General features: G+C 36.9%; 3 protein-coding genes across 3 annotated transcripts; 1 reads left to right on the top strand and 2 right to left on the bottom strand.

Moving 5' to 3' along the window:
• Positions 1 to 10,984: 10,984 nt before the first annotated feature.
• Positions 10,985 to 151,427, top strand: LOC129248543 (protein sax-3). The gene is made up of 14 exons (XM_054888129.1): positions 10,985 to 11,057; positions 85,175 to 85,365; positions 91,290 to 91,392; positions 93,808 to 94,092; positions 94,251 to 94,391; positions 107,017 to 107,148; positions 109,128 to 110,065; positions 110,147 to 110,266; positions 110,549 to 110,975; positions 122,395 to 122,490; positions 123,028 to 123,274; positions 125,450 to 125,613; positions 134,841 to 135,078; positions 149,559 to 151,427. The coding sequence occupies exons 2-14, from the start codon at positions 85,204 to 85,206 to the stop codon at positions 151,030 to 151,032; spliced, it is 4,527 nt and encodes a 1,508-aa protein (XP_054744104.1). The 5' UTR covers positions 10,985 to 11,057; positions 85,175 to 85,203; the 3' UTR covers positions 151,033 to 151,427.
• Positions 151,428 to 277,748: 126,321 nt separating this feature from the next.
• Positions 277,749 to 278,762, bottom strand: LOC129248823 (uncharacterized). Its single transcript, XM_054888435.1, has 3 exons — positions 278,420 to 278,762; positions 277,871 to 278,239; positions 277,749 to 277,825 (listed from the first exon to the last, which is right to left on the bottom strand). Exons 1-3 carry the CDS (start codon positions 278,760 to 278,762, stop codon positions 277,749 to 277,751), a joined length of 789 nt encoding a protein of 262 aa, XP_054744410.1.
• Positions 278,763 to 279,799: 1,037 nt separating this feature from the next.
• LOC129247194 (C-type lectin 37Db-like) lies at positions 279,800 to 280,579 on the bottom strand. Its single transcript, XM_054886202.1, has 3 exons — positions 280,356 to 280,579; positions 280,189 to 280,297; positions 279,800 to 280,126 (listed from the first exon to the last, which is right to left on the bottom strand). The coding sequence occupies exons 1-3, from the start codon at positions 280,557 to 280,559 to the stop codon at positions 279,861 to 279,863; spliced, it is 579 nt and encodes a 192-aa protein (XP_054742177.1). The 5' UTR covers positions 280,560 to 280,579; the 3' UTR covers positions 279,800 to 279,860.
• Positions 280,580 to 288,358: the final 7,779 nt, after the last annotated feature.

Below are 288,358 nucleotides of genomic sequence, written 5' to 3' on the forward strand. Positions count from 1 at the left end.
TTAAGAAAAAAGATGTGTTCTACCTAAGACCCAATCAGGAAATTTCAAGGTTTTTTTATTCAGGTTTGATTAAACAGAATCGGTTGGTTTCAGAACTTTTCCGATCTTTTTATGGCACAAATCTCTATATGTACCAGACAGACATGAAGACAGAGAGACTGGTTGATAGATACTAGGAAGGTAGGATGAAATATGGATACATAATTAGATATAAATAGACAGATAGATAAAGGAGTAGAATAACGGTAGACTGCGCTTTAAAATATTTTTTTTGTATTTCTGTAATAATAGGTCGCTTACTGTGGTTGCTCAAGGTATGGTTGAGTCCTCCAATGAATGCTGAAAGATCGAAGAACTGACACCTTCACAAAGTACTCGTATGCCTCATTTGAATGCTTGTTGGCGAACGCATTGTGCTCGATTCCGCAGTGATCAGTTACCGATTTATTTATTACCATCACGGCATATAGTTGCTCTTTGGATATTATAATCCTGACCTTAGAAAAATCGTCGTCTGGTACTTAAACTGTTGTGGCACTGACCCTTTATGCTATCAATATTATGTTTAAAACCATCTTAAATCAGGGGAATGGCCAAATTTGAAGTAACCCCAGAGTCAAAATGGGCTCAAGATAGTTCTAAGCAGCTTGGAGTTTGTTGCAGGGATCTATTAGAAGAAACTAACAAAGAGGTTGCACAGTTATTGTTGTGGTAACGACATTAAAGCTATTCGCATATATTTTTGAGAAATGTTGCTGAAAGGGTAGTTCTCGCATGGTCATAAATCCAGACCACTTCAGTAACGTAGCACCAAATAACTGGGCACGACCGATATTAGCTCGGACTGATTTCTTTGTACACCTCACTCCACTGCGTATTAAAAATTGTTTAAGCGGGTAGTTTTGAAAGGACTACATAAGTCAAACAGATGTCGCTAGATGTAAATTATAAAAATATTACCGAAATATTAAAAATATCAGAGCTATTTCACTTTATATTAATTTAAAACACATCAACTTAATTATAAACTTCGAAGAAAATTGCTTTTGTTCAGTTTACTTCCTATTATACTCAAACCTACAAATATTATATATTAAAATTCAGAAAAAATTATGCTTTTGTCCTAAACATTCAGATCACTTAGCCTAGAAGCGCTCCCCTGCCGTAGACAAATATTTATGTTGCAGCCAGGTTGATCCAGTTAGTTAAAATTCTCCCGATAGATGTCACTCAAGCGGATTTTTTAAATTAAAATTACTTAACTGGAAGTGCAAAATGGAAATACGTGCTCTGTTTTACCGCCTTAAAGTAGACTTTTATAGGTTCTTACACCTAAAAGTGGCTTTCAGTTACACTTTTCCTTAGTCATAGGTTTTATTTTTTTATCTCTTTTACTTACCACAAATTTCAAAATTTTCAAGAAAATTTTATTTTCTTGCTTGCATCAAGTCATATTTCCTGCGGGTAAGCTACCTTTTCGTAAGCTTTATGTGAATTAAATGCTTTTTGTTTTGCGCCTTTGGATGCTTCAAGAAAATATTAAGCGGGCGGACATTTCCACGCCGGACGTAAGCGCCTCTACAATTCATATTTGTTTTATTCCTGCAACAACTACAAGTAATGTAAACACATACATACCTACATACATAAATACTCACATGCATACAGATGTACCAGTATCTACATGCCCTTGTGCGGTCCCTTGTCGATACAGAAGGCTGCGTATTTGTATTTGTATTTTTGTATGGAATTAAGGATGCGTAGCAGAAAAAATTCAATTTAATATATTACCGCACTTGCTGCGTTGTGTTGTTTGCATTTTTTTTGTTATTTAATTCATTGAAAATTTTCCAGCAACATATACATACATATAGATATATACGTATATCTGTACGTGTGTGCCATGCCGCTTGTAGATGAAAGCGCCTGCGTTCGAATATTACTTGGGAGGCAGACAGTTGGAGTCTCATCAACGACTTGGCCATCCTTCGTTTATGAGTAGCTAATATGTATGTATGCACGTACATATAAGTGATGGCCTGCATCTGCAGTCATATTTGCCGTGGTAGAAATGTGTGCGCTTGTGTTTAGTTGGTAGTTTTTGCTGCTAAATGCCAACATTATGTTGCCAATGAGTTATAACTTTATTTCTAGTGGGCGCTGATGCGAACTGACCAGAGGACGGTGTAATATATATATACATCCATACATCCATATATACATACATACATAACTACATTTGTATGGGTAGGCACCTAAGTGCAAAATGGTGAGACGGTATAGATTTTGAGGCTGTGGGTTCTCTTTTGTATAAATTTGAAAATTGAGTAGGAAAGACAAGCATTCGAATTTTTTAGATTCTCTGACGGCCGAGTCTTCGTCTGTCTGGTTTACCACATTAACTGTCTTCATTTTTTCGGGCTTTGAATATTACATAAGCTATCAATAGACAAAAGTGTAACAGCTACCCCTGAAGTTTCTGCCCCTGCAAGTGATATTTTACTTTATCTTTTCACATTGGCAGGAGGTCTCTCATAAGAAAAGTTTCCCGGTCCCAAGTTCAGGTTCGTTCAGATTTGTTTTCCTGGGTAAAAAATATATTTTATCAAATCACTAATATATTATATTATATGTTCCAAACATGAATCAAATTGGGCCATAACTAAGGTTTTTCAAAACAGCTCAACCTCAAATACGGAGTTATTTGCCACTTAATTAATACACATACACACACCTACAAGTATATTCTGAGAATGCAGTAAATCGGGGCAAATATCAGAAGTTTTCTAAGCATCTCGACTCCAACACCACCTAGCGGGTTAACGGGTTTACAAAATAACTCGATCTCTCTCTGTATAACTCAGCGAGGAAATGTGTTGCAAAAATACATTTGTATGTATGCATAATTTTGCCACTCAAGCAATACATATACATACACCCACATTTACATATATTCTGAATATGAACCAAATCGGGCGATAAATGTTTTTTTTCAAGCTCATCCAGCTTGCGACCGCCATATAGCGGATCAGCCGCTCTTACCTTGATATCATAAATTAAAGGATAAACGAACAAATAGCTCATTTAAATCGGTCAAGTTGCTTATGAACTATTTAGCGCAAAGAAAATTCCCAAAAATGCATTTGTTTACATATACATACACATTGATAATATCAATATTAGTCTCATCTGCTTAGTTCTTTCACCATTGCAAATATTTTTCAAATACACGAATTACTATGAATTTTACTGCATTTCATTAAAATATTTGCCTCAAAATTTTCGCCAGTTTTCCGTTGTTTCGTTGCCTCTTCAGCAAATACTTATTTGCATTTTTGCTTCGTCGGACGGACGTGGCTCTCGACAATTTTAATGCGTTTGCGCTTGCGTACATTTTGCGCATATTTTTCTCACGTAATCTTACTACTTTGCATTTACTGTCAAATTAATCCAATTTAACGTTAAAGTCCCCGGCGTACAACGTAATCACCGTTGAAAATTACGCGCAATGGATACGCATGCGCAGTACAGACAACTTAGAGCGGACACTGAGAAAATATTATGCGATTCGAAAGTACTCAAAATAGTAATAGACTGATGGTCTGATCAACTAGTGGCCTTCGTAATGTAAAATATTTATTCATAATTAAGTAAAATAAAATAAATATTTCTGTTTTTATATTTTTTCTTTATTGATCATGAAAATATGTACAAAAAATCCATTTAAATTTTATTTTGCTTATTTTATTTTGCTTATTATATTTTCTATAATATTTTTTCCATTTCTTTCTCTTTTTTTCAGGTAAGCTAAGTAGTCTTCTTACATCTTTACTGTGGCGAGTTGAAATAAAAAACATTGTAGGAAAATTATAAATTTACGGGGTAAGAACATTGAGCGATTCCATGTCAAATGATTCAAATATTTTGTTGTTTATTTGTTAGCCTGCTTATAATAAGAAGCAAACAGGACAAATTTCGAGAAAATTTATAACTTAATCTCGATAATTTATTCTGTGTTCAAAATTTCGGTATGTAGTTTTTTTTAAGTCAAATATCTTTGCTTCTTTTGAACATATTTATATTTTTTTGTAATTTTTTAGGATAAAATAGGATTAAATGTTTTTTTTTTGTTTTTTTAAATTAATTTTTTTGCTCACGAGCGTTGAGAAAAACAGTTTTTTAGCATTTTTATAAGTGATTTTGCATTCTTGACTTGCAAATCAATCGGTTCTGTTGAAAGAGTGCAGTCTAAGTAAGTCTAAGTAAATAAAAAATAGTCGTGTTTGCGGGAATCTTAGTAGACTTTTCTCACTTGACTTTAATGTCTGTAGAGCGAGAGAGAGCGCGCTCCAGCTATACACTTTTACTCGGGCCATGGCGAAATTTTTATAAACTTAACTTCCAATTTAGGATATCTAATCACTTCCTGATTCTGATTTAAATTCTCATTTACGTAGCGCTGGCTCGGATCTTTCAGGGACACCTTTTGCTCGGCTCTCATATCCTTAGACTTAATTTAGTTTTCTAACTATTTTTTTTTCTAATGCAAAAATAAGGTGGCAACGCCATTTCAAATATTTTGTTTTATTTAAACTATATAAATACTTTGTGGCTGATACTTGTATCTTAATATTTAGTACACGTTCCGATTTCTGCCTTGAAAATTGGGTGGCAACGCCATCAAAAAAAAGGTGTTGCTTAAATGTTTTAATTATCATGGGTGTCAGATTTATTTCTGTCTATAACTATACTTTGGATTGCAAGTAGGTGGCATCTGCAATCAAAAAGGTTTGATATAAAATAAAAAATGTTAAAATCGGCGTAGTGGATTTTCGCTAATGCTCTTTCGAAAAAAGTTTCTACAATTCTACAAAATAAATCCCTTATTTATGCTTTTTTATTTTATAAATTATTTTCCAAAAACAAAAAATCATAAGATGAATTTTTGCATCACAAATTTATCCCCATAACTGACTAAATTTATCCTGAATTTGAAACTCAAATTTTTCGTCAAAGCAAATTCGTCAGTGTATTTACATACACATAAACATAATTCCGCATACAATGTACGCACCTCACAAGCGCAGCACAAAAACAACAACTAGCCCCTTATTGTTGTAGTGACAACAATGACAATCCACAGAATAATCGAATGGTCGCAGCAACCACACAAGCCATAGCAGAAGCAGCAAAAACAACGCTGATTTAGGAGGCCATTGCGCAAAATGTTACCTTAATTGCCTACTATGTCCAGCCAAAAGAGCCAACCAACTTTAAATAGCCAACCGAATCGAACCGATCGAGCGTATGGCAAATGGTAAATAAAGCGAACGGATCGAGGCAGCCAGTTAGGCACATCAAAAGGCCTTTTAGCCACAATCATTGCTGCTGCTGCCGGCAGCCTGGTGCGTTGCTACAAAGCCGGCAAAGCCTTAGCTCGATTGACCAGTCGGACGGTTCGTTATCTCGCTGCTATGCTGCAACGAATTTGCAATATGGGAACGAATCGCGGCAACTGATCAGCAACATAAAATAACGAAGCCAAATTGAAATAAAATGAAATGCAAACAAAAATTGCATAAAAAGCACAACACAAGCGCATATGTTGCTGCTACATGCTCCCGCATGTTGACGGCGGCGACTCTCGATCGCATTCCGCGGCGCGGCTAATTCGTCGATTTTTTCAGAAGCTACCCAAAATGTTGGCCGCCGATTGTACTCGTAGGCACACGTAGTACGCGGCAGCATAGTGCAACAATGCCTGCAAACACGGAAAAATGCCAATAATGGACGCGAGCACACAACAACAACACATACGCGTACGAGTATTGATAGTTGTAGCTGGTGAAATGCGCTGCACAACATGTTGCCACGCTACGCACATTATGCGGCTATGCACATACATAGGTACATAGTATGTTGCTGCGGCTATGGCTACGGCTATGCCTGCTGTGGCTGGCGGTGTTGTCTGCGGCTGCGGCGGTTCGCCAAATCAGATACACATTTAGATTTTTCTGTTCTGCATAATGCTGACTGTTTACCATACATAAAATGTATGCAATGGACATCATCCGCAACGCAGTATCGCTTCTCCGCACCTCGCTTGAGCCATTGTTTTGTGCGACTGCGCGTCTTTGTCGCCGGTTGTTTGACACCGTATTGCTGTTGTATGGCTTAAGTGCCGCAAAGCGCTCAAATACGCATGACTGATTTTTTGCGCGGTATTCCTCCATGTACCGCTTGCCTTCGCGCTTCTCACTGCTGGTTTCAGCTCCAACTCTGGCTACGGATCCGTCCCTAGCTCAGCTTGTACGTTGATTGCGCGGCGACAAAGATATCCCACGAAATTCTCTCTCAACATTTGCATGTGTTTGCATTTGAAGTATTTTTGCGCTTTTTTCATATTCGCAAACAAACGAATTTCGCAAAAATGTAAGTAAACAAAAAATAACGATATTTATTTTTGTTAAGTTCCCAGTGTTGAAAAATTCGCGTAAAATCCATTCTCCGTGTCGATGAAATAATGTATGAACCTTTTTTTTTGGTATTTGTAACACGAAAAGTTGCTTCTTAAGTACCGGCGAAAATTCAGTTGCTCACTTGTGTGATGCTAAGTTGAGTCATTGTGTATTTGAATATTTCATGTTAAACACTTTTTAGCAATCAACATGAAAAAAATACATAGGTAATTCAACACAGAGTTGCTAAAGAGTGCTCTTCTCTGTGCTTCTGTCACTGCAAAAGGCTGTATTGGGCATTGTGAAAGGCACTCCTTTATTTGCGATTAAGCGAGCTTTTTCAGTGAACTAATTTCCTATAGCAACTGATTATTTTATGGGGAGGGAAAGGTGAGCTAAAGGTGGAAGAACGAGGGATCTGTGTGTTGATTATAATCGAGCTTAGAGTTGAGCTGAGTTAGAGCTCTTGTGGTGTGTAGACACACATTTAGCCAGCTATACATTTCATAAGCCTGTTGAAAATTGTAGATATGAGGGCAGTCCAATGAAAGCCAGGATAAGGCAAGTGCACCATTTGTTGATCGTACAAGCCTTATGAGGAAGGATCATGTGCAATGGGTGTAATTGTGGCATACAGCTATAAAAAGTCACTCAACATTAAGAATGATAAAATACAAGATTTGACCATCCGAAAGTGAATTGTGAGATTAACTTTAGCTGAAGTACCATAAAAGACTGGACAGCACAATCTCAGTGTTTGTCGACTTTTGTTGTAAGCAAACCGTTGTCATCTCCGTTATTATGTCACCAAATCAGTTGAATCCTTCAAATTCGTTGAAAGCTGATTAACAGTTTGAAATGACAAATATCACAATCTTGACTGCTGATCTGTGAAGAATTATTCAGCAAACCATAATACTCCCTGAGTTTTGCAAAAGAAAATGAAGTTGAATTGGCCGCGTTTTTCGTAGAAAATGTAATGCCTTAACAAAACCAGATATTGAGGGGAATTCGCAAGTCAGGCGTAGACGAGGAAGGCCAGCGAGCACTTGGAGTCGATAGTTGGATTTGCAAACGCGCGCCGTGAATTTAACCTGGAATGAAGCAAGAGACTGACGCAGAACAGATCTGAACGCAACAAATTTGTTGTGGCCCTTTGTTTCTCCCTGGCACCAGAGGAAGTGAAAATACTAAGCTGTTGCATAGGAGCTTTGCACTTAAAGCTAAATTAAAGAATATAAGAATAAAAGAATTAATGTAATATATGTTCTTTTTTTTCTTTTTAATAACGCAAACTCAATGTTAACTCAAATCGAATGTTATGCGAAAGGGTTTGAGAAGTTGTTTCAATGAACCACAAGTTTTTGAGGCAAACAAAATTCTTCTTGACTAAAACTACAGACAAATGTAAGCATATTTCCGAAAGAAAAAATTTTCTAACAAAAAATTGTATGCATGTTTCTCCCTTTTCGCAAAGCAATTGAAAACCACTTCGCCATTTTTTTAGTTGAATTTGTATAACAAGAAGAGTGGAGAGGATTTCACTGTGTTTTTGCTCATTCATTATTATGTTTTAAATAGCTTTCAACTCGAAATCATTTAATTAGAATTTGTATCTGAAGAAAATTGTAAATCATTACTTTTTGAAGACCTCTGCTACAAAGTGGTTCTACGAGGGGTGCCTTTTATATGTCGGGATTAGAGAACAAAAACAAATTTTAACCATCGAAAATCACTTTATTGTTTTTCAAAATATTCTCCATGAAGATCTATACACTTTTGCATGCGTTTGAACCAATTGCCGAAGCACTTTTGCCACTCTGAATGAGGTACCTCCAAAACTTGCATTCTGAATGCCGCAACCGCTTCTTCAGGTGTCGAAAAACGTTGACCTCTCAGTTTGTTTTTTACGTACGGGAATAAAAAGAAGTCATTCCGTGTCAAGTCAAGACTATACGGCGGATCACCCATTAATTCGATGTTTTGGGTGCTCAAAAATGCAGTTGTTTGAGCCGATGTGTGAGAGCTCGCATTGTCCTGGTGAAGAGTGATCCGTCTTTGGCGATTGGTTTTCCTAATTTCTTGGAAGACAACTGGCAAACAAATGGTTGTGTACCACTCAGAATTTACTGTTCTGCGTTGTTCTAGTGGTACGGTTGCGACATGTCCAGTTTATCCGAAAAAACAGGCGACCATTTGCTTGGAAGTGCTTCGTGCGCAAACAACTTTTGTTGGATTTGGCTCATCTTGAAACACCCATACAGTCGACTGCTGTTTACTTTCGGGCTCATACGCGTAAATCCATGATTCATCACCTGTCACGATAACATAGACGTGTTTCGAAGAGCCGCGATCGTATTTTTTGAGCATTTCCTTTGACCAATCGACACGAGCCTTTTTTTGAGCGATTGAGAAATTGTGTGGGATCCAACGTGAACAAATTTTTTTGACAGTGAAATGTTTATGCAATATTGAATGTATGCTGGTCCCACTAATGCCTAAGATTGTCTCAATCTCACGATAGGTCACATGACGATCTTGTAATATCAGTTCGCGCACAGCATCAATGGTTTTCGGAACAACAACTGATTTTGGACGACCTTCACGAAATTCGTCTTGGAGTGAACTACGACCTCGATTGAATTCACCATGCCATCGATAAACACTGGTCCTTGATAGAGCTTCATCGCCAAAAAAAGAATTAAGCTCATCCATGCAATGTTTCTGAGTTAATCCACGTCGAAAGTTGTAAAAAATAATCGCACGAAAATGTTCACGATTTAATTCCATTTTTGGACCGAGATGAATCTTTTAAGTTACTGTAAACAACACAAATAGCGCTGGTATTTCAAAACGTTCTGAGTACGTAAAAGCCAAAAAATGTCAAACTTTGCGATACAGCCGTCAGTTGCCAGATTGCAACACCAGGGTTGCCAAATCCCGAAATATAAAAGGCACCCCTCGTAGTTCTGTAGGAATGAATGATTTTACATTTTATAATATTTTTGTACGAACTTTGTGTGAGCTTGGGTCTAAATTTAATTGTTCCATTCTTAAATTCATCGATTTATATTGCAACGTTAAGAAAGAAAAAAATGGTATTCCAAATGGTTTTCTGATTTGGCTCTCCTTTTATTACTACTAGTTGCAATTCGCACTAAACATCACAATTCTAGGTTGCAAAAAGCTTTCAAAAGCAGCTCTTAGTAAATTTCGTTCTATCTAAACCTTTTATCGTTAATATAAATCTATACACGTACATATAATTTATACTTGGGCTTTCGATGAGCTTTCCCGTAAAGTTTTCAAATTAAATTAGCTAATATATGTATTTCATATGTCCCTTAAAATTTTTTAATGTAGTTGGCATACAACTTTTAGTCTCCATAAGCTTTCGATGGGCTTTCGCTTAAAGTTTTCTAGAAATTAAAGGAATATTAAATATTAAATAATTACATTAGTATTAAAATTTTGTAAAGGGTTTGGCGTACAATTTTTGGTTTTTCTGTGAGTTTTAGGTAAGCTTTCGCAAAACTTTTTTTAAGGCAATTATCTATATATGTTGTATATATATTTATGTATATATGGTTACATAGCTATTAAATGTGTATATATACATAGATTTTCTCGTTGAGCTTTCCATTAGCCTTGACCTACATTTCTTTCAGGAATCTAGCTTTGTATTACATATGTTAATAATACCCGTAATTGTGTGGTTGTGAAATATGAGTGGTTACAAAGTATATTTTGCTAAATATATCCATAGCACTTCACACTGAGCTTTCATTGAGCTTTCATTTAAAATTTTGTGAAAGCTGTGTAAAAATATTTCCATAAATAAAGCTCATATTACTATACATACTGACAGTATATTTACTCGTAACTTTCACACGTTGAGCTTTCATCAAAATTTATTTAAGTAAATGAGTTTGTAAATTCATGAGGTTTGGTAAATATTTGTCTCAAACATTTTCTTAAAAAAAAGGGGGATCTACAGTTTTACGCGGGGCAACCGCTATTAAAAAGACGTTTCCTATCTTTTGGCTTTTAATGCCCGGGATGCTGATCGCAAAATATTTAAATTTTCTCTTTTTACCTTTTAAGTTTGCCTGAAATACTTTGAGTATTCATTGATACTTGAATATTCATTAGCCACATTTATAATATAACAGCAAATGTTTGCTCAAACAATATTGCATGCAATAAAATTGAAAACCCACTACAATATCAACAAGTGAGAAACATATACGAAAAACTCTAACTACTTTTAAGGGAAAACTATGAAAAATATTAGGAAATTCTCTATTGCGCTTATGCAATATTCATTTTATTTTCTAGTTGTAGTAGCTTCATGAAAATGTGTATCGATAAAATGTACTGCAAACTTTGAAATATGAAGCTCTCCTTCAATTCGTATAAAACTAAAATATTCGAATGAAAAATAAATGCAAAACGTGCTGGGCTACGTTGCAATAAATACCAGAGAGTGAGAAGAATAAAACGCCGCAGTTGGAAGAAAAATAAGAGGAGGATTTGGGGTGTAAATAATAAAATGAAAGCAATAACTTGTCACGGAGACAAGACAAATATTTGTGAAAGGTATGTAGGTATATCTGCCAGCACAGCACTTGCTGCTGGCTCAATGGCTTACAAGCAGCAACATGTTGCATCAAATAATAGACAGCAAGCAATAAGCTCGAACAGCAACAGTATTAGCAGCAAGAGCACACAAATTGAAGAAAAATAAGACGATAGAGAATATTGCCCAAATATGCAGGACGCCGAGGGAGCGCAAGCGGCAGCAGTAAGAATTCAAAAAGTCTAAAGCCTATGCCAACAACAATGGATGGCCTGTAGCCACCGAAATCGAAGAGTATATTCGCACAAATCAATGCGCAATTTCTATTAGTGCGATAGACTGTAACCAAAAAAGTGCATTTGTATGGACAGCAAAGGCAGCAGTAGTAAAACGAACAACAATAACAAGACAACCAGCCACAGCAACAAGCGTATCGTACTTGAATAATAGAAAAACAATGCTGCCAACGAATATCGCATGAAATTGAAGAATGCACGCATGTGCAGACGATGCTTTCAGCGCGCACACACACTAACAAGAACATATCAGCGCTCAAGCTAGCATATTTTGCTTTTTGCGCTGACCAACCAACTAATAGCTAACTTTAGCCATTGCGACTGCTTGGCTGCCTTTTGCCTGCTGGCGGTTGACCGTTGACTGCTGCCGCCTTCTTGGTTGCTTGCTTTAATGGCCATGTTGCACTTGTAAGCGAAATCTACTCGTACGTATGTGGCATGTATTTATGCATGTTCGTATGTTGCATACCCCAAAGCAGCAGCCAGCCAGCCAACACAGTGCACTGCTACAGTTCATTGCTGATACCCATTGTTGCTGCTCCTGCTGCTGCTTCTGCTGCTGCTCGGACTGCGTCTGACTATTATTGCTGGTGTTGCTTTTGCTTTTACTGCTGCTTTTCTGTCTTTTGGTAGTGTTGTGTAGTTCATTTGTGTTGTTATTGTTGTCCACATTACCAGCGCAGAGTTGAAATTATGAGACCACCTTTGAGCGTATTTGCTTGTGTTATTGTTATTGCTGTTATTGATGCTGCCACGGTTGCCGTTGGATGCTGTTCATTACAAGTCTTCTACATGTTGATATTTCTCTGTTTTTGTTTTTGTTATACTACTACTTATGTATGTGTATGTTTGGCCCCCCATACATCAATGGTACGTTCAGCTTTTGTGCAAACAATTGTTGGTTATTTGGTGGAAGAGAAAAATATGTAAAATTATTTTTTCCTTTTTCCAATTTATTGCCTTCGAATGGTTCTTCATGCCACTTCGCTTTTGTCATAAAGGCTTTCAGCTGTTATATGGCGTATGTATGGCCCTACGTACACATATATGTATATGAATGTGTCTCCGTTTCTAATTTGTAAAGTAAAGTTTGTTTAAGAAATTCGTTTTTTCAGAGTTTCATACGTATTTATATATGTGTACATATCTACAAAATTTTTAAGATCAATACAAAAAGTCTTTTGTGTTAGGACTTTGCTGGTGGCGGTGTAAATTATTCCACTCCGTGTCGAAGAGACAGACATCCGACTACTCTATTAAATACCTATTTTCTTAAAAGTGATAAGTTGTAAAATAAAATATTTTTTATACCAATTAGGGGTGGCTAAACACTGAAATTAGTTTTATGAATATCGTTCAATAGTTTTATTCCACCTATTTTCGTTGATATATTTTGTGTTAAATTGGAGTAAAACTTTTTGAGTAAGGCTTATTCAAATAAAAACAATAAGGACATTTTCAAGCTTTTAGAAAGTTTTTAATTTTAGCTCATTATTTCTAATTGATAAAATCTGCAAAAATCTAAAAAAATATAAGAATGAAAGACAATTACGAAAATATAAGGCCTAAGGACGGATGAAAAATGTAAATGTTAGGACTAATTAAATTAAAGCAATCAATTTAAATTTTTATCACATTCACCCTTTGCAACCAGAAAAATGGTAAAAAATTTTATGTAATTAATTTTTGGCCCATATATCGAGAATGCTTCATTAAAAAAAGAAACGCCTGTTCAGCGTCCTAAAATTAGGCTAAAAACACTTTTTTAACGAAGTGCTTGTTTCGTGTATACTAAAGTGGTAGGGACCACCGCAATTTTTCGTTAAAAAAATTTTTTCTCTTCATGTTACTAAGGCTATTTTTGTTGTTATATCATTTTAGTAATTGCCAGTCACCGATCGCCTTCGTCTAACTTATCTAACGGTAGGCCCAGAAAACGTGCTGTCTCGACCTGTCTAGATGGTGGGTGAGTAGGCTTGATAGGGCATGTCGTGAGGTGTGCCTTCACATACTGGACATATATTGGGGACACTGGACACATGGGTCGATTCTGGATAAATAGGAGTTTAGCCTACTACAATATCTAGAACGTAATTGGACAAAATTAGGTGTGTCTCGTGAGGCAGCTGAATCCCTTCGTTTGCAATAGGGGGAGGTTGAACTCCGATAACGGCATTGAGCGGTCTGCTGTTTAAGGAGGTGGTAAGAGTCTCCCGATGAATGTCGCTTAATATCTATTCAGTCCAGTAGTTGTAGTTGTGTTTTGTCCGGAATCTCGTAAGTGTAGTTGAAGAGATGCCCTCTGACGTACCTGAGAGGTGACTCAGACGCTAGCAAATGCCTGCAGAGGTGATAGCTTCGGTAGCATACTAGCTTAATTTGCTTATTGAACATTTTGTTATGCTCCTTAACTGGAAGAATGGAAACCTCATTGTGCAGCCTTTCGACCCTCAACTGTTTATTCTTTTTACTGATCATCAAAGTCTTCTTGTTGACCACTCAACCCACATTTTTATGTAATTGATTATATACCAACTTCACACTGCTTACATCTGTAAAACAGCTCACGACATCAACGTCAAAATTGTTCTAATGACAGTTCAATATATTGTTTATAAGCCATCAAAAGCATTTGTGTGATTGCGTTATATTTGGCTGGAAAATCACAACCAGCCATTGTTCGTGAGCTCAGTCACCTCATAGTGAATAAAATGTTTGTGTATCGCACTGTAAAACGTTACAATGATACTAGTAGCATTGCAAAACGCTATGGAGGTGGACCAAAAAACCCGCAACAACGCCAGAAATGGTTCGGAAAGTGAAGACTCGACTTGAACGAAATCCACGTCGAAGTGGAAGAAAAATGACCAAAGAACTGAAAATATCGCAAGACAGCATTCGACGCATATTAAAAAATGAGCTCAAGGTCAAGGCTTACAAGTTCCAAAAAGCACAAGATCTTTCACCACAGCAAAAAAAAGTTCGGTGCGAAAGAGCAAAGGAGTTGTTGCGCTTGCACGAACGTGGCGAATTTCCTAACAAATTGTTTTCTGATGAAAAAAATTCCCAGTTGAGCAGTTCATAAACACTCAAAACGATCGTGTTTACTTGACCGAACGCTCATACGAGAATTTGAACCTACGTATGGCCACTCGAAGCAATTTCCCATTGCAAGTAATGGTTTGGGCCGCAGAGACCGCTGATGGACGCTCTCCAATCGTTTTTATCGAGCCTGGTGTCAACGTGAATGCGACATATTATCTGGAAAATGTTTTAGAAGCTGCTTTAGAGCCGTGGATACGCAAACATTTCGGTCGTAGACCATGAACGTTCCAACTGGACTCGGCACCATCTCATAAAGCTCGTGTGAAGCAAGAATGGTTAAAAAATCATGTTCCCCACTTCATTTCGTCCACACAATGGCTTTCGAATTCGCCAGTCGCAAATACGATAGACTATTCCATCTGGTCCATTTTGGAGAGCAAGGTAAGGGCTAAAAAATATGCCAGTATGGATGCGCTGAAAAAAGTGATTATACCAGAATGGGCTAAAATACCTCAAGATCACATTCGTGCAGCATGCAACTCATGTTTTGCCGTTTGAAGACTATAGTCAAGGCAAAAGGTGGTCATATCGAGCTAAAGTGAATATACCTATGTTAAAATTGTAATAATTTTTGAACAATTTTGTCTTTGAAATCAATAAAAACTAATTTCACACAAAAAAGTTTTGAATAGGTAGCACTTCATATCGTTCACCTTGTAATTGGTGCGTACACCCTTTTTTGGGTGTTTGGCCGAGCTCCTCCTCCTATTTGTGGCGTGCCTTTTGATGTTGTTCCACAAATGGAGAGACCTACAGTTTTAAGCCAACTCCGAACGGCAGATTTTTTACGAGGGTCTTTTTCATAGCAGAAATACACTAGAAGGTTTGTCATTATCTACCGAGGGGCGACCGCCATTAGAAAAATCTTTCTTTTGATGTCCGAAGATTCGAGTCCGGGCATTACCGAATGGTAGTCACGCACCAAACCACTCGGCTACGGCGGTATACGTCCATTACTGCTTTCCAATTTCATATCCATCACCTATTCTTCCCCACTCTGTTACGATTATGGTCACTTGTTCACATTCTCCTTGAACACCCCTTCATCCTCCAAATATGCAAGCAAATTTTTACGTCTACTAAACTTTCCTTACTCAAGGGGCTTTTATGTAGCGCTCTCGTACCTTTGCATGATATTTTGTGGCTCATTCAACAGTTGCAAGACGCAAACTCGTACTCCTTTTTGGCCTGCCACTGCCCTTTGGCTATAAAAGCATGATACTGTTTATTTTTTTCATTTCAATAAATTTCGTTTTAGACTCTTCTTCATGCATTCGAATTTTTCGTGTTCTTAGCTTTGAGCCAAATTGATTTCCGTACAAACAATAGCTTTTCGCTTTTACAATTTTTTTTAGTTTTACAATATTTTCGGATGCCTTCAGTTGTAGAGCTGCTGCCTTCGAATTTACTCAAGAATCAAACCTTTTTCTACAACTGCTTTGTTATGTTAATTAAAAATGGTGTTCATATTTCTTTCCCTCTTTGAGTGTGGCTGCCCGGAGTTTTTAATATTTCTTTTAATTTCATTTTTGTATCACTCTGCAGTTAAAGAAAGTAGCCCGCGCATGCGCTTTATTTGCTAGCACAAAATGCAACGTCCGCCATATGTCGATTTTGACATTTTTACTAGCATTTCATTTTCAATAAACAAGTTTTCGATGTATCTGTGGTTTGGGTGCCTCGTTGGTCAGTATAAACTTTCAAATATTTATTTGACTAGTACTTAGCTTTTTCATGGCATAATAATTTGATCGAAAACATGAAAATTTCTCCACTTCAGTTGGCGCAACACTTCATAAAATCCATCATATTTATACATACATAGCTACTTAAAGTTCATTCAGCATTTTTGTTGTCATTGTCAATGAAATTTTTGATTTATAAATTTTACTTTGAGTGTCATATTCCACTTTATAGTGATTTATGTAAAAATTATTAAAAAATAAACGAAATATTTTTGAAGCCGCACATTTGCATATTTTATGAAGTTTACGCGCGTTTTTATAATAAGCATTTGAAAAGCATGAAAAATGTAGTCTTTCATTTAAATATTGATAAATTGTTCCGTTTATTCGTGTATGAGAGTTTGTATGTATGCGTGTATCAAATCTCTATGCGTGTGAATACGTACTTGTATTATCACATTGCTTCTTTTTTCTTGCTGTCTTTTGAGCAGCTCAGTGACACTAAGTCGTTCATTTAAATGTTAATAAAATTTAAAGGAATTATCGCACAATTTCTATAATAAATATTAATTTTTGTTGTAATTTATCATGTCATATACGTCGACGAAGGAAACAATGCTTACAAATGGCTTAAGTTTGGTTGAATAGAAAATATTTTGGAACGTGCAATTTTGTCCATTAAGGCTTAAAAATTGGTTTCATAATAATATTTTGTTAAAAGTTATGAAAAAAAATAATAAGCATAAACCATTTTTTTCTATAAAACGTTTAAACACACATCTGACGTGCCTTTCGACCGCACTCGAATACTTTGAAATTATACCCACTTGAAGAGGTATCTTGTTAAAGGGATATCGTGGGAAACTGATAGACATACCACCCTGCTGAACCGGTTCCCGGAACAGCCGCCAGGTGACGCTCTAACTCAACCGATTTGAGTTATATTTATTTTGTTAGGTTGCCACATGTGTGATTAAAACTCCTATCAAAATTGTAACGCCATTACTTGCAATTGTAAAAGTTACGAAAACTGGTGAAAACACCACTAAACTGAAAGAAAAGTTTATCAATACCCGGAAATTAAACATCAAAGAGTTGGCAGAAAACTTAAACACTGCTTATGGATCCGTTCAGGGCAGTGCAGTTAATGATTTGTCGAAAGTCGATCCCTAATTTTCATACAAAAAAGGGGCCACGGTAATATTGCCAGAAGCATAATTTTTAAGGCTGAATTCGACCATACATTCATCGAACGCATCACTACTTGAGACGTGACGGGGGCTTATGAGTGCGACATGCAATCCGGACATCAAGCGAATGACTGGAGAGCTCCGAATGAAAAAAGACAAAAAAACCATGCCGTTTTCAGTCAAAAAAAAAGCGGTGCTCACGGTTTTTATGAATTTTTTACAAAAGCTTAGACAGTTAATAAGGACTATTATTTGGGCGTAAAGAGAAGTTTATGTAAAGCAATTCGCAAAAAAAAAAACATTTGTGGTAAAGCAACTCGTGAATTTTTGATCAGTAAGGAAACGAATACCATCCAATAGCCACCGAATTAATGGCTCCTAATGTGGCTGCCTGCAATTTTTTTTGTTCGATCGATCACTACGGGGCACGCGTTTTAACTGCCAAATTAGTGGAAAATTGGAAGACGGCTCTGATGGCCGAAAATGGAGTTCCAGAAATATTTCGAGAGCTGGCTGCGTTGCGGTTGATGGAGAGTATTTTGAAGGCGATAACATCATTTTTGAGGAATAAACTTATATTTTGAATTTTTCTGCAGGACTGGAAACACCCGTGAGGACGCTTACCCATGAAATGAGTGGAATGGAGTTACCTTGACTACCTGTGATCAACACCTCAAAGCATAGGCTTCGTATCAACTCGGCAAGCGCTGGGCTAGTACAACAACTTGCAAAGTCGTGAGATATTTCTGGCCATGATTGGCCTGAGGGAGCTTTTAAGGTTAACAAAGCTGCAAAGCTCTCAAATTTTGTGGGTGCCTTTTCCGGGCATTGTCTATTAGGTATTCATTCGGTGAGGCTTGGCATCACCTTGATTCCTTTCTCGTGGAGGCTGAAGAAAAATCATCTCAGTACCTTCTCCTCAGCGGTCTTGCACTCGCGGGGCTAAAATTTAGGCATCTCCGCTGTCAACTTTTTGGTAAATTTGCGGATATAGTAGCTTTAGGTGTTACTCATCTGATGGGGAGGAAACCGATATGTTTCATTTCAAATATTTATTTGTTTTTCAATAAAATACCGCCTATGTGATACGTTTCAAGTAGATATTACTTATATAATTCCGCTTTGATACAATTTTCCAAAAAATCTTTACAACTCTCTATTCGTTACTGCCTGCGAACGGCGTGAGTATGCAAATAAAATCTCGCCACTTATTACTTTGCTAATCTGTAGTATTTTCACTGTCTGTCACAGTTTAACTTCTCTATCAAGCAATATTCTTTCTTCGTGCTAACCGGCGCCAGTTGGGCACCTCAAGTGAAGCCAAGTCCTTCTCCACCTGATCTTTCTAACGCACAGGATGACTTCCTCTTCTTCTGCTGGCACCGCATCAAATACTTTCAAAGCCGGAGCGTTTGTATCCATTCGGACGACATGACTCAGCCAACGTAGCCGCTGGATCTTTATTCGCTCATCGTTCCATCGCCTGCGATATTCGCCGTTGCCAACGTGCAAAGATCCAAAAATCCACAGAATCTTTCTCTAAAACACTCCAACGCTTCATCGGATATTATCATCGTCCACGCTTCTGCGCCATACGTTAGGACGGGCATGATGAGAGCCTTGTAGAGTGTTAGTTTTGTTCGTCGAGAGAGGACTGTACTACACAATTGCCTACTTAGTCTAAAGTAGCACTTGTTGGCAAGATAGATTCTTCGTTGGATTTCAGAGCTGACATTGCTCTCGGTGTAAATGCTAGTTCCTAAATAAACGAAGTCTTTTACAGCCTCGAAATCATAACTGTCAACGGTGACATGGATGCCGATGCGCGAATGCGCCGACTGTTTATTTGATTACATGAGGTACTTCGCTTTGTCCTCGTTCACCACTAGACCCATTCGCTTTGCTTCTTCACTGGATTATCTGGGCGAAGGATATCTTCAGAGGTCTCTCTTTCTTGTTAAAAATCCAACTATATTTTTTACCATTGCATTGGAAGGTTCAGAATACTGAAGATTCATTGAAATTTCTTGAAAAATTTCCTTCGGTAAAATTATAAATTTTGTTCCTGGAATTGCGCGTCTCAAAAAAATTATTTCAAAAAGGCTTCTTTTGAACTGAAATGTAGCACAGTAACAAAGCTTCAAATAAACATTTCCAAATTTAATATTCCATTACGCTATTTGCCATTCCGTCTTAAAGCTTCTTAGCTTCTTCTTAGCTGAAAGCCTTGCTTATCGTATTTTTCTCTACGCCAAAACAAATTGCTTTTTAACTTCGAGTGGGTACGAATTTTCCTAAAATAAATACCTGAAAAGCTCTGAAAGCTTAGTTCAAAAGCAGTTTTCTTACAACTGGAGAAGTAGCCAACTGCAAAGCGTAAGCCATTAAGCCGAATATTAACGTCAGCAGGGCATGTGTAGCCACTTAATTTATTTGAGCCAAGCAATTTGCTAACTTTTTTCCCACTTATTTATTTTTTTTTTCGCTGTGTGCGCGCGCCCTTTGTAAACCACATCAACGTCAACGTATAAGTAGTCCCCGCGGAAAGAAAAATGTGAATATATATCTCTTTCGTAAAATTCAATGCGATTCAATTATTTCACAACCGCTGCGGGCGAACCGAAAAACAAAAAAGAACAATAATATGAAAAGTAAAGAAAAACAAGCAGTCGATGTGAAAAAATCTGAGCAGCGCGCATTGATTTGATATGTAATATCGCCATCCCGCGCTCCAAGAGCATTCACATCACTTTGTACGAGGGCACCAAAAACAAAACCAAAAAAAATGTAGCTGCTGCGCCAGCGCAACATGTGTCGTTATTGGTCGGTTGACTACATTTTTAACTATTTATGCGCCTTTTGCCTGTACATGCATACGGTTTGTTAATGTTGTTGTTTTTTCGTTCGCTTCATTTCTGCACTTTGCAGCCGTTGCTGCTGCGCCTGCGTCTGCGCATTGTGCCCTCAAGGCACTCAAGCGCTGCTCCGCACCGTGCAATGCTCGTACTCTACGCCACATCACCCATTTGTTTTTTGTTTTTGAAGCTCAGCCGCGGCCATTAGGGTGCATTGTTTTATAAGTATGTATGTTTATGTAGATATTTTTGCAGCTGCTGCCCGCTTTCTGAGCCTGTCCACTATCTACGCTGCACAGCATTGCTGTAGTTAGTCTCTTCCTTATTTTTTCTGTTGCTGTTTTTCTTTTTGCCTGTTGCTGCTGCTGCTCCTGTTATTGTTAAGTTGATAACCATGTTCAAATAAATCACCTTTTCGCTACTTTTTTCCTGGTCAATACTAACTCAGCCGCTACCATCACCACCGGCGGCAACGAAACATGTCCTTTCGTCGTTGCTTTGGAAAAAATGCCGCCGCTAATATTTCGCGTTGCATGTTGCTCCTATTTTTCTCCCATTGTTACAATATGGGCATTGTCTTTGTGTTGTTGCTATTGTTGTTGTCGCTTGTAGCTTGCGCGTTATCTTGACTTGATGCCATATTTAAATGCATACATGAGATATGCTTTTATTTATTTATATATGCATTATTTTAACATTTTTGCTCAAAGGTACTGCCAAGTCCCTAAACATGCATACATGCATACATATATAGTATATGACTGCCTTATCTCAGTACAATGGCGTGTGTTTGCAGGTACGAGTACGAACGCAAGTACCTATGAATGTGTATGCCGGCAATGTTTACTATTTATGCATTGTTTAGTTATTATAGTCATTTATTGTTGCTTTGTTGCTGTTACTGCAGCTTTTCTTGACTTCCACCAGCTATGCACCATTGTTAGTTGAGTCGGAGCATCCTTTCCACTTACCTCGGAGCATGAAAGCTAAAACGTTGCGCTTAATTTCACATAAACATAAGTTTAGTTATGCGCGCCCAACCTCCTTCTATGTATATTTCTTTATTTCTGCTGTGAGTAGCTCACAAAGCTACTTTTGTGTTTAGTTTCTTGTGAGTGAAGCGTGTATCTCAATTCGTTGCAGCTTCATATTTTTTGCCCTCTAAACTACAACATCCTTCTCAAATATTGCCGTGCACTTCCAACTGCTTCACATTTTATATTCCTCTTTCCTGCTTAACAATAACTTCTACTGTTTTGCATTTTACTCCCATATGTCGTAATTTCCCATACTCCCTACAATATCCGTATTCATTGTCCGTTTGCAATATTTTCAGTCATGCCTCCCTGCTCACAGAACAATAATAAGTACTTAGGCTAAAATATTCTGAAATTTCTAAATCTTCACATGTACTCTACATATTTATAAATAAATAAGTGATACTGCCATAAAAAATTCGTAGTGATTTTGTAGTTAATGCATCGATATGATGTTTTGTTGGTGCAACTGTAGGTTTGTTTGTCACGTCACGGAATTCAGTGATTGCAAGGACTCCGTTGTTTATTGAAACGATAAACTTTCAATGGATTTTCGTTTCAAAGCTCGTTAAACTCACTTAAGAGATGTGATGAAAAATCCAAGTGTATACTTTTTGGCATTATTAGCAAAAAAGTGTGAAAGTTTTCGCTTACTTGCGAAAGCTCTTAATATGACTAATACGAGTATAGTAAAGCTCTAATGGAGTTCACATGCGTGCTCGCACAAAGCATAACTTCTCCTTACTCGTACGAAAGCTTTGCAGCTAAAATAAGAGAGTCGTTTGAAAAGACCCTGCAAAGCGAGAGAGATGGCACTACTAGTACGTATCGATGTTATGCTTAGTTAGTAGCCTCTCTTGGAATAACACACACTAAGTTTCAGCCAGATCGGTATGTATATTTATTGTATTTATTTGTGTTTGGCATTTGTTTGAACCGAGAAAGTCGAGCGATTTTCCTTTTCCATCACGACATCGCACCAGTTTACGACTCAGCGGTTGTGCTCGCAAAATTAAAGGAAACAATGTTCCAACTCATTTCATGTCCTCTCTATTCTCAGGACTTACTCCCTCGAACAAATATTAGGTTCGCCAATTTGAATAAACGGCTTGAGGCAATAAGATTTTATTCACACGAGGAGGCGATTACATAAACGCATGGCTATTTTTCAGACATGCACAAATCCTATTATTCGAAAAGGATCAACAAACTAGAACAGCTTTGGACGAACTGTATAAGCACAGAAGGCGACATAGTCTTGAATAAAAAAGAGTTACTGAAAACAATTAATTAAATTTCATTTTTAAATGAAAGAGGAGAAACTCAATAAGTAAATGAATTTGATCAAAATATAAATAAATATAAAACAGCTTGCATGGAAAATATTTGAAAATGAAGATATCATTTATTGCTATAAAAGCTTTAAAGTTAAGTACATGTTAATTTTTCTAACTTATATTTTTTAGTTAATAAGAAAATGTAATAAAGAATTGGAAAAAAATGTACTCAGAAAAAAAAGAGAATGCTGAATATATATTATTTATTATATTATTATAAAAGCTTTGAAAATAAAATACTAATTATAAATTAAATGTAAGAATGAAAGTAATATTTAACAAAAAAATTAATTCAATTAATTTATCCAAAGCTAATAAAATAATAATAATGAGCTTTCATGAAATTTGCATACCACGGAAAAGTCTTCTCACACATATAGTATTTATTCAAAAAATCAGTCATACAAATAAAATTGGTCCGCATGTAAAATATCTGTAAATGAGAGCTCTATGCGTGTTTCTGAACCTCTGAAATACAAAAGCATAGCATCATAAATAAAAATTGCTTTAGTTGTTCCAAGTAAAAATTGCGTATACTAAATATACAAAAATCAAATTATAAAATTTACCAAAGCTCATCGTAAAATCAATAATTGTATTATAGAATCAGACCCTCCTTCTTCTTCGAATCAAACAAAAATTTACTTTTTTTATTTTATATTTTATATTTTATTATTTTTCAAATTTAATTAATTTGATGAAAAACTCACTTCAGTTTTATATTTTTTATTTAATATATTATAAGCATTTCTTGTATAATTTGCTTTTGAGACATTTAATATTTATTTAGAAAATCTCCAAGGCTGGAAATAATAAATAAATATTCATTAATATATATATATATATACATTTTTTTTCTTATATCCTGTTTATTTTGTTCCTCTGTGTATTGTAAATATGAAGACATACCATTTTATTATGAATTGAGCTTTTTCAAATTCATACTAAATACACTAGAAAATGCTTAATGCATGCCTAAATAATGAAAAATGCCAATGGCAATATTTGACTGAAGTTATAGCAGACAGACTATAGCTTTAAGAGCAGCATCAAGAACAGAAACCGCTTCATCCTCATTCTCCTATTTAAAAGCGGCTGAACAGCAACATGTTGCGCAACATTATTATGAACATTCGGAAATTCAATAATTGCGGCATGCATAGTATTTGCATCATCTTCCACATATTTCCTTTCAAATAATGCTGTGTAGACTTTATTATAAACCAATTAAGTTGTCGAGCAGGAAAATTCCTTCTGCTCAATATGCCCATTCTTGTTCGTGCTCCGTCCCCACGAGCCAATTCTCTGCACAACAACATGATCAACAGTTGCGGCTGCAATAAAATCCCGCCTCGCAGCAACATTCTCACATATTTACTTCTTTGCTTCTTACATTTCTTACTGCTATTGTTGATAAATTATTATTTGTTGTTATTTTTCTTATTATTTACACTCCTCATGCTACGCGCCTATTCAATTAGAGTCATTTGCCGAAGCGACCACGCAAATATCAGCCGTCAGATTGCTAGCATATATTTAATGCTGGCGTTGCACGTCATATGCATGCGTCTGTGTGTATGAGTGTGAGCTGCAATACTCATGCTCGCCCCAGCCTACACACAGCTTACGTCTCTTGGCAACAGTGGTGCCACCTACAGCCGTCAGCTGCATGCCGATTACTGCATTTATTCTGCATAATGCGCTGGCAGCTACAGCAGCTGAAGCGAGTTGATTGGAGCATCTGAAAGGTAGTGATTTTGGTTGGCAAAAGCGTTTAATGGCTGCTCCATATACACACACATATGAACAATGGCACTTTAATGAAACACGTACGTGTGTGTGTGAGCGAGTATGTTTCTGCGTTGAACTCATTTGAAGCAATAATTTTTTGCTGTCTAAAATCAAAGTTTAGCTTTATTGTTTAAAGGCAGTTTTGGTTCAGTTGTGGCATTTTGAATAAATAATAGAAGAAAACCGTGTTATGCTTCCTCCACTAAAAACCCAAATTTGGCTCATACATTGAATCAGTGTTTAAAAAATTATTTTCAGCTAGACGTGAACAGATTTACTTAAATGCGCGCACATACATGCATAGGTACACTCGGTGGTTTGGCTGAAATGTGAAGAAATCTGTTTAACAAATATCTAACCTTTCATAATTTTCTCATTCAATGTTGCACAACACCGACGCGGCGAGGACTTTTTGAAAGCCCAAACAAGTGGTTTTACTTTATACATATAAATACATATATAAGTATGTACATTGTACATACTACATAATGGTTATCTAACTATCCTACTTTTGCCTGTGGCGCTTCAATAGTTGACAAAATAAGAAATTTGCATGCTAACTATAAAAAATATTTCAAGTGCCGTGAAATAGATTCACAGTGAATATTTTTTTGAATGAAATTTAATTTTTTTTTTTTCAATATTCTCATTTGGGTATTTTTGTGTTATTTACAAAAACAAATTCATTTCAAATTTAAGTATTTACTTCTGGTAGTACTGGACAATAATTGGTAGCTCGTTCACATTCTCTATGCAAAGCTCTTTTGCCACTATTCGTTTCCATGACTTTGAGCTTGCAATCATCTAGAAGAGTGGCCCTTTTTCATTCTAACAATTTGGCAATGATTTATTTTAATATCCTTAATTCACCACCATTTCATTTTTGCTGCTGACCTGCACTTGCCCTAACCACTATTAATTCACACCACTACGATTTCTTCTCATATGCATCTCGTTGCAGAATTATAAATACACCACATTTTTTTTAATAAAGTTATATTTCGTACTACAACACAAACCATTTAATTAAATTTGGAATATTTTGAATATTTGAAAATTTTTCGAAATTTCATCAAAACATTCAAAATTGTAATCAGAATTTCTAGAATTTTTCTGGGTATGCAGTGTTATAGTTGTTATGTTGATTTTTGGGTATTTGTTTTTTTTTTTTTGTTGCTGGTGTTAGGCTACAAAAGAATTGCCAAAAATCAGCGGTATTTGGGCGTTACTACAGTCTTGCACTTTTTTCCTAGAACTGCATGGAGCATAAAACTGCGTACTCAGAAAAATTCTAAAAGTACTTTGTATGAATGAAAAATGGTCAAACATCAACAATATTTTGCAATTAATTGAGGCTTGTGTTTTTTTTTTACTAAAATTGAGTGGACTATACAACTGCGTCCCAGAAAAATTCTAAAAATACTGGTTAGAATGTTGAAAGTGGTTAGGACTCATTCTATTAAGTTTTTTTTTAAGTACACAATTTCAAGTGAAGAATCATCAATTGCTGCAAAGCTGAAATTACTTCTTCATACATATCTGAAGCTCCTTGGGGCTACGAAAAAATCTTTATTATAATGACATCATTCAATTTTTTCAATTCAAATCGTGAAAATTTATTCAATAATTTTCTTGCTATTATTTATTGTATTGTAACTCTTTTAGGGTTTTTCGTTCTCTTTTTTATATACATATTTTTTTTTTTTTTTGGTTTGTGAGTTATTCATAACATGCTCTATTATAGGCGCAAGAAACAGAAGCAATTTTTCATATTTACTCGCAATTGTGAAAAAGTTTTAATGTGAGCAAGATTGATGATTTTCTTGCTCAAAAACCTAAATATAAAAAAAAAACAGAACATACATATGTATGAGTGTGTATTCATATGTATGTATATGAAGTGTAATTTATTTAAAAATCAAAATCGATGAAAAAATTTTCTGAAATGAAAAATATAATATTGGAATGCGTTTTCTTTTTTTTATTTTTTATGTATGCGAGGTTTTTTGCTGCCATTTACTTTTTATTGGAATATTGTTTTTTTATTTCTTTGTTTTTTTGTTTGTTTCTTTTCCTCTTCTATTTACCACAAAGCGTAGACATTTTTCAAATTTGATTAAGTGTGTCCAATTTGCTTTTAAGTTGTTTTGGCGCAAGCGCACACACATCCATGCGTACATATTATAAAGAACAACAAAAAATAAAAGTTTACTGAAAAAAAATATATAAAACGTCAGAAAACATTTAGGAAGAAATAAATGTGAAGTAAAGAAAAAAATATATCAACAAAAATAAAGTTCGCTTTGTTTATTCGCTGTTCGCGCGCGGCTGTCATCCTAACCACTGGTTGCGCCTCAATGTCTGCGCTTTTGTGCAATGGCGTGAGCAGATTTAGGCTGGATATTTTCGTTATGCTCACTTTTCTTGACAGTGTCAATTTGTATGACATGATTGACACGCGGACATGTGCTCATTACATACATATATAAACTGTACAACACATACATATGTACATACATACATATATACGTTGTATACATATACAATATATACACCCATAGATATTTTAACCTTTTATCTTGACCGCTTTTAAAACCAAATCAAAATTGCTTTTAAAATTCTTTCGAAAACCATTAACAAGTAAAGAATAAGTGAAAGAGAGCGAGGGAGAAAACCTGGTTTAGATTAGGCCCTTAATATTGAGAATGTATAGTGGCAAAGGTTGTAGGTTCTCTTTCGCATGTTTTTGAAAAAAAATCCGCCTGGGGGTTGCCAACACACATCATCTTTAGATCGACCTTAACCTATGGAAGTTTCAGTAGTTAGTTTTACAACAAATATCATAGGTCTAAAGCAAAGGATAAAATTGTGCTAATTTTCTCCGTATAATAAAATTTGTTTGAGACAGTCAGGGGAAAAAATGATCAAAAATCACTGAAATTTTTGACCTACTCCAAGCTTGCCCTTTGATATACTAAAATTTAATACGCACTAAAACTGTGTACCCAATTTTTTTTTTTTTATTCTGAATAAATAGATTGAAATTCTGATGAAAATTTCACCAATTCTTATAAATCTTGTACAAGGTTTGAAGCTTTGGTGTATGTAGTAATTCTGGCAGCATGAAATATGCTTTTAAATAAAATTAACGAAAATTAAAAAAAGTGTAAACAAGTCAAAGTATTGTATTGCTAATTAGGTACACGACACTGTATATATTATTACCTTCGAACCAAGAAGGATAAAAAGAAGATTGCGCCCATCAAGAGTTCGTGACGTCACGTTTTTCCGAGTTGGGCAGTGTTGCCAACGATTCGCTCTTCACAATAAGTGAAGTTTCGTGTTTGTTTCTTATTTTTTTAATTTAAAGCTACCGAAACTTTAAGTTCAAAAAAAAAACTATGTTATTAAACAAAAAAAAAAAAAAGTTAAAAAAGGTCACTCTAAGAAGATTTTAGTGCTAATGAAAATTTTTCGACTCTGATAAAATTTGATAATTTGAAAGGGCAAATTTAATTTTTGGCTCCATTTAAGGTTATGCAAGAATATTATATCATCTTTTCTCAAATCTTCCTAAGATTGAAAACCTCTTTACACGTGTTAAAAAGCGTTTGAACTGACTGAATGCGAATTAAAACCATAGAGGTGTAGTCGTTTCTTCCGGCCATCAATCCTTAGTGGACCATAGGGTAACAAGAGGTTATTCATCGTAAAAATAAGCCACAAAATACCAGAAAATACTAAAGACACCATACTGACGTTTTTACAAAAAGAGTACTTTATCTAGTTATTATACATAACCTCAAATATAGCAAAAAAGTCGTTCCCTCAATAAAAGAGTCTCGCTTAACAAACAAAACTCATAAATTAAATTGTACACATTTATTTAAAATAAAACACACATTCCAAAAACAATAAAAATTTCGTGTTCTATTTTCTTTAAATGGGCATTTTAGTTTTTATATCCAAAGCTAGGTAACACTGCAGTAGCGAGAGAGAGATTTGACTGCTGAAAGCAGAAGAACACCAACAACAACCGCAATCGCGGGCAATGCTACCAGATGTTAAAAAAAGTAAAGCTAAATAAAACTGAGTGAATTATTTAAATAATTATTAAAAAATGTATATTTTACAAAATTATAAACATGACATTTTAATTAGAACAGGCTACAAAAATGTCATCAAGAAAGAACTAAAACTCCGAGACTAAATACCAAAAAAAAAAAATGCTAAATCAAATTACGAAAGTGGTAATCTGGCCATACTGGAGCTAAAATCACGTAACTCATTATCAAATTCGCTGAGCGCAAAGTAGCGGCACCACGATAGGCGCCATCTCATTATTCTTTCCATCATGCTTTCGAGACTGATTTATGTTGCGATTAAACCTAAATTGGTAAGATTGACTACAATGTCCGAAAATATTTTGATCTGAGAGAATGTTGTCTCTCACATTAAAAAATTGTAAGAGGTTAGTTGAACTCATTACTTATTTTAGAGCACCGCTCCTGTCACTGCAGACTTTATTCTGGTATTCGCGCCAGCACCGCTCAGTTCAACATTTAATCTCCGTGAGTATGGCAAAGATTTCCAATTGAAAGAAAGTCGGCACACCAGATTATGTATGAGAAGATTTACTCCAAATGCCCGCTAACCACTATCTCAACTTTATATCTTATTTCGTTGTTTGGCTAAAGAGCTTCTGAATCACTGCTGATGTAACTTTCATAATAGTATCCATAACTGAAGTTTAGCCAGTGCTTCAATTCTTAAGTGGAATAATTATTTGTATTTATTACGTTTATTAAATTCATAAAGAAAATTCCCAAAATTAAGAGAAAGAAATGTTTGACCAGCAATGATGAATGTAAATTAAATAAAAGATGGGTTTCGTCTAAAACACAGAACCAAAAATCTGCAATATCATTTCCTCATGAAACGAAACTTCCACTACCAAACAGCCTTAGGTAATTATTGAAAATCCCTTCGACAAACATCAAACGCAATTTTTCAGCAATTCTGCACTCCCCATTAGCAGCAGACAGTCAACATCTAAAATCTACGCTTGCATTACTCTGCCCAATAGTATTTACTTCTAATGCCACAGGTAATTTCAAGTAAAGTGAAAAGTAAGTGAAAAGTAAACAGCAGTTTTTCTTTTCCAAATATAATTCATTAATTTTCCGAATACCTCGGCGGTGGGTTGAGTGCTGACGAAAAACAAACAAACCATTGCTCAACGCTAATGAGTTCGCATACACTTGCCACACTTAGCCAAATGCATTGAATGTACACACAGACAGCATTACTCTCCGCCGCCACTTCTAACTCACATAACCTGGAAAGTACCGATGTATGTATGTATGTATGCCTTGGTAGACATCACTTGCCATGCTCATCGCTTGTTCTAATGTTATGACAGCTCATCATCAACTGTCTGCTCGAATTGGCTGATTGTCTGCACTAAACTGCTTTACTCCCCTTTCCATATGTATGTATGTATGTATATAAGTACGTGTCTGCAAATTCATTTATCTTTCACCGTTTGTCGGCAAGTCTACACACAGCTTATTTAGCCCACTCTACAAAACACTAAATATTTAGTTAGCTCTGCTGCTTCCTGCCTGTCTTCCATCTGACTCACGTCTGGCCTGTCCATCTCTCTATTCGACTGTCAGCCATTTTTCGCTTTTTCATCTCTATGCCTTTAGTTTTTTTTTTTTTTGTTAGTTTTTCAACACACATTGCCATATGTCCAACTGAAATTGTACATCCTAATGACATTTTGGTTTTAGTTAACGCGCTTTTGCAAATATTCGCTCATAAATAATGTTGAATTGTTGTTGTTGTTGTTTTTAGAAACTCTTAGTGACTGCCATCTATATGTCTCTTTGTCTTCGCATCTCTCTGTCTGCACTACAAATTCATACATATGTAGTTTGTATGTATGTATGTATGTATGTATGTATGTATGTATGTGTGTATGTATGGCTGTTTGGCGTGCTTTGAAAAACTACTCAACTGCCACTTGTTTAACGCAACAATATCTTTCTCGTAATTACGTTTAATGATGCGTAATATGCCACTTCATACTTTACTATTCCACACGCATAAAATAAAAGTGGCAAAAAAGTTATAGAAAAAAAATTAACAAATAAGAATGGACTGTGTTGCTTCCTGAATATGATTAATTGAGTACTCACACATTTCCTAAAAATCTAATTTAAACCACTTTAATGGCTTCCAAAAGTTTCATTTTCACATTTTTATTTTAAAAGCTCAAGGCCGGCTTGACCATATTTTTACTAGTTATACAATTTTTTTTATCAGGTATCACTTTGATAGATACGTGAAAGCTTGATTGGATAAATTTGCTTGATGACAAAACTTGCAAAATTATTCTTCGTGAGTTTGTACGAGGGGTGCCTTTCATAGGTCGGGATTAGAGAACAAAAACAAATTTTAATCATCAAAAATCACTTTATTGTTTTTCAAAATATTCTCCATAAAGATCTATACACTTTTCATCACATGTCACGCTGTCATAAACGTGTTTCGAAGCCCCGCAATCGTATTTTTTGAGCATTTCCTTCGACCAATCGACACGAGCCTTTTTTTGAGCGCGAACAAATTTTTTTGACAGTCAAATGTTTATGCAATATTGAATGTATGCTGGTCCCACTAATGCCTGAGATTGTCTCAATCTCACGATAGGTCACATGACGATCTTGCAATATCAGTTCGCACACAGCATCAATGGTTTTCGGAACAACAACTGATTTTGGACGACCTTCACAAAATTCGTCTTGGAGTGAACTACGACCACGATTGAATTCACCATACCATCGATAAACACTGGTCCTTGATGGAGCTTCATCGCCAAAAAATGAATTAAGTTCATCCATGCAATGTTGCTGAGTTAATCCACGTCGAAAGTTGTAAAAAATAATCGCACGAAAATGTTCACGATTTAATTCCATTTTTGGACCGAGATGAATCTTTTAAGTTACTGTAAACAACACAAATAGCGCTGGTATTTCAAAACCCTCTGAGTACGTAAAAGTAAAAAATGTCAAACTTTGCGATACAGCTGTCATTTGCCAGATTGCAACACCAGGGTTGCCAAATCCCGAAATATAAAAGGCATCCCTCGTATTACAAGTACCTAAACTACATATCTCTCTTCGATACGATTTTTAACCCTACCTTCTACTTATTCTAAAAGCACTCAGGTGTTCAATTATTTATTTTGGTATGACTATAAAAAAATTGTACTTGAGATTGCAAAAAGAATTTGTGATACTAACTATAAGGGTATTGTTAATTAGGAAAGCATATTGCAAGAATTTAAATAGAGCTGAGCAATAGTAAGAAAGCTGTCTAATATTTCTTATGCGAATGTCCGGTCTCAGCATCCTTATGGCATGGAATGGGCGGAAAGTATGTGAAGGGAGTTATAAGATTTTACCATAGGCGAACTAAGCAGATTTATAAAAGAGTCAATGTTTTGCTAAATGCTGCTCAGTTAAGCTACAAAATGATTGGAATATTATCCATTAGAAGGCATGCAAACTGACTCCTGAGTAATCCCTCACTTGGCCAGCACTGCAACCAACCAACCTGGATGATTTGCCAGCTACACATGAAGCGCTGTAAGACGATGTTTGGCGACAAGTTTCTTCTTAGCAGAAATGCACTGGGCTTGCCATTACCTGCAGAATTATAAACGCTTTATGTTTATTTAGCATCTGACGTTTCACAGCCACAGTGGGTGGAAAAGTAACATCACAACGCTAATGAAGGGACAGTAGGACGTCTACTCATATAATCGACCATGTAACCATTGGGTGTTTTTAGCGGTCTAAGTAACCTGATTTCCTACACTTCACTTATTTTTTGATGCACGGATCGGATTTTTGCTGCACTCTTTATTTGAAAAGTAAACTCTGAAGAGAACGTTTTCCTCACCTTGGGATTTATTTCGGTAGAAATACATATTTATGTAATCGCACAAGTATGCATACACTTATGTATGTGAAGGCGCATATGAGTATAAATATATTTATAAAAGGTAATCAAAATTAATTAAGCTGCATAACAAATGCTCTCAATTACATGACCAAAACGTACTCGTATCAGAAACACTTGCCAATTAAGCGTCTATTGAACTTTGCCGCTGGCATCAAATGCCATTTAATACTTCAGTACCTAAAATAAATACATAGAACTAAATACTTAAGTGTATTACCATACTCGAAAGCTCAAAGTACCCTGCCGGGAAATTCAATAATATTCTACTATTTTAGAATTGGAAATTTTAGTATTTCATATATCTTATTTTTTCTATAAAAGCAGTTGATGAATTTTCTTTGGTGGCGCTCTAGGAAGTGTCAATTGCTATCCCCGGCATCACTTTGCGATCAATCGGTACTAGCACCAAGTTTGACATGTGATAATTAGTTGTTTACCATATATTTTTCACTCCTTCCGAATAAAATCGGTTCCATGTCAGGTGAGCCAATTTTTTCGGACGTTGTGGTTAATTCTTCTAAAAATTTTTATTTATTCTATGCATTCTTATTTTATTTATTTGTACGCTTCATTTGATATGAAATAAACTGAACAAAATTTTATAATTTTGAGATTTATTCAATGTTGATAATTTTCATATAGAGCTTTTTAAACTGAAATAACTTCGGTTCTTTTTAATATTATATATTAGTGCAACTAAGTTTTAAAGGTTTTTTTTTCGATTTCAAAAATTTATTGTTAAAAATTGGTACAACCTATTTTATCCAAAATACTGTCCATCACTAGCCATAACTTTTTCCCACTTTTCTGGTAATGCATGGATTCCGTCCCAATAAAACTGCTCGCTTTTGGAGGCGAAGAACTCATCAAGCCAATTTTGGATACCTTCAACCGAAGTGAAACGCACTCCCGTAAGGGCATTCTGCATCGACCGGAACAAATGGTAATCTGATGGTGCAAGATCTGGGCTATAAGGCGGGTGGGGTAGAACTTCCCATCCGCTACTATCGAGATAGGTTTTGCCCACTTGTGCGACATGCGGCCGAGCATTGTCATGATGAAAGATCAATGTCTCATGTCTGGTTTCCCATTCCGGACGTTTTTCCGCAATTGCTCGCTTCAATCGCATAAGTTGTTGTCTGTAGAGTGCTCCGTTTATCGTCTGACCACTTTTCAGTAGTTCGTGGTAAACGATTCCCTTCTGGTCCCACCAAACGCAGAGCATTACCTTGCTGCCATGGATATTTGGCTTTGGCGTCGATGGTCCGGGTTCGCCACGCTTAACATACGCTGCCATCGCCAGTAATAATGCGATGCAAAAACGACTTCGCTTTGTATCGTTGAAGCAGCATTTCGGAAGCAGTGACACGGCGTTCGATATCCCTTGGTTTGAGTTCGTAAGGCACCCAGTTTCCGACTTTCTGGACCATTCCAATGGCTTTCAGCCGCTTTGAAATGGCTTGATGAGTCACGCCTAACGTTGTCGCAAGTTCTTCTTGGGTTTGATACGGGTCTTCGTCCAAAATTGTCTCCAATTCGGCGTCTTCAAGAGTTGGTGGCCTTCCTTCGCGCTCCTTGTCGGCTGTGTCAAAGTCACCACTTTTGAATCGTCGCAGGTTAAAATTGATGGAGCATTCTCACCGTAAGCCTCACATAGCATCCGATAACTTTCCGCTGCACTTTTCTTCAGATGGAAGCAAAATAGCAATGCTTCCCGCGAATGAAGTTTTATAGGCACAAAAGCTGACATAGTCTTTGTATAAAAAAATTTTTTGTTTACACTTCGACGAAATGACACAAACTAAGAAATGACACTTAATGATGACGCTTTCACATGAAACTCGTTACACAAATACTCAGTACAATTTGACACTAGTATTACTATATGTTTTCAATCCTTTAAAACTTAGTTGCACACCCATAAAAAAATTATAGCTTTTAGCATAAAATATTGTTTAGAAAAAATGTAATTTGAAAAAAGTTATATTTGTTGGTAAACATTTTTGGAAGAAATTTTTTTTAGTCATTTATGAGAATCACCCCCGTCAATTTTTTTAGTTTATTTTTTATTTTCTGTTTTTAATAATAGCCTAGATGGCACCTTTTGTGTTAAATGAGTCTGGGAAGTGTCACTCAGACATCACCTCTACCAAACAACTATGCACAGTAAACCCTGAAAGTTTCTTAAAAGAATTTTCAAGCAGTATCGATGTAAATTTTTCGGAATTAAGTTGCTCAAAAAAATGCAATAATGAATACTTCAATACCGGGACTTGTCGACGGATTCCGGGATTGTAATAACGGCATTCTGAAATTCCCGATATTGTAAATTTCGAAAAAAATATATCCCTAATCATAAGAATCAGATCGCAATGTGCGGTGAAGGCGCTTTTGTGCTTTTTTCTGCTTTGCCACTGTCACTCTCTGGAGGCAAATGTCGCTATTCTTAGCATAAATATCCAAGTTAACGAGAACGTACTACATCTAATAATTTAGAGCCAGACACATAGTTCACATTTTCCCTGCAGGGTCTCCACCTTTGTGGACACCCAAGAATATTGTGTCACACAATTAAGTCGACAGCAAAAACAACAAACACTTCGTAAGCATATAAATGACATAAAATCATAATAATGATGATATTGAGCATATCACAACAAAAAGGCGGTTTGAGAACAGACAAAACAGAGGAAAAGATGAGTTGGAGGCATACAGCAGACCAGCACCAACCAACCAACAAAATCGCCGCAGATGACTTAACCAAAAACTAAGATGAGGCTTATTGTTGTTGCTGTTTGTTGAAACTGCTGCTTCAATGCTTACAAGCAACTTATACTCAAATTTATATGAATTGTTATTATAATACCCGCATTTATTTGGCGGTATGACAATTTTCAGAAATTCTCAGAATATCCCAACATTGAAAACACAAAAATCAAGCATCATATAATAATAAAAATAAAAATTGCCAACAATAATAACAACATGTGTAGTGTTAAAGTGAAGGAGCTAGAGGAGTCAGACAAAATCAAGCGTTATTAAGTGCATAGATTTATATGTAAGTACGTAAGTGGTGGTGTCGCGGCAGCAATCTCTTAGAAAGGAAAGGAATGGCGGGAGCATCCCAAACCAGGCATACGTGAATATTAGGGAATGTCTAAAAATTAAAGCTATTAGTGCGTACTGGCTTCCCGAAAATTGCGGTGCCCGCAAATCTTCTCATGCACGCACACTTGCAAAGCTACACATACATATGTACATCCATTCATACATATTGACATTTTCGATGTTGAGCCACATTGGGCATGGAGCGCAACTACGAAAGGAAGTGGCAAAAATAAAGTGGAATCTAAATATAAAGCAGCATTACGCTCGCCGGCTGCTGCAGTGCTGGACTACTGAGGTCCAATTTAATCAACGGTTATTGGTTGAAGAGCCGGAGATGAATGCCAACAAAACGATGGGTGCTGGCGGGCGTGAGAGTGCATGCCGAACTTTGTGTGTATGTGTGAGTATAAAAAAGGGAGCGACAAATTGGCAACAATTGAAATGAGTTTAGATTTTTATGATGGCATTATTATGGTTTTTGGTTTCGTTTCATTCATTTTCATTTGATTTGAACTTTTTTCGCTTGTTTCGAATTTTTTATCGGTGCGGTTTTTTCTACTTTGTTTTTTGGCAATCAACTGGCCACACAGCACAAGCAACCTTAAGTACCCAAGAAAGGGAGACGAGAGAAGCAAAATAAATGCGCCAGTAACGCTGCAAGCGCCAGCAATTTGATTATTGCCAATAACAGCACAGTTATGTCCCTATTTTTTCGTTCATTTTTTTCGATTTTTCTCTCTGACCATAAACGGCTAAGTGGCCAAGAAGCGACTTACGCTGTAGCATGTCGCTGCTAATAATGTTTGTGACAATTTGGCATAGTTGGAGCGGTCGGAGTGGAGCGACGTGCCGATAAGTATTTTTGGCTCACAACAAGTTCAAGTACCCCCAAAAATATAATCCGATTTACGACTAAGTTAGTGGCGTCGTCGGCAAAATGAAACAAATTTGCGATTTTAATTGTGTTATTAATTATATAAGCCAACAAGAGCCTAAGTATGTATGTATATACATGTAAATTTGAGTATTTTCTAATGTTTTGCAAAATAAATACTTAAAGAAAGAGAAGTGGCATTACCTGATTAAGCGAAGTATTTACATCGAATTTCTTATTTGCGTGCTGCTGTCGTTATCTCCTCGTGGAGCATGAGGCCAGATATTAAGTACTCTCAAGTAATCAGTGCTCAATATTATATTTTTTATACTGTATATATTATTTTATATATAATTTATATATTATTTTCTAAATTTATACTTCTCATCGACTCAAAGTACTCAGTATAAAGTTCGGAATGAATGCACGTACCTGCAACGTCTCAAAGAAGCCCCACTGAAAGAATATGAGCATATTTACTATACTACACTTATTTGAAGGCCGTAAAGTTTTATTTTTTTTAATTTTCAGTTGCTTCCTTAGTCGGTATACATATGCCCTTATTGAAGGCTTCAGTTCTGATTAGTTTCGGGAGAGTGAGGGAACTAAGTTAGCTGTAGCGTTACCTAAGCTTTGAGGTGAGCTTGTTTGCGGCTTCATATAATTGAACTTAATAGTTCATAAGTTATACGTTACCAATGAGGAATGAACTATCTGATGACATATATTGAGATTTATGCTACGTGGGGCTCTTGGAAAAAATCGATGTTATGGGATGAGCTTCATCGAATTTACGCCTGTGTTTTGCATGCAAGGTAGGCTTTCAATTTTCCATCCATTTCATAAGCCATTTGAGAAGTGCAGCGATTTGCTTGGCAAATGAAGTGTTAAGCAAAGTATGCAACTTATTGCATATTTACAGGTGAGCAGGAAATTATACGCAATCCGCTTAAACGGGATCCATGTAAAATCAACGAAGGGAGTGCTGCCAGATTGAAAGTTTAGTAGAGTGCTGTCAATATATTTTTTAGTGCGCCGATATTCCTAAAGATCCATACTAAGGTACTCAATTTCTAAAAATTTAAATGTATATTTTAAATTTTTATTTACTGTCACCGGTTCTTACACAAAATTTTTGGCGCAAGGTTTAAAAGAGAATTTATTTAAAATAGAGCTTAAATATAGACGTATACTTTTTCTAATGGCTTAAAATCCTACAAACACCAAACAGCAGAATAATGGTTGTTTTTAATAAACAATCGCGAAATAAATACTTTTCTGAATAAATTTCATTCTACATTTTTCAAAAATATTTTGTTCGGAAAAATACTTTTTTTAACCCTTAACTGATGTCTGCATAACAACTTCATTTATATTTAATAAAATAGCTATTATTTAAAAAATACCTAGGCTTTACCATATTTTCATATGAAAGCTTCATTATTTCTACTCATTTATATTGGTGTCATTTTGGTCTCTCGATTACAAGAAGGAAATTAGAAATATTGATACTAGCTTAGGATTAATATGGCGCTCTCCTTAAATTAATTTCAGCGTTTTTCCAATGTAAGAGCAAACATTTTCATTGCTTCACATTATAATGAAAAAAAAAAAAATTGGAAAGTTTTTGTATTCGTACATTCTTTAGCCTTTTAAGTTACTCTGGTCTCTGGCTCAGGCTTAACCAGCTTCTATATATATCAAACTTGCACTGTGCTCTCATAAGGAAGGGCACCGGCTGTCAAGAACTACCTTAATGTGAATCTAAATCATTAAAAAAAAAATAATAATAATTGGCGCGTACACTTCTGTTAGGTGTTTGGCCGAGCTCCTCCTCCTATTTGTGGTGTGCGTCTTGATGTTGTTCCACAAAAGGAGGGACCTACAGTTTCAAGCCGACTCCGAACGGCAGATATTTTTATGAGGAGCTTTTTCATGGCAAAAATACACTCGGAGGCTGGCCATTGCCTGCCGGGGCGCGACCGCTATTAGGAAAATGCTTTTATTAATTTTGCTTTTACCGAGATTCGAACCAACGACCTCTCTGTGAATTCCGAATGGTAATCACGTACCAACCCATTCGGCTAAGGCGGCCGTCATTAAAAAAGTGATAGAATTACCAATGCTAGGGCTAATATTTTCATTTTCAATCTGATGCGAGAAGTAAATTTTGAAAGCTTTTGAATTCTTTATCATTTTAAGTTACTCGGGTTCTCTGCTCAATGTCTCTGTATCACTTACTCTTTGGTCTCACAATGAGGACCAAACGAGAACCATTAAGTTAGTAAATTCAGCTAATGGCTGGGGCTATTTCAGCTAATGTTAGAATTTTTTACAGTTGTAAAGATAGCAGCGTCCTAAGCAACAATCATTTTGATTATGTGGCAACCTATTTTCTTGATGTGTGATCTTCACCTAATGCAAGCAGAATCAATGCAAGATATATTTAGCATCCCTCGTAAATATTAATAGCTAAACGTTTCACAGAATTTAATATCAAGCAGCTGGAAGAAGAAGTAATGCCCTGTGTATTCTTTAGGGATGTTGATTACCTGGAAGATACAGTGACTAGAGACTACTTCAGTTATTTGAGACAAGTGACCAGTGAACAGAAACCCGAGATAGAGGATAGATTCCACAGACCAGACTTTAGAGACTACAGACTAATGCATAGAGTAATGTCAAAACTAAACTGAAGTCCAAAAACCATGAATCAGAAATCAAGTACAGAGCACAGCTATTAGGAACTTAAAATGAGACACCAAAGACAGAGCTGAGATGTACAAACTATAGCGAGTGTGATGGCACTGGAGGCGGCGATTTAAAGTCTGAGATATGTAGACTTACTACGGAAGGTAGTTCCGTTCACACAGGTGGGAAAACTACTTGATTAGTATTCATCTGCGAGCGGTTAGAAATAATTATTTGCTTAAGGTTTCAACAGGGTTTGGACATTTTGTTCACCAGAAAGTGCGACTGCGAGCGGCTAGTGCCGACGAAAGGAACGAATGTTACGGAATCTAAATTTCGTGGAACTAGAACTTAATCGGGCATGTTGTTCATAGCATGTGTTCTCGAGTTTTAAAATAATAGCGGTTTCAGCCATCATTTTCTTTTGCCCACAACTCTATGCAGTGTCGTATCGAAAGTGTCAAAACTTACTACTCAGTGATAACTATTGAAAATCCACCCAATATATTAAATTTTTAGTTTCCGATTGACTCACATTCATGTTGACATTTAACCTGTGAGCTAAAGTTTTAGCTGGGAATATATATGTATATGTAAATATTCTATTTCTGTTGATAGTATCTTGACGCTTTAGGTCCTTGCCTCTTCATAAATGGGCCCTTGTGTATATACGAATGTATGATCAACGAAGCAAGAGATTTATATCAACGGAAAAAATACTCCAAAAATCTAAAAAATGCGCAAATCTAAAATCTTAAATTTACCCTCAACGCCAATGTATACCATTTTTACGTTTTTCGCTATAAAAACGAAACCCCAGCAGAACTCAGCCAAGACCGCATTCATATGTATAATAAAAGTAAGTATGACTGCCATTCTACCCTGCCATTTATATGAAATGCAACCCTGTTGTTGACTGTATTTTTCTGATTGAAATCACTTTGGCATCAAATCAATCATCAGAGGTTGGACAGATATGAGCACTCACACATATATGCACATATGTATGTATGTATGCATGTAGAGTAAATGCATGCATGTGTTGCCGCTGCAGTGTTGCAACAAATGCCGCATAGCATTTAAGTGAGTAGAGTTATTATCTACTTTTGAGATCTGCTTCTCCCATTTTTGGTTATGAGCCACAGACGCTGCTTCGAATTGTAGTTTTTGTTTTTCAATTCTTTGTTTTCATTGTTTGGCAATGAGGCAGGGAGGGGCTCGTCACATACATATATGTGAATGTGTGTGTGTGTGCGTGCGCATATGTGTGGGTTTATATACAATAATCATAAATAACTGACTTGCATTGCTTAGCTGCCTCTCAGCTTGTCATTTTTGTTGTATACGAATGTTTATATTGTTTTGTTTTTTTTTTTTTTGTATTTTTTTTGTATTTTTTTGTTGCATTGGCCCTTCTGTTTATTAGGGTATGTGCGTGTGAGCCTTCAGGGCGTAATTTTGACTTGCCGTTGCTGCTTCAAGTGCAGTGGGTGACCGGCTTATATGTATGTTTGCATATACATATGTATGTATGTATTTATGTATATGTGTTTATTTTTATAGAGTTTCATACATATGAGCTTACTTTTATTCTACGCTACGTGAAATATATCCATACATTCGTGCATGCCGTTCTGCGCATGTAACCCAGCAGACATTTTAAATCCCGAAAGGGGGATTACTCTGTGACACTACTTTCCACAGGTTTCATTTGCCGTGAAATGTTTTTTTCGTATTGCGGATAGGTTGTGAATATTTTCCCTAAATATTTGTTTACAAGCGATTCACAATAGGTAGCCTTCCGAGACTTTTCCAGACCAGTCATATGATTGTTATAAGGACGAGATTTCTGTGGCTCTGCTAGAACAGTCGAATCGATTTTTCAGACCAAACCTTCCTGACTCTTTCAGAATATTCATGGTCGAGTAATCGTGATTAAATAAGATAGTTTGATATGTTTCACTAAGATATATCTTTATTTTAATACCCAAGTGGTACTAAACACTCTTAGCACTCCGATAATGGCTTTTAAACTAGTTTGAGATTTCCTCTCTTACGCATCTGAATATTTTGTCACAGGGACACAAGCTTGATGAGTTTGCTAGGCTGGGTATTCTTGATGTGCTCTCTCTGAGATAGCATCGTTTAACTTGCTAAGGTCTGCTCCTAAGATTTCCTCGAGTGAGCCTAGCGATCTTTTGAAGAAGACCTTGACTTGCAGAGTTTCAAAGTCCTTTTGACTACGTGTGGATGGCAGGGAGCTGTGGAGGATTCTGCTGCTAACATATGTAGATAGAACTATCATTAGTTTCTTTAACAGATAGTGTTGATTGACTGTCCATGAAACGAAATGCAAAATACATAATTTCGAGTTCAGTTTGTAGTACCCGTTAAAAGGGTGATAAGGGGGAACCATTTGATTAGCAAATGCTTAGTTGCCTGCTTTTGAGAAGATCCTTGCAATTAGACTTAACATAACTTCCAGCTTCTTATGCAGCAGCTGTTTAGAGAATAATGAGAGGAAATAATCTGACTAAAAAATGTTCAGATATCCTGCTTTTAAAAAACTAAAATTCTGACACCCTTACCTCTGCGAAGTTATAAGATTTGAAATTTGGCATTCGTGGAACTTCATCATCAGCACGTAGCTGTTTGAGATCCATATTCCACTAAGTCAGTGCTTTAACGTTATTCCTAAACCCTTGTCTGCATATTTCTCCATTCGGCTTTTCCACTATCTTAACCTTCTAATGGATCTTCAATCGACGTTTCCCTTACTCAACTAGGGGACTGTGCCCCTTTGGTAGCAGTCTTATAACGTAACCTAAACCTAGGCCCAAAAGCTCCGCAGACGCATCGTTATGGCTATTCTTTTGTAATTATTTTGTATATGCCAAACAAATAAGAGCATAGAAATTGTTCGACTTGAGACAGAGTTGGTCTGAAGCAATTTCAGAAAAATCCTGAACTCACTACTTTAACTAAGCAAAAACGCATACTTTTTCAATTATTTTTTTTGGCGAAATTGAAGTGATGTTCCCTCGCCTTTTAGCTGTAACAATTGTGTATTGAGAAATGAATTTGAGAAATGCTCTTCTTTAGAATATTCTAAGGGCTGACTGGGATTTTTAGGGTATGATATCAATTATACATATGTACATAGGTATTGTATGTATGCATTTTTTCAGATATTTGGCATTGAAAGTAAACACAGACACAGTGAATGCCGTAAAAATTTGCAGTAATATTTTAGAAAATATTTTTGTTTGGCTTTTCTGTGGTCAACGCTTGCCGCTGAGTTCTACTTTTCCTCCACAAATGTGGCGTGGAGAAATTCGCCTCAGAGCGAGTGCTATATACTCATACATGTATATATTCATATTTGAAATTCATTTTCTGTAATTGTGCGGCATTTTAGTAAAAAAAATAATAAAAAACAAATACACACAAATGAATATGTGCGCCTTTGCCGCAGTTCTGTAAATGAAATAAACCAGTAAGCTGGTTTGAATTTTTGCTTTTGTGACGTAAAAGGTCAAAAAAGTCGCGTTCATTCATCGCGTATGCCATTAAATTAAAAATATTGATGCGACTGGTCCGCCGACGCAAGTTGAGTATGTATGTATGTAGGCATGCCATATATGTATACATGCATACATATTTATATATATGTGTGTGTGTGTGCAGCAGTGAATCTCAAAAAAGCAAACCCTCAATATTCCTTTGTGCTTCTATGCCATTTATTTATGTTTTGCTGCCCTTTGACCCACAACTCTGCTCGTACCCATACAAATACGGCGTACGCTTATGAGTGTGTGTGCGTGGCTTTTGCCTTTGAATTTCGTTCACTCATCGATATCATCAATTCAAAAAACATCTGTTCGCTTTTATGACAGTTGAAGAGGCACTGCAATTGACTGGTTTTGTGGCACAGCGACTGGGCTCTATATCTCTACAGCTCAAAAGCGTTCAATATTTTTGCGTGGATTTTATTAAAATGTGCGGTTTTAAAGGTACGAGAGTTATATGAGGCAATAAGTAGTGTTCTTTTGAAAACAAATTTTTAATTTTTTTTATTTAAGTTTTGCTGTCCTTAATTAAATCTTACCATAATTTTTAGGAAAAGTTTTAAGCTTACATACATATATAGTAGGGCGGGTCGATTTAAAAATCGCTCATTTCTCTGTGATCCTTAGAATATGATTTTCACGGAGCAATGGGCGATTTTTTTGCCTCCCCACAAATCGACCCGTCCTAATATATAGTATATATATATATTCTATTTAAGAAACTTTTAAAATCGCTCACTTATTTTGCTCGCCACTTTAAAGACATTTCTAATTAATTTAAAATGAATTTGTTTCATTATTTCAAATTTTATTTATTTTACTAATCTTTTCTTTTCTCTTTTTTCTTTGCAGGTAAGAGTATTTAAATGGATTTGGATAATTTGCTACAAATATTATAAAATAGCCGTGAGAGAATGTGAATGGTTAAATAAAATTTTTGAATTCTATAATGGAAACGAGGCACTTGTGAGCGACCGGAACTCGACTCTTAACCTAGAATTGGTGTTGCGGATTATATTTGGCAGGTGTACTTCGATGGAAAATATCATCGCAGCAATTACTGCTCGGGGAGAGCCAGTACTTCCTTCACAATCGCGCTCCGTACGACTCGGTTCATTGCCTCGCTTAGCATTTATAGCATTTATAATGCATAAATCTGCACTAACATCGTCTGCCCTGTCTTAGCAATCTTTTACTGTATTTTTATCTTATACTGCCCATAATAAGAGAGTTGAAGGTATTTTTCGTAATTCTGCTGTCGTCTATCTTGAGTAGGTGTCGAAATCATCTCAGCCGCTGAGCTTTAGCGAAACGCACAATGCTTTGACCTGATATCAGCTGTTTGATCATTGTATCTGATTCTGTAAGATCGATCACCTTCCCTTACTGGTCCGAATATCCTTCTTAGGATTTTATGCGTAAATGTGAGTACCCATGCTTCGCAGCCTTTTGTTGCTACTGGTTTTATTAGCTTCCTGTAGATTAGTAGCTTACACGACCTCGATGGTAATTTATTTTTGAGAAGTTTCAGGTGAGCAAAATAACTTATATTAGCACCGATTAGGGGGTCTGCAGCGCTGCTAATGTTTACACCCAGGTATTTAAAGCATTGTCAAAAATATTTGACCCGACTTCCAGGTTGCCTTAACGTGTGGTGCTTAAGGATTTAACGAGGTATTTTGTCTTATCGACATTAACTTCAAGGCCGACTAGCTTTGTTTTAGTTATCAGCTTCAGCATACAGTCAGCAAGTGCGCGTTGGTTTCTCCCAAGGATGGCAATGTCGTCAGCATAGCCACTTTTCGTGAAAATGGTAGCTCTAGAGCCGATATCGCAGATTACAAAATTTAAATATGGCGATTGTTTCACACCTGTGACAACAACAAATAAGTCTGAAGTTTTTCTTTGTATCACCACGTTGGATGTTGTTCCTACCAAGGTTATTGATACCAAAGACGAGAGTTTTTTCGTTATTCGGGCATGATAATTGATAGAAAAAGTTGTTTCTAATGTCGGCAGACAATGGTAAACCTCAGCGCTTCTCATACAAAATTTGCCGTTCGGAGAGGGCATAAAATTATTTGGCATTTATTTTTTGTTTGTTTTTGGGATGACGCCCATGATGAAGAGAAAACTCTCAAGAGTACTGCTATACCAGCATAAACGAATGCACGACTTGTAGCCTCACAGCTACACTTACGCATTAAACATATCTCCACAATCTACCACTCTTCTCGCGAAACTGCCAAGAAGATATTACGTCAAAAGGGTTGGTTAGCTCAAAGGCTTCTAGTTATTATTGAAGCCTAAGAGTCCCCGCGTGTCGCAGATCATTTTGAACATGTGTTACATGAGCGTAGATTCCCTTCTAGTTATCAGTTGATATCAGCATAAATACATATTTTCTCCGTTTAAGATTTTAGAGGTTTTGCGAGCATAGCGTGGGCATTGGAATAATACGTGATCAACATGTTCTTCCCTCTCCGTGCAGATTGGGCAGTTTGGTTAACTTTCATGGCCAAATTTGGAGGTATTCTCTAAATACCCGGTGCTCTGAAAGGAATTGAGTTAGGTGGTAGGTGGTTACCCCCATAGTTAATTTGTAACCACGTCGTAAAGTTGGGTACTAACTCATGCGTCTATTTAACCTTAGGTGACCTATTCCACCGGTCTTACCAGTGCGCGATCGAATGACACCTTTCTTCTGCTGCAATTTTGGTACGCCTTGCTCTACCGATGTGAAAAAAAACTTTTGATCATCACCCCTAGGTATTCAATAGCTAGTTTTGAATACAGTCCCAATATTTACCCTCATACATTCTCTTGCCTTGCTACTGCTTATTAGAACCACATCAGATTAACGCTCCGTTAATTTCTGGTTCATGGAAGGCAACTATGCCTTGATCCTACTCCACGAATTCAATGAATTTGGTTCTTAGAGGCATATCCAGTTTTAAGCTTCGTAGTAGTGGGCGTAAATCTGATCCTTGGGAGACTCCTGCTGATACGTTGTACTCCTCAATGCCTTATTCTGTTCTGAATCTCAGTTTATGGTCCGAAAAATAGCTCCCAATTATAAAGCTGCAGGTCCCTCCATTTGTGGAAAACATCAGAAGGCTTCATATTACATCTTTCATTTTATTTACATATATAAGTTCTTCAAGTAATTCTTGAAAAACTAGCTTTAGTATTTTTTGCTGTACCTGCTCTTTGTTGAACTTGCAGTTTTTGTGATTTTACAGCCATTACATTGTTTGCACTTACTTTTCTATTACTTGGTGACAGTCAGCTATCAAAAGAAGTATCTACTATAAAAATAGAACTGGAATACATCAATAAAATGCTTTTGGCAAAATGTAAAATAAAATTTCACACATATACATACATACATATATTGGATGTGTTATAAGTTTGCCCTCACATGTGTCTCTCTTGCAAGTTAATATTGGTGTGGGTAAGAAAACTGTATCCTTTAATAGTTTTATTTTCTTACGATAACCGCCAATGGTGCTTAAATAGTTAAAGCGACCATTGAGCATTTGAACATTTTTATGCAAGCGTTAAATGATTTTTGTTCTTTTTTGTTCTTGATTCAACAATTCGCTCTGTCATAGATACCACTTATGCTTGCTGTAATTTGATAAGCGTTTGTCTGCTTGATTTCTTATTTATTCTCATTGTATGTGCAGTTTCTGCACTCCCTCATCCACAGTCATCCCGCGGAGAACTCAACTTGATTATCGTCGCTCATCAATTTGCTCAAATCGAAACACTAAAAGCATCCTTAATGTATGCTACATTTCCGTTCCTTTGCCAACTACATACTTTGCCTATGCATGTGTATGTAGATGCGCTGCCACTCCCACATAATTTAGCCGCCGGCTTGGCGCGCCATTTGGCTATGAAATATTCGTATTTGACTTTGACTTAATTAGAAGCAATCAGCAGTAGCAGCGGCAACATCAGCAACAAAAACACCATTAGTTAGATGTAGAATGGCTGAGTAAATGCAGGCATTCTGGCGATGTGACTTGGCAGTGTCCGTAGAGAAATCAAGTGTAGCAGACTTTTAGGGATGCGCATATACACTCGCAGAAGTGCAGAAATTGATATCACATATCAACATTTCAATTACAGCTCAGCGGTTTTCTTTTGAAACTTTTTTCTACTTTTGTGCTTCTTTCTTTTTGTGGAAGAATGTTGGATTTTTGCCTCGTCTTGATTTCGTTCTCTTTCTCCCCACTATCTGACTGACTGACTTAAATTTAACACCTTCAGGCGTTTTGCCTCATTAGCCAGTTGGCGATGGCTTAGCCAATTATGGCCTGCACTGAGCTGTGCGACTTGCTGAGATCTGAAAGAGCGCGTAAGAGACATATAAACAAACGCTAAGGACGTGCGAGCTGTTTCGAAGGCGAATGAATGAGTGACTGCTTTGTCGTGTGGACTGTCTTCTCCCTTCCAGAAAGCAACGTAAAGGACTATCTGAGGTTGTTGAACGTGCCAAAGCATAAATACGCCAGCGGCACGACATTGACAATGTGTTTCTCTTGAGCGCAGACAATATTCCAAGACAATCAAATGAATGAATAACCACGCGTACATACATACAAACACTTAAATAAATAAAATAATAAATGTAAGCATTGCTATATTGTAGAAAAATATGCACAATAACAGAAGAGCTGTGTAGAAGTTAAGGTTGGAATGAAGCAAAAAAAAAAAATTTATATAGAAAAAAACATTGAAATAGGGTGCGCAACCGACCCGCAGGCGAATTGTCCTTTCTTATTGCCACAGCTGTTGTGTGGCGCTAACAAGCAATATGCTTCTAGGAGTCTCTTGTAGAGACAGATCGGTGCAAGCAGCCTTGGTCTTCTCTTCGTTTGCTATGCTAAAACTTTTCTATTGCCACTCCTCCTCATCCCTGCAGTTCGATTGCGTTGTTTTTCTTTCTAGCTACCGCATAAGGATTACCAATTTGTGGTTTAAGTTAGCATTCCCTTTCCTCTGACCTCAATCCTTATCCCCCATCTGTATCTTTCATTTTCACACTCTCTCTCTCCTTCTCCTTTGAGCTGCATAATTGCTAGCATTCGTACAAACATTTGCATAATTTATTTGATTTTTTGATTTCGTTACTATTATTTGTTTGCTTGCTATCCTCTTTAAGCGTTTGTGTGTGTGTGTGTATGTATATTTGTCTGCTTGTGTGCGATAAAACACAGTAATAAAACCATAAAATTACCACAAAACAAACGCTCCCCAGCGGCTATTTCTCTCTTCCCCTGGTTTGTTGCATGCATTTGACTGTTAGTTGAATGGAGAGTATGTATGTGTGCGTGTGTGTAACTTCTGCTTGTGTCTACTTTTTTGTGTACTTTCGTATATTTAGTTATGGAATATCCCAAAGATGTTAGTGGTTGTGATTTTTGGTATGTGTCATAAATTCGTAATCCTTTTGTTTATTAAGCGATTTCTGTATTATTTGTTAAAGCATTTTGGGAAAATGTATTTGTATAACATCTGTTAGAAAGTCGCGCTTATCTTGAGAGCATTCATTTGAATGCTGAAGTGGATTGCAACTATCTGAGTGAAATAAGAAAGCGATTAAATATCAATGAAAAGTTGTTTAAACAATATAAGGTACATTTAAAAAGTATAGAATAATACACTCTTTTGGAATAGTATCTTTCAAGCAGAAGTTCTCGGGATAAGGTAAGCTTACAGAATAATTCAGTTAGTCAAGCAGCCATCTTAGCTTTAAAGGCACCAATAACCAATTCAAAAATCGTCAGACAATGCAAAAAAGAACTTAATGATTTAGAGCGCACGACCGACTTAACTCTCATCTGCGTACCTGGCCACAGCAACGTAGAAGGAATTGAATTTGAATTTGAATTTGAAAAGGTCAAGCCAAGGAGCACCAGGAGATTTGGTGGTTCCTAAAACACTCAGGCTAAAGAGCCCATTGTATTTAAAGCTCTGGAAAGGGGGTAGATAGTCAAGGAGGGAGGGAGAAAAGTATCAGAGAAAGAGATAGGAAAGAATAGAGACAGAGATAGAGATAGTTAGTCCTGTGAGAATTTTCCAGATTCTTTGGCAAATCTGTAAATATCCTCCAGTTTTAGAGAACGAATATTACTCATTCTCATGACATCGGAACCCAATACTCGTAGCCTTGCTCTAGCAAAGGCAGGAAACTCACAGAGAAAGTGCTCAGTGCTATCCGCCTCCTCCAAGCATGACAGGCATACCGGGTCCTCGATGATTCCAATGGTGGTCATATGCTGACCCCATGGGTTGTGTGCTGTAATGATGCCGACCATCAACCGAATGTCTTTCCTTCTAAGTTTTAGTAGAAAGTTTTGTAGAAGGAAATGAGAAAACTGATAAACTTGCAAAACGATAGAAATAGGCTGTCTCCAAGGCTTACGCAAAAGGGATATCTTTTCGCTATTTCAGAAGCACTTCGTTGAACGACAGACTAACACGGATATCTGTAAAATAACCAAACAAACGTGGTCCAACTTCAACAAATGGAGAGTTGACGAGTTGCTATGAAAGCCTCGAGCAGACATAATCAGAATTACCTCAATAATATCCGGCCACTGTGGTGACCGTACGACGATAGATGCATCAAGTAATCAAGAAGAATCTAAAGAGACAGTATTTTACTATCTGTGTGAGTGTCTAAGGCTGGGTGCTCTCCGACATAGAATGCTGGGAGAACTCTCAATGGTTAGCTTGGAAGAAATTACAGAAAAGAAAATAGACAAAAGAGGCAGATTCTGTCACCCAAACAAACAACAGACACCACCACATTCTTAGGCCAAAAAAAAAAAAAAAAAACGATATAAATATTTTTTTGTTTTAATTTTAGGGAGTTTTTTAGGATCTCTATAAAAATTTTGTTCAATGGATTTGAATTACGCGGTAATAGGCTTTTGTACCCGCTTTTGATGAAACGAAAAATAAATGAAAGCTTACACCTTCTAGAACAAAATACAAAAACAATTTTTATGAACGCATTAAAATTTGGTAATTTTTAAAATGCCCTGAATACAGGAAAAATAGAGTAGAGTTCGGATGGTCTATTCGATCAGTTCAATTTTTGACTACATCTTTTTTCCCAATAAATTTGAATAATAAATCCAAATGAGCCCAATCAGCAAAAATGCAACACAAACGAAGATCATTTAGCTTTAATTGTACGGCTTTATTTTATAGGCCCGCAAGCCAAGATTCTTACGTAAAGTTTTCTACGTAGTCGAAGGGCAAAGGCCAACAAGTTAAGAAACAGCCAACACTTCGCTCTATGAACTTCGCGTATAGATTTATTTTTTACAAGGTAAATTTCCACAATTTGGAGGTGTTGTTCTGTCATTAAACGACTCAGGATGACTTGTCAAAACCTTACTGAACAGAAATGTCGACACTGTTTGACATTCTCAGCTGTCAAATCGTAATTATCGGTATCGATAAGGAACTAAAAGCACCCTTTAGTTATTTCAAAGGCTAGGACGGTGTTGGGAGCTTCGCGGTTAAAATGAACTCATAAAACTTACGAGGCTTGCCTCCTAGGGTTAAAGATAAAAAAAGTTTACTATTTTAGCAAACATATTATTTTAAAAGTGAAGGAAATAAAATTGATTATTTTAAAGAATAATTTTGCCTATAAAAATTCGATTTTTTCATCAAACTCTATGTTTTCTAACAAAAATAATAATACGATGTTTGTAGAATCGTCTAGTGTCAATTGTACAACGAAATCACCAAAAAAAATTGAATTTTTTGTTTTTAAAATAACAGAAATAAAACTTTTTTAATCAAAAATTGCAAACATTTTATGAAAGCCTCGTCTAGCGTACGTTTTAGAGAAACTAAACATCAGAAATTTATTTCTCGACCGCATTTCTCGAAGAGCAGTAAAACATCAGAATACCTTTCAGAATAATTAAAAAAAAACACTATTTGATCGAATTTTATTAAATTTTTTCTGGACCTACGCCGGGTATTTTATTGTAAAACTTACCAACTTTAAATTTATACGCATAAAAAACATATCTAAAGAAATTATGTTGGAGCTTTGTTACATGAGGAGCAAATTTAGCAGCTATGAAACAAAATTAAATACATAAAATCTTATTGTAAAGAAGAGGTAGAAAGTATGAAATCTTCAGTATTGGTCTAAATCACCAAAACTATAATAAATCCATTTAAGATGAAAAATAATTGTGGTAACATAATTGATGCATTGCTGGTAAAGAGAAGCGTAATTGTATCGATACCATTGATGAACTTTACTTTGACGAGAAGTATACCTCTGGTCACAGCAAGGAAATGATTTTCGGAGTGCAATTAAAAGACTCTTCAAGGGATATAGTGAGAGAAATCTATAGGTTTATAAACTTCGAAAATATTTTGCTAAATATGTCCGCTCACAATAATTCCGAAAGCTACTATGAGCAATAAGAATTGCCTCTTTGTGCACTAATTAGTGGCCGAAAAGCTACGTCAAGGCTTCTGCCTGCTTATGCATTAGACGTGAAGAACCGTTTTCCCTATTCTACTTGGCTGCTGTTCTTCGCACATTAGCGTAATTATTCAACTAATTCAACATCCTGTTTGCACAACGGCTCACCTAAATTCCACCCACCCGCAATTGGCTCCAATATGCAGCTAAGTGCTTAGTTACTTATAAGCATTCGAGCGGATTGCAGCAATATCAATATGCATGCATATGCATACTATCCAATACTATGACCAAACTTTCTATTTGAACATTAAATTCTTTTCTCGGCTATCATAAAAATATAAAACAAAGGTGTACTTCCAGCTAAGTAAAATACGTAAAATATGCGTGAAACTTTTGATGTGTCTAAATGTAGGCAAACACATACATATATAGCTTTGTGTGTATTGAGATGTATACAAACATTTAGAGATTAAGTCAGACAGGAAATTATGCTAAAAGCATACAATGCAGACAACGCAGAGACAGCGAACATGGAACAGCGTTCAGTTAGCGCTGACAGGCAGACAGAAAGGCAGTCAGTCATATCAAAAGACAAACAAATAAAAAAGCGTAATTTCTTAACACTCGTACTTACAGTTGCATGCGAGCTGGGTAATAAGTAGCTGCGATGTGCAACTGTGAAGGTGGTGGGAAGAGGAGGTTCGTTAGGGCGGTGCGCAAACGGGGGCGACGAAGTTGACACCAAACAAGACTGCACAAATTTCGCACCTGCGCCCACTGTAACGAAGCAAAACAAAGAAAAAACCGTAGAAAGCCACTTGGTACACCCACACCAAGCCACAAAAAATTAAGATGACAAACAATGCAATGCAGCGCTAAGTTGCTCAGTTGGCGGCTGTGTTGGCTGGCTCTGTTGTTGACAATGAGTGCAGCAGCAGCAGCAGCAGCAGACGCACCTTGCATTTTATTGGGACTAACATTTGTTGGCCAATGCGTGCAAACAAACAGCAACGCACGTCTAAGTCAATAGCCAGCAACGAATGTGCGTAGGCAAACACACACGCATGAACGCATATGAAAATGAACCCAGCAGGGAAAATTCGCTGCTGCCTTTAAAGTGGACCTGGAGCTATAACTAGTACGCATTGCTTCGCTTTTTCGTTAGAAGTAACTGGTGAATTTTATAAAAAGAAATTCAAATGCCAATTGGCGACTGCTGCTTCCGTTTGTCGCTTGTTCGAAAGTAGTACTAAATTCAACAACCGAGAAATTAAGAACGTTTTAAATTGGAAAATTGTATCCGTTTTAAATCGGAAAATTTTATCCTTAGTAATAATTTATCTATGAATTTTTATCTATGCTCTACCTCGCATTTAAACCGATGACGCGACAGTCTAGAGGGTGAACACCTGTGGTGTATTATTCAAAAGGTTTTGGGTTTAATTCTTGAGAGAAGTGAAAGCATTTTTTTTTTTCAAATTTAAAAAATGCCAATTTTTTTTATAAATTTAAATATACCTTTCCTCATATACTTTTTTAATTCCCTTTTTATCAATTAGGCACATTTGAAAGTTGACATCACAAATTTGCAACAAATTAAATAAATTTTTTCTCATATAGTCATTTTATCTCCAAAATATATATACTCCAAATATATGTATGGTCTTCGTATGTTTAATATTGCAAGACATTTTTTTCTTTTAGATGAATTACATTACATAATTTTCTTGAAAAATTTAATTTTTTTTTATTTTATATGGAACCAAAAATATTACGCAGAAGGCATATTTTTTTGGAAAATTAAAAACAAGTTCTTTAACAAATTATGTATATACATAAAATGGTTTCTCAAAAGTTTTATTTAAAGAGTATATATTTTCCGAAAAGTTAAAAAAAAATAAGTTTTTTTTCCATAAAAATTAAATTTTTTTCGGTACTTTTATAACGAACCTAAAACATTACGCAAGAGTATTATATTATAGGGTTTTTCAATTGGCGCGGGTCGATTTTGGCGCCCTGTGGCAGCCATTTTGTTTTGGTGACATCTGTCAAATCTTTTGTTTATTATTCAGTTGTTTATGCCAAATCATCATAGCAAGTTACACGATTGAACAGCACGTTCATATGATAAAACGCAAACGTTGCGCGCATTGCGCCCATTTTTCGGTAGACGTGTTGGCCCTTCCAATTTCTTATGGTCCATATTGAACCATATAGACCTAGACGACATGTGGTTCCAGCAGGACGGCGCTACGCCACACAGCAAACGCCATTTTATTCCATTTCAACATCTACCCGCCCTTATTGAAAAACCCTTTACTTGAAAACATAAAAAATATATACTGAAACATTTAGTATTAAATTCTGTTATAAATTTTATTTTTCGAAATATTGTTAAAAAAATTTGTATGAAATTGTTTTCAAATAAAGCATATTTTTCCCTGAAAACTTAAAACTAAATTAAAAATTTTGTAAAGCACCTGAAATTTGTATTTTACTTCAAAATTATATTTGTTTTTATAAAAATTAATAGAAAAAAATTATGTGAACTGTAAAAACTTTTTGTAATATACAAATAATTAGTTATCGTATTATTCTGTTTGTGTTATAAAGATTTATTTTTCGAAGAATTTTGAGCAGATTACTAGATTACAACTTTATCTCTAAGAATAAAAAAAGATAATTTTTTCCTGAATCTAAAATATTTCACTTCAAAAAAAATAATATTTGCTTGGAAGAACTTTGAATAAATTAAATTAAATTTTTTCTAAAATAATTTTTGTTAAATAATACATAATATTTTTTCTTCAAGAAATAAAAAACTTTTACTAATAATTTTTTTCGAAAAAATTTACATATATGAATAAAATTGTTTCTCAAGTAATTTTAATCAAATAATATATTTTTCATGAAAAATGAAAGCAGCAATTTTCTAAAATATTTTTGCGTAATATTTTGAACAAACTAAATAAAATTTCATCACAAATAGTTTTATCTAAAAGCCATGTCTTTTTCAAAAAAATTGAAAAAAAAAAAATTAAACACGTTAATATATTTTTGGAAAAGCTTTGAATGAGTGACATATCTTTTTTCTAAAATAATAGTAATTAAAGTGTATATTATCCCTGAAAAAGCATAGATGTTTGTTAAAAAAAATGAAGGGAATATAAAAAAATGTCATTTAACTATTATGAGTTCTTTTGAAGGATTAAAAAATACCATAAACGTGTTATAAAGAACCTAAGATATGTATTCCACTTCAAAAATATCTCACAATTGCACAAATTTTAAAACTTCTTCGCATTTTTCTTGGAGCTATTCTCCACCGTACAAACGAACCCATTTTTAAATATATGCCGATATACCTTTGTCTAAAATACTTATCTAACTCGACATAGAATCACTCTCACATCCAAATTTTTCAAGTGAATAAAAAAAAAAATTACTGCATTTCAAAGAGAAAGCTGCTCGCTAAAACGTAATGGTCACTAGCAGCACCAGTCTCGCTATTTAATAGCCACATCTCGCACTCTGGCTCCCAACTGAGCAGCGAAGTAATGCAAAATTAGCAAAATCATAGTTCGGTAGCTCCGAAGTAATAATTTTGCACCACTGCTTCAGTTTTTCTCGGCAGGGTATGAATATGATGAGTATTTGGTTGTATGTGTGTGTGTATGTGAATGCCATTCTATGTACAGGTAAATAAACAATAAATCAACGCTGCTACCGGTGTTTACAAGCTCGCGGCCCTTTTGTCGCTTTTATCTTTTCGTTTGCTTATTTATACTTACATACGAAAGTTTGTTTGTAGCTAAACAAATACAACAATACGTACATACAAAACGCATCTATTGATATATGTATGTATGTATGTATGTGCGCAAATGCAACGCTTGTACTTACGCTTGTAATGGAATTGCTTTTGATAATCACGTAAACTGAAGATGCAATACGCCAAGCAAAGAGGCAGTCAGCCAAGCAGGAAGTATGTTTTCTAAATGTTGAAATTCGTTTTGTTGAAAAAATCATCTTTGCAGCTGCCAAGCAGTTCCTACGCACGCACTCACCTGAAAGCGTGTGGAGTGTTGCGTGCTGATGGGTTTTGGCTTGTTGTTTATGTTTTTATCTTCTTATTAATATTTTTTTTTTTTTGCTCTATGTGGAGATATGAACATATGCTAGGTGGAGCCTTCTTGGCTGTTAAGGCGGTGGTGTTGGTGAATTGCCACAATTGGTGCTAAAAACACGCACGCCGATAGACAATTGGACTGCTGCTGCACGAGTGGGTTTAGCTAAGTGGGTTTTAATAATAATAACACAATTTTTTCACAAATAAGTAAATATTAAAATGGAGGTTGCTCTATACATCTAGAAACATTGGTTAGGTTTGTTAGACAAATTTAGCTTTTCCGGATTTGCTCTGGCACAGAAGTATTTATAAAATTATACCTTTTATGCTTTGAAACACTATCAAAATCCACTCCAAAAATGCAACAAATGGGTGTGAAAGAAATATTCCGCACTTGATTCTAAATAAAATCAACTATTTCCACTAACCATCGAAAATTTTTAGTTTAATAATCACAGAGCGATAATTATTTGGATCGTTTTCAGACGATTTTATGATATTTTAAATCAATTTAACATGGCTTTTTTGCACTAGAAATAATTTTACTTTTGATTCTGTAATTTTTTTTTAAGATGTGATCTATCCCATGTAATTGATAGGCTGAATACTAATGTGGGCAAAAAGTAAGGTGAATTTATTTGTCAAACTTCGCGGGATTAAAATTTCGCTCTAGTTATTTTTTTCATATTTTTTAGGCTGCAGAAACGTTTAGCATGTTGCAGAAGGCATTTGGTGATTCGACCATGTCGCAGAAAAATGTTTATAAGTGGTACAAAGACTTCAAAGAGGGTCGAGAACGTGTTGATGACTTGGAGCGCTCCGGACGACCATCGACGTCAACAGATGACCAACACGTCAATAAAGTGAAGGAGTTAGTGCTCAAAAATCTTCGGTTGACTGTTAAAGACCTTACTGATATGATCGGAATATCAGAAGGATCTGTGAAAACCATTTTGAAATACCATTTGGCCTACGAAAAGTCAAATCTCGTTTGGTACCGAAAACTCTCAATTTCTTGGAAAAAAGTCGTCGCGTTGATGTGTGTGAAACAATGCTTTCAGACTATCAGGACAAGCTCAAATGCATCATTGCATGCATCGGGAGATGAGACTTGGATTTATGCTTACGACCCTGAAACAACCGACCAATCAAGCGAATATCGTGCTAAAGGCGAGGCCAGACCGAAAAGAGCACGTCAAAGTCGTTGAAAAATAAAGGTCATGATGACAGGTTTTTCGATTTTCGTGGTGTGGTGCACTATGAATTCCTTCCACCTGGCCAAACTGCTAATAAGGAATATTATTTGAGGGTTATGCGCCGTTTAAGTGAAGCAATTCGTCTAAAAAGACCAGAATTATGGGCCAACAACTCTTGGCTTTTGCATCGTCGATTGAGGAGATAAAAGCTGAATCGAAGAAGGTGCTGATGGCCATACCGAAAATGGACTATTTGGCATGTTTCGGGGATTGGAAAAATCGTTGGCATAAGTGTATTTCATCGAGAGGGGATGACATTGATTTACAAGAATAAATAAAGATTTTTCATTTTACAACCAAATTCACCTTACTTTTTGCCCACAGTAGTAAGCCTGAATAAGTGTATAACCGTCAGTCCTAAGCCGATTAACTCATGCTAGTCTTGAGGAATGTTTGAAATTGACTTATGAGAGCACAGGTTTCATTTATTAGTTGGTACATATGTCTCCCAGAATCTAGTCCAGACTTCAATATTGCGTCAGTCACCATTTTGATATGCTTTCCATAGTAACTTGCCTTCATCTTTTTACAATAGGCGCCACATTTTTCAAGCTAATATTTTTTCACTAATTTCTTGGAAAAATGTAGTTAATTGTAAAATAAAAATTGTATAAAGCAAGTTTCCAAGCTTTGTACAAAATTCAAAATAAAACAAAAAAAAAAAAATAAATTTCAAGAAATTATCATAAAAATTCAAAACCAATTTGAATTTCTAGAAAATTGCTGAGTATGCAGTTTTATGGCCTACTCAATTTTAATCCAGCAAAGTTTAAATCATTTTAATTTAAAAACATGTATGCATACCAAGGCTAATCTATTGAAGGTGGTATCGGTAACTCAGCTGATTTTTTTTTCCTTTCGCCGTGTCAATGTGGCTGCCAGAACAGAATGAAACAAGGCGAATTCGTTTTTTCTTTTCTACATTTTCAATACTTTCCCGGCTAGAATTACAGTGAGGCATGCCGAAGAATCAGTTAGGCCCGAATTAGGCAGGCCTTACTGAGGCACGCCTCATTATTACCTTTACCTTACCACGTTAGGCAAGGCAAAGATTGGCATGCCGGAACAATACAAAATTTGGTTGTGGTCACGAAAATCTGTGGCAGTGTCTCACTTAGGCATAAATTGGAGTCCCTAACTAATTTGTAGAAGGAGATTCGGAGTATTACCGAAATTCGGTTTTTCGAACCTGCGCCTAATGAGGCAGATGTGTAGCGATACCTTTCGGGACTTGAGCCTAGTTTGGCTGCCTTATGAGGCGCAAATTTGGAATGCGGTCTGCCTTATTTGCGCCTAATCACCGCCTTGCCAAAATTTCTAGTCGGGTTGCCATGACAATCAAACGTATTTAATTGCCACCACCTTTAACGCTTGATGCGTACGATGTTCACAATTTTTTTCTTTTAGATTTTGCTTTAAAAAGCTACTTCGCGTCTGGTGCCGTCAAGGCTGGGTACTTGCGATTATAGGTAGGTAGGTAAGATGGCAAGAGTACCCCAGGTACGCTACAAGTAGCACTTACGTGCCGTTTTGATACCATAGAGTGGACCACTACCTGTGAAAGGATTAAGGGAGGAGATAAGACCGTCTACAGCCATCCAGTGCTGTTGATGTAGCGGAGGAGAGAAAAGGGATCTAGGCTGGAGAATTTCATCAAGTCATCCCCAAAGGGGACGCTGAGGAATCTCAAGCTCCTAGCCGCCAAAGCCGGACATCTGCAGAGAAAGTGTTCCACAGTCTCTTTCTCTGCAGGATCCCCACAGCTTCTGCAATGGGGGTTGTACGGAATTCCAAGCCTCTCCGCGTGAGTGCCGATCACCCAGTGGCCAGTGATCACCGCGATGAGTTTGGAAATTGAATGGCGGGGGGTTCCCATCACCTTAAGCGTTCTGTTTATATCGTATTGAGGCCATAGTGCTTTTGAAATGGCACACGATGAGACAGACCTCCATCTGTCTTGCGCTTTTCTTAGAAAGAAGTTGTGTAGTTTCCCTTTAACGACGGCCAAGGGGATACCGATGTCTGAGAAGAGGGCAGCTGGACTCGGTTCTGCCGCCCCCTTCCTGGCAAGCTCATCGGCAATTTCATTTCCCTCTATATTCCTGTGCCCAGGAACCCAGATGAGGGAGATGTTTCCTGCCCATTCAAGGCGTTTAAGTTCCTCTTTACAGGAGTTCACGAGAAGAGAGCTGCAATGCGGCGACGACAGTGCCTTGATTGCAGCTTGGCTATCGGAAAAAATATTTATGTCTCCCTCCCAACAGCGATCCCGAAGCATTTTGCATGCCTGCAGGATCGCGAAGACCTCTGCTTGAAAGACGCTGCTTGTCTCCGGCAGTTTATTGCGATTATAGTGAAAATATATTTTCTTACTATCCTCGAGTTTAAACTTACTATAATACGGATGACTCACTTTAGCCATGTTTTAAGCCAGGAGATGCAAGTTTGCCTATTAGTAAAATGTATCTCTGCTTGAGCTTTTGCAAAGCCGTCAGCTTTCGACTAATTTGTTCTGACTAATTCGTCATCATTCTCTTTATCGTGAATTCCCCTTTAGATTGGAAACCCATTTCATAGAAACCTTTATTGATTCAGTTGATTGGTTCAACTTCAATTTCAAATTCTGAAATGTGTTTTTGGGGATGCCAGTGATTAGAGAATTAAAAAATTTTTTTTTAAAAAGCAAGGAAATATTTTTTTTATGACAATTAATTTTATTTATTCATTCCATTAAAATACTCATAATACTTACCGAAATTAATGGTTTATTGTATAGTTTAAAATATAAATCTTAAATTTTTTCGAAAAAAGCTAATATATTCAAGCCCTACGCAGTGTCATTTCTTAATTAACAAAAGAAATAAAATACAAAATTAAAATATTTAACGCCATTATAAATAATCGAATGCTTTATTTTACTCACACTCGACACGCCTGACATCTTTGTGTGTGTGTGTGTGTGACAGAGTTTGTAATTTATTACAAGCAGACAACTAAGTAGGTCTGCTTATCTCGTGTATTTACTTTTGATATTATTATCACTCTTACTTTCTAACAGCAGTTCCCAAATACACCAGAGCTGCATCCAGGTTTCCAATTTCATACCGATTCGACCTCTAATCTCGATTAGAACGACAGCTTTTGACTCTGTGGCTAAACGTATATTTTTTATAGCTTCATATAATTTTTCGAAAATCGCATCTTCCAATAATAATCATATAATCATATAAGCTTAAAGCGCTACTCGTAGATTGATTCATTAGGACTGGGATGCATTCAATTCTTAGAATAATGACACAACTGAGAAATTGGAAAGAAGTCACATAAGGTTAAAATGTTAAGAAATTGAAATAATGAGCGAGTGATGAATGAAAAAAATATATACATATATATGTGGCTAAAGTATTGATTAATGGTTTTAAGAGATAATACAAATTTTACTAAATTATTCCTGTAAAGTTCAGCCCGTTAGCGCACTCCATGAAGCGTCAAATAAAGCGAGCGTTCATATATAGACGGCCGCCGTGGCCAAATGGGCTGGTGCGTGACTACTATTCAGGAGTGCGTAGTTTCGAATCTCTGTGCATGAAGATCAAACAGTAGAAACAGTTTTTTCTAATAGCGGTCGGCCCTCGGCAGGCAACGGCAGGCCTCCCAGTATATTCTGCTATGAAAAAGTTCTTCATAAAAATTATTTGCCGCCCGGAGTCGGCATGAAATTGTAGGTCTCTCTATTTCTGCAACAACATCAAGAGGCTCACCGCAAATAGGAGGTAGAGCTCGTCCAAACACCTAAAAGAAGTGTAAGCGCCTATTATTTATTTATTTTATCGTATGCAGATCCGCTGGGTATTCAAATAATTGTGACACATCTAGATCAGAGTGGTGCAGTGGCAGATATATTAATCTACATACACTCTCCACTTCCTCCTAAAGTGGCAAAAGGCATTTGATGAATATCTGATCTTCCTCATATACTTGTATATAAGTATGCTAAGAAGACAGATTTCTGCTATTATTTGCACTTAGCGGAAGATTGGTTATACTCGTATGAACAGTAAATCACCCTGTGGACAGGTTTGTCTAGTTATAGCAAGAGTAGATTTTCGAACCCTCATGTCGTTACAAGCCAACTTGAGCAGGTAAATGTAAGCCATTCGATTTTTGGGCACCTTTTTTGCTTTCCATTTTTCTACCAATTTTACTTGCGCCTCTTTCCTTGTCAGCTTGGCCATCGAACAGTTTCGGGATTCCCTTTTTTCAAGGTAAAGAATCCATACAACATTCGTGGTATATTCATGATGATTCATTAATTTCCTTCAGCGCTATTTTACATTCAATTGTCACCTTTGAGGAGCTAATCGGCGCTTCAATCGTTTATTCAGTGTGCGGCCGAGTTTCTCGTCCAGTTTATGGTGTGTCTTTTGATGTCTCTCTGCAATTTTCTACAATTTTAGAGCAGCCCTAAATAGAAAAAGGTTGTGTGAGAAGGTTGAAGGTTCATAAACAAGGACAAGGGATATGCATTCCGAGATTTGCAATTGTTTGCTGGGAGCCGACCGTTATAAAAAAAAAACAACTTTTTACCATTTCGAGTTTCATTTCAGTGTAAATCGTGAGCTGGGACCAACCTTCCCTTCACGCGCAAATCTACTCTACATTTTCCTCTCGGTTTTAATAAGCTACTACAAAGTAAAATTCCATTTCTAAGTTTTTTTCTATAATTTCTAGTAAGTTATTGAGGAAGTGAAAATTTAACACCCTGTCTCTTTGTAACCTTGAGAAGAAAGCAATCGGATGGCATACTACAAACAGGAAAATTTAAATGCGTCTGTGCTATACCAAAAGCCATATTTTGATAATTTGTGTGCTGAGATCGATTGAGGAAGAAAATTATTTTCTTAAACAAATGCGGTTAGGCGAGCGAGCTTGATAAGAAGGCAGACGGGAGCTCAGCAGTGGGCCGAGTAAGGGGTTGAAATACTGTTTATCGTTACTTCGAATATAGTGATGAAATTTTGGTCAGTATCTAAGGAATACCTTGACTTCAGCTGAAAGAAATACAGATGCCAAAGGGCTAGTTAAGTTATATGGCTGCTTCTCCCAAAGCAGCGCACATGGACATTTACCTGAGTAGGGAGGTACCAATAAAAACTCAAGATAGGAAAGTAGGAAAAGATAGCAAAAAAATATTAGAGAGTGAGTAAACAAAATTGTGGATGGATGATTGCTAAGTGCTTATAAGAAAACTTATAACAACCCAACTAATATTCAATGTCTTCAGGCATATGTACAAAGGGAGATCCAAAATATTGAAATCTTAACCCCACGAAAACAGAAAATCTGGGGGATAGACGCGGAGATAATTCCAGCTCATTACTCTCCCTTCGGACAGGACGATATTTTAGGTCTTTCTGGACGGATTCCCATCAACCCTTTAAAAAAAAGCTTCCAAAAATAATGGCAAAGTCATAGTGTTTTACTTCGTTGAAAAGCTAAGCTTTTCGTCATAGAAATTTGCAGAAAAAAGTCTTATAAATTCAAGTAATTCACTTAGAAGGAAAACGAGAGAATTAGCAAATGAGTGTGCTGTGAGTGAAATGAGGCTACGTTGGAAATGCAGCAACGGACTAACACACATGCAGAACGGGCATGAAAGGTAGGTGTTGACATGCAGACAATGCAAGTGACACTCACACCTGATGTGGTATATATGTATACACACATACAAATGCACATATGCTTATAAAAGTGTGTGTGTACCAATTGCACACACAGAAGTACATTTACCCGCAGAGAGATGTGAAAGAGAAAGAGAGAAGGCGCGTCTGTAGAAAGTGGGCAGCTGCTTCGGGATCACTGCTTTGACGCTCAATTGAACGGCTTGCAAATCTGCTTACAAATTTAAAGAGGAGTGTTAGCTTTTGCCACAAATATTTTGCTACAGCTGCACTTGGCACTTGTGCAGCTGCAAGCGGAATGTTGCACAGTAGCAATGGTAACAGTATTCAAACTGTGCATGCAAACAGCAACAAAAGAGATGACTTTAAGCCGACTACCGCAGTAGTTGCAACATTTCGTTTTTCTTTTCTTTCTCTCACAACTTTTTCATTTGTTTCTTTCTTTCTATGCTTTCGACCATTGCATGTGGGCGTTGGATATGTTGGGTTGCCGCCACACAAAATCACTATTGTGTGGCACAAGTTGGGCAATATCTGTCAGTTAGTCGCATGCATACATAAATACGTATATACTGTCGACATTCTTTCATACTCAAAAATATTTTGGATATCTTGCAAGTATCTTGCAGCATGGTGGCGACAAAGGTGTGCAGCAATGCAAGCGCCAGCTGCATAATGCCACTGTAAGGATAATGAAAGTGCATGCACGTGTGGGAATACTTATATTGCGCTGGCGAATGCCAAAATTTGATAGGGAGGGGTATCAGAAGTGTTGAGTTTCTTATATACCTATATTTTTAAGTATTTTTGGCATTAGATTGTCTGTGGAAATGAGCTCATTGTGTATGACTACTTATACATCCTACTGATTTTTAAACTTTTGGGACTATAAATAATATAGCAACATAATTCAAGTCTTCAGAAAGCCAGTTTTTCCAATATTTAAAAGCCGGACTGTAGTTGGTTGACTGAATGTTGAGTGATTTCAATTACGCAGAACTAAAATAGAACACCAATTTACTGTTCGGTTACTTTTCTATAATTTATTGAAACATAACATACAGAGAGGGGCTCCCGAAATATTTCATATCGACTGTGATGTTAGCTTCGGATAATAAATGGGGGTAAAATATAAATTATAAACACAATCTTTGACGAAGCTATAAAAGCCAGAACAGCTAGGACATACGAATGTTTGCTCGATCACCTGTTGCTATAACTCTGAAAAGAATTTATTAGTTAAACGAACTGCATTGGTTTTCTCTCTGATATTGTTCCCGTCTGCAAATCCCGCCTGCTTTTACCAATAATAAACTTGAAGTGGATCTAAAAAAGATGAAGACCTGGACATAATGCATGTCTCAAGTGCTCTCTCACAATGGATTGCACTTTTAGAGAAAGTTCTTCCTTTTTGATCATATGAAGACTTCTTTTCAACTCTCTTTGAGAGCTCCCACTCTCTTAGGTTTCAAAACTGGGAAAGGATCAGACTGAATAAAAGACACACTCTCATAGTGTGCAGTTTACTATTAAGAAATGATGAACATAGACATTCTTAGAAATTGCATCGCAGGTTAGGTGGCTAGGAGGGAACTGATCTTTAATCAGTCATTTTTTCCCAGTAAGTTAGCATTCCTTTATCCTGAAGCAAACTCTGCATCAGGTTGGTCTACATTGCGCCAGCCAACAGATGAACCATTGCGTCCACTTGTAAGACAACTAGATAGGTGTGCCCAAAAGGCAATAAGCAATAAGCAATCTATACAGATGTCCCGTTTGTATCCTTATCAAGCACCTCCTTATGAGAACACATGTAAAATGTATGGGGTCTGCCACTAATGACGTCTATTGCAGTTCCAGGACGCGAAGGAAGTGGAGAACATGGAATACTCTCTGTCACTGTCCCCAAAACGTGATATCACAGTCAAACTTCTTTCGATGTTGGCAAACTTTGAATTCGCAGCCGTCCCCACTTTTTTACCGCTTGTCCGAGAAACGAAGTGATTTCCCTGCATTAGGAGTTGGAGGACGCCGTAGTGGGAGGCCGTAGTGGGCCCCCTCTATACCCTTAGGGAGCGTGGCAATCACCTAAGCCTTACATAACTTACTTGAAGTTCCTAGAAAGTAGTCGGCTAATTACTCGCACAGTCTCTTGCTTTTAGTCCGATTACAGGACTCATTGATTACGTGTCTGAATGATTAAACATTTTCTTTCTTATTCCCACGGAAACTCTACGTAACTGCTTAAACCTGTTTTATCCAATTTTTTTATCACCAATAATATTTTATTACCGATTCTTTTATTGCTCGTTTTCTTCGTGAGCTCGGTGTTATACTGAATTGTATTTTTTTTTGTTTCTCGAAATATCCTTTTCGTAATTTAGATGTATCTTTACCCGCCTGAAGTCATCTTTGGGTGTCTTAGCCTTAGAAAAAAGTAAATCTAAGAATGGAGAGCAGCTGAAGTACTTTTTAATAGTCTGACAAATTGTATCCATATTTTTGGACTTTCTTAATTAAATAAAAACGATACACGCTTTTCAATATACTCTTTGAAATTTCTAAAATAATTTTTAACAAATCCACCTAAAATTTTGACATGTTTTTATAATATTGCGAACTTTTCCCCAAAGTACAAAGCAGCCTTCATGCTCTAAATTGCCCTTTGCAGATATGTATTTTAACCACACATACATACATATTTCTATGAATTTATTTGTATGTAGGTATATCAGCATTAAGTGACATTCAGCAGTCTACGCATTCATTGCAATTCTTCTTTTTTCTGGTTTTCTAAAGCTTTCGGCTTTCATTAAAAATTAATGCCTCCCACATTGCTGTTGCTACTGTCTTCATTTCTATGTGTTATTTGCTTGAGTTTCCTTTTGTTTTTACGTTATTGCTGTGCTCTTTCTGATGGTTCCCCTTGCATGCATACTTTCTGTTTTGGTTATTTGTTTTTTGTTATTGCCTTGTCTTGATTAGATACCCGGCACTCGAAACCAAGGCTTGCGCTCAGCAAAGCACTCGAGCAGGGTGAGCACCTACCACAGCTAGCGTATCTGCGATGCCTACTCTACACTCTTTATGCCTACCCTATCTGCTGGTTGTTGAAGTATTTTGCTATTCTACTTTATTCATTTTCATGTCTTGTTGGTTATTGTTGTTGATCTCGATCACTCCTACAAAGATATAAGCTATGGCATTGATTTGAGTAGGTGTCCTACTGCACTGAGGCATGCAGCTGCATTTTTAGACTGAAATTTTCGTTGCAGCCTTCTGAATATGCAATTATTTGCTGTGTCTGTGATTATTGTTGTTATTGGTGCAATTGGGGCATACCCATGCCTTGCACACGTTTAGGCACATGCCTTCGCATTCATTAAATCGAACGCTTAAGGCTCCCATTACTTTCCATTGCTGCCATTGCTTCTGGTATTCCCTCAGCCTACACTACGTATACGCAATCTAATGCTTGCTACAGTTGCATTTAAAGCTTGTGGCTTGCCTCAGTGCGGCATTTTTGCATAGTTGACAACTTAATCATCACTTGTGACATTGACAATTTTCCGCTGCTGCCGCGTTGCAGTTTCCTTGAATATTTTGTGTATGTTGCAAGTTTTGCCATACAAATTATAGCTTGCTGCAGCTTTTATAGGCATCAGTTATATGAAATATGCATGCTTGTTTTTGTTTGTTTTCTTTTACATATGCAAATTTGCGTGTAACGTTAGCTTGTAGTTGTTATAAAAGTCTCCAAAGTTTTCTACACCAGCCTCTGGCTGCTTTTGCTGCACGTTTCCCTGCTTTCGCCACCTCTCTTCTTCTCTCGCTCGCTCACCTCAGCAGCCATTGAGTTTATTTCAGGTGCTAAGTTTTACTTTTGCTTCATTCGTTTTGTTCAATGTGACAATTTTTGCTTGCAATTGTTGCATTTTTCTTGAATTCTTATTATGTCTGCATATTTGCGGCTGACTGCATTCGGCAGCTAGTTGCCTTCATTTCTGAGTTTTTATTGTGCTTTATTTGTTATTTATACTCAATAACTATGTTTCTCCGCAGGTGGTGAAAGTAATTGGCTCCAAAGTGGTAGGTAGTGTAGAAAGTGTTAGGGACGACAGAGTAGAATACTAATGTTTGTTTAGAAGAAGAAAAATAACTTGCATGGAAATATTCACACATACCTATTCATGATTATTCAAGTCTGGTTTTGGTATTTTCCCCATAATTGCAGATTTTGTAGGTGGCTTGGAAAATCTCCATTTCAATAAATCTTTTAATTTTATAAAAGCGTGAAAATTGGTATTTAAATTATTGGTTTTTCTGTCATTTATCAGATTGTTATAAGCGCTAGTTTCATCAACTAGCTAATAACTAAAAAGAGGTAAAACAAAACAAATTAAGTAAAAAAAAACTAGGTAACAAAAAAAAATAAGTAAAATAAAATAGAAATTAAATAAAACAAAATACAAAAAATTATTCCAAATTGTTTCTCAATGAGATTTTTTGAGCTCTAAAAAAAATAGCAAAATTAAGCAAGCTAAAACGAGAAACAAATAAAAAAAAGTTTAGTGAAATAAACAAAATGAGATTAAAAAAATCTTCGAAAATTTTTCTCTATTGGATCTTTCTGTTTTCTTCTAATCTTGTGGGATCTTTATGGTCACTTCAAAAAATATTAAATATTAAGATTAAGGTAGTAGTCTGGTAACTTACACGTTTTTTGAGGCCATGGTCGGTCCATTTTTGGAAGGGAAAATAAAATTCAATCGGTTTGATTTTCTGATATGTTATTAAAGGTATCAGAAGGTGTACAAAAAAATTTTTTTTTTTTTAATGTTTTGATACTATTTTTGTACATTGCAGCAAGCGGCAAAAAAAGAGGTACAGTGGCTGGCCGGCGTGATTTCGTCACTTGTGGTCATCTGAAACAGAAAAAACAAATTTCTTATCAATCAGTGTGCTTGTCGTTCTGGCGGGTAGTAAGATCGAATGATTTTGACAAAAAATAACAAAATGGCGGACTTCGGTCTAAAATTTGTACAGTATATTACCAATACTATATATCGCACTTTCAAAATATGTAAAAAGCCGAAATTCGAAATTTTCAAAATAAGTTACCAGACTACTACCTTAAATTGTTTAGATGTTTGTGAAGGGAAATCAAAGGAGGAGACTAACTAATATCGATGTGTAAAGATTCTATACCAAACTTACGAAAAAGGGCATTTTATCCTTTTTAAATTCAATGACCACTTTCAAATCGCAAGCGCTGGTAAATATGTATGAACAAATAAAAAATAAGAATATGGGTGACTAATTGGCTTGGAGATAAGATCAAGAAAACGGTTTTGATTTTGTGCGACATCCTAAAATATGCGCATGGATATGTGGCTGCATATTTGAGCAAACATTTCCAAGAATCTGGTGTGAAGGTCTGAGCACCCAAAATGCTATCAAATCAAATCAAGTTGCATATACATTATGGACTGTGCAAATATTTAAATATTTCATTTAATTTGAAGAAAAAATTTTACTTTAAAATTCTACCAAAGTAAGTATGATAGTTGCAATATGCAATCGAAACAAGTCAAACCAAAATCTTTAGAAACAGTATGCCTATAAACCTGATTGCGTGAATGTATGCACATGCACACACATATTTCACGAAAAAGGTAACACTTTCTAAAAAGTATTTACAAAAACAGGTTTCGCTAATCCCCTTTAGAGTAAAGAAAAGACAATAGCATTAAAAAGGACCACGCCGACCAACCAGCAGCTTAGCAGCCGATGATACCCAATGACAAGAAAAACTTTCACATACTTTATCCACTCCTTTAAATATAATAAATCCCACTTAGGGTGTAATGTAAAGGAAAGTAAGGATACGCAAAGAAAAACTGAAAAATTTGTTTGCTAAAAGCGAGTGAGTATCATTTTTTTCAAGCTGATTATAGGTATTTACAGCTTCTTTAAAATGTAAATGTCTTTCAGCAAGAGAAATTAAGATTTAAGGATGGGGCGGTTGGGTTGAAAAAACCTCTTAGGGGTGAGAAAGATATATATTCCGAGCTAACTGGTGTAAAAGTATATATATTAGCTAGAGTAAAAAGTGTCTCTGATTGGAATGAAGTTAAATGCGCTTTTCTAAAGCTAATTGCACAATTTATAACTAAAAAAAATTGGGTACACAGTTTTATAGCCCATTGAATTTTTGTATAACAACATGCAGTTTTGAGGTAACTCAAAGTTCGCGTTGATTTTTAATAAACAGTCGTTTTAGTTGATTTGGACTGAAAGTAGTTTTAGTTGTTTTTCTGTTGCTGTGTATTTATTTATTTGCCATAAGTAATTAAAATTGGTTATAATGGCAAAGTATATACATTTAAGTTAGTTTGTTTCAAGCCCGTCTCAAATTAGTTGCTATAAGCTATGTAGAAAAAATTAAAATTTTAAATAAGCAATGGGATTTCTTCGTAATTAAGCAGCGATATGGCGTAGTAATCTTGAATGTGCAATATGGTGGTGTTGCAATGAATCCAGTATACTGCAGCTAGTTGTAGTCCTACTAGGATATATAGTCTAACTTGCAATCATAACGAAACTGGCAACTGGAGATTTAAGTAGATAAGAGCTGATAAACTTGCGAATAGAAAATTCATAAGTAAAAGGCTTTCACAAGGCTCCCTTGTTGTTTTTACTGCCACAATTTGTACCTCTTCCTTTACGAATGTGTACAGTGAATGTTAACAGAAATCGTACAGTAATTATTTTGTAATGTTTTCAATATGAGCCTAGAGAACTATAATCTATTGGCAGGTATGTAAGTATTATTGAATTTCGAGCCAGGACCACATATTCTTCATATTTTTTAGTAGCAGTAGTTGCTTTGAATCATTTTTTTAATATTAGGTTTTTACTGCAAATCGTAGCCCAATTTTAGGTGGTATGTGAATGGTGCGAAGCAAATCATTTTGATAAATGTCAAAGCTCCAATGCCACCTATCGACTCAATTTTAAGCCAAATGACTTCTTTTGGCATAGCTAATATATATTATGAAAATCTCAATGTAAATAAAACTTCCATAAATATACACGTACATCGACTTTAGCGTCATCTGCCGAGTGAATTTTTGTCGCAAATATAATATTATATACTCTCAGTGATCCAAGAATTTCGGACATTGTCGTCAGTTAATCTAAAATTGGTATACTTGATTGTAAAATATTGATTATAGGAAAAATTATTCGAGAGTTCACAGGATCGATATATTTTCTCATAGACTTGGAATTGAGAAATCTGTGCGTCTCCCTAATACCAGCAGCGTCTTTCAAGCGGAAGTACTAGCAATTGGGGAAGCCTGTAGGTTACTAATCGCAGATTTCTCTTTTAAGGGCAATATCGCTATTCTTTTGGATAGCCAATCTGCAATCCAGGCGTTGGACGCGACTATAACAACCTCTAAAGTGGTGGAGCAAAGTAGGAATAGCCTCACCAACTTGAGTGAAAACCATAGAGTAACCTTAATTTGGGTCCCGGGACACCGGAACATTGAAGGTAACGAAAAAGCGGATGAACTGGCAAGAGGGGGATCTGCCATGAATAGCGCTCTTGCAGTATCAGTATTCACTCCACTAGGTGCGGTCAAGAATGCAACTTCCCCAAAATACCTCCGAATTGCAGATTGTAGATGGAGGGACCAGACGAAATGCAAAATCAGCAGAACGTTATGGCCCACCCACAACCTCAAGCAATTGTCGCCATTAATAAACATGAAACGACGGGACACCTGTAGACTTACGGCAGTCATAACTGGCTTCTGGTCTATCGGAGAACAAGCCGCCAAATGGGCATCCCTCACAACACATACTGTCATAGTTGTAAACAACCGGAGAAAAAAGAAACAATCTTCCATTTCTTCTGTGAATGCCCTGCCCTATGGAAGGACAGAATGTTAACCCTGGGCAAACAGCAGTTCGAGAGTCTCGAGCAACTGTCTGGCTTAGACGTCAACAACCTAATAAGGTTCCTAAATCGCACAGACTGGATATAGTCCTGCTACAAATAACTGTTAAACAATTTGGTAACGAGGATGTGGCAACAAAATGGTGCGGAAGCGCTAGTTGGATTCTGGATGAATCACCACTCTAACCAACTAACCAACAGGCTCGATAGCCCGGCCATGAAGTACCAAAATGATGAAAGTTTTCTCTAAAAGCGGTCACCCCTCGACAGGCAATGGCAAACCTCCGAGTGTATTTCTGCCATGAAAAAGCTCCTCATAAAAACCATTTGCCATTCAGAGTCGGCTTAGAACTGTAGGCCCCTCCATTTGTGGAACAATATCGAGACGCCCATCACAAATAGGAAGAGGAGCACGGTCAAACACCCAAAAATGTTGTAAACTCCAATTATGTACATATGAAGAATTAAAAGAAAATATATACATATGTATATTATTTTGAAGTACATTCAATGTTGAAAATTTTGGTAAAAGCACTTTGAAGTGAAATGTAATATCTTCTGCTCATTTTCATATTTTTGGAAAGAAATTTTAGTTTTAGTTTTTACGGATAAAAAATAATTCGTAAAAAATTATTTCAGAAAAAATTTGTTTTCGAAATTTTTTGAAAACATTTTGAAAAAAAAAAAAATTTCATTAAATATAATAAATTAAAAACAAAAATAATTTATAAATTATAAAAATTTCATTAAAAACGAAAAATAGAACCGAATATATTTTACTTCAAAGAATTCTATCCCCAAATTTTAGAACAATTGGCAAATGACTTCGATCACTTGACATGAAATCGCTCATATGTACGTATACTTTGACTGTTTTGGACAGTATATACTACATTAAGACATATCTCGACTAGCAAACTGCTTATCGGAAATATTATATTCAGCTCAGTATTTTTCGAGCCTATAAAGAACATGCAAATATTTTTTTTTTTTTTTCTTTTTTTTTTAAGTGGGCATTTACACGAAAAGTCCTTTGTACCATTTTCACTGACATTCACTGTATGCCCGTATAACTAAGTTTGTGTTAGCATAAAAAAACACTTTCGCGTTGGCATTTCAATGCGCTAGGAAATGAAGAAAAATTGCAGCTAAGCTGAAAAAAATCTCATAAGAAGTTGATCAAATATTTAAAACTTTACATACGGAGGAGAAAAGAAAAACGAATGGAAACTGATAACAAGAATAAAAAATGTATGATATGCAGAGTGGGAGAGGGAGAGAGAAAGGAGCGGCGAATTAGGTAACAAAGGGCAATAGTGGCATCAGTTGTGATGCGTGTCAAGGGTCTGATGATGATGGTGCTCCACCACCAATGGATAAAGAATCTAAATGTGCGTATAAAGCGCATATTTACACATTGTTGCCGAAAAGACACATTTGCACATACACATACACAAAAAAAAAAAACAACAAGCAAATACGGCAGGCAGGGTTAAGCGCGTTACGCAAATAAAGAAAAAACGCGAACTAATTCAATAGGTGGGAGAGATTAGGAGTGTTCATGTACTACATACATACCTACATTAGCTGGTATATATGAGCAAGTGTGTATATATGTAAATATGCATGTGTGTATATGAGTGGCTTCGAAGGGTGCTTTTTCGTTGTTTGCGTAATAAGCCAGAATGCTACCTACCATCATGCAAATAATAATAATTGGCAGTAAGCACATGCTGCTCACGGATACACGGACATATTCTAAGCGCCATAAATTCATATATTCACCAGTTCAAGTTTCTGAATATGTAACACTTGCAATAAACGCTTACGAGAGGTGCACATAGAAAAAAGTAAGATGTAAATATTTATACAAATACTTACATATATAAATACTTTGAGCAAATAAGAGAGGTTAGTAGAGGAGGAAGAGCTGGGTATGATTTTTGCGTATTCATATGCATTTAATATGATTTTTGATAGTAAAACCAGGGACAGGAACTCTCCAGCTTGAAATGCGCATAGAGAGTTCTTAAACGAAGTATAAAGGTGTTATAGTACTCTCAAATCTTATACGATTAGCGAGCCTCACAGCTAACAAGACACAGGGAAGTAAATTTGCAAAGTCAAGTGCTCTTTCAATCCTCTAATGCCTGTTCGCCCTTGAATAATTCCTATGAAGATGGTGGAGTGGTAAAAACCGGAATCTGGATTATAATTCATAAACTTTTTTAGCTTTTATCACTTTGTTGTTATATATGTTGTTGTATATTTTGATGATAGCTAAAGTTCAACAACAAAAAATACACACACACACACTATAAAGAGTGTAATAAATTAAATGCACTGCAAGTTTATTTGGGGTGTCGATAAGTGTCCAACTCTGCGCACCTTCCAATTTACCAGATTCCAAGAATAAGTTGGATGCAAATTTTATTACAAGCAAGTGAGAGCCTTTGGAAGGAAGGTGTTGGCGATTGAGTAGTTGTTACGAGTATGACAACCGATGTTAGCTTAATCCGCTCTACATGTGTGTCGTTATGTAAAGTTAAATGGTTTCCATGCAAGGCCCGAAATGTACAAATTTCATCCGCTATAGAGCGGATAAAAGAAGAACACAGAAAAAAGAAATGATCGTGGAAAATGGGTTATATTTGAGGGTTGTGGAGAAGACTGAATGCATACAACTTGGAGTTGCGTTAACCACTTCAAACTACTGATGAAATGAAATGGGGATGTGATATCTAAACCTGCTATATCCGCAGGTGTAGCAAAAAAGGGAAAGCCAAGATGTCTGAATATTAGCCTGGCAAGAACAATATAGCAGCAGGTGTTGAGATGAGTCCTCTTCATCGTCTTCAGCTGCAGCAGAAAGAACTCAAAGCAATACCAAATCTCACTGCGTGGATAACTAGCGGACAATGTCCGGAAAAACCATCCACAAAATTTAAGAGCTGAGACTTTGTTTGCCTTGAATTTCCCTCGAGTACCTTCGAAGGATTACACGACTTTGCATGTTCGTTGAAATGCCAGTACTCTGGACCGTCTCTGGAGGCCCAGGAGTTTCCCCGCAATATCCTTGTTACCAGAAACCCAAATAAGCTTAATATCGAAGTAATCGGATGCAGTCGAGAGTTAAGTCTGGAATTCTGAGTATTGATTCGATTTTAAAATTTTTGAAAGCTGCCACTCCTAAATACCTGACGATATAGAGAAAATTGAACGTAGAAAACTGTAATCGAAACAAATATCCATCAATCGGATTTCAGCACACTTTTATTGGATGAAAAGGATAATCAATGGAATAACACCTCCATCTGGTACTATAATGAAAGCTGATATTACTGAAGAGGAAATACCGTGAGTAGTGCTACTTTGGACTAAGTAGGCGATTGAGTAGTAAAGTCCCCTCTCGACGAACAAAACTAAAACTATACAAGGCTCTCATCATGCCCGTCCTAACGTATGGCGCAGACGCTTGGTCGATGACAATATCCAATGAGGCGTCATTTGGAGTGTTTGAGAGAAAGATTCTGCGAAAGATTTTAAGTCCTTATCACGTTGGTGACAGCGAATATCGCTGTTGATGGAACGATGAGCTGTATGAGCTTTACGAGTGGCTTCGTTGGCTGGGTCATGTCGTCCGAATGGATACAAATGCTCCGGCTCTGAAAGTATTCGATGCGGTATCAGCTGGTGGTAGCAGAGGAGGAGGAAGACCTTCACTGTGATGGAAAGATCAGGTGGTGAAGAACTTGGCTTCACTTGGTGTTTCCAACTAACATCGGTTAGCTCGAAAAAGAAACGATTGGCGCGCTTTTTAAAGAAGAAGACGAAATCCCGTGAGAAATTTCACTCAGTAATAGCTGTGCCATAAGATGCAGTATTGTTTGAAGTTAATGCCGATGAAACTGCTGGTCGTACAAATGAGTTGTAGACACTGCCTTAATTATTGAAATGTTTTTAAAGGGTATAGCAATAGAAACATTAGCATTATGTTTCGTGTTCTAGAAGTATTTTCAGTGGAATATAAGCAGCTTTCATCATATGAAGATCCATGAACCTATAGTTGCAGGCGATGCTTTCAAAAGTAAAGAAGGGTGAAATATAGATTTCATCAGTACAAGTGGCTCAAAATAACCAAGAGGTTTTAGGAATTTGTTTCACTCTCGCAAACCACTCTTATTATGCTTTTCTTAAATTTTATTGTACCTTGACCATAGGGCCCAATTCATGAAAATATTTCTAGTGAAAGGATAAGATCCTTTTTTTTATTATTACTTCGAGTTTATATTTCAATCAAATGGTTCCTGTATAATGGAAAGTAAAGGAAATTGGAAGAAAGCAGCTACTGATTGTTTTGTAATTACTTATAAAAGTTCTGTTGATTCTATTTGGGGAAGTTAGGCTCACAGCAATAATCTGAATACATGAAGGAAAAGCAATAAATTTTTCAGCCCTAAATATCTGATATAAATTTAGAGTTTTTTCGGCATTTCTTTATGATAGGATTCGTTATTAATTACAACTTATTTTAACTCTTCGTTGGACACCTTTCTTAAAACCTCCTGTTGGGCACCCGGATCCGGCCTTTTTTCGTTCTTTTTGGGTATCCTTTTTAAAAGGTAATATCTATAAATTGATAGAAAATTAAATTAAGGAAGCTACCTGGAAGCTCAAGTCGTTAGCTATAATATAGAAATATGTTAAACTCACGTCCAAAACCGAAACAGTCTGTCTGGCCAGATCTGGCTACTCAACGGTGGGTTAATATTTTATTCTAATAGAAATATCTGATCTAAGTACTCTTTCAAGGGATATTTAAAAATAATTCACTTTCGTTTTAATTTAACCTCATATTTCCAATAGCAATGGCGTAAAATTAATTGTAGTAAATCAAGCGAAATAAAAAAAAATTATAAAAAATATAGCATGCCATAGTCACTTCATTTAAAATATGCCGAAATGAGCTGCTCGACTATATACCATAAATTACGTACGACCCACAAATCGGTTGCTTATACACTCTGTCGAACACCCAAATAAACATACATACTCCAGAGCTCCATTAGCGATCAGCTAAGAAATTAAACAATGTTGCTGCTGAAATTTTATTAATACATTTTTTTAAAGTTCTACCCACCACCTACCGCCGGCCATAATTGAACGTCTTCACCGCTTCGGCACTCATTTACGCCAACATATCAACAACCTTTTAATGTCACTCACCATTTGCTGCCTTTCAACTTTCATTCCATTCTGCTGTGAACTTAAACAAGCTGAAAAGCATTGACACTCCAATCAGCGGCATACGGCTGTTTGTCCATTAACGCCACTTGACCAACAGCAGTAGTTGGTCGAGTAACACAAAGCAACAACAACAACAACTGGAAGAATGAACGCGCTCACTCTCTCCTCGTACAAATGCTAGGCAAAATATTTCGCTGTTAATTATTAAAAATTACGCTAAACAGCTTTTAGCAGCACGTTTCTTTTTTTTATTTTTGGCTCAGCTATATTTAAACTTTTTCTTGGATATTTTTGCTTACTTTTACTTCCAACATTTTCGTGTGCCCTTTCTAAGGACTTTTTCGTTTTTTTGCCTCGCCCTTTCATTTGCTGTCAATTTACGTTGTCCATTACGCTGTTGGTGGATGTTGGCTTGGCGTTGGCGTCGGCGTTGGTCATGCGTTTGGCATTCAAGCCTTTTCTGCATTAATTTTTTGTCATAATTTTTAATTGACATTAAGTACTTGAATGCGCTTTTATGCTTTGACGACAGACAGCTTGAAAAGCAGCAAGCGACAAATTGCCGGAGAAAAGACATTGGTGGCGGGTTATAAAGCTTGTGAAGCTTAAGGCAAAAGCGCTAAAAAAAACTTAACTATGCTCACAAGTGTGTAAAGTATTGGACGAAGCTCTTTATTGTGCATGTATGTATGTATACTTTTAAGTACTTGATGCTTGTCGTCCACTCAAGACGTTGGTAGTCCTTTTGAGAAAGCTGTGCGGATTAGCAGCTGTCCAGCTAAGCTCAGTAGTAAACAGTAAACAACAGACGACAGACAACAAAGCAATTAGAATTAAGGCATTTTTTTAACTGCAATTTTATTTTTATTATTATTGCTGTACTTTTTCACTTACAGCTTCCTTTTTTACCAACCCGAAAGACCTCATTTAAGTCCACAAGCATTTTTCTTGATTTGTCATCTTCTTTGGAAAAACATCCGCATGCAAATTGTAGGCAAAACAGGCAATAAAATACGCGTAGTGTAGCGAAACTTAATTTAAATTGCAGGGCATTTTCGAAATCAGTGGAGGTCATCACTGAAATGGGAGCGTTCAGAAAAGGAAGAAAAAGTTGAAAAATTTAAAAAAAAATAAATGAATAATTTAGGAAATTTACAAGGTAGATTTTGCGGAGCTGGTTTCATGCTGAGACTGAGATTATTACGAGTATAGCTGATGCTAATTGCTGCAAAATGCTTCGAAGAGGGCAAAGCCAGCTCATGTTGAAGGGCAAAGGTGCACGTTCTTAAAGTGAACTTGACAATCATTCCTGTCAAAGGTATTAAAAAAAGGTTTGAAAAAAAAAATCACGAAACAAAAAATAATATTAAGGGTCGGGAAATTAAAACACTTTAGTCTTTGAGTTATATTTTATATACCAATTCTCAAAAGAATTAAGATTACATACACTTAAGCAATTATGAATTAAACAAACTTTTTTGTATGAAGCATTAGTAGGAATACTCCGGCATAAGAACAGAAGTGGAAGAATTTCACTCTTCAATGCATAAGTGAAGTTGTGGGGGTGAAGTTTTGCGAAGACGAGAGATAATTAAGATGGAGTGAGCACCTTTGCTCCTTAATGAATTAAAGTTATTGTTAAGTGTTTAAAGGATGAGAGGGTTAAATCAAAGCCTCAGTAATTAAAGTGATTAAAATGTTTTTATGAAATAATTCACTACAAATTAGAAACACAGTTTCTTATGAAAGCAGACTAAGCATTTGACTTTTGTCTTTGATTTTTTATTAGGTTCTCCGTTTTTGTGTTTCTTTTCCATTTTCATTTTTCTCTTCCTTTGCATTTTTTTTTGTTTTCTTGGTTTTCCTCTTTCTTTTCCTTTCCTTTTCCTCTTTATTTTCAGTTCTTTTTTGGTTTATTTAATTTACTTTCCTCTTCCTTTTGTTCTTCCCCTCCCTCTTTCTCTTTTTCTTCCTTTTTTTCTCTTCTTCTTGCTCTTCCTCTTCCTCTTCCTCTTCCTCTTCCTCTTCCTCTTCCTCTTCCTCTTCCTCTTCCTCTTCCTCTTCCTCTTCCTCTTCCTCTTCCTCTTCCTCTTCCTCTTCCTCTACCTTTACCTCTACCTTTACCTCTACCTTTACCTTTACCTCTACCTCTACCTCTACCTCTACCTCTACCTCCACCTCTTTCTTTTACTCTTCCTTCTCTTCCCCATATTTCTTCTTCCTTCTTTATTTTCCATTCCTTTTTGGTTTATCTCTTTATCTTCCTCTAATTCATCTTCATCATCTTCGTCTTACTCTTTCCTATTCCTTTCCCTTTTTCCCTTCCTCTACCGCGTCCTCTTCTTCTACCTCTTCCTCTGCTTCTATCTCTTCCCATTTCTATTCTTCTTCATCTTCATGCTCCTCCTCCTTCTTCTCCTCAACCTCCCCTTTCTTCGTCCTCCACCAATTCCCTTCCCTCTTTCATTTCCTCTAGTATTATTATATTTCCTTTAGTACGGCATAACCTATGTAATGACTCGCTTGATCTCTATATTACTCATCGTTCCATCAGCTAGAATCCGTTAAGCTTCTACATGATTTTTCCCTCTTTCAAAGAGCGCTTTTTGGGATGTTGATTAGCATCGCTCGTCAAAGGCGGACTTTACTGCTCAACTACCCGCATAGTCTAAAGTCGTACTTGGCAGCAATCGAGATTCTCTATTAATTTTTATGGTTAGAATTGATATCACTGTTATCACTCTAGAACCAGAAACGCTTCGCTCTACTACTTGAAACTTAAATATCGGAGAAATGTATGTAATTGAGTAATTAAAATGTATGTAACGACCCACAGAGTGGCTGCTCCTGCTATACGTTTCCTTGGCTGCTTATATTTTTATGTTCACGTCTCATATCAAAAGTGCCTGGTATACGATTTGCCAACTGTTCTGTTTCTACCTATAATTCTAAGCTTATAAGTGATGTTTATTAATCTTTTTTCGTTGAATCTCCTTCGAAACTTGTAAGGTAGTTTTTTGACAGAAGCAAGAAAGCAAAGAATTTATTAGTTTGTCTAGATTTGAGTTTCACGAATTCTTGAGATAACTGGTTCGTATGTTGAAAGAGAAATAGTCCATAAGTAAATGTTTACGCATTTTTTCGTTTCCTTGTAATTTATTCTCAAATTTCTTGCTTTTGAACCCGCAAGCTTTCAAGTTTTTTTTCTACTCAGAAAAATTGAAAACTTTCTTCCTTAGTAAAAATTTTATTCTTTTGGCAAAAATAAATTTAACTTACACTGCTAAATATGAAAAACAAAAAGATTTCAGTACTGAGTCATTAATTCGGTTTCCTCAATATATTTCTTTTGCTACTAATTTTTCAAATGCCATAATCTGCTTTTGTTCATCTATTTTTTTTTTACAACCTGTAAATTTCTCAAGCTTTTCATTTACTCTGATCTATGCTTGCTTGATTCCAATTTCTGCACTCGGTTGTTTATTGTATTGTGTTGTCTCTCTTTCTCGTGCTCTGCCTTTTTGAGTCCGTCGCCGTTATCCGCTTTCAATAAATCTACAGAATTTAATTTCCGGCTAAAATGTTGCAAACCGCCAGGCATCCCACAAGCAGTGTCAAAACAAAAGCAGAAACAATGCTATTGACAGTAATGCTCGTAACTGCGACAACAATAGCAAGCGCCTAAGCAGCTCTTACACCTAAATCTTACTACTTCTTCTACAACCTAGTCTACCTGCTTCAGTCTGAATGGCGCATTATCCAGCTAAGGCTCTTCTTCCTTTAACTACGCCTACACCACTTCGTATTTCTTCAGCTTCTTCATTTCTCCGCACCTCCTTCAGCTGCTAAAATTATTCTCTCTCTCTTTTGCTCGTTCTTCCTTTAGCATTCTCTCTTTGAAGCTTTACACATTCAAGTTTCTAGTTTCATTTAGTCTTTGTGTAATTAAGTTGTCTTCAACTCACATACACGCATACACACCTATGGGTTCACAATCTTAATTCACCTTTGGCAAGCACCAATTCTGTCCAGCTGCCCACAGCGGCTTACCAGTGTCCTTGCTGCGCATGCTGTTAATGGTGGCCTGCTCTTTACGCCGCTTATTTGTGTTTTGCAAAATGTTATGTTGTGTACGTGTCGATTTATCTGTTTGTTTGTCATTAAAATTTATGCATTGTGTAATAATTTTTGTGGCGCTTTCGGCTCTTCATGCTCCACCTACTTTCCTTTGCCACCTTTGCTCACATTTGATGTTAATTCAATTGTTTGTTAAGTGAATTATGCCCTCTAACATCCGTTCGTCGCTTGTTGTCGTCCTGGCGTTGCCTTATGAGCAGCGCTTTGCCGGCAGTTGAAGTAAAGTAGTGTGCCGTTGTCATTGCCGTTGTTGTAGTGGGTCTTCGTGCTCATCTCCGCCGCGCCGCTAACAGCTTTGTATAATTGAGTTCTTATTTATGTTTATTTTTTGTCATTAAACGCTTAAGGATTATCGTTCTACTAAAGTCTTTATGTACCTATGTTGCCATGTATTTGCGTTAATTATTAAGTATATTGGTCACGCTGCATCTTTTATCCTGAAACGCTCAATAAATGTTAATGAGCGCTGAAATTTAAATTACCAATCGTTTTCAATTAGTTATTGCGCGCTAATTGGGATTTGGATTATTGAGTTGTGAAATTTATGTGGTCCATGGCAGTGGTGGAATTATTGGCAATAAATGTGGAAATGAAGTCAGTAAAAGCTTTATTGGAAGCATATTAAATTCATTTACTTAAGTAGATGTAAATGCGGTAGTGGATGATGACTTCATTTGCTGGAGAATCACCATTAATGTAAGCTTTGGAATTCAACGGAAAGTAACTCTTGCCAATAAGAACTATTTTGTTCTGAGTAGGCAGGTGAGCAGTAAAGCCCGGTCTAGATGAAAAAAGCTAAGTTTATAGAGAGTAAAAGGTGTTAGTTGAGTTGGTTTCAGTGGGCATGTGAAGCATAGGCGCAGAGAGACAAAAGTTCTGCGGAAGATTTATAGACCTTTGTGAATTGGCGGCAGGGAATATCAAAGACATCCCTGCAGTACGCATCCGCACTGAATCACAGAAGAAATTATCACTTCTGTTATACCACTTCCAATACTTATTTTGTTATTGCAGGTACGTCCTAGTACGCTCAGCCATGATTCTTAGCAATAGCGAAGAAATAAGAACTGGTGCGCCTTCCTTATTTTAGCCAAAGCACTTAGGCGGTTACTAGAAAATCAAAGAAAATTAATTAGTGTGTGCACTTGATTGTTAATGGCTTTGAAAATAATTTTCTAAAAAAATATATTTTGAATTTGAAATTTATTTATACTTGCAAGGCCGTTCGGAGTCTGTTTTGGTACTAATCTGCATTCATTTTATTGATTTGATCTCGACTAAAGCCTAGTTAATCAAAGATATTATAAGCAGACAGCTATGGACAAAGCCCTTACCGAGGAATGATAATGATAATGTCAGTCCAGTGACTTGGCGAAAAAGAACACCTTAAGTGAAATGGGGCGATCAGATCTTTTCTTGCCGAATTGAAGGCAAATGGACCCTGCTGTGAGATGTAATAGGTCTATGGATAAGTTCGTGCGGTTTTACAACAGATGGCGTAACTTGATTATTATTCCATCGATCCACATTTCCAAACATTCATTGGAGAGCTACTGTCGTAAGGCACAAACGTCAGTATGAGTTTTTTATTTGAAGCGTAAACAACAATATTTTTACCACACTTGAAAATGTCGAATTTCGTTCCAAATAATGTGTTTTTGCGGGGAATTCTTTAATATGAAGAAAAAAGCAGCCGAAAGTCATCGTATCTTGGTGGAAGTTTATGGTGAGCATGCTCTAGCTGAGCGAACGTGCCAGAAGTGGTTTGCACGCTTTAAAAGTGGTGATTTTGGCCGCGCCGCCAAAGTTCATGGATACCGAATTGGAGGAATTGCTCGATCAAGATCCGGCTCAAACGCAAGAAGAGGTTGCAAAAACTTTGGGAGTTGATCAATCAACCATTTCCAAACGTTTAAAAGCCATGGGAATGATCCGAAATTCAAATTTCGAAAAAAAACCGCACGAACTTATTCATAGACCTATTAGTTACCGTTCGATGAAGTTAGTTCTAAGACAGAATTTGCAAGAAGTTAGCAGCGCAACCAAATTATGAGAGGAAGTGATCTCAGATAGGAAGGTTCGTTTTAGCGCCAACTTGCAAGGTTGGAATGAAGTGGCTGACGTGCTCAGGCCGTCCAAGCATTCTCAGCTAAAAGTTTGTTGCGTTTTCTAAGGTGTAAACATATGCTAAGTGGGTGGCTAGTAAACCTGAGTTTTTCTGTATTTACACCTTTTACAGAGAACTTTGTGGATTATTTTCAGCTATTCCATCCCATCGACCTTGCGACATGCCTACACTCTTTCCGCAGAGCGAAATTGAAATGGAAGAACGCTCTCTTGCAATTTTTTTTATTATCTCCTTACCCTTATGGTCACATAATCCAATAACAATTCCAAGTAACAAATGAAGCGAAAGTAAAGACACATCTTACTTTAAAAGTTGATGTTTTTACAATGTCATTAAAATCTTTTACCCTCATTGGATGCCTTTGGCATGCAATTTCTACAGCTACGCCTGATGCCATATTTTATGTGCGCGGAGGGATGATAGGCAAATTTTCGCTTTTGTCGGGCAGCTTTTAGTGTGTTACCCGTAGAAGTTCGATAGATTCGCATAACGTTTGCAGCTGATTCTTGATATTTAATTTCGCTTTTCATCTGGTTTTTGTTGTTTTTTTCTGTGCTTGAGTTTGTGTTTGAAGATTAAATTACATTCATTTCCTAAGCAGATTAATGGTCCAACACTTAACCATCTTTAAATGGAATATACAGTATGGGTCATTTAAAATCGTACAGCTAGCAAAATTTGCAAAGTTCATTATTTGTGGATATTTTGCTATAAAAATATAGATTCTATTATATTAACATTAACATATCCGACTTTTTTATTTAATCAAAATTTAATATGATTTTAAGGAATTACAAATATTAATTTTTTTATTTTTTTTATTTTTAGGTTTTTTTTGTCAGTACCCAGTTTTATAACCTTTTCAATTTTACCTCCTATTTGTGGTGTAGGTTTTGATGTTCTTCCAAAAATGGAAGGACCTAGAGTTTTGTGCCGCCTTCGAATATGTTTTATGAGCGCCAAATGATATTTTATGAGGAGTTTTTTATTGTAGATGCACACTCGTAGTTTTACCATTGCCTTCCGATCGACACCCGGTATAAGAAAAACAGTAATTTTGGTAGCCCTGCACTAACCCATTCGTCAACGGTGATCGATAAATGATCAAAATACGAAGTACCGAGAGGTCCATGACGCATTAGTTCGGAATTTATTTCACTCCTGTTATAAATAAATAACGCATGAATATTTACAACATTTATTTTTATTGGAAAAAGTGAGAATTTAAACACTGAATTCAATTTCATTCAAATCACCTCCACTGCCCGATTTACAATAGTCCATTCTGTCATCTTTATATTAACAATGGCAACAAATGGTTAGAGTAACATTTATTTCTAACTGTCCTAACTGTGTCCGAACGAAAATTTGATAAAGATGAGAGAGGTTCGTATAACGCATTAATGCCCGTCTAACTTCTAGGAAACGAAAACTTCTAGGAAACGAAAACTTCTAGGAAACTGTTTCGACTGATTATGCGATTTTCAAACAAAATCAATGATTTTTAGTTTTTTTTCTGAAAAAATATTGGTAGTCGAGAAAGTCTTTTCGTATTTCTAATCAAACTTTAACTCATTTTTTTTATACTTATAATAAACTTTATTAAACCAAATATGTACCATTTTGGTCGACCACCTTTTCCATTTTTCTTCTAGAGGCATTATTCCATCAGTGTAAAACTTTTTTGGTTTCTCGGCGAAAAACTGCGACAAGTAATTTTCACAAGCTTCTCTTGAAGCCAACTTTACTCCATTAAGGGAGTTCTGCATTGACCGAAACAAAATGGTAGTCCGATGGTGCAAGGTCAGGGCTATATGGTGGATGCATCAAAACTTCCCAGCCAAGCTCTCCCAGTTTTTGCCGAGTCATCAAAGATATGTGTGTCCTGATGGAATACGACGCCCTTTCTGCTGATCAGTTCTGGCCGTTTTTTTTTTCGATTCCTTGCTTCAATCTCATCAGTTGTTGAGAGTAAAGTGTAGAATCAATCGTTCGAGCAGGCTGGAGCAGCTCATAGTGGATGATTCCTTTCCAATCCCACCAAACACATAGCATAACCTTTCGAGGCGTCAATCCTGGCTTTGCGACCATTTGTTGAGCTTCACCACCCTTGCACCATGATCTTTTTCGGACATTATTGTCGTATTTGATCCACTTTTCATCTCCTGTAACCATTCGCTTCAGAAATGCTTCGATTTCATTTCGTTTCAGCAAAGAATAGCAGATGTTAATTCGGTCCATTAAATTTTTCACAGACAATTCATGTGGTACCCAAACATCCAGTTTCTTTTTGTAACCAGCCTTTTTTAAATGGTTCCAAATCGTTTGATGATGAATGTTTAGTGCCTTGGCGATGTCATGGCAGCTTATGTGACGGTCCTGGTCAATCTTTTTCATAATTCCATCGACTTTTTCAGCGATAGGTCGACCGGAGCGAGGTGCATCTTTCACATCGAAATTTCCAGAACGGAAGCGAGCGAACCATTGTTGTGCTACACGAACTGATACAGCATCGTCTCCGTAAACTTCACAAATTTCATTGGTGGCTTGCATGGCATTCTTCCCTTTTTTATACAAAAATTTCAAAATATACCGAATTTCTTCATTATTTTCACTCATTTTTGAACAGCTATAACTTTTTTTCAACTTCTCCGAATTTAATTTTTTTTTGCTTAAATGAAGCTTAAATTGTCACCTTTCTAACACCATATGATATGACACAATGTGATTGGTAGCACTGGAGATAGATGAATCCAACGACGTCTATTGACAAAATACGGAAAGACTTTTTCGACTACCCAATATTAAGCGAACAGCGACCATTTTTGTAAATGTGTAAGCATTAACTAAGTTTCCGACAAAAAAAACTTAGCCCAAATTTCAAACACCTTGATGTTACTAAAATTTGAGGTTTTGGCAAATATTATATTTCTTTATAATTTTGCAAAAAAAAATGGCATTTTAATTTATACTAACTCTGTCGTGAATATAAGTATGAATGCAAATTGTATTGTTTTGATAAACTGCCTAAATGAAGCAAGATTGCAAATAAAACCTGTACGATTTTTTGTGGCACTCGCTGTATTCATACATATAATATGTATCTGTTTATGAGGAAGGTCAAAGGACAACAGCATAATTTATGACAATATTTGACATTTTTGAACAAATATTTTGCTTCTATTACTTGTAATGATGAGCTACGTTGGTGGGTAGTGGGGCATAAGAAATGCTCAAGGATACTTCAGAAAAACTTTTGAGAAAAAACCAAGGAATTTTCTATAATAATTGCTTGTGGCATGCAGCAAACAAATTTCCATTTAAATATTAAAATTTTGAAGTGAATATCAAATATTTAAGTATGCTTCAATAATATGCTCTACTGAGATGGAAGTAGTGAATTCTCAGTATTACTGATTTATTTTAATTGGAAAAAATTTTGTTTCACCATTTGCTAAAGTCATTTGCTTGACATTTTAACTTCCACATATGTATGTATATCACTTACACCTATGAATATTAACTTCTTCTTTCTCTCATTTCAGGCGATAATCCGCGCATTATCGAGCACCCCATGGATATGACCGTGCCAAAAAATGATCCTTTCACATTTAATTGCAAAGCCGAAGGTGATCCAACGCCATCCGTACAATGGTTTAAAGATGGTCATGAATTGAAAACTGATACGGGTTCACATCGGATTATGTTGCCAGCTGGCGGTTTGTTCTTTCTGAAGGTGAGTCGGTGCATGTGTAGTATAAATATATATATATTTGTACTATGAATGTATGTTTGTATGTATGTATGTATGTTGTATGCACCCTGCAATGAAAAACCAAACTATCCAGCTAAAATTTTGCATGTAGTTCATGAACTGATAGTTCATGAATGAAATCATACTAGTTGTAGTGTGAGTAGAAGTGTACCAGTTGCAAAAAGACTAATTACAGCTACTACTAATTATGCTACTTGTATGCAAATGATATGTTATTATTTCTGTTGTGTTTATTCGTATTAGGTTTTTAAAGAACAGTTTACAACAATAATTTTTGGAAGTTGCTTTCATTTAGTTTCAGAAATTTCTATTTCTAAAATATGTAATTTTTAAAAATAAAATCATTCCAACTAGCTCAAAAAATTTAAGAAAATGTTTCGTGTTATATTAAATATTGTATTAATTCATAGCAAAATCTTTAGTAAATGTGAATTTATCAAAATCTATTACTTTTGGTGTTAGTCCGAAACCGAAGATTTTCAACACAAGCTGGACTAGTTTGTGTTTGTATATATTATGACTGGTTCTTTAGCTTGTATAAAAATGATGTATGGGCTTACTAGTTCATTCACTGCCGAGCCTGCCAACTGACATTTCGTAGTGTCATGATACCAGTTGCTGTCAGAGGAAAATAATAACAAACGAACTACTTCAGCTTCAATTCAAGGTGATAGGAAGTGAATTAGTTAGTTTGACAATATGTGCAAATATGTATACATATATGTATGTACATATGTATACATGAATGGGCATACATAAGAGTACTATGAGAACCGCACAAGTAAGAAGAAAAGAGCGGGTTCTTTTTGGCCAATGGAAGAAGGGAAATTCACCCATACGTACGTATGCATTTACTTACACGAGAGGTTAATTATTACAAATGTTATAAAATTCAGAGTCTATTGTAAATTTTATTTTCACATAAATGTCAACCATAAATGCCTTTAACTTTCATATATACATACATACATACATAGAGCATATCTGTGTGTCGCAATATCAGCACTTTGTACGCTCGCTGCTGCTTTGTCTATAAGTTAAATATTTATCAATTTGATATTCCGATTATTTATTCAACAATCTCATTGAAGCGTACGTTGATATAAAATTTTGAATATGCAAATTAATTTCGACTTTTGGGTTTTCTCAAGACGAAATGGTTGGGAAAATTACCACTTGGTAGGAAATAAAGATTATTTCAAGCGAAAAGAATGTAGAAAAAAAAATGTATTGCTTTCCTTGAATGCCACAAAAAAAAAAAATCATATGATATTATTAGAATTTTTGTTTATCAGTATTTAAAAGTATTTCCAGATTCTGGTATACATTTTTGTTAGCTTATATATTTAAATGTTTAGTAATTTGTTTAATAAACGGTAGACCATGGGTTATGCTGCTTACGGAATGCAGTAAACGATTTTGCTTTCTTAAAGAATAAACCGATTGTGGTTTGACCACCACAAAAATAATAATATTTCGAGATGAATTGTAGTTTTGCCTATGTGCAGCACAAATGTTTTCTTAAAATTAATTGTATGAAAAAATGTCAACTGTACTTAAAACATCATCACTGATCTGTTGTTTCTTCCTGCCAACCCATTTCTACAGCACATTTTTTTGGCTTGGGTACTATTTCAGCAAAACTGCCAACAGTGCAAAATCCGTGAAAAAACGACTTAATTGTTTTACGAATTTTTCGACATAGTCTTCTTTTAGTCTTATACACTTCAACCAACGCTGTTCTACTTTGGTGATCCCTTCTGAATAATAGAATTTGTTCAAGTCTGAAAAATAGCCATTCGTTTCTGCAGTCAACTCCTCGTTTCAATGAAATGAAAGAAATGGCTGCCAGACATTTCTTCAAATTTGGGAACAAATAGTAGTCCGAGGTAGCCAAGTCTGGAGAATAGGGACGATATGAAAAGAGTTAAACCCTATTTCCAATTATTTCACAACCTTTTGTTACATTAGAGCAGGCAGTGATATGAGATCAATAAACGTTTCCTGATTTTTTATAACATTTTTTCGAATAAAAATTGTCGTCAGGTATATTATTGCGCCCTTCGCCTAAATATATTCTGCCTGGAATTCTTAAAATCTAGACGTTACAAATATCTCCACCTTTTGTTGGTGTCCCTTCTATGGCAAGAGACCTAAATTAAAAATTTATGATTTTCTTTTATTTTGACTACCACTGCAGGACGATAAAAGCTAGTCCTTCAACTTTTAATAGTATTTCATTTACTGCTCTTTTCTTTATTTTCTTAACTTCTCCTTCCTGTCATATCGAGTCGTGTACCTCCTCATATTGCCTAGTCCTATCCCATTCTATCCTATTATTTCTTATGCTAATATAATTCGAATCCTATCGTTTACTTCCTACCTTGCTCTATTATATATTTAAAATAGCCTATCGTATAAATAACCATTCGTATGATATGTTGTTTTTATTTTAGCATGATAAGCATGATACGTTAGAGTAGTTTGAGATAAGGAGGGAGGAAAAGAGGTGGAAAATATGTTTCTCTGACGGCGACCAATGACTTCACCGCCGGGCTTCCATCTCTTTTCCTCCCTCCTTATCTCAAACTACTCTTACGTATCAACGCATCCTATCATCTTATTCCACCTGCTGGAAAGTCATTGGTCGCCGTCACCAATCTCATCTAAAGACATATTTAAAAGACATTTTAAAGACATATTTAAAAAATGGCACTGATTTAAGAGTTATATTTAACGTATGTTTTATGTAAAATATCCTTTCTAGTAAACTAATTTAACATTTTATAGTAGATCTTACATGGATAAGCGGGATCGGCGTTTTCTTTTCAACCTTAAAAAGATAAGCAATGATGGCATGAGAGTAGAGGCCCGTTCATTAGGGTATGATTAAATACGATCTCGGTATTTGATAGTTAAATTTTTTATTTCCTCTTTCATTAAAGGAAGTTTGAAGTCCTTATGAATTTGGGCATTCACATTGTGGGATTGAGGTAAGGTTAAAGTTGCTTTGGGGGCAGGTGATTTGCTAGTGGTAAAGGTTACATGTGAAAGTTTCTTAGAGCAATTCTGTCTTTTCTACCTTAGTGAAGACTTTATTTTTAATTTTAAACGAAAGTATTATCTTTAGACAAAAACTTCCGCAAATAGCTTCGTACTATATTGCAAACTGCAGATGTGTGATTACATTGTTTAAAATTTGTAGAAAACTTTCTGAAGAAACTAAAATTTAAATTGTTTGTGTAAAGAAACCATTCTCTTTACATTAAGAAGTATTTCGATACAATTTTGATTGAAATATTCAAATAATGATTTTTAATAATTTAATAAATTTTAACTCTTCGCCGTTTCACGCACAAAAGGCTAGCAACACAAGTAGCTTGGAAAATATTTTCCACACGGCTGCGCAATATTTATTCAGTCGTAACAATTATGGCGAACACATACAAATATATCTATTAAAAGCACGAAAAATACGTCAAACATGGACCAAAAACACATCCTTTCATTGTACGCAATGATTTGAAATGTCCTTCAGCACCCTTCATGTCAAAAAAAAAAAAAAAATTAATAAAATAAAAAGTTAATCGCTTCAAACATTCATCAAACGGCTTGGAGGGGCTTCAATGTGAGCACTCAATAGCACTTGAAGGGATACATCTATATTTCACTGATGTTGGTTCGAAGACCAGGGGTAAGAGTTAGCACCCGTTAAATGCCTCAAATTTCTATACTTCCACCATTTAGCTACAAATTACGGAGTGGAGCAGTGTATACGAGCATGCTTCTCCCGCATGCCACCTTATTTCCCTCTTTATAATTTAACGCTGAGGTTCGACAGCATTAAAACTCATTCAACTTGCAAAATGTTGACTGTTGACTTTGTAACTTTCACATTTGTATTTACAAGCTTTTCGTTACTTTTGTAATTTTTGCTTTCTCGCCACTGAGAGGCAGGCGTAGAAGGACACTGTTGTCAATTAACTCGAGTGAACAGCAACAAACTCGTATGTCATTTTTTGTTTGCTGGTTTTCTTTTGCTTATATTGTATCTCTTTCTTCGCTTTGAAGGGAGTTCTAACCCTCAAAGTCCAATGGGAAAAGCGGCATCTCACAGTAAGAGTAGATGCTCGAGATAACGCACTTGCGTAACATTTTTAATTAAATTAAATGAAGTCGGACAATGTGTTTTTATGTGTTGACTTTCGTGCTCCATGCCACAGGGTTGGTTCATCCTCTAACAAAATGTTTATGCGAGTTTGTTGTGTTTGTGATTTTCCTGCTGTTGCTTGTCTATTGTCCTAGCAGCGGCTGTTGAGATTTTGAACAACAGACAGAGATTTTGCAATATTTGAAATTTTCGCTTTGATGTTTGCAACTTGGAAAAATTTTGACGAGCACGTGCTGCAATCAATTTTGAAAATCCAACTGGGCGAGGAATGCAAAATAGAGGAAGAAGAAGTGTTGACTAAATTTGGAGTATTTGAAACTGAAAAGTTTTAATATTGGGTTTAAATTCGTGCAAAAATTTCGCGTGTTAAGCATTTGAAGCACATGAAGATGAATAGTGAAGGAATAACACTGGTCAACAACATGTTGCACCCTGGAGCAAATGCAGTTGGTTTTTATAAGATTTTTGTATGATATTTCCGGCAAATTTAATGGCCGCAAAATAGGATCTCCAAAGAAGATCTTATGAAGCGGGGTAAGCAAAAACCCATCAGTATTGAAATGATAGTAAGAAAGTGCAAATGGCTGGGACGCACGCTCCAGAAACCCGAATATTTTCATAGTAAGGGTGAAATTCTCAAAGCTCAGTCAGACGAGAAAGACTCAAAAGTTCTTGGAGCAGATCTTAGCAATCTGAAATCCTACCAGTTGACGACGCTCTAACATGAAACCAGCTGAAGGCGTAAGCGAGAAATCGACAACAATGGAAATCTTTTATTGTAGCTCTATTCGCTCTCGATACGGCGCAAAAGCAATAAATAAATAATAACTGCTCTATTTTCGGAAGATCACAGCTAAATGGCAAAACATTTAGTTTTGGCACTTTTCAGCTGACCATTAAAAAATTGGTTGCTATAGAAATCTCAATATCGCTTGAGTGAAAGCTTAAAACGCTATGGCAATGAGAAAAAAGGTTGCATTGGGTTCAGTTGGATCAATATAATTAATACCGATAAAGATATTATATTATTATTCCAATATCTCGAATGGAATAAACTATAAGGCCGTGTTTTTCCATTTTTTCTTGCTGGTACACAAAAGTACGCTGACCTTGTATTTAAAAAAATAGAAGCCATTAAAATAAAACAATAATTTTGTGAGTTAATTCTTCCAGGAGCTGAAATAAATAAACCCTATATCCAATGGTTCACTAAACTCCCTCAAAATGTGTGTAGATTAGCAACGAAATGAAATCATTTAAAAAATTTTCGCTAAATAACCGCCATGCAGAGCAAAAAAATACATTGGTACCCAAGTGGGCCTTCCTTCTTGAGGGACCGTTTTCAGAAATTTGACTCTTTTGACTGCAAAGTATTTAAGAATATGTATAGAATTTTATATAACTTAAAACTTTTGTTAACAAATTGAAAGCTTTTGATGCAAAGCTGTATCATAACACTGAAAATAATAACATTAAGAACTTTGATGTTGAGAAATTAGCAATAATTCACTGAAACTGATAATGTCTTCTTCGAAGTTGCAGCCAACACAATGAACGCTTTTTCTGAATATGGAATAATCCTTAGTAATCTTTTCAATATGGAATAATCCTAATTATTTAATACTGCAAATTTTGCACTTTTAAACTTTACATTTCTAATAAAATTTATTGATTTGTTTATTTATTTATTTATTTATCCTTTTTATGCTTTCAGGTGATACATTCACGTCGTGAAAGCGACGCGGGCACGTACTGGTGTGTAGCAAAAAATGAGTTCGGTGTGGCACGTTCGCGCAATGCTACGCTACAAGTTGCATGTAAGTGGAAGATAAACATGAAAAAAAATAAGTATAGAAAAATGCACCGAGGGCATATAGGGCATACAACCTCGCAGCATACGCTCACTAACGGTAATATTGCACCAGGACAAATTGACTAGCGTGTTTACAGCGAAAAACTGCAACCATTGATTGATTGCATTGCGCTAAATAGGGCTAATTAACTAAAAGCTTACAAATGCAAATAGGACAATAAGATTATGCAGGTGGGAAGAGCTTTGAGGATTTTACTCGTGCCTTATTTTAATTAGAAAAAAAAAACTCGCGACTGTATACATTTTATTTGTAAATAATTTCTACGCGCCTCACACAAAGATGCTACAAAATACAAATTTTCTTCACTCTCATTCTTCTCTAACTTGCTGCTATCTTTTGCTGCCAAGCAACTCGTCTTATAATTCAATATCCTTTCGAACTGTCGTAGGAATACAAACTGATTGATATTTTCAATATTTGTAATATCTTTTCTGTGTATTTACCTGCCTACACTACCTCCGTCAGTTATTGCCAACTAATAATAATGAGTTCTATTCATAGGATAGTTTACTTGGGGATGCAAATGCTGAAATGGCAAATAGCGCCAATAAAGCTGGCATTTGAAAAGGATATTCGCAAATTGAATTTCTGTTGTTGTTGTTTTGGTAATTCATAACAAATAAACAAGTCAGCAGGTAAACAATCCTAAAGGCTGTATCTGTGTGCAGAGATTTATGCAGCTTTGTAAAGCTGAGCGTATTATTTGCATACTGTGCCTCATTAGAAAGGATCAAAGGAGCGTAGACTTACAAAGAGACGTTTGGTGAGGTACGGGAACACAAGAGGAAAATAGTTGGAAGCATAAATGCTATTGCAATTTAATTGAGAGCTAATAATAGTCGGAAGTAGCTTCACAAAGAATAAATTCGTAAAATAATAAAAAAGTGTTGACTCGAATAATTTATATTAAAAATTAATGGATAAACTTAGGAAAATAATAATGACGGCTGAAATTAATGAAATAAATTATAAACCAGTTATTTGGTTAACATAAGACAGGAACTATGGTATAAATTGTGAGTTGAGATGAAATGAAAGACGAGAAATGAAAAATGGGAGATAAAAAAGATGAAAGAGATAAGCGATTAGAGATGAGAAATAGGATATAAAAGAAGAGTGATGTGGGATAAGAGATGAGATATGCGGAACTAGATTTTAAAAACTATGGATTAGTGATGAGAAATCACCTCGAGGAGGTTCGAGATTAACTTTTCAATGAGATCAAGAACTTAAGATGAGAAACGGAAGATAAAAGATGAGAGATAAAAATGATAAATGGGAGTTGAGGGATAAGGCATGAAGTATGAATGATGAAAGATGAGGAATGGGGATTAGAGATGAAAGATTAAAAGTTACGGATGAAGGACGAGGTATGACAAATTGAAGATGCGAGGTGAGAGATAAAAGACTAGAGATTATAAGTGTGAGATTAGACATTAAAAATTTGGAGTTAAAAACTACAGATTAGAGGCTAGAGACTAAAGATAAGAGATGGGAGATGGGAGGGACTAGGAATTAAATTATATATTAGAAACTAAAGACTAGATACCAGAGATAAGAGGTGGACGATAGGAGATAAAATATGGAAACTCAAGGATTTGAGATGAAAGGCAAAAGATGAAGACAGATCATAAATGAGGGATGAGAAATGAGATATGAAAGATGAAAGATGAGACTTAAAAAAGATAAGTGACGAAAAATGGGAGATAGAAGATGCGAGGTGAGAGAGATGAAAAGTAAGAGCCTAGAGATGAAAGATTAAAAGTGAGAGGTGAGGGATGATTGATGGAGGATGAGATATGAGATAGGAGAGATGGGACATGAGAGACGGGGAATTAGAAAACAGGACTAGAAATGGGAGAATAGAGATAAGAAATTGATGGTAAATGAGAAATACCCTAGAATTTGAGATGAAAAATTAAAGATGAAGAGAGATACAAAATTAGTGGTGAGAAATGAGAGCTGAAATATGAAATATGAGAGATAAAAAAAAAAATAAAAAAATATGGGAGATAAAAAATGAGAGACAATCGATGGGAGATTAGAGATGTAAGGTTCAAAATGGGATTTTGAAAATTGGGAGGTAAAATAAAAAAAATTTAAATGAAAAAAATGGAGACAAGGTTCAAAAAATTTAAAATTAGATAAGAAAGACTAAATACAGTGACACAGAATATCTAAACCGAAGAAACTGTACTTCTGTGCCTTCATCACAGATGCGCATGTATTAAGAATTGCTTCTAAGGTGCTCTTCTAACCCACACAATTTCCGATATAATTAATTCTTGAAAATTTTCAAAATCTTAGTTTTTTGCAATTATCAACCACCTACATTCAACTTAAATCGTTCTCTTCCAGTTCTACGCGATGAATTCCGCCTCGAACCGCAAAACACGCGCGTTGCACAAGGCGAAGTGGCCCTGATGGAGTGCGGAGCGCCGCGTGGTTCACCGGAACCGCAGATTTCATGGCGTAAAAATGGTCAAACAATGAATTTAAGCAGCAATAAGCGTATACGCATTGTCGATGGCGGTAATCTGGCGATACAGGATGCGCGACAGTCGGACGATGGGCGTTATCAGTGTGTGGTAAAGAATGTGGTGGGGACACGTGAATCAGCAACAGCTTTTCTGAAAGTACATGGTAAGTGCGGAGGGCGTATACTGAATTAATTATGAACACAAAAAAATGAATTGTTGAATTTATTTCTACTAATTTTTTTTTATTGTTTAATTAATAATCTTTATTAACGCTAACTCACCGCATTCACATAGTTTTTCCCACTCCACTCTGTTTTGCAGTGCGTCCATTTCTCATACGCGGCCCGCAAAATCAAACCGCCGTCGTTGGCAGTTCGGTTATCTTTCAGTGTCGCATTGGTGGTGATCCATTGCCGGATGTCCTGTGGCGACGCACCGCTTCAGGCGGAAATATGCCATTACGTAAGTGTTTATCTGCTTGCTTCTCTAGGATTTACATATAGTATACGAGTATATGTATCTATACAATGTTTATTTTACACCTTCATGTATATAAGTATGTAACATACTTGTAGATTTATGCACTTTGATTTCAAACTTTGCGGTCAGCCACTGCATTGCAAGCGATTTAATGCTTTGACATGCCACTGCTGACATGACATTGTTTGATCAGTGAATGCAATATTTTTGTTGGTGTCGTTGGAAATATTTTTGTTACCCTTATTGAGGGTCATTCAGTTTGCTTTTGGGGCAGAACCTTTACTCAAACCATATTGTCCTTTGAACGGGGAGCACCTGCTTAAAAAATGCTGGTTAAGTTGAAATATTTTAAATTCAAAGATTTATTAAATTTTTGAAGAGATAGAAATTGTTAGAGTATACATTTTTTTTAAATATTTTTCGTTATCAATATTGGTTTTCAATGAAACTGAAAAATTTCATATTATGGATCAGATATACATCGAGGTCTTTCTTACAATATTGAGGTAGAAATTATAATTTTTTTTTTTTTTGTCGGGACAACTAGCAAGTGCAGCACTCAGACATTAATTGAGTCCATTGTACTACACTTGGATTCCCTTTTAATTTTCTTTAAATCTACCCGATCTCCGAAGAAATCTGAGTAGATCTTGTGGTGCCAAGGAGCAAAGATGGTCGTTTCTTAACACATCAGTGCCAAAGACCTCAAACCTGATTCGAGCGAAGGCGGGGCAGACACACAGGAAGTGGTCCGCCGTCTCATCCTCCTCTTCACAAGCTGGGCAGAGTACACTGTCTGAGATGCCCAACCTTTCCATGTGCTTTGCCCACAGAAAGTGGCCCGTCATCAGTCCGTCCAGCCGTCTGCACTCCCCTCTGCTTAATGACAGAAGGGTTTGCGACAGTCGATCGCACATGACAGGTAACATCAGTTTTGTCCATCTGCAGTCTCTCTCAGCCTGAAATTATCATACTGCGTGATATCTTTAAAGTTTGCTCTCATTCTAAATGCAATCGCTTAAGTCCTGAGTGCATGAAGATGTATTGGAGCTTCTTTCACAATTCTATTATACTTACATATTTAGATTCACAAAAGATGCTCTTGCGTCATCAAATGCTTTCACATTCAGTGACGTTTTCTCAATATCTGGTTAGTATTGCTTTTAGCTGGTGGTAATTTACCGAATGAAGGCTTAAAATTGCCAATTTCATTTCCACCCAGTTCTGGTTACAATTCCTGTGTGAAATAGTTCGGTTTGATGTAGTTTTCGGGACATTGCCAAATAACGGTCTCGGTTTAAAAAAAAGGTAGGTCATAAGAGTGTATTAAAATCATGTGAAATATCAAATTAAAGATAAATACACTTGCTAATTGCATTCTTGCCTAATTTCCATCAAAATTAAATATGCTTCAAATATTTCCAAAGTAAAAAACAACAGTGGTTTTTGCTAAAATATGATAATCTTTGATTTATATTGTAAGAAATATTAACGTGACCAGTCTAAAAAAGTTATCTAGAAATAATTTAAGATGTAATTAAAAAAAATCTTCAATTAAATATAAAAGTTGTTCGCATTGGAATAAAAGCTTATTATTTTTTTCGTTTATCCGCTAAATGCAATCAAAACGTAGTAGAAAGCAATTTAAAACTAATAATAATTAAAGTAAACAAAAGCAGTTTTAAAAGTAATTCGTAAAGCGATTTTTTGGAAATGACAAATCACTACCTACCAAGGCACATTGAGCAGGTAGTATAGCAGTAGAGCAAAAACAACAAGGGAAATATATTAATTTCACAATTTTATGACCGAACAAATAGAAAAAAATCCAATTAGCTGCTCTAGTGCTATCACCTGTTCAATTTGCCTTGATAACAACATACAGTAGGTTCTGTTTTTATGCGGCTTTTTTTTATGCGGTTTTGAAATAGTGCGGTTTTTTTTTTTTAATTACAAAATGCATGTCGACCTATCGGGAATTGTACATATAAACAAGATTCTAAACCAGCTAAGCAAAAACTCATCACAGATTACATCAGAAATGCTAACCCTACAAGTATGGAACCGCCTGCATATCTATCTAGATCAGACGTGTACTTTTCCTCAAGTGACGAAAGTGATTTTACGCCAAATCCTAAACGAATGCGCAACATGTGGGTATTGTCTGATTCTATTTCTGACGATGTATGTAAATTTATTTTTCGATTCTGACGTTTCTTAAATAAAGATATAATTTTCAAAAATACAATATTTTGTTTAAGCGATTTTATTTAATTATTTCAGATTCATGCGGTCTATGGAACGTATCTATAGTTATAATATGGGACTAGTGCCCTTTTTTATGCGATTTTATTAAATTATTTCAGATTTATGCGGTTTTAGCACTTTTGAAACGTATCTATAGTTTGACTATAGAACTAGTAGCTTTTTTTATGTTGTTTTTTTTTATGCTGTTTCTTGCGGAACGTATCTACCGCATAAAAACAGAACCTACTGTATTTATAACTTGCGTTAAACTCAAATTTCTGAAAACTGTAGCAATGGGAGGGTTTCGTGCATACTGAACATTGAAAACATGGATATGGAAAAACTCTGGGCATTGACCAGGTATGTTCAACAAAATCTTAAAAAGGAGTGCGGAACAATCTACTAATAATTAGACTTGAAGGAAATCGAAAGACAAGGACAAGATTATTCTCCTACTCTGCAAGGTTTTCAAGTTTAACATCAAGCATTTTGTGTCATAGGCGGGTATATGACCCAAGAAGCGTAAGTTACGTAGCGCTTTTGCTGCGTCATTTGATTTGATTCTCCATATTTTAGACATTTTTACGATATACTTTTTTGCTTCAATCCAATATCATTACTTGGCAATGTTTCGAAAACTAAATAGCAAAAACAAATGTGGATCTCAGCGACCGAATGAATGAATGAAACCTGAATCGTTTGATTCTCATGTGAAAAAAAAATTATTACTTATTCTATTAGTTCGATCATTGGCAATATGTTGGAAAATAATTAACAAAAATCCATTGTGAATACATGGAAACTGCGTGAGCGATACGCCAATGTTTTTGAAAGTAAGTGGAGGTGGTGATGGAATGGTTAGAAGCGTGCGGATTATGAACGATGACTAGTTTCCGTCAACCGCTTTGTGCTGCTGATGAAATTCATCAGATTTTTAATGTCAGCGCCAGCTATATCAGCAGGCGTGGCAAAGAAGTAAGAGCCAAGATGCCTGGATCTTAGCCCCGCCAGAGCAGAGCAGCTAAGGAGAAGGTGCTGAGATGATTCCACCTCATCCTCCATACACTCAGCGCAAAAAGGACTCGAGGTGATTCCAAGTCTCACGGCATGCATTCCTAGCGTATTGTGTCCTGTGAGAGAACCTACTAGATTGGAGAGCTGATATTTTGTCAGCTTCAGAAACTCGCCCGAGCGCCTCCGGTCCACACGTGTCCAAAAGGATTTCGCGACTTTAAACGTTTGTGTATTTGCCCAGCGCTCGCTAAGTTGGCGCGATGCCCATCTTTCCAGGAGCAGACCGCAGGTAGTCAGGGGGATCCCAATTTTCTCCCTTCGCGGGAAAATTACCTCACATGTCCCTTGTTTAGCCAGCTCATCCGCCTCACAGTTTCCCACAATGACGCTGTGACCGGGAACCCAGATGAGGCTGATGTCAAAGAATTCGGACGCAGTCGAAAGTGAGGTCAAGCATTCCTTGACCAATTTCGAATACACCGTCATAGACCCGAGGGCCCTTATTGCCGCTTGGCTGTCGGAGTAAATATTTACTTTCTTGACTGTTAGTACGCATTTGAGCAGCCAATTAGCTGCCTCCTTGATTGCGGCTACCTCTGCCTGGAACACACTGCAGTGGTCCGGTAACCTGAATTTTAGTCTGATGGGGAGCCCCTCGCAAAAGACTCCTCCGCCAACCTTTCCTTCTAACTTCGATCCATCCGCGAACAAGTTCACCAGGCCCTGCCCCCAAGTGTAGCCCTCCGTCTACTCTTCCCTTGACGGGATGTGAGTGGAGAATGTTTCGGTTGGACTAAACGAGGGTATACACTGGTCTGTTAACAGAGGGCTGAACTCGAAGTTTCTAAGGATGCTTGAGTGCCCATAAGTGAGGTTGAGCTTATAGCTCCAGCCCCTCAGTCTGAGAGCGGCAATTCTGCCTGCGATGTCTACGGGTACCACATTTAACATTGCGTTGAGCGCCAGAGTAGGAGTCGTTCGAAGCGCCCCACTGATTCCAATAAGTGCCGACCTCTGAACTCTCTCCAGCTTCTTCACCAATGTCGTCTTCCCTAGTGAGTTCCACCAGACTATGACTCCATATAACAAGATAGGCTCTACAATAGTATTATATAGCCAGAAAACAACTCTAGGCGAGAGACCCCATCTTTTGCCAATTGCGCCCTTGCACCCATACAAGGCGATTGTTGCCTTCCTCACCCTTTCCTCAATATTGGGCTTCCAATTGTTAAAAAATCGTCTGTTCTAGACGAAAATCTCGATATACTATACTATATTATACTCTAAGATCCGACTATACGTGCCGAAGATATGACGAAGAATCATAAAAAGGGGACCGCTGCATTCAACCATAAATAATTTCTTTTAAATAATTCTGCTGGAATAAGTGAAATTCTTCCTCTTTAGCAAATGTTTATTAATTTTTAGCGAGCTTTAATTGAATGGCATTAGGGTGGTTCATTGGATTGATAGGACCTAAGACCTGGTGGGCAAGTGCTAGAGGTGCTACTTCAACTAAAATCCTGTGAAACAAAAAAACAGTTGTATTTTCTATAATTGTTCTAAACGAAAAAATCGATATATTATACCCTAAGACCCAACTATAAGAGTGGAATATATGAGTAAAATACAAAAAACCGTTCTCCTCAGCTAGACCAAACAAATTTTTTTTTCGAAATTGTAAAAAAATTGTCAAAAAGATAGCGTAATTTAATGTTGTTTATTGTTTTTACTGTCATAAGCTGCCTGCTTTTTTTTTGGCAGATCATCTTCCGATAAACTATAGCAAAAGTTAACTGACAAACATTAAGAGGTAATTTTTCTTATCCATTACTCTACTTTTTTATATTCTGATTAAGCGTTTCGTCGGACATCGAGAAGGCGATCCTCGAGCACATATAATGCCATCTGGAAGAGTATATGGAAAGTAATGAGCAGTTAAATATTTGTATGCCATAATTTTTTTGTTAAATGGATGAGAAATTTTTCAGGACATATACATAAATGTACAACCCACGTAGGCTAGTTAAAATCTAAGTGGCCAGCCTGCATGCTGATCGTCTTCAATTGACTTCCTATGTTGCTTAGGTAGACTATCTTGGGACTTATTGTCCCCTTTTTTTCTTATTTCCTTAGTCATATTCAAATATATTTATTAGAGTATAAATACATAAGCATAGAAAGTAGCAACCCACTGACAGTTCACAAGAATTCAGAAGTACACGAAATTTGTCGAAATTAGTTTGCTGATTATGTGATAAAATTGCGGTAATCAAGCAAATATCAGCATTTCAAATTCCTTGCAAGAAATACCGAAACTCACAATTCAGTGTGCGAGTATTGAATGCGTCAATCAAGCATTTCCACCCTCTTCAAGAAGCGAAAGTTCTGCTTCAATCTGACTTTGACGAGACTTTCGAATTGGCGTCAATCAAAAAGGTAGCCAGTTGACTTTACCAATTCCACCAAAAAGTCAACACGCACAGGGTAATAGTTTGTGTGTGTATGTGTGTAATGTGTAATTATGTGTACACGTGGTTGCTACTGAGTACCCTCGTAGCAGCCGATCAGCCCACTACCTTCAAGCTCATCACACCTCAGTAAACGCAGTGCAAGTGCACTTGGTCAACGTCTTTTCAAGTGTAGTGCTGACTGAGTGCCGGACTAGCGGAGTGAGCGATGTTGTTGGAAAAGTACCTACCACAGTGTAAAAGTCATTTTGTTGGCGCTGTTGTCTGTTATCCACCACAAAATAAAAGTCTACCAATTTGTTGTTGTTACTCATACACGTACCACAAAACAAACTGCAACTTTTAATTCCGTTAATTGCCAATCTCTGTTGCCAGCAATCAACATTTGTGCTGCTGCTTTTGCTTGCACAACACTTGAATGGTGGAAAATCAGCACGACTGACTAAGTGTGGGCAAGTCCAAGAGCATAGAAGTAGTACAGGTGTAGTAAAACGAGCGAGGGTGGGAAGGGGGAGGGAGGCTAGAAGTGAAAGCAGGTGGGTTTGAGAAGGAAAAAGGATGTACGCAAACACTACAATGTGGAACAACAGAAATAACTCATCGGTACAAACACATACACACACGCACACACTTAGCCACTAACCTATGCAAACAAATAAGAAAGCGCAGGCTGAGTGCGTTTTGTGTGAGCCACAAAACGCTAACGAGCTAAGGCTGAGCGGCAAGTACATGGGCATGTGGAATACCTGGTACTCATATACGCACAAACACATCTACACTAGCATTTAATCGCAAATGCGCGCGGTTGTTTGCTGGTTTGTGTTGGGGCCAGAAAAAGTTTTGCCAGCCGGACGCGACACTGTGGTTGTAGCTGTGCAGTGGTGTAGTGGCGCGGAAGTAGCAAAAGCAAATGTAAACGCCAAAGCTTCCGTAAACTTTTGTTAAGCAAACAATTGCCACAGACAACAAAAACATTTAAAATCCAAGCATTTCACACACGAACACACACAAACGCATGGAACTCCATTGTAAGCGGCAAACAGACAATGCAACACAACGCATGTGGCAGTTGAGGTACAGATGTGTGTGGGTGCTTCAGTGCTGCACCTTCGGAAGCTGTACATTGCCAACCACCATTAGTATTCACTTCTGTTGGTTGCCGTTGCCGTTTCCTCGCATCTCCCACTTTCCAAGTGCCAGCGAAGAAACCGAACACTCGACTTGCTGCAACGCTCGAGTCATCGTTGCAACACTTGAACTACTAACCAACCTATAACTATGCAAGTGGCAACGTGACTCAAAATAAACCAAGGATTTTACAGCTGTCAACTAGCATAAAGTGGTGTTGTTGTAGCGCCATGGTAGTAGAGGCTTAAAACATTCCTGGTTTCTGCCGCTGGTATTTAGGTGGACAGGTGTGAAGTGAAGCGACAGGCTTTACCTAAGGTGTCAGGTGTTGTTAGTTAAGGAAGAAGGATGTGAAGTAGTTACAGTGTGCTGAAAGTATTCAAAGCGGGCGTGGAATATACAAAAATGTAAAATGAGTGAGTAACCTTGAGAAATTATCTGAATATCAACACTAATAAAAGAATAAATCACATAGCAATCAAAACACATTAAGCAAGTAAAACAACAACAATACCGAACATACCACATACCAAACTCAGGCGTAGCGGAATAAAGCTGATTTCATCGACGAAGAGCCGGTGTGTGTCTTTTGCTTTTCGTGGGGTTTCTCCAGAATTTGGCGTATTATGAAGATTTGGCCTATGGTGTACTTACCAGGTGTGAAGCTGCACTGTAAAGTTCCAGGCCTTTGTTCGTTGACGATGGACTTCATTCTCTCACACCATACGTTCGACAGGACCTTCTGTGAAATGAAGCAGGGATAGTAGTTGGGGAGCTATGTTGTCCATCCATCACAATGTGGCCAATCTGTGAACGCCTCGGTTGATCTGGATATAGCCAGGTAACTTTGTGGATATCTCGGTGCTGGAATCTGGTGCTATTTACCATAATACAACGCACCACGTTAAAGTGAATCAGCCTCCGTTTTGCAGCAGGATCAGCACCGTTATTGGTAGTTTCATCCTGTAGGCTGAATTTTTCGACTGATATCGGTTTTGATATCGTGAATGAAAAAACAAAATTCATGTGTTGAGGGAGATATTTATCTGGAAGGATGTTTTTTTATTTTTAACATCCTGCATTCTGCAGGAAGCCAGCTCTCCGACTTTCGCCAATAAAAATCTTCTTATTTCTTGTTTTGTAAGATTAATAATTATGAAAAACAAAAAATTTCCAGGGATACTCCTGAAATATGCGAAGAAGTACTGTACTGAATTTCAAAACGATAGATATAGTAGATGTGCGAAAATGGCCTACACAGGCTTCCAAAAAAAGAAGTTTGAGAAAAAACTTTGAGGTGGAGCGGATATAGAAACCAGGCATGGAGCAACGGACGCTCAAATACCTATAACCCCGTATATTTTGCTCCGGTCGACTTGAAACGTTTAGTACTATGAGAAAATTTGCGTTAATTTAAAAAACTATGAAAGGAAGAAAAAAAACGTTTAAATACCTTACTCTGCTTAATGCACTAGGTATTGCCAAAAAGTGATCACATCACTCTCATCGAATTTATAATTTCAACAATTCTGTGTAGAATTGAATTTCTCGTTTTTTTAATTTCGACCCAAAACCACGCCAAATGCCAAATTAGATTTTATAGAATTTTTCAATGCCAAACATATGCCAGAATAGAGCTCCAATTAAATTTTATCTTTTAGTTGGTAGTAATTTTTTCAGAATTTCCAAACGTAGCTTATCCGTGAAAAAATCAAAAAGTTTTAAAAAAAATATTTATGAAAGAATTGAAGCGCTCGTTATAGTATAGCACAAAATTAATCCTTATATCAGAAGACTAATACTTTTTGCAAGTGGTGTCGCCCGTCGATCACGTTTAGCGATTGTGAGCCAGCTGCAGCATAAAAACAAACAAGCAACAGAGTGCGTAAAGGTCAAAATAAAGATTTTCATTACTCAAGATAAAATTTTTTTATTTCGAAAAAAGTTGTTGAGAAAACAAAAAATTAAAAAACAAATTAAAAATTGAATTAAAAAAACTTTTTTTGTCACGTGCTTCTTATGCCTGCCATCCACCCACAGTCTGCTCATTACTTCAGCGCCTTGTGGTTACTTAGACGTCCTCTTATGCATATACTATATGCATAAATGCATATGTATATGCGACTGAAGCAGCGTATAAATGCCCGGTATCCTTGCACATCTAAGTATGAGGAAGATACAAAGTATTAAAGTTGTCTTCCGCTTGCAAGAAAGAAATTAGATGCAACATAGTAGCGAGCACGGGATTCGCACTTGAAAGCCACTCAACTATTTTGCTGTGAGGTTGCATAAAATATTACACAATTTCAAACTAGAAATGTATGCGCACATATTCACATACACATAGACTTAAATTTATAAATAAACATACACAAATTTCTCATTTCACTGAATATCAACGAATCGTTTGCACTGAATCAGATTATTGGAAGTACACCCGGGCGTATACGCGTGGTCTATCCTTGTGCTTGTTTAGCGTAGAGGAATGCCACTAAAAGCCAATTGTGTAGCATACGAACGCAACGAAGTAGTTGACAACAACATTTACTGTTTTACTGTGGGGAAAAGAAAATTTTTGCAGGTTTTGGTTCAAGCAGAAACTACTGCAAACAACAAGAATAAGTTTTAGATAATGGCAATGGCAATGGCTATAACGCCAACAACAATTATAATAACTGCTTTTGTTCACAATTTAGTAGACTATGATGCGCAATTTTTCCACACCAATTTCAAGCTTGTTTACTACTACTTTTCCTAGTTGCGCATATTTCTCACTGCAATGTCTAAGCTTTTATTGATATTTACGCACACATTTGTGCCCACTCCCTTCCATCAGCCATAACTTTTGCCATAAATACATTTGTGCTCACCTAATTAAGCCACTTTATCCATTCACAGTATTCACAGTTTATTTTTCAAGCTAAATTTGTTTCTTAAATTTTTTTAAAAGTATTATTATTATTATTAGACTACTGAGCACTGCGACCATTTATTTATTTATTATTATCTATATTTTAAGTCTTTTTAAAATATTTTAGCACATTCCGGGGCCTATTGTTCCATAATTTCTATTAATGCAATACCAACAAGCCCTAGTGAAGGACATTCAGAATGATCTGAATTTTCAGAGTGCATTTCATAGAATTGGCAAATGATGATCAATTTTGATAGAACAATTTTGTTTACGTGATAACTTAGGCTAAAGTGGCCTGTAAAGTAACCAGCTAATAGTCTTAAGTTTAATCTGTTGAGTGCAAGGAGCTTATCAGAAATTCCTCCGTCGGGCGTTCGGAATTGTCTCTCTTGTGGCTAATCCCACTTTCTGAGAAATTTGTTAATGTAGCCTTTTCTAAGTCCACAGAAAGGCTCAGAAACAAACAAAGGTATGTTTGCCGCTTTTTTAACCACTAAATTTTAGTATAATAAAGTGTAAGGCTGAGGTAAAGCACCAAGATTTTAAGTAAAGTCCCAAGATCTGACGCAAAATGTTTTTCCAAAAATCGACTTGATTTTTGAGCGACGTCAAACTTAAGGTTTACAACAAAATTGAAAGGGCTATAAAACTGCATGCCAACAAGTCTTTTGGGAGTTCTGGTTATTATGATTATTATTTAGAAGTGCGACTTTCCTGGTTTCAGAATATTTTTCTGAGCCAAACTTCCTCAATAAATTTTAGTATTTGTCTTATTTTATCGAGTTTTATTTCATCCTGTGTTAAAAAATACTTAGCCAGGTGTTTGTGTCCTCCCTACAGAGTCTGCAAGCTCCATTGGAGTACTAAAATTAAAAAATTTTAATAAAATTATTTTTATTTCATTCCATACAATCTTTAAATCGATGTAGGTTCAAGCTATCTATCACTAATTTTGATTGCGATAAACCTTGTAGATTGCCTCAGTATAATCTTCTTTGTCTTTACTCTACTTCCTGAATAAGAGAGGAGAAGTTACCCTTTATTAGGTAAAAATGATGCTGGGACTGTAAACAGGGAGGCTGCCCTTTTCCTGACTAATTTATCTACTACCTAGTTCTCAGTAATTTTTATGTACCCAGGAATTCATGGGATGCGTACCTGACTGTTCTGGCCTAAGATATTCAGCTTATCAAGACATTCGAGCACCAGTTTTAAAGTAACCAGGGAAAAAGTTGAGGGCCTCAATTGCTAATTGCGTTCAAGGTTAAAGCGAGCCCAGATATGGACTTCTACTTAAAATTTATTTGTATTCCTGCCTAGCGCTGCCGAGTTTTTTTCTTCTGGTTCGGCGACACCTTCTGCACTATCCAAGGTGAGAAGTCCGTAAGTGTACGCTTTTGTTTGTTCTTAGTGAAAAGTAGAACACTTCCATGGCTATATTTTGAAATTGGTTAACTTTTTGTGAATTTTGTTTAAAATTCGGAAGTTTGGTTCATAAGGTTTTTGTTATACAAAGAACTATTCTTTTATAAAAAGTTTACAAGATTTGGAACATTGACTTTTATATTTTAGTTTCAGTAGAGGTTGAGTTAGGTTAAGTTCTTTGGAAGTAAATTTTTATAGAAAATCTACAAAAAGTATATTAAAATATACTGTGACTGGATAAAGTGACTTAATTATGTGAGCACAAGTGTTTATAAAATTGGCATACAAATCATTTACTAGCTTTTGCCCTATAAATGGAGCGACCTTTAGTTTTATAACCCCCTCGAACAGCGTGTGCATAGTTTTTATAAGCATAAGCCATTATCTACGAAGGGGCGACCGCTTTTAGATAACACTCCTGCTATCCTTGGATATTTCATGCCTATAGTTAGAATCGAATTATGAAGCAATTGAGTGGTAGTTATGCACAAAGACGCTCAGTTACGACGACCATTTTCGATACAGCGAACAGGCAAGGTGAACATGCGACATAAAAACTCACTTTTCTATGGTATGGAAAGTGACATGGCGGGTGAAGTAGTACTGCTACGACAGGGACGGCTCTCTCATCAAAGGACCCAAGCAGTGAGTGGTAACAAGCAGATGCTTCTTCTGAGGCATTGCATCTGTACTGTAACGGACGTTGAGTATAGTGCTCAAACCGCCTCCCGACGAAATACTTAACGGTATTACCAGGGGGATCGGTACTTTGACGGTAGGCAGTTTAGTTCGGGTTCAAGTCCCACACTGACGGGGTCTGGATTTCGATGTTTCCTCCTTGTAAAAAAAAACGACGATCATCTTACCAGACATGGTTACTTAGTTGGCGAGGGCAGAACATGAATTCACTTTTAGAAATACTTCTAGTATTTGTTTGGCAGATTGCAAGCCTGCCGCTTTTGATTATTTTCTGTACAAGGTACCCCGCTGGACAAGGTTTTGTACGTACATCCTCTTTTCATCAAATGATTTCTTGCTAAGAAATAGAACATTCCTATAACCCCTTCAGAAGTAGAAAATCCTGCTAAAATTGAATTGTTTTTCAATTCGCGATTAGAAAGTCACTAAAAGGCAACATGCTCACATGCCCTTAATGAGAAGGTTTAATCGCAGAGCTTTATTTGATAAGCTCTTTTACAATTTCCAGCTGCGTATATCTTTTTTTGTAAACTGTTTACATATACACATACATATCTTACTTCCTTTAGCTACCTACTCACATTACGACTCAACTATTTACGCTTCACTTCTTTGTTTGGCCATCACTTGAACTTTAATTCTCTTTTTATAGTATATTCCACTCATTTCATTCTTTTTTTTTTTTCTTTTACTTTCGGATTTTTCACAGGTCGTGTGCACATCCTTGAGGATCGTAGCCTTAAACTGGATGACGTTACGCTGGAAGATATGGGAGAGTACAGTTGTGAAGCGGATAATGCGGTCGGTTCAATTACAGCCACGGGCACATTAACCGTACACGGTGAGTTAATTGCTATGAATGCTGTTAGTGCGTGGCTGTGTGCGTGTGGGACGAAATTTCTGACAATGGCACACAGATGCGTGGGCAACACATCTATTGAAACTGAATTTAAACACATGCGCATGAGTATATATATACACTTTAACATATGCGCATATGTATGTGTAAGCATAAAAGTTTTATGGCTCATTTGAAGTGTATTTCGGATAGTGCGGCGAGAAGGTGCGCAGCGTCAAGTGTTTGTTTGATGGAAGTTTACATAAAGGGTGCCGAAGATGTGACCGCAGATTTAGTTTTCAAAGTTGAAGTTGTAGCGGTGCTTAGTGCTGTTAAAGTTATAATGAGATTTGTTGTTAAAAATAGATAGCCGACAAATAAAATACGACGTGGATTAAAAAAATCGCACGTATCATGAAATTTGAAGGTTAACAGAAAACTAATATATAATTCAGAAGAATTAACTAACTTTTTAACTGTCTTAACTAGAAGCTCGAATATGATTTGCAATTGTATAGCAATATACCAGCAATTTCAGCACACTCCATATATATTTTTAATTATAAATATAATGAGATGAAAGCCCTAACAAGTCGGCTTTGGCACAAATTACAGCGCTTGTGTTCATATTTTTTCTACAGATGGATGGAGAGATACAATTCAAAAGGGATATGTGAAACTAGCTGTGGAAGAAAATATTTTGTTCGTATCACCTTAGTATTTTTTTTGTTTTTTGTTCATTCCGCTAGGGAGCATAGGGCCTCGACAAGATTTTCATCGTACATAGTTCTGGGCTTTTGCTTTTTCGCCGTCCCTTTTGATGTCGGCATCTACAAGCAACATCGACCCTCTCCAGTAAAGTGCCATCCTTGTGATGCTATCTGGTGTTTTTTAAGCGTGTGACTAAACCATCGTCACTTTATGCAGTTGATTTGCCATAGGATAACTCATCCTCAATCGTCGATCTCTACAGCGCGTCGTTGCTGATGGTGCTGGGCTAGAATACAGAGGATGCGGAGGCTTATACTAACCTCTTAGTAATGGTGCTAGAGGCCAGCCACATTTAACTTCCGAACAACGATACTGACTTCATACATGAGCTGAATATTCGCAGTTCAGAGCGCCTGGAATTTTCGAACTCGCCCATACTGGATGCATTCGCCCGAATGACGCCCTTGCTTTTTTTAGCCTGCAGTTGACATTTTCATTTCCTGCGCCGTCTTCCGTGATAATGCCGCCGAAGTAGCAGAAGCTTTCGACAAATTCCACCGGACGCCCGTCAACCGTTAGTATAGTCCATCAAAATACTATGCAAAAATTTGTGCACGAACAAATTTTACCAATCGCGGAAATTCACAAAAAAATTGCCATTCCATGATAAATATAATGTAAGGATGTTTTAGGATCGCTTGTGTAATCTTCTCTGCACAATACCTCAGATCCAGTTTTATCAATAAACCTAAGACGCCGTACTAGACCGAGATGTGTACCTCTTCTTCTCGCTATGATATCGCATTTGAGAAGTAAGTGGTGTTTCTGGAAACTGGTCAGATAACCGCTGGAGTCGATGAATCATGTCTCGCGCCTATGCAGATAGCTGTGCATCGTGAGAATGACTGGCAAATGAGACGATAATCAGGGAGCGCATCCATTTGCATATTTATAGGCGAGGAAGAAATTTAACCACATGTTTTCTAAGTTCTATGCTACTCTACATTAACTGACGCACCCTGTAACACATTGGTGCCCACACCAATTGCCACATAAAAATTAATTACCTGACCGCACATCAAGAACATTTCAAAAACAGTGGAAGACAAAGGAAATAAAAAGGGAAGGGAAAACAGAAATTCCCAGTGCAGACATCGTTGTGTATTGCCCCGCAATAACATTTACTAGCTTTAACAAATTATTTGCTTTCGTGCACCCTCTCAAAAAATAAATACACACTCTAACTTATTTCTTACCCTCTCCCCAAATAGCACCACCAAAGTTCATCATACGCCCCAAAAATCAACTTGTCGAAATCGGTGATGAAGTGCTCTTCGAATGTCAAGCCAGTGGCTATCCAAAACCCACACTCTACTGGTCGGTCGAAGGTAATAGCTCGTTGCTCTTTCCTGGCTACAAGGATGGACGCATTGAGGTGACGTTAACGCCCGAAAGCCGTTCCGTGCTTTCGATATTGCGTTTTGCGCGTGAAGACTCGGGTAAAGTGGTCGTTTGTAATGCATTAAATGCGGTTGGCAGCGTCAGCAGTCGTACCGTTGTTACCGTGGACACACAATTTGAGCTGCCACCGCCAATTATTGAGTTGGGTCCTGTCAATCAGACACTGCCAGTTAAATCGATCGTAACGCTACCATGTCGCACTAGCGGCACACCAACACCGCAAGTCTCTTGGTATTTGGATGGCATACCAATCGATGTGAACGAGCACGAGCGGCGAAATCTCTCCGAAACGGGTACACTCACCATAGCGGATTTGCAACGGAATGAGGATGAGGGCTTGTACACATGTGTGGCCAGTAATCGGAATGGTAAATCCTCGTGGAGTGGCTACCTGCGCTTGGATACTCCAACTAATCCGAATATCAAATTTTATCGCGCACCCGAGCTTTCTACGCATCCGGGACCGCCGGGTAAACCGCAGATAGCAGAAAAGACCGAAGATACAGTGACGTTGACGTGGACGCGCAGTAATAAGGTCGGCGCATCCAGCTTGGTAGGCTACATCGTTGAAATGTTCGGTAAGAACGAGACGGACGGTTGGGTGGCTGTTGGAGCGCGCATACAAAATACGACCTTCATGCAAGTGGGCCTCGTGCCGGGTGTTAATTACTTTTTTGTGATACGTGCCGAAAATTCGCACGGTTTATCGCTGCCTAGTCCAATGTCGGAGCCGATCAATGTTGGCATGGTAAGTTTGAGCAATAAAGTTGCTTCATTGAATGAGAAAGGCTAATTGTTTGGTGATTTCTTTCTTTGCATTTTTTTATAGCGTTTCTTTAACAGCGGCTTGGATTTGAGTGAGGCGCGCGCTAGCTTATTGTCTGGCGACGTGGTGGAACTAATTAACGCGAGCATCGTAGACTCGACAAGCATGAAATTGACGTGGCAGGTTAGTAGTAACAATTCTTATATCTCTTATATTTCTTACCCGCCTCGGCTATAATGGCTCGGTGTCAATGTCATTGTAGCGCCGAGGCGTGACAAAGCAATCGAGTGGCGCAAAGTTGTCGGATGCCCTGCGAAAACAGAACTAATTTGTGTGGCACCTGCCTGCAGGCAGCGGACAGAGGGCTGGTGCAGCATTTCCAATTACACAATTTTTTCCTACTTCACTTTTCTTTCGTGCGCTTATGCCGTAATTCTTTTTCGCTTTTATCTTTCATCTTCACAGATAATCAACGGCAAATACGTGGAAGGCTTTTACATCTACGCGCGTCAATTGCCAAATCCACCAACCACCACTGCCACCAGCAGCGCGATTGCAAATCCATTGCTGGAATCACGTAGCGGCAGCTCGTCGTCGTTGTCAGCAGCTGACGCTGCGACGGCCGCATTGATTTCGGCGAAACCAAATATTGCCGCTGCCAGACGTGATGCGGTCGCCAATAATGCTGCCACCTTCACCACCGACTTTGGTGCCGCAACATCAAGCAGCACCACATATCGCATGCTAACGATCCTGAACGGCGGTGGCGCCTCATCCTGCACACTAACTGGCCTACTGCAATATACGCTCTATGAATTTTTTATTGTACCCTTTTATAAGTCCGTCGAGGGAAGACCGTCGAACTCACGTATTGCGCGCACTTTGGAGGATGGTGAGTACACAAAAAATGTATATTTTAACCAAAATAAAAAACAAAAACAAAAAAAATATATATTATAAGTTACTCAGGCCAATCGTAAGCCTCGGTGCAAAGTTAATCGAAAGTCTTAGTGTACACATTGGCGGCCATATGGTTTGGCAGGCGCCCTCAACGCTGCACTACAACTGCTTCATGGCCATTTTAAATCTGCTATGTATCTACGTATATGAGCAAAAATTTCACTAACAACTTGATAAGCCTTTTAATTGGAAAAAATGATATTGTTTGATTTTCAAGAAGCGTTTAGAATATGTGCGCTGGCCTTATCATTTTTTTAAATGCTGATAAAAATAATAGCAATAGCAAGGATGAACATGGGATGAATATGGGAAATATGAGCATGAATACCAACAGGCCTTTAATGTACACAAAGCTACTCATAGCTGCATTCGTGCTGCACAAAGGTTAAAACATCTTATAATCCTTTTACCTTCAAAAAATTGCTTACTCTTTACTCCAAATTGCGTTTGCCTTTGCTTGGCAAAAGTAGTGTTGGCATACCCATTTACTGCGTTCAGCCTAGCGTAAGCAGTAGGAACTGCATTTACTCTTCTTTTAAGGGGTAGGAGGATGGTAATTGCTCTGACCCGAATAACGTTAATTAGTTCAGAACCCATCCATCAAGAAGCCCTGAAAATTCGGACATCACAATTCCGTGATCGTGTTGAGATGGGGTAAAAACCAGACGCACTTTTTATATGTTATGGCTAGATTTCCATACTCTTCTTTGAAGTTGCAAACCATAGCTCTTATCGGTTATGAGTTCGCTCAATTTCAAAAATTAACAGCCATACCAAATTAGACTTTATTCAAATGTGAGCGGGTATATAAGGTTCGATCCGGACCGAAGTTGGCGCATCCTTACTTATTAGACTGTATAATTGGATGTACCGCACGTCTGTTTCTTGATTAGCGCGATAACCGCTTAAGCGATTTTGGCCGATATGAAAAAGGCACGCCACTCGTTTCTTTCTCTTCCTAACCTGCGTCAGTTGGACACATCCGGTGAAGCCAAGTTCTTCTCCACCTGATCTCTCCTTCATAGAGGAGGCCTTCCTCTTCCTCTGCTGGCACCAGCTGCTACCACATCGAATATTTTCAGAGCCGAAACTTTGGCATCCATTCGGTTCACATGACCCAGCCAACCGAGCCGCCGCTGGTCGTTATTCGTTGCACTATGCCTATTCGTCGTAAGGCTCATTGTTCCATCGCCTACGATACTCGCCATCCCCAATGTCCAAAAGCTCAAAGATCTTCCGCAGAATCTTTCCCTCAAACACTCCAATGGACACTTGATCGGATATTGCCATCGTCCTAGCTTCAGGAAGTGTGCACTACTAGCAGGTTTTTTGGCAAAGAGTAGCTATCATCACACAGCTATGAATATTGAGACTTGCTTATCTCTTTAAAATTGCCAACATAATTTTAATTCTTTGCTTTTCTCTTATGCCTTGCTCTCATTCATTTCATATTTAAGCTTTGTGGCTATTTTTGGCATAGATGGTATTTCTGCCACATTTTCTTAAGTGCTCTTTAAAAGGTTTTTCTTATTTTCAGGCGCCTTACCTGCATTTTGGACATAAGGTTCACTTCGACCCGTTTACCTTATTTGATTTTCAATCGCTTCCACAATAGATAACATATCTGTATGTTTATATGTTTTTTTGCCAGTATTCTTCTTGATCCATGGATTTATAAACTCGGAATTTCTTTCTTGTACATAAAAGTATGTCTAGTGCTTTGCAGTCATTTATTTGGCTAATGCCGCTAGCTTTTTCTGACACAAAAATCAATTGTTTGAAAATGTTTTCTTTTTTTTTCAAAATATTACTTGTAATGAGACATAATTGAGTAACAGTGATTGAGAGTAACAGTAAACATGTCATGGTTTTATAACCAAAAAGCAGTATTCCAAACGGCTCAGAAATATTCAGTTTTTGCAGTTTGAAAATTAATTTGACAATTTTTTAACACACTTTGCCTTATACGCAAGTAATGTTGAATAAACCTTTCCTGGTGAACCCAACTTTGAAATATTGTGCATAGAAATTAGCGTACATACATATTTTAAGGCTGGATTTTATAAGATGTAGAAATATATCTCTGATAAGTTGAAAAATGTGTGAACATTTTTAAGTACAATAACTTTGCAACACGAGTTAATTCATCTGAATCAAATCAAATTTGGATCTTCTATAAAAATGTGCTTGAAAACCTCACATTTTTGGAGAAAAATAACGCATTTTGTTCCTATAATTTAACTCAGCTCATGAAAGTGCAAATGAGAATATTTGCTTGCTGAATGCATTACTTACTTTGCTTCTTGTTAGCCTTTCGACCTCGTTCCTTTATATATGATTTTCGTACACTTTTGCTACCAAAGGCCCTCAGAAACAGCCAAGCAACAGTCACTTCTTAGGTTGGTTGCCACTCGAATGTTTAAGCACATTAATATTGAAAACGAAGTTTGCTAATAAATATCGATTTTGTGTACAATTGCAATTATTTTTTCCTGCTAAAAATTAAAGCATATAATTCCAACAAAAAGCTTCTGCTGTCTTTGTGTGCCCATTTGGCTCTCAGCCAGACTTTTGTAGCTGCATTTGCATGAGTATATTGATGACACCAGTGCACTAGTTTCCTTTATTTTATGTAAATGACAGCAATAACGTTAAATTCTTGTGCTGCAGTGACGTTTCGGGACATTAAGCCATACATTCACACCGCCACATGCATAGGTATGTATGCAATAGGTACGTACATCAGGGCGGGCTAAATTTACGTCACTAGCAGATTCAGATTCTACATAAAATTGCAAGAAAATAATTCAGCAGAACTGCTCTAAAGTCAACGTTGAGGTCGAGTCTATTTCATACAAAATTTTAAAATAAGTTATTTTTAATTAGTACGAAGTGATGCGTGTGATTCATAAAAACAGAGAGGTAGTTATGACCATTGAAAGTAGAAATAAAACACCTCCTTTTTTAAGTAAAAAGGATAAAAGGAAAAATAATTGTATGAATGTAAAAAGATAAAAGAGAATTAGAAGATGTAAAAAAGGAAGAAAAAATTAGTTCTTCGAAAAAATAGTTTTTTTTTTTTTAATTTTTGGCAAATTTCGGTTTATTTAACATATAAAAAATTACATTACATTGCTTTGTTGTGGCTCCTCAAATAAAAAATAGATATCAGAAATAAATTCTTGGTATCAAAAAATTCCTAAGTACACGTTTGTGCAAGACAATTGCATTATTAACACTGCAGTAAATATCAATCTAAATAAATGAAAATAAAATTGACTTTAGAGCTATGCTCCAATGTAGGTACTATTTTTCTTTTAATTTTATCTAGAATCCGAATCTGTAAAGAACATTGTCGAAAAAATTTCATCCATATAAATTGTCCCGTCCTAATGTACATATATATTTTTGCACACTACAGGAATGTTCCCTAAACTTGTGCCAAAATATTGCGGAAGCTTACCTCAACATATAGCAACCAACCCATGCCCACTCCATTCACTACTCACACTTCATATGTGTTTTTCCCTCATGCCATTCATTAACCTCACTGTCTTCTCATCCCTCTCATATCGCTTCTTCTTCTTACCATCAGCTGCAACTTGTAACCACCACCAATCTGATTACTGCCATCACTTTTATTCTTTCACTTGTACACCATCGCCCTGGCGTGCTGCTTTGCCAATCTTTTGTTCCCTTCTATATAACAATAACCTAATTTCATAATGTTACATCGAAGCAAATAAATGATTGAAAAATGTATTCCAAAAAAAGGAGGCGGTCGCACCAACTTTCACTGTGTAAAGGCGAACTCTTCGATTTCAATCGCTGGTTAGCGACATCAGCTGTGCATTAAATGCTGAGTAGCGTCTTTAGCTGTAGGCCAATGTGGCACACATGTGAAAGGTTTCGATTCTCTTTTTTCCGCTTCAAACGCTGCCACTACTTCTGCGGGTAATCAATGGTTGGTAGTATTAAGGGTCGTTGGATAAATTTCGCAAAAAATGGATATTGTATTTTGTAATATTGGAAAGTAGAATACTCGTAGCGAGCATTGCTTGAATGTTTGTAAATGTATTTACAGCTGTTCTTTTATTATTGTTGATTGTAATGAGCATATGGGATCATAGTGACAAGTCATGCGTTAGCTGAAAAGTAGAACTCATGGAAGGGATTATGCTTTAAAAATATCTCATTGCGTTTTGGCAAATCGGAATGCACTATTTTGGACTAGTTTCTAATGAAAGGTACCTAAAGAAGAATTTAATAGAAGATGAAGTTAGCCGTAGTTATATAACTATACATGCGATTGTGATCATTGATATTTTCTGATAATTTTTAATAATTAATACATTTCTGGCGGCCGCCGTAGCCGAATGGGTTGGTGCGTGACTACCATTCGGAATTCACAGAGAGAACGCCGGTTCGAATCTCGGTGAAATACCAATATTAAGAAAAACATTTTTCTAATAGCGGTCGCCACTCGGCAGGCAATGGCAAACCTCCGAGTGTATTTCTGCCATGAAAAAGCTCCTCATAAAAAATAGCCGTTCGGAGTCGGCTTGAAACTGTAGTTCCCTCCATTTGTGGAACAACATCAAAACGCACACCACAAATAAAAGAGGAAGCTCGCTCAAATACTCAACAAAAGGTGTAGGCGCAAATTTTATATACATTTATGTATGTATAAATTTATGCCAAAATTATCAGAAAAGTCTCTGAATGCCAAGCGATATTTTTGTGTATCAAATTATTTACTGTATTGAAACCACATTTAGTTAGCGGTTATGAGGATAATGCAGAAGCGCTTCAGTGCCTTAAATCAAATACGATCAGAACCATTTGCGAGCTAAAAAAATACCTTGTCAAATTACAAGAGTAGGATAGCCCACAGTAAAGTTAGGGAAGCGTATTTCATTAATGTAATTGAATGTGAATGTGATTTACTTGGTTACTTCAAATTGGAGAAATATATTTAATTTAAATAAGCGCTCATATCTGTCATATTGCTTTTTTCCGACGGCAAAGGGTCATATTTTAAATATCCACTCCAAAGTGTGGCAATAAACATTTCCGCGTTGTGGTTGAAGCTAAAAGCTGCTAGAAATGCCGAGGTTAGAGATTGCAACCAGGCATGGAGAAGTGCGCATAAATGCACACGCAATACAAATACATAAGCATACATTTCTCAGTATATGCAACTACACACATACATGTAATTGTATATCCGCTCACATCGCAACACAGTTCTGTGCCACTTATTTACCGAATCGCACCACAAAGTAAAAATTTTAAATCAAACTCATTCCGTATTCATCACATTTCCACTTTGGAATTGCTTTCTTGCACTACAAAAACACATACTTCAAAGTTTGCACAAACGTACTCACACACACATTTACACTCTTTACACCTCTCCCAGCAGCTGCATTTTCAGTCTATGCTAAAGAAGAAAAGCAACGAAGTGGAGGAATTGCAATTGCAATTGCGAAAAAGATAAACAACAATTATTTTATATTCAGAAACAAACACACAAACATGCGTGCATACATATGTATGCACCCAAACAAACAAAGACAAACAGATTCACGCTACATAGCATACATTCGGGCGTTTCTAGTATATACGGCAGTATAGGAACTCAGCAAGCGACATGCAAATAAGCGCCGAAAGTGTTGTTTGAGAATGTTGCATTGCATTGGTGAGGGTGTGGTGATGCGGTGCCTGAAGGCTGTAGAAGCTGAGGCGCGATTCGAGTTGAGCAAACAACCGCAAAAGTTCCAACATTTCGCTTTAAAGGCATTTTTATTTATTTGCATCAGCGTATTTGCTGAGGTATTTCCACAAGTAGGTACAGTGAACACTCAGCGGAGACTTGCACCCGCCGCACTCTATTGGTATGAGTGAGTGTGTATATGTACATATGGATGATTGCCGGCGTGTGCATGTGGCTTTGTGTCGCAACTCAAATGTCAACTGCTGCTGTTTCGTGCGGCAATTTGTATGCAATTTGAAAAATGACGCAAAGGAAGAGCACAAGGCAGCAAAGTAAACGACGTTTTGTGTACAGGAGGGGATGACTTCAGTTGACAAAAAGAACAAAAAAAAAAAAAAAAATACATACGCGCCTACACTCGCCCACTGCCGACAGACACTTTAGCCATGTTGCCATGTGTGACTTGCGTGAATCACGCAGAAATGCAACTCAGCCGCCTGATTTGGCATCCCTTGAGAATGAATCCTGTGCACCCTCACCAACTCAAACTCACTTGCTTTTAGTTAAATACATGTTTGTATAAGTGTAAGCAGCCTCACAGCTTGACTATGCCAACTTCAGTCATTGTTGGGTAACCATGCGTCTACTCGCCCATTTCTTCTCACCGCTCTCTTGTCTACACTTGTCATAGGTGTATTTGTCTAAATAGAAATTGCTTTGCTTTACGTTGCCTAGCTATGGTGCTCACCTTAAATAATATTTTCTTCACAAATTCATGTATGCACCTACATTTGTATGTATTGTAATGAATGCAAAAGTGCAAGTTGAGAATGAGGTACAAAAAACACAAGAAGACAAAAATACAACAGAGAAAAGTGATAAAACGCCATGAAAGAAAAACTGGCTGGCTGGCAGCAGACAAAACAAAAGCTTAGTGAAATGAGTTAGAAATTGCAACCGTTGCCACAAAATTCCAACACTCACTCAATTGGGGTTTGCTCAGACGGTTACCCATACTTGGTAGTTGGCACTAAGGGAATGCTTTGTTATAAACATATATGTGCTTATTTAAATTTGTCTTGCTTAAATCACTACAGACTCCTATTCATATTCTTAATGCTGCACACAGCACACAGTGTTTTTCACTCTCATTCGAATAATCACTTTCTCAGTCCTTGATTTTTGCGCACTCACTCTAAAATATTCATAGGTATATAAATAGACAGTTGAAAATGAGTTTTAAAGTGTTATTCTGGACAGGCTTGTACATACATACATAAACATAAATGCATGTATGCACTTTAGCAATTAACTAGAAAAGCAAATTAAGCAGGTTTGGTTGGGAGAATGTCATATTCCAAAAGATCGAGAAAAACGGTTTAATAATATTAATTTATTTATCTCGTCCTAAGCTAAAAAAAAGACAGATTTGCTTCTTATGAGTTGTTGTTAATATCTGACACTATGATTTTTTTAAAGAGCATAAAAAAAAATTTGGTGACCATTTCTATAAACTTTTCCCGAAAAACGACTTTTTTGTATTTTTATATTCTTCCAGCAAACCAACAACAATGTGAGTGAGATAATCACATAGTGATATGTTTTGACTATATATGTATACATATACACTACCGGTCAAAAGTTTGGGTTCACTTAAAAAATTGTAAAAAATGTTTAAATAATCGTGATTTTCTTCGTCAAATATTTTTTAATATTGTTATTTTACAGAAAGTAATTGTGTTTAATACAAAATATGTTAACTTTTAAAGAAACCCGCAAGTAATATATTTGTTCATATTTTCGATTCCTCGAAATATCCGCCTTTTGCTCGTATTACAGCGTCGCATATTCTGGGCATCCTATCAATTCATTTACGCACAGATACTACTGTTATTTGATTCCAGCAATTTTGCAGAAATGTCCAAAGTTGTTTTGTATTAGTAGGTTGCAATTTTCTTACTTCTCTGTCCAACTCGTCCCACAGCAACCCGATCGGGTTACAATCCGGCGACTGAAGAGGCCATTCCATACATTTGAGTTGTTTTTGATTTTCTTTGGCTGCAATGTAATTCTGGAAAAATTTTGAGGTGAGCTTAGGATCGTTGTTCTGCTGGAAATCGAGTCCGCTGCCCACAAGTCTTTTCCCACACGGAAAAGCGTGCCGTTGAAGTATGTTGTGGTAGACTTTTTTTGTCAATGATACCCTCAATTTACACAATGTCCCCAACTTTGTCTCCAGCAAAGCATCCCCAGACTAACACTGATCCTCCACCATGCTTAACTATGGGAACAACACATTGGTTCATCATGCGTTCACCGCCAAAACGATGAGTATATCGGCGGCGTCGTTTGTTGAAAATTTCAAATTTGGACTCGTCCGTGAACAAGACTTTAGACCATTGTTCAGTTGTCTACTCTTTATGTTTTTTAGCCCAATTAAGTCTCTTTACTTTACTTTGCTTTTGAAGTAAAGGTTTTTTGGCGGCGACGCACCCTTTTAGGCCGTCGTTTCTTAGTCGTCGCTGTACCGTCGAAACAGATACTGGAGCCTCGCGCGAGAAATTGAGTTGTTCGCAAATTTCAGGGGCTGTTAGAAAACGATTTTTTTTGCTCACAACACATATGAACTTATCCTCTCCTTTTGTCGTAGTTTTAGACCACCCAGAACGATGACGACTCTGATTGCACCCAGTATCGCTCTTTCTTTATAACATTCTCATGACAGCATTTTGAGAAACATTACATTTCGAAGCAATTTTTCGCGTTTAATAGACTTCTCCATGTAGTGCCACAATGACTGCTCGTGTTTCTACACTAAGGTCTGCTTTCCGACCCATTTTTCTACATATAAATCAAGAAATATGTAGTTTTATTTAAATTTTAATAATTAGAAGATAATTTTTGTATAACGTCGACTTGTATGTAAGTTTTTGTAAAACAGTTATTTTTTGGAATACAAAAAATTGTTTTACTTACCTTTTTGATAACAAAGATGACACAAACAGTTAGAAATATAACTCTTGAAGCGAGTTTTGCAGCAATAAGATGTTACGCGTAATAGGCACTAGACGCATTGACAGAATGCAGCATGTCATAACACGTTCATGCTTGATCTACGCGACTCCCACAGTCACTTTGTAAACATTAACAATCTCCTAAGCTCAAACTAGTAGCAGAATGAACGTTTTAAAAAAAAACCAGTAATAAGCCGACTTGATTGTGTAAAATTCCAAAATAATGCAAGTGAACCCAATCTTTTGACCGGTAGGGTATATATATTTTATTTTCCCAATAAAAAATTTATAAGAATATAAATATTTCTGTAACAAAAATCACATAAAAATTTTAAATACTCATCCGATTTCTATTCAAATGTAGCACTTTTTATTTAAATAGAACCTTTAGACAATTTTTTGTATGCAGTTTTATTGCCTATTAAGTTCTAGTATAAAAAGTATAAGCTGGAGGTAGCTCAAAATTTTTGCGTATTTTTGATAATTTTCTTCTTCGATGGTGTTCCGCATTCACTCCATATAACGAAAACAAGACATTTTTTAACGTGGAAAAAATGAGCAGACAGTCATGGCAGATTTTTGGTCATATGTATCTATGAGTATTTTGAGGTATTTGTACTACTCGTACAATTCAATGGGCTATAAAATTTTATGTTCAACATTTTTTATAGAAATACTGAATAAAAAGTATGAAATTTTATGAAAAATTAGTTTAATTCACCAAAAGTTTGAAATTCGGGTTTATTATTTTATTACTAAAAATCCAGTTAATTAAAGGATTGGATTCTAAGCATTCTTTCAATTTATTTAGATGGTGAAATTAAAATAGTTTAAAATACTCAATTAAAACCAAATATGTGCCCTTTTGCTTGATAGCTTTTGTCCATTTTGAAAGTATTTCATTAGTCCGCGTTGGAAAAAGTGCTCCTCCCAATTGATGCAAAACTTGATCAGCTTATACCCACAAGCCTCTCTTGCAGACAGTTCCATCAATAGAATTTTTAAAATGCTTTCGAAGCTGAGAGTTTCTTAGTGCGCGGTCTGAACTTTATATGCAGACATACGGCAGATGTTAAAGAATTTCCTACTTAAGCATTAGAGGCTTTCGGCGCATCGTTAAATATTAGTTGGGAGAAAAAGAAATCCATTATTGTCTCCTCGGTAGATCACTGTAGTGATTTAAAGTTTAGGCTCGTTGTCAAGTTAGCATTTCATACTAAAAAATTATTTTACTATTTTTTGTTTAATCCATTTAGTTGTGAGTTACAGGAGTTAAAAGTTTCTCTTCGACAAAGACGAAAATGCAAGACAGGCCACGGAAATTTTGAATGGCGTTTATAGTGCCGATACTGTAACAGTTAATTGCGCGCAATTTTGGTTTCGTCGATTCCGTTTAGGCATTTTTCGTGTTAAAGAAAATGTCGAGAACGTGAATAAAATCAGAGAGGATAGTTGTGGAGATAGTGGGGATGATTACTTTTCAATTTATGATTAATATATAATAATATAATTATTAATCATAGAAATTATTTGTAAGGAAAAATTAATATATGGATAAAAACCGAAGTTTCACTTTCTTCGCTCTTTGGTAATAAAATAAAAGCCTTTATAAAAATAAGGTTTCCTACTATTTTCGGACTTGTCTTAACCAAAGCTTTTTATATTAAATGTACGTATGAATTGATCCACAATTTTCAGGGTCGATTACCCTACTGTGCGTTGTCCTGATGGAATACGTCACATTTCTTATTATTTTTTAATTAGTTTTGTTTTTACTTTATTTGTACAATAAATAAACACTATACAAATACAATACGACTCGCAGTACTGGTGGCACATATTTTATTTCTCAATTCTCACCGCTTCTGGTTGATCGTCTACTTTGATTTGGCCACTTGCTGTATGCATGGGCCGGAATTGGGTATTTGGCTTGATGGTAGTTGCTCATTGCGAGTGTCTCTCTTCCAATCCGACCAAACTGATAATAAAACAATTTTAGTCGTTAATCCGTTTTTTAGCTCCACGAGCTTTTTCGAGCTTCTGTTTATAAAACATCTATTTTCACATGGTTCCGAACAGATTTCTGTGTTCTGGCTACAGTTCTTCGTAAGTGTTCGCGTGCTGTTCACGATTTCCATCATTTCATAAAAAATTCGACTATTGACCTAGCATAGTATGCCTCATTATTACTAGAATCATTTCATTACTGTTGGATTGGATACTGTGGTGAGTCCATAAGAACATACTTCTTTTTGGTTGCCTGTTCCGAATTTTCACCGTGCTAGTAATTTTTCTGCAGAAAGTATCAATTATTCCCATTTTTCAGATAAATTTTGGAACGCTGTAATACACAACTGGTTTCGTCAAACACAAAACCTTCAAACAAGTTTTTTTGAAGCAGAAAGCCTTTATAAAGCAATTTACAGATTGACCCGATGCTGTTTATGCATATGTCATGAGATATGGTTCTCTCAAAAAATCAGAAAGCTGAAAATGATCAGAACTTTTTACTTTACTTAATACGCGTGCATATTTACAGAAAAGTCTTTATTATTTTTTATTTTATTATATTATCTTAAAATGTATGATAGTGTTATTATTCCTATATTTTTTAATTTCAGTTATAAACGACACACCTTTTGGAATGGAAGCAGTGCTGTTAAATTCTTCTGCAGTCTTCCTGAAATGGCGAGCACCTGCAATGAAGCCTCAACATGGTATGTACGAAGATCACAAGTTGGGAAAAATTAACCAAAAATGTTGCTGATTTGCTTAGCTTTCCTAATGCGAATGCCTCAGATGAACTGATTTTTTTAATGTGTTCGAACTGCTTAGATAATCGTTACCTTTCTCAGTTAGCGCAGACAGGCGTTATCTCTGCACTTATGTGTAAAGATGAATTATTTATTTTATAAAAGGAAAATTATTTAGAAAGTAAATAAAATATAATAATGTGGCTTCGTTTTTTTTGTTTGTTTATTTAATTTTGCTTGTTTAGTAGAGTTGGACTTGTGTCACCATGGTGACAAAGCGTTAGCAGCTTTAACCGCGCCGGCGAAGATATGTACATAGTTGTTTCACAAACAAAATGAAAAATAATTGCTAAGCATTTCTTCATATTTTTTTTTCATATTAGTCTCTGGTTAGTTTCGCGCATTCAACCAAAAACTAAATTTTTATATTTTTTTAATTTACATAGAGTCTAACCCTTTCTTAAATTTTAATCAAATTTCTATTTTTTTTTTTTTGCACAGGCATTCTACTTTTCTATCACGTAATTGTGCGCGGCATTGATACCGCACACAACTTCTCACGCATTCTCACGAATGTGACCATTGACTCTGCCTCGCCAACGTTGGTACTGGCCAATTTAACGGAGGGCGTTATGTATACAGTAAGTGTGGCGGCAGGCAATAATGCGGGTATCGGACCTTATTGTTCACCGGCTACATTGCGACTGGATCCAGTGACCAAGCGTTTGGATCCGTTCATAAATCAGCGGTAAGTCTTTGGATATTTAGGTAAAAAGTAATAATAATTCTTTACTAATATATTCGGAAAAATAGATATAGATGATCAAGAAAAGGATAACTTAAGAATGTTTTGACTTTTGATTTGTTCTAGCTCTTAATTTCGTTTTTTAAATGAATTAGTTAGAACCTCAATGCAATAATTTTCATTCATAAATTGGCTATTAAATAATTTGTTCATGATTTCAGAACGATAAGCTTAGTTACTAGTATCTTTAGGTTTATAATATAATTAGACTGCGCGAAAAAGTGAGACGCAGAAAAATGCAAGAATGCGGTAAAGAAATTTTGAATGGAGAATAGCGGCATTTTTGGCTGTTGTAGTACACTATTTTTGTCTGAGAAGACTCAAATTTTCCGCGAAATACTTTTGTGAAAAATGTTTACTCTCCAACGACCTTTAAACGTTTAGATTTAGAAATTTAAAAAATAGGGTGTTAATTATCCAAACGTTTAAAAATATTAGGTTAAATTATATATATATATATATTGGCGCGTACACCCTTTTTGAGTGTTTGGCCGAGCTCCTCCTCCTATTTGTGGTGTGCGTCTTGATGTTGTTCCACAAATGGAGGGACCTACAGTGTTAAGCCGACTCCGAACGGTAGATATTTTTTTATGAGGAGCTTTTTCATGGCAGAAATACACTCGGAGGTTTGCCATTGCCTGCCGCGGGGCGACCGCTATTCGAAAAATGTTTTTCTTAATTTTGGTGTTTCACTGAGATTTGACCGACGTTCTCTCTGTGAATTGCCAATGGTAGTCAAGCACCAACCCATTCGGCTACGGCGGCCGCAAAAAATGGGCCATTAAATTTATTCAAGCTAAATGCATAGCAGTTTTATACTAATTTTTTCAAGTAATTTATACCAGACACTTTATGAAAGCTTCTGCACTTTGTAACAAAAAAAAAGAAAAAATGTGACGTTTAGGAACAAAACAGTATCTGGTTTGCGCTCTTCCTCTTTCATAACTGCAATACCTTATTCTTGTCTAGTTTTGGCTGCTGCACAGTGTTATAAAAATGTGTTTCGAATAAAGGGTCTTTCAAACGTGATGCATAAATGTCAATAGTGAATAATTCCTAGACCATATCTTTTTTTCATGCCATCTTTGACATTTGTCAATTAAAGAGTTTTACAATTTTGCACTATAGAACAACGCGATAAATATTTGAAACTTACTATGAAAATAGTTGATCTTTAAGGAAAATTTGTAATTTTTTTGGCACTGGATGGATTTGTCAATGAAAAAACCCTGGAGTAATTTCAGAAACATCATTTCATGCATTTAAATGTACCCGGTTTTCTTCGAAGATGAATATGAAAAAGTTGTTACTGCCAATGGACCACAGATACAAGAGATTCAAGTGGCATTAGCTTGAAAGAATAAACACTGACGATCTACATTTTCAACAGAATAGAGCCACAAGTAACATCACTTGGAAAAGCATTGCAATATTGCGCTCTTAATCTTCCAGTCGATTAATTTCACGTAATGTTGACACAAACTATGTATACACCTAGGCATCGCCATCTAACTCCATTATAATATTTCTTGTGGGATTTTTTTCACATAGGTTCTGAATAAGCCAACAACGATTTCAGAGCTAAACCACAACATCTGGATCGAGGTTGCTAAACTCAATGCGTTAATGTGTGAGCGAGTCCGTGGAAATTTGAACTCACGTATAAGGGTCTGTGGACGTGGTTATGCGATAATTTAAATTATGTAATTTTTCACATATAATTGTTAAGAGCCGCATTTAAATAATAGAAAATAGTGAAACCTAACAGAATCTAAATTTTTGTATGTTTTATTTTAAAACAACATCTAGGCGCGCCTTTTGATAGACCCTTTACATTAATAAATAAATAAACGAAAAAAGTAAATATTTTTTTAATTACTATTGAATAAGGTTGCGCCTTTCACTTTTTGTTTTTTATGTTTCTGATTTTAACTCAAAATGATATAATATTTCCACTGTTTTTTGTTTTTTGTTTTTAATACAGGAAATTAATATTTTCAATTTAGTATAAATCATATTTGAACACTACTATCTCCTACCACCACATCTTCCACCTTCATCTACATTTGTTTAATTAAAAGCAATTTAATTTATTTACTCTATCCTTAATACCCGCAGCTATCCCATCAATCAGGATCACGTCGATGATGTGCTCACCCAACCTTGGTTCATCATTCTGCTCGGCGCCTTTTTGGCCATGATGATGCTCTCACTCGGCGCCATGGTATTTATTAAACGCAAGCATATGCTGATGAAGCAATCCGCTTTGAATACGATCAGAGGTGAGTTTAAAGTGTACGCATATACAAGTATGAGACATACATGTATATGTAGATATGATAACATAGTTGAAAAAAGACAAGTGTTGAGCAAATTAACGTATGACAGCGGACAAGAAAAACGTGCAGAAAAAAGCAAAAGAAAGTTGCAGCACGTATATGCCTTGTTAGTAAGTGCAAAAAAAAAAAAAATTAATAAATAAAAAGTCGAAAACTATGTGGCGAGGACAGTTGCAAGCTGATGACTGCGCCGGAAGGAGTCAGCTGCAATAGCATTGACAGCGACGCCTGAACGGCGGCAACGGAAGCGTTTAACACGCATGTTACGTGCGTGGAGCGATGTAGCTTTGAATACGTAAACATATGCAAATACTTGAACTATTGAATACGTGAACACACTGAGCCAAGCAACTTTGTATATGGAAGTGTGCATGTCCTTAAATGTACATAAGAATGTGGGCAACGTGGCGCACAGGACACGTACATATGTATGTACAGGCACATATACAAATGCATTTACCTATATGTGTGTGTTCGAATGTATGTAAAGGCATTTGCTTGCTTGCCCACTCAGCTTTCTTTATTTATTATTTCTGCCTATAGTTGCTAGTGGCAGTCTTATATCACTTCCTTCGCGGCAACGCAGCATACACAAATGGCGTTAATTTTGTATTGCATACTAGGTGACCGATGTTGACGTGTGCACACGTAGGTGGCACTTGGGTGCTTGAGAAAACCTGAAGCACCTATTAACTGATTTGTTTAAAGATATTTCCGGAATTCGAATTGGAACAAAGCTATCTGCCTGGTTAAAGTGAGACAAGGAAACACCTAATTACGATACCTATTAAAAAATGCTGATTTGAGTTTATGACATATTTTTGGAAGTGTTATGCCCAGCTGCACGACATGAGCGGTGTTTTTTTAATCTAAAGTGTATTGAGATTTCATTTATCTGAATGGTTACATCAACCAATTTGCGCAGTACAGCATAGATCTCGGCTTGCAATATGATACGCTATTCTGGATTGCTGTAGATCGTTGAAGATCAAGTTTCAAAAAAATTAGTAAGGAGGCCTAAATTCGGTCCGGACCGAGCTTTAAGCACCCACACACATTTTGATAAAATTTAATCTTGGCTGACTGTTAATATTTGGAATGAAACAAACTCATAGGCAACCAGAGGTATCTCTTACAATATCAGATTAATAAACCGAAATCGAAAACCTGGTCAAAACACATAAAAAGGCGCATCATTTTTATCCGATCTCAATAATATTTATGTCGGATCTAAATGGTGTGAGGCCGCCGCTGCCAAATGAGTTGTCACGCACCAACTCGACATTCCATTTCGAAGTGTGTGGGCGTGAATCTCCGGCCTTGAAACAGCCGATAATAGAAAAGTTATTTCTAATAGCGGTCACCTCTCGGCTAGCAATAGAAAACACCCGAACCAAAAAGCTCCACATCTGCCATACAAAGTCGGCTTGAAACTGAAGCTTCCTATATTTGTGGAACGTCATCTAAACACCAATAGGAGGAGGACTTCGTCGATAAACGAAGTATATCAGATATCACCATTTTTTCTGTTTTTTTTGTACCTACTTGCCGTTATATGAGAAGGGGACGAAGTTATTGAACGGTACATATATCTGTGAAATTTGGTTTCTGAAAACCATTTTTCCAAACCAATGAAATATTAACATCCTTTCTCTCATTCTAAGATTAGTTTCTTCATTTCGTCTACCATTTCAACGGGGTGTGAAGCCTATATAGCGAGTTGGTAGCAAATATCACTTTTCTATGGATGCCATCAAGTCCTTTATCCATTGGTATCTTATTTTTATAAAGCATAGAATATCCATCGTCCTAATATCACTCCAAGTGGAGAATTTCAATCAACCTGGTGCGAGAAGCTTTTCATAATAAATAACACTTCCTTCTCTATTTTCACTAGATAATCAGTAGAAGCTTTGAGGAGTATGAAATAGAATGAAACTGTGATTGTCATCAGTACTTTACTAACGGGTCTTATAAACTTTATAATGGAAACTTTGATGTACCCCATTATTCGCGCTTTGTTTGGTCTTAAAATTGGATCCAGTCCAGCGTCTTAGTAAACGCTCTAAATAACCGCAATTCGCAAGCTTATCACCCAGTTTTTTGCCTTGAATACCACAGTCTGCCGGCACCCACACAAATTCAAGCTCATTCCACCTTGCAAAGGAGCTCAGCATCAAATAAAATTTTAGAACTATTTTGGAGAATTTCGCGCTGACCCTAAGGCCTTTAAAGCAGCTTGGTTATCACTGCAGGTCCTGATTTTAACGAAAATCCTTAGTGATTATGTTTTTGTTTTTGCCTCCTTGACCAAGCGCAACTTTTTTTGCCAAAAAAAAAAAAATAAGTATAAGAAATTACTTAATAAATCTAAATGTTATTAACAGTTAAGTTGTCCTTGCAACTCCCTACGTTCTTTATAAACATTTAATAAACCATTGAAATATTTAACTTGTTGATTACAAAAACTACTGCATACTCAAGGCGCGCAAATGGCTTAAAGCCACAAAAATGCGCTAACAGCTTTAATTGTATGAAAACACATATACATACGCATAAGAGTTTTTTCTATGTGGAGCAACTGCTGGCGAGTTTTGAACTATTTTAAAAATTGCTGCAAAAAATGCAACTACACCCAATAGAAATACAACTTATAGTTGAAAAACTACAATTACATACAATTTACTGTATATTGCCGCAAAGCAGGCACTCGAGCATCTAAGTGTGTTGTTAGCCAAACTAAAGTACTCAAAAGTAATAAATGCGCAGCACATTTGAGCATTGTTGAGCGTGTGTTGAGCACCAACAACAACAAGCAACATACTCGTATAAGTAACAAAAACTTGCAGAATAAACGCTTGCAACGGTAGCAACAGTTAAAAATTTGCAAGCAGGTGTTTGCACATACATACATGCATGCATATAAATATATGCTCATAGGTATATGCTACCTACATGTGAGTAGCTAAGAGTACGTGTTCGCACATGTGTGCACTTCGGTACTCACTGAAGTGCACTTGAATTGCGCATTGCGCTGCTGCCCAAAAAGTACGTACATATGTGCATGTGACTGCCGCCGCTCGCCCAACTCACTTTTGAATTGCGCAGCAAACATATTTTGAAGCGTTTGAAATGTGTGACTCCAAAATGAGTACTGCATATGTAAGAAATGTGAATCTGAAAAACTGGAGAAATGCTAGCAAAGGTGGGGCTCATATATGGAGCAATAAAACTGCGATGAATGAGTTTGTGCATGATTACTTTCCATTACACAGAGTTCGAAATCTAGTATGAGCCTGAAGCATCAAACAGTTGGAAAGCTTGTTTTCAACAGCGGGCGCCGCTTAGTAGACAATGATCAAGTTCCGAGCGGATTTCTGTCATCTGCCACTCGCAAGCGACATAAAACTCCTCAAATTAGGTGAAAAGTCGGTTAAATACGGGCGTAACTAAGGGCGTAAGCACCATTCATATATTACATAAAGTAAAATGCTCTAAACTTTTTTCGCTTTATTACAACGACGTGATCAGCATAGTTATATTTGTGTAGCCTACTTCAACTAAATCTCAATTTAGTAGCTGTAACATTTAGTTAATGATTCATCTCTTGCTTGAATAGCTAGTTATGGCATAAGCGAAACCTCTCTCAACTGGTTGTCAAAAAATGTTCAAAGCTGAGATCACCTAATTCCAAAACGCTCTTTTATGTAACTTGGTTGTAAAAGATTCGGGTTGGATTAAAGATCATATAAAATGTTATCAAAAAGTCTAAAAAATTCAAATGTTTCTCAATAAAAACCATTATTATAGCTCGGCAGCCACCGTAGCCGAACGGGTTGGTGCGTGACTACCATTCGGAATTCACTGAGAGAACGTAAGCTCAAATCTCGGTGAAACACCAAAATGAAAGAAAAACATTTTTCGAATAGCGGTCGCCCCTCGGCAGGCAATGGCAAACCTCCGAGCGTATTTCTGCCATGAAAAAGCTTCTCATAAAAATATCTGCCGTTTGGAGTCGACTTAAAACTGTAAGTCCCTCCATTTGTGGAATAACATCAAGACGCACACCACAAATAGGAGGAGGAGCTCGGCCAAACACCCAAAAAGGGTGTACGCGCCAATTATACAATACATATATATATAATATATTAATAGATCATTGACCATTGGAACACAGCTACTGTATTAATTTTACATCTTATAAAAAGTTCCAACATAAACAAATTAGAAATGACTGAACCGATTGCAGTACTAACTTTTTTCTACAAGCCTCTGAAATGTTTACTATCACTCTGCATAAATTTATCAATATTCCTGAGACTTTAAAAACAAAAAACTGTCTTACATGTACGATATTTATATGTAAGTATATATATGTGTATGTATTATATATACAGTCAATACCAAAAGAAAGTCTACGCCACACATTGATAAGTTTTGGCTATGTATATATTTATTTTGTTTATTCAGCAAACCTCCATCAAAATTTTAAACTTTTTATTCAGAATTTTTAGAAAAATTTCGGGTATGCAGTTTTCTAGATCATTGAATTTTGGTAGAATAATGCGGAAGCTTTAAGTGGTTAAAAATTCTCGTTGATTTTTGACAATTTTTTCGCTGACGGTGTTGGGCGTTTTCTTCCATGTAAAAAAATGTGAAGTAGGCGTAAAATGTAGAAAATGCATAAGACTGCGACCAAAAGAGTTCTCAAAAATCAGTGGGACTTTAAATCTCCATCAAATTGTCACTTTATTATACCAAAATTAGAGAACTATAAAATCGCATACTTGGCCATTTCTTCACACCTTGAAATGAGTTAATGTATGCATATATTTATGAGTCCATTAAGAGCGACATTTGGTATATGAATTGAGCTGCATGCAAGTAGACTCTCCCAAGAGCAAAGACGTTTTCATTGCAGATTCTTAAACGGCCTAATTATGAGAATAAGCGCTCCGAGCTGGGACTCCTCAATTGCCCATTTATGGCATTAAATGTTTGCTGGGTCTATATGCAAACAAGCGCAGTAGTAGTCACTAACACACCCACACATGCATACCATGCCGCACTCAGCTGGCCATGTAGCCGAAATGAGTGCCAGAGAAGTGGCTGTGGATGGTAAGCTGGTGACGTTAATGTATGTTTGTGTGCATGCACGGATGTGTGTATGTAAGTGACAGCGCTGTTGCATATTAAACTGCTTTTGTGTGAACAGAGCGCACAGCAGCAGCAACAATAATAATAATCGAAATGCTACAATGCTTGCCGTGACAATAAATAGCATAAAAAATGGCAAATTTTAAAAAATTAAAAGTGAAATGAGTAGAGTCGGGTTAAAAAAATAAATTGTTTTTGCAAAAGGGCGAAATATAAACAGCAAAGCATGAAATGAAATAAAATAAAATGGCAATGGTAATAAAACACTTGGCTGAATACAGCTTTGTTGTATTACTGACAGTTTAATTGGTTCATTGCGCTGCAGCAGCAACAAGAACATGACACTATTTGTATTGTTGTTGCCAATTTTCCACTTTATTCTTTTTTCATTGTGTTCTGTTCTTTTTTTTTTTTTTTGTGTTAATTTGTTTTATTTATTCTGCTTTTTGCTGCTACTGTGATTTTCCACGCTTTATTTATTACAATTTGTTGTTTTTTTTGAGCGCACAACCATTTTTCAACATTCACTTTACTAAATGCCATGCAACTCAACTAACTATTCCGGGCATTCTGGTCACTTGTCTGCTATAATGGCATTAAAAGCTTGCCAATTGCGGGTAAGAGGGGGAGAACCCTGGCAGCACAGCGGACAATGATGGTTGCATGTGTCATTTATTAACACATGACAAAATGCCGCAGACGCCCACAATGCAACCGTGTGCAAAGAGACATCAGTGTGATTTGGTTGTTGTTGTTGTTTTGCTTTTTTCTGCTTTTTCATGCAAATACATGGCATTTAATGAAAAAGAAAATAAGGAAAATAAATCAAATGAGTTGAAAGACATTTTAAGCAAAAGCTACAATATTTAAATAAAATTAAGTTATATCAAAAAAATTTAAATAAATTGCATGAGCTGATAAATAAAAAAAATCAAGATTCAGGGAAAACTGAAATGCTTGCATTTGCGTATTTTGTTTAAAAGTGCATTGGTCAGCAGTGAGCTTGTTGATATTGCAAAAGTGAATATAAAAATTATATTAAATTCTTTAGCATCTAGCTAGGCGTAAAAAATAGCGCAACTTTTTGTGTAAATGAACGCAGACTTAAATATTTAAAAAATATATGCGAGCGGTCATATTCACATATTTCTGTAATAATAATAATGTGGCATATGCTCACTTTCTTTAATAAGCCCGAAGCAGCTTTTGAAATATTCCTGCGCCTTTAAAGCACGAAGCAGCACCTCTCAGTTCAAGCTTAAATAACGCTTTAGAGGAGGGAGTTCTAAGCAAAAATTCTACATATCGATGGTTTTCGAGAAAAGTGACATAATTCAAAAATACAAAATACTGAGCTGGGTCAGTTTTCTAGATAAGTGACGCGCCAATTCGATCACCTGACAAAACGACACTAACGCCATCTCTCAGAATTGCTTCAAGATTCGCTTATGACGCTTTTCCAGATAAAAATATATAAACTCTGTAGTTGATTTTTGCTTTTAACGGCAAAACTCCGAATTTGAGTTAATTTTGAGTTGTGTCGCTTTTCTCGAAAACCATCGATATAATATATGTAAACACTTTTCAAGTGAACGTCTCTGATTACCACAGAATAGTTATATGTCCTATGCGGTACCAGCTGGTGGTAGCAGAGGAAGAGAAAGGCCTCTTCTGTCTTGGAAAGATCAGGTGGAGAAGGTCTTGGCTTCACTTTGTGTCCGTCGGTTAGCACCAGAAAGAAACGATTGGCGCGCTTTGTTAAACTCGTCCAAAATCGCGTAAGTGGGTATCGCGTCAATTAAGAAGAAGAAATCATTTCTGAGTAGTTAGCTCCTGAATTCAAGTTTAATCAATCATGTTGTTGAAAATAAAATCTGATATATTCTCATTTTAAAATCCGGGTAAGATATACCATAAATTTTTTGGTAAAAGGTTTCTATGGTGGGCACGCATTCAACCTTCAACTTCAGCAAATTTCATACCGCAATTATAGCCATTTTAGTTGATTAAGCATTACAAACATGAACCATCAAAGGAGAGTAACAGTTTTCGGTAACAGCGGTCCCCTTGGCAGGCAATGATAAACCACCAACTGTATTTCTGCCAAGAAAAAACTCCTCATACAAAGACCCACTCCACATATAGGAGGGGAAGCTCGACCAAGCACGCAATAAAGTATGTAGGCGTCAATTATATTAATGTGGGGAAAAAGAAATATACATATTGTTTTCTCGGTAGACTGGCTGTGATATCTCGTAAAGCATCGATCATGCAATTTAAAGTTTATGCTCGTTGTCAAGCTGGCATTTCACTCGAAAAAAATTCTTTTGTTGTGTTTTGTTTGTTTTATTCAATGGAAAATGCAATGGTGTGTTTGGTAATTACGTGCAATTTTTTCTCGTCGATTCGGTTCAGGAATTTTTGATGTTAAAGATGCACTTCGCAAAGGCAGGTCCGTCGTCAAAAATATCGATAAAGTCACTGAAATGATGCATGTTAGTAGTCGCAGCATCGCTCAGGAGCTAAAGGCCGGCCATAAAACAATTCAAACCATTTGATTGAAAATTGAATGATTGGAGAGTGGATTTCGTACTTATATACAATATTTGTATACTTAATCGAGTACTCATAGACATACAAAAAGTACATGCTTACATGCTGGCATACTTACTTACTTCTTACTACTATTACAAGCTTATTGCATACGTACATATTTACATACCCATACTCTGATGTACTTATATACTTATGTTCTTATATTCTTGTACTTCATTCATGCTTGCATACTTACATACTTATATTCTTATATACACACATGCTTACATACTTACATACTTATATACTTACATAGTAATACACTTCTATAGTTATATCATTACATTCTTATGTGCTTACACACCTATATACTCATACTTAGTACATACTTATAACGTTGTATACTTATCTACTTAGATACCTGAGGCTCTATGCCTCATAATAGGAACCACGGCAAATATATATTTATATATACACTATATATACTTATGTACTTGCATACTTATATACTTACATACTGATATATTTATGTCATTATATACTAATATACTAATGTATTTATATGCTTATATACTTACATGCTTACATGCTTACTTACTTACATACTTACTTAGGTCCATACTCTCATCCGTACATACTTAAATATTTCCATGCTAGCACAATTGGGTGCTATAATTGCACCTCTTATTGATATTTACTGACCTAAAATATAAAAATCTTAGTTATGTTCAACGAAGCATTGATTCTGAACAAATTACAAGTTTCTGAAGAATATTTCAGAAAATGCCTCCACAATAAATTCTAAATAACTTTACGCCAACTGTACGCTTTTCTATACCCATTTGGAATGGAAGAGTCATAAAGGATATCCCAATTATTTGGTTTGGAAGTCTATGAAACAAATTTTTTCTAAGGTTATTATTTTAATGTAAGACTTAAGCTTTCCTTTCCATGCATGCTTTGTTTCAGAAATTTTTCAATGCATTTCATAAATACTTTACATTTCACACAAATAAATATGTCCATATGTCTGTAAGTATGTCCTTGTATGTATGCCTACGTGCTTTGTCCACTTATGTATCTGTTTATCCGCACATTCATCGCTATGCTTCTGTCGTCATTTCAATTGCCTCTACAAACGTACATTTTGTCTCCATATCCACATATTACCACATATCGACTTACTCCTCCTCCGTTTATATAATTCACTTCAACTCTTGCCTCTCTCATTACGTCGCTTGCATAAATTTTCTGCCACACTGCGTTAGCGATTGGCGTGCAGGCGAATACGGTGGAGTTTTTGCGCGATATGTGCTCGCGCCTATAAGTATGCAACGAATTTAACGCGTTTATTCCGAAATTTAATATGCGACATTATCGGCAATGCAACTAATGAAATCATATTTCACAAACCTTTTTTCTGTTATTTAATTTAAATTCCATTTATATATTTTTTATTTGTCTTACTCTACTTTTAGGCGCTCACCCAAACGATGTGCTCAAAATGCCTAGTCTGTCGCGCAATGGCAATGGCTATTGGTTGGACTCATCATCAGGTGGCATGGTATGGCGCACTTCACCTTCTGGCGATACGTTGGACCTGCAAAAAGATCAAATCGCCGACTATGCACCTGTATGCCTAACAAACGGCACTGTTGGTGTGAATGGTGGGGAGGGTGGTGCTGGTAGCAGCGCTGGCGAACGCAATCAACAAAGGTGAGTTGCAAATTGTGTCGCTAAAAATGATTTTTTTCCATTTAGTTACTGTCTGATGGCCAGCTCTTCGCAGGTATTTTCCCTTTGTGTTTTTTGTAGCATAGCCATTGGCGCTAAGCATTGTAGTTAGCAGTAGTTTGCACTTCGCCGCAAATAAATGCAACTAAGCGACAAATTGCTCGCCAAATAAGATATCCTCTGAATTTAAAACACGAAATTCACAAAATTCCACTAGTAGTTCTGTAGTAGCATTGCAATCAGCATTGTTGTTGCACGGGAAAATTGAAAATTTAACTGCCGAATACAGAATACTCAAAAAGTTTCGCACAAGCGTGCTATGCCAAGTTGCGAATATTTGCATGCAGCACACTGAATCGCATCTCCAATTCACTCCACTCCACTAGGCCCCTCTTTCTGCTTCCTTTCATCTCCTCATTTTTCATGCTACACTTTAAAAGCGCACCTCGCAGTGCTTGACGTCTGCAATAATGCATCGCACACTTTCATTACATTTTACGTACTTTTGTAGCTGTGTTGGCAAAATGTAATTTTAATAATACCCAAGGTTGTTTATACTACCTCGCTTGCTCTATGCTTCAAACGCACACATAAATACATACTCGTAGTAGGGCATTCAATTTATGGTACCAGTGAGACCATCGCCTGAAAGTGTGCTACTAAGTTTAGTGTGGTTTTCTTTTGCATTTACGCATTCTAGTTGCAACGAAATGCTCTACTACTTACACACATACATGTCTACAAATATGCGCGCCACTTGCAATTTGCCTTTTTTGGTTTTTGGGCTTCTCAAATATCAGCCTCATATGGACGTTGTGCATTACTTGAACGTTGCTCATAGCAAACGAAGGCAATTTGTAGTGTTAGTTTGTTCGGGTGTATGCGTGAGTGAAAATCGAAAATTGAAAGCGAAAATTGCATTAAAATTTAAGACCTCAGGTGGAATTTGTTGCAGTAATATCAATCTAATTTCTTCGTAAATTTTTACTGTTATTAGGATGTGAGAAAAATGCAAAAAGTTCAAATTTTCTGGCTGACATTTAGCTTTCACAAGAAGTATAGAGTACTGAGTAAAGAGTACTGTACACTTCTACCAAACGACAAAAGGGTTCATGCCTACAACTAGATATACAATGGGAAAAAATGGTAGTACCTCTGTGCTTCAGAGAAGTGTATCCTCACAATACGTCCCTATCCTCGGTTAGCGAGAACTAACGCTAAAGGATTCCAATATTTAGTAGTTTAAGTGCTTCAACATCTGTCTGCACATTTGCGCAAAATGTGCTCGGATGTCCAATCATCCTGAGTTGACAGATCTAATAATAATAAGAATTTTATATATGCTGTGTGCTCAATGGCCAATACTTCGACCTAAAAAATTTTTTGTGTTCTGCTATATGTTTTATAAGCAGTTAATTCTAGTCCTATAGACTGGTATTACTATTTTAAATGCATTACATCAGGTCCTATTTAAACTATTTAGACTAGATGTTCCTTGCCTTAGGTTGGGAATTGGTTGAAAGACAAATTCTTTCATCAAATTTATCACCTTGCAGACAAATTTCAGAATATCTGCAACAGGCGCATTCTTCACTTTATTCGGATCCATTTTATGTTGATGAAAGATGTGCAGTTTTGTCTTTGTCAAGGCAATACAGTTGCACAAGATATGCTCTGTGATTTAGTCATCCTCCAGGCAGACCCGACACTTTCTCTCTTTCTCACTATGAGTTTTTAAGAGAAGATAATTTAAGTAATAGTGATCCGTTAGAATACCAATTATTTTCCTTATGTCTACTCTACGCATATTATGCAGTTCTTTATTGTAGATATAAATATCTTACAAGACTTTTGACTTGACGGATTTCTTGTGTGACTTCACAATGGGTAATTCTTCGGGTATTCTCTCTCCTACCCTATCCTAGTGTTAGATAAGATAACCAAGTTTATTTATCAAACTGATCCCTATAATTTCCAAATAGTTACTCCACTATTGTTTCATTGTCATCTGAGCAACTGGCCTGATGTCTATCGAATCTTCAATGGCCAGTACCCAGTAATAATGTTTTATTTTACTACCTGGAATCAAAGAGGGTCATATCACTTCTTAGCAAGCATGGGTGTAATCGTTCGATTAGCGCAAGCCCTGATGGTCTCTTGGCTATTCAAAAGTGTGTATAAATATAACCTCAGAAGGCTGAAAGCACATTGAACCATTCGCCCATTGCAATGGGAAGTTTAGTGGCTGTTCAAAATATTCGTTACTCTTCAGCGAAAAGTCGCAATAAAAAAATTCAGCCCTAGGGTTTTATAACGTAAATTTGTGTGTCATCCGTATATCGAGCTTTTCTGTCCAGCCATTTTTAAATGCCCAAACACGTTTCTTAACAATTTTCGGTTCATAGTTAATGGAATAAGTGCTCACATTGTGATCCGGCTCCAATGGTCTTGTCGATATTTTCGATCATTCGCTTATAACAGCCAGTTACTATCGTCCACGTTACCAGAATGGGACCATTGCAACCTGGATAAAGATATAGGACACATATACTGCATACACCTTTCTAGTGTCCTGCCCTGACTTTTCGCTTTGATCGTTGTGATACTGAAAACATTTTCAAATTTTTCCTTCCTTTACTTATATTTTAAGACAAACAAAGGGCCATGAGATATGGACCACTAATATACTCGTAATCACTACGAAATAGACAGATATGCGCGTAAATATGCGCAGTATCCATTTGCCTTTTGGCGAACACAAATGCCGCAAACACAGGACTTAAGTTTGATAAGATATTTTTTTTTCTTTGCACACATTTTCCACACTCAGACCTCTCTAGGTTTTCATTTTGATTACAAATTCACGATACTGCTGACTTTAGGGGGTATAATGCTTAAATTTCCCACGCTTTTATTGTATTATATTTTATAATAATATATCACTGACATTTTGTTCACCTCAAAGATTCAAAATACTCTTCAAATTCTCTTTATACGATGGACAATTTATGAAATTATGAACGAGCTTTCATCTATATATTATATATCGAATTTTTCATTTAGAAATGCATAAGATATTTAGACTATAGCTGTAGGTATCCATAATAGGTTGAAAATATTAGCTGAGGACTGTGGCTTTATTATAACTTTAATCTACTTACATACTAAGATCATGAAGCTATGTGACTTTGTGGCACAATTTAAAATTCTTGCCTAGAAAGGGTATATTTATAAACGTTTCTAAAATTAAAACTTTTCCCATCCATTGAATACTTCGTAATACCACTTTAATTACAATTAAATAATATTCCCCGTACTGCATGGCGTATGAGTAATATTTAACTTTAGCAGGAAGCAAGCTAAAGCTGCTTCAGCCTTAATAATTAATAACTGATGTGATGACTGTGAGTAGTTTAACATAAATTAATACATTATTAGTACTAATTAGTGTGTAAAATAATTGTATATGTAACGGAAACATATTCACATATGCAAGGCAAAGTGCCTATATGCACTCGTATTTAAGTACACTGGAAAACGCGCCGATTTAGCGCACGAAATATAATGGGTTTGACGCTTAAAATTAGCATAGGTGCAGAGCTGAGGTGACACAGCTCAGCTCAACCCACTGAGTTCAATTTACCTTCAGTTGACTGGCAGTTTTGTTTGAATAATTCTGGAACGATCGTTTTGTTTCTAAGAGTTTAAGCTTGAAACTTGTTTTAACCTTAACACACATACTTAAAGTTTTCTTGTATTTTGTTGTTTGATTACAAATATTAAGCACCAAAGGTGAATAGCAATGTTTCATGTTATTTTGTTACTCTTTCGAAACATAAAAGTTATGCGAAATATAAATAACCGTTAACCGTAAGTATTGGGTTGGCAGCTAAGTAATTGCGGATTTCATTCATAGATGGCTTTAGTTGAATTTTTAGATTTGCAGACGTAGTATAAATGTAAAACACATTTTGTTATTTAATAGTTGGCAATTCAGCTGTCAATCATAAGAATGTTTTTTGATCGGCTGCGTAGTTTTCTTTTGGAGTTCGTTGAAAAATGGGAAATCAAAAGGAACAAAACGACATTTTCGTCATATTTTGCTTTTTTATTTGCGCAAAGGGAAAACCATATCCCAAACGCATATAAAAGTATGTGCTGTTTATGGTGACGAAGCCTTAAAAGAACGGCAGTGTCAAAATAGGTTTGCCAAATTTCTTTCTGGTGATTTTTCACTCAAAGATGAAAAATGCTCTGGTCGTCCGGTTGAAATTAATGACGCCCTAATAAAAGCAAACATCGATTCGGATCGTCACAGTACAACACGTAAAGAAGAAAAGAGAAGAACTCGATATTAAATTCAGAAACATGTATTGGCTTATGGGTAAAACATCTGCTTTATCCATGTACAATAAAGTACTTCTCTACAAGCAAATACTAAAACCAATTTGGACAACATACTTGCCAAAGGCTCCAGAATAAAATTTTGCGATGCGCTACTAACGCGCCCTGGTATATACGCATCAGCGATCTCGAACGCGATCTCGGCATAGAACCAGTTGCCGTCGTAATTAAAAAAAATGTCCTATCTCATATAAATAGGCTATCTCATCATGTCAACAGCGAAGCCTCAGCCCTCACTGACCAACAAAAATGGTTTGTAAGGCTGAAACGCAAAAAGCCGCACCACCTCGTGCAGTAATCAACTCCTTTGCAAGTTTTGCGCAAAGCACCATCATATTAATTGTATTATACAATACAAAAACCGAAGGAAATTGTTCGTTAGTTTATTTTTGTTAACTAGTTACAATAAAAATGAATAAAAAAAAAAACAAAAAAAAAAAAACAAAAAAAACAGTACAACACGTGAGATTGCAGAGAAGCTTATAACCACTTGGCTGCGATTTGCTAAAGAAGCGTAATGAAAATGATCCATTTTTAAAACGATTGATAACGGGCGATCAGAAATGGGTTGTTTATAACAATTTCAAGCAGAAAAGATCGTAGAGCAGGCCAGGTGAACTAACTCAAACAACATCAAAAGCTGATATTCATCAAAAGAAGGTTTTGTTATCAGTTTGGTGGGATTACACAGGAATTGTTTACTTTGAACATTTACCACCCAAACGAACGTTCAACTTTGATGTCTACATTGAACAACTAACGAAATTAAATAATGCAGTTGAAGAAAAGCGACCCGATTTATAAGTCGAAAAGGTATTGATTCCATCATGACAATGCAAGGCCACACACATATTTGATCACTCGGCAAACATTATTGGAGCTTGGTTGCGATATCCATATCGCCCTGATTCCTTTTTATTCGATCTTTGCAAAACTCCTTGAATGGTAAAAAATTCAATAATGATGATGATGTCAAATCGTAGCTGATTCAGTTTTTTGCTAATAAACACCAGAAGTTTTATGAACGTGCCTGAAAGATGGCAAAAGGTCATTGATCAAAATGGGCAATACATTGCAGAATAAAGTTATTTCGTTCCTTAGTAGCCAACCAAATCGCTCCTAAGATAACCACAAACTGAATGCGAATTGTAGCAAGGATGGCTATTCCTCAATTCAAATAAAAACCGTCAGAAAAATAAAAAATATTATTACTTAAGCTGTTACTTGTGTTTTTATGTTATGAGCTCAAGGCAGATTTAATAAAAAAAACATATTTATTTATGGTTATTATATATTAGCCGATATTTCGACCTCTATTAGAAGTCTCATTCACGAACACTTAGCTGTGCCTGATCGACACAGTTATAAAGTTCTTATAATATTTTATTTTCCTTTCCCTTTTTCCTTCCCTTTCCCTTTGACTTTGCATTTCTCTTTCATTACCATTTCCATTCATATTCTTTGTTGAGTCAATAAATATCAGGTCAGTCCATAAGTTTGAGCGTTTTTTAAAGGTGGTTTTAAAATTAATAAAAAAGATGTTTAAAGTATTTAGCAATCATTAATATATTTTCCTTCATTATTTACAATGTCTTCCCAACGTTTAGGCAAATTTTTAATTCCCTGCTCAAAAAATTGTTTGTCCTTGGAGCCAAAATACGTTTCGATATCCCTTTTTATAGCTTCTTTTGAGGAGTAGTTGTTGTTACTCATATGGGATTGAAGTCCACGGAAAAGGTGATAATCACAAGGTGCAATAACCGGGAGTATGGTGGATGCGGCATTAGCTCCCATCGGAGCTCGTTCAGCTTGCCTAATGTTTGCCTTGCAGTATGAGGTCTTGCGTTGTCGTGGTGAAACAAAACTTTGCGTCTATTCACTAAAGACGGTAGATTTTTTTTAAGTGCCTCATTCAGGTTTGATAGCTGATGGGAATAATAACCAGCAGTTATCATCTGGTTTGGTTCCAGAAGTTTATAATAAACAATACCGGCCATATCCCATCAAATAGACAGGAGAATCTTCTTGGGGTGATCTTCTAGGGGTCGGTTCTGGTGTTTCATCTTTATCTAATCATTGGCGTTGCGAAGAGGATTATTGTAAAGGCCCCATTTTTCATCACGAGTATCGATACGGTTAAAAAAACTTTCAATTTCAAGCCGTTGCAGCAGCTGAGAACACACATTCACTCTCTGCTGAAGGTTGGCGACGGAAGGTCTATGCGAAACCCATTTGCCCAGCTTTGAAACCTTTCCCAACTGAATCAGGTGCCTGTGAACTGTTCCATGCGATGAATTTAACCACTGCGCTATCATATCGTCTGTCTAATTTGGCTCAGATTCCACGAGTTCGACCAAGGCGTCGGAGTTAAAGACTTCAGGACGACCAGCGCGCAGGGCATCCTTCACATCACATTTACCACTTCGGAATTTTGAAAACCACGTTTGCGCAGTCCTTACACTCACGGTATTCTCTCCGTGAACAGTGTTTATTTCTGCAGCAGCAGTTGTTGCATTTTACCACTTTTATGAAAAAAATACAAAATATGCCTCTTATACGCGTTCGAAGATTCCATTTTATTTTTTAACAACACGTGCTTCTATCCGCGAATAAAAGCACTTGGTGAATGCACAATATATCAAAGAAAATATAAATTGTTCCGCGAATAATTTTTTGTATGCAAAAATCGTACAAAAGTGAAATTATGGGTAAGATACTCACGAACTTATGGACTTACCTTATAGTTTAACACTCTTTCTTGAGAATTTTAGGCAGGCCGAATTTTCTCCTCGTTTTTGTGAGTAAGGTTTTGTGCTTAAGGTCACAATAGTTTTCGCTAAAAATTCTTGCTTCTCTACTGTTCAGACTTTCATATAAAATTTCATACGAAAAAAAATTCTCGCAGTGCGCTCACTAAATGCCTCAAATTAGCGCATTCGCTTTTACGCGCAGCCTTGTCACGTCGGCAGTCATTAATAATTCAATAAATGAATTTGCATATTTATGCACAAAAACAAGCATTCACCTCCAATCTACAAATTTAATATAGCACATACTTATATTTTGTTTGCTTTGAAGTTTCAAAATATTTAATTCACGCTGGTATTCGGTATGCACGCAAATTTCTCAAATACTTTGGATGTGTCGATGTGGCATTATTAGCGGTTAATTTGTGGCGGCAGAAATTCCAAATGTATAAGTACTTTTTATCTGCTCTGTTTTTTTGGCTTGATTTGTTTGTGTTATTGTTGTTAAATATGCGAACAAAATTTAATTCCAGCACGCACTAACTAAATTTAGACAAAGAGAAATTTTAGAGCAATTCAATTTGATAATTTATTGGTCGCATGAAGAGTTTTGAATCAGTTATATATTTTGGAATGTGATACTCATAATCATTTACATAAATATTGCAATACATTTTTATTATTAAATTTTTTAAATTTTCAAAATTTAAACGAATTGTTTGTAAAGTTTTTAAGTTTACATTCGAAATTTCACGGTTTTAATGTTTTTATTTTTACATAAGTGGAACAAATAAACACAAGCTTCTTTTTTGTTTTTGTATGGCCCTCTTGCATAGCTCTCCACACACAATTTTATTTCGATTGAATATTAATCATACGCCCTGTTGGCCTTTAAATTTTAATTGAACTTTTGAACATTGATTTCATTTTATAAAAATAACATTAAGTAAACACAAAATGTTGTGCTCATTTTCCTGTGTAATTTGTAATAATTTGATATTAATTTCTGCTCAATGAGCGCGAAAGGGGAAGATGTTGGTGTATACTTTAAATAGGCAATACAAAATAAAGTACAGTTGCTGGAATGCGAATGGAGTTTAAGTTAAAGCTCAAAGCATCATTGCTTTTATCGCGTCAATTTCTTTTTTTTCATACCTAATTAACCAAAAAAAAAAAAAAAATAACAGAATAAAAAATAATAACTTTAACACATATTTATATTCAGAGCATAATTGCTTAATGGTGGCATCCTTTACATATACGTTTTTACATTACAAATATGTGCATAACTAACCCAGCAAGTAAAAGTGTCAAGGCTGGAAAATTCTTATTTTTTATTTGAGTGCACATCGCCTAGGTGTTCTTAATTGAGTTTAGGTTGAAGTGCTTGCCGATGACTTATACCAGCAAACCAAGGCCCGCAATTGGGTCTGATTGTGTTCCAAAACTGATCAATTTGCTGGTTATTTTTGAGCGAAGTCAACATATCTGAGTAATTACTATTTCCTTATTTTAACAAAACCACTCAGATCCTAAAAAAAATGTAAATCTGTGACACTCTCTCAACTCCTCCAGGAAGCAAACACAAAGCAGGTACGTTTAGACTTCAATCTCTCGTGTCCGTTCCTGCACATATTTCGATAATTATGAGGCCTGTTAACAGCGCCATGACTACGGAAAAGTTTTTATTGTGTAGCTTTGTGAGCCGCTGCGTTTTTTCTTCTGGTCTGGTTATATGTGCTTCGTTGCAGTGCAGTTGGCAAGGTGTTTCCATCGTGAGCCGACATCTGACAAACAATAGCCCGTGAACCTGCAAAACAAAATTTTACGGTTTTGGGAAACAATCTCCTGCTTTTCTTAGCCCGGTGCTAAGGGCGGGAGAAGGGTTATTATATTACTACTAAAATCCTAAATTAAAACATAATATAGGAGCCAAGGTGGGAGAGAGGAAAGCTTTGAGCGATAAGTGGCAGCTGAGCTACGGCAATTACTTACTATAGAATGCCATTACGTCCCTAGGACCCATGGCCCTCAGCTAATCATAACTCATAACTAAATCACTTGGTATATTTGTTGCTATTTTGCAAAGAAATACGTTCTCCAAGATGTTTTGTATAACTCTACGAAACAACGTTCCATATTATTTTTCAGTCTACATACTTCAGAATAATCTGCCCTTATTCCACCTACGAGTTACGTTATAACCAGTTTTAGAGACTTGTTCTCACTGCTTTGCTTCAAAGTAGTTCTGGTCTGCCCAGCATCAAATACAAGTCATGTGAAGAATGACAGATTATAAGATTGCGACAACCGTGAGAATATGTGACGTCACAATAAATAAACAAGAAAGATAACGGCATTGTAGCAGAAATTCGCTCATGAATAATAATCAAAATGAAAAATAATGCAAAAGTAAAATGAATACAAATATTACATTATTACGTCAGAAAATCAGCTGATTCTGTGAAAATCACTGAGAGCAGGATAGCACTTCGCGGATGTTGCCACCTCTGTACTTTCTCCACCGTAAGTTCACGAGGTTCTTGTGCACCCATACTAATTCTACTATAATTTGCTAATGAGGTATTAGTTTAGTCTCAGCTGTGTTTTGACAAAGGCAAAGGGCATCCCTAAAGAGATTTTACCGTGAATGATTTCTGTTTTTATACCTTTTTCTTGCAATATCATTTCCTTAGATTTTGCCATCACTCTCTCTATGATTTGCAACAAGTTGATATTGAATTGCATAGTCACCTCGTTTAGAGATACACGATATTCATTGGAGGCTATCGAGTTAGTGATAAGGAGGCAATAAGATAAAGATATTTTGACTTAGGCATTATTAAAACTGCGCGTATCGCAACAAACACTTCAAAGCATCAAGATTACAAAATGTACATACTCATGCAAATTGGGCTAAAGAGAGATAGTTAGCTGAAATATCTTTCATGCCGAAATATCTATATATATATATATATATAATATAATTGATACGTACACCCTTTTTGGGTGTTTGGCCGAGCTCCTCCTCCTATTTGTGGTGTGCGCCTTGATGTTGTTCCACAAATGAAGGGACCTACAGTTTCAAGCCGACTCTGAACGGTAGATATTTTTATGAGGAGCTTTTTCATGGCAGAAATACACTCTGAGCTTTGCCATTGCCTGCCGAGGGGCGACCGCTATTAGAAAAATGTTTTTCTTAATTTTGGTGTTTTCACCGAGATTCGAACCAACGTTCGGCTACGGCGGCCGCCATATGTATACAATTTAATGTATGTATTACAGTTGGAGATACATTAAGTTTGTTTACACTTTTTCATCCAATAATTTTTACGTTATTAATTAATGAAAACAAATATGACTATTTTCATTTAGTACTTTGAACCGGATCTTGCTGGGTTGCAACTTACTTATTTATTTGACATACTGTGGATTGTAGATGCACAGTCAAATTATTATAATAATAATAAAAGAAAATATTATGATAATATCCAGAAGAGTTGGCAGCACGCTTGCTCGTTGCATTGGTGGTAGTGAAGTTAATGAAGTGTATCGGTAGCTGTGGAAAAATAATTAATAATTATTAAAATTTAATTAAAACAAACAAAAAAATAAAAATACCTACAGAGCGCACACAGCTGCATTTTCGTGGGCAAATACCGGTATGTATGAGTAGCTATTCGGCCCGTTTCATATGAATTTTCCTTTTAACGACTGTTTCAGCAAAATTTAAGTACGTACTTACACACATAAAGATAATATTCGTATTGTGCTTGCCAGCAGTGTGCCCTTTTGGCATTCACTTGTCCCCAGGTATTGCAGGCCATTAACGTATGTGTTGATTTTAATAAGTAATTTTTGCAATTACTGCCACAATTATGAATGACATTAACCAATCGCAACGGCTTTTATATCTGTGTGCGCATAAAATGTGTTTAATGAAAAATAAATTGCTATACATACACAATTATCAAATACACTAAGCACAATTACCCAATGGAGTTTTATTTCGTGCAATGGTATACTTCCGCACGATTGCTTTTGAAAGGAGATTTTTGACTTTCAATAATGAGTTTAATAAAAGCTTGAAGTAGATAAATAATTTGACAAAAATTAGATAAATTCGAATAAATTTTTCTTTCGAAAATGCGGTGAAGTGGGTCAACTTTTCAATTTCGAATGTATAGAACTTTTCTTATGATACAATTTTATAGTACTCATATTGCGAGAGTGCGTGATCAGATGGGCCCCGTCTACCTAACCTACTTCATACCTGCTGCTACGAGTACTCTTGCATATTTTAGTCTTTCTTAGTTCTTAATTGTTTATTCTTAAATTACGCTGCATAGCAGCTGAAAATTAACTACCCAAGTCTGGTTAACTAATGATAACTGTTGTGGGTCTAGTCGAGTAATACTCAAAGTTTCAAAAAAACAATCAAAATCGAGACTTAAGATCAAACAACTGCTTTGCGAGGCATAATTGTGTTTGCAGGCAGCTGCAATATACAAACAGATAAGCAATGGAGCACGTAAAGATCAAAATACAGATTTCCAACACTCAAAGTTATTCAAAAACCAAGTTGGTTGTTTATTCTACGCCATTTTGTATATACACTTGTGGTTACATAGTGAAGTCACCTCATATTTTCACAATATTTTCGTCATTTTTCAGGGTAGATTTTATTTTATTTTTTATAAAAACATAGCAAACTCAAAGTTCCAATATTTCTACAAAATTCACAAAAATTAAAAAAATACCATTAAACTTCTAGATAACTTCTAAGCACGCAGTTTTAATTTCAGTATAAGAAAGTGTAAGTTGGAGATCCCTCAAAAAATCCACAAAATCATCCAAAGGACTACTTCGTGAAATGCTTAAACGTCTTGTAAAAACTGCCAACTGAATTAGAGACACACTAAACTCACAGAATATTGTCTTTTACCATCTCACGTGAAAAGATAGAACTGGTGGAAAATTGGCCATCTTCTCTGTCTTAACTTTGCGGTGCTACCCCCATTGCCGAATACTGTAGGTGTAGGCGAGAAGGTCAGTAATTTACCACTTCGCGAGTAGGATCTTGCCTTTGAAATGAACAGTAGTTCCCCTTGCATGGAGCAACGACCGAAAATCTTTTTTTTTTTTGTTCTGAGACTAAAACACTAAATGACATTTCACAATAGAACCTGGCGCACTTGTTGCTCTTTGACTACTTGTTACTAGCCTTAGTTGGTAATAAAAATGAGTACCAAACGTACCAAAACGAAGCATGCCTTCCATAGAACCGTACTTTTGAGAAATTATGAAACTGCGATATTTAAGTAACTAACGCATCCAAGTTGCTAAAAATTAGCATGTAGAGTGAAGTAGGCGTGATCAAGTCGAATTATAATGAAATATAGGTACCCCAATAACCACTCAGCCGATTTCATACCATTGCTGCTGTTAACTCCACTCAAAAATTGTTTATAACCACTTGAAATCAAACCACGCTCGCCTCCAATATAACGATTTTCCTATTGTTTTTTTTTTTCTTTTTGTATATTGCCTGGAATGTTCTCCTGCAAGGTGTGGTGAATTTCATTTGCTCTTACAGTAGATGTACTTACCACTTTAAATGTCCAAAGGTCTGACGCATACGTTCTAGATAGCTCGCATATAAACTGATCACCAAGTGAAGTAGTGAATATCTGAAAGAGTAGCTATCTCAAAAATTAGACTCGTTGAAAAACTGATAATAAATCTGACATATGTAAATGGCACTAATTTATATAAAAATGAAAGAAAGAACTCGTCACATGCATGGCGGCTTCGATTCGCCATTTCTCTAGTCGCTTGACAAAAAATATGCATGTGAAAGCAACACCAAAAATATCGAGCAAGACTTTCCACTTGGGAGTATGGTTATACCTAATAAAATTGGTACAACTGACGTTTTTCAATGCTGCCAACTCTACTTCAAGGGAGTTTCATTAGACTGCGTTCACACGGGGAGACTTTTTTTGCTTCAACATTTCAGTTCTCTTTTGGTGTTGCCCGTGGTGTTCGCACACCTTGCAGTTTTTGTTCGTATTTAAAACTTGAAAAAACTGTCAATGCAGAGAATTGAAAAAAGTGACATGAAGTGGTAATTTGTTCCCGCCAAGAAGGCACATTGCCTTAAGTAGAAAAAATTCTTCTGAATTTTATACGATGAATTTTGTCATTGTCTAAGAGTAGCAAGCAAAGAAAATTTTTGCTGAACCTCAAAAATATGAAGCAGAAATTTTACGTTTCAAAGTACATGAAAAATTAACCATCTAATAAAATAATCAAAACAGATAAATATGTGAATATAAGCTATGCACTTTTTTCCAATACAATCAATTAAAAATATTTAAATCTCGCACTTGGTTTTATAGGAATCTTTACTCCATAAATACTTAGTGACTAGTCCTAAAAACCGCAGGAAAATTATTAAGACAATGCACTCACTTTAACTGTTGATCTGGGTGAAACAATCTGGGTGGTTCAACTTTTTTATATTTTTTTTTTTTTTTATATTTTAATATCGATATTTTACTTATTATAATTAGTAATAGCAGTGAGAGCAACATGAAATAGATTTTTTTTCTTATATTTGATCCATCGTGGACAACTGTGTAATGGTCCCCAAAATTTAGCTCTGTTGGATCAGTGTCAGAAATCTGAAGTATTGTTCGACATTCGTGTACTTGGCATTTTCTGTTAGACATTTAAGTAATTGGTCTAATATTGGTCTAAGCCAATGGTAACTAAAAAATGGTTTTTTGATGAGTGATGCTTTTTACTACGCCCACTACTCTACACTAAACCGAACGTTTTACAAATAGAAACAACCACCTTATATAATATTTTGACGGTTTATGGATTAAAAAATATTATTAAAATAAAAAAATGGTTTTTAATATTTGAAGCGATATGCCGCTTTGACCATTTCCCGCCCTACGCCGGACTAAGCTCCAATACTCTTTCTTACTATATACGGCTTTCGTCCTGTATGCTTATGAGCTAGCGATGTGGGACTATAAATTGCGCCAAATCCGCCGAAAAGCGCCAAAATTATGATTTCACTGGAAAAACGCCATAACTGGCCATAACTGAATATTTGTGCATATATTTCCTATTTCCTCACGCGCACATTTCCTTCCCTTTGGAAATTTTAAACTTTTGTGCATGCATAGTTTTAACACCCAAAATGTGTAGCTTTTGAAAATTCATGACCGCAATTCATAAACTGTTTTCTAATGGATTTTTTTTCTCTACTCCCCTTTGTTATCACTACCCTTGCAGATATGTCGGCGAGTACTCCAACATTCCCACTGACTATGCGGAAGTATCAAGTTTTGGCAAAGCACCCAGCGAATATGGCTGTGGTGGCGTGCAACGCCATGAATCTAGCTCACCAGCACCCTACGCCACATCGGCCATACTGAATGGCAGCAGCGGCAGTGGTCAGCAGCAGCCACGTTATCAGCAACGACCAGGCGACTTCCGTGTGCAGCAGCAACAGCAACAATTCCAACAGCCACATCAAAGACCTATGCATCCACACTATCACCAACAACAGCAGCAACAACCACAACAACAGCAGTCACATCATCATCCGCAGCAACACTCTGTGGGCAATATTTACCAGCCCATGTCGGTGACCAGCGAAATCTATCCAAGCAACACTGGCAGCCGTTCCGCCTATTCGGAGCAATATTACTATGCCAAGGAGAAGATACATATCACGGAGAACAAGTTGAGCAGCTGTCACACCTATGAAACGGCAGGTGAACATCAAAAGCAGCAACAACAACAACAACAATTGCAATTGCAACCTATACAACAGCAATTTGCCAGCGTTGGCACGCTACGTCGCCAGTTGAATGGCGCGCATGGCGTGGGTGGCGGCAGTGGGCGCTTTAAAGTTATCATGCAGCAACAGCAGCAGCAACAGCAACAACAGGCAGCACAGCATAGTCCTAGCATGTGCGCTGAGAAGTTGCAATTACAGAAGTTGAATGCTTTAAACAACAACAACCACAACCATAATGGCAACAGCAATGGCAATGAAAGCGGCACCACTGAGCTTTCGAAAAATTTGCTCGACTTAGACGCCGGCTCGTTCTGTTACAATGGGCTCGCGGACTCTGGCTGTGGCGGTTCGCCCTCCCCGATGGCCATGCTGATGTCGCATGAGGATGACCAGGCGCTCTATCACACGGCTGACGGTGAGTTGGATGGTGATATGGAGCGTTTGTATGTGAAAGTCGACGAGGAGCCACAGCAGCAACAACAGCAATCACAATTGAGCGTACAACAGCATCATCATCAGCAACAAAAACAGCAACAACAACAACACATAATGCCTTTACCGCCACCAAATCAAGTGCATCCTAGCGTAGCCATAACAGTCAGCGCGAACAGTGGCAATAATTGGCGCACACAATCACAGCAACAGCAGCAACCCTTCGTGCGCGCCTCCTATCGCGCCGGCAGCGGCAGTAATAACCTAATGATGACCAGCAGTAGCAGCAGCGCGGCCAAGAGCAATACCAGCAGCATTGGCGGCAGTAGCTCACTCAGCTCATGTTCAGAGAGCGCTGAGGAGCGGCAGCAACAACAACATAAAATGTTGCAAAATGGTGATTGTGAATTGATTTATGCACCCAGCAGCGTGGCGAGTGAACGCAGTTTGCTGAGCAGCGGTAGCGGCAGCGGCAGCGGTTGTGGCAGTGGTGGCAGCATGTCGGCTCATCCGCAAGGGCCGCTTGTGTGACCGGTAGAACAGTGTGTTATTGTAGGCGGTAGCGTAGCGTGTGGCGCGTTGAAGAGTATGGGCTTAACAACTTATGGTGTTATGGAGTTAGGAGATGAGAGCGCATGTGATGAGGCAGCGCAGGTGGATTATTATACGCGCGAAGTGCAGGAGTTGTTGGCGTGGTGTGAACGCGTAAACAAAGGACAGCTGGAGCCGAGTGAGTGAGGAGAGTGCAGGAGAGTAGTAGAGAGGGAGTGAGAATAAATATAAAAATGAACGAAAATATATAAATTTATAACACATAGTAATTACATATATACGAACGCGTACAAAGTTAGCAGAGCGGTGTCTGAGGCGTCCGTAGGAGAATCATATTTGAAGAAGTGGAAGTATTTCTGACTTTTCACAGTTCTTTGTCAAAACTGAACTTCATAATAACTTTACGAGAAATTTATACTTTGTTCAGGTTCAGGAAATGTTCGCAACATGTTGCCAACATGATGCTAGCAACATTTTTTAAAAATTGTGTTCAAAATGAAATTAGCAAAAATAGTAAAGCTGTGCTTTAAACTTAAGCTCGTTTGGTATTTTTAATTTTGGTAAAAATTTAATAATTAACAATGTAAAAATTAAAATTTTAATTCTATATTATTGCCACAATTCTTTGCTTTAGTAGTGAAGTGCGTTAATAATAGAAATAACCGAAACTTAACTAAGGGGAATAAGGCTTGCAGTTAGCTTCCTGCTATAACGATTTTTTCCTTCTTTTTTTTTTTTGTAAATATAAAATAATCAAAAATGTGAAAGTCAGACATTTGTTTTCTCCGAAGTAGAGTGGGCATGAAGTACTAAATGAGAAATACATCTATCAAGGCAGATAGAAAGATTGAAAGGTCTAACGCATAGGTAACAAGCAACCATATGCACAAGCCTTACCTAAAGTTGATTTTTATGTCCTCACGAAATGTTGCGTAATATTTGTGCCTACAATATTTGTAACAGCAACATTTTCAAATGCCACATTTGTATCTATAACATTCGCATATACAACATGTTGCGAAAAGCTTTAACAGCACACATTTTTTTCTGCATGCTGCTGAAATTGCAGTCGTGCGTGACGAATATTGATTCGGGTAGTTTCGGTCACATAAATCCAACTATCGGGTAATGGCGGTGATAACATCAGTGTAAACGCTGCTGCCAGAGAATGTTAATGGAATCCATTTACGTTCTCTGCTGCTGCTAACTACTGCAGTGCTTTCACTGATGTTAAGAGTGTTGGCACTTAAGAACTTAACATAAACTTCCTCTTACATAAATGTAAAGCTGAAAAACCATATTTGTTGTTTTTAACAGGTATAGAGGAGATTGTAAATCATGTTTTAAGGGCCTGTATGAAAAACTGTGCATGGAACTTGCAGTCCCTTTATTTTTTCATTTCATTCCGACAATGAAAGTTTTTCCTTTTTGATTCTTTTAAGGAAGTTCACAAATATTGTTTATATTTTTCGAAAACCATTTAAGATTTCAAAATAGTAAAAAAGCTAAACATAAAAAATAAATTTAAGCGAAAGCTGTAATTAAAATTTATAAAATTTGCAGAGCTTTGCAAAACAAGAAAGTTTACAATTCTTATGCAATTTCTCATGTGCATCCAGCAAGACCAAAGGACACCTTAAGACGCTCGCTTATCTGATACATGCAACTAACTAATATTTGATCAACACTTCTTTCCTTTTCGAATCAAATAAAACGCGTTCAAAGACTGAATCAATGCTGCAACTAAAAATGCTTGCAGTAAAGGAAAATCTAACAACACAAAACAAAAACAAAAAAAGCATATAGGTACTTTAATAAACAAGAGAGAACTATTTTCTAGTGATTGTTGTTGTAGTCCTAATGAAATAAAAACACAAACCCAAACAAACAAACACACAAATGTGCTCTAAATAATAAATTAGAGCGCAACAGCTACAAATACACGTGCATATGCACACACGTCTACATACATATACATAAAGTAAATATTAAATATTTGATTGAATGGAATCTCGAAGGCGGAATACTGTAAGATAGGCTGTTATTGATGTGAAATATGCATACGAGTATACCTACATACAAAAATGTAAAATAAAAACTATTTCAAAGAGAGAGAAATATTATGAAATGATGCTTCTGAGCAAACATAGGCATACATATGTATATACTTACTCGGTGTAATGAAAAATGTAAATGAAATGAAATATGCAAAATTAATTTAATTAAAAAAGTAATAGAATAGCAACTCGTTTTTTGCTACTGCAGCTAACGGAAGTGTGAAGTATTTATAATATAGAAACTGATTGATGAAATTAAGAAAAAAAATAAGTCAGATTAAATTATAGGTGTCTTTTTTTAATTTTTCTAAAACTTAATATAGTAAATTTATAACTTAAGCAATACTTGTAAATAAAAAATCCTATTAACTTAAATGTAGTACTATATGCAGATACAGTAGGGTGGGTCAATTTGTGTGGAACAATTTTTCTCGATATCATATCTAGCAGATTCGAGAACTAAATAGAATTCTGAGAAGAAGAAAAGTCTATTATAGCATAGCTATAAAGTCAATTTCGAGTTCATTAAATATAAAAGAAGCTATCTTTAATTAGTGCCATAATTGAAGGGATGGTGAAGAAGGCAGAAAGTAGAAAAAATTCACCTCCTGTTGAAAGTAAAAAAGCTGCTAGTTATAAAAAATACTATTAAAAAAAATTATTTAAAAAAATAGATACTTTTTGAAATATTGAAAAATTTTATAATTTTTAATTTTTATGCAACTCTTAGTAATACTCATTTTAGTATCGGTAGTGTGCCCAATGGCCGATCTAAAAGATCTTTAGTGTCCTTGGACACCGTCTAGAAATAGTTTTCGTACTATTACAGGCAGTACTACCACTAAATTTACGAGGGGTGCCTTTTATATGTCGGGATTAGAGAACAAAAACAAATTTTAATCATCGAAAATCACTTTATTGTTTTTCAAAATATTCTTCATGAAGATCTATACACTTTTGCATGCGTTTGAACCAATTGTCGAAGCACTTTTGCCACTCTGAATGAGGTACCTCCAAACATGCATTCTGAATGTCGCAACCGCTTCTTCAGGTGTCGAAAAACGTTGACCTCTCAGTTTGTTTTTTACGTACGGGAATAAAAAGAAGTCATTCGGTGACAAGTCAGGACTATACGGCGGATGACCCATTAATTCGATGTTTTGGGTACTCAAAAATGCAGTTGTTTGAGCCGATGTGTGAGAGCTCGCATTGTCCTGGTGAAGAGTGATCCGTCTTTGGCGATTGGTTTTCCTAATTTCTTGGAAGACAACTGGCAAACAAATGGTTGTGCACTACTCAGAATTTACTGTTCTGCGTTGTTCTAGTGGTACGGTTGCGACATGTCCAGTTTTTCCGAAACTTTTGTTGGATTTGGCTAATCTTGAAACACCCATACAGTCAACTGCTGTTTACTTTCGGGCTCATACGCGTAAATCCATGATTCATCACCTGTCACGATGTCATAGACGTGTTTCGAAGCCCCGCGATCGTATTTTTTGAGCATTTCTTTCGACCAATCGACACGAGCCTTTTTTTGAGCGATTGACAAATTGTGTGGGATCCAACAACGCGAACAAATTTTTTTGACAGTCAAATTTTTATGCGATATTGAATGTACGCTGGTCCCACTAATGCCTAAGATTGTCTCAATCTCACGATAAGTCACATGACGATCTTGCAATATCAGTTCGCGCACAGCATCAATGGTTTTCGGAACAACAACTGATTTTGGACGACCTTCACGAAATTCGTCCTGGAGTGAACTACGACCACGATTGAACTCACCATACCATCGATAAACACTGGTCCTTGATGGAGCTTCATCGCCAAAAAATGAATAAAGTTCATCCATGCAATGTTGCTGAGTTAATCCACGTCGAAAGTTGTATAAAATAATCGCACAAAAATATTCACGATTTAATTCCATTTTTGGACCGAGATGAATCTTTTAAGTTACTGTAAACAACACAAATAGCACTGGTATTTCAAAACGTTCTGAGTACCTAAAAGCCAAAAAATGTCAAACTTTGTGATACAGCTGTCAGTTGCCAGATTGCAACATCAGGGTTGCCAAATCCTGCCAAATAAAAGGCACCCCTCGTATTACATCAAGTTCTATTTAACTGCAACAGGTCTTAATTTGATTTAGGTACAAAAAAAAATTACATTGCCAATTTTCCTATTACGATTTAAAAAAAAAATTATAAACTTAACTCTCTTTTCACACGATAGATACGTTCATGTAAAAAGAGAATTAGGTAAAAACAATATTAGCACTTTGAACGCCAACGGGGTTTTCAGTAAAATGCCCAAAAAAAAATTGTTTAGGCTTTATTTAATAGGATATTTAAGAAGCTAAATATTTTTTTTATTTCAATGCATTTTTGCGCAAAATAAAAGGATGAAAGTAGTCACGGGTGACTGACACGGCTCCATTGGAACAGTTCAGTGTCAATCACCGGTGACTGACAAAGCGGTCAAAGTTTTATCATATTTTGTGCTTACACATTTTAAATCATTAAATATATTATAAGAAATAAATTATTAAACGGCGACAACAATCTACCGAGTCTCAGAGACTTTTCCTGAGACTAATTTAAACGCTTCGAACATGTGTCGAAAAACCGCATTTTATTTGGAAAATCCTATTAAAACAAAACAATTCGTATAAAAAGATTTTTTTCTTTTTAACTCGTATAAAAAAATCGGGTATGTTTAAATCAATTTTTAGTACAAAAAATCTCGAATTACAAGTTTCTATTACAATAAAATACCATTCATAACACTTTGGCAAAAATTAATCCTCATATTCATTTCTTTAATACTTAATTGAAGCTTCGTTTTAATTAAAAACAGATTTTGGTAGCTCGAAATCGAGTTTGATGTTATGCTTTGGTGGACTGTTTTTCTTAAAAATTTATGTGGAACGCGAACCTGCTAGAAACAATGCGAAAAAGAAAATTCAGCCGCCCTAATATACAGATATTTATAATTATACAGGCACATATACATATAAAGTAAACTAAAATTGTGTGCATGAACATTCGTGAGCATACAGTGAGCTTAAAGTGTGTATGCATGTGTGTAGGTGTGTATGAAATGTGGAATTCAAAATAAGATAAACAAAAACTAAATTTGCAAAATAAGCTAGAATTTATAGAAATCTATTTTAATTACATTATGTGCCCTCACTCGCTACGCCAGCTGCCGTATCCGAGTGTTTATGCGCGTAGCAGAGCAGAGTCCACGTCTGATTCTAACTTCAAAGCTGCTCTTTTAAGAGTCTGCGCACGGCAGATGCTGATAAACTTTCGAATACCTTTCCACCTTGGGACAAATGCCGGCCTTTAGCATACTTATAACTGTAGGCAAATCAATTTGTAAAGCGAAAATGTCTTTTGCGCCCAACAAATTGCAGCAGAAGTGCCGCCTAAACCTGCCAAGGCTGTATATACTCGCCAATATCTATAAGTGTATCATGTTGCACATACATGTATGTGTAAGTACGAAATCCCTAAAATATCATTGCATTAATTGTTAAGTAAAACCAAGTACAGAATTTGAATGTATGTACATATGTATGTATATCTGTGTAATAACAGCAATAATATTGTAATACTAATTTAGCAAAAAAGAAATAGGTTGTAAATTTCCAAATTCAACTCTCGCATTACAGCAGTCGGGGGGTGCATGCACTAAATAACGCACCACAACCCGCTCAACCCTTGCGCATCTATATTTTAGCCCAGTATGCGTGTGCGCATACTTATGTATGTGTGCATGTGCAAGTTCTCTGGCATACTCCATTCGAATACACATATTTTTCGCATTAGAATTCATAAAACTTTTAATAATTTTATTTTTTATTATTTTATTTTTTTGTTGTCGTTAATTTTACACCGTCTCGCCAAAAGGATTTTATTGCTTAAGCTTATTGTTATGCGACTGTAAATTATTTGCTTTATTATCAATAACTAATTTTACTACTTCCGTATATGCTAAGTAATCTATGTAAATGTGTGCACTGTTATTTGATTTACTCTCAAATATAAGTAGCAAAAACAAAAACGAGAAATGTAATAATAAGTACCTTTACGCTTAGTTTAGTGCTTAGTCTAAGCATTAGAGCATTAGTTGTAATTACTGTGGCGCGTATGGTGGTCGCTAGCAATTTCCGCATACATACAAGCAACAAACAAACGCACACACAAACACACACAAAATACAAATTAATTTAGTTATATATCTAGTGTTGTTATTCTAGTGCTATCAACCTCACATTTACAGATGCAAATACATGTATATATATATATATGTATGCATATATGTGTGTGTATTTAGTTATTATGGCAAAATTATGTAATATATCATAAGTGTATGTATGTATTTATCGATAAACGTATTTAGTAATTGCCTCTTTATGCAAATGGTCGTACTGCCACAAATTCAGCCACTACTATGCGCATATGTAAAATATAGCCACACACTAACAGATGTGTGCTGGGATTTAGCAATTAGTATGAATAAATGCCATAACTATCAAGTGAAAATTATAAAAAAAAAATGTGTTTTTATTTCAGTTTTGTTTGACTTTTGCTGCTGATGCAATTTTAGAGTTTTATGAGGCTGCTCCTGTGGATAGGCTTCAATTTTTTTTTAATATAAATTTGCTGTTGGGGTTTACGGTTTCCTATTTATAAACTTTTTATTTTAAAAAATTTGTATGATTATTATTGTATGATTTCTCCTGCAATCAGATCCGGTTCACGAAATTTTAGCAGCATAGGGGAATGTTCAACAATGCATTATAATGCGCAACATACCATTTCAGAGTGAGCAGTGCGTTCAAAAATGCAAATATGGCAGTACTGCAAATGCAACGCGTTCTTAAACGTCATTTTTGTATCAAAAGTCGTGCATTATTTGCAGCAAAAATTTTCACACTGCCAATAAATGCGCTAGTACAATGTCTGATGAAAAGTGGGTATTTAATTATTTATTTTAGCTTTTAATACAAAAATTGATGAAAAATACGATATTTAAACTTTATTTTATTATATTACTTTTCTTGGTTTTAGTGATTACTTTAGTACATCGGAGATAAAATTACTGCTCAGAGTCCGACTGAGCATGGAGAACGAGTTCACGTCGGGAAGGAGGAAAAAGAGCGTGCTCTGGGCTAAGGTCATAGATGAAGTAAAAAAAGTTAATAAAGATTTAAAAATAAATAGAAACATCGCCCAGCGAAAATTTTCTAATTTACTCATCACATATAAGCGAATAAAACAAAGAAACAATACATCCGGTAGAGAATCAACATCATGGCTTCACTACGAAGACTTTGATGAGGTGAATGGTATCAGGCACCCAATCAATGTGCCCACTCAAAATTTACAAAGCTCAGTTGAGCTGCCGATGTCGATATTAACGGAACCTAATGATGTTGAGCCATCAAATTCTCCACAAACTTCAAGTCGTATAACCGCACAGTCTCGAAAAACAGCAAATAGCGAAATTATGAATTTTTTAGAAGATGAGGCGATAAAAGAACAGGTCCGGCACGATGAAGTCTTGGCTGTGGAGAGAGAAAAACTTGCTTTAAAGAAAGAAAGAATAAAAGCGCTTTTAGACTTAAAATCAATTTTTTGATATTAAACTTTTGACAAGATATGTCCTTCTTTTAAGCCTTGCACGGTTTTTTTTCTTAAATTTAATAAAAGACTATCGGTTTTTTCCTCATATACATCGTCCATGACCAAACTTAGTAACAATTCCATTTTACTGCACAGCGCGTTCATAAATGCAACAAATCTATTTGCAATTTTTCAACAAATCTATCAGTTGCATGAATTGTCACATTGACAGTGCTGCCAGCGCTGCAAGTATTGCGCATTATAATGCGTTTCTGAACATAGCCTAGGTTGTCTCCTTTTCGTAGCTTCTGGCTTTCCTGTTCCCTACCAATTTTAGAAGTAATTTATGGGCTTAGTTTTTAAGTCTACGCTTTTCTTTATGCTACAAAATACGAAGAAAATGCACTGAATGTAATGAATAACACAACCTTTCATTATTACTTTTTTATAGTTCTCTTATTAATGCTCAGTATCCCTGCAAGTTTCGTAATGGAATTTCGAATCAGCGTACCAGGGATATTTACTAATACTAGTGTATCATGGATTTACTGTATGTATTTGAATATAAAGCGAAAAGTTATAGGAATCCTACCACAAAACAACTGGGGCACCCTTACGTCGGTTTAGAACCCTCTTAATATAGCCAAAACCATTCATTTTGTTACTTACCTGCTAATTCTAGACACCTAATATAAGTATTTATTTGTTTGCCACACGTCCGAAGTGAACTAAAAAGTAAATAGTTAAAGTTAAATACTTAGGTATTCAACTTGACTGCAGGCTTACTTTCTGGGCCCCGATACGGCATGTGGCTACCAAAGCAGCAAAGGTCACGGGTATGCTAAGTAGATTAATGACAAACATCGGTGGAGCGGAACGGAGATGCCAAACCATGCAAAGCCGATGGGACACTGAACCGATTGACAGATAGACGGCGAAACTTATTCCATCAATTAACAAATGGGTCCAAAGGAACTTCGAGGATGTGAACTACTTCTTAACTCAGTTTCTCTCGCGCCACGAATACTTTCAGAAATACCTATACCGCATGGGCAAGGTAAGCGATTCCAAGTGCATATATGTACTGCGAAGTGCTGAGCGATGACGCTGAGCACACGCTTTTTAGTTGTCACAGATGGTTCGCGGAAAGAAATGTTCTGAGGGAGCAGGGCAACATAATTAGCAGAATGCTCGAACGCGAGGACAGCTGGAACACGATAAAGAAATACATCGAGAACGTACCACGAAAAAAAAGATTGACCTCGACACAGTGCAACAAAGCGAAGCCGCACAAATAGAGACACAAGAAGACGAGCCTATAGCATGAAAACTGGCTACAAATATGACTCACACAGACGTGGGTGAAAGAATTGGTGCTCTATGGATGTCGAAGTAATATAGAAGGTAGTCCCGGGAAAGGGTGTCTCCCCAGAAGGAGAGGAGGGATCGTTTTAGTGGCCACACTACGCAGTAGACGACGATCGCTGTAAGTGCGAAGGCATTTTGAACCCTACCTCACCCACCAGAAGCAAAAAAGAACAATATGAGTGAATTTTATTTATACTGACAAGCTCCAGTCTCGAACTACTCCTTTCAACAGTTAACTGAAACAATTGAGTGATAAAAATTTAAATAAAAATTAACCAAAACAAGCTGGGCACTCAATACGAAGCAGCAAATTATTATCAATTAATTTTTGCAAGTGCCCTACTAAACAAAAAGGATAAATGTCCTTCTCCATACACAATTACCATTCGTCGCCCAACAACTTTAGCTGCTGCATACATACATACATGCAAGAACGGTACACTACCACAACCGAGGAACAACATTTTTAATTAATCTCATCAATGTTGTGGCATGTTTTACAAATTTGCAATTTTAAAGCGCTGCTGAAATGTAAAGCATTGAGCGAGGAAAAAACGTACGAGAACAACAGCGAACTGTGGACTATGAAATGAGTGAGCAAATGGAATGCAAATGAAAATGGGTTGTGCAAAAATGTTGTCACATGAAATGGGCGGTGACCGTTTGTGTGGGTGTATAAGTGTGGTTGTGCGTTGATTCGGTAAATCACATTTGACCAGTGCGATATTCGTTTGCACAAGTGTTCGTTCGTATAAAAAATTCGTATGTATAAAAATCTGCTTATGCATATGAGTTGGAATGTGTACCCATTTACATGCGTATGTGTGTGTGTTAGTCATAAAGCGCACTGCCGCTTGGTCGCCCGCGCTTGTATTACGCAAATTCATTTCAATTAATGCGCAATCGTCCCAAAAAAGGCATTGCAAATTCTCTTCCATACTCGAATCAGTGTGCGAAGTACCGTAAAAAATAATTTGAAAAGCTGCAAATGCGGAAAATGTGTGCTTAATTTTTTTTCCAACAGTCAGTTGAACCAACGCCCAAATGCTGTTTCTGCTTTGTGCCTTATACCTACAAATAAATGAAGAGAAAAGCAACAACAAATGATATGGAATAAATTTTGCGGACGGAAATCGTAGCTGATTTTGGCGCAAATGTTTTAAAAATTAATAAGCGCATGTGGCCTTTGGCTTAAATATATGTATGTATGTATGTTTAGTACGTCAAAGGACTAATTGACAAATCTCGACAATTTATTTGTTTCTTATTTAATTTATTATTTTCTTCTTCTTCGTTTTGCCGCAAAAGGAATAAAAATTAAGGTTTCAAATTTTGTTCAAATTAGAAAAAGAATTCAACCAATTTTCAAAGCAAACATTTTAATCAGAATTACAAAATAAAATCCAGTTTTATAGCCTTGTGAATTTTGGAATAAAAAAGTGGATCAAAAATCGAAAATTCATAAAGCCTCGGCAGAAAAATATATAAAATATAAAACTGCATACATGAAAATTTTCGATAGATTTTGACTAAAAAGTGTTGAATTTTGATGAAAATTTAAAGGGTGTCTTTTTTAGAGGTTAGGTTTTCAAGTTGGCACTACTTTTTTCGTGGATGGTCTTTTTGACAGCTGTCACTTGATTTATGCTCAGTTTGGTTTGCCATTTCATAATGAATAGACTTACACCTGAACAACGTTTGCAAATCGTGTAAATTTATTACGAAAATAATGGTTCGGTTCGCGCGACGCGGCGAAGAAAATTTTGTTCAGCGATGAAGCTCACTTTTGGTTGAATGGGTTTGTCAATAAGCAAAATTGTCGCATTTGGAGTGAACATAATCCACAAGCCATTGCTGAGACGCCGTTACATCCTCAAAAAGTCACTGTTTGGTGTGCTCTATGGGCAGAGGGAATCATTGGTCCATATTTCTTTAAAAATGAAGCCGGCCATAATTTTACAGTCAATGGAGAGCGCTATAGAGCCATGATTAATGACTTTTTCGTGCCTGAATTGGACGATGTTGATGTGGACGACCTTTGGTTCCAACAAGACGGCGCTACATGCCATACAGCCAACGCAACAATCGATTTATTGAAGGAAACTTTTGGTGAGCGCATTATCTCGCGCCGTGGACCTGTGGCGTGGCCTCCAAGATCGTGCGATATAACACCGCTGGACTATTTCTTGTGGGGCTATGTGAAGTCGCTTGTCCACGCAGATAAGCCCGAGACGATTGACGTCTTGGAAGAGAATATTCGGCGCGTTATTGCTGACATACGGCCCCAATTGCTGCAAAAAGTGGTCGAAAATTTAGCCTCTCGGCTGGAACTTATTCGAGCCACTTGCCCGAAATCATTTTTAAAACATAATGGCAAACACTTATCTTTATAATAAAGCTAAATTCTTGGCCATAACATTAAATTATATACTTTTTATTTCATCTTGAAAACCTAACCTCTATTGATTTTTTGTTTTGTTTTTTTGTTTTGGTTGTTGTCTTAACCTGGTCACAGAATAAGAAAAATTCTTTAAGGAAGGAGATGAATTCAATCAGCCAATTAAGCCTGAAACCCTGAAAGGAATAGGGCTTCAATATCAAAAATTGTAGTCATTCCCAGCCATATCTTCCTAATGAGGCAAGGGGAAATGGTTGCCATTCGTAGGGCGTTCCAGTTAAGTCACAACTTTGCGATCCCTTGAAATTAACCACAAAATCTATCTTAAATCCTAAAGTCTTTGCAGCCGGTAACAAATCAACAAAGTACAGCACAATACTTTACTGGTCATCGGTAATATTTTCAGCCTTTTAATGGATAAGTGACAAGTCTCATGCAGTTAATCTGTTTAAAGAAAGAAAAAATATTTTTCAGTAGAGAAGAAATGAAAAAGTATGGTTGGTTGGTTGGTTGGTTTAAGGGTGACCCCGCATCGGAGTGCCACATAGACCGCAAGTTGGGTCCGTTGTGTTGCCATAGAGCTCATTATCTTGTATGATTTCCCCACCTAACCGAGATTTTTATTATAGATTTTGGTCAAAGATATTATTCGTTTCGAGAATTTCCGAGAGTACTGAAAGATTGTCAATTGTTGGAGAGCCTAGAAGAGCGAGTCGACTTTTGGCTAGACCAGAACAACTGCACAACAAATGCCTGCTCGATACTTCCTCACTTTCGTCCTCGCAGTATCTGCACAGGTCGTTTTGAGGAACCCCGAGCCAACGTGCGTGAGTGCCCAATTAGCAGTGGCCGGTGATAAGAGCTATTATATGCCTTAGTTCGTGTTTCGAAAGACCTATAAGGGTTTTTGTCTGTTTCAGATTGTAGGATGGCCAGATTTGTCTGGTCGTAACGCAAGTAGTTTCCACTCGCCACCTCCGATCAGCAATGCTGTGAAAGTATGCTACATAATTTTACCCCATACCTATAGATTTATATACAAAAAAATTACTATTAAAATTTGAATGTAAATTTCCCATAGAAGGCTTTTAAATAAATACTCATACATATGTATTCGGTTTTTATATTTTCTTTTATTTTACAACAATTTGATTGCTCTCTGGCAAAGGATAAGTATTCATTCCATAGAACTCTTTCTGCTCCACAACCTTTTTTTAATTTCTGCTCTACAAAACTATCAGGTCAGTCCATAAGTTCGTGCGTTTGTTAAAGGTGGTTTTAAAATTAATAAAAAAGATTTTAAAAGTATCTATTAATCAATAATATATTTTCCTTCATTATTTACAATGTCTTCCCAACGTTTAGGAAAATTTTTAATTCCCTGCTCAAAAAATTGTTTGTCCTTGGAGCCAAAATACGCTTCGTTATCCCTTTTTATAGCTTCTTTTGAGGAGTAGTTCTTGTTACTCATATGGGATTGAAGTCCACGGAAAAGGTGATAATCACAAGGTGCAATATCCGGAAAGTATGGTGGATGCGGCATTAGCTCCCATCTGAGCTCGTTGTTTTTGTTTGCTCGTTGTTAATGTTTGCCTTGCGGTATGAGGTCTTGGGTTGTCGTGGTGAAACAAAACTTTGCGTTTATTCACTAAAGACGGTCGATTTCTCTTTAAGTGGCTCATTCAGGTTTGATAGCTGATGGCAATAATAACCAGCAGTTATCGTCTGGTTCGGTTCCAGAAGTTCATAATAAACAATACCGGCCATATCCCACCAAATAGACAGGAGAATCTTCTTGGCATGAAGACCAACTCTAGGGGTCGGTTCTGCTGTTTCATCTCTATCTAATCATTGGCGTTTGCGAACGGGATTATTGTAAAGGACCCATTTTTCATCACCAGTAACGATACGGTTCAAAAACTCTCATTTTCAAGCCGTTGCAGCAGCTGAGAACACACATTCACTCTCTGCTGAAGGTTGGCGACGGAAAGTCTATGCGAAATCCATTTTCCCAGCTTTGAAACCTCTCCCAACTGAACCAGGTGCCAGTGAACTGTTCCATGGGATTAATTTAACCTCTGCGCTATCATATCGTCTGTCTAATTTGGCTCAGATTCTACGAGTTCGACCTAGGTGTCGGAGTTAAAGACTTCAGGACGACTAACGCGCGGGGCAACCCCTAGGTCGCAATTACCACTTCGGAATTTTGGAAACCACTTTTGCGCAGTCCTTACACTCATGGTATTCTCTCCGTGAGCAGTGTTTATTTCTGCAGCAGCAGTTGTTGCATTTTACCACTTTTATAAAAAAATAGAAAATATGTCTTTTTAACAACACGTGCTTCTATCCGTGATTAAAATTGCTTGTTGAATGCACAATATATCAAAGAAAATATTTATAAATAGTTCCGTTATATTCCGCGAATAATTTTTTGTATGCAAAAATCGTACAAGAGTGAAATTATGGGTAAAAACGCACGAACTTATGGACTGCCCTGATATGTGAAATGTATTTTTGAGTTATTTATTATAATTTTTTACTAGTTTGAGGCTTGCAAACGGAATACCCATGAAGCAAAATTCCAAATTTTCGACATCTGCTCTTCTTTGCTTTTCATCGAGGTCAAAAAGTTGCCGAAGCAGCACAGAAATGGTTTGCAAAATTCTAAAGTGCCGACTTTGACGTCGATGAATTAGAATTGAATTGGCGGAAAAAATGGAATGCGATCATAAAACGATTCTCAATCACCTTTATTCAATCGGATTTACCAAAAATTTGGGAAACTGGGTACCTCACGAGCTGAATGAAACACAAAAGTCGCCAAAAACAAAGAGAGTCGCCTTCAAATTGCTTCGCCCGCCATCGAGCAACACGCGGTCATGAAATCAAAAAAACAAAAAAAGGAGTGGGTGGCTCCAAATCCGTGAATTCAAAGAAGATCATGATATGAGCTTGGTGGGACTGGGAGGGCATGGTGTACTGGGAAATGTTCGAAAAGACTACCACAATCAACAAGGAGCTATACATTGCACAGCTATACCGAGTGAATGAGGCTATTCGGCTGAAAAGACTCGATCGATATGGTCAAACTATATTCCTTCACTACAACGTTAGGCCCCATGTTGCGCAAGTCGTCAAAAGCGCACTCCAAGAGCTCGAAGGGGAGGTCCTTCAGCATCCGCCGTATTTCGGGGATTTTGCACCGACTAATTATCATGTTTTCTGCTCCCTGTCAAACCATATAAAGGGCGTTATCTTAAAAACCAGCTCAACAACTTTTTTGACACAAGGCGATGTTTGGCGGAACAACATTAAAAAACTGGTTGAGAGGTGGGAAGAGGTTGTAAACAGCAACGGCGAATATATAATTGATCAACTTATTGATATAATTATTATTTTTTTGTTTAAATAAAAGCCTTCGGTAAAAACGTTACGAACGTATTCCCCTTATCCTGAAAAAAAAATTTATTTTTCTATTGAAAAATTGGATTCGAAGCTATTGCATCCAAGTTTCCGCAAATACAATTATTTTGTATTTAAGTTAGTATAATAGTAAAATTTTTCTAATAGCGGTCGCCCCTCGGCAGGCAATGGCAAACCTCCGAGTGTATTTCTGCCATGAAAAAGCTTCTCGTAAAAATATCTGCCGTTCGGAGTCGGCTTGAAACTGTAGGTCCCTCCATCTGTGGAACAACATCAAGACGCACACCACAAATAGGAGGAGGAGCTCGGCCAAACACCTAACAGAAGTGTACGCGCCAATTATTTATTTATTTATAATAGTAAAATACATGCACACACACAAATAAACATTTTTTATGCCTGGTGACGCAGTTTCTTTGCCAGCAATTGTTTCCGCTGCCCCTTTTCAGGCCTTTCGTTCATTTCATTTCCGATGTTACATCGCCAGCTGTTACAACGCCAACTATCAGCCATTCGTTATAGTTTTGCCATACGTACAGCAGGATGATCCAACGCAGCAACGTGTCGTACACTTTCATGAAAATTGATTAATTGTAGGATTGTGTATAATAAGAAGAAAACTGGAAAAAATTAAAAAAAAAATGTATTGTTTTAATTTTGAGATTTATTTCAAGTTGAAAATGTTGGTAATGAATTTCTTAAAATTAAATGCTTTTGGCTACTTTTAATATTTTTAGTAGAGCAGTGGCACAAACCGCTGTCAAACCATATTTATCGATATCAATATTTCTCATGCAGCTAAAAAACACCCCATACTTTGCTTATCGAACACATAAATAATTTCATTTGACACCAGCAACCTTATCAAAAACGTATCTATTATGTTTAGATCGGTACGAGAAGCAGAGCTTGCCTGATTGAAGCAGAAGAAGTTAGTAATTATCATTTTTATAGCAGTTGTCATATTTAAAATGTCATTACTTAGAGATATATACGTACATGCATACATATTTTCTCATTGATTAATAATAAAACAAAAAAATATTTTTAGCAATTTTTTATTTGGCTCTTTATTTTCCAGCATGAACATGAACAGTTGCGTTTGCGATTTTTCTATTTTTGAAATTTATATTTTAGTTGTTGTCAACTGCTGCCAACGTTATTTTTATTATTTTGATAACTACTTTTGCTATGAACACATTGCAAATGTTCCACACAATCCCACACAATGACGTACTCGCCAAACTACAATGAAAGTTTTCTCGTTAGCGTCGCTAATTACCGTCGCCATTGTTGACAACATCACCAACTGGCAACATTGCTAGGACACATGCACATGCGTGCATTGTATATGTGTTTATAAGAAGAGTTTATAAACATGCATGTAAGTGTGTGACAGCACAAAATGTGTAGAGAATAAGTTACTACCCAAGAGGGAATTGTTTGGTGAACTTTTTTACTATAAAAATAGCAATAGTAAAATGCAGAAAATCGTCAAACACGCAAAACGCAAGTGTCTTATTTATGCTACTAACAAACTAAATTGGCAATATTAGTAAAACCATGAGCATATCTTCGAGACGAGTGTACCAACATAAAACTAAAGTCGAATGTACGTAGTTCGCGAAATTTGAAAATTCGCCTTATTTTTTGAACACGCCTCGTATTGCAGAAAACAATCGCAATATAGCCTCGATGCCACTCGACGAAGCCCAAGTGCCTTATAATGCTTCACAAAATCATTAGTCATTCAAGAGCATCCGGTACTCAAAAATCGCCCTCAAACTCAATCGTCACGACTGCAAAAGCTTTTGTACTTGAAATTTAATTAGTCATCAGCATAATCAAAGCTAATTATGAAGGTTGGGAAAGTATATAAAAAAAATTTCACACAACAAATAATTCTCGGGTACGAGAGTAAAACAAGGATATCTCATGTCGCCATTGCTATTTCTTATAGTCCTCGACGATGTGCGCGGCGTGTCCTAATACTTCTATGAGCACTTAAAATAGTTAGCGTTTTTGTCCATCAAAAGGTCAGATCTGGAAACAATTTTGAACCAACTCAGTTCCGTCGCAATTGAAGTTGGCCTTAAACTAAACGTTCCCAATACGGAATTAATTTCAAAATGTATGAAAAACGAGGCCCCCGGTTTACAGTATATGGAAAAGAGATCAGTCAGAAGACGGAATTTTGGCTACCTTGGGGGTATAATAACACCAACTGGTGCAACGATTGAAGACATAGCACACCGTATCAACTAAGCTCATGCAGATTTTTCCTAATTGTACAACATATGGATCTCAAAACCCATATCTGACGAAATTAAGCTATGAATTTTTAATTCGAACGAGAAAGCAGTGTTGCTATATGGCTGCGATTCCTGGCCACTTACATTTGTGCTTATCCGAAGGCTACGAACATTTGTTCACGCTTAGCCTCGTATTATTTCAAATGAAGAGCTACTTAATTCAACCAACGAACTCTAAATCGAGCCCTTGATTAACCGCAGACAATTTGGCTGGATACGCCACACTTTGCGCAAAGATCCCAGCGAAGTATGCAGAGCGCAGAGCTAATCCATGGTGGTGTTTAAAACCGTATAAGATCAAAAACCTCCTGGCAACGCATTGTGGATACGAACTTATCAAATTCAAATACAACCTGGAATTTTTTAAAGCAACTTGCTCAGGATCGAAATGATTTCAATACATTGGCGGCCGCCGTAGCCGATTGGGTTGGTGCGTGACTACCATTCGGAATTCGAAGAGAACGTAGGTTCGAACCTCAGTGAAACACCAAAATAAAGAACAAGTTTTTTCTAATAGCGGTCGCCCCTCGGCAGGCAATGGCAAACCACCAAGCGCATTTCTGCTATGAAAAACCTCCTCATAAAAAATGTCTGCCATTCGGCGTGGCTTAAAACTGTAGGCCCCTCCATTTTGTGGAACAACATCAAGACGCACACCACAAATAGCAGGAGGAGCGCCAATTATATTGTATATACAATATATATATATATACGTTTCTTTCTTTGCCTTCAAAACTGACCCTTCATGGATAATGTAATTTAACAAATTTTATTATAGATATTAAGTTCGAATGGTTTCAATTCTTAATTTTTATGTTTAATATTGTAATATCATAAGAATCTAACACTTAAATATAAACTAAGGTGCTTATGATAGACTAAATAAGCAACATAAGTAAATAAATAAAGTTTCAGAGGGTATATATTGCGTATACTTTATTTCAAGATCAAAAATCAACTATCATTTTTGCATTTTTATAAAACAGCAAGAAAAACGAAGTTGAGGTATTACTGCATACTGTGTAGGGTTGCCACTCATTTATAACATTGGGATTAAACGTATATCCTGTACCTACATTGTTTGTATAAAATAAATCTCCGCTAGATCTTCCGCTATCTGAGAAGACATGTCAAATGCGTTCGCTTTAATTATTACTAAATAAACTGGTGACTATAACATAAGCGACTCTTTCGAGGATATTTAAGAATACATTTGTTTGAGAGTATTATTCTACAAGGTGGCGGAAAATTAATCATCCAATTTTGTCTTTAAATAAATTTTACTAAATAAAAAATGTGATTCTGAGTGACTTAAACCTTTATCTTGTCTGTTACGCGCTCCATTGCGTCTGTTTGTACAAGGGCGGGTCAATAAGTCCGTGACTTTTTGTATTTTTGACCTCTTTACTGAAAAAGAAATACTGTTCTTGTCAACAAGCATCTGTCAGTTGACTTCTGTCAAAATTTGAGAGTGCTGCGTCAGTTAGTTTATGTTTTAGAGCTACCTCTATCAGACTACCCAGTAATTTGAGGAGAAAATGGAAACAACTGAATTTCGTGTGCTTATTAAGCCGATTCACCCTTAGAAACCCACTATAATAACGCATCAAAACACGTCCTTATTCCCATTTAGCGTAAGTTATACCTACATACCAAATTAGTAAAAAAACAAAATATAAAATCTTAAAACTCACACAACTCTTTTAATTTTAATTCAATTACAGTCAAATATAACTCATTCGACGCAAAATTAAATTTACTATAACAGTAGTGTACTAAAAAAAATCCTCAATAACGGATAATATCTTAAAAATTATGTCAAAGTTGAAAAAATAGAGAAAAAATAAAAAAAATTCCAAATACTTCCGTCTACATCTCGTCAGTTGTCATTTCAGAAAAATTGTCAGCACACTGTCAAAAAGGCTTGTTTTTGTTCTTTCGAACAAAAAAAACAAATTCGAATTCGGATAGAAATTGGCGAAGTTAGGAGTGATTCTTCACATCAACCTACTGAAAAACGGTTTTATGGCCATAAAATGAGATTTTGGGGGTGTATTGGAAATTTCTCCTATACCATTTTGTTTAGTTTTTCTATAGCCATAAGTTGTGCTAGGTCTCCATAAAAGTATATTTAATTTTTTTTTTGTCACACAGTGAAATAATCGCACGAAAATGTCATGAGATAAAACTACATTAATATGACTCACATTAAAACGTTTTGAGTATATTTATGGTAAAATATGTAAAATCTTCCAATGGAAACATCAGATGGCGCCTGACAATATTAGAAATGCCCACCTTCGTAAATATTAATAGCAACCCTTGTATGCCAGCTCAAAGCCATGGTATATAACCTTTTCATTTTCTTTCACAAATTTCCTTCACAGCCTTTCAATATGCCTTAATATGCTGTTAGATGTTAGAGGAATAAGTGGCAGATAATGTTGCAGTATTTTTTCTGTAACAGATCCATTCAAGGTCCTCCTAAGGTATACAACTAGCAACATGTATCAACAATGTAATACAAATACTATAGTATATATACATAAATAAATATGAACATAAGCCGTAGATGAAAGCTAATAACGAGCAGCACAAGTGAAAATGTAATTTTACGTTAAAAAAACCTATTTCGATTCATAAAAAACTTCGAAAGAACTACAAGCTTTGCTGGATACGAGTAAGCGAGTGCAGAAAATTAAAATAGTTATGTAGCGTACAGTCTTGATAGCCTCCGAACTGTATTCTACACATACTTTTACATATATAGTACTGTTACAAATACATCCCCATACACATCCTCATACATATCCACACATACACACTCATAATCTATTTAACTAAAGGGAGGTATGAGTTGCAAAAGGATAATTGCTATTTAACTCGCACTTATTCTTTGTGGAACACACACACACTCACACCCATAAAAGGCTAAGTTTTACAATTTGTTACGCCTTAATGACGATTTAATTGAATCTTGTCATAATTAGCAGTGTAAAATTAAAAACGCTGGTTTTAAAACTAATTAGGTTTCGACGAATGTGTGTTGTCAGCTGTGCAGACACGTTAGTGGGGGAATGAAGGAGAAAAATGACACAAGCAACAGCTGCTGTTGATGCAATATTGATGGCTGACCTTAGCTATTGTTTTTCTATGCGAACTAGCGCTAAGCTTTGCATCAAACTTTTGCTTCATATTTAATTTTTCCACTCAGAGTTGTTGCTGTTTTAATGCTGTTTATTGATAGGACGCCGGGAAATCAAACTTATTTTCATTTCAGCTTTTCTACGAGTCACGAGCGCCGGACAAAAAATAGAAATGAAAATGATAAAAAATAAAAAGTCTTCTAGCATCACTGCAGAAATACTCAAGCAGCTTCCACCTAAAAGCATCCAAATCCCATTGTGTTTCAATTTTCTGGAAAATTGCGGAGGTTATTATGCTGGTCAAAAACCAAGCAAACCTGGACATGAAACTTCATCATATAGACCCTTATCACTTCCTTGCAAAACAAGGAGCAAATATGCAACTTACTGGTCCTGAGCCTTTCTGTGGCAAAAAGGCCACATTAATGAATTCCTTAGGAAATGGGAGGAAAGAAAACTTGCCGCACACTGGCTAAGCTGTGCCGGTCAGCGTCAAGCCACACTATTCCTAAGTCCCAACAAAGGAATATCTGACAAACTTCTCTCACTAAACAGAGTAGATCTGCGTCTTTTAACCGGATACCTTAAAGGTCACTGCAGCCTGAGGTACCATCTAAACAATATTGGTCTATCCGAGACCAATGTCTGCCGCTTTTGCGAAATGGACATAGAAAGCTCAGAACATGTGCTTTGTGAATGTCCTGCGTTGGCCAGACAAAGACTTCACTACCTTGGTGGTATCGTAGTATCTCCATGCAATCTTTGGAACAACAAACCCAAAACTGTACTAAAATTTCTAAACAGCCTAAAACTCTAGGGTTACAAAATAGGCCTTTCACAATAGATCAGCTCTGATCGCAGTGCGTAATGGCCTTCTAATAATAATAATATCACTTCGTCCCACGCTCTCAAAGCTATTTGAAAAGCTGTTTATTAATGGTTAATGGTTAATGGTTAATGGTAGCAAAGGGTTAAGGTATGGCCCTTTAGCACTGCGACCATATTGATCTATTGTGCACCCTATGCTGTCTATTGACTGTTAAGTATGCTTATGAATTGTACCAGCTCCTTCTGAGGGAGTGATTGAAGGTCTTCATCTGTAAGCATGAACTTGTTTGAAAACCTTTTCCTTCTATGCGTCAACACCGGACATTCGATGATGAGATGTTCTATAGACTCCTCATCTTCGCAGTAAAATCTGCAGGTGCTGGTGTTAGTTATGCCTAATTTATGTAGGGGTTTGATGCAGGTGAAGTGACCCGTGAGGGCGCCTGTGAGAGTGCGGATGCTCTTTTTGTTTAACGTGAGGGCCATGTTAGCTCTTTTAGTGTTAAAACTTAGGAACTTTTTCGAGTGTCTAAGACCCTCTACGTTGTTCCAATGCTGATTTAATAGAGTTTTGGCCCAGTATTTTACTTTTTGTTTTAGGCTGTTAAATCCGAACATGGGACTAGGTCCGATGAAGTTTACATCTGCCCCTTTTTTGGCTTGAAAGTCTGCCTTTTCGTTGCCGTCATATCCCTCATGTCCTGGTACCCAAATTAATGAGGCATTGTTTTTGAATGCCAGGTTATTGAGTGCCTTGTGGCATTCTAAGAGAGTTTTTGAGTTGTAGGTATAGCTATCTAAAGCTTTTAGAACTGATTGGCTGTCCGAGAGTATTTTGATCTTTACTCTCTTGTGGTTTCTACGTTGCATGATGTTTGCTGCTTCCATTATTGCGTATAGTTCCGCTTGGAAGATGGTGGTGTCCCTGGTGAGAGTGAATGAATTGTGGATTCTGGGCCCCACTACTCCTGCTCCTACACCATAAGGTGTTTTTGATCCATCAGTGTACAATTTTTGTGAATCATCATTCATCCATTTTGGGTTTGTTTTCCACTCGATCCTCTCAGGAGAGGTAACTGTGTATCCTTTTGTGAAACAGAAGGTTGGGTCAATGTGGTCTGAGACTTGACCCATGCTTATGGTGTTTTTGATTTTATTAAGGATTCTTAGGTGACCGGTGAGGTTGCCTAATTTGAAATTTTCTTTCATGAGTGCTTGCGTAGCTGCTTCCTCTTGGATTGCTATATGAAGTGGTGGGAGACTAAGGAGTGCTTTCATGCCAGCTTTTGGGGTAGTTCTCATAGCCCCTGTAATGCATAGGCAAGCAAGCCTTTGTATTTTTCCCAGTTTGGTTATCGCTGTTTGTTGGATAGATTTGCTCCACCATACTAGTGCCCCATACAGTATGATTGGTCTAACCATTTGGGTGTATATCCAGAGGGCCATACTAGGGCTGAGGCCCCAGGATCTCCCTAGTAATTGTTTGGTTGTCCACAAGGATTTCGTGGCTTTTTTTGTTATATTATTTATATGTGATTCCCAAGTGCGTTTTTTATCTAAGGTTAAACCTAGATATTTGACCTCTTCCTTTAGTTCTATCACTGTTTCATTTATTTTCAATGCAGGAAACTCTAGCTTTCTTTTTCTTGTGAAGAGCATTTTGCATTAACTCTGTTAGTGTCCTTTCATGGTTGCCTTTTATTATAACAGATATGTCATCTGCATAACCAGTAGTTATATATCCCTTATTGTTTAGGTGCTGCACCAAGTCATCAACTAGTAGGGACCATAGCAGTGGAGAAAGAACTCCTCCTTGCGGACATCCCTTTACTGTTGTGACATTGAGTTCAGCTTGGCCTAACGAGGCTTTAATAATCCTCTGATTAATCATTTGGCTTATCCAATGTGTTAATATAGGGTTTGCACCTCTTTTCTCGAGTACTGTTTCCATGGATTTGTTATTTGCGTTGTCGAAGGCTCCCTCTATGTCCATAAAGGAACAGAGGGCTATTTATTTTTGATTTAGAGCCTTTTCTATATTGACAACGAGTGTGTGCAGTGCTGTGACTGTGGATTTCCCTTTTTGGTAAGAAGATGTTTATTAAGTAACTCAATAAATAATAGAATGAAAAAAAAATAATTCCAACACATCAGTTTGGGTTTAGAAGTAAACACTTTACAATCGACTAGGACACACGATCACACACGAACTAAAAAAAAACACTCGTAAACAAAAAAGCATGTCCTGACGTATTTCTTGATGTTGCAAAGGCATTCGGTAAAGTTTGCCACAGAGGTTTGCTTGCTAAACTAAAATTAATACAATTCTTCCTAAAGAATACTACGAAATATTGGAGTCATTCTTATCAGATCGCTACTTTCTAGTGAAAGAGGATGATGCTTCTTCAAGTCTTCGACAAATAAAGGCAGGAGTACCTCAAGGAAGTGTTATTGAGATCTGCACTGTACCTTATTTTCACACATGGCCTACTTTCTGATCCTAATTACGTCACAGCAACGCTTGCAGGTGACACCGCCCTGATTGCAGTTGGTGAAACTGAAAGCGAATCGACAGCCACATTACAAACCGCTTTAAATAAGGTCTCCCGGTGGACTAAATTAAACAAAATCAAAAAAAATCTGTACACGTAGCTTTGACAAACACTAAAATACAATATATACCACTATACAAGTACATTGATGAGCAACAGGTACCATACTAAAACTCTGCGAAGTACCTAGGTATGACACTTCATTGTAAACTTCAGAGAGAAGAATTGGACATCAAACTCAACAACATGCAATGGCTCATGGGTAGCCGATCAGCTCTAACTGTAGAAAGCAAACTGTTTTTTTTAGAGGTTAGGTTTTCAAGTTGGCACTACTTTTTTCGTAGATGGTCTTTTTGACAGCTGTCACTTGATTTATGCTCAGTTTGGTGTGCCATTTCATAATGAATAGACTTACACCTGAACAACGTTTGCAAATCGTGTAAATTTATTACGAAAATAATGGTTCGGTTCGCGCGACGCATCGAAGAAAATTTTGTTCAGCGATGAAGCTCACTTTTGGTTGAATGGGTGTGTCAATAAGCAAAATTGTCGCATTTGGAGTGAACATAATCCACAAGCCATTGCTGAGACGCCGTTACATCCTCAAAAAGTCACTGTTTGGTGTGCTCTATGGGCAGAGGGAATCATTGGTCCATATTTCTTTAAAAATGAAGCCGGCCATAATGTTACAGGAGAGCGCTATAGATCTCCGATTAATGACTTTTCCGTGCCTGAATTGGACGATGTTGATGTGGACGACCTTTGGTTCCAACAAGACGGCGCTACATGCCATACAGCCAACGCAACAATCGATTTATTGAAGGAAACTTTTGGTGAGCGCATTATCTCGCGCCGTGGACCTGTGGCGTGGCCTCCAAGATCGTGCGATATAACACCGCTGGACTATTTCTTGTGGGGCTATGTGAAGTCGCTTGTCTACGCAGATAAGCCCGAGACGATTGACGTCTTGGAAGAGAATATTCGGCGCGTTATTGCTGACATACGGCCCCAATTGCTGCAAAAAGTGGTCGAAAATTGGGCCTCTCGGCTGGAATTTATTCGAGCCAGCCGCGGCGGCCACTTGCCCGAAATCATTTTTAAAACATAATGGCAAACCCTTATCTTTATAATAAAGCTAAATTCTTGGCCATAACATTAAATTATATACGTTTTATTTCATCTTGAAAACCTAACCTCTAAAAAAAACACCCTTTACAAGCAGATACTAAGACCAGAGTGAAGCAATGGTGCGAAGCTATGGAGGTGCGCCAGTCAAAATCAACAGTTCCCAAATAAGGTCCTTAGGTGCATTGTCAGGGCACCATGACACTACAGAAGTTCCGACATTGAGCATGACCTTAAAATTAGCTCCATCAACACTGAAATCACAAAAATTACAGTGGCCCATAACGAAAGATTGATAAACTACATCAATGAAGAGGCACATAATTTAATTAAAACCAATCGATTGAAACGAAGACTCAGACGCACTAAATCGAGCGATCTCATAGTTCCATAAAAATGTTACGCTATGTTGAGTGAAATTTATGTAATGTTTTAATATCTAAGTTGCTTGTAAATATTTATGAATAAAGAATATTTATAATGAAGTCAGAATGAAAATCAAATTTCGTTTTTACTAACACATATATGGATATATGAAATTTTATCAACTGCAGGAATTCCATATCAACTGTCTCGACAAGACTATACAAGTAGAAAGGCCATTCAAGTCAAGATTTATAATTTGATAACGAAGGCAGAAATATTTCATATTATATTTTTTTACTATTAATATTAATTATTTTGTATTTGTGTATTGTTTTTATGTATTCTTTAATTATGATAATTTGACAATGTGATTTAAAAAAAAACGCATTGAACTTCTTAACGAACAAGAAAAGTCAGCAAATGGTTATAAAAATAAACTCATGCCTACGTAACAAAAATACCATCAGATAATGGAAAAATGTTTTTTTCTAAAAGCAGTCGCCATGAAAAAGTTCATCATAAAAACCATACCAAAACAGACTCCTCATGAGAAAAACGATCCACCATTTATCAGAAACTTAGTACTAGAAAAACGGAAGCTACGGAAATGCTGGCTGCCTACCAGATCTCCAGAAATTAAAATGAAGTTGAACATAAAAAATAAAATATTCCTTGTGGAAAGCGATTAAATTTTTCGATAGGCAAATTCAACATAGCGCCCCTGTTAAAATTGGCTGTAGAAACTGGGCTAAGAGAAGCGCATAAAAAGCGAATTTATTTGTAGAGAATTGAAAAAAATCTTTAGCCCTAATGGAGGCACTGCCTCGAGCACAATGAATATATTATTGTAATATAGTTACACCAGCGAAAGTTCGAAAGCTGAAGTCCTTCGTAATCTACCAAAAAATTGCCCTCTCTATTTGATCAGTTTATTAACAAATGCCGTAGCTTTAACTACGTACTTACTTAGTCTTGCCATAAAATCTGAGACAAATTTTATAATGCATTGGGCAAGAACGAATTCGCGGAAATTCCGATCCAGACCATAAGGCAAAAACCACCCTGGACTCATAGCCGCAGTAAATTGCCCGTTTGGAAGTCCAAATCTGAATCCATTGGAGTACAGTTTGTGGTCAGAATTGGAAAGCATGGCCTGTGGAAGACCTCACTCAATATCCATGGAAACCGTGCCTACTGCTATAGCTGAATGGTCGAATCGGATTGTGTAAAAGCCAATGGTCACCATTTCGAATGAAAATTAATTATTTTTTTAATAAATATTTCCACGATTAAATAAAACTAACTCCATTAAAAAGGGATTATAATTTCATATATATATTATTATATATATAACTGACTTAACTTGTAACAGAACTTATGACAGGACTAAATATATATTGGAAATTCGCTTTGAAAATCAACCAACAAAGTACTGTCGAAGCTTTTTGAAAAAGTACTTTTAAAAGCCTACAGTCAGTCATTGAAAACAAACGTCTGATTACCATTCATTAATTTGGCATCAGAAAACATTATTCAACACTCGATCAAATGCACAGAGTTTAAAAAAGTGTGTTCAGCTGTTTTCTCGCTTGCAAGCTTTCCACAAGGTATGGCACAAAGGGCTCCTCCAAAGGCTCAAATCCAACAAAAACTGCTAGGTACTCCCGTTATATTGCATCTTAATGAGAAGTAGTTTTGCGTAAAACACGAAAATGCATATTCATTTCAAAAAAATATATCGCAGGAGTTCCTCAGGTAAGCATTTGAGTCCTGTGCCATATCTTCTGTTACCCACGATCTGCCACCGACAAGTCAGCAAGTAACTGCAACATTGCGGATGGCATCGCCATACGTGCAGTCGAACGAATAAACTACAAGAAGATGTGCACTTTATTGCTACACGGGCTAACAAATGGAGAATAAAGCTAAATAAAAGCAGGTCCTCACATATAGGGTTTTCCCTAAAAATAATCCCATGCGTCGGCAAGGAACAATATCTAGGCATAGCACTCGATGCCAAACTGCGGTGGCAGCTCATGTTTAGAAAAAACGAGAAGAGCTGGCAACGAAATGAAATAAGCTACATTATCTCATTGGTAGGCACTCAAGCTTATAAATTTGCCATATTACTTATTTACAAACAAACACTAACGCCGGCTTGGGCCTACGGCACCCGATTCTGGGTATGCGATTTATAGTAATTTATCCAAAATTTGAGAATTTAGAAACCAAAACAAAAAAAAAAAATAAATCGTTACCAGTGTGTTTTAAATTACTATTTTTTATTTAAAATTTAAAAATGTTTTTTCTCTATCATTAATTTTTTTTAGAACAATAAAAGTCTTTTGTATCACCTTTGATAAACACCAAAATTAAGAAAAACATTTTTCTAATAGCGGTCGTCCTTTGGCAGGCAATGGCAAACCTCCGAGTGTATTTCTGCCATGTAAAAGCTGCTCATAAAAAATATCTGCCGTTCGGAATCGGCTTAAAACTGTAGGTCCCTCCATTTGTGGACCAACATCAATATATATATATATATATATCACCTTTTATGTGTTATACAACGTGGCGCAAAATTAGTCATCCAATTTATTTTTGAATAAATTTTTTACTAAATAAAAAAATGATTTCGAGTGATGGAAATATTTATTGTGGCTTTTACGCTCTCCATTGCTTGCCTGTTTGTTTATTTAAACTGCCTTGTTCAGAAGTGCCAAATGTGATTGACGACCGACGCTATTTTCAAAAATTATAAATCTTCTCATGGGCTGATTCATTATATTTTCAAGTTTTTTTTTACTTTTTCTAAATACATTATTGTAAGAAAAGCAATAAACATTCACTTTATTTTGTATATTCATACGTATGAGACGATTTTGTTTAAAAAAATTTCCTGCGGAAAAATATTTGGTTGTGCGCGTGACGTATGAGAAAATAAATCCTGCAATGTAGAATAATAAAATTCTGACGTAATCAATTTCCCAACGGATACTTTTCAAAAGGCCTATTTATTGCTTTAAGCTCATGAATTTGCAATTATTTGCTTCAGTCAAAAGTCAATATAACATAAGATGAGAAGTTTAGCTGTTTGAACATTTATCACTAATTTACAATGAATTGCTAAAATCATTACTTTTTTCTTATTTTAAGTGTCAAGTGGTGCCTTGCCCCACTTTCAACACTCTCAGTTCCAATATAATCAATGCTAGAGAACTTAGCATGGAATACCAACATATGAACATACTTGTACACATACCTACATATTCGTGGATATGTATGAAAGTACATACATATACATAGAGTGGAACCTTTGCACCAACCTCCGCTACTAACAGTGCTTAACGACTTCTTAATAGCTTTTCCCATCAACTGACGTTTCGCTTTTCATTTACGCTGATTGCATTTTGCGCATTTTTTGACGGCGTACAGAGCCACTTTCAAGTATTTTTTTATGCTAGCGCTTCCTTTTGTTTATTTTAGCCTGGCCGCTTAATTTTTTGTCGCTTTGCCGTTTGCAACACACACAAAAATTAAAAATTCGAGCACATAGCACTTCAGTCTGCCCGACTATTACTGCCAATGAAGTTTCATTTTGTATTTTTCCTGATTCTGTTGTAATCCTGCGTTGCTTTTTTTCCATTCGCATATTTACAACTCATCCTTGTTGGCTATGGCGTAATTGTTAGTGTACGAACACTATGTGCGACCGCGCATGCCACACACTCAGATTGTGGCGCTTCGTTATTGTTGTTTTAACTTCACATTTCAATGAATGTAAAAGTTTAATTTACATTCCCGACGACTCAACTGGATTCAGGCTGGCTGGACCAAATTCACGGGATTGTCGACTCAACGTGGCTGGATTTTCGTTTTTCTTCTTCCTGTTCTTCTGGTGCTGGTCCTGTTCGCATCTTATTTATTTTTGTACATTTCGCCTTTTTGCGCGGTGAAGTGCTTTGCTTTTGTTGGCGCTTAAGCCCACTTGTCTCTTTAGTTTTGTATTTCCCGTTGTTTTACGCGTATATGTATATACGTATAGTAGATACGTAAGTATTTTCAGCACATTCACCGCGTTTAATGAAAAAGGAAAGAAGAAAAATGACGCCCTAAATATTTCCCATTTCATTCAGTAAATTTCCTGTGGCTACCGATTTTTATAGGTTCATTGTACTCTAATTCAGGACTTCCGTTCTTGAGGTTGCAATTGGAACAATCCCTTTAAAGCTATGGTTTTTTGGCGTTTAACGCTTTTGTGCATACATATCGGATGTTTTTTTAGCTACATGAGAACTATCGTATCAACGACTATGGTTTGATAGCAGAGAATGGCAAGCTGCGTTGACATTTATGTTCAGTAAGGTTTTACGTTTCAAAATTAAAAAAATGTTATCATGCCACAGGTAATTAAAATGCCTTTGCCTAAATGTATACAAATTGTTACCTCTCCTAACGGACACCTCTATTAGACGGACATATCCCTTGAGCAGACATTTTTTTGTATCGGAGGAAATTACCTTTGTTTGAGTGCAAGGACAATATCTGACTGACGGTGAGTGTCCGTCCAAAGAAAGTCTCACTGAAAGATCCATGTAAAAAAAAAGTGAAATGAACCTCTTGAAAATAAATTGGTTAGCCAGAAAATTAAATTACCCATAATTTGCAATTTAACATTATATATTTAACCCAAAGTTTCTTTAAAAAACTTGCTTTATTTGAGTCCGGCCACAAGCTTTCAGTCGACAGGAGCAATCCATACGTAATTTTTTTGTGGAGTTTCTTATAGTAAATTATATTAGTTTAAGTACTGGTGAAAAATAATAAAGTTGTTAACTTTTGGATAATGTTGTATTTAAATTGCTTGTATTAAAATGTACCTTCTGCTCAAATATGAACGAGACGTTATCAATAAAACGGTCCCCGGATGACATATGGCAAAAATACATTGTTTGTTTTTTGGTAGGACTGTTATAAGATTACATGGCAAATTTCAGCGTGATATGTCACATAGTTTGTTTTCTGTGCTACTGTAAAGAAGTCAAGCTCGAGTGTGTTCTTCGAATTCTCTTTTATGATTTTAATTGTCTCAATATGTTTTCCACGGAGCGGCAACTTGAGCTTGGGAAACCGGAAAAAGTCACATGGAGCCATATCAGGCGAATACGGTGCTTGCGGAACGATATTAACATTATTTTTGTTCAAATAATCGCGAACAAGACGTGATGTGTGAGCTGGTGCATTATCGTGATGCAAGAACCATGACTTGTTGTCCCACAATTCCTTCCTTTTAAGACGAATGTTCTCGCGCAAATGCTTTAAAACGTCTAAATAATATTCAGCGTTAACCGATTTTGCGATTTGTGCGATTTTCAAGCACAATTTGCTTTACTTTTCCGATGTTTTCGTCGTTTACTGATGTTGCTGGACGACGTTCATGAGGCAAGTTTTCAACTGATGTACGGCCCTCTTTGAACGATTTGTACCATTGGAAAACACGTGCACGCGATAGAGCAGAGTCCCCATAGGTTGTCTGCAACATTTTTAAGGCATCTGAAGCCGAAATTTTGTTGGAATAACAAAACTTCAAACAAATTCTTTGTTCAACTTGAATTTCCATCGTTAAATTCGAAGAACACACTCGAGCTTGACTTGTTTACAGTAGCACAGAAAACAAACTGTGTGACATATCACGCTGAAATTTGCCATGTAAGCTTATAACAGTCCTACCAAAAAACAAAAAATGTATTTTTGCCATATGTCATCCGCGGACCGTTTTATTGATAACGTCTCGTTCATATTTGAGCAGAAGGTACACAGTCGGTGTTATGATTTTCATTTTGAAGCATTTTATATGATCCAAGATATTTAAGGATATTTAGATCTCCTATATGTAGTAACTTTAATAGATATCCCATGTATGGAAGTAGAGCTGAATTGTGAATAAATCTAACGATAAGAGCGAAGAAAATCGTTGATCGAGTTTTCATCTCTCCGGTGAAATTATTTTAAAAGCCTCAAACTTTCTACAGAATTTGTAAAAAATCAACAATTTTCAATCAAAATTAAGATTTCTTTAATTTTCAGTGAATTTTAAGTATGAAGTTTTATTGTACATTCAATTCTTCAATCTGTTGTAAGTAGAAAGTGGCTTGAAATTTACAAAATTGTAATTTCTTCCATACGTTGCATGAAATGAGCACGACCAACTGTACAAAATATTGCATAAAAAGCATTGCGAATATTTTTAAAAATCACTGCATGAACGAATTTGTAACTGACTGTTGTATTAAGCGATGATGTAGAGAGCACAAAATTACTAGGAAACAATTTGTAACTAAAATGGATGAAGGATAGAATTCTACCTTTCCTTTGTCTTTATTTTATTTCTGAACTCTGCTTACATACTTTTGAATACACAATTTATGTTACTTACAGAAAAGCTTAAACTTAAGCAATTTTTCAATTGCAGTTATCCCGAAAACTGGAGCCGATTACTGGAGCCAGACACTATTGAATTTAAAAGGCAAGAATTTTTAAACAAAGTGAGCTGTCAAAAATGTTGACCAAAAAATATCCAAATCCGAGCGCAGTGCTATTTTAATAATAAATAACTTACAACTTCCTCACCATGTTGGTCTCCTTGCCGCGGGGATGGGGCATGGGGACCAATCCAACACAAACTAATAGGGAAGCTCCATATGAGGATTGGCTAGCCATCCATCCGCTTTACGGTAAAATTGGTGGCCATCCAATCACCATATGAAGATTACCGTACCGACGAAGATCACCTGTCAATCCTAAACCCCCATCATCTCATTATCTCCTCTCCTCGCGACTGCAAATACTCAGCGGCCTGCTCCGCTTTAAGGCTCAAAGCGAGCTCACAATAGAGGACTGTCACACATGGACATTCAACCATCTTAGACTCCTACACGGATATACCCAGTGACTTGGATTATCACCCTCCAATTCTTTGCTTTAAATGAAAATCCCTTCTAGACTGGAATGGATTGAAGAAGATCCAACACCCAATACACCCGTTAAGATCTACACGGACGGATCTAAAATGGACAACGGTGTAGGATCAGGGTTATTTTGCGAAGAGCTTTCTATAAGTGAATCCTTTAAACTACCGGATCGCTGTAGTGTTTTTCAAGTGGAAATAAACGCTATTCATTAAGCCTTAAAATGGTTAAAGATAAACAGAATATCATCAACGGATACCTGCATTCTATCGGACAGCCAAGCTGCCCTACGAGCCCTGAATACATTCCAAACAACATCAAGGAGTGTCTTACGTTGTCGCCAATCTCTAAATGAGATGGCTAAACAATATCGTATAACCTTATGCTGGGTTCCAGGCCACAGAGATATACCAGGGAACTGTAGGGCAGACCAACTTACAAGAAAAGGTACCTGCATGCAAGATATAAGTAATTTTATGGACATACCTCGAGCAACTTGTAAGCTTCTCATTAAGGACGCACTTATCAGTTCTGCAAATCAAAGATGGATTAGCGTTAACACCTGTGAAATTGCTAGGCTAAACTTACGTCTGTCCAAGAGTATTATAAAACTGAGTAGACTCAAATCAGGACCTTAGTAGGGGCACTCACAGGACATTGTCTCATTGGAAATCATGCAAGGAGATTAGGCGTTTACACGCATGATTTCTGTGGTAGCTGCAGAAATGAGGAGGAGTTGGAAACAATTCAACATCTTTTTTGCACATGCCCGGCTCTAGCCAGAAGCAGGAACCGATTTTTAAAATCGTACTTCCTAACGAATATAGATAATCTATATACTTCAGGTATCAACAACCTTTTACGCTTTGTCAAAAGCTCAGGATGGTTCAATATGGAGAGGGAAATGTAGCCCAGCCCCCGCGGCTCACAACGGACCCATTTCGTGGTCTAAGTGGCATCGTTGTCTCTATGTGCGATGCGGCTGCCAAACCTAACCTAACCTAACTTACGAGTACAACTTCGTATGGTTATCATTCATAATTTTGAGTTGTTTCTATGGCGTCAAGTGCACTACCCATTTTTAAGTTTTTCCTCAGTTTGTAACGAAATGTAACCAAATATCTCGATATTCACTTCCACGACTTTGCGTAACAAGATCAAGATACACCTCACAGTTCGGTCAAATACCTAACAGGCGTACGCGCCAGAGCACTTTTTGTCACTGCAGGAGGCTTAGCACAGAGCGGGTCAAGCTTAAGATATAGCTGACTAGTTGTAAATAAGAATCATCTTGTATTTTAATGCAGAGGATATTCACTGACCATGACCATCTATGAATTCTATACAGAATGGTACAAACGCTAAAAAGCGATTTTAACCGATCTAAACGAAGTCCGCTACTTGCTTCTCGTCTTAATCGACGCCAATTAGAATTTCAATGCGTTGGCAAGTTCTTGCTCACTTGGTCAATCCAGCTGAGAAAGGGCCTGAAACTTCCCTTGCACCATCTACAGGTACTGCTTCTAATACTCTCAGTGCTACACGGTCCATATGCATCCCTAATTCTAATCATGTGCAATTTCAGATTTGCGCCCAATAACTAAACGATGACTTTGCAAGATTTCTAAACGGCAGTCATTAACAACTACGATTTCCAAAATCACAAAATGAGGGAAAACTGCAAGTCTTCGGGCGCCCCACTACTCACAAACACTTGGGAGTTTCACCAGTAAAGCCATCATTGCAGTCACTTAATATTACAATTCATTTCCGGACTTGCAGAGGAAATCAGTCATTTCCTTACCCGCAAAAATTACACTCTAAAATAAATACTTAAAAAGTTAGTAGTGAGTGCCATCAGCTACCTCAGCAACAATAACAAGTGATAACAACTGGAAAACATCTTCTTTCTTTTTTTCTTTTTTGTTGTTGTTTTTATTTTTTGTTTGTTTGTTAGAAAACAAATGTCGTTAGCGTTTCGACGCATCAGCGCATCGCATCAAGTGGCGCTTCGGCAGCGTTTGAATAGCGAAACATGAAGCAGACAGACAGCCCAACTTAGAGGCAGGAGTAGAACAGCTCTTAAAATATCTAGCGTGCCTGAAAAACACCAGCAGTGCATGATTTGCTCGTTTTATTTTCAACCAAAAATGTGGAAATGAAGCGTAAAATGTGGGTGGGAGGGTTTGATGGTGCGTTGTGAGGCGGATGAAATGGAAAAACGAAGAGGAATTTTCAGCGATATTATCGGCGCGAAAAGCTACTCCAGCTACTCTGGCTAGCCCACTTCTACCCCTCCGAAATGAGCTGCAAATTTCAATTCAAATTCAGGATTCAGTTGTGAATTCGGCATTTCAATTGAATTGATACGGAAGCGGTGATATGCTTGTTTACGACCCCCATTCGCACACTTCCATACTTACACGAAAGAGAATCTGGCTGCGACATTGAATCAATGGGGCCCGGTAGGAAATATTAAACGTTTGCGAACAATAAAATAACACAAATGGTACTCCTACAGTCCTCCAGAACTATTTTTATTTAGGCAACCATATTTGTGTATTTTTCTTAAAATAGAGTCCACAAGCGAAGATTATAACTACATTAGATGTAAATAACAGAGAGTTAAAAAAGGAAGAAAGATTAGTATTAGCCGAAAGAAGAAACGAGAGGCCGAAATACGTGAGTGCGAAGAGCTTGAGATGCTGGCCAACAGGAACAACGCCCGAAAATTGTACCAGAAAGTTCGGCGGCTTACAGAAGGTTTTAAGACCGAGGCGTTTTCCTGTAAAAACAAAGACAGCGAACTGGTGACTGACATCCAGAGCAATCTTAAATTATGGAGGGAACACTTCTCGAACCTGTTAAACAGTGATAGCTGCGCATGTCACCGAGAATGTGAAGATCTCGATACCCCACGACGACGGAATTGTCGTTCCGCTACCCGACCACGACGAGGTGAGAATAGCGATAACGCGGCTAAAGATTAATAAAGCCGCGGGCGCCGACGTACAGCCGGCTGAGCTATTCAAACATGGCGGTGAGGAGCTGGTAAGGTGCATGCATCAGCTTCTATGCAAAATATGATGGGATGAAAGCACGCCTACCGATTGGAATTTAAGTCTGCTCTGCCCAATCTATAAGACGGGCGATCCTGCAATCTGTGCTAATTACCGCGGGATTAGTCTTCTAAATATCGTCTATAAGGTTATAGCGAGTGTATTGTCTGAAAGGCTGAAGCCCACCGTCAACCAACTGATTGGACCTTATCAGAGTGGCTTCAAACCTAGAAAGTCTACCATCGACGAAATATTTACAATACGCCAAATATTGGAAAAGACCAACGAAAGGAGAATCGACACACACCATCTTTTCGTCGATTTCAAAGCTGCATTCGACAGTACGGAAAGGAGTTGCTTATATGCCGCGATGTCTGAATTTGGTATCCCCACAAAACTAATACGGCTTTGCAAGATGACGTTGCTCAACACCAGCAGCGCCGCCAGAATTTGGAAGGACCTCTCCGAGCCGTTTGATACCAAACGAGGTTTCAGACAAGGTGACTCGCTGTCGTGTGACTTCTTTAACCTGATGTTGGAGAGCATCGTACGAGCCGCAGAACTTAATCGCTCAGGCACAATTTTTTATTAGAGCATACAATTGCTGGCATATGCCGATGATATTGACATCATCGGCCTTAAAAACCGCGCTGTTAGTTCTGTCTTCTTCAAACTGGATAAAGAGGCAAAGCGAATGGGTCTGGTGGTGAACGAGGACAAAACGAAGTACCTCCTGTCTTCAAACAAAGAGTCGGCGCACGCAACGTAGAATCTCTCTTTCCAACAAGTGTTACTTTGGACTAAGTAGGCAACTGAGCAGTAAAGTCCTTTCTCGACGAACAAAACTAACACTCTACAAGACTCTCATCATGCCCGTCCTAAAGAATGGCGCAGAAGCGTGGACGATGACAACATCTGATGAAACGACGCTTGGAGTGTTTGAGAGAAAGATTCTGCGGAATATTGTTAGACCTTTGCTTGTTGGCAACGGCGAATATCGCAGGCGATGGAGTGATGAGCTGTATGAGCTTTACGACGACAGAGACATAGCGCAGCAAATAAAGATCCAGCGGATACGTTGGCTGGGTCATGGATACAAACGCTTCGGCTTTGAAAGTATTCTATGCGATACCAGCTGGTGGTAGCAGAGAAAGAGGAAGTCCTCTTCTATTGAAACATTTCTCTTATCTGTGTTCCAGGGCATAGGAACATAGAGGGAAACTCAATTGCCGATGAGCTTGCCGGGAAAGGGTCGACTGAGCCAGTTTCAGTTGTCCTCACCTCGTTTACAGAAACTGTGGAGATCCGGCAGAGAAAGATGCTGTTGAACACTTTCTTTGGAAATGTCCGGGTCTGGTGGCTAGGCACTTGAGGTTCCTTAGTGTGCCGTTCGGAGATAGCCTGAGGCAGTTCTGCAGCTTGGATCCCGTTTCCGTCAACCACTACATCGACAGCGTTAGATGGCTGTAAATGGTTTTTCTTCTTTTAAGGTTTGAAAAATTCGCAGGTAGTGGCCCACAAAACGACGCTCTAGTGCTATTTGTAATGTACCTGTGGTACTCTTGGCATTTATCCTACCTACTTTATTTTTTATATGTAGAATATATATTTTCTCAATTACTTTTAAACGCTTAAATTGATTTTGTATTTTCGATAACCTCCATTGAAATTTTCTTACAAAAATTTTCGCAGAAACTTCTAATTCTCAAAAGCCCTATTTTACTCATTATTTCCCAGTGTCGCAGTCAGGTGACAAGAGTTTATCCCAGATATGCCTAATGTACTACACGAAGGACACTTGTTTCCCAGAGTACTGCTTAACAATGCTTTAAATTTGCCAACCTATTTGTTGTTATGGTGCAGAACATTGTGGTCGACAAAAAACATGGATAGGAAAATATTTTTTTAATCTCTCAAGTTCTGTTACACATTTTGTTAGAGGAAAATAATTAATGAAAACCAGGAAAATTCATGCAGTAAGCGCGCCGGGTTACTAGATGGGATTAACTATTATAGGTATAATCCACAGTGATTCTGGAGCAACAAAAACGTTGGATATATCTTCTATTTTCCTTGCTCTAATACCTCAAAAATCCTAAAGCACCTTTCTGGTTTAGAGACGTGAAAATTGAAGGCGTTGAAAATTAAAGATCATTAAATCAATTCTTTATTTACAAAACAAAAAAAATTACTCTTTTCAATGATAATAATAAAAAATTGCTTCCTCTGATGTAACACATGCCCCTGGCGTAACTGATGGGGCTGCTCAGGAACGTCTGAAAAAAAAGTTCAGTCGGCTATTCATTAGGAGATATATCGCTATGGTGGGTAGCAGATTTACAAAAAAAAATGTTTCTAGATATTTTATCTGTTTGTTGGAAAAACGAAAAAAAAGGATTTTTTTCATATTCTCGCTCTTCAAAAAATTGAAAAATTGATTATAAAATTATAATTCTGCTACCCGCGAGAGCCACAAGTCTACTCAATAATATATTAAAAATGCAGGTCAATCAGTTCAGTACTTTTTGATAAATTACCAACGCCAACACGGAAAAAATAGTTTCGAGAAAACACGGTTAACGCGCTTTTACCTGGGCGACGTACTCCAAACCGGTCTCGTTTTAAAGGGCTGTGTCTAAACTACAACGAAAAAATAAAAATTTGCAAGTATATTTTTGAAACTATAAGCTTGTCTTGTAATTTCAATCAAAAAAGTGGTGCCCAGATTTCTTTCAAAAATACTTCCAGTGTAGTTTTTGGATGAAAATAGTGATTACGTAGTAAATCGTTGTTTTGTTTTCATTATTTTTTTAACTAAAGTCTTTCTCTTGTACATTAAAATTTTACCTAAAATCTATTTAATTTTTTTCTTACTAGAATGAGTTTGAATCTTTTTTTTAATTTCTTATTTAATTACTTTTTGTCAAATGAACATATTCCATAAATTTAAATAAAAAATAAAAAAACGTTGTCCGAATCAGTTTTTCTTACATTACGACTATTTATAAATAAAAAATATTATTAACTAACGAGCAGTTTGTTTTAAGTCCGACTCAGTTTAACTCAGAGTTAAAAGAATCTCTTCCACAATTTGTTAATTAATAAAATTCTCCCGCAAAATGGGATGCTAGAGGGTTAGAAAATATCACATGAATGATTCACGTGAAATTCTACTATAGAACATTGACTATGATAACCCCAGAAATTTATTTTAACAGTTTTTACACGTATCTCGGGTTTTTTTAACTTAAGAACTTTTAAGAGCTTATGTAAAATGACAATAAAAAACCGAAATATTGTTGGAATGAATTTTGTTTATTATAATCTGGTAGACAATTTCATTACATTTATTTCTTGAATATGATACCCAGTACACATCCCCCGCGACCACGAGTTACATGCACCATTCGATCAGTCCAATTTTGGCGGTATGGCGTCACTGGTAGCTTGAATATTGCAATAAATCAATTGGCAAGCCCGCTGGAATGGCAAGTTACGCCGTCTTGCTAGAACCAAATGTCGCGAAGTTTAGCTGATTAATTTTTGATTTAAGCATGTTGATAATAAGAGATAACAATATTAAATAATAATGAGTTCGAAATGGGAAACCAAACTTGTTCCATGTGGAATAAACATAGCACACTTTTTGGTGCGCTGCCCAGTACTAAGAGAGTACAGAATAGAGTTTTGACCATGGGTACTGAGATAAACTCGTGCTTTACATTAAATATGCCTATAAATATAGAGAATTACTCATTTAAGAATTTAATTATTGAAGAATGTCAGTGTCAAAAATTTATTGTATAGTTGATATTGCAAAAATCTTTGTTTCTTTATTTTTTTAAACTGTTTTGAAATGTTATTTTTTATACTACTAGTTGATTAATTTTTGTTTAATCGTCAAGAGATTTTTTTTTCAAAGAATGTTTCCACCTTTCGGAAGCGTTGTTTTGGCTCTAAACGATTTATAATGACTTTCCAAACCTTACTAAACTCAAATTTTAACACAGTTTCCCATTCTCAACAGTCAAATCATTTTTATCGATATTGATAGTTATTATGCAGCTAAAAAACACCCGATATAAAGATTACCATGAAAAAACTTGGAAACTTCGACCCACGGCAAAGAAAAGAGCTGAGATGTGCTGGGCTTTAACTTCAAATAATGGTCTTCATTAGATCTACTTTCAGAATTATATCATCGCTTTTCTCCTCCAAGCAAGAAACCTAAATTTGTTGTGCTGCACTCTGTTCCAAATGTAGTTTAAGTTTGAAATTTCCTATAAGGCCGCTTATAGCAAGTACGGCATCGCGCAATGGAGAGCCGAATATTGTGCTTTGTTGAGTCCCAATGCTTGTTGGCTTTAAAATCACAATGATTTTTAACTTTTCCATTTCGTTTACGACAATGTTGCTTAGATTGTTGTTTTTGTCAATTGATAGTGTTATAGTTGTGTATGCGATATTTTTGACGTTCCAAAACTCCCCCTGTAGTTATTTCTGCCCTCTTGCCTTTAACCGCTCTTCGTCTATCTACCATTGCTACTGCCACCATTTTCTCTATAGCATTTTGCTCTCATTAGCACCACTACTCTACCATCCCCTCCAACCTCACATTCACTCTTCGCCCGTATGGCTGTCTCACAGGCTCGTTGCCTGGTTGTTTGTCTGACGATATGACAGAGGTGAAAAGTTCATTTCGGATTATCAAATTTCGCCGTCGATATTCATTCTTGGTTCTTTGCTGTATTTAACAATTTCATTGTTATTTCACAATAAACGCCATTTCCTTTATTGTCATTTAGTTGATCATTGTTGTTCTTGCAGTAGTAGCATCTTTTGTCTGGATTGTTTTTGTTGTTGCTACTTCTGCCGCTTCCTATTGCTATTTGTTGCGTCGTTTGCTTTGATTTTATGCCAATGGCTACACCAAGTCAGTTGAAATTCAATGGTTTGGCGAATTGTTGCTGACTGTCAGGACACCAGTCCATGACCAAGAGGAAAGGAGCAGCAAACAATGGCTTTAATAAATAGCTTTTTAAAGCACTTAGTTATTATTAAAATTAATGAAACTAATTAGCTTTTATGGAGCTTTGCACAAAAGGTATTATCGTGTTTAAAAATGGTAAAATCTCTCTAAAATATTGGTTTTGCACAGATTATGAAAAAATAGGTTGTTTTGCTCTGAAGACAACTTTCGAAGCGAATATCTAGATGTCGACCCAAACCGTGCAAAAAGCTTAAGTGGGGTTGGACAGAATTGGTTGGAAAAACAGAAAGATCTTATCACCATAAACAGACTGGTATTTGAAAGAAAAATATTTAGAAAAATATATGGACCTGTAAGACTGCAGGTACTGTACCTATCGAATTAGATATAATCATGAGCTAGAACTATTAGCAAAAAATAAAACTATGATAAGGTTTATATAATCTCAGAGGATAAGAGGGAGATAACAACTCGAAAGGCAGTTGAATTACGCTCTATTGGAGGCCAAAGAATAGGATGCCCCAGAAAAAGATGTCTCGAAGACGTGGAAGTTGACCTTGAAAAGCTAAACGTGTGGCGGTGAAAGAAGGTCCCTTTAGATAGACACAGATTGACAGTGAATGAAGCAATGATACCGTCGTGCTTTATATATTATGTTTGGTGAAACATTTCACCTCTCTTACACCCCAATACATCAGATGAGAGAAATCAAGTGGTCTTAACTGTTTCATTCAAGTTTCTTATCTAGTATAATGTATTCCATTTTATCGATTTTGTTTTGAGTAATCTATATGACCTTGCAGTAATAACACAGGTTTACAATTGCAATTTTTTTTGCGCAACGGATACCACTGTTCAATTCTTATCTGCGGAAAAATATAGCACCTCAACATTTTGTCAAGTTCTAACTATTCGTTTCTTAATTTTGTCATTTCAATTATTGCATTACTACATTAATCCAAGTTTTACACTTTGTACAAGACTAATGAAACACGCGACAGATGGACGGTTAGGCTTATAAAAGACGTCGCCACATGGAATAGCAGGAATTTCGGTGAAGTAAATTTTTATACATACAACCCAAATGGGGCACGGGTATTTCCAGAAATACCTGTTCAAACTGGGTAAATGCGAACATCCCACATGCATATACGGCGATGACGCTGAGCACACATTCTTCCAATGCATGCGTTGGGAACAAGAACGTCGAACGCTGGAGAATGTAGTCGGTCACATAACCACTGAAAATGTAATCGACAAGTTGCTAAGTAGTGAGGCAACGTGCGAGATCATTAGTGGTTTCGCGGAAAGAATTCTCCGGATAAAAAAGAGGGTTTGGACACAGGTACCTAGACCTTTTTAATGAGGAAGGTGGAACGCTACTTTGAAAGAATGCGAAAGCGGCTCCAGAGTGGGCGACGATTAAAACGAAGGCGAGTTTTTTAGTTTCCGGGCATATCTTTGCTGCGAGGGTAGTTTCGATGATGCATTAGACATTTTCCACCCCCCTTACCTACAAAAAACATTAAATTGTTATTAAAAATTACTTGGTTCTTTTTGTTATCACAATTGCTTGTCAAACTGCTAACTTTTGGATTTGAGATATTCATATTTCTAAAACCTAAGAAAAAACAACAGCAGATTTGGGAAGCATTACTATATTATAGCTTTACAAACAAAATACCATGAAAGAACTTGGTAAGCAGACGTAAATAGATGCCAATCACTTGCATTGCCTATATATAATATTATATTTATAACAAATCCTCGAGAATGGTTTAGTTAAAAACATAATGAAAATAATTAAGTCCCATTCATAAAATAACAACAAAGTTGTTCTATGACTTACACAGACCTTTCTTTAATTCTTTACTACCTTATCAAAAAGGGGATTAAGTTATGCTCCTCTTTCCGTTACCACCAAATTATATCAAAGGTATAAGCAGCATCTGAAATACGTTGTCAAACTATACAGAACTTTTTATTATTGAATCATCCGCCTTGGCAACATATTTCTCACCGAAATGTAGTTTAACTCCTTTTTTTCATTTATTCTAAAGGGTGGTTAAATTTCAAGGGCCGATGTTGAATGTGAACCACACCTAAACGACAAGTTTTTTTCTTGATTTCATTTCACATTTTTCAATCCTAGTCTGAAGTTCAACCATGAAAAGATACACTATCGAGCAACGCGTTAAAGTTTTTCAGGCTTATTATGAAAACGGGCGTTGAAATCATCTTCAGTGATGAGGCACATTTTCACCTCAGCGGGTTCGCCTATAAGCAGAATTGTCGCATTTGGATGAATGATAATCCAAGAGTGATTGCCGAAAAACCAATGCACCCACAAAGAGTGACTGTTTGATGCGGTTTATGGGCCAGCGGCATCATTGAGCCGTATTTTTTCAAAATGAGGCCGGCCAGGCAGTTACTGTGAATAGTGTTCGCTCTCGTGAGATGATAACGAACTTTTTATGGCCCGAATTGGAAGATATGGATGTGGGCGATATGTGGTTTCAACAGGACGGTGCCACTTGTCATAGAGCTAACGAAACAATGGCTCTTTTGCGCGAAAAATTTGATGGCCGAATAACACTGTGGAACAAATTCAGGTTAGCAAAAGTTAGGTCCATTCTGAGAGTGGCGGGTGAAAATAGAGGCGAAATTAGAAGACCCGTATCGCGGCGTTTGTTTATGTTAGTTCGAATTTTTTTTTAATCGGCCTTCGAAGTTTGCAGTCAAATGCCGATTTTCAGTATATTGTTTATATGGTTTTTTGGCTATAACTCGTCGACTAATTGATATTTTTTCAATCTGTAAAAGCCAAATTATTGCTAGAGACCTGTGCAATAATTACAATTTTTGAAAAAATTGATTTCGAAAATTTTTATGGTACTTATGAGGCAAAATGTTGGAAAAATTATTTTTTTTCATGTTTTTTGAAAATATTTTCAACAAAACTAAGTCTTTTTTACATTTTGTGTGGTCTATAATATGCTTCTCAGTTTCTTAAATAAATGTAATTTGAAAAAAAATTGTCTTAGTCGACAATTTGCGCTTTAGGCATACAGTCATAATACAAAACTTGCGTTTTTTGAGCTTAATATTAATTTATTTCTCATTTTTTATTTACCAATTTTGTTCAGTGTTGGTTTTGAAGAAACATAGAAAAAGAAAATATAAAAATATGGAAAAAAATATAATTTTGAAATGTTAATAATGAAAAGTTTTAAGTAGAAAAATAAAATAAATTAAATTAATAATTTGGCCAGCTGCCGTTTAGCAGGCGGCTGTGGATCAACATCACTGCTCTCTCTAATGTCTTGGTCATCGTCATCATCATCAGAGAGATCGATTATTTCGTCCAACAGATATTCTGGATTTTCATCTGTGTCTTCCCCTTCTTCCTCTGTTTCCTCGTCTTCCTCTTCTTCAAAGGTGTTTTTATACCACCAACAAATTTCAGCGAGTATCGCATCTGGAGATTTCTTTCCTCTGTACCTGAAACGAAAATAGTTTTCAATCGTTAACATGTTTAAATTGTGCACTCTGACCAAGATATTAGAAAAATCTAGGAATTCAAAATATGCACACTCTATAGTTACCTTATTTCAAATGGAAGCGCAGTTTGGTGATGACGTTCGCCTTGCTCATCAGATTCAGTTGGCAACTGTTGAGCGAGTTTTTCAAGATGCTGATGCAAGAGATGAATTTTGTATGACATATTAACCCCAATTTCAGCGAAAGCTGCCAACATGTTTGCAACAGATTGCCTGTAGTTTTCTTCACGTTCTTTACCCAAAAGTCCTTTGATGACTGCTTTCAATGCGAGCCATCCATTTAATTCTCGGTCTGTCAGAACTTGCTCAAAATCTTGACGACTCATTAGTTTCCGTATGTCGGGACCATTAACAACCCCTTCCTGAATTTTGGCCTTACTTAGTCTTGGGAAAATATCTTTCAAGCGGTTGAATACTGCTGGTCTTTTTGCGATACATTTCAAAAAATTTTTAGCAATGCCAAGTTTAATGTGGAGCAACGGCAACAAAATTTTCATTTCAGGAACAAGACTTTCGTGTAGCCTATTGTCATTAGGCCATTTTCGCCCAATTCGACTACTCCAGTTATGTTGTTTGTACTGGTTTCTTCCTTTAATACCTTCTCCGTATCGTGAATCCCAATCGCACAAAAAACACGGATATTTTGGACGGCCAGATGCTGTTAAGCCTGTAATCAAGGAAACTACTTTGAGGTCGCAGCAAATGCGCCATTGGTGTTCGTTATATTCGACTACTTCCAGAATGTCTTTCAATTTATCGAAAGTTTCACTAGTGTCAGTGCTATACGCAATCGGAACAGAAGGCATTCTATTTGTCTTGTGCAAAAGCACAACTTTTAAGCTGATTAGTGAACTATCGATAAAGAGACGCCAATCATCTTTTTTATAGGTTAACCCTATCGCCTCCATTAACTTTTCAATATCGTTGCAATAAGCGAAATTTTTTGCATCATTGACATTGAAGAACTTTTGTAACTCTTTTTGGCGTTTTCGATATGCTGTTACTTTTGTACCTTTCGTCAGCAAATTATTTCCTTTCAAAAATGACGCCAGTCGTTCTGATTTTTTCTGAGTCAAACACAAATTTGCAACAATTCCATCCAATTGGTTTTGTGTTATTAGGATTGGGTCCTTTGATGTTTTATTTGATGTACCTTCACCAGGGTTGAATTCTGAGGAGAAATCCATGGATGTGGCAGGGGTGGTTGTAGTACTGATACCTGTTTGAAGATCAGTACTTCGGTATGTTGGTACTGGAACGAATTCTGAGTGCGGTAATGGTAATTGGACACTTGACACTGCTACATAAGTTTTATTCTTTGTTTTCCTTCTATTCAAAGTTTTATTGTAGTTGGTACATCCATAGCAATTTTCTTCTTGATGTGGGCTATTATCTGACCAAATCATTGGTACACCAAAAGGCATAGCCTTCTTCTTTTCACTTTTCCATTGCATAAGAATTGAATAGCAATTAAAGCAAACTTTTTTAGGGGCATAGTATACGTCATTGATAAACTCTTGCGAGAAATATTGTCTATAGATTTCCAAAAAAGAATCAGTCACATTGCCGCATTTTTCATCGCTTACTATGAAACGTCCACAAATATTACAAAAATGGTTCATTTTACATGTTGGTTCCGACATTTTTAATACAATATATATTATAGAATGTTTTTTTTTGTTAATTTTATGAAACTGATACACTTAACTTAAATCACTCAATAAATGAAATAGGTTCCAAAAGAATGAATAGCAAATTTTATCACGACCGAGCGAAAATTAAAAGACATCAGCTTCGGCTGAGTTTCGAGTCTTAACTGAATCTTTATTTTTAAAATTAGTTCGCATGCAACACAAATGTTTACAAATATTATTTTAATAGCTATTGATTGTTCCTGGAAATTCCCTTTCTTAATTGTATTCTGGGAATTTCCTTTTCCTTAATTATTTTTGGAACATGCATTCTTCTCGGAAAATCCCTTTTTTAATCCATACTTAGCATTTCCTTTTCTTTAATTGTTTTTGGAATGTTCCTAATTCTTGAAACATCCCTTTTTAACTACTTCTACCGAAATCGATATTTATTTAATGGTTTCGGGAATTTTTAATTACTATGTGTTTACTAGGAATTTTGGGTTTTTTTACATTAGTTTTATGTAATGAATGTGTGTATATCGCACAAATTTTCGACTGATACTATATTTTTTTCCATGATATTTATGTCATGGATTGAAAACTATATTTTAGATAAGAAAAAAAGCGAAAAAAATGAGTTGCTTGCCAGATATTAAGAAATAATAAGGAAAACGTTAATTTTTCGAACATTTTGTGACTTTCGTCAAAGTAGCTGCCAAAGTATTTAATCCCGTAATTTTCTTTTCAAATTACATTTATTTAAGAAACTGAGAAGCATATTATAGACCACACAAAATGTAAAAAAGACTTAGTTTTGTTGAAAATATTTTCAAAAAACATGAAAAAAAAATAATTTTTCCAACATTTTGCCTCATAAGTACCATAAAAATTTTCGAAATCAATTTTTTCAAAAATTGTAATTATTGCACAGGTCTCTAGCAATAATTTGGCTTTTACAGATTGAAAAAATATCAATTAGTCGACGAGTTATAGCCAAAAAACCATATAAACAATATACTGAAAATCGGCATTTGACTGCAAACTTCGAAGGCCGATTAAAAAAAAATTCGAACTAACATAAACAAACGCCGCGATACGGGTCTTCTAATTTCGCCTCTATTTTCACCCGCCACTCTCAGAATGGACCTAACTTTTGCTAACCTGAATTTGTTCCACAGTGTAATCTCACGTCGCGGCGATGTCTATTGGCCGCCAAGATCGTATGATTTGACACCGTTGGACTTCTTTCTTTGAGATTATTTGAAAGAAAAGGTGTACGTCGATAAACCAGCAACAATTCAAGAGCTAAAGGATGAGATAATTCGGCACATTAACGGCATAGAACCTCAATTATGAAGCAGCGTCATCGAAAATTTGGACCATCGGATGGAGGTGTGCCATTTGGCCAATATTTTGTTCCATACGTAATTGAGCCGTACCAATATTATCATAATAAAGAGAGATGAGAACAATTTCTTAAAAAACTTGTATTTTATTCAAAATCAACACCGGCCTTTGAAAATTAACCACCCTTTAAAAACACGTAGACCAAATATTGTGTTATTTCTCCATCGATTTTCTTCTCTAGGAACTTCATTTTTTTAATTCTTAAGATGTAAAATATTCTTAATTAAGTGAAGCTATTTTTTGTTTGTTTTTTGCTGAATGACGGTAAAGCGCAAAAACCTCGAAAACTTGTCCGTAAAAATTTCCTCGATTTTCGCAATCAGCGAGCGAATCTACATAGAGATTGGATAGCGGCATCTGGTGCTAGTTTTTGCTATAAACCTTTGCTATAAACAGCACTAGATGATAAAGATTACATTTACTCAATGAGAATGAAAGCAGTAATACGCCAAAGTTAAGAAAAAGCGATTAAAATTAATGTAATCATTCATCGAATAATCTTAGAATAGTCGAGTAGAGAATTGAGAAGTCCTCCTTTGACGAACTCATACTTTATAAGCAGTAGCGGTCAAGAGCATCGATCCACCCATGAAAGTGGAAGTAAATAATTATAATGGAATCAAACTATAATATTTTGAAAATAAAAATAAACTACAAAATTTTGATACTTAGAAGTATTAAAATTTCTATTGAACTTTTTAGTCCATTCCGCTTGGTCTTTACCCCATGCACTGCTGAATTCTGGACATGGGGACATAAAGATGCCAATAGCAGAACATTGAGCAAAATTTGGTAGTTCAAAGTTCTGGAGTTAGAAGATCATTACAATTTCAGAGCTTTCTGAAATTTATAGCAAATTAACAAAGCTTCGACAAAAATGCAAAGTTACTTGAAGTTGAGGTAAAATTCAAAAGGCTCGTAGATAGAAGTATCGTGGAAATCATCAATTTGGGAGTATAAAACAATACTTTCATATGCGTGCTTTTATGGATATCATAAGCGAATAAAAAGCCTGGCTTGTATTTAATTGACTCATCGGGCTTGACGACGTCAGACTATTTATATATATTTATTGAGAAGTTAATTGAGTAATTCACTGCAAAGTTACAATTTATGCACTGGTCCTGCAGTTACCTAATTGGGAATGTTGGAAAACATATAGGAATACCAAAAGCAATACTCTCCTTTGCACTCACCAGAAGCGATGTATAATCTTCCTTATGAGAATTTTTGCAAATCTCATTCTGTTTTTTTTTTGACGACTTTAGCTATATTACCATTAAAGGTTAGATCTTTTCTTATTTAAAAACAAATAAAGACAGGCCAGAACAAAGAAGTAAATCAAATTAAAGTCTCAACTTAGTAAAAATCGTGGCGGCACAAATATTTACGCTTTATTTATTTTTTTATTTTAAGATGAGTGGAATAATTTCTTTGCTCCGATTTGGGAATCACAGCTGATCTAGTGATAGATGAATTAAAAAAAGACGAATACTGGATTTCCACTTTCAGCAGTCCAATAGGCATTTAGCGTGAGTTAAATTCAAAAACCTACATAAGTGGTGACCAAATGAGATTTTCTAACACATTTATAATTAATCATTCCATTGTAAGTTGGTGTGAAAATAGAAATTGTGAATTCCGACAACACAATTTTTTGTTTTTCATCAATAAAAAATAATTTTATGTAATAACCGCAGGTGTAATGTCTTTGGCAAATAAATCAAACAAAACTTTTATGAACTGATAGGACGCCACGTTCGCCACCATGATAGCCTTTCTTCAGGTGATATGTCGGACATAATTAATTGATGCTCTTGTAATGAGTCGACTTGAAGAATTACGTGTGAGTCATTCATTGACATACAACACCAACTGCGCAGCTTGGTATTGGGGCAGCGTGGTTACCATACCTCATGTGCTAAAATAATCTTAAGGTTAAGTTTCGTTCAAGTAAATATTTCAGGAGTTTTGGGTATTCATAAATAGTAAGGGTGAAGAAAAAGATAGCAGATTACAAAAGATTAGATAAGATGGTGAGCACAACCAAGAGTAATGTATATGAATACAGTAGTTTTTATGAGTTGCAAGTAAATCAACAAAACACCCTGTTAGAAAAACTGTAGTTAGTTAAATTGTTCAATAGTTGCGAGCTAGTATTGAATTTTACAGATTGTAGTTAGTTCTTTAATCAGCTCTTTCCAGATGTGTTTACTAGACGTACTTATTACTTTTGTAGCTTTGATTTGGAGACTAGAAAAATAAAGGATTAGAACTAGAAATAGTTTTGTACAACGAATGGAATAAACCTGAATAATCGGAAGTACTATGAGCAGTTCATCTAAAATTTTGACACCATAGTTTTTCTACCGGGGATCCTTAGATCAAGGAAGTCCGAAAAGATCATTTATAGTTAAACTGATATCAATATTGAGTACAGTTTCTGTTCCCTCTTGAGTATCAAAGAACTTTCGGCCACTTTTTTAGACATCAGACTGGCTGGACACGGAGAATAGCGCCGGAATCAGTCTCTACTCGTAGCAGCTACTGATTGGATAAAAGTAGCACCTTAAGGAACCACCTCGTCTATTCTGCTAAGAGCTTTGCTTTCAGAAGGGTTGTTAGACTACAGAATGTTGCATTTGGACTGATGATTCCTCTATATGAATTGAAAATATGAAAGTACATACTTCTTCTTCTTAATTGGCGCGATAACCGTTTACGCGATTTTGGCCGTGTTAAACAAAACGCACCAGTCGTTTCTTTCTCGTGCTAACCGGCGTCAATTGGACACACCAAGTGAAGCCAAGTCCTTCTCCACCTGATCTTTCCAACGCAGAGGAGGTCTTCCTCTTCCTCTACTACCACCAGCTGGTACCGCATCGAATACTTTCAGAGCCGGAGCGTTTGTTTCCATTCGGACGACATCACCCAGCCAACGTAGCCGCTGGATCTTTATTCGCTCATCGTTCCATCGCCTGCGATATTCACCGTTGCCAACGTGCAAAGCTCCAAAAATTTTTTAGCAGAATTTTTCTCTCAAACACTTCAAGCGTCGCTTCATCGAATGTTGTCATCGTCCAAGCTTCTGCGCCATACGTTAGCACGGGCATGATGAGAGTCTTGTAGAGTGTTAATTTTGTTCGTCAAGAGAGGACTTTACTGCTCAGTTGCCTACTTAGTCCAAAGTAGCACTTGTTGGCAAGAGGGATTCTACGTTGGATTTCAAGGCTGACATTGTTATCGGTGTTAATGCTGGTTCCTAAATAAACGAAGTCTTTAACAACCTCTAAATAATAACGGTCAACAGTGACGTGGGTGCCGATACGCGAGTGCGCCGACTGTTTGTTTGATGACAGGAGGTACTTTGTTTTGTCCTCGTTCACCACCAGACCCATTCGCTTTGCCTCTTTATCCAGTTTTGAGAAGGCAGAACTAACAGCGCGGTTGTTAAGGCCGATGATATCGATAGCATCGGCATCCGCTAACAATTGTACGTTCTTATAAAATATTGTGCCTGAGCTTCTTAACTTCTGCGGCTCGTATGATGCTCTCCACCATCAGGTTAAAGAAATCACACGACTGCGAGTCACCCTGTCTGTAACCTCGTTTGGTATCAAACGACTCGGAGAGGTCCTTCTCAATTCTAACGGCGCTACTGGTGTTCAGCAACGTCATCTTGCATAGCCGTATTAGTTTTGTGGGGATACCAAATTCAGACATCGCGGCATATAAGCAACTCCTTTCCGTACTGTCGAATGCAGCTTTGAAGTCGACAAAAAGATGGTGTGTGTCGATTCTCCTTTCATGGGTATTTTCCAAGATTTGGCGTATTGAGAATATTTGGTTGATAGTAGGCTTTCCAGGTCTAAAGCCACACTGATAAGGTCCAATCAGTTGGTTGACAGTGGGCTTCAGCCTTTCACACAATACGCGCGCTAAAACCTTGTAGGCGATGTTTAAAAGACTTATCCCGCGGTAATTGACACAGATTGCAGGATCGCCCTTTTTGTTTGCTTGAAAAATAAAAAAAGTTTAAGCTTTTTTTTTGCTATTGTTTGAACATGAAGTTACTCGTGAAAGTAATGACTATCATTTTGAACCCAGAATCAATAAAATCGGTTCAGTTTTGACCAAGTTATGAGCAATTAAAATAAAAAATTCTTATAAAGGGGTTTTCAATTGGCGCGGGTCGATTTTGGCGCCCTGTGGCAGCTATTTTGTTTTGGTGATATCTGCCAAATCTTTTGTTTATTATTCAGTTGTTTATGCCAAATCATCATGGCAAGTTACACGATTGAACAGCACGTTCAAATGATAAAACTTTATTATCAAAATGAGTGTTCATTAACGCAAACGTTGCGCGCATTGCGCCCATTTTTCGGTAGACGTGGTGGCCCTTCAAAGTCGACTCTTCAACGTTTGGTGGTCAAATTTGAGACGACCGGGTCAGTAAACAATCAGCCAATACCCGTACGTTCAAGGAACGCAAGATCTGCCGAGAACATTGCCGCGGTCCGTGAAAGTGTACAGCAGAACCCGAGGCAGTCTATTCCTCGCCGTGCACAAGAACTTGGCCTTTCGCAGACTTCAACTTGGCCAATTTTTCGTCGGGCCTTGGGCCTACACCCTTACAAGATCCAACTGACCCAGGAGCTCAAAGTTGATGACCATAGACAACGCCGTTTGTTCGCTGACTGGGTTCCGAATCGTTTGGAAGAGAACCCCAGTTTTGGGTGAAAAATCATCTTTAGTGACGAGGCGCATTTTTGGATGAATGTTAGGGTGGTGTTAACAAACAAAATTGCCATATATGGGACGTCATCAATCCACACGAGGTTCACCAGGTGATAATACATCCTCAAAAAGTTACCGTTTGGTGTGGATTTTGGGCCGGCGGCGTCATTTGTCCGTACTTTTTTGAAAACGACGTTGGTGAGGCGGTCACCGTCAACAGCGAGCGCTACCCAACCATGATAACCAATTTCTTATCGCCCATATTGAACCATATGGACCTAGACGACATGTGGTTCCAGTAGGACGGCGCTACGTGCCACACAGCAAACGCCACGATTGACATTCTCTACATCTACCCGCCCTTATCGATTTTGAGCTGAAAAACAAAATTGCCGATAAATCTTGAAAAAATTTAAAAAATGCGTGTCTCAATATTTTGACCAGAGAGCAACATATTTGAGTTACATCGAAATCGAAGAACATGTCCCGAACACCCCGGTTGAATTGAAATGGAAAGCATCTCCTTCTATTCCATCTTAACTGGGTACTAGAACAGAATATTATTACACCATTTCAAGTTTTACCTACTGGGTAGCAAGGAAATAGAAAGCTAGTGGTAGTTTGCAAACAAATTTAAGCAGCCTGTCTGACGAGCTCATCTGCAATACTTTGCCTAATCACTGAGGCAAAACTTTTACGATGTAATGAATGATAAGTACGCAGAGAGTGAAGGTTAGCAGTCCAGTCTGTAGGTTGGCAGTAAAGGCTGGTTTTGGCTACATGCGACTACCAAACTGGACTGAATTCTTATAAAGTTTGCAGCTGATTGACTATTGTGTTGTGAATATCTTCAAGAAACTTCAAAGGCGAGCGGCCCGACAAATCGAAGCTTTAAATATTTTGTGTATTGTCCTTTTGGACACCGGCAGTCATCAAAAATAATTAATTATTTTATTTTCATATCGTTTATGAGCAATTTGATTCACCTATTTCCCGATGTTTTAGTACTATTCTGCTGCTATGCACCTTTGCCGCTTATATTTACATGGCGTTATTTAGTAAATTGTCATGAGTTAGTGAACGAATGGAAAATAATACAAAAGAAAACGAAATAAGCAAGTAAGGGAAGTAAGCGAGAAGGGAAACAAAATGAAATGCGTATCAACATTCATAGAGTCTGAATGAATGCGTGCGAGTAATGATAATGATGATAATTTGGTGCTTACTCCATATATTTGGTGTTTTGCCGAACTCTTCCTCCAATGTGTGATGCACGTCTTGATGTTTTTCCACAAATAAAGGGATCTGTAGGAGCTTTTCCATAGCATAAATACACTGAGAGGCTAGTCATTGCCCACCGAAAGATGACCGCTATTACAAACTTTTCCTATGATTTGGTGTTAATGTAGATTCAAACCCAGACATTACCGCATGGTGGTCACTCACCAGCCCATTTGGCTACGGCGGCCGTCATATAATATTTTTTGTGAAGCGGGGTTCATCCAATTAGGACTCCATGTTTAAGTTTTTGCATCGCCTCTGGATTGCTGGTGTAACATTTATCCCCAACGTAGACTCATAAAAAATTGTTTAATGGAGACAAATCATAGCTTTTGGGTGACCAATTAATATCGCCGTCTCATTTGATTACCCGATTTTCGAGTGTACAATATTTCCTTACTTTTTTCTATCGGAAATAGACCCACTCCATAAATGTCTAACTGTAAAATAAATACCTGACATATCAGCACTGATTGAGAAGTAATTAACTAAGATTTTTAGAAAGTCCGGTCTCAAAAAAAGATTAGGCGAACAAAATTGCACAGATTTTTAAGATTTGTATTCACGAAGTTGTAAAGGAAATTGAATTTTTCAATAACAATGGTGGATACCTATTAATGAAATTGACTGACTTTTGGATAAAAGATTTCAAACAAAATACAAACACAAACAAAGAAAATCAAAGATGAAAGAAAAGCTAAAAAGTGCAAAGTATTTATGCGCTTGTATGTGTTTATTATGTGTTTTGCATTACTACATACATATGCAGCTACATATATTTACGTGCTTTTAACTATGTATGTGTAACAAACTGTGTGTAAGTCATCAACATCCTAGTCGTCCACACACAGAGGTCGAAACAGCTTGCAGCGATAAAGATCAAACTTATTTTTGGTCATTCAATCATGATAACACCGCAATCCATTTACGCACGAACAAAGAGACAGACGGATGTAGATGTGCACATATCCATACTTGCATATTCCGTACATATTTATATATATTTAAGTAGAAATTATTTGTACGCACTTGATAGGATATTTACACTCACAGTGCTTTAACATTTCAATTCAATGGATATACGAGAAATGAAACATGAATTGAAAGAAAAACAACCCGCCGAGCAATTTGAAAAGAAAGGCTGAGAGCTACATCATTAATTGTATTGACTAGAGAACTACATACTTATATGTATGTACAGATGCGTGTTAATACTCCTGATGGATTATAAAATCGAATGCATATTTGCAAACTGCTTTTACGTTTTTAAAACATTAAAGAAAACTAAGATCACAACAATAGAACTTAAATTAGAAGAAGAAATTCATAATTAAGTGTAAATGGCCTGGCATTCTGGAATTTGAACGTTAAAGTGATAAATTTATTGCATTTTCACTTGAAATACATGAATCGTCAGTGCTGTAACTTGAAATCTTGTTTCCTTTAGTTTTTTTCGGCCCATCCTACGCTAAGGTATTAAATTTTGATGCCTGAAAATGTATTGTTAAATATTATTTAACTATTGGAGTTTATTAAGGTTAGGTTAGGTTAGCCTGGTTGGCAATAAGCCACGCATAGACCTTTTGGTCCCTAGCGATACCAGATGGAGACCGACCTCTATGAATACCTAAAGTAGACATCATGTAGGATGTCAGCGCTTTTGGCGAATCTAAGTAGGGCTGGGAGCTCCGCTTTTGAGACGTCTTCCAGACCCTTAAACAGTGGGGCTCCCAGGCATCTTAGTCTCGTTTTTAATAATGCCGGACAAACGCACAGAAGGTGTTCTAAAGTCTTCTCAACATCCTCTCTGCATTTGTCCGTGTTAGCAATCTCTATCTTGTACGCATGTGCAGCCAATAGATTGTGACCTGTTAGCATACCTATGATAGTTCTGCATTCCTTTCGCGCGAGCGTAAGTACGAATAGAGTCAGTTTTTTGTCGTTAGTTCAACACATGACTTTTGCTGTTTTGCATGTGGTCAGGTTAGTCCACCTAGCTTCCACCTGCCTTTTCATGTGGTCGTCCATTTCGTTGTATATTGTGTTTAGCGGTTTTGGTATGTCGTTTTCTTGTTCAAATGGTAGTCTCACTGCACTTTTTGCTATCTCATCTACTATTTCGTTCCCCATAATGCCTTTGTGACCAGGTACCCAGTAGATATGCAGCCTATTGTTTCCAGCTAGCCTTTCTATGGCCTCCCTGCTCCGTTGAACATATTTGGACTTAACAAAATATGAGCTTATTGCTCTTATTGCTGCTTGACTATCCACGTATATATTAATTGTTGAATTCTTTTTTGTTCTAGTGTAGGCTAGCACCGCGGCCTTCCCCACAGCAAAAACTTCCGCCTGGAAAATACTGCTGTGGTCTGGCAGCTTGATAGGCTGCCTTATCCTTAGTTTTGAGCAGTAAATACCCGCTCCCACTCCGTCTGGAGTTTTCGAGCCGTCTATATAGATGTGAAAAGTTCTATGGCCAGGCTTCATGCCTTTGTGCCATCCCTCCTCTTCAATTGTAGTGCGAAACCTTCTCTCCCAATTAAAGTACGGAGTCATGTAGTCCGTGCCACCTGAGCTCCACTTTCCTATTGAGCTGTGACCGAAGGTTCTGCAGGTGAATACCCCCGAAGCCATTAGCCTCCTCGCGGATTTCGCTGCCAGGTTTTCCGCCATGAGGTCAATAGGGGGCATGCTGAGTATCATTTCCAGCGCCGCCGTTGGATTGGTTTTCATCGCTCCTGTTATGCGCAGAGCAGCGAGTCGTTGAATCCTTTCTAGCGGCATTAAGTGTGTCAGTTTTTTCGTCGCACTCCACCATACTAAGGTTCCATACAGCAATATCGGTCTGACTACTGCTGTGTAGCACCAATGCATCAGAGAGGGTGATAGACCCCAAGTAACGCCCAGCATTCTTTTACATGCGTACAACGCATTACTGGCCTTTTTCACCCTCTCCTCAACGTTGTGCTTCCACAGCAATTTGCTGTCCAGTATTACTCCGAGGTACCTCGCATAGTCTTTGAGAAGTATTTCGTTGCTGCCTAGCTTCGGGAGGTTCCACGCCGGAACTTTGTAGTTCCTGGTAAAAAGTGCCATGTCCGTTTTTCCGGCGTTTATCCCTAGCCCTGCGCGAGATGCCCATTGGTGTATCGTTTTGAGAGTGTTGTTCATCACATTACTGATGGTGTCCAGGTACTTTCCCGTAACTACTATAGCTATGTCATCAGCATATGCCACTAGTTTAGGTGCCCCTCCGTCAAGTTTCTTAAGAATTTCATTTGCGACAAGTAACCATAATAGCGGTGATAGTACCCCACCTTGCGGAGTACCTCTGCATGCATATTTGGTGGCGCTCGCATCGCCTAACGCCTTTTCTATGTTTAGTATAAGTGAGTGAAGTGCAGTTTCAGTGGGTCTGCCTTTAGTGTAAGCATGCTGCGCATTGGATAATTCGTCCGGCGCAATTGTGTCTCTAATGTATGTATCTAAAATCTTCTCTAACATTTTCAGGAGAAATGAGGTCAGACTAATGGGCCTGTATTCCTTTGAGTATAGAGGGTTGCTTTTTCCTGCTTTTGAAATAAACACAACTCTCGCTTCTCTCCACAGTACAGGAACGTAGCTGAACCTCAGGCATCCCCTGAATATCGTTCTTAACCATGGTACCACAAGGTGGCTTACCTTTTGGAGCATGGCTGGGAAGATTTCATCCAGTCCTGGCGATTTATATGGGTCGAAACTTTGTATAGCCTATTCTATTTTGTTGGTTGTAATTACATTCGTCAGGATTTCGTGCACAATATCTCCTCTAGGTTCGAGATCTGCAGTGTCCGCACACCCTGGAAAATGTGTACTGACTAGGTCTTCTAGAGAGTCCTCACAGCTGTCAGCCCACTCCCCGTTAGTTTTTCGTATTGTTCTTGGCATAGACGGATTCTTGGATAACAGTTTCCTAAGTCTAGCCCCATCGTTAGTGTCTTCCATACTGCTACAGAAGTCTTTCCAAGATTCTCTCTTGGCTTTACGTACCTCTTTCTTGTATTCAAATAATAATTGATTTTTTAAGCAAATATGTTTAAAGAATAGCTCCTAAATCTTTTCGTAGTAAGGAAATTGATTTATCTGTAGATTTGGCAAAGCTGAGCAACAATACCAGCTATTAATCCACCGGGATAGACCATTTGGAATATGGTGCTGAAACTGTACGATAGGCGACGTGAGCGAAATAATTTCACTCCTCCTCTATCGGCACTCCGATTTGTAGGCATCTAATATTTTATATTGGCTCTAATGATTTGGATATCCAAAAGCAAGTCAAAGAAAAAAAAACGAATTGCTGCCTCATTGCATGAGCCGCTGATATGAGGCCATCATTATCTATATACGAATACTTATACAAACATACATACTTGTGATTAGTTAACCAAGGTTCTATCTTCCTGTTTGTTAATTACTATTACCCTTTCCCCCCGAAATCTGATAGTTCTTCATTTGCATTTAATTACTTCAACTTTCATCACATTCCTCCTCCTATTATTGTTTGATTACGCCAAACTTTTCGATAATTTCAGATATAACTGTTCCCCACCCACGTAACACATACACACACACTTGCATACGTATATGAGCACATATTGTGTTACATAAAACTAAATGACTTAATCGAATGCAGTCGTGAATATCTTGCATACTAAAGAGCTTACTTGCACATACTTATGTACACCCATACAAATGCACTTGAATGTCTGGAAATAGGTGCGCAGGGCATTTATGGGAAAATTAAATTTTAGCTAAATTTGCTGCCACATGGAGATTTCTTATATATTAACAAAGGGCAGAGCGAACTCGGTAAGACAAGTAGAAAGCTAGTTTAGGATTTCAATTATACATATGGCCATATACCATATAGGTCTCCGTAAGTGTGAGCGTCGCAAGTTCACAGATAGTCCTTTGTGCTACACTACATACACATACATACATAACTCAATTATAGTTAAACGTGCACATTCATAAATGCAATTAATACACCGTACAGCAAATTGTGCCTGCCGGCGGTTGATGAGTAGTTTTATGAATAGCAGCACATTATTGAATTACTAAATTAACAACAATATCGTTGTACGCCTGTAGACCAACTAGTTCAGAAATTCAATTTATTTTTAAGATATTGCAAATTAGATTTTTTGTTGCTAAGGTAATGTGGGTAAAAAGAATGTAGCCCGCAAAAGCACTATGAGGTCATAAGATATCAACGATCAACCGGGGCAAGTGAAATAAAAAGTTTCACAAAACGAGAAATTATTCAAAGCCGTAATATTTATAGATACGAGGATATTTAAGGCTAATTGTTCCTGAAAAATATATACATATATTTTATCGCACTTGCTTGCCTCAAGTTAGAAAGAACTTTCATGGGACGGAGGTTTAGGTTTTACAAACCTATAAAGAAATTAGAACTGACTAAGCCGAGTTCCTTCGGCAAATTGTGGTATAGTCCTACCAACTTAGAAGCTAATGGCTCATATGAAAACCTTTTTTTTCACAGAAGTGCGTTCAGGAATACTCCTTTCTCGGCAATATTTTTCTATCATTCAGATGTTTAATGGGTGCATGGATAGAAGTTCAAGCAAGTGGTGAAAGTCCCTGAGCGATATTCATTTCTGACTATTGCTTCTTTTGCATATGGTTCAAGCTCACAACTTCCGAGATTCGCCCAATTATCGTCTTAGTAACTTTCGAGTGTCCGTGTGGGAACGAGCAAATGCGAGAAGACGAAACAAGCGCGAATGTGGTTACGGTTATCTGATATGCTTTGGGTTTGGGACCTACGTAATAATTCACCAGCATAAAAGACGTGAAGCTCCACACTAACTGATGCCTTCACATCTAAAATTTTCAATTCGCATGAAGCCTTCTTCTATATACCTCTGATACCACAACAATGTACTACAGGGTGAACGATATGAAGTGTTACCAACTTCACACCGCTTGTATCTGTAAAACAGCTCATGACATCAACGTCAAAATTGTTCTAATGACAGTTCAATATATTGTTTATAAGCCATCAAAAGCAATTGCGCCTCAGTTTTGTTGATTTTCTTTTTTGTGATGGAATTCAAACGTAATAGTGTGATTGCGTTATATTTGGCTGGAAAATCACAACCAGCCATTGTTCGTGAGTTCAGTCACCTCAAAGTGAATAAAATGTTTGTGTATGGCACTATAAAACGTGACAATGATACTGATAGCATTGCAAAACGCTATGGAGGTGGACCAAAAAAACCGCAACAACGCCAGAAATGGTTCGGAAAGTGAACTCATTTGCAACTCATTTTTTGACCGTTTGAAGGCTATAGTCAAGGCAAAAGGTGGTCATATCGAGCTAAAGTGAATATATGTTAAAAGTGTAATCATTTTTGCACAATTTTGTCTTTGAAATCAATAAAAACTAATTTCACACAAAAAAGTTATGGTGTTTTGAATAGGTAACACTTCATATCGTCAACCCTGTAAATCGGTTACTTTCAGAGCTGCAGCATTTATATCTATGGGTTAACATGACCTAACTTGGGGAGCCGCTGGATCTTTATTCGCTGCCCTATGTCTATGTCACCGTAAGGCTGATACAGCTCATAACTTCATCGTCTGCAAGATTCACCGTCTCCTATGTGCAAAGTAAAGAAAATTTTAAGCATAATCTTTTTCTCAAAGTCTCTAAGGAACAACTCATCAACTTCATCCAAGTTTCTGCGCTATACAATAAGATGGGCATGATGAGAGACTTATAAAGTGTGATTTTTCTTCGTCGAGAGAGAACTTTATTATTCAATTGCTTACTTAATCGAAAGCAGAACTTGTTGGCAAAAGATATTCACCGTTGGATTTCAAGGCAGACTATATTATCGCTGTTAATGCTGGTTCGTAAATAAATTAAGTCTCTTACTACTTCAAAGTTATAACTGTCAACATAAACATCGGCGCCGATATGCGTTCGCCTCGGCTGCTTGTTTGATGATACGTGGTGCACGTAATTTGAATGATTCTCAATTACCACCATACCCATTAGCTTTGCTTCTTTGTTTAGCTAAGGAAATGCAGAGCTAAACGCGCGGTTTATAAGTCGATTATATGGTAAATGGTAAATGACCTCTGGCTCTTTCCCATCTCTGCAAGCCCTATAGAAACAATTAACTAAAGTTCCGGACTTAGCGAACATATGACCGTTATTGCTCGTTAATATTCCCTTTCGAGACGAAGTGGACGCGTGCCCTCAAAACTCTCCAGTTGTCCAGGCTAGTACTAACTCCAGCCTTTTTCTAATCTTGTGATAACAGAAACCTGTGGCAGACACCTTCCTTACGCACTTGATTAATTCCGCCTGAATAGTGTAATTTTGGGTCTAATTAGAATTAAATAATTGTTCGAATGGAAAAATGTGAGAGATATCAAAATAAAGTCCAAAGATGATCTGTCAGCTAAGATTGCCTTCCCAAAAATAATTTGCCTGATTGTTCTTAAGGTGGATGTTAAGAAGGTATTTATATTAAAAATCCCTCTAACTTTTTTCATATCTAGGTGCAAACTACTTATACTATCGCAGCCAGATGCCATCGGAGGACTAAGCTACGAATACTTATATCTAATTTGTGATAAACCATAAATCACTTTAAAACCATAAATCCCACTGTTGAACTAAGGTATATGGATATTCACGGCTGAAGTCAAAGCAGTTCTTAGCTCTAAACTTAATTATTTCATATTTAATTTTGGCTGTTGATGATGGAACGGATATTTACCCGTCGTATATTGCATAATTATGTGCATCGTTTTTTTTTTTTTTTGAATTTTCTCATTTCACATAAACATATAATATAAACCTCTCAGAAGCAATAAACACTGATAGATTGCTTCAAAATCATAAATCTGAAATATAAGCAGAAAAAAATATTAACCAACCCCAAAATAAAAGTTAGTAAATCTTGTCCAATATTGTCGACAATATAAATTGTCAAATTAAATTATAGGTATGTAGTTTAACAACAAATCAGGCATCCTGACAGCGTCGAGTAAAGTATAGATGAACATGTGTATGTCTACGTTTGTAGCAGGTATTACACAAGCCATTCACCATTCAATCAACCGTTCAACGAAATCCAAACAACAAGCCCGGGCAGAGCAAGTAATCTTTACTACAGACTGGCCCACATCAACGATCATCAAGGATATATTACATCAACTGTCAGCCTAAGCCGTTGACCATGAAAAAGAGGATATGGCTATTAACTTGATGCTTATTATGTGCATGCAGCCAGACATACTCGCACAAACGCATACCTATAAATGCTGACGAAGAGAGCATGTATGCGAAGTTTATGCATACATGTGTGGGTATGTTTGGCTTAATTGCGGCACATTGTAAGACTTAGCGTACAGGGTGCTTTCGGTGGTCCCGTACTTGACAGCTCTACTAAACGAGCGGATTTATAAAAGAGGATAAATATAGTAGGTATACATAAGTACATAGGTACATACATAGTTCACATATGTGTACGTATCCACATATAACCAATCAGTACTATGAGGGTGCCTTCAGAATGATTGAAACTTTGCCTGCTAATTATTTAACATGTGTTACCCTGTATAGAATAGCTATTTTTGAAGGAGAGGAAGAAGAAGCACCCCTGTATACCGCAATCTGAACTCTTGTCTCTCGAATGACTACCAGCAATTGTTATGTTGTAGTTGTTGTGATGTGAAAGGATGATCTCAGTCAGGCTTACAAGCATGTGTACAACCCTGGTGGGAGAATAAACTAGTACCGAACAAGTGGAATTGAAGCTAGTATGCTTTGCGTCTATTTTCGCTACAGGGTAAGACTCCGTCAGAAAATATGAGATTTGCAAGTGGTCTTTCGATTTCTTTGACACTTGCAAATCTCATATTTTCTGACGGAGTCTTACCCTACATTCAATTGTTTCAGTTATTTAATTATTTCAGTGCGTTAACAGATTCATACCATGCAATAGAAATGCTAACAGCGTTGTATAAGATTATCAATAGCTATGAACACCCGGATATTGTCACGACAATAAAGTTTAACCATCTACAATAGGCTGGTCACTAGGCCAGGTCGATTTGTGGGGAGGCAAAAAAATCGCCCATTGCTCTGTGAAAATCATATTCTAGGGATCAAAATAAGAAACTTTGCCGAAGGAACCATACCTCTAAAACGAATTTTGATGTCCCCCAATTTGGGTCGAACTTTTTAGTTTCTTTTCTCATGTAAAGGCCAAAAATGGTGATATTTTGAAATAATTGTATGGGGAATCCCCCAGGGGAGTTCCAGGGGGTGTGCCACTGGCATGAGTGGATCGGCCGTCCAAAGTTAGTGGGGGTCGGTCATACATTTGGACTCGATTGGTGCACTCTAAATGGGCCAAAGTGGGATTTTTCGTTCGACCCAAATTGGGGGACATCAGAATTCGTTTTAGAGGTATGGTTCCTTCGGCAAAGTTTCTTATTTTGATCCCTAGAATACGATTTTTACAGAGCAATGAGCGATTTTTAAATCGACCCGCCCTACTATACATATATAAAAATATATTGTTTTAACTGTTATCTTCAAATTTTAGCAATTGTGCCTGTATGATCCTCTAAAGGTTCAAGTTTTGTTTTTTGAAGCTTTTATAGATAAACAAGAGGACGAGGTTGATTTGTATTTATTGATATTGTATTTGATGATATTTACTATCATATAAAGATACAATTTTCAAGGGCATTATTTCTGTATATTTGTCCAGGCGAAAACGTAAGCAACACATTTTTTTAATAGCTTTGTTTTTTTCCTTATATCCCTGTTAATATTATATTATATTGAGTGTAAGTACTTAAAACTGTTTTCGAAAAATTTAGTTCTTAAAAACTTTAAAAAGCACCTGAGTATGCAGCATTACTATATAAAAGCCATGATCTCACGTGCTTATGAAATTTTTCTTTGATAACAAAAAGTGGGATTTCGTCGCACAGTGTTATTAATAAGTTTCAGCGTTTATAGTCAAGACCTTCTCAAAACTATTGGGAAACATTGAGACCTTCTCAATATAAGAAAACGTAGTTAAAACATTTGTTGGGTATTAAATGCGAACCACCACTATCGCAAAACAGATTAGTTCTCCAACTATTAAGATAGTCCAATTTGCATGCAGGGCGTGCACCTTGACTGTGTGATTAGATCATTTATACCTACGAAATATTAGTTGCTTGTTCCTTTTTTGCTCAGCAATAATTAAATTGAGCTACAAAATCAAAAAAATTCCATCGAACTTTTTAAGTGACCTAGAAGAGGTCGTAGATTTGATCAAATAGCGCTGAAACACCTGTTTAAAAATCTTGCAGTACCCTGAAACGCTCAGCTTATTCATAAAAATTGATATTCATAGCTCCTTTAATTTTTTTTTAAATCTTAAGTCTTGAATTTTCTTTAGAAAGAAGAATGTTTTCATTTTTTGCGAAATTATTTTGAATACGAGTATATCGAACAAATTTGATCAAAAATTTACACAATTCTTTTTATATTTTCAAAAAAGTATACTTTAAATTCTAGTAGCTTTTATTACAATTTTACGAGAAAGTAATTATATATAGGTAATTTTCAATAAATAACGTTTTATTATGAGTAAAACTATGTGGCAGTCTTTAAAAATTACTAAAGGGTCATGAAATTAGGGATCTTCTACAAAAAGAGGAAATAAAAAAGTAGATGAAGTCATGCCAAATTGGTTTTTATGAATGATGCTCGAAAAATTTCGGAACTATTTTTCTGAACGACTTGATAAAATCTACGACCTCTAATAGGTCACTTACAAAATTCATTTTGACGCCATTTTATTGTTGTTGTGCTATTTTTTTGGCAACCAACTTTACATATATCTACCTTTATACTACCTCTTATCCTTATATTTTTATTCAGTTTGTGCTTTTGTTATTCAGCTGCTGGTGTTTAAGTAAATTGTCAACCATTTGTCTCGCCAACAACAACAAAACAAAACCAACCCACAACACCCTGACAAATCTGTAATTCTTGTAATACCCTTTGTTTTACCCTTGATAAACGTTGTTGTTACAGCTATTTTGCGGAAATTTACACACTTTTTTGTTTAAGTTGTTGATTGCTTTGTGAGATTACATTGGCTCTTGGTTTAACTTAATTTTTGCCGTTAGTTTGGAAATTCATTTAAACTAAACGGCGCGTAAATTATTTTGCAGTTGGGCAGCAAAACCACGTAAGTTCTTAACTAGAGAAGAGATTCTACAAAAACAATTCTTCGTACATCTAATTAAATGTTTGTTCTTTGGGGATACCTGACCTTCCGTGACGTTTAAAGAAAACTTCATTACGAAAAGTATTTTTGACTGTAGGTAGGCAAGGTAGGTAATTCTTTATTTAATTTATAAACAATTATGGTTAACAATTATCATTTAATATATTAAAGTAAATAAAGAAATAAATACAAATGTTTGTGACAATAATGATGTTGTCTGTCACAGCTCTTAAATTAATTAATAATGGAACTCTGCTATAAGAAACTGACTGTGTTCTCTAAGTTTTTGCAGCATAGAGGCAGACTTGTTGGAAGTCAAAACTAGACTATAGGACATATTTGGCCAAGAAATTTATTTCCGAGTACTCTAACACCCACCCAAAATATGAGCAAGAACTATACACGATTTGACACAAAACCTCCTAGAATATTTCTGCCAAGCAACCTGGGTAATATCGAATGGTAATCACGCACGGCGGCCACTAGAACTGGTAAGTACACAGATCAGGTAATCTTAGTTTTAATTGGAGGAACCTTTAGGCCCAGGCATCAGCATAGGACCTCTCACATAAAAAATTATGTTTCTATATTTCTCACCAACAAACACAGATTTTCAAAGGCTTTAATTACGGCACGTAGCAATTTCTCACTTAAGCACTTCATCCTTATCTAGGCTTGACTGTATTCGTTCGCTTATTTTTCAAACTAACTTCACTTCTTTCCCCATGGGTGGCCCGATGACAAGTGCTTCATAACAATCCAAACATGTGCTTCATGTGATTTATGTATTTTAGTAAATATTATTTTTTTTTTCATAAGGTAATAAAAATCATAATGCGAATGATGAAAATAACGGAAAAAATTATTATTTCACCAAAAAAAAAAACCACAAATGCGAAAAAAACGCAATCGTAACACTACGTAAGTAATCATTTGAGATGAAAAAGGAGGAGGAGTAGAGCAGGCTGAATGACATACTTCCGGCAGCGTTAGCGCCATAGGATGTCTGCTGATGAATGATGAGACTGAAGTGAGATTGGGATTGATGATTTGTGATGGTTTTCATGTAGGTAAAAATGTTATTTTCCAAAAATAACTTATCCTGCTGGTTTATTACTTCGAGAGGATCTCTTATTTAGTAGTTTTTTTTTTATTTCGTTGCATATTCCAAGCCGCAGAAACTTGCCAAAATATGATGTGAGCAATTTGAGTATATATTTAGAAATGATATAATAAAGCACACATTATGTATAGATGAGACCAGACAAATATAAGCCATAATTTCTTATTTTTGAATTTTTACGAGAAGATATGTGTGGGAGGTTGCATTGAGGCTGGCTTCGAAAATGCCTATCTGAAAAAAAAATGCGGATCTACGAGGTACAATCAAACAATTTACGGAATGAATAGGAAGGAGTATGAAACTAAATATGCAGTAATCAGTATTTTTTTCTTTTTATTATATTCTCCTTTCAGCCATTGCGCTTTTGGAATCGAGTTATTGGTCTTAAAATTACAGCGAAACAGCAGACTTCCCTTCATCAACACAAGTAACATTTTCCCTTCGAGCTTGGAAATATTCATCTAACGAAACTAATTCTTGACTTCCCTATTAAGGCATAATTGTCTAGTATTACGATCGCAGAACGACTCTTATAAATGATCGCATTGTCCTGAAAAGAAGCGTCCTACAAGCTCATTTCCACCTTATATTTTTCTTAGTTGTATCCTTTGAGATTACTATAATATTCCTACCTTTTTTTAAACTGAATTTAAAAAAATGCTCTCTGAATGCCGAAAAATAGTAGCCATACCTTCCCAACCGATTGTGACACCTTGAGCTTTTTAGCCGACCCGACGGTTTCTTGGTGTCAAGGCAGGATCGTATAATTACAGATTTCGCTTCCAATAACAAACCAATTTTTATAGTTCCCCTGATTTCGCCACACAGATTTATAAACTCGCGCAAATATGTGATTTATGTATTTTATGTATTAGTGGCGTGACCATTTCCAGCTACCACCTAGACCAAGGTTAACATGAAGAATGCTCAAAACTAGCTTATATAATAGTCCAACCAATTCTCGGACTTATTATTTTTATAAACGGGGATCTTTCAGAACAAACTGTTCGATTTTTCCAACAATGTTTTAGAGTGCCACAATCGGTTATCAATGATCGTCTTCAATTGACGCCGTCATTGTTTTGCCTGGGCAAGGGTGGTGTCAGTAAATAGATGACGTCTGTTCCGTAATAGTCTCTGATGATTACCGTAATTGAATGCATGATTTGGATGAGTTTTGGTAGGCCGAGAGATCATAAATGAAGCACTTAAGCACCCACTGACCTAAATGATAATACAGAAAATTGGATAAGTAAACCTAAGAGTGAGGTAAGATATTTCATCCATAATTCCTCTCCGAACTACTCTGACTCTTTGATGCATGGAGTGGTTTATCGGGAGATAGAGAATAAGCTAACCTGTTCCAAAGACGTAAGAGTAATAGTCATTTAAGTTACCTAATTTATAAATATCTCGCTACACTAGGTTTCTTGCGACAAGATAGTTTCAACTTTTTAGACCCTTATACCTTAAAACTCCTTTACGCACCGTTTGTTCATCTCAGTCATACGCTGCATCTTGCAACAAATAGGATTAAGCGTACGAGGTGTGCTCCAAAAATAAAGTGAATTTTCATTTTTCTCAAAAAATATTTATTTATTCGTCAATTTCTATTTGATCTCCTTCAAAGTAGTCCCCCTCAGATATAATACACTTGTGCCAGAGTGTTTTCCAATCCTCGAAGCAGTTCTGATATGCACTTTTTGGTATGTCCTTGAGCCCTCTCAGCGATTCGGCTTTTATCTTCTCAATCGGCGCAAAACGCCGTTCTTTCATGAGTCTCTGTAATCTTGGGAGCAGGAAAAAGTCGCAGGGGGCCAAAACTGGTGGCTGATGCATGATAATGGTGTTGTTTTTGGCCAAACAATCTCTCTCAAGCAAAGATGAGTGAGCAGGTGCATTGTCATGATGCAAAAGCCATGCATTTTTTCCATAATTTCGGGTGTTTTCTTCGTATTGCTTAACGCAAATGGCACATAACTTCAAGGTAATACTATTTATTTACCGTACGATCTTCTGGTACGCACCGATGCACTACGCCATGGTAATCAAAGAAAACCGTGAACAAAACTTTGACATTTGATCAAACTTGTCGTGCTTTTTTTGGTCTTGGCTCTCCTGGACTCTTTCATTGGGACTATTGGGCTTTGGATTCGATGTCATAACCATATACCTATGATTCGTCACCAGTTATGACCCTTTTAAGCAAATCTGGATCATCATTGGCGTCATTCAACAATTCCTGAGCGGTGCTCATGCGACGTTGTTTTTGGTAAAAATTCAGCTCATTCACGCCCAAAATTTCCAAAAATATTGCATGACATCAGTCAACCGATATGCCAACATCCTCAGCAACTTCTCTAATTGTAATTTGACGATTCTCCATAACAATTTTGTTCAACTTCTCAACATTTTCATCGGTTGTTGATTTGCTGGGACATCCGGAGCGAGCATCGTCATTCACATCTTCTTGACCTTCTGTGAAAAGGTTGTACCACTTGTAAACATTTTTTTGACTCAGAGTACTCTCACCGTATGCCACTGTTAGCAATGGAAATGTTTTTGAGTTTAATTCCATTTTTTACACAGAATGTGATGCAACTTCTTTGAAAATTTTTTTCGATAGCAGAAAATCGCCGAACACGCAAAACACTCGCCTTATTTATGCCTCTCACAAACTAACTAAACGTGCTATATTGCTAAAATTGTGAACATATCTTCGAGACAAGTGTACTAACATAAGGAAAAAGTAATAATAATCAAAAGTCGAATGTACGTAGTCCGCGAAATTTGCAAATTCACCTAATTTTTTTTACACACCTCGTATTCAAAAAGTTTTTCTTAAGTTCGCTTTTAGATCTCTAAATTTCTTAAATTCAGTCTCTCCCTACCATTACGGTCTCCTTCTTACTAATCTAAAATCTTTAGAAAAAGGACTACTCTCTCTTGAAGCTTGGAAATTTTCTTATTTGCTTAGATTGCACCAGCAGTTTCTGCATCTTTTTAACATGAGTGCCCGGATCCACCGAACGGTTCCTACGAAACCTGAACCGATAATAGGCTCTTGTTGAAATGGGTGAGCCGTGGGGTGATTATTTTAGCCGTTATTTCTATACCCTAAATATTGCAATGTTCTAATACCCACATAAGTTCAAGCTTGTTTTACCTCGCGACGGAATTTAGCCTCTGCATACATTGCTGAATAATACTTAAGAAGGTGCTGGCGTTTTCCATTGCCTTTAGAGAATTTTTTATCTGAGAAAGTCTGTTCGAAAAGTCCATTCAAAAATAGGCTTATACTCGTACACTTCTTCTAACGCTGTTCTAGTTTGTTGATCCCTTCCGAATAATAAAATTTATTCAAGTCTGAAAATAGACCTTCGGTTCTGCAATCCCCTCCTCGTTTGAATAAAATATTTTTCCTGTCAGCCATTTTTTCAAATTGGGAAACAAATAGTAGTGCGAGGGATCCGAGGGAGCCAAGCTGGGCGATAAGAGGAGTTAAGAAACGAGTTGGAACCCTTTTTCCATACATTTTGCGACCACAACTGCTGAGACGTAAGCTGGTGCTTCGATTCAAAGGCATCCCAATCACAAAGAAATACACCGCTCTGGCTGAAACTTGGTATGTTTCCAAGAGATGGTGCTAACTAAACGTTACCTCGATACGTGCCAGTAGTGCTATCTCTCTGGCTTCGCACGGACTTTTCAAACGACCCTCGTACATACCAAAGGTTAATAAAGAAATTTGACTGGAGCTTGCAACTAGCATTTAATTGGAAAATCTGTCTTACCCCTTTCTACCGCGAACATTTTGATCTACCTTTGCATAGGGAGGCTGAGAGCTTCGCAATGTCAATGGCAACAAAATAAGGCAATATATACTGGGAATATACTCGTGCATAAACATATACATACAAGTACGAGTATAATTCTCGAGAATATTCTATACATTCAGAGCTTTTCAGGCACATTTGAACGAAATATTTCAATTAAAGATACATTTATCGAAAATAAAGTGGAAGAATGCCGTGTGTAAATCGAATTACGAGTACATTAAAACAACAGCAAAATTTAAGACACCATAGCATCACACACTCAGGCAGGCTAACAGAAAAACCGAAAGGGGATAATTGATGGCAAGAAATGATAGCGAAAGCCGAAAGGTGTAGTTATGAATGAGTGAAAAATGGAATGAAACAATAACGCTTGTTTAACCGTACACGCGTGTATGTTTGTAAGAGTGAATGTGTCAGTGACCAGCGAACAAGACGAAATAATTTGCAGCATAATTACACCTGTGTTGAGAGATATCTTTGAAAGAAAGAAAAATAAAAAAATTAGTATACTATATAAAACGACAGCAGTGAAAATTCAATACCGACATACAAACTTGATTGCAACAGCATCAACGAAGCTAAGCGGACAGTGATGATGGCGGTGATGACTAGACAATAGCCTTGCCGCAAAAACCACACGCATACTTTCACAATTAAAATCACTGAACGTTTTCTATTGTCGTAGTTGAATAATTTAAAGGTCAGACGAGGAAGTATGGAATGTGAATGACTATCAGTAGAGTGTCTAGTCAACGAATTACGGATGGTAAGAGTTTACTCTCGAAAAATAGTAGACCTCTGCAAGCCAGCTTAGAAGTTCAAAATAATAGATTTCAAGCGACGAATTAGGCTTTATTGTATAGACGCCTAACTATTAGAGCAGGCTAAGATCGATGAAAAATGTTTGTATTTACTCTTACATCACAAACAAACAAGGCTTCCGTACTCATTTACTTTCTTAAAGCCCATCTGTAGCGACTAGTACGGACTTTAAGCCATAAAAGGGGTCTCAATATCTATTCGGAGCAAAAAGAGGGAATAATTTCCCAACTTCACTAATGATTTTGATCTGTTTTTCTAGTGGCGAATCTAATCCAATATATTCCTTCAGGAAATAATGCGCTCAGGTCATTCAAATCCGGGACACAACAGAGAACATATGTTCGCCGCGGCTACGAGTTACATGGTTCATTTGATCAGTTGCATTTTGGACCATTTTTTCCAATTAATTTGGCAATATGGCGTCAATGCTGGCTTGTATATTTCGATAAATCGATAGTTAAGCGCGATGTAAGGCAAGTTTCTCCGGTAGAACCAAATAACGTCGATGTTTTTGCTATTTCGAAAGCCCATTCAATTTCCTAACTCATAGTTGTGTTTACTGGCCATTGGACGATCAGCACACGTGCTAAATAGGTAGGTTTACCATTTAATCACTATTGTAGGTACTGTGGAGACCTTTCAGAGAAAGAGACTGTTGAGCATTCTTTCTGTAAATGTCCGGATTTTGCAGCTAGACGATTAAGGTTCCTGGGTGCTCTTTTCTTCGTCAGCTTGGGACAGCGCTCCAACCTACCATAAACCCCATCAATCTTCTTCTTATGGAATGACAGACTGGTCTTGAACTATTTCACCTACCTACCTAATACTCTTTAATAGAAGAGGAATACCATATTATTCATATACAGTCCTAAACTGCTCATCCGCTTGCTTTATTGAGTTTACCTGTTCGAATAATTGAATCTAGAAAGTAATAAAAAAAACTGCGAGTTTAACTTTGAATCGGTGCCGAATTTATTAAAAGACTTGCACAGCTCATCATTTGTTTATTTAGCAAGAAGAAGGAATACAGCCGATTGGATTTGTTTACCTAACTACCATTCGGTAGGCAGCGGCAAATCTCCGAGTGTATTTCGGCCATGAATAAGCTCTTCATAAGAACCTTTTGTTGTTCGGAGGCGACATAAAACTGCACGTTCTCCATTTGTAGGATGACATCAAGATGTACATCACAAATTGGAAGAAAAGTTCGACCAACAAAGAACACAGTATAACAAAGAATTCAGTCTACAATTATACAATTGTAAAAGTGTGGTTTTATCATCTTTTAATAGATGACTTCGATGGTAAGGCCTAGAATACATAAATACACAGATACAATTTATTATTATGCGCACTAGTTAAGTGAATTTATGTTTTTTCATAAAAATATCAGCTTCTGAACTGAATTCTCGTAACTGAAAGCAAATTTATATTTTCTGCTTTCATTCGAATAAAATTGCGTCTGAGGTTCATAAAATACTCGCAAGTGTTAGTAGTGGCAAAACATTTCGTATGATATCTTTAAGTATGGTGACTTTGGTGTCGAAGACTGGCATAGGTTATGTTTTGTAATTGATGGTGCCAACTCGGTGTAATAAGTACATTATAAACTACTAAATTCGATTGAAATTATCACAGAAAGAAAAACAGCCACAGTATCAAGAGGGGCATGAAAAAGTTATCCTCCAGCATGATAACGCTCAGCCGTATGTGCCAAAACTGAGATGGTACATCTTAATTTACCCGCCGTACTCCCCAGACGTTGCTTCTTCCGACTATCTTTTGTTTCAATCTATTTCGATCCATTTGACATACTCTGCCTGATTAGCATTTTGACTCTTATGAAGAAGTCAAAAGAGAGACCGCTTCATGGATCGCCTCAGGTGAGGCCAATGAAAGATTGCGCAATATAAAAAATTAAAAAGCGGTACTTAGCTAATAGAAGATACTCTGCCTTTAAATTCACAACCATTCTACTCTTTATTAATTTTCACTATTTTACAGTAGACGCGAAAATATCGTTGATGAAAAGATTAGTATGGGACTACACTTTTCATGAGACTATTCTATATTTTACTACCAGCTATGCAATATTTTACTTACCAGGGTTCAGGCCATCAGATGAATTTGAGTTGATTGTTGCTGGCCATGTGAAGCTCTTCCTTTGTATTGGTTTTGGAGAGACATAATGAAGATAAAAATACGAACATGTATTTTTTATTTATATGTAACCACACCTGCATGTATGTAAGTGTATGCATACACGTATACACATCAATTAATTTACTTACACTCGTCTCCACATGTAAAGTACGCGCGTGTTGAGGTGAAATTTTTCGCATGCTCAGCTTTGTCTGCAGCGTAAAGTTGATGTAAAAAAAATCAAAAAGTCGGCGAAAAATCGCAATGTAAAAATCATTTAGCAAACGTATGTGAGTTTTCAAGTATTATGAATAAAAGAAAACATAAAAAAATATATATAAAACGAAACTGTGGTTATGCCCAGAATTTTTTGAATGCCTCGCAAATTGAGGAAAACACAGTAATTAATGAAGACTTAAGTGAGAATGCAAAAAATGTACGAGTATGCACGTGTATGTATGAAAACTTACTTTTGCATATAAAGGGTTTTTCAATAAGGGCGGGTAGATGTTGAAATTAAATAAAATGGCATTTGCTGTGTGGCACGTAGCGCCCTCCTGCTGGAACCACATGTCGTCTAGGTCCATATGGTTCAATATGGGCCATAAGAAATTGTAAGGGCCACCACGTCTACCGAAAAATGGGCGCAATGCGCGCAACGTTTGCGTTAATGAACACTCATTTTGATAATAAAGTTTTATCATTTGAACGTGCTGTTCAATCGTGTAACTTGACATGAGGATTTAGCATAAACAACTGAATAATAAACAAAAGATTTGACAGATGTCACCAAAACAAAATGGCTGCCACAGGGCGCCAAAATCGACCCGCGCCAATTGAAAAACCCTTTACTACGTGCATACTCCTCAGTTGTGATGCCTAGAGCCTCAAGTTCGGTGTGATTTTATTGTTGGAAATGACCGTTTTTAATCATCCATTTAATATCGTGCAGTGATTGAATTTTTATTTTCGGAAGGTTCAAAGGCAAAGGAAATTCAAGAACGAATTTTCAAAGGGTGTAAAGACTTTTAGTCAATGGTCGAACAAGACTTGAAGACGATCCACGCCAAGGACGTCCAAAAACAGCAAAAACACCTGAAATCGTAGAAAAAAAATACAGGATATCGTATAGGAAAATCGGCGAGTGACTAAAAGAGATTTATTTAGTAGAAGCCCTAGGCAGTGTAAGCAATATTTTTACTGAAGTATTGCGTTTCAGAAAGCTGTGTGCACAATGGGTGCCGCATTCGCTAACAATGGAACAAAAACTTATTCGAATGCGACTTTGTCAGCAACATTTTGTGCTTCGATTCATCACTATGGATAAGACTTGGGTCTACCACCATGATCCTAAAACAAGAAAAGTGGCTAAATAGTGGTTTGAAACTGGTTCTTCGGTTCCGAAAAGAGTTCGTGTCCAGAAATCGGCTACGCAGCTTCAGTTTTTAGGGATGGGAAAGGAATTTTATTTGTGGATTACTTGCAAACTGGTGAAACAAAAAATTCTGAATATTATTGTAACCTTTTAGACCAACTAAAGGAAAAAGAGCGTTTTGGCAATAGCTAAAATCTATGAATTAAAGTTCAAATTGTTGTAGCATCCACCGTATTCACCAGATTTGGCCTAAAAACATGCAAGCGTTTTTCATCAAATGTCGCATATATAACAGCTGTGGAAGCGTATTTTGCAGCCCTTCCATATTCTCACTTCAGTGTATTGATGTTCAAGGAGATTATATTGAATAATAAAGTACATTTCAAATCATAAGATTAATTTTTTCTAATCGAATCGCAAAACTTATTGAACAGCCTACTATATAATGGCAAATCGCCTAAAAACTGCTATCGAAATTTCGTTAATTTATTTTAATGCCAGCATAATTGTGTGCCTTACAACCTGTCCAAAGGAAACTACTGATAAAAAGCCCTATATCACCAGGATGCAGACGCCTGTTCAAAAACCAATAAATTTCTTTCTTGAAGAAAAGTATTATTCTAGTATTTTAAAGGTGCTCCTGGTACGATTGTCCTGTCATACACTTTTTTATGTTTCAAAGTTGTGTTGAGTTCTTGACAACGGGGAAAATGGAACGATAAGTAACGACAGACTAAAGCGGTATGCACCTTGTAGTAGTAAATGTCTTAATTTACTTAGGAAAAAGCATTAACATCTATAATTAGATCAACTTAGATTTACAACTGATGACCTTTCTCTCCCCGAAGAGTGTTACTTTGGACAAAGAAAGCAATTGAAGGGTGTAGGAGAACACAATTTTGCAAAATTGCTTAATCGTTATTTTTATGACGCAACGGCTGGGACATTGTTATCCGATGAGGTGGAGTGATCGAGGGAAATATACCGTGGAATATTTAAGAGCTCTTGCGAGTTGGTGATGTTGAGTATCGAAGTATGCGTGGGCAATCAGCGATATGCAACATGCATTAAAGCTCGCAGACATACACGAAGTAAGCGGCAGCTAAATAGACGATGCTTGACAATGAAACGGACTCTAAAGTCGAAGTGTTACAAGTATGGTGGGAGGGGATTGACAGTAGGATTAAAGTGCATGCAACTTTTGACGGACTGCATGTGAAGAGTAAGTGACGTAAAGCCTAGTGCTCAACCGCCTTCCCGACGATTTACTTTACAGTTGTACCGGCGTAGGAGTTTTACTTTGGGTTAAAGTCGTGCACTGACGAGGTAAAGGCGTTTGATGCTTCCTCCTCGTAAAAAAAAAAAACAAAAACAAATAGCAGTCGAGCAATATAAATAATAAAATAATATGCCGTACGTGCGTTTCAGATGAATTGATTATTGCCCAAAATATTTATAACTAAATATTAAAGTCAAGTCTGAGTTTAAAGAGACTTACGCTAAATTCCTTAAAGAGAATACTTTAGCTTTCTGCAAATATATATTTCCACTGCACATAGCCAAGCCATTGTCTTCTTCAAATCATTTCCAAGCCAAATATATTCAAATAAAATAAATAAATGTTATGACGACGCTAATGAGCCTTAAGACGATGTGATAAATTAGCGCATATTAGTCTAACCGATACAACGGCAACAGCATCTACAGAGCACCCAATAGAGTGTACTCGCACCAGCCTGCAAAGCGCTCAAGCCGAACCGAAGGCATGAGATGCCTTTTCTCAACAGCAGAATTCCAACGCAGGGCGCCAATGTTTTCCATCATATCCTTGTTGCTAGCCAATCAGTCAGTCATGCCACTAGCTAGCTAGAGTAGCTGTACACCAGTAAGTGCGCAAGCAATGTAAATTGCTAATAATTTTCAACAAAAGCACATTCATCAGCATTAGCAGCAGTGGCAGTGGCAATGGCTGTAGCGTCGTTGGGTCGCAGGTCCTTTTGCTTGCTTGACAGTTTATTCAAATTTCGGAGAATTATCTGGTGCTGGGTGTTGTTTTGCGACTGCGAAAACTGTGACTAAATTTGGTGTGGCAGTGAGAGTTGCGTGCAGCTTACTGACTGCTCCACCCTCATGTTTCTCTCCTCGGCTTGGACACCATGTTTGCACTACGAAATGTCCATTCATTTATTTTTCCTACGAGACAAGGTTGAATATTCACGGCTGCTGTGAATTTTATTGTTTTCTTTCCATTCGGTCGACTGTTTTTTTGTGCTCAACTTGAGAATAGCGCAAATATTTCAGCAGAAATGTGAGACAAACTCATTGAAGGCTGGCAGGGTGTTTAGGAAGACCACCATTTGGATTAAAATAGCAAACAGAAAGCTACACTGAGCTCCTCTGCTTGGATAAGGAATTGTGTTCGCTGGTTTGTTTTAGTTTGCTTCGGTTTAAGCTGGCGATTTTTCCTCCATACATACACATGCCTATGCTGCATGTGCTTTTTTGCCATTTTTCCCTGTATGGTGAGGGTGTCAGCCGTTCGGTGGCGATCAATTTTTTGCAAGCTTATGTGTGGTGGAAAAATTCATATGCATCTCCTTCATATATGAGCTTTAAGTAAAACTGCATGAATGCGGTGAGTCTTAGTTAAAATATATGTTGAATTCTAACTTGTGAAGGAAAACTCAAGTCCAATAAAACAGGTGGTGTACCAATGTATAAAGCCAACAAATGCGAGGATTATCTTATGAGTCGATTGTGATGAGTCGTTCAATGTTGTATAATGAAAATTTCAGGTCAATTGTTAAACATTTTTTCTAGTTATGAGTTTAACCGATTTCAAAAATGTAGTTTAAAAAACGCGATTAAAGTACGGTATGCTTCGCATTGAGAGGGGCTGCGCCACCATTTTCACGGTGTAAGAGTATCTTCTAAGCAAACAAAAAAAAAGTTCATTTATGTAACAATAATAATAGCAAAAAAAAATGGACTGATTTTGCCATTATTTTTATTGAAATTTTTTAAAACTGAATACCCAAAATTATAAAAGCACCACATATTGACACGTTGGACGATTTATTGCTTTTTTTATTTAAATAATTTGTTTATAGATATATAACTCATTCTACGATAAACACGAAATTATTTACAAACTTCGTACATGATTTATAAAAGTTCGAAAATTTTTATCAAAGTTTCAAACTTTTTAAACAGAATAAAAAAACTTCGTGTACGCAGCTTTATCGTTCATTAAATTTTAGTACAATAAAGTTCAAGAAAGGCTCTTCATAAAAAAGTATCCTCTCTTTGAGGAAAACATCAAAAGGCACACACTTTTTGGGTGTTTGGTCGACCTCCTCCTCCTATTTGTTTTGTGCGTCTTGATGTTGCTCCACAAATGAAGGGACCTACAGTTTCAAGCCGACTCCGAACGGCAGATATTTTTATGAGGAGCGTTTTCATGGCAGAAATACACTCGGAGGTTTGCCATTGCCTGCCGAGGGGCGACCGCTACTAGCAAAATGTTTTTCTTAATTTTGGTGTTTCATCGAGGTTCTAACCGACGTTCTCTCTGTGAATTGCGAATGGTAGTCATGCACCAACCCATTCGACTACGGCCGCCGCACACTCGTTTGGAGGTGGCTTAAAAATCGCATTGATTTTTGAAATATTTTCCCCCGACAATGGTGGTTGCTTTGCTTTTTTATACTGGAATTAAGTAGGCTATGAAATTCTGAACAAAAAATATGTAATTATATTGAACATTGAATAAGTGTTTAAAAAAAATGTTTCAAAGTTCTTATTTGGGAAAGAAATCATATTCAAATTTGTGTAGCTAATTATTAAACACATCGATTATTCTTCTTTATTTCTTCATTCTTAATACGGAGTGCAAGCAATCAAATGAATAAATTCATTTCATTACAATATTAATTTTTATATATATTATATAAGTATGAAAAAAATGTATTTTACTTTTTTACTTTGAACAAAACTATAAAATATTTAATATTTTATTATGAATCATCCCTACTTCGTGCTACTTCAACCAACTGCACAATAGCTCCTTAATCTTGTCCACTCGGATGTTACGTAACCAAGACATCTGTTTTCTTCCAATCCCTCTTTGCGGTGCTTTATCCTTAATAACGGTTTGCTATGCTTTCGAAGTTTGTTTAAGATGTCTGTGCTACTTACTTTGTCTGTCCACGATATTTTCATCATCTGCCTATAGTACCACATCTCAAACGCCTCTAATTTGTTCATACTCATTACCTTTAGTATCACGTTACCTCCACCTCAAGTTTCTATTGGAAAGAACTTTTATATAAATGAATTAGCCTTCCCCCGCTGCCTCGATTCTACAGCAACTTTCTTTGTCATTTATCCAACTATCGCTAAGCCAAAATCCTAGGTACTTGAAACGCGATACTCTTTGGATTGGATTGTCATATACAATACTTATATTCAAAAATGTTTGCGTTGGTGATCTGTTGAGTGTTTTTTGAAACAACCAAACATTTGGTTTTATGGGTGTTTGTATCTACTGAAGACCTTTTTCGCTGACTTCTTGTAGAGGTGTTGCAGGTCATTAATTTTGTCAGCCAATATTGCTGTATCGTCGGCAAATCTTATGTATTGATTAGTTTACGGTTGACTTTTATTCCCTAGTTGACTGATACCAAAGCTTCTATAAATATCTGTATATTCCGAGTAAATATTAAAAAGCCTTGGAGATCAAATATATCCTTGTCAAACTCCCTTCTTGATTGCAATATCAAGACTTGCACATGTCTGCACAGTTTTTTATGAGCTGGTTGTAGTTTTTAGCAGCTCGTTGCTTGTAATTAAGGCTCTTTGCTTGATCTCACATTTTCTTTGCACATCTCCTTTTCTTAATCAGGCGCCTTGTTGACTCACTCATTCAAGGCTTCCTATTAGGGGGTTTGAAGCCCAGGGTTGATTCGCACGTATTGATGAGGCTGGATTTCACATGCTCCCATTTATGTTATGATACTAATATACTGGAACTCGTCAAGTGTCTCGATTTCAGATAGAGCTTTTTGAAAAAGATATTTTATATTGCCATCTTTCAGATTGCCTATGTTGAAGCGTTTCTGACAAGACTTATGTCCCTTTTTTGCTGACGCGATCTTCAGTTTGATGGATGCGCTAACTCGTTGGCGAACCCAACCAATAACAGTACTTCTTTTCACTTGGACAGCTGTTTTCAAATTAGCGAGCGGATTCGTCAAGAGGGAGCAAGAAAGCTGTTTACTCACCTAACCTTCTATAATTGAATCATGAGTATGAACTATTATCATTAAGTTTTTTGTTATAGCATTTAAGAAATCATGGATTTCTAGATTTACTAAAAATAAATAATAAATATTAGTTGCATTTGAGTTTCAAAAAGATACTCGAACTTGAATGACTCTATATATTTAATACTTTGAAGCCTTTTCCATTAAATCCAAATAAAATAATAAAATAAATTTTGCAACAGTGCAAATACTCAATAAATAGTTCTTGGTTTCTAATGTTTTATGGACAAAAACTATGCAGCTTTTTATAACCGTTAGAACTTGTGGTACTTTAGTACCCAAACAACCCCTATGTGACCCACCTCCTGCAAGAATGGTGTACAATTGAAATTTCTAAGCACATTCTGTAAACTAATAAAAATTAAACAAAAACCACAGCTACTTAGTGCAAAGCTAAAAGCACATGCATGAGTGCCAACCCTTGGGATGCCCTTAACGGATGAACCCCTAAAAAGGATGCATAAAAATGGTGAAACTTCAATTTGCTCAAAATTGTTATGCAAATTACGTGCGCTCAAGTAAATCACGCACTGTCGAAAATAGAGCGGAGGAACGAAGGCATAAGAAAATGACCAGCAAATAAATATGAACCCAAAAGTGAAGTGTGCCGGCCACTTCCGCTAATATTAGTGCAAAGAAAACAAGCAAACATGACAGTGTTGATGTTCCTCAGGGCACACTGTAGTGAAATTAAGGGACTCTCATAGAAGAACTACTCCAAAAATGGATGCAGAGGCGAACACATAAAATTCGCTAGTTTTGCTTAAGAGGACTTTTACAACTCACGCCAAAAGCTGTTGTTCGAATAATAGAAAGGAGCTATTACATCGATGCCTAGTAGCGTTATATTGGTTTTGTTTTTCTGGAAAGGACTGGTCCAAAACTAGTTCAAATTGGTTGCAGAATGTGCTAAATTCCTCAGTTATTAACAATAGCATAAAAAAGCTCGAAGCAGGGCATTTACTAGCATAACCTCGTGGACTAGTACTGCTCCACAATGTACTAGTTACACAATATACCAGTTCCGCACTACACTAGAGACAGTTTGCTGTACTGCAGGGTTACTGAGCCTATGAAATGTGGTTGTAGTAGAGAACAAACAAAATATGATGATATGTGACGTGTTGTTATGAATATCAAATAGTGCATGGCTGCGCACAAATTCATCGAAACGAAACAGACTTAAAAGTACCCCAAAAACGAGAGTAATACCTTACATTTGTATGTGTGTAAGTCCCTACAGTAATAAATAATAAAAATACAATTACAGAAGCCGCTTGTAATACTATAAGTAGTATCCATGCCAATTTAAATAATTTCATGGTATGACCTGAGTTGGATCACCACTGTAGACAATATAAATCGCAGAAATTTTTACGATCACCTCCAGGAAGCCGATAATAAAGGTTCATCACTGCTTTGAAAAAGCTTCTTGACAAATCTCCTCTCTCTCATTGTGTCAATTTCAATACGTACATGCCAAATTCGAGAATAAGCTGGGCCTAGAGCAAAGGCATTTAGAAGTACCATGTAAAGCCAAGAATGACATAATACAATAATTGCCGCTGAAGTCTGTGATACAACTAAACAGGTTGGTACTCGCTAGTGACGATTCATTAACAGCAATTTAAATAAAGAAGAGGATAAAAAACGAAAGAAAAATTTCTAAACAAATTAAAAATTAAAAAAAAAAAAAAAAAACATTATGTAAACTTAACACCTGATTCTGTCAAATTCACTGAGAACTGAATATGCAACTTTCTACATAAATCCTCCCATTCTACATTATTATTACCCTAGGGCATAGCCATTCCTGAAACTTCTGCATCTGAATTAAATCGATTATTTCATAAACGTTCCATACGACTAGCTTCAAAGACTAACTAGTCCACTGACACACTATCCATCGCCAAGCGCAAAGATTAATAAATCTTCGGCAGAAACTTTTTTTTCGAACCATTAAAAAATTGGATAATGTATTCTTTTCAGATATCAAGTTATGCTTAAACGAGCATTTTATTCTTCATAAAATTCTCATCGCTGCGTGTTCCTTCACTTAAAAGCAAAACTCTTCAAACGGTCCTTGAGCCTCAAGGCCAAATACTTTTTGATAATAGTAATAGTCGTTTTTATGAAATAATCACGATTGAGAGAATATAGGAGGTAGAGCATCTCGCACTACCGTTACTTGGTTCTCAGAGAGTTTCAGAGAATCATTGCAAATTATATTGTAAGTAAATATTAGTTTGAGCAAAAATATATCCATTATTTTCTTGGTAGATGGCTGTACTGATCGATATCTCGTTAAGTATCGCTCAAACAATTTAAAGATTATGCGCGTTGTCAATGTGACATTTCAAACTAAAAAAAATCGTGTACTGTTTTTTGTTTCTTATTTTTTATGAGCAGTGTTTGCATGGCAGAAATACACGCGGAGGTTTGCCATTGCCTGCCGAGAGCGGCCGCTATTAGAAAACACTTTTTCTATTATTTGATGTTTTATGCACGGAGATTCAAACTTACACACTTCCGAATGGTAGTCACGCACTAACCCATTCGACTACGACGACCGCATTCTAAACAGCTATTTTCTTTCTATTCCTTTTGCTATGATCTTCTAGGTTTACCTTCATGAAACCTAACGTTTTTTCTGTAACGAATAGTGACTTTTCTGACACTTTCTCTTAACATTTTCGCATCAATCAGCGCAATCTTGTATTGCGTATTTCTCATGCAAGCATAGAAGTAGCCAAAATAAAAAAAATAATAAAAATACAGAACCATGGATTAAAGAGCAGTACGTACGCCATCCTTTCGTTCTAGCGCAATATATGATATATTCTAGAAAATATAGACCAAATGTAATTCCTCGCCCAAAACTGCATTTTTTGTGCTTGCCACTGTACTTACTTGTATATTGTATTTGGCAACGATTGAATTTTTGTTTGCACTTTAGAATACTCGTATCGTACCCTTTGCACACATAGCTCGCTTTCTGCTCCAGGAGACTGTTTGTGCTCGTATTGTTTTAAGCTCTTCATTCGAACTACACGTTTTAATTTTTTTCGATTGACCAATTTAATAGGAAACGTACGCAATGCATAAAGTTGACACTGCCGTACATTAATTTAAACGTCAAAAGGCAGTGGATGTGAGGGCCAGTTTAACTTTTAAACCTGGGGAAGGGATAATGAAAGAAATTGAGAGCTTACGGGCAAGAAGCTGACAGTTTCAAATTTGGGAGTCTTAATTACTAGTAAAATTCGACGTTTACAGGAAATTAGTTTATGACGTTGATGGAAAGTCTTCAGATAGTAGGGAACTACTGAGATATGATTGCAAGCATTTGTGTTTGTATGTGGTAATAGAAATAATGTTATATTATATGTCTTATGTTACTAGCAAACATCCGGCAAACATTCCTGCCGCACAGTGGTATGGCTTTATACATTTTGTGACAAAAAAATGAAAGAAGTGCTCCTAGGGTAATGAAATTTTGTATGGATGTTCAGTTCAAGCTGATTAAGAAAAATTTGAAAAATAGTTGAAGTTGGTCACTGCCCAGGGATAGTTCAGTTGGATCTATAGTAAAAATTTCTAAATACAGACTTTAATTTAGGCATAAAAACGATACCTTAACGAAGCTCGGTTCGAAAGTTACTTATATGCAATATACATATAATTGGCGCTTACACCCTTTTTCGGTGTTTGGCCGAGTTCCTCCTCACATTTATGCTTCTTGATATTTTCCCATCATATTTGTGGCGTGCGTCTTGATGTTGTTCCACCAACGGAGGGATCTACCGTTTTAAGCCAACTCCGAATGGCAAATATTTTTTATGAAGAGCTCTTTCATGGCAGAAATACGCATGGAGGCGTGAATTGCCTGCCGAGGGCTGAACACTATTAGAAAAAACTTTTTCTTCATTTCGGTTTTTCACGGAGACTCGAACCTTCGTCTTCCGAATGGTAGTCAGACACCAACTCATTCAGCTACGGTGGCCGCAGGTAAAGAAAGATACCGACTGTATTAAAAATAGACAACATAGGGCGACAACTACGTCTACTTTTCTCACAGATGATACCCCCTTTATTTTATACAAATAGATTTTGATTGCAAACTTATAGGCAAACTATGCGCTCATACATTTTCACAAACCTTTCAACCTTACAGAGAAGATCACCATTGGCACCATCGACGATCCGCTGTGCACATCTTGTTAGAAGGATGACCATTGATAGTGTAAAGCATTTTCTTTGGCTTTCGCCTAACTTAACATAGATAGCACATTTTTGAGTCGGATATACTGAGATTGGACGACATACATTTTCTTTCCTTCTTAAAGCTGGTAAAATTATTTAAAAAAATCTGTGAAATTTGCAGAGGAGCATTGAATTCCGCACCATCTGTCTCTCCCTATCGTTTAAATCCTCTTTACGGATTATATTGCTTAAGTACTTGGAAAATTTAGACCCATTTGCAATTCCATTCCATTTCAATAAAAACACTTCCCTTCGCTACAAAGCTTGTTCAAATCTCTCGCCATAGTATTGATCAATTTTTTTCCTAATCAAACGTCTGTCTATAATTCCTGGGAGTTCGTGTACTAGGTTGCTTGATCAAAGTCACAAACTAATAGCCACACAACTTGCTTGCTGTACTATATTTTATTTCAATGCTTAATCACTTTACTTTACTTATACACGTTCACACGCTCAACGTGAGACTGAATAGCTTGTGTACATGCACCTATCGTAATTTCTAGACGTGGCAACTTTTATCATCTGAAATTCATATTTTTTGTTTTAGTACCTCATTCAAAAGGTATTATTGCCAGTAGGTTCGCGAATGTCCATAATTCGTCACACTGCTCTCCGCTTAAGTCTGATCGTCCCAATTAGATACCAAATTCTTCCATCCAAATGGAGCCAATCTTTCTAGGGGAATTACTTGGGTTCAGTTTTGAGTTCCTTGCATGGACCTTCCTAGGATGCGCGCAGTTTTGGAGAAGCTCCGTTCTTTTTTTGCGGATGGTAAAGAAGCGCCAAGTTATATTCGCCAAGTACTTTTGAGTTCACAGCTCAGTCAAATCAATATTTTATCTTAGTACTCATTAGCTGGGTATGTTGCTTCACATGATGGTGTAATTCATTGCTCTCATCCTGCAATGTTTTCCCACGACTACCTTCGTCCATTGCAGGAGCGGCACTTCTTACGAACACTAATTCACCTGGAATCCTTAATGTGCGGATAATTGGCCAGAAGTTTCATGTAGAGCTGATAGGCCAACAGAAACATTTGTATATGTTTCGCCCAAGTTCTCGGGACTTTCCCGCTGCCTTTCGCAAGTGCACCTCCAGAGTGCGGTGGTATCTTTCGATCATTCTATCCGATTACGAGTTTTCTTAATACCCAACAAGCAACACATCTCTTTAAATACTGTGAACTCGAAGTTTCTTCATTGTTCTTAATGTAACTCCATAGGTGTTCCAAACCGGGTCACCCAGTTCTGCTGACAAACCTTGGCAACGACTTGGGTCTCTTGGTTTTGTAGAGAGTAAACTTCCGGTCACTTACTGAAATAATCGGTAATGACGAGTACATTTTTTTGCCGAAGCTACTAGTTGGGAACGGACGCGTCACATCAACGGCCACTCGCTCAAACGATCTACTCACGTTGTATTGCTGTAATTTTCCACGTCTTCTCTCTTCTGGACCTTTTGTTACCATACCATTTACCAAGTACAACTGCTGCTTAACCTTTTACAACCCATTGTAGAATTCCTTTGATGCGGATGCAATTCTGGATTTAGGAACTATGGTCGGATTACGGGAATGGTTTCCCGTGTCTTCAACTTCAGGATGATATACTTTGGGTACTGCTATGCTCAGTAGAGCTTCTGTTTCCTATGAACACTGCTTCAGCAAACGTTCCCTCTGGAGTTGCGTATGCTGCCCTTTTCGTGCCCAAATATGATATACTTCTTATGAATGCCTGGCACTTTCATCTCTTCGTGGAAGTCTCCGGACTTCTTCGCATAAGACAAAAGCGCTAAAGGCTCCATCTCTGTCGCATATTTCCGCAAGGTCTCATTTTCCCTCTGGACTCTAGAGTGCTCATTATTCGTCACAATATTTTAGGGTTAGAGATCGTGGCCTTTAAATTATATTTGTCAAGTGGTTGAGAAATCTAAAATATTTAAAAATCAGTGTTATGAAAAGTTCTTTGGCTTTGTTAGTAGAGCTGACATTAGTGGTTGAGAAATGCCTTAGTATATACAGTATTTTGAATTCATAAATCTAACATTCCAACGCCTATAAATATCCCAAATAAATGAAAAAATATAACAAAAATGTGCCAGACATGCCACCGAGCTCACCACACCTTCGAAAAGCCACCGAGACTCGTGTCAACACAGATAAATTCACTTTCAATACCTCGGAAGAGCCCTTTGCAAAGCGTTCATGTACTGCCGACCCCAAGTTGTGGATGTGTATGTGCTCTTAGGCGCATTCAATGTCACTGCATTGTCAATGCCGAATTTGTAGCGACGATTGTGGGTGAACAGGGATTTATATAGTGTCACTATCCTCAGCCAACTTCCGTGCGATAGTAAATTTGGTTGTTGTCGCACGCATTGTTGTTGCTCTTGTTGGGGTTAACGCCATAAAATAGGCAATAGTGCATGGTGATGGCAGTTGGATGCGATACGAAATCGTGGACATGGCATGCATTCGGAATGGATTGAATTGCCTATGGTGTTGTTTTCAAAGCCGCTTTTCCTCCTTTCACATTTAACCAGTCAACTGCGACTAATATGTCTCTATCAGATAACATGGCGTTGACTGATGCTAGCAGCACTGCCCGGTATAGTTGGAATGGTGCTGGAATTGCTATCAATTGGCAATGTCACTGCTTTGGCATTGAAAGTGCCAAAGTCAGTTTAGTGTTACTTTTTTTGCGTGCAATGAAGAATAAAGAAATATTTTCGTTTCTTGCAGGCCCGAAATAAGTTTATGTTTGTCCGCGTGTGGCCCATAATTGAATCATCACAAATTGGTGTAAGCGATTAAATAACGAAATTTTCTCCTTTGTAAATGATAATCATATTGGAGATTTATGAAAGAAAATTGAAATGATAATCACAATGGAGATTTGGGAAAGAAAATTGAAATCTTGGTATCTGATTTCTACTAAGAAGCGGTCTAAGCTTAGAAATTTCCTTCGGTTTTCCGTTTTTACAAGTTGACTGGAGTAGTTTCAAGCATCGAGTGAAATAATATGGGCGCTTGCAGAGTGTGGCTTCTACTTTGGCTTTAACTAGCGAAGAGCAGCGGGTGATATATTTACTTAAACTTCTTGGAATAAAATCGTCAACAATTTCTAGCTTTACTCCTCGATTTCGGTTAAAATTAGTTTTCAACTATCTTAGTATCACGGTCGACTTCAGAAGTTTCATGCCATTGCCATGACCAGTAGTTACATATACGTATCATCGTTTAATTTTCATTTCCCTCCACTGAGTATTCTATTCTCTTCTTGAGTATTAAAATCGGCACTGATATTGTGCTGATTGCGAGGGCGCCACTTAAATTTGATATGGCAATACCAGTGCGAATGTTTCAAATCTGAAATATCCCATTGTAAGCTTGACAATTTTAAAGTCAAACTTGCTCAGAACGCGTTATCATTCAAGCGATATACGTTTTATTTCCAGATACTTGAAACATTTTCTTGCGATGCTTCTCTATGCCTTTCTACGTGGATCAAACCAACAACAACGAATCAAACCGACGAACTCACATAGACTTTTTGTGTTTCAGTGACTGGGTTTCGTGGTAGCACTTCACTATAAGATGAACTTCGTGCAGGTTCGATGTAATGCATGCACTGATACTGCAAGATCATCATGTGACATTCCGTCAGATTGAGTAATATTTCATGTTTCACCTGAGTCGTGCAAAGCCATGTTGACAAAATGCATCACAAGCCGTCCATATGATTATGGGAGGCGACAAGTGCCAATATAAGTCCAACTAAATGAAAATCGCTTGTGTGGATCTTTCAAAACGAGCCAAGTTAAAAAAAATGTTCACGCACGAAGCACCTCGGTCAAGGAGGTATTTTGTTTTGGCAGAATGATTGAATAAGTCGCCATTTGTTCGACAGAAGTGGTCCGAAAAATTATGGAAATCAATCGTAGAAGACGATTAATTCTCCCCCGCAAGCTGTCGCACCAGCCGCCGGAACCGAATGGGTTGGGGCGTGACTGCCATTCGGAATTGCATAGATTGGAATTTCCGTGCAAGGAGCATCAAATGATAGAAAAAGTTTTTTCTAATCGTGATCGCCTCTCAGCAGGCAATGGCAAATCTCCGGTATACTTCTGCCATAAAAAAATTCCTCATAAAAAAATTATCAGCTGTTCGGAGGCAGCATAAAACTAAAGGTCCCTCCATTTCTGGAAGAACACCAACACTAAAAACACTAAAACAAGACACTCGGTGGTCCTAAGGCCCATTGTGATACTTGCATTTGATTTCGTTCCCCTAATTAAGTTGTTTAAACCACTTAGATCTTTTTAAGAAGGTAACTACCCCCTCCAATGAGACATTTTTCAAACTCCTTAGGTCTTCAAAAAAATAATCGGCAAGTTATTTGGCACTGCTTCTTTGAAGTGCAGGACATCCACAGAGGAGGTGGTGTACCGACTCAATTTCTTCTTCATCACCATCCACCACAACTCCCGCAGAAGTCATTGTGAGGTACACCCATTCTGCTGGCTGGGGGGTCAACAGTGCATTATAACACCTGTGAGGACGTTGGTATTTGATTTGTTGAACCTAAGTAGACATTTTGTCCTTTTAAGTTTCAGATTTGGGCTGAACCCTGCAGTTAGTAGTCAGAGACCACCTTCTTTCTATTCTGCAATTACGCTCAGGTCAATCGCAGTGTATACCTGGTTTAGAGGAATGTTTATACGCTCTTCCACTCGCTGAAGATGAGGCTCAGAGCCTTCCGAAAACCCAACAAAGTGTGGTATTGTGTTGTTGGATGAGCGAAACCGACCTCCTGCATTCTTTAGCACATCTAAGCTTCAACGAGTAGCACAAATTAAATTTAAGGTCAACGTTTTACGATGTCTGAAGAGACGGTTAATGTTTTCAAACCGTGTGTGAGAAAAATCATTCTAAAATAGGTTCAATCTCATCTTAGAACGTAAATATTTATTTTTACTTGCCTATCTTAAAGCTGGTAAGCAGTCCTTGTATAAATGACAGAGGGCGTATGATTTGTTGTAACTGTTAATCTGAAAGTCATGGGTTCGATTTCAAACTTTTTGGCCCAGGAAGGCAATGTCAAACGCATTTCGGGTAACATTTCCAATTTTCAAAACCAAAAAATAAAAAAACGAATTTCCAATGGTGCCGCTTGGAAATCGCACGCCAAATAATAGGATGCATCGGCTGTTGCATGAGGACATTTAGATTCTTGGGAAATTCAATATTCAAAATTCAAAAAATAGTGAGGCGAAATCAGCTTTGTTTAAAAAATAATATTTTACTAAATATGGTTATCTTTACCCAAGTGCTCTTCAGTTCATAGATTTTTATATTCTTAATTTGGTTCAAGCGAAAAGCGACTAAATTATGCCATCGATTAGTCGAGTCATTAAAGCACCTTTTAAACGCGTTTGAATAGATCTTCTTCAGTTCCTTCAGCGAATTCTCCTTAAAGGCCTCTATCGACTCATTATTTTTTTCACTCAAAGCGGCGTCCGCAAAGTAGCAATTTAAGTTTTGGGAAAAAGAAAAAGTCATAGGGGGCTAAATCCGGTGAATACGGTGGTTGTTCGGTGATATTTGTCGAGTTTTTGGTCAGGACAGTGTACACAATACAAGCCTTGTGAGACGGTGCGACGTTATCATGGTGCAAGATCCATGAGTTTTCTCCCCACAAATTGAGCCGCTTCCTACGCATATTCTCTCTCAAACATCGCATAACCTCCAAATAGTTAATATTCCTTATTTACCGTAGAACCATTTAAAATGAATTCCGAGTGCACACACCATAGTAACCAATGAAAACGAGTAGCATGACTTTCACTTTTGACCGACTTTGACGTGGTTTTTTGAGTTTCGGCTCATGTGGATAGCGCCATTCAGCCACTTGTTGACTTGTTTGCATGTCAAACTCATACACCCACGTCTCATCAAACGTTGGGTCCGAATTCACTTGCTCAATCATGTCTTCAGCCACATTCTTCCGATGAATTTTTTGAAAGAAATTCAACTCTCGAGCCGAGCAGCCACGTGTGTCACTCCCAATTGATGGTGTAAAATATTACGAATTCATTCGAGAGTCACGCTAAGGTCACAAGCTACCTCCCTCCCACTTAAATGATGGTTTTCCAGCACCGTTTCATTGACTTTGTCGACGTTTTCTTCCATTCAAGGCGTTGATGGGCGACCAGATCGGGGCAAATCTTCCACGACTTTGCGGCCCTCTGCAAAAGCCTTATACCACTCGTAGACCCGTGTTTTTGATAAAGCACCCTCGCCATAGACTTTCTGCAACAGTTTCAACGATTCGGCAAATGAAATACCGTTCAAAACATAAAATTTAAGACAAATTCTTTGTTCGATATTTTTCTCCATAGAAAAAATCGCAGAGCACACCAGCGGTTGACTGATATAATTAAATGCCAAAAACAAGCTCATTGATTGATCTCGCTCGAACTCTGTGACACTGTAGAGGATAGTTGTACCAACATTGCAGCAAACAAATTTAGAAATATGTGTAACGCATGTTTTTTAAATCAACAAATCCCGATATTTTTTTGACAGAATGTACATAGTTCTGGGCCTTCAGCAGTCCAAGGAGAAGCTTTGAGTTCTCTGTTTTAAGAGTACCCCACACAAATGCAACGATAAGATTAAGAAATCTTTTTTCTAAACTTCGATCACCTGTGTGGGACACTGAAAACTGGACGCTTCGGAACTTTTTTTTTTGCGTCACGTGAACAGATTCTTCAACTCATCCACCCTCTTTTTGACATTCCTACATGCAAACATATCATAAATAATTAAATTGTTTGATGCCAAAGCGTCAGTGATGTGAAATTTCGCAGCTGCTACCAAGATCACAAAAGCAAAAAAACAAAAACAGCAGTGATAACATTCATATCAGCAACCAACCGCCCAACCAGACAGTGACCTGCAAAACATCAATTGCTCACAAATATTTTAATTCTCACTCCTTTCATTTCGCATTCAATCCTTTTTCGGCAATAAAATATTCATTTCAACATGTAAATGTCTGTGCAAGTTAAATGTCAAATGTGACGTTTGTAACAACAACTGTCACATAGTAACTGAACTTCGGGTTCAACGCCAAACAGTTGGATTATGGAGGCGGGGGCAGGGCTGCTTGTGTTCGTGATGGATTTGTGCATCAGCAGTATTGAGATGCTATGAATACTAAAAAAGCAAGAGATGACAGTTGCCAAAGAGCATCAGCTGACAAAAAGCAAATCCAACGTTTGGGGGAATAAAGGAAAACCTTTTGCAGTACCGTGAATGCTCTTCATTTTTCGTAGCGGAAGTTATTGACATTAGAAGGACATTTTTTGGCTTTTCAATGTTGAGACCAACAAACACATACACAATTTTCCCCAGTTGGTGTAAGGGTGAGAATTTGTACGCATCGCTGCGTACGAGTAATGATTGTTGTTTCCTATTTTGTTTTTGGGTTTTGGGGTACAGGTTTGGTCACGTCGCCTTGCGGCTGCTGGGGATTTTAGCTGAGTCCAACAGATTAGCTCAACAGATGACGGTGCGTCTGTACGCGACAGATAACTCATTGAAGGACAAACATTTGTATGTGTTTGTGTATTTTGGTCTTAAAGCTCTCACTAATTATTTTCATACGCTAAATGAAAGTGAAAGGTTAGGGCACAATGCACGTTGATGGATTTACGCAAAGCCCAAAACAAATTTTAAATAGTTATAAGAAAGTTGTGTCGAGATACCAGTAAAGATTTCAATATCAAAACTAGTGATCTCAAAAGACACCAATTTCGGCTAGTCAAACCATGTACGATGATTGTTTCGGAGGCATCAGGATAAACTCAAGATTTTTTTAACTACCACTTTTATAAAATAGTTCCCGGAACAACCGCCCGGGGACGCTCTAAGTTAACTGATTTGAGTTCTCGTTTTCTTGTTAGGCCGCTACATCTGTAATTAATATTCTTACCAAAATTTTATCGAAATTGCCTGACATTTGTAAAAATTGAGCCGCCTTGAGCAAGCCTACCTCTGCACGTGTTTTCTATTTTTTACATTTTTCGAAATGGATTTGAATTTGCAACAACTAGTTTGTATTAAATTTTACGTTAAAAATGGACCGGATGTTGCAAAAACCTTGGCCATATTGGAAAACTGTTTCAGGAATGATATTTTGAAGAAAACATCCGTTTACGAGAGTCATGAACGCTTCAGAAGTGATCGTGAGTCCATCGAGAATGACAAACGTAGTGGCAGGCCGCCGACTTCGAAAACTGATGAGTATATGGAAACATCAATAAAGTTTAAGAGAAGTCGATGAGTAACCACAAATTAACGATCGAAGAGCTTGATGAAGAGGACTTCATCATTGCCTACAGCTTAGGTACATTGCAGTTAATGATTTGTGTTTGCATCGTGTTGCTGAAGAGTTGGTCCCAAACGACCTGAATTTCATACAAAAAAGGGACAGCGTTGATATCAGCAAATTATAGCCTCATCATGGATTTTCTAGAATGAATCCGATTAAACATTTATCCAAAGTATTATTACTTTTGACGATACATGGGTTTATGAGTCCAACACGCAATCCAGGCAACTGGCGCGAGAATCAATTTTGGTCTTGTCGTCCACGACCGTTTTCAGTCAAAAAAAGAGTGATGCTCAGGGTTTTTATGGATTACAACGGTATTGTACACCACGAATTTTTGGCAGAAGGTCAGACAGTTAATAAGAACTATTGTTTGGGCGCCAGAAAGAAAGCTTAGAGGTTTTTTAAGCTGTGAAAATATGGCCGCAGAAAGTAAGCCAAAAACTGGAAATTGGAAAATGAACCAAATTGTAAATTAATTAAACGCAGATCGGTAACGCAACGACATTTCTTTAAATCCTTCCGCTCATTAGAATTGAAATGAAAAAAGTCTCGATGTTCTTTGTAAAATACAATCAATGTAGGTATTCTCAATGCAATCCGAAAATCGAATGCAACTCTTAATATCGGCCTATAGCTTTCTAAGCCAACTGATCCTCTCTGTTACCTGATGCAGTATATAAACGATGATCCCAACCGCATTTGCGAATGGGGAAACGAAACAAGTGGTATTTAAATACGTCTGAACCGTAAGCGCTACCGATTTCTAGTATCCGATACAAACTAAGTGATCTTACACCAATTGTATTAAATAGCGCAGGAATAGAGTGTGAAACTGTTGAAAATTAAACTGAATAGTAGACGTGATGACTCTGCCCTTATAAACTACATTTAAGGAAGCATACTACTGTGGGCAAAAAGTAAGGTGAATTTATTTGTCAAACTTCGCGGGATTAAAATTTCGCTCTAGTTTTTTTCATGAGTTGGCAGCACTATTAATAACATCTGGGCCAACCTTCATGTGAATCTCATTATCAGTAATATATTTACGCTTGTGTTTACCAAACGACCAAGAGTGCATTTTTCGATTTTTACAATGTCTGATTTGATTGAGCAGAGAAGTGCCATCAAATTTTGTTTGCGGAATGAAATTTCGGCTGCGGAAACGTTTAGCATGTTGCAGAAGTCATTTGGTGATTCGACCATGTCGCAGAAAAATGTTTATAAGTGGTACAAAGACTTCAAAGAGGGTCAAGAACGTGTTGATGACTTGGAGCGCTCTGGACGACCATCGACGTCAACAGATGACCAACTCGTCAATAAAGTGAAGGAGTTAGTGCTCAAAAATCGTCGGTTGACTGTTAACGACCTTACTGATATGATCGGAATATCAGAAGGATCTGTGAAAACCATTTTGAAAGACCATTTGAGCCTACGAAAAGTCAAATCTCGTTTGGTACCGAAAACTCTCAATTTCTTGGAAAAAAGTCGTCGCGTTAATGTGTGTGAAACCATGCTTTGAGACTATCAGGACAAGCTCAAATGCATCATTGCAGGAGATGAGACTTGGATTTATGCTTACGACCCTGAAACTATCGATCAATCAAGCGAATATCGTGCTAAAGGCGAGGCCAGACCGAGAAGAGCACGTCAAAGTCGTTCAAAAATAAAGGTCATGATGACATTTTTTTTCGATTTTCGTGGTGTGGTGCACTATGAATTCCTTCCACCTGACCAAACTGTTAATAAGGAATATTATTTGAGCGTTATGCGTCGTTTACGTGAAGCAATTCGTCTAAAAAGACCAGAATTATGGGCCAACAACTCTTGGTTTTTGGATCACGATAATGCACCGTCTCACACTGCACTCGTTCTTCGTGACCATTTCGCCAAAAATTCCACGCATATCGTTCCGCAACCACCGTATTCGCCTGATTTGGCTCCGTGTGACTTCTGGCTATTCCCAAAACTCAAGAGACCGGAGGAACGGGGAACGCGTTTCGAGTCGATTGAGGAGATAAAAGCTGAATCAAAGAAGATGCTGATGGCTATACGGGAAATGGACTATTTGGCATGTTTCGGGGATTGGAAAAATCGTTGGCATAAGTGTATATCATCGAGAGGGGATTATTTTGAATGTGATGAAATTGATTTACAAGAATAAATAAAGATTTTTCATTTTACAACCAAATTCACCTTAACTTTTGCCCACAGTTCCTAGACAATCATAGCTCTTTGCTGCGTATTTGCCTCAAGAGATAAAATTAAATATTATTAAGACGTGGATTGTTCCACTGATTACCTATGGAGAAGTGGTTTATGGAAGCATGGATTCTAACCAGAGGCATACCTGGAGATCGTATTCTATTATACGGCGGCCACCGTAGCCGAATGGGTTGGTGCGTGACTACCATTCGCAATTCACAGAGAGAACGTCGGTTCGAATCTCGATGAAACACCAAAATTAAGAAAAACATATTTCTGGTAGCGGTCGCCCCTCGGCAGGCAGTGGCAAGCCTCCGAGTGTATTTCTGCGATGAAAAAGCTCCTCATAAAAATATTTGCCGTTCGGAGTCGGCTTAAAACTGTAGGTCCCTCCATTTGTGGACGCAACATCAAGACGCACACCACAAATACGAGGAGGAGCTCGGCCAAACACCCAAAAAGGGTGTTCGCCGTAATTAATTATATATATATAATATATATACTAGCTTATACCCGTGGGTTTCACCCCACATTTCTATCAAAAAGTATGCAATGTAAATAAAACAACTTTAACTTTTTTAAGTCAGTTTAGGTATTATTTAAAACGATCGGATATACGACATTTTTTGTTATATTATTTTGAATATAAATAAAAAGTCTTTTCGGTGCGCCAACTCTGGAGCAGGCTACATATAATTGGCCATGGGTAAAACATGAGTTGGTTAGATTGCTGGACTGTATACTTACCGATAAAGCTTTACCAATAAGAGAATGCATTAAATTCAGCAATACCTCTATCGTTGATAATATAAATTCGTTTCTATATCAAATGCTCTAACCCCCATTTTTCTCTAAACTCATATTTTTTGTAGGAGTACTAAATACTAACTTCATTAAACTTTTTACCAATTTTTGGTATTCTACCATAAATGCGTCCAGTGATATGCAGTATGAAAAATCCCATTTGTATAGGAGGTGTCACGCCCCATTTCTAGCTATCACCAGTTTTCATGCAGGTGTTAGGTATTAACCTTATATAATCTCTTACCAAATTTCAGTTGTCTAGCCCAAATACTTCAGAAGATATGGACAATGAAAAATTGCATTTATATGGGAGGTGCCAAGCCCCCTTTTTCGTTTTTCTCAGTTTTCTTGGAGGTGTTAGGGATTAACCTCATATAACCCCTTTCCAAATTTCATTGGTCTAGCCTAAATACTTCCAGAGATATGTACTATAAAAAATTCCAGTTGTATGGGAGGTGCCAAGCCCTCTTTTTCGTTATACGCAGTTTTTCTGGATGCGGTAAGGATTAATGTCATATAACCCCTTACCAAATTTCAGTAGTCTAACGTTAATACTTCCAGAAATACGGACTGTTAAAAATTCCATTTGTATGGAAGGTGCCACACCCCCTATATATATCAAAATATTTTTTAGCATATGACCATCCCGGTAAGGTATACAGTTCGTGTTTCAAATTTGGTTACGATCGGTTTATGCGTTTAGGACGCAAGTCGATCTATAGATACATACATAATTTGAATTTTATATATATAGATATATATATATTCTTTGTCCTGATAAATAACACCTTTGACATCGAGAACGAATCCAAATTTTTCATCGATTTCATTCAACCGTACGACTCTTTCGTTAATTTCTTGAAATACTCGTAGTCGATCAACTGTTTCTTTCAAGACCCTTTACATTTCTTCGATGGCACTCAAACCTGCATCAATCGAAATCTCACATCGGTATTTTTTATTCTTCTTCTGCGTCTTTCACTTACAACACCCCATTTTTGACATAAAATTATCCCTTGAGTGAACTATCAAAGATGGTCTCTCTTTCATTTTCGAAATAATTTTGAAAAGCCTTCAAATCTTCAGCAGCATCGTGAAAATTCTTCATGGGATCTTGCAGCCTCTTTTGAACGCAGTCAAAGCGGATTTGTACTTTATTCCAAAATCTCAGCAAAATCAAGAAATCATACTTCAACATTCGGTTGTTTAGTTGCTGGGCATCACTTCTTGTTTGATTCTTGCCTTCGGTCATTTCTTCCAAAACTTCCAGAATTGATCCAAATGGTTGTTAACTGGCTTTATTGCTTCTACGTTTTCACTCCATCTGGTTTTCATTTGGATTTCATGGCAATTGGTATAGCTTCCTTAAGTTGTTCCCAACGTTGAGTTTAACAAGAAAAAAATGCATATAGACTTTCGATCGTTCCAAAAAAGTGACCATTGCTACAGTTTGTTTTGCTGGATGTACACCAATTAAATTGAGTAAGTGATTGTCACAGTTTATAATCAATGCACGTCAATTTATTTCTGCCAGTTTTTCGTTCACGCAATTTTTGTGCCCAGCCATGATAGCAGCATTATCATAGCTCTGTGACCGACAATCTTGAATATTCATTTCATTTTCCCTTAACTGTTCTAAAATACTATTCGTTTGTTCCTCAGCATTCTTCGCGGTAACTTCAATAAAGCCAAGAAAGGTTTCCTTCACCTGTACTGTTTTTTTTTTCAAAATCAATGTCCACGAACCTCACGACTTCTGACATTTGATCGCGATGGGCAATATCGGGAGATGAGTCGAACATGAGACCATAATACTTGGCCACATGAATGCTTTTAAGTAAACGCTGGCGAACAGCAGATGCCATAAGGTGAAGAAATTCATTCTAATACTTTCCTCAGGTGTTCTTTCATAACACTGTGCGACAATTTTGGGGTCATCAAAATCAAACCACACCGGACCTTTTTTTTCTGAAAATATACCTATTCAATAGCAAAACCCTCGCTGGGTTTTTAAAAGTTAGCTCGATTTTTTTTTATTGCGTTTTGAAGTTTTCTATTTTCATGAGATTTTGGAGTTTTACCTGTACGCTAAATTCGACTTATAAATCGACCTTTGTTTGATTTAATCGATTTATTTTGTCATAGCTTGATGCAGAAATTTCGTACATGTACAAATAAACTTATTTTGAGAAGAACCTATATCTCAATACGCAATTTTGAATACCAAAATTTCGAAAAATTGTATGTTTTTACCATTTTTTACTGTAATTATGAAAATAATTTTATACGTAACCACCCGTTATACACATTTTCAGATTTTTCTATTTTTGCTAGTATTTTTTCCAGATACGGTTTTCCAATGAATATTGGATGTAACAAAATGTGATCGTGAGTAGTGAAAAGCAAGATTGGTCTCACAAGACTTTTAGCCTGTTAAGTACATAGAAAAGTGGCTAGCACACATTCCAAAATAAAAAGTATAAAGAAGGTTGTAGTCTGTCTTATCAGGAAATGTTTGTTTTAGAAATTCCAAAATTTGTTCCCAACGATTTTACCTGTTCTAAGATCGCAGCAGTCTTGCGAGATCAGGTTCGTGCTTAACAACTCCTAAAACACATTTGACGCGCTAAACATTTTGTGAACAATACGGTTTTTGTTAACATATTTGAATTTATTAATTTCATTTACGTGAATTTTTTATGAATTAAGAAAATAAAAAATGTACAATTGTCCTGCAAATATTAACGTTTTCTGCTATTGTTGTGGACGTTTCACATCAGCGAGTGAAAAGCATGGATCAATCAGTGATGATTTTACTGTGGCATACAGACATTATTTTGATCGTGAAGTTATTTTGAATGTACCTTGGACGCCAAACATAGTGTGTAGAGCTTGTTATGAATTTGTTAAAAATTTATTTTTTTAGAAAATAACAAACTTAAAGTTCAGTTTTATGTTTTTATCTTATAAATGACTTTTTTAGTACATTTTGCAACATTTTTGCTAAAAGAAATAGTGAGAAATTTTAATTATTTTCATAATTACAGTAAAAAATGGTAAAAACATACAATTTTTCGAAATTTTGGTATTCAAAATTGCGTATTGAGATATAGGTTCTTCTCAAAATAAGTTTATTTGTACATGTACGAAATTTCTGCATCAAGCTATGACAAAATAAATCGATTAAATCAAACAAAGGTCGATTTATAAGTCAAATTTAGCGTACAGGTAAAACTCCAAAATCTCATGAAAATAGAAAACTTCAAAACGCAATAAAAAAAAATCGAGCTAACTTTTAAAAACCCAGCGAGGGTTTTGCTATTGAATAGGTATATTTTCAGAAAAAAAAGGTCCGGTGCGGTTTGATTTTTGATGTCGCACTGTGTAATTGGATCGAATACAGGTACTAGTTTCAGCAAACCAAGAAAATTTCCGACATTAAAGTTGTCAAGCGAATAATGTAGCTCTCTGTGTCCTTGCAGAGCCAACATTTTATGTAGCTAGAAACTTGGTGCAATGAAGAATCCTTGTCAAAATTTCACGCAATTTAAGTTTTTCTGCCTCGAACTGTGACAATTTCGTGCATCAGCAAAACTTTCACTTCGAGTAAAATGGAGCTCCATTTCTTTCCACTGTGCAAAATTTTCTCTATGATTCTTGGAATATTCATGAATGATGATCCTCTCGGGTGCCTTTCACTGGGTGAATCCATTTTCTTTCTCTAAGGATGACTGCACACCAGCCAAAATCGAGTAACTTTTGCGCCACGTCCATCTCCTAACTTTTTCTTGAACCAATTTTGAGTCGTCGAACGATTATTTATTGGTATAAGAGTCAGAGTTTTGAAAATATTTCCAACCAAGCTTAACTATTTATAGCCTGGTTGTGTTGCTTACTATGGCCCTCCCGGAATTCTCATCAAATTTCAGATGTCCGATGTCATGGTATTGACTCAGGTTTTCTATATCACTATTAAGTTTTTCGAAATCATTTGTATGTGTAATGTTACATTCTGGTAATTTTTTAATTACAGAATCGACTATCCTGACTTCTTGTACCTTTATTTAAAACTGAATATACAAAGTTTAGGTGTCACTTTACGTGTCATGTGCCCTGCTTGCCATACCCTACTTACGCCACTGATTCTGACACCCGGAGAAAATTATAGATCCCCATAGGAATCTGCGGCTAGATATGTAAGTTTATTTATAAAATGAATGTTTCATCTCGACGTCGTTAGACGTTTTCGAAGTGGTGCGTTCATATTAAATTTTTTCTGTTAAACTGCCAATATTCGAGGACCTTATATTTGAATTTTGAAAGGGTCAAAGTATTTACGAGTCTTGGAGTAGTGATGAGTGCGTAGAAAGGTACTTCAATTTATATACAAGACAAGATACAGGCTGCAAATAAGTCTTACTTCGCGCGTACGACACTGATGATGTGGATACTACTTTTCAGAAATCTGGTGTTTCGAAAATATAAAACCGTCATAAGACCTACACTCACGTATGGTTGCGAAGTCTGGATGCTGAAATCAAATGAAGGCAATCAATTTATTTGTCTGGAAAGAAAGATTCTCAGAAAAATATATGGCCCTGTACGACTTGAAGATGATACCAACCACATTCGGTACAATGACGAGTTAGACGCGCTTACCAGAGGTGCAAATGTTATCAGATACGTTAAAGCGTAAAAAATTCGATGTATCTTAGTAAAGAAGAAGGGCATAAGAAATATGAGCAAAAGAAAAGCTGAAGACCGAGTGACGTAGGGGCGCATTGTAACGGAAGCAATAAATCGCCCCGAATGTGATGCTAAGATGGTGATGAATTCTACAAATCATATGTCATTATCCTTATCCTAGAGGTTTCTTTACTTACAAATTATACTTACAATGATTTTAAGTTTTAAGATATTTATAAAAAAATGTTTCATCTCGATGCCGTTAGACGGTTTCGAAACGATGGGTTTATTTAAAATTTTAGCAAATATTCGAAGAGTTCATATTTGAATATTTTGAGAGATTAGGGGCTAGAAATTAATACTAGAGCAGAAGTCAAGGGAAGTGCCTTCAAACTTCTTCAAACTTAGAAACTACTCGCAACCTGAAATAACTTCTGGTACCTTGATGAACAACAGTCGTCAATCCTCAGTGAACTTGCGTAAAATATATCATCAGCTTTCTGTCTCCCTCTTCACACATGTCGGAATTTTAAACAACTTTAAAACAAATCGTCTTATTAAATCGTATCGAGTGCGCACTTAGCACTGCTCACACATACAAGCAAGCAAGCAAATATGTATGCTGATGTCGTACATAGATCTCTGTGAATCATTCACATTCGCAAAGGTACTTGGCGCTTGATAAAGCCACCCTTGTACGAGTACGCCGACTACCAAACCAAAAGTCAAAAGGAAACCATGCGGACAACCCTGGTTGAGTAAGGCATTTTAAATGCACCATTAACATGATTTATGCGCATTTAATTTTATCATAAATTTTATCCAGTAACTGGATAATGTAGAAACAGTCAACGTGACTCTAAATATGTGCGATTAGTTGACTCGCCACACAGTCACTCAATCGCTCATTTATTCATATCAACTCATACTCGGACTCATTTTTACGCACTTTCATCATTGCTATTATTCATTCATAAATTTTACTATGACCATAAAGTGCTTAATCGAATTGACAACAAATCAACCACCAACTAGAAGTTAAATACAAGTGAATAGAGCGCAGCGAAGCGTCGGCTGCTTTTGCTTTGCAGGTTGCTTACATTAAAACTTCTACTTACAGCCGATTAAATCACTATAAAATGAAATTAGAGTCAACATAAAAGAGTGATGCCGCCAATTGTTCGTAGTTGTAGCTCAAATGGCAGCAATGCAACGCGTCCATTTCGGCGCTACAAAGAACAATTTGCAACAGCAGCGGCGGAAAGCAAAGGCCAGGCGGTAACAAAAAAGAAAAAAGGCGCAATATTTTCAAAAACAGGCGAATTAAAGTTTGGTATAATTGAAAATAAAAATGAAGGGGTGGGGGTGATGAAATGAGGGCTCGTTAGAGACCAAAATTGTAAAAAAGTAAGAAAGGGCGACTATTTTGGCTTTTGAGTTGTGAGCGCTTTATAGCCTCGGAGGTGGCTTGCAAAAGCAACACAATGCCTTGCTAAATGTCACTAAAACCAGCACAGGGTGGTCCATCTAATATTAGGAATTTGAATTATCGTGTTTTTTTGTGAATTTGATAGCTATAATATCAACCGTGATATGACAGATACTTAATTTTTGATTACACTAATTACAGTTTAGATTTACCTAATCTATCGCCTTTTACGAAAACAAAGCCCAATCGGAACATTCTCCACTCTATAAAGAGAGGAGTGGGCGGTATGCAACATTTGGAGATAGGGCCTGGCGAAGCTGTTCACGAGAGCTCCTCACCAGACTTAAGTTCAAGTTACCGAATCACTGCAGTGCGTTCCAAGCAGAGTTAGCCGCAACCAAAGAAGCAGCTGATTGACTACTTACTTGCGGAATAACTGTCGTGAAAGTAAATATTCTCACCGATAGCTAAGCGGTAATTAGCGCCCAGGGCCCAATTGGTCAGGAAATACCTGGCTTTACTTTCGATTACATCCGAATTCTTTGACTATGGCTCATCTGGGTACCTGGTCATAGTGACATTGCGGGAAACTGCGAGGCGGATGAGCTGGCCAGACAATGGACCTTTGAGGTAAATTCCCCTCGAAAGGAGAACATTTGGATTCCCTTAAACATCGGCGGTTAGATGCTCGAAATGTGGGCTTTGCGTCAACTCAGCGAGAGCTGGGAAAGTACATAAACTTGTAAGGTCGCGAAATACTTCTGGAGACGTGTGGGTCGGATGCGTTTAAGGGATCATCTGAGATTGACAAATTCTCAGCTCCTAAATTTCGTGGGTGTCATTACAGGATACTATAAAATACCATTTGCCGTTGAGTGTCGGCTTGAGATTGTAGGTCCCCCTATTTGTGAAACAATATCAAGACGCACACCACAAATAAGAAGAGGAGCTCAGCCAAACACCCAAAAAGGGTGTAAGCGCCAATTATATTTATATATATATATTGTATATACGTATATACGTAGAGGTTAAGGTGGAATCATCTCAGCGCAGGGCTAAGATTTAGACATATTATTTATCATTTCTTTGCTACGCCTGCTGATACAGCAGGTCGGTATTAAAGATCTGGTGGATTTCATCAGCAGCATTAAGCGTCAGTCAGTCATTCAGTCCACAAATACTCAAATACTTCCTTTATTATAGCCAAATATAGAGCCGATAATCTTAGCTGCTCGTGCGTTATAGTATTTATTAATTAATTTATTAATTTTTCATAAACAAAAAAATTAATATATTAAAATATTAATAATTAAAATTATTTAATAATTAATTTGAAATTTATAATAAATATTATAAATAATTATATAAATAGTGAAAATATGTGAGCCCTAGAAATATCACCCTGTATAAATGCGCGACAATAACAACAGCAGCATTAGAGGTGAAAAATGTTTAGCCACAATAAGAATATTTAAATTGAGAAAAAGCTGCGCTATTGACAAAATCTAGCATTCACCTTGTCCCCCTTGTGACCATCTGTCGCATTAACGCCTAAAATCGCACTTCACCTAAAACGTATACCCATTTTCATTAACGAGGGTTGTTCTATAAGTATCTTCACTAAAGAAAAACTAAGCTAACAATGACATCATCAGCTGATCAACCGACATTAGAAAATATCAGGAAGAAACACTTCGGATCTAACAAACCTTCTGATCTACTAGGAACTGTTTCTGTTACCAATAGAACTTTAATTAATTTTTTAAAATATTGTGTCTTAACTACCCTTAACTAATATAATTTGCTAATAATAACATAGAATATCTTATCAAACTATCGAGTTGTAGGCCTTGATAGCTAATACTCGCTTTCGTATTAATTTTAATATTATATAAATCTATATCTAAGAAATAAATATATAAAAAAACTGAGCTTGTCAAAGCTTCTCCTGCTTTTTGTTTTTGTCTATTTTAGGGTAATATCATTTTTTTTTTTTTGACATTTTAAACAGTAGCGACTTCTTTAACGTTTCCATAAATATAAATTTGCAATCCTTTGCAAAAACTTTGGCACCTTTATCATTACCTCTCTGCATTTCCCTTGCGTTTTCATCAATTCATATTTTCTGCTTGTAAGGAATAAGTGTAGCAGGTGTGGTTCAGACTCACATGAGATTTTATTCAATTCCATCGCAATATTTAAAAATTTTTTTAATAATTGTAATACTTGCTTTTGTAATTGTTGCATTGTAGTTCAAAAATAATCTTTTGGCTTGGAAAACACCAAAAACGTTCATTCTCTTCAAGTCCGAGGATAAATTTGCATATCTCGAAAATTCGGGATTATAATTTAGAAGTACCGAAATTTTCTTTACGGAATTTTTCGTCCAGAGAAAGGCTGGGAAGTTAAGTTAATGTTATCTCGAAACGTTCCGATGTGTCTCTGAGGTTCGGGATTTTCAATATCAATTTCCGAAACTACCCTTCCGGAATTTGCCGTTTCGTAAGAAGCTAAATTGTTCAGGTAATATTGTCCCGAAACGTACTAATATGTTTAGAAAATTCAGGATTTAATTTTTAAAGCTCCGAAATTTCCGATGTGCCTCGCAAACTCGGGATTGTCATTTAACAGCAGCCTTTCCAGAATTTACAAATTTTTATTATTATTTTATTATATATGATATTATTGGATTGGAGTTTTCAGTGACAGGCAGGCTAGGCCCTAGAAAACGCGAAGCAAACCTCAAAGATTGTTCAAGAATGTAAGAAGAAGCTAAATTATGTCGAAAGACAAAATAGGCTTGTACTTATATGGGTTCCTGGACACTCCGGTGTTCAAGGAATCGAAATCGCCGATGAATTGACCAACCGTGGATCAGCGGTTCCCCCACAAATCCCAGAGCCAATAATCGGAATCAGTTCCGCAGAAATCATGAATTGGATCAGCGATTATGTAGGCAATCTACATAAAGAGCGATGGTCCGGTCTAGAACGCTGCAGAACTGCAAAGTGTTTTGTGACAAGTCCGAGCAGAAAACTGTCAAACTTTCTACTAAAACTTAGAAGGAAAGACGTTCGGTTGATGGTCGGTATCATTACAGGACACAACCCATGGGGTCAGCATATGACCGCTATTGGAATTATTGAGGACCCAATGTGCCTGTCGTGATTTCTCTGTGAGTGTCCTGCCTTTGCTAGAGCGCGGATACGAGTTTGGGGTTCCGATGTCATGAGAATGAGTAATATTCGTTCTCTTAAACTGGAGGATATCTACAGATTTGCCAAAGAATCTGGAAAATTCTCACAGGACTAACTGTCTCTATCTCTGTCTCTATTCTTTTCTATCACTTTCTCTAATACTTTTCTCCTTCCCTCCTTGACTATCTACCCTCTTTCCAGAGCTTTAAATACAATAGGCTTTTTAGCCTGAGTGTTTTAGGAGCCACCAAATCTCCTGGTGCTTCTTGGCTTGACCTTTTCAAATTTCAATTTCAAGCTCCCGAAATTTTCGAATTAACAAAATGAATATTTCTCTTTTACTTCCATCTAAACAAACAAAATACATGCGGCTCAACTAACTGTTCAACTAATAAACCGCACTTTAACTTCCCTTGGATTTATCGTTTCGATTACTTATAGATCGGCCCTCGCATTTGAGATTTTCTGCACAGTTTCGTGTAATTCTCTTCACCTTTGCTTGGCTAACAATGCACATTGTTCGAAAGTTTGCCGGCTGCTTTATAGGCGAAGAGTTGTAAATAGTTTTTTTTTCGTTTTTCACTCCCCATATTTGCTCAAATACGTTCAAGTAATTTGTAGTTTGCACAAACTTTTACCACCTCACAACAGGGGAAATATACTACTTTTTCTTTATTCTTGTTTTTGTTGCTTGGCTTCGAACTCGTCCTTTATGCGTTCCTATGAAAAGGACAATTAGTTGGGCAATTTGTTGGTCAAAGGTGTGTATGATAATGATTGTTGCGGCGCACAAAATAGATAGGTTTAAGGAAAGATATGAAAGTTTCTCACTGCCCAATAGAAAAGTGTATTGTCCAAAGTTTTGTCAAAAGCTATTTCGGGGGAAGCTCTGATGAAAAGGGAGGTTTTAATTTAGACAAATTTTGGTATTTACTAAATCAATCTTGATTCTCATTTTCATATTTTATCGTTACTTTTATAATAAAGGATCTTTTTCAGAATTTTCGTGTTATTTGTTTCATAATGCAGCGACAAAATTCCCAAAATAGCACAGCAGCCATCTGCTTTCATATTCATAGAGACACCGAGTCTTCTGGACGGCATTTGAAATATACCAAAAGTATACGAAAAATTTACGAACCTTGTACGTTGATGACATGGAACACCGAGGCCTTTGAGCTTCTCAGCGGCATAGTGCACCAAAAAGGAATCCTGCAGGTTGTATGGGATAGGTAATATTGTGCGACTGGATACATTCACAAACAGTCCGATCTTGAAATTATTTCATGATGATTGTAGAGGAAGTTGAGGGCTCCTTCTGCGCTGGAAAGATCTGGTAGAGAAAGAATTGGCTTTGCTTTTTTCCCTATTGGGGTCAGTTAACATGAAGAGAAGATGACTGGAAATCTCACGTGATTCAACAGCAATTTTTCAAATGCACGGGAGAATGGCACATTTGGCGATTGCGTACATTCAATAGCGCCTCAGATGGCATGAGATAATGATAAGAGCCACTATAATCTAAGAGGGGGAAATGTGTACTCTCTAATTCACAACATAATAGACTATGAAATGATAGATAAGGCCATATAAAGATATACCTTTATGCTGTATCTAGGTGATGTATCCTACCAAGGTTCAGGGCACGTTGAACCACATAGGTTCACTGGTGGTTTTTTCTTATAAACTGATTTTAAGTCAACCGTGTCAAGCCAAATATACTTTCATCACTCAACTTAGCGTTGATGTTACGGATACGAGCTTTAGCATCGTAACGGTTCTAAATTTCTTGACGGTGTGATCTTTGTTTGCGGCTTACCGTATCCGATTGTCTTTGTGACTACCATTCGGTAAGATCCGAGATCGAAACTCACTGTAAGCCAACACCAAATGATAGAAAAGGTTTTTTCAAGTGGTCGCATTTCGGCAGGTAATGGCCAAACGCCGAATGTACTACGGTCATGAAAAAACTCCTCATAAAAAAGCCATATACCGTTGGAAGGTATCAAAATATTGAGGAACTTCATTCTGATGGAAAGATTAGCGGGTCGTCTGTACTCCGCATCTAATGCCATAATTTCTCACGAAGTTATTTCACCATCTCAAATCTGGTACTGAGTTTGTGCTAATTAAAGTGCCCTCGTATTTGTATATGACTATTGCATATTGGTACTAATTTCGGTCTTAGCAGAGCAATAATACTGCAGTATTTAGTTTCTAGGTATAAATTTATGGCAGGCCATTGTTTACCGCCAAACCTCAGGAGGAGAAAGCGTCAGCGAAAATCCGGGTAAATGCTTAAGCCAAGTATGTTAAGGTGGAAGCTAATAATAAGCCCAACGGATACTCTTCTCTCGCACAATCAACATGAGGGACTTCCTCTGTTGATTTTGAATAAATATTATATTTGGCGAAGTCTTTTTCCTCACTAAACACAGAGTTTAAATTTCTCTCCACAACAGCTTAAATTCATTTCGCAATGCTTTATAATTTTATGGTCTAACCTAGCCCTTTAAATTTATAGCACAAAGCAGGCCATTGTTTATAGCAAACCTCCGGAAGCGATAGAGTCAAAAATTCAAGTAAATGCAGAGACCAATTATATCAAAGTTGCCTCTCAGGAGCGAGGTTTGTTGCAGTTAGCATCCACACAAAATTATTGTTTGATGCCCGTAACAGCTGAAACGTTTTTGTATAACGAATTCATATCTGATTATAAAAAGTATTTTTTTTAGTGGACTACTCGTGCGATGTCTAAATTTGGTATCTCCGCAAAACTAATACGGATATGCAAGATGACGTTGTTCAATACCAGCAGTGCCGTCAGAATTGGGAAGGACCTCTGCGCAACGTTTGAAATCAAACAAAGTTTCAGACAGGATGACTCATGTGACTTTTTAAACCTGATGCTGGAAAGGATCGCGCGAGCCGCAGAACTTAATCGCTCAGGCAACATTTTTTTATAAAAGCGTAGAATTGTAGTTTATCTAGAAACCAGCATTAGCACCGATAATAATGTCAGCCTAGAAGTTCAAAGGAGAATATTTCTGCCACCAACTGCTACTTGAGACTAAGAAGGCAATTGAGTAGTAAAGTCCTCTCTCGACGAACAAAACTAACACTCTACAACGCTCTCATCATCGCGCAGAAGCTTGGACGATAACAACATCCGATGCGGTATCCCTTATAGTGTTTGAGAGAAAGATTCTGTTGAGGATTTTTTGACCTTTGCACGTTGGCGACGGCGAGAATCGCAGGCGACGGAACGATGAGCTGTATGAGCTTGATAACTACTTAGACATAGTGCAGCGAATAAAGATCCAGCGGCTTCGTGGACTGGGTCATGTCGTTCAAATGTATACAACGCCTCGGCTCTGAAGGTATTCGATGCTTTATCAGCTGGTGGTAGAAAAGGGAGAGGAATGTCCCCTCTGCGTTGGAAATATCAGGTGGAGAGGGACTTGTCTTCACTTGGTGTGTCCAACCGGGGCCGGTTAAAACGAGAAAGAACCGACTGGCGTGCTTTGTTGAACTCGGCCAAAATCTGTTAGGTGGCTATCGCTCCAGTCAAGAAGAAGAAATGAGTAGTACCAGTCTAGTTAATATACTCAAACTTTTATTCTATACCTTAAACATTAAAGAAACATCGATTATTATTCACTATACCTTTTCTTCAATATGCAACGACCGATTATCAGCGTAAAAATAGAAGAATGGTGGTGACAGCTGTGATGAAGAACTATTTCCTCAAAAAGATTAAGAAATTTAGTAAGCCGGTCAAAAGTTAAAGAATCTTATTTGCAACCTTTATTCGCTTCATCACCAAAATACTCCACCCACGTAAGCAAACTCCAACCACCAGAGTAGAGTAAGGCAAGCGGTCAGCTGTTTCCAGCTATTCTTCTAGCTCTAGAAAGCAATAAGTAACGCACATTCATCGATAATGATGAACAATTTCTCATATTGCTCTTTCGATGCATTCCCCATCCGCTACGTAGCGAATCACGCCCAACCCAACCCACCCAGTTTTGCCTTAGTACGCTTTGTACTCGTAAGTTATCGCCGACAATTTGCACCAGCTGTGAGATTTGACATGAGCTCTAACTCAAACAACAAGCCAGCCGGTCGCACACATACAAATGAGTTTGTTAAAGCAGTGTTATAGTTGTACCTATTTATATGTATGTATGTATTAGTGAGCCCACGCTCAAGGCTCGCTTATTGCACTTGTTGTCTTTGTGATTTTTTTATACTTGTGTTTTATTTTCCTGGCAGTCACGTCATTCGCGATAAACTCAAAGCTCCATGTTGAACTATGGTGAGTGCAACAAACATGGAAAGAAGTTGGGCCATCAAAGATGCCAACATTTTCGGTTAGCCATATTGCCGGTTAAAGTTTCCAACGAGCAGTTGTAAAGCGCGGCCAGTTCACTCCCGCATCCACCCACACACTGGAGGCACGAACGTGTACGTAGATTGCAACACTTGTGCGAGGCAGCTGCGTGAAAAGTATACGTGACAGTCGAGGAACATTTCACGCTAAAATATTACCCCGTTGGAATTTATCGCTTTAGTTTATTAAACCTAAGTGGGGTAAGATTTTCAATATTAAAAAAAATCTACTGAAATCACTTTCTTTAATTTAAATATTTTGACCACTGATTTTTTGTAATTCATGACGTGATGGGCACTTTGAATCCCACATTCGTTCAGCAGACAAAAATACATCGGAAACCAATCTCATATCAAATGAAAAGGCGTGTAAGCCTGTATGTGATCTAAGTAATCTCGAGTTATCTACAATGGGCTTGACAATATAATCGGCAATCAATGGTCATGAAGCAACTAGCACTGAGGCAAATTAAGATGAGAAGGTGGGACTCTGAAGTATTCAGCAAACAGGTTCATTATGGTATGCAATTTATATTCGTCAATAGCTCGGATATAGCATCCTATGTACGTAAAGATACTTTTAAGGAAAACACCTGAGAGTCAGATTGTGTACTAAGCCTGGAACGTCTCACGTAAAAAGCAACCCCCAATAAAAAGCGAGGCATCGATAGACACCGCGCTTTTGATGATGAAAGCGCACCTGGAAGGCTGAATTTCTCAATGGTGACTGTGCCTCTATCCTGATGGTTGATGTCCTCATCAGAGCAAAGGTTGGCTCCATCACTACCCAAAAGTTTTGCGATGGAAAGGGCAAGACAATAAAACCAGCTTCTTTGTGATACTTTTTTTAACTCCACTGGTGAAGCGTTCCGCATAAAATCGAGATTGTGGCAACTCTCCGTTCTCCTTACTTAAAAGTTCCAACTTTCCGACTTCAACCTCAGAGTAGCATGGACGCATAGGCGACGGCAAATATCGCCGATGATGGAAACTTGATTAAGTAAAATTGTTTTAAAGAAGCGCAAAAGTTGAAGCCAATTGAAAGCTCGCAAAGAACATTCAATACTGGCCGTGGATTTTAATGAAGGGTTCGTTGTATGGAACAGCTCTCGAACTACTCAATGACGAAGAATTTCCCTTCAAAAGTAATGTTTCTAGAGGTACAGCTTTTGAAGGCAGATATACTCTTGACTCAGGCCGTATAAATGTATCACAAGACATGAGATATGAGGAATCAACAGGTAAGGGTAACAGGAAAGTTTTGAAAATCTAAACATGATAGTATCATAGCTCTCTCCGAAGGGAGCCCGATCCATGTAAGATCCTCACAGACAGAAGCTTTCATATTTGCGATAAAAATTACAATTTATGTTAATGCCAAAATATCTGCACAAAGCAACATCGAGTGGCGTAAATTGGTCGAGTAGAGTCGACTTAAGGTTGCTCATAGGCGAAAACCATTCATAATTGACAACATTCCCATTTGCACTTGCCTCTTTTGAGACAGAATGCTATAAGTAGTGGACGATGAGAATTCTTAACATAGATGAGGATTAAAATTGTTTAAGCAAAATACTACTATGGGCAAAAAGTAAGGTGAATTTATTTGTCAAACTTCGCGGAATTAAAATTTCGCTCTAGTTATTTTTTTCATAAGTTGGCAGTACTGTTATTAACATCTGGGTCAACTTTCATGTGAGTGTCATTATCAGTAATATATTTACGCTTGTGTTTACCAAACGACCAAGAGTGCGATTTTTCGATTTTTACAATGCCTGATTTGATTGAGCAGAGAAGTGCCATCAAATTTTGTTTGCGGCATGAAATTTCGGCTGCGGAAACGTTTAGCATCTTGCAGAAGGCATTTGGTGATTCGACCATGTCGCAGAAAAATGTTTATATGTGATACAAAGACTTCAAAGAGAACGTGTTGATTAACTTGGAGCGCTCCGGACGACCATCGACGTCAACAGATGATCAACACGTCAATAAAGTGAAGGAGTTAGTGCTCAAAAATCGTCGGTTGACTGTTAAAGACCTTATTGAAATGATCGGAATATCAGAAGGATCTGTGAAAACCGGTGCATTTTGAAAGACCATTTGGGACTACGAAAAGTAAAATCTCATTTGGTACCGAAAACTCCCAATTTCTTGGAAAAAAGTCGTCGCGTTGATGTGTGTGAAACAATGCTTTCAGACTATCAGCACAAGCTCAAATGCATCATTACGGGAGATGAGACTTGGATTTATGCTTACGACTCTGAAACAACCGATCAATCAAGCGAATATCGTGCTAAAGGCGAAGCCAGACCGAAAAGAGCACTTCAAAGTCGTTCAAAAATAAAGGTCATGATGACAGTTTTTTTCAATTTTCGTGGTGTGGTGCACTATGAATTCCTTCCACCTGGCCAAACTGTTAACAAGGAATATTATTTGAGCGTTATGCGTCATTTACGTGAGGCAATTCGTCTAAAAAGACCAGAATTATGGGCCAACAACTCTTGGTTTTTGCATCACGATAATGCACCGTCTCACACTGCACTCGTTCTTCGTGACCATTTCACCAAAAATTCCACGCATATCGTTCCGCAACCACCGTATTCGCCTGATTTGGCTCCGTGTGACTTCTGGCTATTCCCAAAACTCAAGAGACCGGAGGAACGGGGAACGCGTTTCGAGTCGATTGAGGAGATAAAAGCTGAATCGAAGAAGATGCTGATGGCTATACAAGAAATGTTATTTGGCATGTTTCGGGGATTGGAAAAATCGTTGGCATAAGTGTATTTCATCGAGAGGGGATTATTTTGAAGGGGATGAAATTATTTACAAGAATAAATAAAGAATTTTCATTTTACAACCAAATTCACCTTACTTTTTGCCCACAGTAGTATGTATCTAATAACTTCTGTCGCAGCTGCATGAATGAGAAGGAGGCGTTGAACACTTCCTTTGGCATTGTACGGCTTTTGTCGAAACACGACATCGCTGTCTAAATCCTACTTAATATTTTATCGTCTATTATTTAGATAGTAGAAGTTTTTTCACCAGATCGGGAATTTGAGGAAAAACTTCAGCCCGTACAAGTGATATCACAATATACCTCCAGCTCTAAGTGGGCCCGTCTGTACCCTAATGGAAAGCGGCAACCTACTACCCTGAACTAAACATAGATATGCAGCTGGAAATCATCTCTTAGTTCTACATTAGAAAGTCTGAAGATCTCACGAATATTGAGGGTCAGGAACGTTGCATCCAGATACTATTTACGTTCTATGATTTAAGAAGTAGTGTTCGTTCGTTTTGAGGTTTATTAAAATTTCTGATTCTTTGGCTCATTTTTATGCGAATGTTTTAACTCCACTATCGATTTTATCATCATTTCCAATTCCTACGGGGCATTTTAATATGATTTGAACTAGCGTATATTTTTCATTTATTATATGCCAATTTATATTTTACAGGTTTTCCTGTTTCCGGACTGCTACACGTAAGGGGAAATCATCTGTAATTCATTGACGACTTTTTCAATATTTGCGAAATTATTTTCTAATCACATCGCCAGAGTGGGCGCCAAACTTTGCTAAAGTCAAAAAAATCCGGAGTACAAAGCCAAATGTCCATAAGATATATGTTTGTATGTATAGTAGTTCGTAGAGTTGGCGAGAGTAAGCAAAGGAAGTCAGTAATAGCACTGGGAAATGATTGAAATATTGGGAGTCATGAACGTGCTGCTGTAACTGACACTTTGTCAGTTCTGTGAGAGCAGGACTGCCATGCTACACACTTGTTTAATAATTCAAATTGTTGTTGTCTTTTCTTTTGCTTTTGTTTTACTTGAATGTTCAGGCTAACTTACGATTTAAGATGACTTTTTTAGAAAATTAATTTTAATGTTTACCTGGGGAGCAAACTCATCCTGACACTTTAAAGGTGTAAAAGGTAGCAATCGACAGATTAAGTGCCTTACATGAGACACTCAACTTAAATTGAGCTGAAGCAAAATCGCAAAAATATGCACTCTGTGCAAACGATTGATTGTTTTTCGTAACTAAATTAATTTGTGTTTTCAGTGGCGATGCGAAAACATTTTAAGGCAGTAGCCACATTGTGTGGTGCATTTTAATTTAAACAATTTTCGCTAAATTACATTTATAAACCACTAATTGAATTATGCGACGGCATAAACGTGGAAAAGTGCGCCTATCGCATAACCACAAACATACCTGCACGCATACCAACAATTCACATTGAGCGATATTCATCACAGAGCTGGAGTTAAGCGATATTCCTTTCGAGCGATGACCGCTGGAATTGCACGCTGCTTCGGCTAACACTCACACAGAGATATTCATATGCGCATTGCATCTGGTTAAATGCATACATTTGTATTTACGTATGTTGCCATGTATGAGTGAGTCTTTTTGCGAGCATACATTTTCGCCTGCCTGCCGCTTGGTTAAAAGCTTACCAATGTTGTTTGTTGCTGTAATTAAATTCAATTCAGACACCGGTATACGGTTGCTGTACCTAGAGTTTATACCTGAAATGCTTTTAAAGTAAACATGCACACATTTACATACATATACATATGCACAAAATGCACTCTGAAGCACTTAATTTACAGCAGTGCAGCGTTGAGAATGAGGGGCGCATGAGAGGACGAGGAAGTGGCCTCGACTGTATTTTTGCCTGAAAAACGAGTGATCGTAGACTGTCATTGATAATACAAGGATAATACCCTTAGTGCTAGAGCTTTATTATCAAAGGGCCCTCAATCCATTTTGTGGCTGATTTATAAATAAATTGCACTCTATTCAATAATTTAATTTTAAGTGCAATTTGCGGCGAATTTCGATACACCAGCCTCGGTCTCAAATGACAAGGAATATTTAAAATGAAATAAAACGAAAAATTAGTTTTAAAAAATGTATAAAATTAAATAAAATAAAAAAACATTAAAAAAATCAAATGAAAGAAATACTATTACAAAATGTATGGATACCTATTCCAAATTAAAATTAAATAAATTAAAACTAAATAAATGAAAAACAATACAATGATATAAAAAATAAAATAAATTACACTGTGTGACAAAAAAAAATTAAATATACTTTTATGGAGACCTAGCACAACTTGTAGGTATAGTAAAACTAAAAAAAAATGGTATAGGAGAAATTTCCAATACACCCCCAAAATCTCATTTTATGGCCATAAAAGCGTTTTTCAGTCGGTTGATGTGAACAATCACTCCTACAGTGTGAACTTTTGTACACTTGGGAGCTTTTTCATATTTCTATTGAAAAAAAGAAATGTGTCATAATATGTCAGATATTTTCGTAAGTTCTAACCAGTTCTGTTGTATGCAGTTCAGTGTACTCTTATGTATACATATATTCTCCAATAAATATTACGTATCTATAATAATGCATCAAAACACGTCCTTATTCCCATTTAGCGTAAGTTATACCTACATACCAAATTATTAAAAAAAAAAAATCTTAAAACCCACACAACTCTATTAATTTTAATTCAATTTCAATCAAATATAGCTCATTCGACGCAAAATTAAATTTACTATAACAGTAGTGTACTAAAAAAAATCCTCAATATCGGATAATATCGTGAAAATTATGTCAAAGTTGAAAAAATAGAGAAAAAATAAGATAAATTCCAAATACTTCCGTCTACAGTCTCGTCAGTTGTCATTTCAGAAAAATTGTCAACAAACTGTCAAAAAGGCTTGTTTTTGGTCTTTCGAACTAAAAAAACAAATTCGAAATCGGGCGGAAATTGGCGAAGTTAGGAGTGATTGTTCACAACAACCTACTGAAAAACGGTTTTATGGCCATAAAATGAGAATTTGGGGGTGTATTGGAAATTTCTCCTATAAAGTTTTCTTAGTTTTACTATACCTACAAGTTGTACTAGGTCTCCATAAAAGTATAAGTGTACATACATTATTTATTACGACACTTATTTTGCTCTTCTTTTCTGCGAAAACTTAACTGTAAAGTGCCGTTTGTTTTATTTTGGGGTTCCACTTAAAATTATGGCATTCTGTCTTTTGAAAAAGTGTACGATCGGAATAATGTCGCCCCGCAAAGAAATCTCTACTGATTTCAGAAAATTAGTTGTTGAGGACAGAATTAATTAGAAATCCTTTGGTAAAATAGCTGATTTATTGCATTTATTGCATGTATTATACAATCTATTTGTAAAAACTTTGAAACATCCAATTCTCTAGAGAGCAAGCCGCGTAGTGGCCGGTCCAAGAAGCTCAACCGGAAAGATGTATCCTTCATTCGTAAAGCAGTGGATCAGAATTCGAAAATACATTCTACTGATTTGACCAAGGAGATAGCCGAGAGGTTTCAAATTATTGTCCACCCACCTACAATAAGCTGGGCCCTTAATAATAAAGGTTACAACTGAAGAACTCAACGCAAGTAGCCCCTTATAAGCGAGAAAAACCGAAAGCCTCGTCTGGAGTTTGCAAAAAAGCACCTTAATAAGGAAATAGAATTTTGAAAACTAGTTTTATTCACTTAAGAGTCCAAAAACAACATATTTGGATACGACGGCAAAGCCAAAGTTTGGAAAAAGCCAAACACTGCCATGGTTCCTAGGAATCTGATTCCGACTGTAAAGCATGCTGGTGGCAGTGTCATGATTTGGCGAGCAGTTGCAGCCACATGAGCTGAATCCTGCCAATACAAGACCATTGTGACCACATAACACCGAGCTAATAACACAGACCTTAATACCCGGGACTACTATGATTGGGGTGTAATTGAGCGTGAAATCAGTAAGCAACGGGATTAACGTAGTTTCTTCTCTGAAGGCGGCTATTAATAGTCTCGGTCAATATGAATAAGGAATATTTAATTCGGTCATGCAAACGTTTCCGCACCCAGATCGAGGAGTTTATTGCGGCTAATGGAAATTTTATTGAATGATTTTATAGATACGAGTATATAAAAAGTTAATGTTGTGTGAAAAATCGTGATGTTTCATTAAATTGTGGTTAAAATACAAGTGAATTAGTTTTACTCTCAAGTTTTCCGTATGCACCCTGTATATTACATTACATATATAAAATATATTAAATTTAAATAAGTTAAATAAAACTTAATTAAGTTAAATAAAACTTAATTAAGTTTTATTATCTTAAACTAAATTAAATTTAAATAATTGTTGATTCTAATGAAACTCGATGGTATAAAATCTAAAACTTTTACAAAATTTTTCATTATCTGAGTTTCGAGAAGCTACATGTACATGAAAAAAGACTTCAAAAACTTAGTGCAACAAACATACATACATATGAACATACTGTGTATGTACCCCCATTCCAGCTATTGGCATACCAGCTGCTGTTCATCCTACAGGAACATGCCAAAGCATGTAGAAGGCTTACAAAGCAACATATTTAGTCCGCTTGATTTCACTTGATAAATGTCCTTCATTTAAACCTACCCATTATCCTACATAGCGTTTTTCTTAGAACTTAGAAGCAGATAGCCAGTAAACAGTCAAGGATCAGAAAGCGTATGTGGCCAGTTCAGCAAACTGTAAGGAATAGATGACGAGGGGAGATGAGCAGATATTTCCCAGCTTTTATACACGTGTTTCCATACATACACATAAACACATACATATACATATTTATATATATGAGTTGAAAACAAGTAGCAGCAGCCTGCACTGTAACTCACATTCCCACATTCAAGCCAGCCGCCCTGAAGCAGCAGCCAGCATTCCAGTACTGTATTAGATCAATCTGCTTAGTAAATATTACACCCATAAGTATGAATGCATTTGTAAATGTCTGACTGCTTTGTGTACGTACGTGAGTAGTAAACCGCAAAGAGACAAAGTTCACAACATGTACGTTGTCAAAATTTGACATTTTAAGGGTGCTAATAGACGCAACGAATGCCAAATAATTTATGACCGACCAATCGACCGCCTTTTACATGCCGGGTGGTCCAAATGAAAGTATCTTGCCAAAACATAAATGCGATTTTATTTGTTATTATACGGATTTATTAGAGAGAACAACTCATTAAATAATTATGGAATACGATTAGGATCATTTGACTGCCTCGAGTTTCTTTGCCGTAGCGCATTGCTAGTTAGTTGGTTTGAAACTTAAATTTTAATCCATTGTGAAGCATTGAATTAGGTAGCCCTGTCGGAGGGCCAATCGAGGAAACCGAAGAAGTGGAAATAGCGCTCGCTATCAACAAAATGAGAGACAAAAAAAAAGCTGTGGACCCGACCAGATACCGGGAGAAGTATGAAAGCAATGTGGTATGGAAGGAGTAAAATGGCTGAAGGAATACGAAAAAGGCCATATTGCGAATGCATGTCGAAATAGCTACCTGATACCAATAATACAAAAATGTGAAAACTATTGAGGGTTCAAACTTACATCACATACCCTTAATATATGGGAAACGGCTGTAGAAGAATAATACCAAACTAATGCGGTTTCGTAGCCGGAAAGTCAAGAATAGATGCGACACAGGCAATTAGAGTATTAACGGAGAAAAACCGCAGTAGGAAGGAAAATCTACATATGGATTTTATAGATCTAGAGAAGGCTTTCGATAGGGTACCTACGCAATTACAATGGATGTTCTTAACAACCTAAAAAATACCGGAACAGTACATCAACCTGATTGAAGACATGTAGCACGAAACCACCACGCAAGTATGCACACCTGGCAGACTAACGCAAAAGCTCCCAGTGATGGTCGATGCGCATCAAGGTTCAGCACTCAGCCCGCTGATTTTTAACATTGTTATGGTTCATCTGACGGCTAACGTTCAAGACAAACCGCCAGGAAATATCGTTAATAAATATAATATTACCCGGACAATATAGTCTTAATTGATGAGGACCTCACTTGCCTGTAGAGCAAACTGAACGGATGCACAAAGATTTGAAGAAAACAGAATACCTGCATCTATAGTTGGCAAAGAGAAAACAGACCAACGAGAGGCCCGCTTTATTAATGGATAGCCAATAACAGTAACAACAAGTTTTATGTACCTAAGATCGATCTTGAGCGCAAATGGAAACTTAGACAAAGATGTGACACACAAAGTTGATGGAGCGAGGTCAGAGTGGCGCAGGCTGACGGACGTCTCATGTGACGTAAAAATGCCGTTAACGATTAAGGGAAAGGTGTACAAAACCTGCGTGAGACCAGTAATGCTGTACAGGTCGAAATGTTAGGCAACGCAAGCTAAGCACAACCAGAAGATTCAGGTGGCAGAAATGAAAATGTTTCGCTAGGCAACAGGAATAACGCGCATAGAAGATATGAAAATTGCACCAATCTCGGATAAAAGGAGAGAAAGCAGGCTAAAATGATATGGGCATGTAATGGCTAAGTACGATACTTAGGAAGATAAGAAAGTAGCACCTTGATAATGTGACAACGCAGGACAGAGGAACATGGCGCATGAGGGCAAAGAGGGTCGACCTCAAATAGGGTCAAGTCAAAGAGAAAGAGAAAATCGATAGTGAAGCATAGGGCCACAAAATGAGCAAGCACAGGGTAATGAAATGGGTCCAGACTATAGGGGCACAGCTAGACTCTTCGTGATTTCACACGACTCCAGCCCTTCCCCTATTAGAATCAATAAAAATGGATTTGAGCCGTAACGCTAACTTAGCCTATGAATCAGATCTTCAAAAAATTCTGAATTTTCAAACAATCTCTTAAATGGTTTGATGAGGTCAAATAAAAGCGGAGTCATCGTGCTCGCTGGTGAGTTAATCTTTCTGAAATATTGTCAGCCACAGCTTCTACATTTTCATCGGCATGCACTGAACGACTTTTTTGTAAATTAGAGTTTAGTATTTGCTGAGGGTAATAGTTTGTGCAGGCATTTAAAATTTTATGATTGTTCATTTTCCTAGGAAAATTATTGAAAACTAAATTTTTCAGATCTTTAATATAATATGTCGGAAGTAACGGACCAGTGCTAATTAATGCATAAATACAAGATGACCTGACGAAAAGTGGAACACTCCGTTTGTCGGATGGCGAGGGAAATTCGTGTTAGAACCCGAGAAATCTATACCGCGCTGGAATACTTTGAATATACAATACTATAAATATGAGATTATTATTTATGAAAAGTTAAAAACTACTGCAAAAATATATAATTGTTCTATTGGTTATTTACGTTTAAATTTGATTAGTCAACTGTGACTAAAAATATATCACTTCTGATTTGTCATATACGATGAATATTTGCTTTATGATTGACCACATAAAAGCATTCGCGTGAGTAGAGGAAGATGTAAAATCACGCGTATACAAAAAAAGGAATGTGGGAGAAACTTTGCTCTGAGCAGTGCAGTGGCTATCACATGACTAGTCAAATGACAGTCACTGTTCTTGTAGGACTGGATTTGAACCACCCTGTACATGCACACATCTGCATTTATTTCCATTCCTAGTCTAGTACGATGTTGTCCAACCACCAGAAGTTACATTCAGCGATAAACGAACAAAGTCACTAATTCTACTCTCTCTCTCTCTCTTACTGGCATTTTCAAGACGCTCTAAGAAACATGCAAAAGAGATGCTGCAATGTGTGTGAATGCGGGTATGTGGCATACGTGCCACATTTGGTTTTTGTGGTTTAACTTGAGCTATTGGGATGATGTGAAGTTAGTGGGGTGGGAAGCAGAATAAATGCGATTAGGACACAAAATAGACAGCGAATATTTTTAGAAAATCAAGTACGCTTATTATTGGACTTTTCAATTACTTCAGTTATCCGACTACTAGTTTTAGTTGTATTTTTTGGAGATTTAGAATTAAAGCTTTTCTGGTTTATTAAATATTTGCTGCAATGATGTTTCCACTTCAATTCTGGTGATATTTTTCTAAATCCGAACCAGTGTGGTAGTGAAGGGATTTTAATAAGTTTTTTTGTGGTTGGAATGGCGCAAAATTAATCATCCAATTATGTTTCTGAATAACTTGAACGTGATGGAAATCCTTATCTTTTCACTTTCCATTTCTTATCTGTTTGTATACTCCAACTGTTCAAAAGTCTCAATTATGATTGAAGTGCTAAGCCATTTGCAAAAAATTTAAATTTTCCGATAGGGTGATTAATTTTACGCCACCTTGTACCTATGTATCATACTTACGTACATATTCGTGGAGTAAAAATCCAGATCCGTTCGGCCTTTTGTGAGATATGTCTGACTACGTGCGCATTGCATCGGGGCATACTATACGTCGATTTAAGGACGACATTAGCTAGGTTTCAAAAAAAGTTCTTTGAAGGTTTTATGCTTGGTAAAGCCAGTTGTGCGTTACCTGGACGTAAAAATGAGAAAATTCCATACATTTTTTAATACCAGAAAGTCGGAGCAGGTGGCGAAAAATGTGTGTGGATTATGAATCCAAACAGTATCGAGGTCAACAGCAAATGAGCAGTTCCAATAATTTTGTTCTGGTAGTTAGTATGGTCGAAGATGAGGCCCGTTGATCCAATCATCGACATCATCAAGATCATGGAAATGGTAGAATGAGTTTGGCACGTGAAACCGGTGAAACCGTTCCCACGTCGGTTTTAGGTTGCCGGAATGACTCGTATTTATATTCGCTCAAGGACTATCACTCCAGTAGGATTCCCAGAACGATTTGTGATGAATGTCTATGCTGTTAAAGCAGCAAGAAAAATAGTCAGGGAAACAATCGATAATACTAGATTAACGGTCAAGAAAGTTTATTTTATGTCTGGTAGAGTGGAAGAGGATCATCTACTATGAGCTGCTGCCATCAGGCCGTCAAAGATGGCTTCATTCGATATTCTCGATTAAAAAGAAAAAACATCGACACTATCGGTCAAATGTGTAAACTTTAATATTTCAAAAACAAAAAGATTCACTTGTAGGTTAAGCGCAATCCATGACATCTAATCTGGCTGTTACTGCTAATTAGATCAGTTTTGCTGAACATTCGTTCAGATTGTCTGATGCTTCCTCCTGGTTGGAATCAATCGAGAACTTGTCCGTGCTCAGAGCCGCCTACTCCAATAAAAGTTGAGCTTAAAGGAATTATGTTTGAAATTGTATTACCTTTATATTTTATATACCTTACTTCCCCAAATTTTAGTTCCCAGGACAAGTATTTTACGCCAATACAGTTGATGTGTATCTAACAGAAAAGCTCTCTAGTATCGATAGTGGATAAAAATCATCAATAGTAGTGCAAAAAAAAAAAATTGATACATCGATAGTGCTATCGATTATTTTCCAGCCTTATGAAGCAAACGATCCAGAAGCCAATCGGAAGACCGAGAGTTTGGATGGGATTTTCTATCGCATCTGCTGTATAGGTAGTCCAGGCCTGGCAAGAAGTGATTACATTTTACAAGGATTTGCTGGAAATCATACTCACGAGAGGCATATGGAAATAAGCTGCCCAAGTTTTTGTTCCGAATAGGGATAAAAATTCTTTAGCAGCAAAATTATGAATTTAACTTGAAAAAAAAGTTGAAAGTAAGAACGGTTCATACGAGGGGGTTCAGTAAGTATCCGTGTTAGACACTATTATTTTTTATTATAATTTGTAGTTTTTTATTTTTCTGTAAGGGGACCTTTTAGAAAGATACACTTCTCGCAACTCTGCGGCCATTTTTTTAACCCCTCCAAAAAATAGGATTTCTCGAATTCTCCTAAATACGCCTCCGTTTCGGCGTTGATTTCCTCGTTTCAACTAAATTTTTTTCCCGCGAGCCATTTCTTCATGTTAGGGAGCAGGGAAAATTCGCAGGGAGCCAGATCGGGTGAATACCGAGGGTGCGACAGCAATTCATCACAAATGCGGCCGTGACTCCTTCAATTTTTTGTGAAAGCGGTCCAATAACTTACTGCAGTATTCTAAAAAATCTATGAGGATGACGCCGTTCGCATCCCAAAAAATTGTCGGTATGACCTTTCCGGCCGATGGGACTATCTTCGCCCCCCTTGGAGCAAATTCACCGGGAGAAATCCATTGTTTTGCTTGCTGTTTAGTTGCTGGTGTGTAATGATGTATCCAGGCTTCATGAATTGTCACTATGAACACTCGATGGAAAAATTCCTTGGAGTCTCGCTTAAACTGCTTCAAACACTGTTTCGAATTAGCAGCCGCATCCGCTTGTTGTCCACCGTAAGCAATCGCCTCACCCCTCGGTCCGACAATTTTTTCATCGCCAAGTTATCAAGTCAAATATTAATTGGCGTTCCGGTCGGCACACCTATGGCCTCTGTTACTTCGCGCATTTTCGATCGTTGATCAGCGAGAATCATGTCGTGGACATTCTGAATGATTTTCGCCCACGCTTAAATTGGTTATGGGATATTGGTTCAACATCTAACTGCATCCAACTTGGCTTTTATCTCCTCGTATTTTTTCCCATCTTAGTGAAAATCATGAAACACGTCTTACTCGAATAGCTGTCAAATTCGAACTAAGCTACCAATCGGTCTGAAATTTGTTTTGCCGTCCTTTGATAGACGGCAGAACACGATGCTAATACCAACTTCCCTCAGGAACGCCCTCTGTCATCAAACACGGGTACTTTTTGAAGCGCCCTCGTATTTGATGTAAGGAGAGTTCGCGTAAAAATTCATCTACAGTTTGGAGATGCAAGAAAACTGTTGAATTTTCCAAGATGGAAACGCCGTGGTATGGTATGAGGCATATTCGGCTATTCAACTCATAAAAATAATATAATAAAAAGAGTTAAGTTTCAGTTTTTGTAATTACTTTTATTAACTCTACAATTCAGCGCCACATTACTTATTCTCATTGCATTTACAGTTACAGTCGATTTAATGGAAGCGTGACCGACTCTAATTTAGATTTCTGTTATAAAACAAAATTAAGTGCTGCCAAGTAGACGTATCCTTGAGCAATTAAAAAAGCGTACGTTGTTTTTACAAAATGAGTTCCGCGTATGAAAAACAATTTAAAGCAGTGTTCCTATGTACACACCCTATAGGGTACAAAATTTTTACGAGCATCTGCAGCAAAATATTTCCAGAAGTGGAAAACTTTCATAAATAAATGAGTGCAACGGTATATCGAAGTTAAAAATGTTGACGACGGCCCCAGTTGAGGACCCAAAAATATATATCCAAAGCAAAATCAGAAGATCATTGATTTGATTGTGACAAAGGCGAACTAATCGTAGCGTGAAGCTGAAGCAGTTTTAAGGGAAATTGGTTTTCATGTATCCAAAAACATGATTCGAGGACGTTTCCGTGCAGATGATCTCAAATTCTTTAGCGAATTAAAAAACCACTGCTTTCATTATCACACATTGAAAAAAAAAACAAGACTTGCCTGGAACATCAAAACCGAAGATGTGTAAAGTAGAAACAGTAAAACGGAATTGAAATGTTGTATTGGCCTTCACAATTGGTTGAGGCAAACCCTGTTGAAAATATTATATTTGGGCAGTAGTTAAGCAAAAACTCAATGGAAAATATAATAGTTATCAAGTCAAATTTGGCTGATTTGGGGCCGATTACTTCTACAACTTGCCCAGAAATTAATGCAGACTACGACTCGAATATGTGAAGCCGTTATAGCTAATTGTAGTAGGATCTGTAAGGATAAAAACAGAGGTATATTATCGGAAGAAAGTAGCGTTATCGAAGGCTGGAAAGAATTCTTTTCGGACCTATATAAAAGCAAACATATCATTTCTCATGAACTTTACACCCGACGATAATGCGGTTTAGCGAAAACCAACTTTGATGGAACTTCATAAAGCTATTACCCATATACGAGGTGTGTTTAAAAAGTATCGCGAATTTCGTGTTTTTTCAAAAATTCTTTATTTATTCATTAATATCTATTTTGTCCCCTTCAAAGTAATCCCCATGAGATATTATGCACTTGTGCCAACGTTTTTGGTTCTTTGATCCATCTTTTTGAATAGGTAAAAATCGAAGACGAGTCGAAACACGTGCAAGCAAAGCAGCTGTCAACAATTAACTGAACATTCAAAAGAACCGAACTCGTCGGCATGAGTGAGAGACATGAGTACCCACATATCGCCACAAAAAAATCAATTCGAATATACGTAACCTGCAAAAATTCAAAATTCACGATACTTTTTGAACACACCTCGTAAGTAACAACAAAGCTCCTGAGGAAGATGGTTTAACCACAGAGCTGCTGAAGTCCCTCGACGTGAACGGACTTCAAATTCTACTACACTTTTTTCTAAGAATATGGCGTCGAGGTTGCTTCCGGGAAACGTGGCTTGTAGGATTCGTAACACAAAAAGGGAGACAAATTGGGCTATGAAAACTACCATGGAAGCATACTCATAAACAGCACATATAAAATCTTCTCTCGAAATCTCGCTTCCCAGCGAACTGAGAAAAGAAATCCATTAGTTTTGCGTAACATTTTTGCGCAAATGGTTTAGCTCACTTCCCAGTCAACTGCGGCAGCAGAAAAAATCTTGGGTGAATACGAAAGCGGTTTTCGCCCCCCAGGCCGATCAACACCAAATCTTTATGCTAAAGCAAAATCTTGAAAAATGCTATGAATGCAACATGGACGTGCACATCCTGTTTTCGACTTGCGTGTCAGCGTAAAACTCATTTAGTTGGTAATAGCAAATCTGACTTACACTACTGGAAAAGTAATTATGTAACAAACAGCGTCAAAGCCCTTTGAAATACCCTGTAACGTAAAACAAGGTGACTCACTGTCTACATCCGTTTTTAATCCACTTCTTCACTATGTGATAAGAAAGGAAATCAAGTTTGGAAACCTTAGTCGCTTAGGAATAACAATCGCGTATGCGGACGATATCGCAATAGTGGCAAGGAACAAAAGGTATCTCTTTGAAACCTTTTGCAACATTGATAGTCGTCCAAAAGCAATAGGTCTTAGAATAAATGAAGACAAAACAAAATATCTGAAGATCACGAGCAGCGAAGAGAAATGAAATCCTGAAAGCATCGAAATCGGGACATTTACCTTTAAGGGAGTTCAATACTTCAAATAAATATTTGGAAGTGTTAATAAAAAATGTCAATAGTAGTCATGGCAGAACACAAGACGGAATACTGGTAGCAAAGAAAGCTTATTACGCGTATAAAAAATTCCTGAATTGACTCTACCAGTCAAAAATACAGCCGGTGCTGTCGTACGGCTGCGAGTGCTGTACAATGACAAGCAAAGACGAAAGAAGCTTAAGAGTATTCGAGCGAAAAGTGCTCCGAAGGATGTTTGCCCCATACGCTGCAACGATAGAACGTGCGGAATACGCTACAACGATGAGTTGCTGAACTTGCACCGAGGAGAAGATGCCGTTAAACACATAAAATCCCAAAGCTTCGTTGGTTAGGACACACTGTGCGCATGGAGGACAGCCGCCCTCAAAAATCCGTTTTAACAACAAACTCCCTAACCGGGTCCGAGGACGTTCAAGTTAAAATGGCTTGACCAAGTAAAGAAGAAGCTACGAGCTTGGAGCTGGAAGTCTATTGCTATGAACCGTGCAGATTGGAAGAGGATTGTGGACGAAGCTATAGTATATATAATATTATAAGCCCATACAATGCATTTTATTAGATTCAATTTGGTCAGATATTTTCAAAGTTCTGGCGGTCACGCTACCATTAGACAGACTGTATGATTGAAGTGTTTTAATATTCTTTGTCAATAACCACTTGCAAGCACTCAAGTGGCGTTTGAGCTGATCAAAGCACATCCAGTAGAAAGTAATCGCACTACGAGCATACAAATATCTGTACAAAGCGGAAGCAGGTACTAAATATACTAAATACTATGGAATATGATATGAAAACTCAAGTGCCACTCAATTAATGAGATTTGTGCAACTACTTTCGAAGTGCGTTAAAGGGTTGAGCGTTTTAATCAAAAATGATGTAATAAAGATAAGTACGCCATATGAGGATAAAGCTGTCGCTTTAGAAAAAATACACAACCACATATATACGCACTTAATTAAATACTCCTTTGCGGCGATATTCTTATCATATTTCACATTGTGTGATACGAGTAAGTGAATGAACATAAATAAGATTTGCTTACTTTCAGAGTTTAAGTAACTTTTTAACATTAAGCCAAAATTTTCTAGTACCAAAGATTTTAAATATTTATTCACCCTGTCAAAGTATTGAAGTGCTAAAGTAAAGAAGTTAATAATTTTATAAAAACGTTTCCGAGCTGTTCGAAACTAAGTGAGGTTTTACACAAGGCGACCTACAGCCGCTGCGGCGGATTAATTTGTTGTTAAAAATAATAATAATAGTTTGGGGAAAAAGAAATCCATTATTTTTGCATAACATTTTTGCGCAAATGGTTTAGCTCCTGGGCTATGCTACGAAAACTAACATACAGATCAACTTCGATTATTTCTGTGATTTTATCGACATTTTCGACATCATTGACATTTTCTTTAAAATCAAAAGTGGTAGGAATCGTGATGAAAGAGTGAAAAATAAAGTACGTGCCTTCTGAAAACATAAAAAAGTATCTGCGTATAAGAGACTATTGACAGTAGGTATAGTGGTTGTCGGTTGACACACCTAGGCCTGCTGTAGGCCAATTGTGATGCCACCAGGGCTGCCCCTCTCCTCACTCTACATTGTCCTCATTAAACCAACCAGTGGATATAATACAATATATCTAACAAGGCTTGTTGTTTTTACTTATATTGACTACTTCTGCCAAATTATTCAGGGAACTTTAGTTTCAACAGTCGGTTTGAGCGGGCCATGTTCTATTCCGGCCACGTCATTCTACTCGTTGCACAGTTCAGGGACTGAGTCCTTTGTAGCTTTTTCAGTTCGGGTGAACACCAGGGTGGTTTATTCTTCCCTCTATGCTTAGCTGCTGAACAAGCCTTAATTGGGCTTGGTTGAGCTTGGTTGCAGCAATTAGTCAATCTATTGACCATATTGGAGGACGCATCTGCTGATTGAGGACACCGAACTATAAGCTATACACAGCGGACTTTGAAGGTAAAACAAGGTCTTGTATTCCGGAAAAAACAAAACTAACTACATTTATGACGCACAAATATAACAATGCAGACAGAACTTCGATAAGCTGGGAGACAGATGGTAAAAGGTACCGGCTATCGCCTTTTTATATGACACATGAAGATCCAGTACCGTCGAGACTACTAAAAGAGCTGATACTGGATAGCGAAGCCTGCAGCAGCAAATTACTAATGGGAGGCGACGCAAACGCCCATCACACTACCTGGGATATTAACGAGCGAGGTGAGTCACTCTTTAATTTTATTATGGAAACCAGATTATTACTTTGCAATCGCGATAATGAGCCTACCTTTATTGTACGTAATCGTCAGGAAAATCTTGACATTACGTTAGTTCCTAAGCACAGAAAGAAGAATAAACCACCCTGGTGGTCACTTGAACTCCTGAATGAGGACAAAATCAGGATTGTCTGCTGCCATGCGATCGATTAGGGCTTGCGACGCACTACTACTTACTATGGTGCAGATTTATTTGAAGAAGACGCACTGTTTGTATTCTCATCTTCCTGCGACTCGCTCAAGAGCTCTCTTTCTGAGTATGTTGTACTCGAACCAGCTATAAGCTCAGTTGACGTACTCGTACTCATATTCTTAAGTCTAGCTGTAAGCTCAGACCCTGTCGAACAGTATCCTTCCAAGTCGATGTTCTTGACGTCACTTGAGGACTCCATAGGATCTTCCTCAGCATCATTAGCTTCAATATCTGGGGGTAGTTGGTCGATAGCATCAGCATCTGTCTTATAGGTTCTGACTCTCACCTTGTCAAAACCATAATTTATGATACCTTCGCTTTTCGCCAAAGGTTCCAGTGAGTTGTTCGTTAGTAACAGGATCACCTGCGTTGTGGCACGTTTCGTCACCACACCGCCTACTGTTGTAGTATTGTCAAAAGCCTTGACAAATTTCCAGCCCGCCGTTGGAAGGCACTTATTATTTACATAATTTGCTGTGAGTCGTAGGGTGCAGGGACCCAAACTCGTTCCTCGGTCGAGACGGGATATATTTTTTGTCTACTACCACGAGCTTCGCTCCAGGGTAGATTTCTCCGATCTTAGCTATTGCTAATTTATATAGCTCTACCGACCTGTCGTCGTCGCAGGCTATAATTTTAATTTGGCCTTGATACCAGCCAGCGTCAGTACATGATGGTGGCGGACCTGGTTGCTTAGTAGCGCTTTCAACGTCATATTAGTCAGAGCAGCCTGCACCAATTTCCAATAGGCCCTGGGAATTCTTCCTTCGGGATCACCCTCATGCAGGATACCAATAATGATGCTACCTGTGGCAGTATCTTCCCCAGTTCTCCGCATAGCCACATGATGTCGACTAATTGGATTGGTTCCGATTGTCGCAGTAGGCACCGATGTACTGGAGCTAGGTTTAACGTCAACCTCAGTGCCAGCGCTTGCCGCCGGTCCACTCTGACTAAGTTTGAATTCAGTCTTCGTGGTGGCAGAATGAGAGCTCATTTTAAACGCTGCTCGCTACTCGGAGCTTGCTGCCCCTTCTAGTTTGTTTATTTGTTTTGTTTTTTGTTGTTGCTTGATGATGCGTTTATAGTTGGTCCCACGAGTGTCGGAGAAGAGATGTCCACCTGTGCAAAGTTCCGAACTACACAGCGGAGAGCGTCAGGTATCCGTAAGCTCACGTTAACGACTGGGCTATATTTGAAAAAGGGCCCCCAGCCAGGCTGATCCTCGGCACGGGTCGCACGACACCTTGATTCGGACCTTTACCTCACACCATAGTAAAAATCCACTTTCAAATGCTGTACTATTAAGTCTTACCTTAGCTAGCTACCTCTCAACTGTGTGCAGAGTGAGAACTGTGGTATCTATTACCAGTCAGCACCCTCGGGGAGGGTTCAGTGGAGGGGTTTTGCCAACCAACCAACTGTTAAATTTTCGAAATTGTTAATAACTTTATATAATTGGGATCCAACACATGCCAAGCAAAGTAAGCCATGAGATCAAATGTAAAATAACTCTTACGAAAAATTTCTCTCGAATAGTCCTCTCTCAACCAACAAAAATCAGATTATAGAAGTCTTCCGCAGCGATCGTAACTCAAGTTACGTAACTAGTGAAGATGAGACGGCTCACAACGGTAGAACTATTATCGAAATACGTGGCTTTGCTCTAGTCGGCGACGTGAAAGACGAAAACGATGAAGTGAGGAACTGTGTGTATAATAGAATATAATTATGAAATGGAAAAGAAGACAAGATTTACGTTCATTTGACTATGTCTCTTGGCACTGATGCACAATTGTAGAAATCCATTGATTCGGCACCCATAGGTGGATTTGAAAGTAAGGGCTGCTGTGAACACAACAGGAGGACCAAGTTCAACAGAAACAGAAACAACTGACGGCTGGTAAAATAGGAAGAAAAACAAAATAAGCTTAAAAACCAGGAAACGTTTGCCTATATCTATCTCGAACCCGTTAGGCTGTTACAAACAATCGTTCGGTGAGCACGTCATTGAATTGTATGTGTAAGACGACATTATTAAAACTTGATTACAAATTTTATTTTAAAGTTTTCTACAAACACTACAGATTCTTTTTTACATATACCCATATCCGTATGACATCTCGGTATTATTATGAGAAAACCTTTGGCATATGAAATGATAACTATTCTCGCAAGAATCATCGCCCCATTGCAAAGAATTTTCGATCAATTTAACACAATGTTCTCTGCCCTCTGAATTATCAGGTTGACCAAATTCCCAATTCATGAACCTAAATTGGGGTCCATCATAGTCCCAACGAAAGTTCCGCAGATCTGCTAAATTGTTGCCGGCTGTCCAGAAGTCGTTAGCTTGAAGATCTAAGAACAAACACAAATTAAGTGCAAAGATATTCTAAATATTTCTATAGACTCGATCTTACTAAAAAAGTTTAGATAATTTTGCACTTCGAATTGATCCTTTGCCGTTTCAATTTGAATCAGACTCCAGTTATTTTGCTCACAAAATGCATAAGCCGCATACCAGTTCAACTGTAGAAAAAAAAGGAATTTTTATGATAAATAAATTTTCAAATGAGAACTGCTTTACCTTAATCAGGGTGACAATATAATTATCGCTAAGAGTATGCGGCATGCTATAGGATACATGGGTCTTACTTTGAGATGATTTTTCCCAACTCACACTGTCTGGCGTATACTCGGGATCCTCTGTGACCCGGTCTGCCATGGTCTGCCCAATAAATGAGAGAGAAGTGAGCACCAGCGCGAACGCAATATTTCTAAAAAATTGCATTGTTCCACTACGGGGAAAATATCTCGTCTTAAAGCGATTCATTAAGTCACTGAGGTTTTATAGTAGTTTTCATATATGCGTATATGTATGTATGTAGCTCGGTTATTTATTACACGTGTGTGCATTCAATTTCAAGTTAGTAATTTGAACAGGGACTTATCTCTAAGAATTCTTTTTTGCCCAAGCAATAAATTACAATCATAAATCTACTACCTGAAAAAATGTTTTTCTAATAGCTGAAAGATATTTTATGTATTAAAATGTCACGTGCCAATATTCGTAAAAATATATCTTTTAATTTATTTTATTTGTATAGATACTAGGACCACTCTAACAGCACTGAAATCCAGAAGTCGAGCTACCAGTTTTGGAAGGCGGAATCGACAACCCATTAAGGTACCCACCGATAACAATACAAAGGAGGTTGTATACGTGCCTTCTCTCCCTCATTCCAGTCCCGTGACTTAACGATCAACCACTTTCGGTTTCGGATTACTTTGAATAATAAAGATAAAGCTAAATGTTAAGCAGAGTTCTTAAATCCCCCTATACTTGAGCGCAATCTTATACGAGTATTGAAAGACCTCCCAGCAATGCAAGATTGAGAAATAATACCAAAAGGTAAGCTTATAGGTATGTTCGCCATACAAAAAGCGAGTTAATTCACTGTGTTACACTCTATAATACTGTGAGGTCACAATTTGGTAAAAGTCTTGTAAAAGTTATCAAGGTGAAAAGCGCTTTATTGCAAACACTTCAATCTCAACACCTACAAAATTGGTACGGATCCCTCTTGTAGACTTTCAAAGGAAAATCTTTGAGACTCTCACTCGAGTACATCTTCTTCAATAAGATTAACTACAGTAAAGAGTGACACCTCAACTCAATCTTAGTTTTCGACTATCGACCCACAGTTATATTTTTCAAGCCAAGCCCTTTATCATATATTTCTTGATATATGCGAACCGCTTACGCGATTTTAGCCGAGTTTAACAAAGCGCGCCAGTCGTTTCTTTCTCGAGCTAATCGGTGCCAGTTGGACAAACCAAGTGAAGCCAACTCCTTCTCCAGCTAGTCTTCTCAACACAAACGACGCTTTCCTCTTGCTCTGCTACCACCAGCTGGTACCGTATCGAATACTTTAACCGTTTCGGGACGGGAACTTTTGTGACGTACAATCTCAAAGAAAAGTATTATTTCGTCTCCTATGGCTATTTTAAGAAAAGTAATTTGATAATATATTTTTAGCGCATCCCTAAAAGGAGATATTGTCCTGGGATAAAAACATCCCAAATCCATCTGTATTCAAAAATATTATATTAATAAAAATTCTAGACTTAAATTCACTCGATTTCATTTTATTTTGTCGTTTATATATTCAATTTTATCTTATAAGACATTATATTTATATCTGATGGCAAGGAGTAAAACATTTTTTACAAAATGCCAAGTTGCAAGCAATGCAAATCTGATTCGTACGGCCATCTTTGCCCTTTTTAGCACTATTTACGCATCGTTGTCTCTTGTTCGTTCTTTGTGGCGAATGATCTCCCAGATTTTGTTTAATTTTTTTCTTCATTGCGGAGACCGGTCCTGTTCGAACTTTGCGCTGAATTTTCGCATTCTTTTTCCCTTCGTCGATGAGGCATTCGGATAGCTCTACCAAGAATCCCAAGAACGGTTCTCTTTTCTGACGTGGGTGGTTTGTTTCCGCCTGGATAATCCAAGCATTTACGGCGCATGTCATCATAAGTCGAAAGAAAACTTTTCGCCACCATTTAACAGACTTTTGGTCTAGTTCATACAAGGTAACCATTTTGTCGGCCAAATCTACGCCACCCATAATGTTTCGGTATGTTTTCACTAAATCTGGACAAGTCACATCAACTCTGCTGCCATCTTTTTGTTTTCTTTGAACGGTGCCCACTGTAGCCTCATGGCAATTGCTTAGAAGCATTACATGTTTAGTATCTTGCCAAAGTACCAGATGAATTACACTTGAAAACATTTTCTCCTCTGTTTAGTTTTTCAGCAACTTTAGATAAATTTTTTCTGTTAGATATACAGGTACCTAAAGCTGGAAAAGGAATATGTATTATTTATCAATTTTGTTGACGTGAAAAAACGGTCAAAACACAATGTAGTGTCAGGATATCTGATGCTCGATGCCAATTTCATAATAACGCGTTCGCCTAATGTGGATGATGTATGCGAATTGTCTTCTTTTCCGGAATATATATTAAAATCGTAAGTATAGCCAGTCATACTGTCGCATCTCATCCATAATTTTATTCCTCTCTTCACTGGCTTCAATGGCATATACTGCTTCAAGGTAGAGCGACCCAAAAATTTGGTCATAGATTCATCAATGCTTTGGAATGGAGAGTCGGATCTACATTTTTGAAAGGTGCTTTTGAGGCAATTGACCAAATCATCAATGAAATATGTTTTAGGTTTTGGATCAGGCTGATATGATAACGAGGAAAAATATAGTTTGGACATAACGTGTAAGAACCGATCTCTGGACATGGCTTTTTTTATGTATGGATTCCCCAATGAAGGGCTATTTGAAAAATAGTCCTTCAAAGAAGGCACTCGATTATGTGACATTACAAATGTGCATCCGAGAATTATGAGGATCTCACCAAAATCGGTTCTAGCTCGTTTGTTTTTTACATGGCTTAGTATGATGAATAAAGCTTCTAGGCAATAGCTTGAAAAATACCTCCAAAGGTTTCAGTCCACGAGTTATGCCCTCATTACTAATGATTCGTTCTTGGCTAATAGTGAATCGTGGCTTGAATGTCGGTTGTGGGTCTGTCCATATTATAATATCATCAGGCCATTCATTCACATTATCTTCTTCCAAACGTTCAACTTCGTATATTTCATCATCAGTACTTTCATTTTCACCATCATTTTCATCTATAGCACTTTCATTTCCACGATCAATTTCTATTTCTTCATCATATGCTCTGCCGGGCTGTGTGTTTTCTCCATCTTCTGAATCAATGTTGCTTTTTTCACTGGGACTGTATGCGGAACCACTATCAGCAAACAGATCATCCTCATCACTCGATTCATTCAAAAAGTTCTGAATTTGTGAAACACCCAGTCTGCGTGGTCTCTCCATTCTGTAAGTAAAATAATGTACATGAGTACGTATGGGATAATAATATCCCACAAATAAACAGATTTGGAATGATTTCTTCCCACGGAACTTACCTTGACTTCTTATAAGGAAAATAGGTTATTCTTTATTCTAAACTTTTTATTTCAATAGATTTGCACTAAATGTAACTATCTTTCTAAGCTTTTTCCAAACAAATACCATCTACGCAACAACGTGTCTAAGAAAATGACATTTAATAAAAAACTGATGACTCCAACCAACAGCTGGTATTTTTGTTTTTGTAGAGAAGAGTATAATGAATGATTTGGGACTGTTTTGAACCAAATTGCTTCCATATTGTGACAGATACGATTTTTTTAATTTCTTCGGGATAAAAACATCCCCATCGTCGCGAAACGGTTAAGAGCCGGAGCGTTTGTTTCCATTCGGACGACATGACGCAGTCAAAGTTGCCACTGGATTTTATTCACTGCACTACATCTATGTCGTCATAAAGCTCATACAGCTTATCGCTAACGTTAAAGGTATTTCGTATAATCTTTCTCTCAAACACTCCAAGGGACGCCTCATCGGATATTGTAATTATCCACGCTTCTGCACCATACGTTAGGACGGGCATGATGAGAGCCTTATAAAGTGTTAGTTTTGTTCGTAGAGAGAGGACTTTACTACTCAATTGCCTACTTAGTCTCAAGTAGCACTTGTTGGTAAAAGAAACTCTTAATGCTGGTTCCTTGATAAACAAAGATTTAACGGCTCTACTGATATTGAAAAACGTCATTTTGCATAGCCGGACAGTTTTGCGACGATACCAAACTCAGACATCGCAACATATAGGCACCTCCTTTTAATGTAGTCGAACGCAGTTTTAAAAGCGGCAAAAAGATGGGGTGTGTCGATTCTCCTTTCATAAGTATTTTTCAAGATTCTGCGTATTGTGAATATCTGATCAATTGTGGATTTTCTAGGTCTAAGCCCTCACTGATAAGGTCCAATCAGTTCGTCGATGGTGTGCTTTAACCTTTTCCGACAATTCGCTTGCTTTCACGGCAATTAATAATAAATGAAGATGGAATTAATAATAAATGGATGTTTATTCGGAGTGCTATGTCGGCCGCTATGTCTAATAGCCATGAAAAAGCTCCTCATAAAAATATCTGCCAATCGGAATCGGCTTGAAACTGTTGGTCCCTCCATTTGTGGAACAACATCAAGACGCTCGCCACAAATATGAGGAGGAGTTCGGCCAAACACCCAAAAAGGATATACGCGCCAATTATATATATATATATAATGGGTATTTAAGCAATTGTATAATAGAAGATAAAATGCGAAGCATGTGCCATTCGAAGCTACAACTTTACTCCATCTTTCAGGCGGCATACGTATTCCTCTGATGCAAAATCGGAGTTCGTTTGACTTGACAGTCGCATTAGCTGCAGCCGGTAACGATCACCAGTGATGGTTTCAGATGGTTTAAGGAGTTCATAATACAGGGTTGCCCATATTCGACGGACCCGACGGATTTCAATGACTCTTTGGGCCCATTTCGATCGACGAGGCTTGTCCGGAGGCAACAATCTTTGCGTCAATTGAATCGTATACGGGAATAAATGCAAATCAATGCGGATAATTCGTTGTAAAGTGGTCCGAGCAATGCCCAACTGCTGAGTACGGCGATTTTGGGATGTCCTTGGCGACACCTTGGTCGGTTTTGATTTGGCCTCTTTGGATTAGAAAGAGCATCACCAGTCGAAAACCTTTCGTACAAACGTTTAATGGTGCGCACTTTTCACATTATTTAATTTTTTATATGCACGTTGAGTTTTCACAATTGACTTCTTTTGTTAAATGTAAATTTCAACAATTTGGGAGCGCTCGCGTGGCGTGTACTCTTGCATGGTAAAAATCTGCTTGGACTGACGCTTCCAACGCGGTATGTCATTAAGCGATCTGACGTCTCTGTCAAAAGATACAGGGTTGCCAGATAGGTCCGTCGAATATTGGCAACCCTGTAGATGACGCTCTTCTAATCCCACCAGATGCACCACAGAACCTTTGGAGCATAAATTTTGTTTTTCGCTGTCGATGGACCGGGTTCACCTGGAAGTCTCCAACATTTTCGTCGCTTAGGGTTATCATAATAGATCTATTTTTATCGCCAGTGACGATGCGATGCAGAAAACCTTTTCTGTTCTGCACTTCCACGTCGGCGGAAATTTAATTTTAAAACTACCTTTCTTAAAAACGTGTAGTATTTATTAAGTCCACCACCGTTATCAACCACTCCTTGAAGGTTTCGTAGCCTTAATCCAACTAGTTGGATAAGCGCTTCCTGCGTTATTTGATTCCATGCCTCCATTAACTTTTTCTTTAGCAATTTTCCATCAGTTACTGGACTTCGTCGAATTTTCATCTCTAGAAGCTCCTAAACATGCTCTATTCGATTTAAATCCGGACTCCTCGCTGGTTTATTTAGGTTTCTGGGAGCATAATGTAATGCTTAGAGTCATTGCCTTGTTGGAAACCTTAACCTTGCCCAAGACGCAAGCCGCCACCATCAATAGAATGGCTTTAGATGTGGTTCCAACATGTTTTTATATTTATATTAGTCCATAGTTCCTTCAATAAAGGTCATCTTTCCAACGCCAAACAATTACGCTGCCACCGCCATCCTTGACAATCAAATGTTTCATTTCCATATCCGCATTTCTGCTCCTCCATATTTTAGACCGGCCACCATTTCCAAATATATTGAACTACGATTCGTTAGTAAATAAAGCTTCAGACCAGCAATCCATTCTCTTGCCAATATATGACCATGCAAGCCCAAGCCGAAGACGACGGTTTTTTTCTGAGGCTTTTATTAAGATATCTCCTTAATAGTTCTTGAATGAATACTATTTCCAGATGTCTCAACGATGTGTTGGACCGATTTCGATTTCCGAATTTTCGGATTTTGGTCGATTTTCCGTAAAATGGAGCTTATTTCTTTTCTGGATCGCTTTTGGGCGGCTGATTGACTTTTTATTTTCCTATGAATTCATACGAATTCCAACATGTGTGGATGTATGTGTGTAATAGCAATGACGATTTATCAACTGAAATTTGCGAATAACGGATAAATGTAAAGTAATCTACTTTTTCAATGTTTGCTTTGTTTGAATAAACCAAAGCAGATGGATGTTTGAAGCTTTTTGTTGTGTAGTTATTTTTATTTTTTTTGTTTTCTTGTTATTAAGGTGAAACAATTTAATTTTTGTAAATAAATTTATAAATTCCGAAAAAAACTACATCAACAGTGTTTTCAATAGGTGTATGCCTTCTGGGAAATAAGAAAATATGCTGTGCTGTATGCAGTCTTAAGTCCTTCACTGTATGTATACAGCTTCGTACGTTTATTGTCATATAAAAACAATCTCCTTCATGTTTGAATTAAATTAAATATATGTATTACTGAAAAGTTTTAATAAGTAATCATAAATTAAAAATCTAATGTATGCAGGAAGTGAAATTTACAAAATTTCCACCCAATTGTCTCTGTCCACTCTTTAACCGTTTAGTGGAATGCATTCCACACAAAAGCATTGAAAAGACTTCGCCGATAGATGACGCTTCCTATGATACTGTCGGTAAGGCAGTGCGAATGAAGTCGTTAGCCAATGCCGTTCCGTTAAGTGAGCGGCACTAAGTGAGAATGGAATGCACTGCTCAAATTAAAGCGCACTCATGAATGGGAAAGGCAAATTGTATTAAGTAACGGGTCGTAATACTTATTTTACAATTTTTAATTTTGTTCGTTTACATACTTACATACAAATATTTTCTAGTATTATATTATATGTATATCACCAAAAAAACCATTGAAATAATTTAAAATGTATGTTTATTGGCCCTTTGCTTACTGTTTCACATAAGAGTATTATGTATATGTATGTGCACACTCTCATAATATGCAGAGGGCTTAAGAGAGCTTTAAGTGAATGATTTTAAGGAATTTTCTGAAAGAATCAGTTTTTTGTAAAGACAGGCCGCGTTCCTCTACTTTCGAATTCAATAGGGCCGGAACGTAAAAATTGGCTGGAATTTAGAACAATGTATATTTGAGAATTTTTGGCAACCTATAATGTTTTTATTAATGAAACTTGGTGGAGATGTTAGTGAGGTGTTAAGGAACACTCTTTATAACTTTAAATTATTCGGGAAATAATAATTTCTTAATTATTTGCATTCAAAATGCCCTCGGGAACTTCACTATAATTTGCCACATTACTCTCTATATTTTTTAACATTTCATTAAAATTCACCAAATATACACTCACACGCGTGTTTTTACTGATTTTTATGCTAATATTCTAATTATTTCTATTAAAATTAAATGCAAATTCATTTGCCCATGCAATCACTTTCCAATTTTAAACACGAATAAGAAGAAGATTGGAATGACAACAGTATGGTGTTGCCGGTTGCCTGCAAATGAAAACAAAAATTAAGTACTTGAGTTTAGTGTTAATGATGGGGATGGGGGTTATTGTGCCTCCTTACTACATACACGCATATGACGTTTTAAGCGTGCAAGTTTCAAATCAAGTGAAAAGTTAAAATACGCTCTTTAAAAGATACCATTGAAAATTTTAAGAATGAATCCACCTGAAAGCGGTAAGTT

Source organism: Anastrepha obliqua, chromosome 5, assembly GCF_027943255.1.
Source record: "Anastrepha obliqua isolate idAnaObli1 chromosome 5, idAnaObli1_1.0, whole genome shotgun sequence".
Taxonomy (NCBI): domain Eukaryota; kingdom Metazoa; phylum Arthropoda; class Insecta; order Diptera; family Tephritidae; genus Anastrepha; species Anastrepha obliqua.

Coding starts and splice junctions, on each gene's coding strand:
- LOC129248543 (XM_054888129.1), top strand. CDS start 85,204: ATGGATATGACCGTGCCAAAAAATGATCCTTTCACATTTAATTGCAAA. Junction 91,393..93,807: donor TGCTACGCTACAAGTTGCAT/GTAAGTGGAAGA, acceptor GTTCTCTTCCAG/TTCTACGCGATGAATTCCGC. Junction 94,392..107,016: donor AGGCGGAAATATGCCATTAC/GTAAGTGTTTAT, acceptor GATTTTTCACAG/GTCGTGTGCACATCCTTGAG.
- LOC129248823 (XM_054888435.1), bottom strand. CDS start 278,762: ATGAGCTCTCATTCTGCCACCACGAAGACTGAATTCAAACTTAGTCAG. Junction 278,240..278,419: donor TCATGTACTGACGCTGGCTG/GTATCAAGGCCA, acceptor TACGACTCACAG/CAAATTATGTAAATAATAAG. Junction 277,826..277,870: donor ACTTAAGAATATGAGTACGA/GTACGTCAACTG, acceptor CAACATACTCAG/AAAGAGAGCTCTTGAGCGAG.
- LOC129247194 (XM_054886202.1), bottom strand. CDS start 280,559: ATGCAATTTTTTAGAAATATTGCGTTCGCGCTGGTGCTCACTTCTCTC. Junction 280,298..280,355: donor ATATTGTCACCCTGATTAAG/GTAAAGCAGTTC, acceptor TTTTTTCTACAG/TTGAACTGGTATGCGGCTTA. Junction 280,127..280,188: donor AAATTATCTAAACTTTTTTA/GTAAGATCGAGT, acceptor GTTTGTTCTTAG/ATCTTCAAGCTAACGACTTC.